Raw genomic sequence first — 248,069 nt, 5'->3', positions numbered from 1 at the left:
ACCTATACATTTGTCTGAAAGGATAGACTCCCTGTAGAAATGATAATTTTAAAAAAACTTTTATGTAGACTATAATGTAAAATTATATTTACAGACAACCTTAAGACTCCAAAGTTTGCAAAGTCATAAATAAGTATTTCGTAGAAGAGTTCTTGGCTAAATTGAAGTACAAAAATCAGTTATATGGACATGATCACTTATCTGCAAGGTACCATAATTAGGAGGGGAAAAGTGAGGTTCATCTTACCCGTTACTTCCTCATCCCTGGCCAAGTTCTTCTTCTGACTATGTGCTATTACAAAGTTAGGTTACGTTGGTTTTCCTGGAAAAGGAAAAAGGTCAAAGATAATAAATTTCACTCCTTAGAGAAAGCAAAAGAAGACACATATTTCAAACATTTAGTTCTAAGTATTGTATTTGGACAAATATCTGTCATCAGAGATTCACCATCTTTCACCTGTAGGTTCCTGAAGTAACATTTGAGAGGACAGTGACTTAACTAATTTTTTACTCCAGAAAGCAGAAAGAATTTATACCTCTCCCTAGGCATCCTTCTCATCTTGAAAGACAAATATATTTTGAACTATATTCACACAATATCTATATATTATCGAAGCAATACAAACTGTGCTTCTTGCATTTTTTTTGAGTACTGAAATAATTATTTCATAATTTTCTTGGAAAGTGGTATTTTCAAAGGACTGAGTGATCAATAAATTAGGAAGAACTTTAAAAAAAAAAAAAAGGAACAGGGATAATAATATGGCAGTGTAAAAAGATAGAGGTCAGCAAAGGGGAAGAGCACTTTTGGAAGATACCTAAACTCACGCTGGCTGAACACAGTGGATCCCATTAAGACAGATACAGAATCTGACTTCCTAGGATCTTCTCAGAGCAAGACAGATGACACAAAAGGTAGACCACAAAGCTGGTCAGCTCCAAATTCTTCTGATGCCAAAGCGACATCAAGTCATTGCACATTGTCATTAGAAGCTTTCACAGAGAAATGCAGTGGCGAAACCAAGACACTTGCATTCAGTAATGTTATTTCGGTATAAATAGCACATAATTTCATCTGTTCCCTTAGCTTTGTTTTAGACTTCTTTGATCTATGCGGCAATATGCAGCAAAACCTCCTGTATTGCTTGGAAAATTTTAACCTTTGCACATGGTAAGGGAAAAGAGTAGCAGCATGGACTATCAGACTAAAGCCAAGAGACCCTTTCCTAACCAAGCATGAGGGCTAAAATCTTAAAGTACGGGCATTCTTAAAGTACGGGCAAACTTCAAAGTGCATTTTAAAAAGGCTTTGAGTTATTGCTGAAATCCATAGTCAGTTTGCAAAAGACCTGTTGTCTTGCAGAAAGACACAAATCGTATTTGTCCTAGTGCTAACATGATACTTCATGAACTGCGGTAATAAACTGGTTTCCAGTCTGCTTTTTTTTTTTTTATAATAGCCTGTCAGTTCTGAAAAGGGTTCTGACTTGTCTGTTCTTTGTAATTTTCCATTCTGGAAACTAATGTATCAAGCATGATTGCCCAAATAACAAGCGTTTCTTCTTGTGTGCCAATAAGTGAGGATGAGGATGAGCACAGATGGAGCGCAAGACTGCACCGGCAGATCAAACTCAGCAAAAAGCAAAGCTTTTAGATTACGTTTCTGGTTTCATGTGTATATGGCATATAAGATTACTGGAAAGCACTGCATTTCATTGCAGTTGCACCTTCTGGCTCCTGGCACGCAAATTCCCAGTTGCTCTTTCTTTACCGAGCGACCTCCTGCTCCGGAGAAGGTCTTACCCCAGCGGTTCTCAGTCAGGTTGTTAATGCCGGTCCCCCTGTGCTGGGAATCGCCTTGACGGGTGTTCCAGGGAGCTCAGCATCTCTTTTGTGGTCAAGCGCGTTTTTTCAGTGCACAACCCCCGAGAGTTTTCCTGGCTTGATGCAAAACTAAGGGAGGCTGGAGAACAAGCCACTGCTTTACGGATAAAAGTCTGGGATTAACCCTAGTCCCTAAAAAGGTGATCGACCCTGTCTGTCTCTGCGCTAAAGGGCAAAGCTGCTATTTTGTTTGGTCTTTGATGTACTTAAATTCCTCAGAGCTTTTGGGAAAGTCAGGCTAAATCTGTAAGTTTTCATTTAAGGGCATTCATTAGGACATAGTTTAAAATCTGCCATTGTCAATTATCTAAGTATGTCTTAAGCTTGTGGGTGTCGTTTTGTGTGTGGTTTTTTGGTTGGTTGGTTTTGTTTTTAAGAGGACAACTTATTTTATGGCTGTATTTCTTAAATGTCAGTGAGGATTCAGACAAGCTCAGGGCATCTGATTAAAACTGTGTGCTGAAAATGTGACTGTTCTGAGTCATTTACCCTAAAAATCCTGAGCGATGGTTTCATCGCGAGGCAACAGTGTCTGCACGCAGATCAGCTTGTGAGCTATTACAGTTTTCAGCCTAGTGTACTGTGGTAAAGAGCGTATGCTTTGCAGGAGAAAATGGAAGCAGAACCGTAGGTGATAACAGATTCTCTCCTGGATGTTCTTCAACAGTTCAGCCCTTTCTGCACGTTTGAAAGTGGAGCACATCATAAAAATGTATCGAAGGAAGAGGTGGCTCGGGGATTTCTGAAACTACTTTTGTCTTTGAAAGGTACGGTGGCTTCCCATTTCTCCCCTTCACAGAACTTAATTGTTGTGAAAAAAAAACAGTTTGATGCTAACATACGATTTTTGCTCTCTCTTACTCTTCTTTCACTTCCCTGTTTCTGCAACTGACGTGACTGGAACAATGTGCTTTCACTTATTTTTACTGTTGTGTTTTGCACTCAAGAACCACCAGAACAGGCACAAAAATTCAGTGTGATGAATCCAAGTGTTCAAACTTATTTGGCTGTCAGCATCAGGACAAAAGGGTGCAAAAGCGTAGAGCTGCGCTGTTCTGTGTTTTGAATTTAATTAGTCCATTATTCTGAAATTAGTTTACAGTGAGATGAGGTCTACTCACAATAGTGGAAACATAAAGTAGACCTTACAGCTTCTCTCTTCTCGGACTAGTGTTTTTTGTTATGATGTTTCTTGATCTCAAAATTCTAACAAAATCCTTAGAAGTGTGTTTGCGAGAGAGCGTGAGGCAGACCGGCGTATAAAATCTGTATTCTGCTTATGACAGGGGCTCTCCGTCTGGCATCTGGAGTAGTTGATTTGCTTCAGTACCGTGTCCCAGAATCTGTTGATCAGCTTCCTGAGGACTGTGGTCTCTTTGATGGACAAAACCCCACGGTCTCCGAGTCCGGCAGCGTTAGTGACCTAGCAATGCTGCTGAGGGGCCACAAAAGGAAAACACCGCCTGTGGAATTTGGAGCACGTCAGGTTTGCTTTTCCTAGGTATATGGCTTTTTGCAGATACTTCCAGGTCTGTTGCTAACTACATAATTATTTTATATGGACTGCCCACAACTTTTTTTTTAAGCCCCTATATCTCACTGATAAATTAAGCTTTTTAAACTTAGAAGCCTGTGGGGGGTTGTTTCTTTCATCCTCATGCACATCTGGGTCTTTCTGCTCTTTTTTGCGTGAGGTGTCTCCCATCCTATTCCTTTCTAACTCCAAATTTTCTTACACCAGATCTATGACGGGCTCCTCATACCACGCATTTGTCAGTCTTCTAGCGGCGGCTTTGCGGTATTTTTTGCGGGAATGTCTGTGTTAAATGTTGCTGGTTTTGAGAAAGCTCTTGCATTATCATGGTACATTTATACGCTTTCTCTATAGAGCTGTTGCCTTTTTTTTTTTTTTGCTTCCTAATATGTTCTTTTTATTAATGTATTTAATGGTAGGTGGTGCTAGTGGCAAATGAAACGGCAAAGGAGAAGATACCGGAGGAGCTCAGCTTGGTGCTCGTACTGACAGTTTGTGAAGCACAGGGCTTAGAATTCGATGATGTCCTCCTCCTTTACAACTTTTTCACTGTCTCGGAGGTATTTAACTAACTCTTAAGTATTTTCTGCGCTTTTTTTTTTTACTCCACGCCTTGATTTTACAAGTGATCTAATTGGCTTTCCAGCTGGGGAAGGGTTCACACTTTACTCTTGAGGAGAGATGGTTTCACCACAGTAGAAAACGGGGCTCATCACAGGTTTAGGAAATGAGCCCGTCTTCTCTTTGTGCTGCCTTTTCCTCCAGAGCGGCCGTTGCAATTTCAGGGAGAGCCTTGGGGTTCAGAGGGCGCCGGCCGCAGGCCCGGGCCGCCCCGCTGGCTTACGGCACGTCCCTCCCGCCCGCTCCCCGGCCGGGTCGGGGCGGTGGGGTTGGCGGGGGGACCCCGCACACCCCGGCGTACCCCGTACCCTGTACCGGGGCCTTGCGGCACCGCTCCGCTCGCAGCGCGGCCGCACCGGGGGCGGGCGGGGGTTCCGCCGGCGGCTCTTGGCGCTCGGCGGGGGGGGAGCTGCCCGCACCCCGCTCCTCGTTAGTATAGTGGTGAGTATCCCCGCCTGTCACGCGGGAGACCGGGGTTCGATTCCCCGACGGGGAGGAGGCGCTGCCTTTTACCCCCGGCGAGCTCTCCTCTTTTCCTCCCGCCGGAGCCCCGTCCGCGGCGTGGGCGGGAGGGAGGCAGGCGATCGGCAACAGCTCCGGAGCGGCGGGTCGTTTCGGCGGGGCTTCCCCCGCCCCCCCCCCCCCCCCCGCCGCGGAGGCGCGTATCCGTGCACGGCCCTGCCGAGCCGCTGCGCGCCGCCGGTCACCGCGGACCGGGAGAGGGGGGCGCACAGCAAACAGCAAGTTTTGAGTCTCCGTTTTCGCAGTTCTGGTCCCCCGCGAGGGGCCCCGCCGGGGCGGTCTGTGAGGAGAGCGGCCGCCGTAACGGCTGCAGCCGCCGCGTGTCCCCGCGAGCGCGTGAGCTGCGGGCACGCGCAGGCGGTCAGACGCAGGCCGGTTAGCTCAGTTGGTTAGAGCGTGGTGCTAATAACGCCAAGGTCGCGGGTTCGATCCCCGTACGGGCCACTTCGTTTTGTTCCTCGGAAGTTTTTACTGAATGTTCTGGTTTTTTCCTTCTTTCTGAGGAGGAAGTGTCACGCAGAAACGACACGGTAGCCCAAGGGGAAGCTTGACCTCGCTGAGCGGAGGGCAGCGAGCGTGAGCCGGCCCGGCCAGGCGCCTCTCACGGCGGCACGGGTGCCGAGGCAGCTGCCCCCCACGGGCCGGTAACCCGCCAGAGGTGACGTCGCACCACGTCCTGGCGGGAAGCCCACACGTTATCACTCCACTCCTCGTTAGTATAGTGGTAAGTATCCCCGCCTGTCACGCGGGAGACCGGGGTTCGATTCCCCGACGGGGAGATTGTGTTACCTTTTCCTCAAGCGGCCCCCGGGGCGTGGGGGAACGGGACCCCACCCCCCCACCTCGCTTTTCCCCACCGGGTCCTCTACGAGGACCTGGGGAAAAGGGACAATGAGTCCGGGGCTGGGAGCAGTAGGAAGTGCTATTGGGAGGAGGTCAGGGCAACACCCTACAGCTTCCTGATCTGTCCCCAACCTTCCTGGCAAAGGAGGTTGCTATCTTGTCTTGATCACAGCTAAGATGTGCAGTGCTGAAAGATTTTCTCCTCAAAATGGACAGCCAGCCTTCCGCTCTCATCAGGGATGACTGGGACCCCAACCCAGAACCTCCCGGTTACTGATGAGTCAAGTCATGCTACCACAGCACATTTTAAGACACTCTCCCCTTCTCAAGTCAACATAGATAGCCTCAAAAATAGTTAAGTACCACCTTTTTCACAACTTTGTGAAAGCAGACTTTGAGGTTTAAAATCATATCAAATATTCCCTTTATTCTTTAAAAAAATATTTCTAAAACATCCCAACATTTTCTAGGAGTAAGCAGTGCTATTTAGGCACAGGTAATGCTTTCATTGCACTGGGAGAACACTTCACAGTAGTTTACCATTTTGCAGTCAAACAAATCATTTGGGGAAGTTCTTAAGCATGCACAGTAGTCCTGTGAGGGTATCACCAGTCCTTCACCGGGCAACATCAACAGGGGATGATAACATTAGCTGATCAAGCTTAAAGAATGAGTTCACGTATTTGCAAGTTATAACAAGTCTACAACATTATTAAGGCACCAGGTACAAGTATAAATAGCTATACTAAAACGCCATGCCACAGCAGTTGAATGAGGTTGTTTGCAGGCGTTCCCGTTCTTTCATCATGGCTCAGGGTAAGCAATCCATCTTGTTCACGATCCATGTCAGTGCACCCAGTCTTTGGGATTGCGCAGAACCTCCAAGATTTCTGCTTCTTTCGAGCTCTCTGGAGGCGTGTGCATGTACTCCCACCTGCAGGGAGGGGGGAAACTCACTCAGAGTGCCCAGCTGGCTGTCACCTCACCCACACCAGGCTGTGCTGGGACTTGAGTTGCCTTTTCTGAGGATGCAAAACTACACACACAGTTGATACTGTCGCATCAAGTACGCAGATATGGCTACGAATCATTAAGTTCAGTAAAAACAAATAACAACACTAGAAGGGACAGCAGAAATGTTAGCTCGATCTTCTTCCCAACTTCTGGAAAGGCTGGAAGAACAAAGAAAGAGCAATGCCCCCTACCCCACAATCCATGCAGGTTTATTTGCAAAGATCTTTTAGCAGTCTCTTGTGACACACTAGTGTCACGAGGAAGATGAGCCAAAAAAGAACCCAAACAAAAGAGAGTGAGGACACAAGTCCTAAGGGAAATCACCAGCTTCAAATTTTATCATTTGATCCTGATGCAATATTTTCAGCTGCCCAGAGCGAATTTTTCCAGAAGCTGGACTGGAAGCACTACAAGTCCTTGCTGAATCTGAGTTTTAAAAACAAAGCTGAGGAGAGACCACTTTTTATTGGAAAGGCAATTAAGAGGCATGACAGAGGAAGAAAAGTGTCCGCAGTCACAAAGGAATGGGTACAACCTTTTTCCATTTTTTTTCTCCTAGAAAGGACCCATTCATGCTGTTAAGTGAGCTATTTATGTTGATGAAAACAAGCAAAACCAGATCATCCCAGTGATGAAATCAAAAGGTAGGACTGTGCTACACCACCGGGTGAGGGACACATCTAGTGTTGGCAGTGGGAGGAAGCTATATGGTATGACCAGGACTGCCTTCGTGGTTAAGGGGCCGCAGGCAAAGGTCAGTTGTCCTAACAGAGGGAGATCACTAATGGAGTCTTACAAAATTCAGGATAGGGCCTGTGCTACTCAGCATATCTAAAAGCGATGTAAAAAGGGGTATGAACAGTAAATGACAGTTTGCTGATATTGCAAGGTTAAGCAAGATTGGTTAAAACCTAAAAAGGCAGTTGAAAAGAGTTCCTATCGAGCCAAGCAACTGAGCAATAAAACGGGAGGTGAAATTCACTGTTGACTGAGCTAAAAAGTGATGCACACAGAAAAAAGTTACATACACGTTGAGAGACTGAGTTAACTTTTATTGCCCAGAAACGATCTTGGCATCATAACAATGAAACATGAAAAGGCCAGCTCAATGCTTAGCAGCAAAGCCAGCAAACAGCATATTAGGTTTATGAAAGGAATAATGAACTAAACCATCATTATGCCACTGTATGAGTCAGCAGCACACCTGCATCTTTGCTGCACACAAATAGCTTATGTTGTCTGTTCCTTATCCCCAGTTCAGAAAGGGCATAGAAAACTTAAGCCTAGAGAAAAGTGGCAAATGTGATCAAAGGTATGGAACAGCTACTGTACAAAGACTAAAAAGAGGGGCACTTGTCAGCCCGGAAAACAGACAATGAAGAAACCATAAGCCTGAACAGGAACAGGAATAAAATCTGGTTACTCACTGAAAAGTCAAATAAAGTCATCAGGTGCGAGTAGAAAGCAAAGAGGCACTTCTTCACACACCACACAGTTAAACTGTGGAACCTCCTTACCACAGGCTTGTCAGGACTGCCATAAGCTCACATGGTTTCAAACGGCTACTAAACAAAAACCCATGGAGCGAGCAGGGGAGATCCATCAAGTGCTAAGCACAAAAAATACAACGCTTTTTTTGTCAGAAAATATCTAGGCTACGTTCTACATATTTTTATTATTACTGGCAACTGTGCCAGTGTAGCAGACCAGAGAAGCATCTGCATGTATTTGGCCACTTGTATCAAGCGTGAACTAACCACTGTTAAAGAGACTGGACACCAGGACAGAGCTTTGATTTAATCCTACGAAGTATTTTAATAAGAACAGTGCCTACCTGCAACTCCGCCTATCTATGTCCTTACCTTGCAGTCAGTGGCAGAGACATAAGAATGCTTTCAATTCGTGATCCTGGTGTCAGGAGGCCAAACTTTGTACCTCTGTCATAAACCAAGTTGAACTCCACGTACCTATGGGGAGCAAAGAGATGCAACAGAAAAACAAGTTTATTATCAGAAGTTGCTCGTGCCTTCTTCAAGAAGGTGTCAGAAGGAACCCTGGTTTGGGGCCAACTGTTCTCTAGCATCCTCGGCATAGGAATGCAAGCGTGACCTTGCCACTCCACAAAGCCTAGGAAGTAACAGATGAGAGCAGACAAACTACTCAAGGAGAGCATTCTGCATGGTGCTATACTAGCTTACTTCTCCTAGGCCTCAACCCTGCTGGCAAGCTTGACACCAAGTTTAGCTTGGTTAAGCTGGTGGTGTCAGACATAAGAGGAGCCTTAAAGGAACCGGCAATGACCACAGGAAAAACTCTACCGTGCAGTCCTCCATGCTGAAAGACACATAAACAGCAAGGTCAGAACAAGATTTTCTGTTTCCTGGGGAGAGTTGAAAAGCAGCAGAAGTCACACAGCTTCAGAGTGCTGGCTGGGAGTTGTAAGTGCCAGAAGAGTCAGTCTTCTGCCCCCAGCACAGGAACAGAGCAGTGAGGTAATCTTAGTAACCGGTGCTGAGGTATTAGTACTTAACAGAGGTACAGGAAGGGAGGAGCACTTATCTATGTGCAGAAACAGAGAGCTTAGCCTAGTCCAGGAACCTGCAAACAGATCCAGGGAAATAAGCAGGCCTCATGAGCCGGTCCTGGCTGCAACCTAAAGAAGCTATTCCCCCTTATAACCTTAGCAGGATCCTGAAAGGCCAGCACTCCCAGAACAGCCTCACCAAATTAAGCACATGTGCTTATTTGAATAATTGCTGCAGGCCAGTGATCTAAACTTGAACGCTTAGGCCTTCTCTATGCCACTCTCACAGATTTCTCTGCAGAAGAGCAGAAACTAAAGACTCCCCAGTTCTGCACAAAGCACACGTCTTCTCATTTCTCCATATGCTTACACAATCACTGGACATAAATAAAGGAGTACAGCTGTATCTACAGATGTACTTAAGCTTTTGCAGCATTAACAGTTGTTCACGTTAATAAGCATCCTCAAAAGTCTTTTAAGTTGCTGTGCCTTTGGACCATGCCAGAAAAACAAAACCCCTCTGTATCTTTATTCCTTTACAAAGAGTTCACCGTGTCCTCATTTCAATGCCAAGATCAGAGAGAATAAGTATGTATGTAAGAAGCTGACAGTACTCTTGGGTACAGTTATGTCATGACTTTCTGGGGTTTAGCTTCATTACTGACTAGGAAGCATGACTCTTCCACTGTTATGCTCCTCATGTCACGGGGCAGTTCTGTATCCCGCATCACTGGGCTGCAGGAGAAGGCGGGATTCAGGACACCACGCGCACCTTTGCCTGTTACAAAGCAGCAGCTTCTCTTGGTTTTTGAAGGAGTTGCAGAGAGACTGTGGCATTTTGTATGGGTTGCTTGTGCTGCAACAGGGGAGAGCGGGGGATACAGACGAGGGTGTGCTAGTACCTTTTTTACACCCTCCCCGGCAATCTGGCATTGGATTTCAAAAATAGTTCTGTATACAAAGATGCTGAAATTCTCTGGCGAGCTTTAAAGCACTTATGCAAACTTAGCCCACACCACAACAAGACATAAACCCTGCAACCATGAAGAATTAGCTCTTTTTTTTGTCTCGCCAGCGTAATCCACCTCCCATGTATTCTTTTGCTCCTTCAGTACTCACCGTCCTCTCCGAAGCTGCTGCCATAGCTTTTCCTCTGGTGTGAAGGAGTCATGGCAGTGCCTTTTCACAATGGGAATGTAACAAGGCACAACAGCTTTGGCACAACTCTTCACAAACTGGAATACTTCCTCCTTGGAGGGAGAGTCCACGTCGTCAAAGAATATGCCTCCAATCCCTCTTCGCTCACCACGGTGCTTGATATAGAAGTAGTCATCACACCTAGAAGAGGTAGCGGAAAATTATTAATATGGTCCACAACAGTCAAAGAAACGAACGGAACTCCCAACAGTTACGTGGCACAGGATGGCGCTAGCAAAGTACTGATGAAAAGTCAGCGTCTGCCGTGCTGGGTACGCACTGTTTCACTGGCTGCTGAGAACCAGGATGGTACAGCACCGTCCGGAGAGCACTCCTGCGTTCGCTTACAGTAAAAGCTCTGATTAAACGGTCTCTGCAAAGCTATATATCACCGCACACGTAACACTCAAACACCATGGCAGATGCTTCCACGTGGAGTGATCCAATCCATATCCTCTACTTACAAGGAGAAGGGACACCTAATTTCAAAACTTCACCCTAAGAGCTTTTTCTAGATTTCATTCCCAGAATTACATATAGATCCCCAATTATTTGTGCAGCTTTCAGATGAACTCAAAATAAACTCGGAAGACAATTTCTTTATTCTTCTTGCCATTCCAGTGAAAGAATTGCTTTTCTGCATCAAAACTAAGAGAATCTATAAACTCAAGACCAGATAAGCAAGCCAGCATTACTTAAGGAAAAAATCAAAAGTGAGTCAGCCTCCCCTGGAAAAAGGCTTTTTAATAGTTAAACTTGGAAGACGGAGTCATTCTAGCAGTGGCTTTTCATGGCTCATGTTCAAGTTTATGAAGGAATAAGCGCAGCTTATCCTACAATAGGGAGGCAATTAATCTCTTTTGTATTGACTGGGAGTATGTAGGTGTGCAATTACTATAAATTAGCTGATTCATTGTATCCACACCCTATCTTGTGTATAGTTGCTCGCTTGGGCAGCCATGCTCTGCAAGTCTTCACGCGGGGGAGATATGGAAGGGAAGTAGGAAGCAGAAACCATCAAGAGCAAGGAAACCCTGCCTTCCTTTAGGACTAGTTTTCCATGCGTGTATCCACCCACAGTTGCTGTTCTCAAACAATATAAATGGCATCGCCATAGCAAGAGAGACGTGGAGATATAACAGATAACCTATGCTATTTTTTTATTCACTGGGATGATCAGCTTTTTTTTTTTTAATAGCAGCAGGAAGAGTTAGGAGAAAAGGGCGAGTCAGAAATGCAAAAAGAGAGCAAGCCTGAAAAAAGCCTTAAAGCTAGATCAGGAAGACAGCGTGGTAAACATAAGAAGAGCTTTTATGTTTGAGAAAGGTGGGAAAAGGGGCAATACTAATTAGTAGAAGCTCAGAGGAGATTGATACTGCTCCGGCAGTGAGAACCGCATGCCCCTACACAGCTGCTGCTTACAGCAAACACTCATGCTGGGACTGAGAAAACTGCCTTTGTCCATGATGTACAATTAGTCCTCCCCTGAGCTGCCCTCAGACAAAGAACAGGCCTCCTTCTCTCCGACCCCCTGCAGCTGCCATCACTAGCCTACCTATGCTGCAAACAACCTGGCCATTAAGGCACACACTCTGAACTACCATGCAAAAATTCCTCAGAGAACAAGACTATAGTCTTAAGGTTATAAGGTATGCTTCTCTACTAAGGGGTTCACAACCAAGCTACAACACCCACTTTATCTCCTGTCCTCAAGACAAGACCTGGTAGCTGACAAAAGGGTAACCCCTCCTTCCTGGACACCACAGCTTGTAGCAGATAGGATTATCAGACACAGAGCAGCAAGCCCCACTGAGCAGTGAAGGATCCCATCACCTGTATCTCTCAGCTCAAGAAGAACATTCAAAATTTGCATCTTTAGAGAACATGCTGTTCAACTCTCAGTGAATGCGTCACTGGAAAAGAAGTACAGCTCCATCAAAACTATGAAGCTTCTACATTAAGGACAAGCTCCTTTACCTACCTGGCAAAAAAATACCCAACCAAAAACCAAAAAAACGGGTAATGAAGGTCAGACTGAAGGCAGAAAAACTGGAATGGGATTTTCAGAACTGCAGCGCTGGCCCAAGAGCTCACACTAAAGTCATGCACATTTACCACTGTAAGCAGAATTAGTGCAAGTCCATGGGGCAAAAAATCTTGTCCTAGTTTAACACCAGAGGTGAAAAGGAATTTTTAAGTTGCCTAGCGAAGTCTGTGGCTTACAAAACCTTCTAGAGCCAGCTTGGTTTTTATTCAGGCTATAGACTTACGATCCTAGCTGTCAGCCCTCTGATCTGAAAAACTCAGGCCTCTGTCAATAAGAGATTGTTTTAGACGACATTTTGTCCCAGTGCACGTTTGCTGATTTTCATCTGATACTTTTCAAAAGGCAGCAGTACTGTTCCTAGGGTACACTTAACTGGCAATATCCAGTGCCGCCTCCTGCTCCCACAGAAGGAACCCAAGCGCATCTCTCCCCACATACCACTTCTTGTATTTGGGATACAGCTTCAGATCATGCTTGTCACAGGCTTCTTTCAGAGTCTTGTGAAAATGAATGGCGTCCTCTTCATTCAGGTAAGTTGGAGTGAGGTCAGTCCCACCACCGAACCACCACTGTTTAGTTCCTAGAGGAGAGAGGCAAGGAGCAACGTTTTTCTTTTAAACTTCCAAACAGAAATAGGTTGCTAGTGATTCACCAAGAACTAACCACTACTTCTACAATACAAAACAAAATCATTATTCAGTGGTGTTCCTAAACATCAATCGTGAAGAATTTGTGTTCGAGGTAGCGCGATGACCAGTAACTTCAGGAAAACATGAAACAAATTCCAAAGCAGTGAAAACCATTTGTTCAGTATTTTGGACCGCTGACCCTGGCTACAGGAGATCAATTTCACAAGATGGGCTGGCAACTCCTATTCAAGAATCCAGAAACATTTTGCTGCATGCCAAAGAAAGGAAACATCCTTATTAAATCCAGGGAGGTAATTGCCTAGAAATGATCCATAATGCTCCGGCAAAATAACTGAAAGGAAACTCTCTTTGAGCTTCTGACAGTCCGTACGCTGCCACAAGGTACAGCCGGACTCTCGGTGTTAGACCACCTAGCCCAGAGCCCCGCTTCTCACAGCGGCAAGTTGCAGAAACTCGGGGGGAAAAAAGGCACAGTGCACGCAGAGAGCGATGTTTCAGACAGTACGTCCTCCCAGCTTCTCAGACAAAGGTACACCCTGACCAGAACGCTCACCAGTCCTTCACAGACCTTTCTTCTACTAAATTCTAGACTTGTTTCTTTGAATATGTTTTACACTTATTTATAACCTCCTGCACTTCAACTTAAGTCTGAAACCCCTGGTGTACGCTGCAAAAAGTAAACTGCAAACACCTGTACTGTACCAAACGCACACACCACACTCTTTACAAATGGACAAATCAAGGCCCAGAGGTTAAGAGATCCAGTGCTACACAACAGACTCGTGGCACAGCTGGGAACAAAACTGGGCCGGTTCTTAACCTCTTCCCCCCGCCGTGCGCTCACGCTGCCTTCATGCAGAGTCATGCATTTCATACCTGCTTCGTTAGATTAAAATTCTTACCGTCGGCTTCTTCAATTTCAAAATATCTGTAGTTGAAGTGCATGGTCGGAACATGAGGGTTCTTTGGATGGATAACAGAGCTGACACCCATGGCGCAAAAAGGCAGCTTCCCTAGACAAAAAGATGCACAGGCAAAAAACTTCAGTTTTTCAAATAACTTCATTTATTACCATTTAAGGAACATCACTATTTTTCCTTAGGTTCCAAGCTACTGTTCCACGACAACTTCTCATGTTGGGTCACTATAATTATTAACCAACGTGCAATTTACTTCTCATCCACCCATGTGGGTGCACTTAACTAAATGCTTTTTTTGGTATTTGTCCTAAAATGCAACGATACGTCAGAGCACCCATCAGATGAAGATCGCCTACAACATAAGGCACTGCGAAGGCTTCCCGCCACCCCCAGACCCAGAATGACCCTTTGCTACACGAACGGGGGTGGAATCCTCTGTCACCTTCAGGTCTTTTTCGTTCCCTCCCTCCACCTCTTTGGTACGTAACTCCTGCGCTGTTTCACCGTTGAGCTACGGCGTCGTTACTGAGAAACAACCCGTGCCTACAGTGCACTGCTTAAAGCACCGAGACACGGGGAGAGGCACCCGGATACCTCGTTTTTTTAGGGATGTGGAAGTCCACCTGCCAGGCTTACCGGTTGGAAACCAGCATGACACAAATGAAATCTTCCCTGAGCGCTGACCAGTCCGGCCTTCCTCACGCCTTGCTCAAAGTCCAGACTCCGCTGCCCGAGTACCCGCAGGGGTGAGCGCGCCCCGGTCCCCCACCCCACCTCCCCGCCGGACTCCTCACCGTCCTTGGCCTTCAGGGACTTGCCCCTGCTCCGCATCTGCCGCGCTGCCTCCTCGGACAGGAGCCCGGAGACGACGGACACGTTCACCCCCGCCTTCTCGAAGACCTCGCCGTCCTGCAGCACGCAGCTGATGCCGCCTCCGCCTGCCAACGCCAGGGTCACCCCGCGCCGGGGCCGGGGCCGGGGCCGCCGCCCCGGGCTGACCGGGCCCGGGCTGACCGGGCCCCGCTGCCCCCCGCCGCCCCCCCGTACCTTCCTTCCTCTCCCAGGTGTCGACGGCGAAGGCGGCGCCGGGGTCCAGCGCGGCCAGGGCGCGGCACACCTCCGCCTGCGTCTCCATGATGAGCAGCTCCATGCGGCTCCGCAGCTCCCGCCGCCGCCGCCGCAGCTCCCGCAGCCCGCTCACCGGCGGCGCCATGAACCGCCGCCGCAGCTCCTCCTCCTCCCGCTCCTCCTCACCCTCCTCCTCGGACGCCGCCATCGCGGCCCGCTGCCACCGCCACAGCCCCAGCCCCAGCCCGCCCAGCGCCCCCGCCGCCGCCAGCGCGGCCCGCCGCCCGCCCCGGCCCGCCGTCCCCCCCGGCGGCGCGGAGCCCAGCGCCCGGCGGCCCGCCGCGGCGGCCAGAGCCAGGGCGGGAGGGCCGCGGGCGGCGCGGGCGGCTCCGCGGAGCAGCTGCGCGGCCGCCGCCATGCTGGGCACCAGCGCCTCGCCGCCGGCGGGGCGGGGCGGGGGCCGGGCCGGGGCCGGGCCGGGCCGCTCGGCGCGGTGTATAAATACGTGTTTAGAGGCAGGGAGGCACGGCTGTGTCGGTACGCCGGAGTTCTGCCTGCGCGGTGCTGCGCAGCGGTGTAGGGCCGTAGGCGCCCCGGGGCTGGGTTGGCGCCGCCTCGTGTCGGTGCGGCGCTGGGGGGGGGACGGGGGGGCGGTGTTCTTGCGCCCATAAAACATTTCTGCGTCCTAGGGTCAAATAATCCGGTTTCGTCAATGCAGCCGCTTGAGACTGCGGAGTCATGTGAGTAAAGGCTTGTACAGGGCCAGGCATGGCTGGAGTAGGAGTAAAGATGTGTTTTTCTTGAGCTATCCTATGAACCGAGTGGCGTCGCTCACCTGTGTATGGAATCGCTGGTTTTATACTCGCAGTAATGATTTTTTAGAATCTAACCGGTTTGTGGTACTGCCAGTTCAGTGCAATGGGAATATTTCCCATGGATTTGAGAGGGCTCAGGCGTATGCCTTCTTTGTTCTTTCTGAAGCTGAACCACTGTTTTTTTTTTTTCCTAATAAAATAAGAATTCAGAGTAATAGGGAGAAGGGTTACGTAGAGCCAGATGTTGAAAGGTAGTGCATAGCACCAACTTACAGTTCCAAGTTTGATTTTCTTGGTGCTGATGTTGGCACCAGATCCATTAAAATGATTTTCTATTTTCTCAGCTGCCTCAACATCGGCTGTGTCAGCAACAGGACAGTACGACAAACTAACTTGCACAGTGACAAAAGACTTTAGCGAACAAATAAAATGACAATTTTCCGTGAGCAAACACATAAGTGACAATGCAGCCATTGATGATGGTACTGTGCTGAACCGAGCTATGAGAGCTTTCTTTCAAATAAAACAGCTGATTTACTAATGTTATTTTTTTAAATAAGCATATTATTATTTTCTAATATGTAATGACATTTATGAAACCTGTCATTGATTGAGGACCCACATGAGGGTTAGGCTGAGAAAAATAACAGCTACCTCAAAAGCACAGCCCTGCAAGGTTTGTACCCTGGTATGGGACTGTTCCTTGGAAACAGTGAGCTTCTGGTATTTCAGAACTCTTTTGTAACGGTAGTACCCGAGACAAGATCAGTTTCAAGGGTGGTTCTGTGGAAGGCAAGGAGATTTGTGCCTAACATGGATCAGGGCTTTATTATCTGTCTCTTTTCATTGTAGGGTAATTTGAGGGGAGGGAGGTCTGCATAAAGCGATAACGTTCACTCGAAGGCTTAGTCCATTTCCTCATTTCTGATCTGATTCTGCTCTTTGGCAGCAGAGGATGCTGTGAAGCTGCTGAAGCTCTGCAAGTAAGAAGGGAAGGAGAACTCCGAGCTGGGCCCTCTTCTGCCATCAGCTGGAGGACAGCATCCCTGATGAGCCAGGAGACCTGAGCCCCTGGTGACAGGAGTGAGGGAGGGGGTGTGTCATTATTTGCAGGAGAGATCTGTGGCTGAGGGAGAAGGGCACTACCGTCTTAGGGGCTGTGGTAAGTCTGCTTAATTTGGCTGCACTAAGCAGCTCTTTGAACAGTTCTTTATCCAGAGCTGGCTGTGATAACTCCGTTTCTTCTCGAATTGCATCCACGGGGTTTACCTAAACATTTTCGTGATAACCAGTGTGCATTGTGCACTTCTATGCTACTTACTGTAGTAAAGCTCTGCTATTTGAGTGGGTTTCTTAGCCACTACTATGATGGAAAAAATACATAAATGCCGAGGCCAAAAGACATGTAAAATGCATTCGTGCTGATGAGCACTTAATGATTTTTTTTTCTGCATTAGGTTAAGTGCAAACTCTGATTGATAACATCTGGTAATTCAGCTGGACGGGACCTCTGGAGGTCTCTAGTGCAACCCCAGGGGTTCACCATTCCCAGGCTGGATGAGGTTGCGCAGGGCCTTCCTTGTCTGTCCCCCATCGTGCCTGGGCTCCTGCCCCAGCGCGCCACCACCCCCACCAGGAAGAATTTGTTCTCATATCTAGTGAGAATTTCCTTTGCTGCAACCACATTGTCAGGTCAGCGTCTTGCTCTTTGTGCTGAATCTTAGAAGTACGACTGCTTTACAGACTAGGATTTCTCGGCCGAAGTGTGGACACTGAAGCGTGGTTAGGCTACACTCTAAAACACTCCTACTGTTTCTGTGCTGAATCCTCTCACGTTAACTCCTTGCAAGGGCTTCCTCTCCAACAGCAGTTTAAGGTTGAAACTTCAGCCAAATGCCATATGCTTTCCCTTTGTGGGAAAGTGGGGAAGGTGCAATTAGCAGACAGGGCATCAAAAATGGCACCTTGCACAGGAGAGATTTTTCGTAGCCCTGCTTATATATGTACAGCAAATTGTGGTGGCCAGTAAAAATAGCATTGTAGAGAGTAGCTCAAGCTTCCTTTTCAGTGTTTGAACTAGTGAATGTGTTCTCCACATTATTTCAGCTTCCCTCTCTCTACAGTACTGAGAATAGGAGCATGTACTGATGTGTGTGAGATGCTCAACAACTCAACAGTGGTAAGAGGCAAGAAAATGACAGCTTACAATTTGATCTGTTTTTTCAGTGCATAGTGTTGGTATGAAGGGTGGGGGCTTTCAGCTTGTGTGTGTGCTGTTGAATTTCTGTGCTCTTCTGTTTCTTGGGAAATATAAAAAGAAGAAGAAAAAGGCATTCAGAGCTTAATCAGGACTAAAAGGAAAACCTGGAACTGGTTCTTGCGTCTGCTTGAACAAGAATTTAATCTGAGGAAATGTATCTTACCCTTTTCTATTGGGCTAGGTGAAATTCCAAGGTCTTGACTTCCCTTTGAAATCTCCATGTCAATTTTTGAAATATGACTGAAAATTTACATGATGAGATGACTTTGAATATTGTATGACTTAGTGGGTCATCCATTTTCATACCTGTATGTGTTTTGTGAGGGGGAGGTGAGGGTCTTGTGGTGGGTTTTGTTTTCAATCAGAGTGAAGCCATTTAGATTTGCTCTGTAGCCAAAACCTCTACTGATGCAAACGAGTGTGATTCTAGAGAAGGTTGTAGGGCTACAGTGATTTCAAGAAGAAGATTTGAAGAACTGGACTCTTATCTACAGTTTTATGTAAGATGACCTCCAATGAAGAAAATAATATTGCTGACTTTTTTGTTGTTGTTTTACCTCTACTTTGAAAAGAGCTCTGAAGCTTCTCTGCTGCCTGTATTTAGGTGCTGTCTACCTTGTTTTTCTTTTTTTATGAGAATTTATGCACAAAGAGGGTATTTACAAAAGAACATAAGGTAGTGAAGCATGATCAGGTCTGATTCAGAGTGAGACAGGCACAATACTTTGAGGCTGTTTGATACTTTTTTTTTGAGCACGGAATTAATGCAGTGGCTTATCAGAAAATTGGAAGAAAAAGATTCATTGAGAACAGAAAAATTCCCCATCGTAGTTGGCATTTCTATTACTTCTAAAGTTAAAAGAGTTAATCTCATCCAGTTTACTCTGTCACACAAAGCCTCGATTGTGACTTCAAAGTGATGCTGAGGGCTTGCAAAGCTGGACAAGTACTCTTGTTTAACAGAGGTCGGCTCACAGGTTTTGCATGAGAGTATAAGTTGAATTAAGTTAGTATTTCGGTATGTGTCAGAGAGAAGTAAAAGCTTTGGGGACTGAGCTGAAGCAGTAAGTGATGTGGAAGTTGTAAGAGAAAGATGAAAACCTTTCCTTCTATATCTGTCATCTCAGTAATTTGTCTAGACGGCAGGTTCTTAGGAATCCCCCTTTTTTCTTTTCTTTTTTTTTTTTTTTTTTTTTTTTATGCAGGATTGATTCTCCTGGGTCTATGAAGGAGGAAAAGGGTAACTACAGAACAAGAAGCTGCTGTGCTGAAATTGCTTCAGGCTACCTCTTGGAAGGTAAGAGAAGTTATGAAATGCCTTAGAAAAGCCTTTCTTCCTCTAATGCTTGATCATCTTTACAAAGTTAATAAAAGAGAAGAGAAAGTGATCTGTAGTATTGCCCAAAGAGAGTGAGTCCCCTGGAGAGGCTTGCACTAACAATCAGGCCCCAAAATGTGCTGCATGCACCCTCCTCTGGAAATGTACTAGTATTCCAGGTCAGGTGCTACGATCTTCCCTGCGATGAGAGGTCTGTCCGTTGTTTTCCTGCTTCCTCTGCACCCTTCCTTCAGCTCTGCCTTTAGATTTGCTGTTACGTAACACCATCATCATCAAACATCAGGAATTTTCCAAAACCATAGCTATTGCATATGTGGCTTCATCAAGGCTAAAAAGCCAAAGCCTGACCTCTCTCCCAGGCTTCCAAGGAAAGGGGAAGAATGAGCAGAAGTGATCTGTTGAAGTGGATTCCCTGTTTCTCTTCTCGTACCGAGATCCAGGTCGAACACACTACTCCCCTGCCCTAGTGTCATAATAATTTTTTTTCTTGCAACCACTGTAGCTGTTTATACAGACTAAATGTAATGTTTGCTGTTATGAAAGTCCATCCAGAAGCCAAAATACACACCCTCGCGTCTTCCGTGGAATAATCGGTACGTTGTTTATGGTTAAGCTAAAGGACCAGCTGAGTTAGCTCACAAGTCTTAAGAGGCTTGTGTCTGCAGCTATTTCTGAGTAACAGACATACACTGTGATAGCGTGGTTGAAACTGCTCTACTCTCTGGGCAGCTCTACAGAGCTCCAGAGATTTATAGTCTTTGAAATGCTTCTGTATAACTACAGAACTGAACTTCGAAGTTGTAGATCTAAAATCATGAGCTTATGCTCCCTTAAGTTCAGTAATGCCCATCAAGAAGCCTTGATTCTAAGGGTATCAGAAAGCACTATGCATTTTATCATGGTGTAAAATAAGATCTGTCCCACTCTTCCAAGAGAGATGCTAAATTTTTCGCTGTGGCTGTGGTAACCGCAGCAACTTGGGTTAAAAGAGCTGCAAGTGCTATCTTAGTATCTTGTGTGTCCATAACCTTTCCTGGTATAAGGCATGGTGGCAGGATGAAAGCTATGTCATTAGGTTCTAGTTCATCTTTAATCAACTGGACTAAATGATATTCACACCAGTAACTTTGTAATTGTTCACATTTGTTTTGTACAGCTTGGTGCGGTTTTCAAGATTTTTAAATCGGAGAATCTCACAATCTGCACTTGCTGATCAGACTTCTGCAAGGCACAGGTAAGTGAACATCATATAGTATTCAGCAGGCTTTTTTAATAGTTGCAGTTATAGAAATAGAAATCTTAGGGAAGTAGCAGCTGCATCAGTGCCACTGCCCAAGACAGCATTAGTAGGAAGACTAGTGGCAGGGAGGGTTGTGACGCATATGTGGAGAATCAACAGAGAGCTTTAGGATGGGAAAGCAGATTCCATGGAAAAAGGTGCTATGCTCACCCTTGCTGACAAGGACGATGACCAGTGCAGGAATCAAGAGACAGTACACAAGGGGGGTGTTGTGGTCATTTAGAAGCTGGCGCTTTGGGACTCATGATGGTTCCTGGCTGTGGCATTTTTAACCTGGCGCTGGGGGGTTGCTTTACCTTTACCATCTGGTGGAACCGTAGGATTAATGCACCATCTTAATCTTACCCTTACACTCTACTGCAGGGATAAAGTCAGGCAGGAGCTTTATGAAAAAGAAGATAAACTGGTTTTCCTGCATTGTCTTCAGAAAACTAATGATAAGGCCTGCTTATTACATTAATTACTGTCAAGTAAGAGATACTCTTTCCTCATGCTGTTAGTTCATAGAAGTTATACCTACAGGTTTTGCAATGGCCATTATTCAATGACCAGATCTAACAATCAGACCTCATTTTCTCCATCGGTTAAGTCTAATATAGTCATTCTTCTCCTGCAGGGTGGGTATGAAATGCAGAACAGGGTGGAGTAGAATGAGGTCTGTTACCTCGGCATAGAAACCTGGTTGGATTGTAAGGTTATTCATCAGTATTTCTTCTGTTTTCAAAACACGTATAATTATCAATGATCCAAAGGCACTTTTTGGTGCAATCAGCACCCCACATGCATGACCCTGAGTGTCAGTGAGGGCTGTTAGTAGGCTGTTAGAAGCAGGAGAATGAGGCATGATACTTCTGGATGCTCTCCTAGCCTATGAGTGTTTTCCCTTTAGGGATTTCGTGAACCTGGTGTGGTTTATCTAGTTAGTGAGTGTCAGTAGATCTCTCTTCAAAATGCTCGTTCAGTCTCCCTTCAGAATTTTCTGCAACTAGAAAATCCTCCAGCAAGGAGCTCTGTGGTCTGTAGCGATTGTCTAGAACCCAGCTTCTGTTAGCTTCATTGATGGCTCCTGGTTCTTGAATATCTGAAGAGACAGTGAAGAGTTGTTCCTATCCATGCCATCAGGCCTCCCAAAGGTGTCTCTCCACCAGAGTGGAGAATCCTAGCCCACTACCTCCTTCTATAGTGACCGCCGTCACCATGTGCAAAGTATGTGTCAGGAACACATTGCTTACCCATGAAATGCATGTGTTTCTTAAGTGAAACACTGCAGACCTCCATCAACAGGTTAGTGGATTTCTAAATTAACCCACTGTCTTGAGCAATTTTTTCTTTTCTCAAAACTCTGAGAAACAAAGAACAACATTTTGTCACTGCCTGTTCTTGTGTCTGGTTTGAAAAAGAGCACCTTAAATGACCAGTCAATAACTGTCTTGGCAGCACTCTGATTTTAGTCTTGCCTAAGAGGAGTCACCATCTGTTGAATCACAACTTTCACTTCCTGTGTTGCCAGAGTTTCTTAAGCTTTCATCTCACATTGGTTTAGTTCTGTGGATGAGGCAATGTCACCAAAGCAGAAATAATCACACTGGAGATGAGGCTGGGGACTGCAGAGGCAAGTCTCTGAGCAGGGACTCTGGGGACTGGGCTGGAGTGGAGAAGTGAAGGAGCCCCCTTACAGATGAATGGAGGTGATGTACTTTGAGGGAGAGTGGACAGCAAGGGCAGAGAACAGAAGCTTCTGGGGGCAGTTTGTGACAGTTAGTTTAGAAACTACTAATGTTTTTTGAAAGTTAATTTTCCAAAGTGGACTGAACTACTCCAGGGGATCCATGTTGGGTATGGTGTGGCTTGCAAGAACTAAAATGGATTTGAGGAGCAGGCCAGCATATTGAAAGCCACAGAATCAGTCTCTCACTGGTACTAGTGTCTGCCAAGAACTTCCTCTGTATGACTCCTTACCAGAGATCTCAAAAATGCTGATAAGGTGTAGGACGTTGTAGGGCAGCTGCACCACCTCAGTGTCAGACTTCCTTTTTTGTCTATTTATATAACTTGATCATCTTGCCAGAGCATGCCTTGTCATGAGTTCTGTGGGATTTCATTGTCTTTTTGGCTTTTAAATGCAACAGAGTGCCCCAAACAATACTGGATCTCAGCACTGCATTATCTTCCCCTTCTGGCTACTTCTTCAGTTTCATTCTTTTTCAGTGTAATAAACCCCAGAAACCTGTTATGATGCCTTCCCTCCTTCGCTCTTCAAAACCGCCTTGAAAGTCCCTGGTTAGACTATCACATGCTCATCACTGGTTTTCCCCAAGTGCCCTGTTTCTTGTGGAAACACGAGTCCTTAGGGTTGTTGTCCGAGTCTGCTTTTCACAAGAAAGCTGTTTTCCACTTTTACTTGTGGGAAAACTCCTTCAAATTTTCCTCTCCCACAACAGGATGCAGGCACAATGCACTAGCTGAATAGTTGTTCCGTTGTCTCACCTTGGTATCAGTGTGACCCTCCTCCATCATTGTGATTCATTTCTTTGTCATTTTATATTTAGCTATAAGAAGTAAAGCAAGGGATATTAGACGTACAATATTAACCTACCCTAGAACTATGCGTCAAGTTGGTAAACTTGTGGAGCGTTATTTGAACCATCCAGTGTAACAGGAAAGTGAGTTGTTTTTAATACTGCTGTAGCATTTCTCTAGATAATTCAAGAACAGATATCAGTGTTAATACACTATATTAGTCTGTAGAATTGTGGAGGATACTGCTCTAAAAGCATATTGGCTCATTCCTGTTACATTTTTCAGGGCAGTTTTGTCACAGGATTACAGTGATACTATATACTGGATGACTGGGGGCTTCGTGAAAGCATGAGCGTTTTAGAGAACACACACCTTTTTTGAAGAATAATCTTACAATATAGGAAATAGGCAAGGTTCTTAAGTTCTTATAATTTTTAAACTGACTGGTTTCTTGCTGATTTGAAGTCATTGTTTTGGATGTGCTATCTGTAGCTCAGTTGTTTCAGTTGCACTTTTGTAAAAGACATATAAAAATGCTGAACAGTTTAAGTAATTTGTTTTAATATGTTTTAAGTTTTGCTGGACACTTTCTTGTATAATTTTTTTGACAAGCTCTCCATAAACTCAGATAACATGTTATGGCTTGCATTCAAGCAGTTTGATATATTTCATTAACTTTTTCAGTGCTGAGGTCTTTGGATCTTGAAAAATGTCTGAGCTAGCATGTTTTCCAGCCCTTCCTGGAAGTACTGGGAGGTGAACTCTAACAGCTGTCATTCATTAGCTTGAGCAGTTTCTTTGTTTAAAGTACAAAATCCTGGGCTTATTCTGCAAGGGAGACCTACTAGATCTCTGAGGGCTTTGGTTATTATTTAGTAAGTTCAGAAACTGTTGACATTCAATGTATTTTTTTTTTTTTTTCTGAAAGCCTTCCCTGAAATTTGTGGGTATAGTGCCAGCAAAAGATAAAACTTTTATGTTCTTTGTTTTGTCTCTATATCTCCTTCTGTACTTCTGTCCAGCCCCTGCCCCACCAGGGAGTGGCGGGACAGATAGTGGTGAAAATGGTTCTACTGCTGATGACCTGATACTCAACATACGGTCTGTGGGTGGTTAGGCAGGGGGTTATTCTATCATAGGACAAGAAGTCAGAATGCCTATTGAAATTACCGGGCAGCAGGCTTAAATCAAGCAAAGACAAGTTCTTTCTACATAGCACAGTAGAAATAAACTATGAGACTGATGGGTGCAGGATGTTATGGCGACTAGGAGTATAAATGGGCTCAAAAAAGGAACTGAAGAAAATCATAGAGAGGCTTTTAAATGCACAGATAGAAAACCAGCCTCTGGCTGTCACTGAACAGCAAATTACCAGATCTCACTAGGGTATATTAGAGGAAGAGTCAATCTTGCCCTGTTTTTTGTACTCTTTCGCAAGCTACCCACTGTCAGAGGAAGGAGCCTGGCTTTTTATAGATTTGGTCTGATTCACTGTGGCTGTCCTTATGTTACTGACCCCCTACATCAGTGAAACAGGAGCAGGATTCATGGCTGAACACACCTTTTCTAGTGTGCAGGAAAAAAAGTAAAAGTCATGTCCTCAGCCACACCACAACCTGTTCTCACTTTGTTAACATGCAGGGTTAATGAGCATAAACACATCTGCTTGACCTAAACACATTCCCTAGACTAAGAACAGGAGTGCATTAGATCCTGGGATGGTTTGAGAAGAAAAAGTAAAATAACGTCAAGTTACTCTTAATTCTGCTGTGGTCTTATTTGGTTAGCTCACAAATATTCAGGAACAGCAAGAAAAATGCAGGCTTCCAGTGTAGTCCAATGCCAAGAATGTAATCCACAGTTTGTCCTTAATCCCATGAGGATCATCTCAAATGTTTCCAGTGCTTTTGGCAGCAATATTAAATTACAAAATCTAGGATGCTTGCCAGAAACAGAAAAAAGAATGTTCACAGTAAAAGCAGTGCCCCTGCTCTATGCTTCTGCAGGAGCAAAATGGCGCATCAATATGGATGATTACTTTGAAAAAACAAATTAAAAGGGCAACTTCTCATAAGTGTCTTACAGCAATCCATTCCAATTAGTTCCCAGTACTAAAATATGCACTGTTCGGCACCTGATGACAATTCAAGGAAGTAAGTGAAGGTGACTATCTTGTCAGTATATCGAGCTTTTTTTTTTTATGGAGCTGGAAGTACTTATCTGTCTCATTTCCAGCTCAGACTGGGACCTGAGCTCCAGAGCCTGACTTCTGTTTTGTCTGTGTGTCGGAAGGAACTCGCAGAACACAGTGGGGTTGCTTCAGATTCACTCTGCTACAACCAAGGCCAGAGTTCAAAGATTGATGGTTTTGTTGAATTTACCATAAGAAGGTACTTACACCTTTGTAAAATAAATTCTCGACTATACAAAGTGTTCTAAGGAGAGAGCGTTGGAGAACTGTAAGGTCTTGTTGTATGTATGTCAAGCCTCCTTTAAGAATTACATGCAACTCAGTACTTGCTTTATTTGTCAAGGTGAAAGTCCCATTTGTCTTTAGAGAGTGAATCTTCAGCCATTTCTGATGAAATTGTTATACTAGGGTGCTTTCATGGGTCTAAGCTCTCCACTAGAGAAAAGGACAAATTATAAACTGTTTGTTTATTGAGTTGATATTGGAAAATTTTCATCTTACATCAGACATGTTGACTTTGACACATTTTCCTTCTTTCTCTCTCTTCCTGCTCTGTGTCCCACATGACTGCTTTTCCAGGGTCTGCAGAGAAGTGTCTGACATTCTCATCCTTTCTAGACAATACTCTGGTTGCTTCTGCAAGAGATAGAAACACCAATGATTTATTTAATAATAAGTTTGAATTTTGTCACTCTATTTGTATTTTTTTCCTCATGCTTTATTGAAGAGCTGTCCTTAAGATCAGCTAGAGATTTAATTTAGAAATTCCAGCTGCACTTTACCCAAAATACACATTCTACAGAATACCAAGGGTACATAGATGTCCCTTTATTGGCTATTGTTTTAAAATAAGAGTAGTCTGAGCTTCAGTCTCTGGATTTTTTTCAGTGCCTACCCCATTTAGGTCCGTTGATGCTACGATGATGCACCTAAAAAATAATGTAGTTACATAGGGCTGGTAGCAGTATTTTATTGCCACACTGCTTAGCACCAATTGCCAAAAAGTTTTCATGGATGGTGCTGTACTTTGCTGGTGCCTCCCACTCAACAAGTGTCTTAACTCAGGCACAAACATCACAGAATCAGTCTCTTCTTTTCTGTCAAGAATGGGGTGGCTGAAAAACACTTTTCCTCCTTCGTGTCAGACAATTGTGCTTTTCTGCACTGGCAGGAAAGGGTGGAGAGGAGGAAGTGTTGACTTCAGGGCTGCCGTCGTGCTTATCTCTCTTGCCTTTTCTTGGTCTCGGCAATATTTATGTCTGCCCGCTGGGACTCACATGCAGCTGCATGTCTTGCAAAGCTGATTGACTTTTTAGGGTGCTTAAAAGACCCATATATGCTGTTGCATTTGCACCAGATATGTTAGAAGCCACATCCTGTATCACGTATGCAATTGCAGCCACAAACAGAAAACAGGACTAATTTTCCACTTGTTACTCAAGTTTTGATAAATCTAAATGTGAGACAGCATCTAGCTTATCTTGATTCTTTTTGCAGCTCTGTTCTGATGAAAGGGTTTGAAAGAACACTGAAACTAGAGAGAAGGTGACAGACAGATCAAATACATGGAGAAGCAATGCACACTCTGCCTCTCTTGTGAAAAAGGTAGATATAGGTTCTGGAAAGCTTTGGAGGCACAAGGCTTGTTAAACCCACGGCACATTTTTCAGAGGAAGCTGATACATATTCAGGGAATTGTCACCAGCAACAATAAAGTTTTTTAAAATAGTAACAGAGCACTGCTTTCTAAACATAAGCTCCTCTTCCTTTTAGTTAAAAATAACTAGTCACTTTCCTCAAAGGAAACTGTAAGATAAATTTGTCTTGTTACCCATATACCTAATGACACCTTTCCCCCCCCTCCCCCCCACCCCTGTTAAAGGTCGACTTGACCTTTTGTTAAAACAATACCACAGGGTAACTAGAGTGTTAAGGAGAAGTGGCAAAGCAGTAGCATTGGCAGAGAGAAGAAAATTGAGGCTTCCCACTTGTTAGTGTCAAAACTGTATGTGACGGAGTGGCAGCCTGGTCAGCTAATTCCATATAGTAGTTATTTTGCTTTGTGACCCCCATTTTCAAAACCTTGGATGCTTAATTTAAAGTATATGAAAACAAGTTATGTACATTTGCTGAAAAAGCATACCCTTCAAAGACTCTCTGGCAAGGCATTTAGACCCTCATGTAAATTCCAATTCTTCAATTGCCTTGTTTTCTGAGCACCTATGAAGGACTGCAGAGGACTGCCATTTCATATGCTTGTACTGCAAACAGTGTTATGTTGACATTGTAATGTGAGCGATTAAAATGCATAAATAGTTGAGTACATGGGATATCTGAGGCTAAGGTAGACCCACTAAACATACTGGATAATTAACTTCACTGAAATCAAAAGTAAAATACCTAGCATTTAAACAAGAAATGCTGGCCTCTTTTCTGTGTACTATATAGAAGATGAAAAATGAAACAAAATTAAGCCTTGGAACACAATCTCAGATAGGCTTGGAGTCCCCCCAACTTTTAGCATATTGTTGCATTGCTTAGTGCTGGCATGAAATTAAATAGCAGTAGTTTGGGACTCCCACTGCTTTGCTTTTTTTTTTTTTTTTTTTTAGTATTTTTTGTGTAGTTCATGTTTACTGTTGTTTTATTATAACAGCCTGGATAGTATATGATGTGCTTTAGTTGAGAAGAAATTGGTCAGTCATATTTTTTTATTAGCGTTCTTCAGACATGCCGGTCAAATCATACTAACTGTAAGACATTGAGCAATGATTAATGAACCCTTTGGAGAATGTAGGTGAGTCCTGCTTCACATTACGTTCTGATGAGCAGAAGGACAACTACCAACATTTTCAGAATATTTGCTAATGCTGTGAGCTTCAGTATCTGGGAGATTTGCTGTGTGCTGGGCCTTATTAAAACAGGTTAGTTTCCTGTTGGCAGACGATAGGCCTTTAAAAAAAACATTGCCAACCAGAAATGCTAGCCACAGGGTCTTAGGTAGAATTTGTTCACTTCTTGAGCCTCGTCTGGAGGGATGCTGAGGACCTGCAGCCCTGGTTCTTACTGCTGTGAGCTACTTCCCCCTGGGACTTCTGAAAACTAGCATAATGTGTTTCAAGCCGAGTACTCAAAAATGACTGTGTGAGTCATTAGGTAGGAAGCACTCTGGGTGCTCAGCCAGCCTTCCTGTTCTGCTTTTATGCATTGTATAATATTATAGGGGTCTGGATCCGAGTGTCTTATGAGCTATGCAATACATTAGATATTAATAGCAATCATAACTAAGGGATCTAGTTTGACTGCTTCTGATCTCATCAGAGCCACGTTTCAAATCTTGCAGGGCTGAATGTAGAAATCCAGAGTCTCTAGACCTCAGCCTTCATTATTTGAGCAGCAGGCCATCCATTGCAGTAGTTATTCTGTTCTATACATGACAGTTCCCCACGAAGTAAAATAAAAACAATGAGATGGAAAAAAAGATACCTGATGCAGTGCCTGATGTTTCGTTTGCTCAAATGGCATTTACAACTCTGCAGTGTGCAGTTGGAAAAGAGGCCTCCTACTGCCATGTCACATGCAAGCATGCTGGAAGATACAATCTTTTCTACACAATTCTCTTAAAATGATACTGCCTGTTAAGTAAAATTTTTACTTGGATGCTGAGATTATCAGCAAAGCATAAGAAAAGATTAGGAGATGCAACGTTGCCCAAGCCATCCGTTCGAAGATGACGCAAAGTCACAAGATTTGTTTAAAATACATAATAACTTGGGGTCCTTCTCTATTTGCCGTCTTGCCCAGGGGTTCAGATTTTTCAGCTTTAGATCTTTAACCAGGCTGATGAAAGACGGCTTTTATCAAGGGAGCTGAAGATCATGTGTAGTCATGTGATTGCATGAGTTAGTCTTCAGAAAGAAACACCAGATATTATATTATTTAGCAACATGGAAGAGCATTATTGTCCTTTTAAATTGCTTTCAGCACCAGGGAAAGATGGTATTTCTAGTAATTCTTCCTAAGAATATGAATAGACCCTGTTGTTGCTGTATTCTCAAGGAATGATAGTGAATCTTCTTTATAGCCATAGGGAGATGACATTTTGCAGCATGTGGGGGTAAAATACTTCTTAGAGCAGCATGCTTGTGTGCATATGAATGCCTCATTAATGGAACACCCATGTTTCTTTGCGGGGGGCTACATGTGTGTCAAAGCAGGGCTTGCAAAATACCAGCCATGATTCAGGCACTCTCATGACACTGGAAGAATAAAAGTGAATGTTGCTGAGAACCGTAAATAACTACAGTATGTAACCATCCTCTTTATAATCTAATCTTGATGGCTCATCCTCTGTGAGCAGCAACATCCATGACATTAAAGATGGGGTCTGAGTGAATTGATTCCAGAATCTCTTTGGTGGCCTCAGTGTAGCCTAAAAGCCACACATTCAGAACAGATAAAATGCAAAACCTCTGTCAGCCTCACCTCTCCACTGGGCCTTGCAGAGGGAACTGGCAGTTAGCACATGTGGGCCTCACAGCAGGTCTACAACCTGTATTGCCAGTGGCCACATACTCAAAAGCGCTGAAGTTCTGCGTTCAAGGTTGGGACTTGGAGGCCTTACTTATACAGGGAAGGAGTATCATGACTGTATCTACACTTCATTTCCATTCCCCAGCATGCAGGTTAAACTAAATTGGATTATATCAGATTAATTAGGCTAATATACCTTATTTCTCCTTACTGAAGTGAAATTTGTGTGCCTACATCATCTATCACTTCTTATCGTTGCCCAAAAGATATAAGATACGTTTATACACCAGAAAGGGGCATGTGATGAATTTACATTGGCACTCAGCTAAAGTAACAGTGAATACAGAGCAATTCCAGGTAGAACTAGGAGTAAGCCTCTTTTGTTCAACTATGGTCTCGTCTGTAAACTTTAACTACTGCAGACAGCCCAAGTTACAATGGTCTGATGGCTGTCTTAACCTGAGTTAAGATCTCCCTTGGTTTTGGAGGTTGGGTGTGGGGGTTTTGGGGTTTTTTTGAAGTGTATATTAAAGAGTCTAAATTGCTTTAATTCCTTATGGACAAAAGAAAAGAAATAGTAATTAGAAGAGCAGCTAACAAGATAGAGAATGCTACATTTTATGGATGGGGAGACTTGAAATCAGGGTGACATAACTTTCTTGAAGTCACATCAGAGCCCCTGGCAAAGCAGAGATTAGAATGTGAGATCTCCTGTCCACTTCTCCCAGTTTATTTGTGCCTATGTGTTTGTATAAGTCAGGAAAAAACGTGTGTGAGGGGGAGAGAGAGAGGCTGTTTTCTTCTTGAGCCTGTGCGACTATTTCACAACCAGTCTGTGGCTGTGTCTGCAAGTTTTCATATACGTAGGGCTCAGTTCTCCTTTTTGGTAAGCCGAATTTAGGTCCAAGCCTGAGGGCATACACACTCCTACTCATATCCTAATCTTGGACAATTCATTTATACATAATGCTAGATCACATAAGCAATCTGAAGTGACATAGGGACCTTACTGACTGCTGAGCCCATGTGGTGTAATCTGTCCCCTGCAACGGGAAGAGTAAGCAACAGGTAGCCATATTATTTCTAATGCCAGCAGAAAACAGCCTGTATCCCAGCTAAATTTTTCACAAGTGAAAAGTGAGTTGCTTACGTGTGCAAACTGGACTGACAGTTCTGGCCCTAGTAATTATTTGGGTGATGTGTTTATTATTTTCCCAGCTATTCAGGGAGCAAGCATTATTATCAGAGAAATTGTGGAGTATCTTGCTGTTTTCTTCCCTTAATTCAGTCTTATTCTTCCAATGCATCTTCAGTTCATGCACATCTTCCTCTCTATTATCTTTTTCTTCCTTTCCTGTATCTCTTCCTATCACTGTCTTTTTCCTGCAGTTCACCTTGGTTCACTCTGTTCTTTCTACTCTCCTACCAGATCAGTTTTCTCACTAGCATACACTAACCCTAGTATGTTGGTATGTACTGCATATACATGATCATAGCATAATATAGGGCAATATGTGGAACAATATGGTATGATAGAGAAACTGTGTAGAACCATACATTTATTTTTGTTGTATGTGCGTTTATTATAATACTGTGAGGTCTCAAGTAGAAAACTACTTTAACTCAGACATGTTGAACTCACCTAGTTGTCCTCCTTCTAACTCTGCTATTATTCAGTTTTTATTGACCCAGACAGGCTGGAAAGTGCCTCGATCTGAAGGAAACATCATTAAATATTTTCACCAGCAGTCTGGCTGACATAGTGCAGCCAGTGCGTAACCCCAATTAATGAAATCACACAAAAGCAGGCTTTCCCAAGCAGTGTTAGGCTTTAAGTATAACAGGTTTTATGCCTTCTATCTCTGTTCTTTCCACCTTGTCATGATTGTTTCCAGATGATCACCACATACACTCTAATTAGAAAAGTCTTCTAAGTTGATGAAAAGAATTGTTTTATCTGCATTTTCCAGGAAAAATCCTATGTCAGGGTCCCTCTTAAATAATGTAGGATTGAAAAACCGAGAGGAAGATGATCAAGACAGTTGCATCAGTTTGACTCAATCAATTTACTTTAATCAGGGCAGGTACCTTTTGTGGGCTCTTTCCTAAGTCATAAACAGCTGAAGCTGACTCAGTCTATTATCTGTTGTTAATTCAATTTCAGATTGTCAGGCTGCATAGGTAGCTACTTTAGCTGAATCAGTGCAACCAAGTCAGAGTCAAGTGAGAGGGCAGACCCAAATCTTGCCTAGCTGTCCTCTTCCCTGGAGCATGAAGATCACTGTTGAGATTCTGAAGGTGAAGAAATGAGCATCTGTCATAAAGAATTCATCCTTTCCCATTCAGGCTATGAGGAAAGTTACATTTGATTAAAATGGAAAGAATGCTAGAAAAAACAATAATGGATTGGAACAATTGTGCCAAGACAGATCTCTTTCTATGTCACTGGCTTGGGGAACACCTTGCTGCCTAAAGGTAAGTTTTCCATTTTTTTTTGCAGAAGCAATGCTATGTTTGGTACTTTTTATAAGACTTCAAATGTTACAGTTAGAGGAGATGTGTTTGGGCCACTGATTCAGGAGCTGGGAATCTTCCTTAAGATTGAGACTTACTCAATGTCTACTGTAGAATGTCCAATGTTATCATGAAATAATTCATAATGGCAAAGTATCTTTGGGAATATTGTGTGGCTAAATTACTTATGGGTACTTATGTTTCAATGAATAGAAATCTGAGTGGTATTACAGGACTCTGCAGGAATGACACTTGTAGCTGGAAGGGACCTTGTGGAAAATTCCCATGACTGCTAACCTTAATGAAGCTTTGTAAGCAACAATGAGAAATATAACAGCAAAATAATAATAATAATAATTTAAAAAAAAAAAAACAAGAAAGATATAGCTCTAGAGGATTTTCTTATGTGATACTTAAGCATATTTCTTAAACTTGCATGTGATAATTATGTTTGAACACTAAAAGCCTAATTTTCATGCTGCCCTCTCTTTGCACATTAGCTCTGAAAAGGGCATTTGCCCCCACAGTTTTAAAACAAAGCCTACAAAGCAGAGGAAAGAGATGCTTATGAAATCAATAGGAAATTTTATCTGGTAAGAAAAACAAGAGCATGGTACAGTAATATGCTTCGTTTTTCTTCCAGCAGGAAGCGTTTACAGAGGGGTGCAGCAACCCAAGTTTTCTACTTGCTGACTCGCAGAGATGCTAGTCTGTACAAGCCTTGCTGGTTGCAAATTTTCAAATACTGTTTCAATGAAAATCACCTTCCAGGTAAAAGGGAATTAAATGAATTGCCAGTTCTTAAAGCATTAATTAATAAAAGACTGGAAGAACTCCGAACGCTTTTTGGTGATGAGGCCTTGTCTTCTTCACTAAGAGGAAGTTGTGGAGGCAGTACTTGTGTACTTGTATGTATATGGATCTATCTTACCTCAAGGTGACTATGGCTATGTCTCCGTTAGTGAGTAGCACAGCGCAATAGGAATTGATTTGTGGAGCCAAACAGTGCTGAAGACCCAGTGTCTACACTCTATGCTTTTTTACAGTGGTTAATTTGGACTGGCTCTAGTCAGGTCCCATGGACTGACTGCCCTTTAGCAGCTGGAGCACCCAAGTTGAGCTTATCAAGTACATATTCCAATTTTGTTTTGTCCAAAAGAAATCCAGTCCTTGTGCTCTGAGGCTGTTCTGCAATGTGAACCCAGGTGCTGAATGTGGGAGCTACTGGGACACTGCCTGAAAAACACCTTCCAGGTTTTAGCAGGAATGCTAATGTAGGCACCCTCCCTCAACTGCCAGCTACAGTGAGGTAAAATCATAATGCAATATTGATGCTTTCATTTTATTACAAGGTACGTTCATCAGGGTCATTACAGGAGCATTGGGTGAAATTGCTGTTTGTGATTAATGTCTAGGGCTTCCTTGTCATCTATTTTCCCATCTTTCAGCCCAGATGAAATATTCTTTAAAGGTGTATTAAGGGCTTTATACTTTGTACCTTTGTATCTTCTTGGTTTGATCCACTTTACAAGTGGACTAAGTGTTAGTCTTTACAATTTCAAGAGGCTTTCAGCGGTTTAGATCAGGTTCATATGTTCTACACCATACAAAAAAAAGCATTTTCGGAATTCTTTAAGATATTTCTCTCTTTTGTATCCTCTTTTATATTTCTCATTTGGCTTTCAGAGATTGTTACATGCATAAAAGTGTCTGCTAGCGTTGTTCCCAACTATGATGACAGGTTGGGTCGTTATCAAGGGCTCTCGGAAGTCAAGGAAGCTGTTGGAGCTATTTATGAAAAACTGCATACTCATTTCCAACTACACTGATGAGAGTACCAGAAGAAAATGATTAAGTTCCACAATTTGTTGACTGAAGCTGAAGGAGGAGCAGCTTCTGGCTGTAGTGGTATTTTCAGTTTCATGTGTGTCTGTAAACCAAGCGGAAAACTTGGCCTTCAATAAATTCTGTGCAAGAAACCTTTTATAAACGCTAATCATAAGTATGAACACTGTTTTGGCTGCCCTGGTGCTACATCAGTGGTAGCTCTTGATGGAGACATAAATACCATCTTCCAGGATGGTATTTGGTTATATATAGCACAGTTGTAGTGCATAAAGTGCACATAATTGTTGCAGGAATAGGGATGTCATCTACATGAAGGACTGATCTAAAAAGAAAAATTCTAAAACTCCTAGCTAGTTTTAAAAGCAGTTCAGTTAAACTGTTTTTGAAAATAGCCAGAGCTGGAGCCACAGTTGCTGAAAATGTTATACTGTAGGTCTGCCACTGACTGTCATTACAACAGGTGTATCCATGACACCAGTAATGCGCTCTCTTTTTAGCCTAAGTAGAGACAAAACGTAAGTGTTCTGTGGATTCAGTACCACATAAACAAGAATAGTGAAGTTCAAGTAAAATAGATCTTTAAAAAATGCAGCTGATAGTAGTAGAAGCGTTTTGTTGAAAGTTTTTTGTTTTCTTCAAAGATTTTTCCAAGATTGGAGCCAAAAGGCTTTGGACAAACTGGTGCACCAGGCTAAGAACAGAGAGCAGTGGGTATAGCACCATACAGAGCTGGCTTTTCAAGGGGCTTTTTTGGGAGGGCAGATCCTGGGATCAGGGGAGTCTTTCCAAGTGTCTGAAGAATTGGACAGAAATTAGGGACGTGAGTGGTGAAAGGAGGACTGAGGAAGAAGAAAAGCCTTTTGTACGTGTGTTATTCTTTTCATAGGGAGGAAAAAAAAGGAGGATACTGAAGGATAAGATGTCTGAGGAGAAAAACTAAAGTACGGGAATGGGCATGCTTTAGACCAGAACAGAAAGGAGGGAGCTTGGCAAGAGGATATGAAAGAGAACAGGACATCCATGTGCAAAGTAGTCACCCAAGATAAGAAGTAGGTTGCAGCTCCTATATGAGTAAGTACAGACATCACAGATTGGAACAAATTGGTGCCATAGTGAGTATAGCTCTTCATTTGTGGAAATGCTGGCCTAGAATAGCTTTACTAGACTTCTCTGTTGGTTTTATCTTCAACTGCTAAAAAATTTGTGGCATGCCAGCTATACCTTAATCAAGAGATCTGATTTAAACCCAAAATGGCCATAAGGAAGGGAGGAGAGGGAATAGTGGGTGTATGCATGTGGTTCCTTAAGTGTGTGTAGTTGACTGTGTCCCGTGATTGTGTCTTGTTATTTTAGTACAGAGAGCTAAAGCGTCATCCAGGAGATAAGACAGATTAAGGCTTTTCCAGGCAGCTGTAACTGTTTTTTAAAGGTGGCCACTTAGTGTAGAAACCTTCAGAGCTTCTGCTCCACAGGCAGAGGGAGAATGTTAATACCCAGGACTATTAACCTGAATTTCAGATTTAACGTCAGTTTTGCCTCAGTTAGTTCCTTTAAACTGTGGCCATTCGGTAGTGTTGATCGGTCATCTGCTGTGGATATTACTGGGAGATCCAAGTTCAAACAGAAATACCTGGTTGTGAAGCTATGCTGGCTAGCCAAGGCTAACAACAAGGCTAACAAGGCTCTAACACCAAGGCTATGTTAGAGAGAGAAACTCCGTTTTTTTCAGTTCATTGCAGTTCCTCCTTTCCTGAGGAGGGGTGTGGGGGCACCTGATAAGAAGCACACTAAAAGCCACTACTGTTATGGAGATGGTGTTCAAAACTTTATGGACTCTCACCACTGGTATTAGAAGCCAGCTGGGTTAAGTAGCGCAGACCAGACTGCCCTCGTTTCCCGAAGGCATTTTCATTTGTAGGAATCATTAGTGCAACTCTACGCTCATTGAGTAATGCAAGCAATGAGAACTTGACTGTCTTTATAGCTACTTACGTTAACAATGTATTCCAGTTATTTCCTTCTCATGGAGTGAACAGGACTTTGAGCATGAACACTTGTTAGGTCACCCCAGGAACACATTTTTACAATTGTTTGGCAGTTCTTGAAAAGCTAAGTCATGTCCTTTCCCGATTCAAATTTTCACGGGTGAGCTCCCTCTTGTTAATGGTCACCTCCACACCCCAACAGGTACCCACCCCTGCTTGCACACCACATAATGTTTCTCATGTTATCTCAAGTGACCTACCCCTGCAACTGTTACCATATTATAAACAGCCAAGGTCCATTTTTGAGCAAAACTTTAAATACTGAGCTTGCCTCCCTTGGTTTTTGGGGGTTTTGTTGTTTGTTTGTTTTTTAATGACTACATTCACGTGAGCCAACTAAAACGAATTTTGAACCAATATGCTGCAAATCCACCTGTGATTTTTCCTAAAAAATTACAGCAGTAGTTACAAATGAGCAAACTTACACTATCAAGATTTGCTTGTAGGCAACTGAAGAACAGGCCACACAGATAAACTTATCAAACATACTTCATTAGTCTACAAATGTGCTATTATTTGTAATAATTAGGTTTGGGTCTTTTGCTTTTTACAAAATAAATTATTGGCAGATTTGATATTGACAATTGACCATACTGTGTTCAGGGATAAAACACATAGCATGATAAACCATTAGATGCAGCTGAGCCTCCAGGCATATAAACAAACAGCAGAAAAATTGTTATGTAAGTATGAATAAGGTTTTTTTTTTGCATTTGGTTTTTTGTTTGTTTGTTTTTAACACTGGTATATCATGGACATTTTTTTCCCATAGTTGATAAAGCACACCCATCAGCCCAAGTATTATAAATGTGAGTCTGACCATCCTGCATAGATGAAACCCGTGAAGAAATCTGTACCAATTTTGAGGAGAAAAAAAAAAAAAAAAGAAGTAGCTTGCTGAAAGTAAGAACTAATAACAATCACAGTTGCTTTATCAACTAGGCGGGGAAGAAAGGCCCATGGACTGGATACCAATCATTGTTTATTTCTTTTTTACATTGGCAATTGCATTTCTGTTCCTTTTCAGCAGGCATAACTATCAAATATGCTAATCAAATGAGTGCTTACTTACTCCAGAGTGGAGCGTCTTTCATCCTTAATGTTTTTTCTTCAATAAAAAATGGTTGTTTAAAGTTCATAGTATAGAATTTAAACACATGCATGGGAGTGGAATTGTTTTAGACCACAGACAAACATCAGGATGGTCAGATCTGCGTTCTGTTTGTTTGCCCAGTATTTAAATCAGCTTGGCTGTCTCTTTATTGCCTCTGAGGACTGTGGATACGCTTCATCTTAAAGATGCTGCTAGATAAAATAATCTGATTCAGGCTCTCTGTTGAATTCTGGTTTATGGTATTTGAGTTTAAGAAGTTATTTCCTAGTCAAAGGTATGGGTGGTTTTTTTCCTCCTGTTGTTTAGGGAAAGCTGGTTTTGCTCAGTTTAATCAGCTCAACAGCCAAACATTGCATCTTCAGCATTTTCAGTAAAACTGATCCCTAAAAAACTGCTAAAGTAGTAAGGTGACACCAGCTGTAACAGTGGTCATACTAGATATACTTTTGCAAATCTCTACATACAATTTTTTCCACTGTAGTTTTTAATATTGTTTTTTCCTTTAAATCTCTTCTATTCTTATGGCCAAGGTGAGAGCTATTTTTGGAAATGCATATTTTTTTAATCTGTCAGAGGCTTTTCCTCTTCAAACTAGCCACTGTAATATCTGCAGAAAATTATTAATTACCTCTTGTTCAGACTTGTGTTCGCCCGTCTGTCTTTCTAAGACACAATTCTGACACTTCCCAAACCGGAGGCAGGAAGAGAGAACGGTAAATTCACATTGCAGATGACTTTGAAAATCAGCAATTCTGTTTTCATTCCAAACTGCAACGAAAGATAATTGCTAAGCTCTCCACAGAACAGCAATCTGAAAAATGTTGGCTTGCTACTTTAAACAAATTAGGACTGAGGAAGATTAAGAAAGCGCAGACTTCCAATTTCAAAAGCCCCTGGGTTTGCCATAGAAGCTGGGGCTTGTTTGTTCCCTTTCAGCCCACGTAGTGGGATGGCAGGAGAGGGCGGAGAGCATTGGTAATTCTCTGATTTCTGGAGAACACTGGGGCAAAGAATCTGAAAATCCTGGACACTCCTTCCCGAGAGGGCTGCCAGGATCTGTAGGGCTCCTCATATTCCTGACCTGGGGGGGGGGGGGGGGAATCTGCTTAGTAGGCTGTCTGCGGGCCAAGACATCAGAAGCACTCCCCAAAGTCTGTCTGCTGAACTTCTGAGGAGCTCAGTGAGTAAACCAGCAAGAGTTCAAGCACGATCCCAAGGGAAAAGTGCCTCTTGTCTTTGATTTAAAATATATTCCTTAAAAGTTCCCTAACTGCAATTGTAGATGAGGAAAAGCAAGCGGTCTGCATGACAATGGCTGAACATCCCAGGGAACATCGCCTACAGTGACCAGCTGCAGAGTCAGATACAGCTAAACAAATCTTCTCACAGAATTTCTCCATCTTGGTGTCTCATGGTGACATCAGATCTGCACTGGCTTAAAACAAAACTGATCCCCTTCCTCAGTTTTATAGCTGCAGCTTGCCCTGATCTTCTTATTCTTAAGCTCTGAAATGCTTTCAGAGTCACCTGACAGTTGTCCACAAGACCTGTAGATCCCAGCAATCGAATATGGATCTGGACTATGATGTGTCTGAATGGAACTGCAGTGTTGGCTCAAACTTTTTTTCAGACACTTTGGACATAGGTAGAAGTTATTGTCAAAAAACTGGTAGTATTTGTTGAAAAAAAATAAACTTGTGCAATGTCAAAAAAAACTTTTCAACAATTTGTATTTGTTTGTTTGTTTTCAAGCCACCCTTTTTCTTTCCCTTCATGTAGCCTAGTCTTCTTCCTCTGTGTTTACCTACTGCTCTGAAAGACCTGAAAAATCAAGATATATGTCGTTGTTTACGTGGCAGCAGTTTGGTGTCTTGGGTCATGCTTCAAATACTTCTTTGGTCTTTGATGTGACTTCTGCAAAGACCACCTCTGCTTCTGTGAAGAGAGGAAGGGCATGTAACTATTAGTGTCCCATGCTATTTGCTCTTCTGGAAAGGTCACAGGATGCTTCTTTCCAATAAAGTCGACCTTTTGACTTGCAGTATCAATGTTTCAGATTCTGCTCTCAAATTTCTCTGTCATTGTTTCTCTGTTGTTCTCTATTGTAAGTCACTGTTTGCGATTGCTTGTCAGCAACACTGGCACGGTAGCACTGGGGTAATTGTTATGTTTGTTCCACATGTTTGTGACGCTGTAACATTGGAGGAGTTACAAGAACATATCTACCTGCGGGATGTGAACTCTACTGTTGGTTTCAGATCAATCTTTCTGTCACCTAAAGGTAGCAGTTCCCTTTATAAAGCATCCTTTGGTTTCTCAATTCAGCTCTAACTATATGTTTAAGCAAAACTTACAGGCAACAGTCCATCAAGATTGTCTTTGTTTGCTGTGCGGATACAAGGCTACTTCCTAGCAGCTCCTACCAAGCACTGTATTGGGAAATCCTTAACAGAGCTATTTATTTAAGTAGAATTATTTTGAAAAAACTATTACGTATGTACATTAGAGTTGATTTGAATAGAGGCTTCTGACCATCCCAGATACTGTTACCCCAATTGCTCTAGCTCATGGGATAGCTGGCTAAACTGGCAAAGTTTGTCCCAGGTAATTTAATTCTGTAATTAGCTTTTCCTTCTTTGTATATGCCTGCAGGGCAAGAATTGGCTCTGGTTCAGTTATATTCACAAGAAAATTAAAAGGCCTTTTGGAAAACTGAGCTTCCCAATTACTAAATAGAAAAGAAGAAAAAAAAAAAAAGAGAGAATCCTCTGGAGGAAAAAAAAAAAAGTTTGTTAAAATAGGCAATGAGGTGGATTCTGCTCTTAGCCATATTGCTTCAAATAAAAGTTGTTTCAGTGACATGAAATCTAGATTTATATAAAAGTAACTGAAGATTTATATAAAAGTAACTGAGGGGCAACATCTGGTTCACTGCTTGTATTGCAGTGACAGCTGGGCTTCACTTGTGCTTGTTAGAGATAGCAGACACTTCCACATGGTCATACCAAGTTCAATGCCCAGCTCAAAAGCACAAGTAATGATGCAAGCATCAGCTGTACCAGGGAGAGAGGAACATAACTGAAAGTTACTTAATTCTGGTCATACTTCTGTACGAGAAGGTGCGAGTTTACAGCCTCTTCTCAGCTAGGTCACTACAAACACTGGCCAGTTACAAAAAACTTTTTTTGTGTGTTTGTAGGTATTCTGACAGCCCTTCCATGCTTTTAAGGGAAGAAGGGGAGAGGTGAAAGACCATAGGGCTTCAAATGATGCCCATTATGTGGGGAGAATCTCATACTGATGAGTTTTCACCCACTTGCCTGTACACTTAAATAGTATGTTGAGGCAGATAAACGTATCTGCTTTCTAAATCTCACTTCCAGCTAAAGAAAACCAAGTAGCAAATCATGATTTCTGTAACGAGGCTGTGAGACCTCAGTGGCATCGTTGTGCCGGAGTTGTACTAAATGTATGCTGGTGATGCTGCTTCCAAGACACCTCCTAAAATAGGCACTGAAGACGTAACCTGACCGTGTGCTCCGTGGAGAGCCAGCAGCAGGGAAGGAGAGCTGCTCACTGCGCCTCTCTGTTAGTTGAAGGAGATCACTGTTAATGACATAGCAGCAGTCTCGCTGCTGATCCCATTTGTTGTGCTTTCCAAACTGGTAGCTCCATGGAGACCGGAATCCAATTCCAAGTGTTCTGGATTCACCTCTGCTGCCGGAAGAGCCCATATTTAGTTAAGGATCAAGGTTAAATATGCCTGCAGTAGCGTATGGTTGGTATATAGTTCAAGCCTGTGCTAAGGTCAGCGCAGGGGGAAGGCACTGCCTGAGCTGCCTAAAAGCTGCTGCCAGTGCTTTTAGCCTTTACCCAGTGAGAGCTGACTGAACAGGCAAGACTCCTGCTGAGCTAAAGGCTCGTTTGAATTATTTGTCCAGCACAATTTGGCTAAGCACCACTGAGAATCTGGATTGAGGACGTCAGCTTTTTATTATATACTGAACTGCTGTAAAATTTTTGTTTTCGTTAATTTCAAGTGGATCACCATCATTTTCCTGCTTATAACGCAGATCCAGAGTGTGGACAAAAATACCATGGAGGCAAAGACAGGAGGAGACACATACTGAGTCCCATCCGCCAAGAGTGCAGGTACCTGCTTCAGACTTATTTATGCCAATCAACAGGAAACGAGCAGGGCTTCTCGCCCTGCCTTGTGCTGCAAGGGGGATTGCCCAAACTTCACTTATGGTTATCCTTATGATTTCCTGTAATTTCCAGTCTCACTGCTAACGAGTGCTCACCAGGACTGAAAAGACCACTGGTGTCATCCAATTCAGTCCTCACAGTACCATAGGCAACTATATGGAACCGGCACGTGGGCATTCTAAGCACCCAGAAGGGCAGCTGTCTTGGTTTTTATAGGTGCAAGAAAGGAAATGAGCCCCAGGCTCTGATTCCTGGCTGGCAGGCTTAAGTAGGCTTTATTCCACAAAGTGGGAAAAGGCTAGAGGTACGCCTCTGCTTTTTTAGGAGGGGGGATTCCCCCAAAAAGCTGGGTGCAAGTGGGTTCCCAAGAAAGAGGGGATGTTTTCTCTAGTAAGACCGAAGGCGATGGCTGCCAGACCTGAGGGTGGAGTTCTTTATGGGAGCGGATGTGAAGAGCAGGAGGAGAGACTTTGCACCAGAAGAGCCGCAGTACTCAGGGACTTGGAAGGTCTGAGGCATGGCCATGCAGCTTTGCACGGCAAGTTTCTTGTTTAAAAATGTCCATAAAACATTTCTTTCATACCCCACCCATTTACGTTACAACAAACTTGAGGTTTGTAGGAAAAAGCCGAAGAGCCAAAGGATAATGTCCTGCAGACAGAGGAGCAGAAAGCAGAGCAAGGGCACCAACAAGTCTCCAAGTTTTTGCTATGGCAAGGAATTTGTTAAATGTGCAGCCAGTTTGTACCCCTTTGTTCTCGTGCCAGCATTGTTTAGCTGCTCTCGCAAGACAGGCCATTCGCTGTCCATTCTCTGTGTAACCCTTCTCTGCATCTTCCTGTTTTCTTCTCGAGTGTGAGAGCCCAAATCATATACTGTGTTCTGGGGGAAACACCAGAGTTTTGTACACCTGCATCAGTGCTTCCCTACCTCTAGTAGAGAAATATTATCTTACCTAAGGTATGTTCTCCTTTTCTGTGAATGGCTGAAGATTTATTTGTTGTTTACTTCAATCATCTTTTGCATGTCCTAGCTCATTTGACTTTTGACAAATCTGGCCTTAATCCTGTGCATCTCTCTCTCTACACTACAGCTATCTTTGCTGACCAGGATTGTTTGCTATTTATGACTCCCAAGAACCTCTCTATAGTGGTTTTTTTCACTTATTCAGGTCTAAAGTGCTGCCCAAGAAGATTTTTCTCTTGCTTGGAATATATACATGGGATAGTTTTTATACCTTTGATCTAGATATATTCCAATCTCCCTCCACATTCAAGTCTTTCAGCTCTTCAGTCCAGGTAAATTCACTAATGAGTTTCCTTAATTTGACAATTTGCCCTTCTGAAGTTGAAAAATTTAATTACCAACCTGCTTCTGTTTGTTATTCCGTTCAATGTAAATGGAAACAGTTGCTGAGTACTCAGCCCAATGCTGTTTTCTATGACCAGGTTTTTTTTTAAGTTCCTTCATTACTTACTAATTTGGGATTGTCTCTTTTTGTCTACTGAGGAGAAATCTGGCAGCTATCGCACATGTGGCTAGCTGGGCAGAAGTTTATTATTACAAGCATTTGTTTCCCAAATAGTATCTGGGAAGTTAAGGTTGACCATGGCACGATTCCCAGTAGTGTTTCTATAATAACATTTCAGTGACAGACCTCTTCTTGCACCATTATATTTTAGCTGCAGACAAGAAAGGCCAGGTTTCAATGAGGTGTCCAAGTAAAAAACAACCACCCTGCAAAAAACAAAGGCTGTGAGCAGGTGGTCTGGGCTGCTGGAAGCGGAGCTTCCTGTTCGCGTACAATGAGGAATTTTATGATGAATTAAATGATGATGAGTTAAATGACAGATGGCTTATTTTTTAATAAATTGCAAAGATTACTTGATGTTTTCTAGTTGTCTGGATAAAATGGCTAAACACTGAAATAGAAGGAGTACTGTAATAAGATTGCAAATATCTTGGATATTGGCCTATTGATCATATTCACATGGGTCAGGCCTGGCTCCCATTTGGGACAGGAGTGGAGCAGTAAAAAAAAAAAAAAAAAGTCCGTTCCATGAGCTGTTGCTCTCCTGAGTTACGGAGACCAAGCCAGCCTTTTCTGCCATAGGGCTGCTCTGTTCAGCCGGGAGTGCCGTGAAGGAAGGATTCCCTCTCCCGTGCTGCCAGCCTCATTCCATGTGGGTACCTACTGGATTCTTCCGACCTGTTGCAAGTGACCATTTGTCCTGTAGCAATGGTCATTACCTGGCAGAAGTTGTAAGTGGATAAGTCAGTCATGGGAAGAAATGCATTTAAAATTTTCCCAGCTGTTGTACCTACATCCAAGATTTTGAGTGCAGCTTCAATTCTTAAATGTAAGAAACATGCAAAGCGCTCTTTTCCTTCTCAGCCCGTGTCTGTCTCTCATTGAAATTAGCCTGCTGTTCACGTATGACGAGGCTTCTAGCGGCTTCTATCATACTGTTCCTGACTCACAGTGGCTCACCTAGCCTTCTCACCCTTCTTCTTGGAGTCTAATCATAGCTGTTTGTATCCCTTTTATAGCCCTGTTTTGTGTCCTGTCTTGCTACATCATATTTTCAAGCACAGACCCAATCTGAAGAGTATCTGGAGGAAAATATGTGCACCTGTTCCCAGATTTTTGGCTGCTGCAAACCAGCAAAGGAATCCAGGCCAGTTTACACTGGCCAAAGAAGTGGGCCAAAAGTTTGCAGTTGAAAGGTTATATATCTGAGAGCTGCAGTAGCTGCCTTAGCACTTGTAATAATGACTTGGCTGTACAGGTGAAGCCAGCAGGACACGGGACAGAAACTTGGGGATCTGGAGGCCAGAATGATAGGCTGTGCAATGGGGAGCCAGAGGGAAAAACAGGAAGGTCATCTTTTATAAAATGCACAGAGAAAGAAACTGGGCATTAAGCTGTGCTTAAAATGGCAAAGGCATCTCACGTGCTGGCCTCTCCTTGGAGAGGAGACAGGGAGCAGCGAGTCCTGGCATGGTACTGTAGGAATGATAGAGCTATCATAAAAGGACGGGTGTTTCATCTTCCAAAAGCAGTTTATGTCAGTCAGCCTAGCACACGAGGCTGAGCGGGTAGGGACCCAGAGCCACAGGCTCAAGGGCTTCTTGTTTTCTCTGAGCCCAGAGCCCATCTGCATTTGGCACCGGGGCTGTGACCTAGCAGCAGACTGCAAATGAGGGTCTCCCACCGCCCCACCACCCCTCGGCTGGTTGCTCCCTCCTGTGCACCACTTCACCTCTCCCCTTCTCCCAGTCTTCCCCTGTGCCAGACGCCACAGCCAGCGTCCTTGTGAACAGCAGTGCACTGCGTGCCCGTGAGCTGCAGGGTGGGAAGGTGACTGCCGTGTCCCCGTCAGATGGGCGGGAGAGATGGATCTTGCGAGGTTTGTCTCCTGCCAGGGGAGGAAGCATCAGCTCTTGCCCTCTTTCCCTGAGGGAAGGGCTGCTTTCAGTGCTGTGAAGCTTCAGTTTGGGTTACCCTTGGGTGCATGTAGAGGTGGAGTCATGCCAGTATATTGGCAACAAGGAAGGATGGAGGGGACAAGTGGGAAACTCGAGTTCCACGTGACAGTATAGCTTAACAGAAATAAGGCAATGAGCGGAGGGGAGGAATCTGTGGTCTAATGTTGTTCTTGACCTGGTGAAAACCACTAGATGCTCAGGATGCATTTTTCCATAATTTTGCAAACCCTTTCCCCTTCTCCTTCCTGTTGTTTTGCTAGCAATGCTCTTCAAGTGGGTGTGTTTTGACCTATTTTTTCCCCTGCACATGCCTAGTGAGCACAAGGACGTTTAGTGCCTATTGGGTAATGTATGTATTTATGGGTTTACAGATGCTCTTGTGTATAGATATATGCCTTGAGGGCTTAATTGTGGTTGGCAAATGGTGCTTCCTAATGTGCCCACCACTTCAGATTGCATTGGATTGGCTGGCAGGGAGGCTGTCTCAGCCTACCTAGGTTACCTCCATGACATTTCTTGCCGTCCTATGTTTTGTTTGCTTGTGTCATCTCTCCCAGACGGAGTACAGCCCGGGGCAGGAGAAAGCACTCGGTGCACTTCCCAGAAAGAGCAGTCCCTAGGGACTATGAGAGCCGTCACAGCCTAATGTAACTCTTTGGTTGACCAGGTCTTGAAATAAGTGACCTCAAACTAGGTGGGGGTTTTGTGCTGTGAACTCATGACAAATGCTGTGGGTTCTGATAAGATGTCCTACAGCAACTAACCAGATTCTTTAAAGCTCCTGGGACAGGCTTGAGCAAGTTGTCTCCTGGCAAAGTGTCTCTGAAAGAAAGATCATGCGACCACAAATCAGTGACTAAACAAACTGCGTGAGGACTGCTGCTTACTACAGCTTGAGCGGTCAGTGCAGAGGAGAGCAGTCGCCTAGCATCTGCAAGGGGCAAGGGGACTGAGAGAAACTACGAAACAGAGTTGTGCCAAGACAGGTTTTGGAGCTCAGTAGCAGAGATTGGGGCATGTATGGGACTCAGGGCTGTTCTCATGGTGTGACATAAAGAAGATCAGACTATGACAGTAGGTGGTAAAGCTAGAAAATGAGTGGAGAAGGGATGTTGTGACAGTCTGTATTTCTACAATTGCATTAATCTGCTAAACTAATTAATAAAGGGGGACAGTTCTGTTGCATTTTAATTCTAGGCCCAGAGGTGTATGATAGACTGCATGGTGCATTGCACACACAGAGCCTGATTAGTCACCTTGCTGATTGGATTGCCTGAGAGGAAATCACTTTCATGATGCTGCAGCTTTCCATTCTGTTTATTCCATGTTCTCCGCAGTTTTGCTTCTCCCAGTTTTTTCCTTCCATTTCCGGTAATTTTTATCTTTGTTTTTCTCTGGTTTTGCAAGCTGGGGTAGAGTCTAGCTGCAATATTTTCTTAGTTTAGTAGTGACCGAGGAGGTACATAGTTTCTCCTGGAACTTAAATAAGACTCCATTTTATTTGGATTTATTTTAGTTATTGCTCTGCATTTAAAGATTTCTGTGGCTTTTATGTTTGGTTTGGGGAGAGGTTTGTGTCTCAGGAGAGATGATCTTGAACTGAAATAGAAAAAAAATCTGTTGACTTCTTGGTCACATGCATTGCTTTTGCTTGCAGGAGCATTCATTTGACTTCCTGCTAGTCATCCTTTTCCAAAGCATTCTGAAGGCTACTCATTGTTGTCAAATCATTGCTGATACTATTTGTGTGCAATAGAATATATCCCAGAGAAGTGATTCCTTCTACTTTCTGCCAAATAAATTAATCGGTGTTGCAGATCAGTTATTAACTTGTTGCTGTACAGACTGTTTTGAAAATAGCTAGGAACTAAACTTTTTTTGCACTATATTAATTGTTCAAATTGCCATTTGAATCCTTAAATTTAGTTCGACCTATTTAGGTGACAAAACCCACCAGCTTTCATTCTGTTGCTGGTCTTGGACATTTACAGTTGCCAGAAGCAACTGAAGCGAAATTACATTATGACAAATTAGATTATTACATTATTTGACCAATGTAGTTAGAATTTGGGATTTTGTGGTTTATTCCAGATAGAGGTGTATTCAGGTATCTTAGATACAATTCTTTGTATTTATTACACACACTGCCTTTAGTGCAAGGGAATAGAACTGTGAGCAACAGGTCCTCTGATCACAGCACCACATCTCCTGCAGACTTTGGCTGCAAACGCGAACGCTTAGCTCTTCCTAGAGTTAGGTGCCTTGTGCAAGACCCCCAGAAAATTGACAAGCACATAACAGCCAGCTGTGAAATCGAATGACTTCTTCTGAGTCATCACATAGTATCACCGTAGGAACATTGCATATGGCTAACTAGCTTCAGAGGTGCATCGGTAACTTGAGTCAGCCTCTCTGAGCCAGTGTTCTTTACCGGTATATTTTTCAGCCTGCCCAAAGATCCATGCTAGACTGTTACCGATACCCAGGTTAGCTGGTGTGAAATCAGCTCACGCCCATGAACTCATGCACCAAAGACGCAGCTGCAGCACACGCGCATCCTGTCTGGAACAGAGGCAGGAACAGATCCGTTTCTTCAAGGTTTCCTATGCTCCTCTGCAGTGAATAGTCCCAGCTTCTTGTTCTGCAAAAATCTGGCACATCCCGAGAGTAAGTCCATCCTGTATCCTAAACAAAGGCGGGGCCTTGCAAAATAAAGCAAGGCCAGAACAAAATAATACTGGACTACATAATTTAAGACTGTCATGAAATGTATGAGCAAGGGGACCGAAGTGATAACCCATCTTCTGGTATTTCCTAACTTCTGACTCCTTCATTGTGCAACCTTAATGATTTTTTTTTTAATTGGCTTTGTGCCTGTAACACTTAGGTGAATTGAAGGGTAAGGGCAGAAGAGATGAGAAGTAATAGGAAAAAGATAGAGCAGAGTTAAATGAACTGCTTTTAGGAGGCAGATAATTTAGCTATATACTTTGAAGCAGCTTGGTTTTGTAAAGGCCAGGATGTGAAGGATGAAGACCTGAGGAACCTTGTGGGAGAAGGGGCAAAAGCACGAAGGTATTTTCAGCTCAAGGCGAGACAAATTACAGAGGCCTGAACTTTGGTTCCCAGCCCAGAACACATTGAAAGCCATCTCAGCTGCAGAGTGGGATAGTCCCTTAAGAATAGACAAAATTTCCCTGCTTTTAATCTGTTATTTTTATTACCTGTACATACAGGCTGTATAAAACTGCTGCTGAGAACAGACTCCACCTCTGGTCTTTCCCAGTGGTAACCACCAAAAAAACCCAGGAGCTACTCTTCCGATAAAGGAAGCGTCTTGTTCTGGTACAACGCTAAAAACATACTGCAAGCTCCCTGAAGCATCATATAGAAAAGTTTCGGATTAGAAGTGGTCAGGATCATAACGTTTGAAACAGGAGAGGACAATTCAATTATTAACAACCCCTCAGATGTCTTCTAGGATGATAGACCGCTCCGGGCAAAATGTAACATTGATGCAGCACCCGGTTCCAGACAAAGTGATTTTGTTCCATCCCGTTATCACTGGCAGAATTATTTAACTTTCTTTTCAGAGCGGTTGGGTGCTGTAGTGTGGAGAGGTGGTTTTCCAGGAGCCCCACGGCTCCCCTGGGTTGGTCATACGCGGTGGGGCTTCGTTTGGCCGCCGGCAGCAGCGCCTCCGGGGTAGCTCCCCCCCGGGGGCTCTCACTGGGGCTGGCGGGAAGGGGGCAGGGTCCTCGGGAAGGGAGGATCCTGCACCTGAAATAATTGCTGTGGCTTGCAGCTGGCTTGGCTTCCCCCTGCCCCCGCAGGTGACAATCAGTTCGTTAATTAGCTGTTAATTCCCGGAGGCTGAGGAGGCGCTGGGCGCTCTGCGGGTCTCCCGCCCCCCGGGCTGTCGGGGCGGGCGCCGAGGGGGAAGGCTCTGGCCCTCGCCGAACCGCCGGCCCAGGGGAGGAAGAGGAGGAGGATCATCATCATCAGTGGCTGAGGCTCCAGTTGGAAGTCAGTCAGAGAGGATAGACTCAGTTTGGGGCGGGGGAGACGGAGTAGCGCTTTAGCTTTCTTCATGTGAATGTCTCCTCCCCCGGAAGGCTTTGGTATAAATCGAGGAGGAATTTCGGCAGACTGGAGCCAAATAACATCTTTGTCTAAACACACAGCGTGCTTCCCTTTACGTTTTCTCTTGCAGATGGGGCTCGGCTGAAACAAGCCCCCCTCTTCATCCTTATCGGAAGCGCAACTGTACGGGAATAAGGCTGACGCTACCGAGAGGCTGCCTGGGCCGCCCTGATAAGCGACGAGCTCTGTCCTCTCGTCTCGGAGGACTTCAAGAAATCCTGCGGTACTGACAGCTGGTAAGTGAACACCCCTGCTGTACAAAGTGTAGCTAGCTCTGTAAACTCTTGCACGGGCTGAGAGGATCTGGTGGACGGTGCCTGAACCCGTAGGACTGGGTGCTTCTTCCCGAGTTTGCCGGCGTTTCTGCTGCGAGACATCTTCCCACCGCGCTCTTGCGTTACTTCAGACGGGAAGGTTTCTGGTTAACCTCATGCAGAGTCTATGCACGCTGGCGATTTTAAAACCTCCTTCGGGTAAGAACTGGTGGCAGCAGCTGCCAGCAACATTGCTGTTCAATGTAAATCCCCACATACTCAAAGGCAGAGCTGGCTATTCTGATACCTCGGCGTGTTCCTCTGTGAAGGCATTCAGGGAATTAATTGAACTTCCAGAGGGATGAAGCCTGCCTCTACAAGCCTCCTTTGAAGAGAATACAGTCTTAATCGGCTTGAGAGCGGGTGAGATGAGATGTCCCGGACCTTTCCCAGAGGTTCCTAGGAGCTTCCTGGTAAAAATCAACGTCGCGGCGGAGCAGGGAGCCGGCGGGGATGAGCCCGGCAGCAGCGGCAGCGCCTCCCGGCTTTCGGGCGGCGTTTGGATGCGGCTGATGTCGCGGGGGGCCGCCTGCGCCGGGGGAGAGGCCGGGCTGAGGCGCTGCCCGGGGCCGGCTCTCGGCCCCGGCCGGAGAAGGACCCCCCGGGCGGGGCCGCGCCGCTGCGGGGAGCGCGGCCTCTCTCCGGCCGCCGCCGGGCAGCGCGGGAGGAGGCGCCCACGCCGCGGGGGGATCGGGCGGGCCGCCGGGCGCCGCCGCCCAGCCAGGTAGGGCGGCGGGGGAGGCGAGGGAAGGAAGGGGCCGTCCCCTTTTCCCCGCCGGCCGCGGGAGCAGCCCCGCTCCGGGGCCGGGGCGGCAGGCGGAGCCGGCCCCAGCCCCGCAGCCAGGCGCCGCGCCGGCCCCGGGCCGCATGCCGCCGCCGAGAGCCGCCGGCGGCCCCCCCACCCCCGGCAGCGGTGAGCCCTGTCGGCGGGGCGGCGGGGCGCCGGCCGCAGGGCTGGGCAGGGCAGGGCAGGCGAGGCGGGGGAAAAGCGGGCTCCCGGCAGCGGGACGGCCCCGAGCGGGGGGAGCTTCCCGGCAGAGCTGGCGGCGGCCGGCAGCGCCCCGTAAGTGAAATCCGAGGGGGGATGGATGGCTTCTGCGGAGCCGCCTGGGTGCGGTAATGCCGCCGCGTTGGCGTTGCCGCCGGTCAGGCCGGTTCCGATAGAGGGTTGTGTTTAGTGGGGGTACCGAGAGGCGAGGACTGCCCCTTGGAAATGCCGAAGGCCTAGGGGGAGGAACAATGGCTGCGTGGGTAGACTCTGCCTTAAGCTGTGCAAATCCATTACTTGTAGTTTAGGGAAGAAACAAACCCTAGAAAACGTTCTCTGCTTTTTTTTTAAAAAAGTCTTTGGATTATTATTTGGCAGTGGGGGTAGTGTTTCTGTTTTAGTTGTTGCAAGCTGTGCGATCAGTCCTGCTGTCCTTTATCAAATTAAAATTTCCAGTGAGATGAACAGTTGATCTACTGGGATTTGTGGCTGTTGTGCTCTTCTTACCCAACTGAAACTTTCTGTCCAGGTTTCTTCAGTTTTTGTCTCTCTTCTTCACGCGCCTTATACCGAGCTATTATTACATCCAATGTGGTTGCAAAACTATTTAGAAAGGACAAACTTTGCGATGGGATGAGATTACTTGTTTTAACCTGTCAGTTCTATTGCAGCTGAACTGCGTAAAAATGTTACACATAGAATCATAGAATGGTTTAGGTTGGAAAAGACCTTTTAAGATCGTCAAGTCCAACTGTTAACTTAGCACTGCCAACTCCACCACTAATCCATGTCCCTGAGCACCACATCTACAATACCTCCAGGGATGGTGACTCAGCCACTTCCCTGGGCAGCCTGTTCCACTGCCTGACAATCCTTTCAGTGAATAAATTTTTCCTAGTATCCAATCTAAACCTCCCCTGGCGCAGCTTGAGGCCGTTTTCTCATCCTATCGCTTGTTACTTGGGAGAAGAGACCGACCCCCACCTCGCTACAGCCTCCTTTCAGGTAGTTGTAGAGAGTGATAAGGTCTCCCCTCAGCTTCCTCTTCTCCAGACTAAACAACTCCAGCTCCATCAGCTGTTCCTTGTAAGACTTGTGCTCTAGACCCTTCACCAACTTTGTTTCCCTTCTCTGGACACACTCCAGCACCTCCATGTCCTTCTTGTAGTGAGGGGCCCAAAACTGAACACAGTACTCGAGGTGTGGCCTCACCAGTGCCGAGTAGAGGGGGACGATCACTTCCCCAGTCCTGCTGGCCACACTATTCCTGATACAAGCCAGGATGCCAGTGGCCCTCTTGGCCACCTGGGCACACTGCCAGCTCCTATTCAGTTGGCTGTTGACCAACACCCCCAGGTCCTTTTCTGCCAGGCAGCTCTCCAGCCACTCTTCCCCAAGCCTGTAGCATTGCCTGGGGTTGTTGTGACCCAAGTGCAGGACCTGGCACTTTGCCTAGTTGATCCTCACACAGCTGGCCTTGGCCCATCAATCCAGCCTGTCCAGATCCCTCTGTAGGGCCTTCCTACTCTCAAGCAAATCAACACTCCTGCCTAGCTTGGTGGTGTTCATCATTTTTGGATAGAAGGCGGCAGGGAGCAGGAATAATCTTTCTTATGATAGCTTCTTTGTGCCATTAACACTTTTATCCTGGGCTTGTTTTCATTGTCAGTTTCTGGGCACACCATGATTAGTGCCTTTCAGTAAAGGTTTGATCCATCCTCCCAAGACAGGCTTGGGAAAGTTCTCATAAACCTGCTTTGGCTGATTTGTGGCTTTCTGCTTCTTGCATGTTGCTTCATATGCTGCTGGAGGGGTTGGTTCAAGTATTTTGGCCTGGAAGAGGACACAATCAGATGCGTCATTTGAAGGTATAACTTGAAGACCACCATGAGTCTCCATGCATGAGGCAGTTCACACCATTGACTCAAAGGGGCTTGTAAGGAAAAGCGTGCTCTTCACCCCCCACTCCCCCCACCCCTCCCCCCCCAGTAAAGCTTGAACTATAGCACAGGATCTTGGTTTGTTTGTCTTTGTACCTTTAGGATTAAGGTGATTTTACTTATAAGCATGAAAGGTGTTTTTTACAGTGTGTGTGCTGTGAGATACTCCGCTGTGGCTCCCTAGTTAAATGCATTTTAGGAACGAGCTCAAGATTACTTGAAATACCTCTCTTTACAGACATCTCTCCTTACAGATGCTTGCACAGTTGAAATGTGCATTGTGCATTTAAAAGGAGTTTAATTTATCAAGCTTATGACAACTTGTTTATCATTCATTTGAATAATTTGTTCATCATTTTCTCTAGCCTTGTAGAGAAGCTAGTAAATAATATTGGGAAATTAATTTATGGGGTAGCTGAGTGTACAGGGCTTTTTCAGAGTTTCTATTTTCTACCATCTATTTACTCAAAAGACCAAGAGTTTTGTAGCAGAATAAAACCCCCCTGGACTTCCCCATTAATCAATTTTCTTCAACTTTCATTTTTGCTGTGTTACATATGACTTCTTCTGTACCTATTCATAGTCTTCAAGGGAAATTCAAATAAAACTATTTTTTTATTTGGTGTGTGAACATCTTGAAGTGTTAAATCTTTTATCCTCCTGCTACAGGGGAACCTAAAACCTCAGCTTTTCTTGATGTGTATTGAAGTCAGGAGGAAAATGTGGTGTGCGAGCTGTTGTTTCCTTTACAAGTCACCTTTCAGTAGTGGGTGGAAATTAATCTGCTCTCACTTTGCGGTTCAGTGTATTCATCACTGATATCAGTAGCTGCTATGTGTGCAGAAAGCTTGAAAAGCGGAAGAGTGATGGGCAGCATTAGCTAGTGTGTGCTGTGAAGCAAAAACAGGGAACACGTGGCTTGCATGCAGTATCACTACCTTTTGAAAAGTTCATTCAACAAATGCAGTTGCGGAACGTGGTAAAATACTTTGCAGTAGTGCTTCTTGCTGTGTTCTGTACCTATCATCTTAAAATATCACATCCTTTTAAAGTTCATTTTGTTAGGGTGGGGTGGCTCTGCAGTGCTCAAAGATGGTCATTCTTTGGTCTTGAAGGCAAAAGTGAAGCCTTGATATCTGGAGAGGAAGACCCTTTACAGCACTGCAAGAGAGTGAGCAAATTTTAGGCATCCTCTGGAAAATACCCAAAGTTTGCTTGTAACTTCTGCATTGCCTCTGCTCCCAGCCCCGCAGCAGCAGTAAAACTGGAGTACATTGTGATAGATCTATTCTTTACATTCCAGCATCCGTGGGGAGCCAGCAGGAGCAAGGCAAAAACTTGAATAGCCCCCACTTGCCCTGGCTGGGAAGGGAAGGCTGGAAAACTTGAGGAGCCACAAAGCCCATCCTCCCTCCTGTTAGGAGGGCAGGAATGGAGTAATCGAGGAACTGGTTTTAAGAGCAGACAGGAATTCAGTGAAGTTCAGACTTAATCACTGAAGCTCTTCTTAACATCTGTTGATTTACAGTGCAAGTTTCCATTCCCCTAGCAGGAATATTGCTTTCTTTTGGACCACTAGCCGGTAGGAAACTTTGTGAGGTGGGTGGCTAATAGTCTTAGATTTCCACAGACTCTTCAACTCACTTTTAAAACAACAGTTCCTAGCCCTTGTGAGTGCAGGTCAGAAACACTAAAATAAGGATCAGCTGCTGCAGAGCTCAGAAAAGCTCTTTGTTAGACTGGATCTGCAGGCTGACACTGTTGCAGTGCAGCGGTAGCCGGCCCCTGCTTGCTTCACTGCTGCTTTTAGAGTCCAGCATGAAGGGCATGTCATCGGCTTACCCAGAACCTTAGCAGAGGTAGGCGGTGGAAATATGTGTATGTAACGGCCATTTAATAGTAAACACGAAATGTGTATGTATAAAATACAAATGATATCGCATGTGAGGCGGGTGAGGAGGAGTCCCTTCCGCAGGGTGAGAAAGGAATTGAAGTTGTGTTTTTGCCATTATCTTTTTTCTTTTTTCCAATGTAATTGTTGGTTTACGTAGCTCCCTCCTGGGCAGCTAATTTTTGCAGGTGTGTTGCGCTGACACAGTTTTTTGGCTACATGATGACCTGTGTGGGGGAAATGATGTGTTTAGGGAAAGGAGCATACAAGCCCCCTAGCAGAACACAAGGGACAGTGTGGGGAAGGAACCTGGGGGTTTCCCCCTCTTCAGTGAGGAGGGAGGGAGCAAGTTTGCTGCCTGAGAGCTGGTGTTGCTGAATGAAACTGGAGGAAGGAGCTTGCTGCTTGAGAGATGTTGTTGCTGAATGAAACCACAACCTTATTCATCTTTTGGCAGTCAAAACAGGTATTTACTGTTTCTTTGAAGTTCTTGAACCTGCCTGTCTTATGTCCTCCACCAGTGTCACGTCTGAGCACCCTGGAAACGTTATCACCTCGATCTTCACAGTGCTTCAGGTAGTCTGAAGTCCATGTGTGGGATTGAGACCAGGAGGAGGGTTAGTGGTGTAGATGGGAGACGCCCTGTGGGGTTTGACTGAACAGAACATTTGCACAAGAGTAAATGGAGCCGTGATATTAAATCCAGTTGATGAAGCGCCAGAGCAAGTTAGGATCTGTCCATATTGGTGAATGCGTACAAGGCTTGCTAGCATGTGGTAGCTAGTCTTGATCGTGCCCCTTGGGTAGACAAGTTACTGCCTTCTCATTCAGTTAGCTGGGAAAAGCCTGGTTTTTGCTGGAAACAGTTAAGGGAAAACTACAGCTAGCTCTGCTTGCCCAAATGTTTTGCAATATTTAATGAGACAGGGTGACTGTTACTTGCCTTAGCTGAGAATCTGGAAGGCTGTATAAGCCTATCCTTCCCCCTCTGGAAGTTTTAATTCCCCATTCTCAAAAAGTGGAGGGCTTCAGGACTGCGCCTGTAGTGAAGCATCCTGTGGTTCAGCAGCTCTGATGCAGCAGTACCACTTCAGTCTCCTTTGGTGGGTTTCCTGTCCTTTTTTCTGCCCTGGTTCCCAAGTGTAGACATTGGCAGGTCCATAAAAAGATGCTAAACGGAGTAGGCAGGGATGTTATCCTCCAACTCCTGTACTAAACAATTGTAGGTGCCGCAAGGGGAATGTGCGGACAAAGGGAATGAACCACAAAATGTCCGCAATGTGCTGTCCCTAAATAGCATCTCCCTCTGTCACTGCTGGAGACAGACTAGTGGGCTAGATGGACGTTGGTCTGACATAGCAGGGTGTTTGTTGTGCCTGTGTTGCTCACCTTGTGTGGTGGAGCATGGGCCAGGTGTGTAAACTGGGGTTTGAGTAGCCAGATGGTTAAAATACTGGTCAGTGTAAATACCATTTTTACAGTTTCTCAAGATCAACTGCCTTTTCTTGCAAAACATGCTAAGGAAATACTGTTACTTCATTTTCATTGGAGCAATTGGAATGGAATAGCTATTTTCATTCCTTCTGTCTTCTGTGCTAAGGGCACTCCATAATTTGTTTTCAACTTGGGACATCGGTTCTTAGATGGCTTAGCCTCAAACCTTAGGTTTTATATTAATTTAAAGATTTCTAATCTAAATTGAGAATGTTGTTCAGAGCTTTCCAAAAAGAACGGTGAAGCGAAATAGAATATGCATGTCATTCTTCAGATTTCACAGAGAATATTTCCTATAATAAGTACTGGCTGGCGTCAGAGTGACTTTTTTCGAAGCTGGGTGACTGAAGTCACCTAACACTATTAAGTGACTGAAAAGGATATTTAAAGTGTTTAACTTCAGGCAACTGTATTGAGAAATTTGGACACGCATTTGTGCAAGGCTTTTCAAAATTTTAGCACTTTTTTTTTAACAGCCAGAGGCTCTTATAATATCTCTGCCACACAATTGTGTTACAAGCAGATAAAATGAAACCAGGTTTCTGATGTCTTTCTGCATGTAGACTTTCTGATCTTTAATGAAGGATGAGCTTATAGGGTTTCTTTGTTCTACCCAGCTGCCTGTTTATTTTTGTAAAACTTGTGGAGGTTGCAAAATCATTAAGTTCCTAATCTCCTGTCAAGTTTGACTGAAATCAGCTACAGGGGTTCAAAAGTTCTACAGGGAAGGAAAGAAAGGACATGCATGCGTGCATACAGGGTATGATTGCATAAATCTCATTTCATGCTAAGAACACATGCAATGTAACAGAACAAAAAGCCTTTTACTGTACTGCATTTCAGGCTCTAATGGAGTTCTGCGTCGCCTGCGATTCTGCGCAGTCCAATAGGACACGGTGGTGCTGGAGGCTGAGCTGGATTTGGTGCGGTCAGGGTAGCAAGGAAAAGATGTTAATGGGCAACACAGCAGGTCCCGCTTACAGGGTGTCTTGCTCTAGAGGACTTCCAGTTTTATGCTGAAGCAAATATTGGAGTTCATGTTTTATCCCTGCTGCAGCGTGGGCCAGTTTGGTTGTGGAAGAGGATATCTGTGCCACAAAAGAAATCCATCGCCCTGCTGTGACTCACGGGGAGGTGAGCCCTGTGTTGTCTCAGGGTTTACTTGTTAACTCTCTTCAGAGGAGATACTTGCACATACAGCCTTGGGCAAATCCAACGCTCAGCAAAGATCAGGTAGGGGCAGACAGCTAATCTGTTTAAAAATACTACAGTCCTGAAGAAACTCCCATTCATTTTGCTGTAGCATTTAAGGACTGTTGAAACTGAGAATCAAACAGCAAAAATAGACACTCTGTTTCACCTACAGCAAACCAGACTTGGCTTAGAAAGTAACAAATCAAACCGATGGAGGGAGTTGATGATAGGCAGCAGAAGGTACTGTGTGAAGCCATCGCTGCAGCAGGGACAGGGCTGCGTGGCTGCAGTCTACCCCCGGCAGCAAGGCTGCTCAGCTGCCCGCAGGCCTCCTGGCACTCAGCTGGGCTTGCAAGGGTTTTGGCCACAACAGGGCAACCCCAGCAGGAGGGCTGTGAGACTGTGAAAGAGGATGTGGGGGGGGGGGAGGTGTGTGAAATGCACCTTTGACTCCCCTCAGTTTTATGGGTGACTGTCCTTTGAAAAAAACAAACAAACAAACAAAAACAACCAACCAAACAAAAAACCCCCGAAACAGTGATACATCAGTTTTCAGTTTTGGGGAGGAAATCCTTCAGCAAGGATTGAGGTCTGAAAGTCCTAAATGGGCGTGTCTGTATAGAACTGAGAAAAGCATATAAGCTTTCCCAGCATTCCCTACTAACTAATTTAGGCAGCTTTCCTCCCAGACAGATGGTAATGAAGATTACCATCAGAGATAATTAGCTTTCCTCATGTATAGGTAAGGAAACTAAGATGGATAATTCAGGTCTGTGAACTCCACTATAGGATGAATACCCCCTAAAAGTTAGCACTGCAATACAGCCTGTTGCAGTGTCATTTTATAGCTCTGTATACACATGCATGTTATGTAGATGAACTTATGCAAACTTTGCCATAAGGAGCTGAGTTCAGTTACAACAACTAACAGTTGCTCTGTGAAGAATTCCAGTTCTGATATTATGGTTTTTAGTCTGCTCCTTTGTCCTGGGTTTTTATTGTGACTTTGATTTCAGCTTTATCTAAGGAAACACAGTTAATGATGCTCTGAATGCTGAAGTTGGATACACCTACATCTTTGTTCCCCTTGGAAAGCTCATTACCTTACAAACAATTTTTTTTTTTTTTTAAACACGTGTAGACTTACTGGCAACCTTTCCTATTTAGAAAAGACGTCAGTTAGGACTTTATGTGCTGCATTAAATGTTCTTTGGGACTACGTTTTTCAACTATGAGAGCTATGAGATACATAGCAAAATCCTCAGGATAAGTACTGCTTGGATATTGTATGTGGTAGTTTTTCCTGTATGCACATTTAAGAAAGGAAACAAAGCACTAAAAGCCTTTAGGGGATCAGATACAGGCTCTGCTGCAACCTGTACAACAGTTCTTTGTTAGCTCAAAAGCACTTTACGTCCACAAAGCATTCTCGTAGTTATGAAGTTGTTCATTAGAGCTTTTCTTATGGTTTTTGTTGTTGTTGTAAATAATATTTTTTGAGCTTTAGTGCTAAGAAAACAAAGCTGCATATAAAGAAGCCTTTTGAAAACAGCCTTAATATTTACAATATTTGAGCTTTTCCAGTTTGGCACTGTTAGTTTGGGTTTAGCTTCCTTATAGTAGTTAGCAGTTAAGGTGTGTACTCTGATTAATTTTCAAGATCCAAAGGCAATGGCAATGTGAATGTATTAATTGCAATGCTGAATTGAGAGCACTGGAAATGTAAGGCATTAACATTATCAGAGAAGCTGCTCAAACTGTTGGTGTCCTGCAACTTTCTCCTGAGCTGGCGGGATCGCTGCCCTGGGAAACTTCCAAGACTTAGTAGTAGTGTGGGGTAAGTGCTACCACTTATCTCCGTTTTCCTCCCTCACTGAATTAATTTAGCTTTACACTTTTCACTGACTTGTTTTGCTGCATTCCTGAGAATCCCAGAGCTCTCCAATGGCACACATGCATTTCAGCACATTGACTTGCGGAATCTGCTGTTGGGGTAAATTCCATCTCAAACAGCTGGGCAGTTTGGGGTTTTTTTGGTGGTTTTTTTTAGCAGTTGAGGCAAGATTGGGAGAAATACAGCAAAAATCAGTGAACTTAATATGTTTCACGCTCTGACTACAGACATGCTTTGCATGCAATTTAAATTAAAATTAAACTGTTCAGTTTTGTATGCCGGTAGGAGCACGTTCACACCTATTTGCTGGGCCTCTTAATCCACAGAAACCTGCATAATCTAACTTGTTGCTTTTTAAAATATGGGGACTAAAAATTGTGATAAAAAGAGCTGTGGCATCAGATGATGGTAGTCCATGCATATTTGGACTTAATCATGACTGGGGTTTGCAAATGCTGCTGTGAAAACCAGTCATGCAAAAAGCACCTGTGTCTCTTTAGGGACAGATTCTGACACCAGTACAGATCAGGATTTAAACTGTTATGACTAAGCAAGAAATTAGTCTGATTTACTTGGGACCTACTGTTGATGTAGATGGGGAGCGTTTCATTCCAAGTGCTGGTAGTGAAGGAAGTAAATTAGCCCTCTCAGTTTTTTGGGTTGGTTGGTTTGTTTTTTAAAAAAAAAACATTATTCCCTGCGCCACTGCCCTTGAGAGCCCCAGTTTTGCTTGTGAGTGGGGTTTTTCTTTTTGGTCATTTATTTTAGCCTAGGGTTGAGATTACTATTTATTTTCCCAAAGCTGACTGGTAGATTTAGTTTTGTCATTCCCAGCCGTTTTTGTGAGAGCTGAGGTTAAATCACAGGCTCCAAATCAGCCAGAGCTGGATGTTTTGGATATCCTAGGCATTATTAGAAGACAGAGTGTGCCTTAATTTAAGGTGAACTTAATGCTGTAGCGAATGTGCATGTGCAATACAGATAAAATTCTCTGGTTGGACCTTTATTTATTTAGATTGATCTAAAACTGGTGAGCTGATGTAGTTTGTAACTGAACTGTTTTGAAACCTGACTAACTTGGCTGTTTCCAGCCTCTTCTTCTACTTTTTTCTGTCTTTTCTCTCTGGGAAACCTAAGAAGGATTGTTCATTTGACCTCTAGCCTCTGACTTTGCAGGCACTCATGGACAAAGAACAGTGGGTGTGAATGAGTAACTGATGTTGTAGTGGAATGTATATCTTTCTATTAATTGTTTTCTGTTTTCTCAAGCACTGCATAGTATTTTTGTTATCTTTGTTGTTTAAAAGGAGGTGAAGAAGCAAAACAACTCAAAACCATGATGCTCTATTCCTTCAGGAAGAGCAGCTCTCTCAAGTCGACAGAAACCTTTTCAGTTATGCAAGTCAAGGTATGAGGAGAAAATGACTTGAACTCTGACCCCCAGGACATGTTGCATGGCTTGTTTATATTCCAGTCTTTCTGGAAGAAGAGCTGAAGGGAGAGGGGAAACATAGGCTGAGAAGGACCAGTGTTGTCACCACATTACGCAGGAGGAGCTGCGTGAATTTATAGCACCTATTCTCTGTGTATTTTGTTCTATCATGTATTATACTGTCCTGGTTTTGGCTGGGGTAGAGTTAATTTTCTTCCTAGCAGCTGGTATAGTGCTGTGTTTTGGATTTAGCATGAGAATGATGTTGATAACACACTGACATTTTAGTTGTTGTGAAGTAGTGCTTACCCTAAGTCAAGCTTCCCGTGCTCTGGCAGGTGCACAAGAAGCTGGGAGGGGGCACGGCCAGGACAGCTGACCCAGACTGGCCAAAGGGCTATTCCATACTATATGACATCATGCCCAGTATATAAACTGGGGGAGTTGGCTGGGGGGCAGTGATTGCTGCTTGGGGACTGGCTGGGTATCAGTCAGCGGGTGGTGAGCAATTGCATCGTGCATCACTTTGTATATTATTGTTGTTATTCCTACAACTACTATTTTACTTTCTTTTATTTCAATTATTAAACTGTTCTTATCTCAACCCGTGAGTTTCCTCACTTTTACTCCTCCGATTCTCTCCCCCATCCCATCACGGGCGAGTGAGCAAGTGGCTGTGTTGCTTAGCTGCTGGCTAGGGTTACACCACGACATATACCGACACCTGTGATGCGTAATATATAAATAGCAGCCTAGCTTAGGCTGGCTAAAGCTTTAAAGGTTAATCTGGGAGAGTACAGCAGGGCTGGAAGAAATCTTTCAACTAAGGCTGTGTTACTGAATTTATGACTTTTTTTTTAAATTATATTTTTTTTAAAGGTGTAGTTAGAGCTGAATTTGTGGTGTTTGCTTTGATGAAAGCTTTGGGAGTTGAGGAAGCAGAGCTATCTGCTCAGCTCGTACCTGCTTTGGACTTTGCATGCGCAGGTTAGCTCTTGACAAAACCCAAAGTAGTTGTTTTTGTACAGCACTGCATCTCTCTGGCTGCTGGGCATGGCGGTAACTGCTGGTCTGTGTTCAAGTGCACTGGTGGAAGAAAGAAAAAAAAAAAAAAGAAAAAAAAAAAAAGCAAAGTGTGTTGGGGGAGGCCTGTAGAGGGACAGGAAAGCATATGGAAATGTCTGTTCCCAACTTCTGTGCACATTTGCATAAATTGGCCACTTCTAGTCCTCATCTCGAGGCACAAAAGCAGGCAAGAAGCTGAGGCTGTGGACTTGATAGTACTCTTGATTGTAATTATAGGTAAGGTTTCTGGAAAACTGATACTTAGAAAGCCCCGGTTAGATGAGAATCCAGTATTTACTATTGTTCCTCTTCCCCTTAAAGCCACAAGTTGGATTTAGATTTACCCAGGGCTGACTTTTAAACTCAAGTTAGCAGTGTTTAACTCTGCTACAAAAAGTGTGTCTGTTGTTGGAATGAGCCCCAAGCCATTTTGGAACATTAGGGAATATTGTTTTCTATCTTGGAGGGGAAAAATAATTAAGAACAGCATTCACCAGCTGAGAAATATCAAACCAGCTATCTTTTATGCTTGCAGTTTTAATTGTGTGTCTACGCTATGCAATGGAGCATGCTGTCAGCTTGAGCTGGTGCCAGGGATCCACATTGCACTGTGATAATCTGAGCCAAAATATTAGCTCAGTTCTCAAGGGTGGCATAGCAACCCTGTGATAGCCCCAAGCTGGAGGTAACATGTTCTGCCTCTCAACAGGGCTAATTAACTCGGTAACAGAGAGTGGCACCAAATACTGCTCCTATTTGAGGGCCATTTCAGTGATACCTAATGCCTGGGCTCCATTGTGTTTTGCTCATCAGGGTTTTCTGGCAGGATGCACTGGCTGATGCTTTGTACTTCTGTTTTTCATCCGTGGAGTTAGTATAAGTGTCAGTATAACTGACATTACATTTTGCATTGGTAGGCCCAAAAGTGATATCTCTGTGAAACAACGCACATCATTGATAGCAGTACCTCTGAGAACAGGATCACAGCAGTTTTTTGGAACCAAAAGGGGGGGGCTGTTTCAGTAAGCCTTAAAAAGCTTGTAGTAACGTGACCTAGGTTTGTATACTTGTCGTCTTGCTATCCAAGAAACAGTTTGAGTGCATGCAACCTCGCTTTTTCTCTGGCCTTTTCTTTTTTTTTTTTGTTTTGTTTTTTTTTGTTTTGTTCCTGCTCCCACTGTGGGGCACATGTAAAAGCTCCTGAGTGCTCAGGCAGAGGGCGGGAAAAGGAGTGAAAAAGGAGTTACACCACTGAACAGATGATACTGCACTAGATAAACAGGAGGTTAAGAGCAAGAGAGCCTGAGCATGGTGGTAAGACTGTAAGAGTAAGTCAGGACCTGCAGGCCTTTTGCAGCTTTTGCCAAACTCTCTCTATTGATGGCGTGTCTTCCTGGAAGGCTACAAACTCGTGTTTTTCAGATCTTGCCTGAAATGTTGAAGGGCTTAGGTTTGGCTAGAACAAGCCACCATATCTGGTTTCTTGCATTTAAAACTGGTAATGGGAATGAGGTGAGAGTGCGGGGCTGGAGATGAAGGTTTGGAGGGGTGTAGATGCTGCATTGCCCGTTATGCACGAGACACGGAGATAAACTCTCCTTGTTCCCAGGCCTGCCTGGAGCCTTCTGGAAGGGAGCTAACCTCCCTCTTCCACCAGCCGTCCTCTCTAGGTAAATTAGGATTGCAGGGAGTAAAAAATACAATAGGTTTGACTGGACTGGGATTCTTGATTAATACCTTTTAGCCGAAGGATATGCCTACGTAGGAGGGGTTTCTGAGCTTATAAGTAGGACTTGGAGAGTCACACAAGAGGGAAAGTGATGCAGAGATCTCCTTGAAGATTTTGGACAGAAGCAAACTGAAATGCCGATTGTCAGTGAAAAATGCTGATTAAGTTGCTTTTCCTCCTTGCTTGACCCAGCTGGCAGGCATGTTCTGGTGAGGAGCAAAATACTGGTCTCCATACTTGAAAGACAAAAATGGAATAAAATAATCATGACTTGTCCATAAAATGATAAATGCATTGCTGTCTCTTGTGGTACAGAATAGGTTTCACCATTAGCAGGATGATGAAAGGGAGGGAGGCAAGCACTTGGGCCCTAAACCCAATCTATTAACTCTTGCGGCCTGTCCTGAATTAGTGTGCAGCCACGCAAAAGGTCAAAGGTGGACACAGCTCTAGCCTGCATCTCTCCCCAGTAGGTTAACGTCAGCAGAGGCTACATTTCAGGCTGTAGTAGCTGGTAAAGAACAAGGGTTGACTAAATCCGCTAAACATCACTCCTACTGTGATACTAAATCTACTGGACATCATTGCTTGCTGTTGAGTACTTGGAGGAAAGACTATCTTGCTATTTCTTTTCAGGTTTTCTGCAGTAGTTGGAGAAAGGAGAAATGTTAGGGGAAACATTGGAAACCTTCCTTAACAAAGAGCAGCTGTCTCCGGAGGAAGACTTTGTTGAAAGTTGTCAGGATGCTGTGGAACTAAATGGCTGGTTTGGTATGCTGTTGGAGGGGAAGAAGGCTCTAGTTTTAATAGTCAGCAAACTCTTCCTCTACTGCTTAACCCCTTGTTGTTGAAAGAGGTCAGAAGGAGCCTGAAAACGTTTCTCTTCCAGTGCAGGAAAAATCTTTAATTGCTGGTAAAGATTGTAGGTGTGGTGTGATGGTGGAAGTCCCCAATGACATTTTGACACAGTAAAACTTTAGTTTTTTGGTGTCGTGCTTTGTGCAGGCCTTTAGGAACACGAGTAACTGCTCTGGTTTTGTGTGGGGCAGGGCAGGTTAGCAAGAATCTTTTCCAATTAAGATGCTGTTAAACTTACTGCTTCAAAACTAAGTCATTCTTGTCGGAGTGTTAGAAAGGTAGTTTTAATTCAGGGCCACTTTGCTAGGATAATCCAATATATCTGCCTTCCTTCCTCATTTAAACTTAATATTTCTGAGGACTTCTGTTTCTTAATACACTAAAATTGAGAGGAGCATTGGAAATGATGGAAAAAACTTAAGGATTGTGTGAGGGAAGGCACTAGACTGGGTCGGCCACTTCACTACCTTTAAGACTCTGCGGCAGTGCTATTGTATTGTCTGTTACAGCATTTCCTTCCTGAAGAGGGGGAGAATTAATGAACTATGCACACACTTGGAGCAAGAACTGGAAGAGTTAATGATGAATAGTGTATAGATTTGGCAGAAGAAATATATAGATATGTGCCATAATGTGCTCATGCTTTGGCAGCTTAATGTGAGACAAATGACAACATGAGAAAACTCCCTCCTTGGTTGTCCTTTTGCTGCGTAGTTGTTCCACCACGCATGCACTACATCCTGAGCAAAAGGAAGCAGTGCTGCAGGGCTGGTGATCACAAGCGAGCCCACAAAATGCTGACTACATCTTAAAAATCCTGCTGTTTCTTTTTAAACTTTTTAGTAGGCTTTTATGTGCTTTTCCGGCTGTCCCTTTAAATTTCAAGGCCTACTCAAAGCACATTTGCAAGCTCAATTCCCTTCCTCCCCCACAACTACAAGGGCTAGGAATTTGAGGTCTGAGTGAGGTGACATTTTCATGCTGTCAGTTAATTGCAACAGCAGAAGTTAAACTGTCACAAGACTAGGTATGGAGCTAAGATTGTTTTAAGATGAGTAGTATTTAGTGCAATAGTAACCACTTTTTCGTTAAATATTTATTAACTATTTACTTCAGTAATAGTTAAAGGTGCTTTACAAAATAAGTAGGACAGATGGAAAAGCCTCCTGCGTTGTATTATTAACAACCCAATTTTAAGCAAGAAAGCAAAAGGAAGGCTTGTAAGTGTTATGAAAAAAGGTGATTGTAGCATGGTCATGTCATTGCCCAGTCCAACAGCTGTAATTTCCTGCATGATTATTTTGTTCTCTGGCATGACTGCATCAACTGCATATGTAAGTTGAAGGATAAACAGAGGCTATGAGATAGTGGCTCATATCAGATACCACACTTATTGAAGCAGCAGAATAAAGACTAATTGTCAGTAGAGATGCAGCTCTGACAAGGACGTTGGTTCCCCACTTCCACCAAGGGAAGAAAAAATTAGCCTCTTGCCTTATATAGCTAATTTGTCATGTACCCAAATGCGTCTCTGTGGTTGGTGGGAGCTGGGGTGGACCCATCTGTCCGCAGGAGGTGCAGGCTGATCTCTGAGATCTCTTAATAGCGTAACAGAGTCTGTCTTGTCCAGTTCTGTAATTGTAGCTCTGCCTTGGCAGGGGTGGGAAGTTGAACAGCGGAAGTTATTATTAAAAAATGCCCACCAATCTTTTTACAACACTTACGCATCCCGTTGCTGGCTTACTTTCAGAAAATTGACCAGCTAACACTGTGGACTTCGAGCGTTGGCATGCTGGGTTTCTTGCCCCTTTTATTGTGTGCATCACTGTAGGCTTTTTAGAAAGAGGAGGGAATTGAATAGTCGAGTTCAGCTTTGTCCTCCTTGTTTTGCTTAACCCCGACTGACCTTGACCTAAGGGCACCATGACCTCTGTCAGTCAGGTTGATGGGCTTAAACCAAGATGCTGTCTTGTGCTGTGATAAATAAGCTGGAATGTGACTGTCGTTTTACATCTGAACCGTGTCTTCTCAATTGCCTATTTTCTTGCATCTCTGACTACGGGAATTTTCTAGCGCAATATTTGCATCGTAGGAGTTTGTTTTCGTTTGATTAACTTTTTATAACACTCAGCTATTTTAAAATAGGAAGGGAGAGCTGGAAAACGCTGTCGCCATTAAAAATACACCAGAATAATTTCTTCTGTGAACAAGGAAATAATTCTGTTTACTAAAGCAGATTAAGAAAAATCTTCACTAAAAAAACTGTTTTTCTTGACTATAGAACTTTCTCTTCAAAGCACTGAATGAAGCCAGGCACTGGGGGATGGGATGGTGAGAAGGCACTTGTATAAAGACCATTTTATGTTACAAAGAGCTGAGTTAGGTATGCCCTTAATGATGCTACATTCTCATATGTGCACCAGGTTGAATGTCCTACATAAGATACTGAAAGTTCTTACAGATCCTTATGATCCTATTTGAAGAACGATGTTGATTTATATTCTCGTTTTAATGAATTTTTTGCAGGCTGTACGAATATCTTTGTAAATACTTTACAAACAGAACAATTTTTTTTTTTATTCCTCTGTGAATAATACTGTTATGAATAATACTTTTGTTTTTAAAATACCTTTTATGGGCAACTTAACCTTGCTGAAGTCAGACCAAACTACAAAACAGAGAAAGGACAAGGCAATCTTTTACATTGAAGTCAGCAAAATCAACAATATAATCAGTTGTTAATTTAGCAACTTTATCCGAAGAGCTGGTTCGTTATGTTCTGTTGTTTAACTGAAGTTTGCATTGATTGAATTAGGGAGTAAAAAGTAAACAGTTGATTTCCACTTTAGTGGGATAGTTTAGCCAACTTCTGCAAAGCAGGAAGGGATAAAAATACTGACAATGAAAGGAAAAACCCTCAAAGAGCACAGTATCTTTTTCAAGTAAGTGAGCCAATTGCTGTTAATGACACTTGACTAAACCCAGTAGGTGAGTTTTCTTGTAATGTGGTTGCAGTTTTAGGGAAAGAATCTTACAAAATTATTTCAAAAACTCAGAGTTTGCTCTAGAAGTTGAGAGTGACTGTCAAAAAAAATTTGCAGTGACTCTTCAAGAAGAGTCAAGGGAGTTGGCGCTGTAAGGGAAGCAGTGTTACTTCCCAAGGAGGGATGAAAGGTTGAAATTGCAACAGCTGCAGCCTGTGAGTATTTCATCCAGAACAAAGCAGACAGCCTGGAGGGTATACTTATGGTTGATAGATTATAGCTTGTTCATCGCACGGCTTTGTTACTGGTAGGTGCTGTTATGAAACCCCATCTCTGACGCTACAATTAAACTCCTGTGAAGGATATGGGGTGGGGGTGGGGAGAAATAAGGAAGCAGTAGCTTGTTGCACTCAAGTCGTTGTAACAAATAGTTTACTGTTAGGTATTTCTTCAGGGGTGCAGCTATGTGAGTGGCAGTAGTTTGCTTCTCAATTTTTAATACCAAAATGCAGCGCGCTCTAGTAATTTCTTGGCCTTTAAGACAAGGTATGATGTTAAGATGTTACTAGCATCAAGCATATTGCTGTAAATCACTTGGACTATATCTACCTTGAGTTGTACTACCTTAGGGCTGTTTAACACAGGTTTAAAATAAGAGCAACTCTAAATATTCTAAAAAGCAACATGGAATTTAAAAAAAGAAAATTAAAAAAAAAAAAAAGGAAAAAGCAAACCATAAAGCCAAAGGCTCTGCTCTTGGAAGATGCAGCAGTATGTTTGGATATGGCTTTTTGCTGGACAGCTGTTTGTTACCTTCACTTTAAAATACAGAGATGCAAGTAGGTGTTTATGCATTGTGTGCATTGAACCTGCTTACCATATGGGGGAGAAATGAAAATAATAGAAGGGTATAGCTCTCGAGTAAATTTCCACAGTAACTTGTGGCCGGAATGGCTATTTTGGACTTTCAGAAGATTAAGCAACAACAGTTCATTCATAGCTACTGAAAGGGCAGCTCAGTGTGTTGTTAGACGTGAGCAATGCAGAACTTACTTTTCCCCCAGCATATCTTGCCAGATACATGAGCTTCTGTTATTTCTCTGGTTTTCTTTTAGTAGACTCTGCAATGAGGTGAAAACTCTATTTGAAAAACGAACACTTTCTGCTATTTCTCCATAACTTAGTAAGTTCCACAGATTGGGTCCTAACATCTCTTCCTCGCTTTGCAATGTGTGAAAATAGCATTTTTCTGTCACTTGAGCAATGAAGTCTGGCCTGTGTCAGGAGCTGGAGACTGTGCAGGACACAGGGGCATAAGTAGGCAGCTTCAGTGCAGCTTTAAATGTCCAAAACCAGACTTTAAGAATATTCAGTGATCCGAAAAAAGCCAGTAGCAATTTGTGGCAGCTTATACCCTGTTCTGCTTCATCGGCATCAGCCTGTCTGCCTCCTGCAAAGTGCCAATGCTTGTTTAACTGTGGTAATTATGGAAACTGATAGTGGGTGGTGCAAGAAAGAGGAGATGCGCAGGTGTCTGTAAAGGCCAACTTCCAATCCAAGAGGCTGGTTTCTTTGGGCTGCCAGTGGACAGAAAGGAGCTCCTACTCTGGCATGCTTCTGGAAGAGCCCATCTTCCTCCTGTGTCTTCAGAGAGAACCTAGAGTCAGCCTGTCTCAATGCTTCTGTGCAGAGTATGCGCGTGTGGTAGGTGCAAAGCAGCATTCAGCTCCTGTCACTGGGACTTTGTGTGAGAAATCAAACCGGCGTGATCCCCTGTCAAATTTGTGGTGGTGGAGGATGGCTGTAACAATGATGATTTCCTTTTGTAGGTTTCAAGATGCTTTATAAAAGTTCATGTTGCTAGCATAACTTGAATTTAAATTTCTTGTTTTGTTTTTCTTACATTTCAGGTCTACCAGTCATGAAACGAATTCTTCTGTTTTTTATCCTGGCTGCTGCTGTTATGTATGGTATACTGCATGGAAATCTGTGGAGAAATAACCTCTACTGGTATGGTGACGCTTTGTTCGCTTATAGTGCAAACACCCTCATGGCTGTACGAGAGATGTGGCTGTGAGCTGCTGTGTTGCTGATCAGCTGTTTACTAGTAATCAACAGAAGTGATTACTACTCTATGTGTGTGTGTTGTCGTTTTTTGGGGTCTTTTTGTACTGTGAAGGAATGAATGTGATTGTTCTGTCCTGTCACCCCTTCTCTCGTGTCACTTTAAAACCTAGTAGTTGTTTTGAGCCTGGTTGTATGGAGAGGTCAGGACCTCAGAGATAGGGAGCCCTTCTTGAGTTTCATGAAAATAGGTGTTCAGGTGAGGACAGAGGTCTTATTTGTGTGTGTCGCATGTCCATATCTCCTCCCACCCCATGCGTTTACTGTTAGCTTGTTCCTTCATATGTCTGATAAATGATGTGGGAGAGACCTGCTCCACACATGGGAATAACTGCAGGTGTAGTGGGCACCTTTTGAAAAGCTGAAACTTGTCTAGTCCCAGTGGTGACCCTGTGAGAACTGAGCTTTCACTTTCTCCAGGCTTCATGGGACAGGTGGCTTGGGACCTAAAATTCAGGGTGCTTATCAAAGAAGTTGAGTTTCCATTGGCCTTTGTGCAGCTGTGACCAGGACTGACTAATGTGCTTGTGTTATGAAGATAATAGTGTCAGCTTTTAAAAATAGTGATTGAAGGTGCTTCTATTTGTATTGTTTATAGCATACAATTGATACAAATGGCTTTCTGTTGTGGTTTCTGTTCGTAGCAAACCACAATGTTGTGACATTTCCCTTTTTGCAGGATTAGCTTTTATGGACAGACTTCCTCTGTGAGAACTCCTACTTCCTATGAGACTAGTGGAGTTACTCAGTAAGTTCAGCACTTGAATATTTTTGTGGTGGTTTTTTTTCTTTTTTATTTGTTTGTTTGGGGTTTTGGGCAGGTAAGAGGGATTGAGACTAAAATCTGTAGCCTTTGTCTGTACGCTTCCTGTTCAATTGGTTATTATACAGCTGTGTCCATTGGCTGTTTCTGTTACGAACACAATTGTAACATGTCTGGCAGAAAGGAATTTGTCCATGTCATGTTTCCAGTGTTTGGTTAATATTTATGGCCACTTACAGTGACTGTCTGTAACAAGCAATTAATTGTTGGAAGGACATTTGTTTACAACTTCCAAATTTCTGCAATTCTGAGTTAATACCTGAGTAAAATTAGCAGAGCTACGAGGACAAGTTTTGTGCTTAAAATTTAATAGATCAGAGGTGTGGTTCACTTGTGATGTGCAAGTGCGTGTATAAGCAGATCTTGTGCTAGTAAATTCCTGGAATTAGGTTTGTGGGACTAATGAGCGCTGATGCTAAAACTTAAAAGCAGGCCTCTGCTCTCTCTGAAGCCATCCTGCAAAATGCCATCTTTGAGGCTGATGCTGGAAAGCAATGAGCTGGCCAGCTGATAGATTTCACAGGGTGCTTTCTCAGTGTCAGTGTTCACATGACAACTTGAGGTTACCAAAAGCAATTAACCTTAATGGTCTGTTTGGCTTGTGATTCTAATGTGGTGGTTTCATCCTTCTGTTCTTAATGCAGCCCAGATGCACGCATTGCTCACATTGAACTTTACCCTCCCTTCTGGGTTTCATATTTGTTATTAGTTGGTCTAAATCGCCAAGGTGAGAATGTGCTTAGAAATGTAAGTCTTAGCCTTATTATGAGAGGAATGACTTATCCCCAAAGAATCTCATTTTCCTTGAAGTACCCTATGTGGTGCTGTCTATTTGCCTCTCCAAACAAGGCTCCCCTCTCCTCTCTGAGGAGTGCTGATGATGCTATCTGGTATGGCTGCAGGGGTGGTTCAGCCCAGGTGTCCTGCTTCTCTGCAGGTGGGCCTGAGGTCTCACCTGTGAGTATGGCTGCTTTGAGAGTTGCTGAGCAACGGAGGTTGCAGACCCTTTGGAGCAGCACCACAAGATAAAAGCCTCTACTAGTAAAAGTAATTGTACTGCAATGAGAAAGATCCATCTTTATAATACAGACAGAGGCAATCATGAAAACTTGGTGTGGTGTTAACTCAGTAATCAGCTTTTAGTAATTTGGCTTGTCCAAGTTTCCCTACCTTGTTGCTGCTACCTGTTCCTGTTCTTGCTATTTCTTTGAAACTCCTCTTTTGCAGGCTGCCACCTACGGCTGTGGAGAGAAGGAACATGCTGGACACTTGTCTCCTGAAACCACCATTTGAATCTTTACTGGGGTGAGTCTTCAGTGGGAAGTGGGGGGGGAAGGAAAGGCTGTGCTGACTGAGGTAGAAATGGGCTGTTTACGTATTCTGGACTATTTCACATTTTGATTCACCTCTGGAAGTAACAGCTTTTGGGCTTGGGTTCACTGCTGCTTTTCCTGGTTGTGGCAACATGAATTGTTTAGGTTGCCACTGATCAGCAGCTGAGCAATACCACACAACTAGCTCAACGTGCTGGTGTATGTACTGAATAAATAAATACTTCCTGTTCAGATATTGTAGCTAGTAGCAGTGAAACTATTTTAATGATTGAATACGAGCCTTAATTTTTATTTCCCCATGCTTCTTCTATAAAAGAAGCCTTCATGTCCAAGACCGAAACTCGGTCATTCTGCTATTAAGAACCTGGACTTAAAAGATCAAAATTTTTTGGTAGCTAAGTATTTCTGTAGCAGCCAGGGACCAGAGAAGTTTTGAACATCTCGTCGTTTTGTTTGGAAAGAGGAGTATGAAATGTGCAAAAATTCATCCAGTCTTTCATGACATAAGATTCTTCCCCTTCAATGGAATTTTAATTTTAATGGAATTCAGTTTTAATTAAATTTGGGATTATTCATGGTTTTGTTCCTCTGATAGTATTGTTGAATTGTGTGTAGGTGTCCTCCACTTTAAGGTACTCATAGGAAGCTTCCTTTGTAAAGCAGCAGTCAGATGAAAAAAGGAAGAGCTTCAACCCAAAACAAAGGAGGTGTCTGGTCATAAAAATGCATCCAAGAGGTTTGTGAGGAAATACTGGTAGTTTCTGTTATTAGAAGCATAAGTCTTAAATGAGAGATCAAGGAAGTGCTACAGGACCAGAAGCAGACAGGCTATATTGTTGGCTTGGTGTTTTACCTGAGCAAACATTGCGTACGGCGCTGAGAAAGCTTGGGAAGATGTTTAGACCAAGTCCTGGCTGAAGGAGTCTTAAAACTCTGAACAAAGACACCATTGTTTCTTTTTTTTTTTTTTTTGGTCCTTTTTGTGTGCATGAAAACATGGCTTTAATTCAGTGCTGTTATTTTAAAGAACATGGAAGGATCTCAAGTTTGTCCTCCCCAAAGCAGTCCTGTAGTCTTTGAGTTTTGGTTAGCTGCCTGGCCCAGTGAGGTGGTCCTAGGTCCCTCGCCCACAGAGTGTGCCCAGGCCGTCTCTGTGTCAGGCACAGCAGGATGGCTCTGGTGCTGAGCAAGGGGGCAGGAACGGACTCAGAGATGCGCAGCGAGAAGGTGGTAGGTGCAGAGCTAGAACAGTGTCTCTTGCATATTTCCATAGCTCCTTCACGGAGATAATTTGCGCGAGCTGAAGATCTGGTCTGTGCACTTTGGTAATAGCCTGGGGAGGTTGAAAGGATTTCTAACCTGGCAGAATTATTTATTGGAAAGGAACCAGAGCTAGAAGAACTAGAATTAAGAATCTCTTTGCAGTAGGTAAATGATTTATTATGTCTAAGCTTACCAGCTGCTTCTGAACAGCAAGGCAAGTTATTGAATTTAATATGGGTGTTTAGTGCATGAGCTCTCAAAGTTACCTGGTCTTGCTTAGTTAACCTGTGGCCCGGTTCTTGGTGTGTGGGCTGTGGTGTTTTGTTGGTTTTTTTTATGTTTTTGTTTTTCTTTTTACTGTCAGTATCTTCTGAATATGTAGAGCTTAAAGAGTGAGATACTTGATTTGTGAAACTGAGAGGGAGGTTTTTTTTTTAACAGCCATTAATATTCTTAATGAAGAAACAAATCATGTGCTGGCTGTGGGTATTTATGATCAACACTAGGTTTTCTCTCTGTGACTGTGTACTTCTGTGTTAACATTTTAATATAAGACCTAGTATGCAGGAGCGCTACAAAGTCAACCGGTTCAGTGAGTGCGTGTCCACTTAACTCCAAGGTGAAGCCAAGGGCGTGGTAGCACGTGACAGGATTGGGTCTACTGTTCATTCATTTGGCTTGGCTTGGCAGATATGGTAATAAGAGTCCCCTCCCTGCTATGAGAGAGCCCTTGTCTGTGGTTACTGTCTTTTGAAGAAAGAAGTGACCCGTTCTTTCTATCTTGATGCTTACAAGGTACGATGCCATCATGTTCTGGTTTGCAGGAATGCACTTCCGAGGCAAACCTCCTTGTGATCCCCACGTGCCATGCTTCTCATCACAGGGTGGCCCTGGCACATGCGCACTTGGGCTCCTTTCAGACGTCTGACTTCTGGCTAAGCCAGAAGATGCACTGCAGGAGCACACCCGATGTGCTGCAGCTGCTAAGGGGTGTTCAATCTGTGGGACCCTACTAGAGTTAGTCCAGGGTAAAAAAAAAAAAAAAAAAAAAAAGAGAGAGAGATGTGTGTAATGTGGACATGAGAACTCCATACTTTTTTGCTGTATGGATATACCCCTGTTGCCCCAAACTACTTATTAATGCCAACACAGCAATAAAGTGCCACTTGTTTGGAATGCGAGTGCATCTCAAATAAGCTGAAGTCTTCAGGAGATGGTGTTTTCAAGTTAAAACGCCTTGTTTCAAATCCCATTCTTATTTATTAAGTTGCCATATATAAGAATAACTTAATTTTCCTTGCTGCCTCTGTTATGTGCTTTTCAAACTTGAAGTTATTTATTGTCTTTCTGGGTTATGTATTTTCTTAAATATGCTGTCTCATGGTGTAAGCTTTGTCATGCACTTTTAATGGGTCTATATAACTTATACTAGCAGAGAAACCATTTTATCTCACTCTCTACCTATCTTTTCTGTTACAAAATCTTCCCCTTTTCTGTCACCTGCTTTCTTCCCCGTGTTCAAATTTTCTTCTTTTAAAAATTGATAATACTTGAAGTAGGATAAAGAAAGCTTTTTTTAAAAGCAATTGCATGAATTATTGGCTTATTCAAATACCTTATGTGGATTCTTGAAAGTTCTTACTTTTTCCCTTCATTAGTGTTGACAAAATATACCCGTTCCTGTGCGCTAGTGATTTTCTCAGAGTGGCAGAGTTCCACGGGAGCGATAAGTTTGAACTACCTTACGGAATAAAGAGAGCAGGTTTGTGTTCCCCATGTGTCTTGTTTTTAAACAGAAATACCTAAATGGCGTGTAAAGCCACCTGAATCTCTGGCCCTGGTCTTTTCTGTTCACCGACGCCAATCCTTTTGGGGGTATTTAGCAGTGACTTAATGGTTTTATTTAGTCCCTCTGACCTGACACCTTCCTGTTTTTAACAGAAAACCACCATGTTGGGTTTCTCCTCTTAGCAGAGAAGCTCCAAAAAGGTGGGAGTGAGGAAGAGTGGAGCTTATTCAGCTTCCTTTCTTTTGTATGCAGGCTGGAGTGCTAAAGATACTTAGCTAGTGCTTTGCTTGGTGAAATATTAGCTGGGTCAGTGTGATGGGGCTCAGTCAACACACCTAAGCCGATTGGGATCCAGTCCTACTGAGGCAGAAGTCCCCAGGTTGGGGCAGTTACATCAGCCAAATTTTCCTTTTACTGGGCTAACTTCTCCCACAAGGGAGGGTGTCACTGGGGCTGCAGGGGGTATTCCCGCCGTTGCATGGCTGCCGTACCTGTACAAAGCGTTTGGCCTGCTCATGCCTGCTGCCCGTGTTGGTCAGGGCAGAATAAATGGGGCCAGAGACCCTAAGGATCCTAGTCGCCTTTTTGGAAAGGGTTGTAAAGTCTCAAGTCTCAGTTTTTAACACTGAACAGTGCACCTTCCTATTACCCTGCAGATCTGGGCTTTAGACTCTCGATTTGCCCTCCATCAGTGTAACAAGGATGGTGCATTTTCCCGCACCTCTGGGGTTGTGGTGGGGAAAAAGTATGTTTGGGAATGAGTTGAGGTACCTTCTCAGTTAGAGCAGGGGAGGGCTGGGAAGGTGCCTCTGCCCAGCTTTGCCAGTGAGCACAGGCTGGTTTGATGTCTTCCCCCAAGATACGTAATGCTGTTACTGTCCCTGGCTGTGCAGCCCCTCCTCTTGGGTCAAGGCTGCTGCTTTTTCAGCTGAAGCTGGGTAGATGAAAAAAACAGAAGTCAATTAGGATGCAGGTCTTGGAAACTCTTCCAATGCTTTACTGTATCTAAGATTTTTTTGATACAAATCCCATGCTATTTTCCAACAGAGGAGTCTTGGGGCAGGAAAAGATTCCCAGAGAAGAGCTCTGATAAACCTGAATTTCTTTGGCATCGTTGATTGACCTGTGGCCCTAAATTACAAGTGTTCTTATTTTGAGTTTTTTATATGCAGTGTGTAAAAACTACTGTGTCTGAAAATGCTGTAGTCAGGGCGGGATGCTTATTTTTATATGGGAAAGCACTGAACTTTTTCATTAATCTTCTTTATATTTGCTTTCTAGAGCAATATTTTCATTTAGCCCTTTCAAGACTGCAGAACTGTGGACTTCCCAATGAAGATGACAGGTGAGATGTTTATTTGCTACTGTTTCTGTTCATTGCATTTTTAATATCTAGTATTTATTGGAAAAGGAATGTCAGTGGCATTATCCTGAAATTGCTCAAGTTAGCCAAGATGCAAATCTGACCAACAGATTCCAAGATTTAAATAAGTTTGGGTTTAAACGTATGTAGCACCAGCATTCAAGAATAATTTTTTTGTGAGGGAGCTTAAACTTACAGATTTCTTTTTATAAGTGAGTTAGGAATTTGCTAGCTGAATGCAGTCCCATCTTGCTGTAGTATATTTTTATACTTGAGGAAAATGAAACCACCCCTTAAAAATGGCATGTGATCTCCTCTTTCAAAGTCATTATTAGTGTAAGCTAGAGAATGTTTGAGGTAAGCAGATGCAAACCTATGACTGTTTCTATGCAAAAGAAATCTGACGCATATCCTGGTGCCACTGTATCTATCCGCTGGCCTGCTGCACACCTTTGTTTGTATGTGCAGCTTCCTTTTCCCATGAATGAGGGAGATGTGGGCAGCCAAGGAAGGCTGTGTCTGGCATTTCGGGAGCAACCAGGGAGTGGAGCATGCGTTAGATTGCCCTGTTTAAATCTTTTGGTTAGAAGCCACTTCTGCCGGGATTTTTTGTTTGGTTTTGGGGGGGTCTTTCAGTGTGTGTGTCTTCTTGTTGTTGGGGTTTGTTTTGTTTTGGGGTTTTTTGTTTGTTTTGGTTTGTTTTTTTTCATGGCAGTGTAGTAGGGATGGCGCAAGTATACTAAAATCCTGTGTTTACCAAGTGATGCAAATGAATTCTTAGATTTGGAGTCTAGCAAATGGGATGACAACCTGCCACATATCATGTTAATATGCAGCCTTCTTAATAGAGTTGAATGCAAATAATGCTGAGGTTAGCTGTACTTGGTTTTGTTTTTTAATCAAGGAGATCAAACAGAAGATTGTTGCTTCAAGCCAAATGGCAGGATCACATTTTAATTAAACTTGGGTGGCATATGAACAAAATAATCGGTGTTCAAGCCTAAGAATTACCTTGGTTTTAATACCCAGTTTTCCTTTTCTTCACCTACTGTACTCCTTCCTTTCCCTGTTTTTTAGTATCTGTTTCTAGGATGTTCAGGTTTACTCTTAAGTAGAGGAAAAAAAAAAGGAAAAAACCCTATTTTTCTATCAGGAGTGTGATAATTGGGGAAACTTATACAGAATTGGCTGACCAAGGCTAGTCTTTTGTCTGGAGTTTGAAGGAGAATGCCAAATGTTGTATTAGAAATTTCCTGAAATCACAAGTTCAGCACCATAATCATATATATCGTATCGGCTATAGAGTAGAGACGCTTGCAGTACAGCATAGAACCTTTTAAATGGAAGTGTCTGTCCAGTAGATCGAAAGTAAGGTAATTGGTATTTATCCTTTGAATGTAGGTTCTCTGAGATACAGATATGTTTAGTGGTTCTGGGAAATATGCTTCATTTTAATAAAAGTAATATATCAGTAATAATGAAGCAAAATGAGGACTATTGCTATTTAATAGGCAGTAGTATAAACAAATCAAATGTACAAGACTTCATGCAATATATTCTTTCTAGATCTATCAGGTTTTTTGTATAGCACTGCTAGGGCATGAATCAGTGTAGTAAGGAAGAGCTTTTATATCTACGTTTAACCAAGATACAGTGGCTTTTAAATGTGAAACACTTCGGGAATGAATCCTAACAACATTCTCTGGTAATACAGAATTATTAGGCAGCTCTGTAATGCTGCTGCCTAATTCAGCGTTCTTGGCAGAATGCAAACTGAATTTCCCTGTAACTTTTTCTTGGGGCAGAGCGGGGGAACCTGCTATGAAGTATTTTAACAAATATTAGGCTATAATCTATGATGCTTATATAGCTGTATTTGTGTGCGACTTAAGTAGAACTGTACATAGTGAGCTACAAAGGATTTTTTTCTGAACAGCGCCATTCTCCAAACTTAGGTGGAATTGTCACGGTGTAAAGATCTAGTTCTCCAAGACTGTTTGGAAGTGAACAGTGTCACTGACTTGAGTGGAACAGCCTGTAGGAGAAGGGTTTTCCAGGCTAGGGGTATATCCACAGAGTAACCTCTGAACACCCACTCTGCCCATTTCCTCGTAATTACTCACTGGGACTCTAAGCTCAACAGCAGTACAATTCTTACAAATGCATTTACACAATCCTGAGTCAACAAAATGTGACCTCTCCATCCTCCTTTCACCAAATAACCTCAAAGGAAATAATTTGCATTCCTCAGCTGACTACGGGGGCGTGTGTTAATGGAGTTGAAGTTGAGATACTCTTTTTCCTTTTCGATAGAAACAGCATTTCAGTGGAATACGGAGGATGCAAGCCTTTTGACCTTTAAAGGCTACATTTCCATTTAACAATATTTTTCTTTTATAGACTAGGAAAATGTTTCTTTTAGCATTTCACCATATAAACAAAATATGTAAACTAATGTGTGGCCTTGAGATTAAGAGGCTTTTGTACACCACGTGAATAGGGCAATGCTTTGAGTGACGAAAGGGTTTGCATTTAGATGTTGGAGATCAGTTACCATGCGATTTGCATCGGGATCCATTTGTACTCTAAGTAGATCTCCAACACCTAAATGCAATCCCTTAGTCACTCAAACCATTGCTATAGCAATTGTTATAGCTGAGGTCTTAATTTTCACTTTCATCAATATCGTGCTGGTGTTTGTAAGCTGGACCTCCGGACATTTCAGTCTGTTATATTTCGCTTGTAGCACACCTGATGTTGTTGAAAGACATCTGAATTTATTTCTCTGCTCGGCAATTTATTGACTTGGAGAAAGGATGAGTGTTACTCACCCTTTCAGGTGAGTGCGTGGGGTTTTTTTAATACGAAAACATTGTGAAAAGGGAAACTTTGAGAAGTGGGCTTGGTAAAATATCTGGGAGTAACAGTCTGCTGAAAAAGTGTTGATTTCTGTGTACAGAAAGTACAGGTCATTTTATTTACCTTAAATGTCTTTGCATAGAGTCCAGCCTTGCTACGTATTCTTTATCTCCATTTCATACATCAGTTTCCTATGATATTATGTTCTGTTTCTTAACTCTAGCATAAACCATTTCCCTCCCCCTTTATCGTTGTCAGTGGAATCTGTGCTACTGTGGACATAGACTTATGATTGTAACTGGAGACACTTGAATACTGGGGGGGGCGGCTAAGGAGAGGAGACAATTCAGAAATAGCATGTTCATGGCAGACTGAGTGTTTGAGTTGGCCCGCTTCGACTTCCTGAGCTTAACAGATTAAAAGCTGGTCTTTCTAATTTGTTTGACTGTATTTATGACTATATTAATGTAGAGTGAATCAGGAGTATTTGATCTGCCTGTTGACTTAATCCATTTCAAAAGTTCACATACCAATGTTAGATGCTTTATTGGTTATTTGAAGGCAGCTAATAACTTTGCTTTTGAGTATGCATGTTATTAAGGGCACTGGAGTTTGAAAGCTTAATCAAACTTCAAATTTCACTCCATTTTCCGTCCAAGTAGTATTAGTCAGCTCTCAGCCATGAACAAGATCTGGTCTGCATTTGTCAGTAAGAGGAAAAAGAGTTGGGATTTGACTTGAGAGCAGCTATCCAGCTTCTGTAGCTGCGCAAACCTCACTTGCCCACCTCTAAAGTCACGTTTTATTTTACCCTCCCTGCCCTGTGTCCTGCTACATCGCAACTGCAGAGTGCAGAGAGGAGAAACCAAAGAGCTCTTCGGTTTTATACCAGAGTGGTGCTCTAGCCAGAAGGTACCACCAGGATGTGGAGTATGAGTAGCAGTTTAGGATTTGCATTGCGGTGATGAGGTTTGTACCTCAGTTACCCAGCTGTGGCCACGTAACTTTTGGTGACACTGAATTCAGAGGTTTGGTATGATTGAAACTGTGATTTACAGAGGCATGCTGTGAATGACAGGAAAACATGATACAACCATATGCTGATTCTGCGCTTTTCCCCCCCTCTGCCTCATTCCACCTTCATCACTTACTGATCACGTTTTTTTGTCCAGTTTTCCTTTTTCCTTCCTGTTTCTCTTCTCTGTTGCTTCTCCGTAGGGTCTTGCTTTGAGCTCTATGATATAGCTGCAAGTAACAAAGTATAATTCAGGAAAAGGGTAACTTCTGCTCCCTTCCTCCCACTGTAAACTTTGCAAGAGGTGTATGTTCATCAGCCTGCTTTCTCAGGGTATCTTAAAACTAGATTGAAAAACTAATTTGAAAATGAATGGGCTGAAGCAGTCCTGGAGTAGAAAGGGAAGGGTTTTGTGGGTGTAGAGGCAACGAGCATACTGAGGACAGGATGGTGTAAGAGGGGTTTATCCTTCTCATTCTGAGGTAGAGTCACATGGACTTGTGGCATTAGCTGAAAATATTTTTATGAATGTTTGACTTCTACTAAGCTGCTCAGGAAACACTAGAGAAAGGTGTGCCAGCTTTTTCCATGTCACCCCACCCTGAGAGCTGTGTTTAGCAGCACTGTTTTATATATATATATAAATTTTTAAAGGCAACTCCCTCTGTAGATGTGGCCCTAGAGCAGCAGGTGAGAAAGTGCCATCCCAGCATTTCTTTTGAAATACAGTGCTTTTTACAGTTGGAATTCATTCTCATTTCACCTTTTCTGTAAGCTTCAGGTTTTCAGCACTGCTTTGAGGCCCAGTTTCTTTTCCCTAGCCCACATGCAGTACAGCATAACTGCATTAAGAATTCTGTAGGAAATATGGGGAACTGCTTTGTACATTTAGATGCCAGTCAGTCTCAGCTGGAATGGGCTGTTTTCATTGATGTTGAATAATACTCTCCTCAGCTGAAAAAACAGGTTGGACTATCTGAGGAGAAAGATGTTAATTAGTCTGCATAAAATGCCACATTGGGCAATTACAGATCATAGTATTCTTTAGGGCACAGTCCTGGAGTCCCCTACAGTAAGAAATGGCATAGAGCCTTTTTCTTATTTGAAGAACCGTGGGAGTGTGATGCGGGGAGGTGGCTCATCCTCGGTAAGCTGTGAGCCTGTTTGTGTCTGAAGAAAATACCAACATTTTTATTTTGCCATTGTTCCTGCTGCAACCAAGTTGAACAGCTTTTGCTCTAAATAAAGAAGCATTTTTACACAAAAAATGATGTGCTTGTTCTGTTAAGGAGGAGTTTGCAGTCTTTATACATTGGATGTAAACCTTCCCTAAAGAGGCAAAATTTCTTGAGTAATAAAACAGCAAGCCTGTCTGTGTGCTTTTTTTTTTTTTTTTAAGCAAAGCACACGTTTTACTAGCATTGAAATAAGACAGTAGAAAGCAAAAGATACTCTTAGAAAATCTGGGATAACTTGGGAAATCTTAGCATTAGAATTTACTTTCACAAGTTTAGCATTTGCATAATACCTTTTTTGGGTGCTTTTTAACTCTGAATATATTCTAAATTCAAAAGGAATTACTATTTTGATTGGATGTAGTATAAGATGTAATTTGTAGCTCACTGTTTTATATACTTTAATGCAGTCTAATCTGAATCTAGTCATATGAGAATGCAACTTTTAATCAAGCGTGATACCTCTTGTTACGTCATGACAGCACGCACTTCAGCCATGTTTAGAGCTGACTTCCTAAGTAGAGGGAGTAAAATCAATATGATTATATTTATTTGAAGAACCATCACATCTGTCATCGGGCTCAGGTTTTTCACATGTACAATTCAGAGGCCTGTAAGGTAAACTATGAACATAAATCTTGCTGCTGTAGTTTATGTTGGATATCTCTAGAGTTATGGAGTCGTACAATATTGCAAAAGCACCTTAATTTGAGTTAGTTTTTCCAGACATACTCTATCCTGGGTGGCACACCCCCAGACTGGGCAAGTTTGAAGCATTGTGGAAGATAATTTATCTGATGGCACCCATATTGCCAACTGATTAGATGATCTTGAACAGCAAAACACTAGAAAAAGGAAATGTGTAAAAATAGTTTTACATGAGAGAAGCCATTTCCTGACTTTGGCAGTCCCTGAAATAATGCAGCTGTGTTTTTTGAATGCAGCCTTAGCCTGTGATACAGGATTGAGGCTGCTCTGTAGGGGTCAAGGAGTGTAAAAGATACAGGACCTCAGTTAGTAAATAAGCCAGCTAAATGCAAATGTATCTTTAATAACAATGTGAAGCAAGGGAAGTTGTGCATATTAAAAGTTCTGTTTGTTCCACAGCATTGCCTGTCGACGGTGTGTTGTGGTCGGTAATGGAGGAGTACTTCGAAATAAGACGTTAGGGAAGAAAATTGACTCATATGATGTGATAATAAGGTAAATGGTATCTCCTTTTCATTTTGTGTACATGCAAAGAATTAACAAACTTTTGCTGTCAGTCAGTAGCTTTGGAGTTCAGTTATTATACAAATGAAAACATATAAAACTTCCTGTTTTACTTATTCTGTCACAGCCTTCCTTTAAAAAAATTTAGGAAAAAATGGATCAGTGGTTTATTACACAGACTGATTGATACAGGGGAGGAAGGATCACTGGGTGGTCGGTCTGCCTCGTGTACAGATACACACGTGCAAGTTGCTGCCATCAGGGATGGGTCCAAGCGTGTGACAGCCCCGAGCCCTGCATGTGCCCCTCGCTGTGAGCCAGCATCCCGGGCAGCCCTGCCTCTCACCTTCCACACCGTGCCTCTCTTACCCCTGTGCTGGCATGTACGTTGCTCGGAGTGGATTAAACGTAACGTTTATGCTGGGAAGTCCGTCTCAAGGCATGTGTCAACTGGAGGATGATGTTGATGTCTGCCCCTTTTTCTTGAGCATGTTAATTCATATTGGAAGTTTTGAGATACCTTAACTGACCAGAGGATGCTGGGGGCTGAAGAAGAGGCATCTGGACTAGGGAAACTGGGGAAGTGCTCAGAGAGGAACAGGCAAGGGGAGGGTGGGGAACTCAAATGCCAAGCAAACTGAAAATGAGCTATTTGGCTAATTCTAACAAAATTTTCTGCACATTAATAAAAAGATAAATCAGTTTCTCCTTTGCGGGAACTGCGATGGTAACTGATTAAATGGCCCTTCTGCTTGTGGGTACCCTCTTTCACTAAAACTTCTGAGCTGCCGTTTCAGTTTGTCTGCTTCAATATTGTGTTGAACATTGAACAAAATCTCATTTTTGTTACTTTGCCATCAATTCTAATACTCATTTTAGTAATAGCGTTTCAGTCTTGAAGTACTACCGTAAAAAGTTGTACACAAAGCCTGGAGTTCAACGTGCATTTGATAAGGTGGAAATGAATACATGCAATTCTTCAGTTGTAGCTCCACTTATAAACTTAAAACTATAGAAAGTGATCCAGATAATATCCCCGTTCTTAGGAAACTTTACTTGCCTGACAACTTCGTGCTTTACAAAAAAAAACCCCACCTTGCACTTATTTTTGCTGTAGTATAATGATGCAAGGAAGTGCCATGGATTATTTTTAAGCTATTTCAAGTATTTGGGCTCCTTGTAGATCTATCTACTCTTCTTAAAATGGAAAACTTTGTGTAGACTGGTGTCACACATTTAAAAACAGCTCTAAATTCAAAACTGTTTCAGAAATATAGTACACGTTTGTTTACTGTGAATGAACAAAGAGGTGGTGTTTGCATTCTGTGTTTAATAATGACTTCTGATAAAACTTTGAAATATTCCTTTGTCTGCATACCTTGTTTTGCAAATATTTGCTCCTGAGCAGCATGCCTCCTATTCTGAGCGGTCAGTCACGTTGGCAGGAATGGAGCATACAGAGACTGCCTGCATTCTCCAAAGAATATGCAACACGGCCACCAAGTGACAACTGCAAAATGGAGATTAAACACAGCCCCTCTAACACCTCAGAGCAGAGAGACCAGACCCATCTGCTCGCTGCTTATTAATCTGTTGTATCCCAAAGCAGTGGCAGCTGTGCAAGTAATATTTAAGAAGAAGAAAAAAAGCCCAACACCCAAAAAACCCCAAACAAACAAAAAAAAGGCAAACATAAAGACATATCAGCATCAGGTACACAGTCATAATCCCTGTTCCTGTATGCTGTAGACAGGGAAGGGTATTAAAACATTCTTGAATTGCCTCCTGTATGACTCGGATCATCTAGTAGCATGAATGGAGCAATGGGTAATTCTCCAAGCCAGATACTCTCTTTGGTCTTCTCCAGTTTCTGTGTTTGAGCCAAATAGAAGGCCTTCTGCTCAAGTGACACACGATAAGCAATTGTGTGATTGTATTCTAAACCATCTTGGCCAAGTTCCCGTATGTGCTTGATCCCTCTGAATTAGAGGGTGAGTGCACCTGGTAATTGCTCCTCATGTAATCTGATAATTAAATGCTGGGCCACTAAACCTTCCTGTACCTGGACACGCTGTCTGTCCTGCAGACTGATGCGTGTGCCAGCCACCGCACAGTAAGGACGTGGGCGGGGTAGTCATTGCCATCTCTGTGTTTCTGTCCTCTGCAGAATGAATAACGGCCCTGTTATAGGGTACGAAGAGGATGTTGGGAGGAGGACAACTTTCCGCCTTTCTTACCCAGAATCCATCTTCTCAGATCCAATCCACTACGACCCTAATACGACTGTTGTTCTGATCGTTTTCAAACCACGTGACTTGAAGTGGCTTTGGGAGATACTCGGTGGTCAGAAAATAGTGAGTTTAATTATTCATGCACTTTGGCTCAGCTTGCTACACACCTCTCCTGTGAAATATCTGGTTTGCTTTTAACGTTAGTCCACCTAGCTGGGGGGAACATTGGATATCCCAGTCACTCTGCTCAATATCCCTTTCCCATAAATGCTTCTGTCCTCTTTCTTACCCGCATATTTGATCAGTTCCTCACCCCAAAGTAGTTTTCCTCTTGGAAATACTTTTTTATCCTCTTCCTAGCACTGTTTCATATTTTGGCATGCATGCTTCAGTCATTTCCCAGACTATTTTATCCTGTGCATTCGGTGGAATTGCAGAATAATGTTGGAAGAGACCTCTCTCTTGAGGTCTTTAGTCCAAAACCCTGTTGAAAGAGAGCAGGGCCAAGTTCAAAGCCGTACCAGGTTCTCAGGGCACCATCTAGGTAAGTTTTGAGTATTTCCAGGGATATTTCTATCATCTCTGTTTCAGTACTGCACCACCCTCACAGGGAAGAATTTCTCCTCATCCTTCCACTGTGTGCCTCTGAGAAGAATCGGATCCTTCTCTCTTTGTAAACCCCTACCAGATAGTTGAAGATGGGCTGAACAAACCCAGCCTCCTCAGACCCTTCTTGTTTGGTGCGCGCTCCGGCCCCTCGACCGTTTTAGTGGCCGCCTGCTGAGCTTGCCCCAGTTTGACACCCTTGCTTGCACAGTGGAGAGACCAAAACAGCGTTTGTGAGACTGCAGAAAGGCACAATACAAAGTACTCGAAAATGATAACTTCTGTCTACCTGTTCTCTGTGCTGTTATTAACGTGGCCAAGCACACAGTGAGCATTTGCTGCCTCCAGGGCACGCTGCTGGCGCATGTTGTCCATCAGGGACCTTTCTGCAAAGCTGCTTGCCAGCCAGCCGGCCCCAGTCTCTGCTGCTGCAGTGGGTTATCCTGTTGCAGGAGCACAATTTGGCACATGTTTTTGTTGAACTTTGGGAGGTTCAATGCTCGTCTTCTTCCTCAACCTCCTGCCCTTGGATTTTATTCTGGTTAGAGTTGCTACAAAACCAAAATCAACTGTTTATAGTCATTAAAAATGTGTATTTGCTTGCCTGTTACAGAGTGCTAAAGGCTTTTGGAAGAAACCGGCTCTGAACATGATATACAAATCTAGTCAAATCAGGATTCTTGATCCCAGCATCACCAGAAAAACAGCTTATGAATGGCTTCGTTTCCCAACAAAGTTTCCGAAAAAGGAGGTAGGCTTTTTTCTACTGTGCCTTTTAGTTTTGTGCAACCAAATGTGTACTCAGAGGTAACTATCTCTTTATTATAGTGGACTATGTTAAAACATCTTTTAGGTTCACATTGCATTAGTTTGCATTTAGATGATCCTCAAAAAAGATGGAAAAATGGAATCAAGAAAGAGAGTGGGTAGCCTTGCATGCCAAAAATCTCCTTTTATGGATTCTATAATTAGTATTAAATGAGATCGCTTTTGCAGACAGACACAATGCCTTTTACAAAATTAGGAAAAGCAGACAGGCATTGGAACATGGCAGATCCAAAGAGCCTCTAGAAATATTAAGGGGTCTTGAATTGTTAAATGTAGGGTGTTTTATAGTTTTTCTTAAAAAAAAACAAAAACAAAAAAAAAAACAAACAAACAAACAAAAAAAACCAACCACCACAAAACAACAAACAAAAACCCAACAAAGCGCCCCACCAAAAACAAAACACCAAAAAAACCCCACACCAAACAATCAAACACCCCCAAAGACCAGACAACCTAGTAATTCTAACACTGCTGCAGTTTCCCGCTGCTGGGGGCGGGTAGGGAGTAGGGAGCACACAGGATATTCCAGCCCTGCGCTAATGACATGTCTAGCAGCATTCTTGTGCTTACTGATTTGATGCCAAGTATTGTAATGAGCTAACCAACAATTTGGACATAAAAATACATTTTAACTGTCAGTTTATAACTGAAGAATGTTTCTGATGAAAGGTAAGGCTTCAAGCTGGAGACCTCCCTTGCGCAGTCAGGACTGGCCACGTGCTGTTTAGCACAGATACGGTTCCCTGGGGTCGCATCGTTGCACAGAGCCGCTTCGTTGGGATCAGCCTACTGACACATGTGGAAACGTTTGACAGGCTGTCACTGTGGAGTATCTACCACAACTTTTTTCCAGTTTAATCTTTCTAATATTTGAGGGAGTTGAGGTTCTTTTGGGAGTTTTTGTACTTTTTCTTTTCTCTTTTTAAAATTTCTTTCTTTTTTTGAGCCTACTAGTGGCTTTTTCCTCCCTTATTAACTCTCAAACTGGAATACCCAGTTTGGCTGCGTGCTTGCCGGGGCTCCGTGGCATTTCAGCTCTTCAGCTGAGGGTGGGAAGAAAGGAGCAGAGTAGTTGGGTGCCTGACTGTCTCCTGAAGGGCTACGGAACATCCGTGGCCTCCATGGCTCCAGAAATCCCTCCTGTCTCTTCCTGTGCTCCCCTCTCAGTGGAAGTAAAAGTAAGAACGGCGCTGTCAGGGAGCCAGACAGATGTGCGTGGTGTCCTGGAGCTGGCACGGAGGCACAGGCCCCTCTGTTGCTTTGGGTAGCGTGCATACCCTCTGCTCCTCTCGGGCTCGCTGGGCGCACCTGCCCGGAGCTGGGGCAGAGTGCGTCCGTGCTTGGAGCCCCTTTCTGCCACCTCCACATCCCACTTGTTCCATTGCAGGGATTTTGTAGCCCCTCGTCCCCGGCGGCAGCAATGGTCAAGCTGAGGCATGCTTTTCCTCGCTTTTTCTCCTCGGGCCGTGGCTGGGAGCCCGCACATCTGCAGTCGCTCTGGCACAGCTCGGTTAAGCTGTAGGTCATGCCTCGGGGGTTCCCGTCGGCACGGCGGCCTTTCGCAGGACCCGCTTTGGAGCCCTCTGTCCCATAGCGCGTCCCTGGGGAGGGCTGGTGCTGCCTTCGCTGTCCTGTGCTTCAACCCCCTCTGTCTGCAGGAGATGCCAAAGACCGCTGTTGCTTTCCCCGCTGTCTCTGCCGTTTCCATTAAGCCAGTCTCATGTTCCCTGTGTGCACGTTTGTGCGTAGTCCAGCGAGCATTTCTGTTTCTTTGTTAGCAACTGTGATGGTGTTAGCAGAGCTGGGAAGAACAACTGTAAAATCAGATGTCGGAAAGCATTGCGGAGTCATTCCAGGGCTGTGCCTATTCCCATTAAACGTGACTGGCTGAAGAAATTTCATTACAGGCCGAGGATATCGGGATATCACTAGGATGCTAGCATGATAGTACATTTTAAAAGGAGTGTTGCTTTTTTTACTATATTCTTTTGAGGTGAACTTTATGATAGCCAAAGGTAAACGGAGCTAGTTGCAACCTTGTGATATTCCTGATATTTCCAAATAGCGCTAATCCTGACATGTAGCATTCCTGCCATAATTTTGGTGTCCTGTTGAGTATGAACATTGCAACAGAGTCACCACTAAGTTTATGATATTGGGCCCTCGGGGCAGAAAGTTATTCTGCTAACCGGCAGGAGCCCTGGGCATTTTAAGTTGATGTTATTTCTGGAGTACTCCAAGAGTTGTACAAAGGTACAAAAAAATTCTACTTAAAAGGTGATAGTTCAATTCCGTGACTTTAACCAGGCTTACAGAGCTGATGTTAGTAACTTTTTCCTGGGGATTTGTTCTTTTATCACGATACAAAGAAATCTTTTTCTGTATCATCGAGTGCATCTGTCTTCTCTCTGCACAGAGTTGTGCAGTACTGGTTTGCCTGCTTCGTTTTCAGGGGCAAGTGAACTGAGCCTTGGGTGAGAGTTCAAAAAAGCATGTGGTTTCATGCTCAGTTGGGGGTTTGAGTGCAGCTACCGAAAGCGTGTAGCTCATTTGATCTCTGAGAAAATCGTTATTTTAGCTAAGAAGGGCACTAGTGCCTGAAAGTTTTGTCCATCTCTGGGGACACTTTTTCCTCTCAGCTTCATCTGTTGGTCTAATGAAAGAGTTCACCTCTCTCTACAAACCTCGCCTCATTTACTTCCCCAGATCATTTTAGCCACTGCTGCTGCTAAAAGTCATGCACTTGATCACACGATAGGACAGACAGTTGCAATGAGTTGTTCTATGCTCTTGTAAGAAATGCTGATTTTTCAGTTAGGTGCTCTTAATTTTGCACAGTTAAAACCTCTTTATGACCTGCTCTTGATATTTTACATTGCATTTACTTCTGAGCTATCTCACTGCAGGGAGAAATAGGCAATTTTATCTACAGTTTCTTTTCTTCCAATGGAAATAGTGGGGAAAGTCTGGAGTCGTGGTGCTCTGGTATTTCCCTGCTTTGAAAAAGTTCAAATGCAGTCAAATTCATGTAGCAGTAGCATTCATGCTTTTTGAGTTTGGTGTTCTGAAGATTTGAGGCATGTCATGTTGTTCTGTTGGTCTGGATCCCCATCGTCTAGAACCTTCTGAACACATCTGCTAATTCAGTCAAATTTGATGGGAGGGAAATGGTCTCCGGTACATTGAAGCCTGACCAGTTTCATGAATGTAGGTTGCAGAGCAGAGGGATGGGGAGACCTTCCCGATGCCTGTGCGGTGGGAAGGGCTACAGCGTGGGCTCAGCGCTCACTAGAAACCGGAGAATCCCAGGGAAGGCCAACATGGCAGACACCCCCGGCATGGAAAAACCGTGGGCAGTACCTTACTCCTTATGAGGCACGAGGGGATCAAACTACAAAACCAAACATCTGTAGAAGAGCCAGGTTGCCTAATTTCCGCTGTCTTTGTTCTTAGGCTTGCTGTTCCAGCCAAGCTGCTGGTTATTTACATATGTGTGCTCTCTGTGTTTTGTTTTAGAAACCCAAGCATCCTACAACGGGGCTAATTGCCATTACACTAGCATTTCACATATGCCATGAAGTTCACCTGGCAGGTTTCAAGTACGACTTCACTGACAGAAACAGTTCTTTGCACTACTACGGCAATGACACAATGTCTCAGATGATGCAGGTAACAAACACTTGTTTATGCTGAGAGAAATATAGCTGGTAACTGGGGAAGACGATTCAATATAGACAGAAGTGTGGACTGCAGGTCAGACAGGCCGCCTGTCTTCTCCTGGTTCAGCTGCTCATGGGTTACCATTGCTTGAATCTCTTCATCTCTGCTTTTGTTTCTGAAAAATGTGGATAATGATATTTGTGTCCCTTGTGCTACACCATATTCTGCAATGTCTGCATGAGAGATACAGCCATTTATATGTTCTGTTTTGCCTTGCTTCTGTTACCCTTAGGCTGTGCAGCTCGTGTTCCTAGAGGCGTGTTTGCTAGCACTGTCAGAACTTGAATAGCATTGTTTCAGTTCGCATTTCTCTACGCACAATTCGTTGTAGTTGCCAAACTTCTTAAAAAAGAGAAAGGAGAGCAAAGGGAAATAGAAGGAGTTAAGACCTACAAACTTGCAGTTAGGAAAAGAACTGAATTTCAGAAATTGAAAGCAGAAAAGCAAAGCAGCTCTTGGAGGGGGGTAGGAAGAGAAGGAACTGCTTCCAGGAGGGGGAAGCCACAACTCAGCAGGAGGCTGGCAAACATCAGGAATGCCTTCTCCTCCCTCCTGCTTTGACACATTTGTGCCTCTCTTTTCTTTTGTCCCTGCTCTTGTCTTCAGCTCTGTACTCCGAGCAACTCCATCTCAGCCCTTTACCTCAATGTGAACAGTTTTCTCTTCCATGTGCATGCCCAGTGCATGTGGGGACCGTTTTCTCTCCTCCTCCCTTTCCTGAAGAGGAAAGATAGGGGCAATTCCCACAGGAGCCTCTCATATCTCTCTGAGGACTCCTAGGTGTCTGCTGCTCTGAGATAATTTACCTCTGACACTGAACTCGCCTTCATTTGGAGGCTCCTCTCTGCAGGTGCTTTTTTGCAATGCGTACCAAGCTTGGGTAAGCTTGATCACTAGTTGAATAGACATCCATAAGTTTCCTAAAATCTTGAAACTTTAAAAAAAAAAAACCCACACAACTAAAAAACCTTATCGTTAATTCTGTAGTGGCGTTAAGTTGTAAATATTATACTACATATATATATAATCTTTTATGCAGGATTTGTATTATATTAATTTACTGGATTCACTGTCTAAGATTGTCAGTAAACTTACTTCCCTTGTGCTGTCCTCCGCTAACCTCACTGGTCTCTTGTGTATCCAGGATCTGGATACAGCACGGAAGATGGGTCGGTTTTGGCTTGTCAGAACTGACTGGCAGGATGCGTCCGACTTAAAATGCCAGATGTGTGCTTTTCAAGAACCTGCGCTGAGCTTTGCGAATTAGTCACATTTACAGCACAAGCAGTCAGAAAATGGTTATGCAGCTGTTCCCTCTAAGCACGGGGAGGAGCTGGGAGAGTTAGTCATGGAAGGGCTGCTGTGAGTCCGTGTCTCGCCCATTCTTGCCACGGAAGGATCATCCCTTTTGGGTTGTGTCCTAATGGAAAATCTCATCTAGTTTTGAGCAATAGAGTCACTCGCCTGTTTTCCTGGGAGACTGTGCTACAGCCTTTGCTAAGAAGTCTTTTCCCCCAGAGCTTTCCTAGTCTTAGCATCCTCCAAGTATCATGGGTAGTTAAAAGGAAAGAACAACAAAGTGATGCTTCTGGTAATAATTTGAATTAATTTTTTTTTAATTATTCCCTCACATCTCTTTAGAATGAATACCACAACATCACCGCTGAGCAGAATTTTTTGAAGAAGCTTATAGACAAGAACTTTGTGGTCAATTTGACGTGAAAGCCGAATGGAAAATACGAAGAACAATCACTATTTTAAAAAAAAAAAAACTGAAAAATTTTTATTTTTTGTATGACGTTTTTATTTTTTAAGTGCAGCAGAACTGTTTACTGTTTAAAAGGAGCACAGAAACCTCACCAAGGCAGAAGCTTCTTCTAAGCCTGAGGGTAACGGACTATTTCAAACAGAGTTAACTGAATTTCTGTGAATCTATTTAATAATGGGAAAACCATGAAACTTTCAGCTGAAAGTATCAGGGATGTATAAAAACGCGATGCACATCACTTATTTATCAGCAAGAACTCTTTCCAAATGATTACTCCTCTGGAATACTTTTGTTTCTAATGTTGTCCTCCAAAAGAATTACACTGTCAAGAGACTGAGACGACCAGTGTTTAGTAGATGGATGTAAAGTCTTGAATGTTTGTCTCGTAGTATGAAAATGGCTTTAAAATGGTGCCTGTAAATCATTATTGTGTGTTTGGGAGAAGGGGGAACATACGGAGTGTCCAGGTTTTGGTCTGCCCTGCTCCTGAGGAGGGAACATCCATCTTCAGCAGAGAAGCCACAGCTTCTGCACTGGCCATCGACTCTGAACTGCTGTCTGCCTTTGCTGAAGGTGAAGACCCTTTGGTCTGATTTGTGGAGAGGTTGGCATTGACAATGCGCGTGTTGTACCCAGTTTATGGAAAAACGTACTCTCTGTGCTGGGCGTCCAATCAATTTTATATTTGATGACTTGAGTTAGAAGAGAGGGAGTTGAAGACGGAAGAGTTGTCCTAACGACCTGCGTGTCAGCCGCTCCCCCAGACCACAACAGAACCCTGAGCTGGGACAGAGGTGTTCATGCCCGAGTTTAAATTTTGAGCCCGCTCTTGTTGGATTCCTAGATCTCCAGGACAGGATCTCGTGTATCTTTCTGTTTGCTCCCCAAGAATCGAGGTGTATTTTTCCAAACCAGCAGAATCTCCTTTTTCAGATGCTGTAATGCGTTTCCACCTTTGAAATGCATCGATATGAGCAATGAATGTTCCTGGTTTTGGCAGTAGAGTGTGCTGGGGAATATCCAAGGTGTACCTCAGCTGAATTATCACTTGGCTTCTGTTTACCTCTCCTGTCTTGACATTTCGGTTTAAAGGATGTGGCTTAACTAAATCATTTAGCTGTGGGAACTTACTTGGCGTTTTAATTGAAACATTTAATGTGATGTTTACGTTTCCTGTATTGGGTAGTCTCAGACAAGCCTGCTGAATAAGTAAGTGAAATCTGCCTGGGAATGCCCTTGACAACTGTCAAAGAAGAACAATATGCTGTTCCAGTTCTCTCATAGGGTGTGTGTGTGTATATATATTATTTTTTTTTAATTGTGGCAGATTTGCTTGAAGACCTTATGGTTATCTTGGTCAATCACACCTAAAGAAGTCCACTTAAAAAAAAAAAAAAAGTCTTCAAAGTTGGTAGAAAAACCTTTGTTGCTTTTTAATAAAATTACATAGAGAGTTTTAGTGCGTTTAGGAGCAGTGCAAGCAACTACAAGATGAATACAAACCTCTAGCAGGTCAAGAGCTCGGTATTTGTGTTTCCAGAAGCCGAGGATTACGAAAGTACTGAACCCGCTTTCTTTGCTGCAGCAAGGTAGAGGACTAAGCATTGAAGTGACCAAAGAGTCATCTTTCTTTTTTCCTCTCTCTCTTCTGGAGTGCAATAGGTATTTAAAAAACCCCACCTTCTCATAGTTTTCATCTCCCTCTTTAGCTCTTGGCTCTGCCGTTTGGGAGTTACCGAGTGCAGCGTGGTTTGGAGGGGAGCCACAGCCGAAGGGGAGGAGGCTTGTGTTTGCGCCCAGTGACCCCCGAGCTTTGGTCTGTTTCAGGCAAATTGGACATGTCTGAAGTAACTCTGGATGTCATAAAAACCTGGGGCTGGGGGGGCCCAGATGTGTCCCCAGCGAGGGGCAGGCTGTGCCACGCTGTCCTGCCAGCTGGGGGTGCCTCCCTTGGGCCCAGCGGCCGCAGGGGGAGCTGCTGGGGGTGGCCCCGCCGGCGGTCCTGGGGCACCCGCGGTCCTGGGGCACCGGCACGGGTGACTCTGGTGGTGGAAATGGAGGAAACCAGAATTTCTTCACCAGGTGGCGGAAGGGCTCTTACTCAGTTATTTGCGTTTCCTTTTTTTTTCTTTTTCTTTAATGTGCACATTTCTGAGGCTTTGAGGAGATCTTCGCTTAAAAATCTGAATGCAAACAGGTGGGGTTTTGCATCAGAAAACAGTGACACTACCGTCTTTGTCTCTATCAGCATTCATTTCTCATGATTATTTCAGTTAATTAAAAAGGTTTCTATGTGACTCTGCAGCCCCAGACCTGCAGTGATTTAGACTACTGACAACAGCAATTCCACCTGAAAAAAATGCTGAGGTAAGGCTTTTTGCAAAGGTCGCGGTGTTGCCCACGCTCTCTTTGCGTAGAAGTCCTCGGTAGATCTCGGGCTCTGTGGAGGGCAGAGCCAGGCAGGAGCGGGGGGCTGCCTCTTCCCCCTCAAAACCCGCGGCTGCTCCCGGAGCCGGGCCCTCCGGCTCTCCCGCGGGCTGCCGCCACAGATCCCGCCGCACCCCTGTAACGTCGCGCAGTACGCCGACTGCGAGGGTTTTTTCCAGGATTGCTGTTGAATTTGCTCTCTTGCAGCGCCGGGCTCTTGTGATGGTGCAGGCTGCGTCCCCCTGCGTCCCCAGTGGCAGGAGGTGGGCAGGGAGGGGGCTGTGCTTCTGAGGATGTGGTTACTTTCTCTGCTTTGTTCCCTCTCCAGAGAGATTCTTCCCGCTAATCTAAACTGATTCCTTCTCCTAGTTTTCCTAGGAGGTTTTCTGCTTTGTTGGGGTTTGTTCTGCTATAGTTAGAATCCCCCCAAATTAACTGGAAAAATGGCTTCATGGCAAGCAAATGGTGCCCCCCCAAACTCTTAAGATAGACTCCTTTATTATTTTTACTACATCAGCTTTTGTCTCCCCTCCCCCCCCCTTTTTTTTAATAATGTTTGATATTCTCAATGCATTTCGTATTCCCTCTGCAAGCATTTATCCTTATCAGCTGCTCCTTTTTATTTCTTCTTAATAAGCCTCCCTACTTGTATGACTGACTTATTTTTGAAGTTAAGCAGTACTCCCAGGGATATTTTTCCCCCACTTCTGTGCTCCCGTGGGGATGTCGAGCCCGTGTATGCCAAGGTTACTGTCCCAAGGTGACCGAGAAACATTTAGAGCCAGACCTGTTCACTCGGGGCCGAGCCAAGAGCTGATCCCATTGATAAACCACAGGGCACTAGTGTTTTTGAAAGCACGGCTTGCAGGCCAGTAGCTTTTCTCTTCTCTAATAAGCAGCGGCCCAAGGGATTCGTTTTTCCCCGCTGTCAGAAGCGTCGGTAGGATTCTGCGTGCGCCAGCCCTGCTTCACCACCCGCTTCACACGGTCGTTTCTGCTGCTCTGCCTTGGGGACCGCTGTCGCTGACTTTGCACTGACTTCACACGGGCAAGAATACCCATGCGCAGCGTGCTTGTCGGTAGTGCCCGCAGATCCCGGTGTCTGTTCTGTCGGGGCACGCGTTTTCACAGGCGTTTTGCAGTACCAAAGACTTGCCTTGGGACTTTTTGAAAAAAGCAATAATGCTAACTCCAAACACTGAGATCGTTTCTGAGAGTGAGCTGCTATTAAGATTTTCTTTATCTGTTTTTGCCATTCCTGAAAGTGAAACCTCTGCACTGACATCTCCCTTCCAAAGCTTCCCAATCGCATCAGCAGCAGCGAAGCTGCCAATTTTGAACCCCAGGGTGCTGCCAGCTTTATGTCCTTGTCTGGTAACGGTGTAACTATATAGGTACCCAGCGGCTCCCATCCATTTTCTTCCCGTATCGGTGGCAGAGCCACGATCTCATCCCTTCCTCCTCCGTCCCGTTCCCCAGCAGCCTGCTGAATTTCAGGACGGCAGCGTCTGCCAGCAAAGGCGCTCTGCATTTCGTCTGCCACCCCCTCAAAATGCTGCGCCGTCAGAAGGACCCAGCTCTGAGGCGCCCAAGTGCGCACAGAACAGGCAGGAGGGCATCAGCCGAAAGCTCTGCTCGGCTCAGGCTTTTAGGGGTTTTTGGCTTTGTTTTCTGTTGGGAAAGTATTTCTTCCTCTGCTGTAATAATTAAGGGAAGTACGGTGATAGGACTTAAGAAGGAAGGTCACAAACTATTGCACTAAATACAAATCTGAGAGTGCCTAAAAGATACTGCTAAGTGACATTTCCAGTGACTGTATCGGTGATAACAATGCAGAATCACAACTTTGGTGTTTAATAATGAGCGTGTGGTACCTCTGGTTTCCTACGCCACTCTTTTCTTTTTAACAATGCCCTGGCAGGGAGCGTAAATACCTTAACTTTTAAGTGGAGTCTGATTTTTAAGAACGTATGAAGTTCAACATCTGTTTTTGGTACCAGTAAATACTTATTTTATTTGCCATTTGTCTTAAGTTTTATATGCCTTTAAAGTGCCAGCTGTATTTTGAAGATGTTCTTACAGTTGTTTCAAGTGACGTTTTGAATGCTACAAATGGAAAGCGATTATTTTCCCGTGAATAAACTGTGTTAAAGACGGTGCCCTTGGGCTGCTTTTTGCAAGGTGGTTGCTGTGTGTGCGTGTGGATGCGTGCGTGTGCCCAGCCCCGCTATTAATGCCGTGGAGAGCACGTGCGGTGATGTCGGATACGGCATCCAGTTTCAGAACAAACTTTGGTGCCGAGTAGAGCGAACAGCTGAAAATTTTTGAACCTAGGTAGGCTGAGCCGTACTGTGGCTGCAGATCTCGCTCCAGGCTGAGTAAAAGCAAAGCGGGGACATAGTTCTTGTGGGTAAGATCAAGAGCGGCATCCTCCTGATTTTAATTGTTCATGGTTTTTCCATCGTGCCTGTCTCATTGGGGACTTTCAGGGGAATGCTAAAATAAAAGACGTTTAACTAAGAAGATGGCGTGTGATGAAGGCCTTTAGACACAAAGTGAGAGGCACTGATTGCAGTACTTGGCTCATGTTTTGTTTTCTCTTTCTCTTTGTGCAGTAAAAATGAGATGCTGGGGAGCAGGGAGCCGCTTAGCTAGCGATGACCGGCACAAGGAGGTATTCAGTGCGTTCCTTTTAGTACTGACGGTTTAGGAGTTCGCCAGCTGGGAGGAAATGCCTGTCGTAGAGGTGAGATCAGGGGAGCCACACCGTGGGTTAGCATTTACTTCCCGCAGTGGAGCCACGGGTGAATAGCGATGGCGATCAGCGACAAACACGTTGCCGCTTTCACAGTAGGTTTCTGCTGCAGGTGGAAAAACGGGGAGGGAATGGGAAAAGCTGTTTCCAAATCACAGGGAGAGCCAGGGACGCAGTGGTGTGCATCTCCCAGCCTGGCAGCCAGCTCTGGCTCTTTGGGCGAGCGCAAACCCTCCGCAGCGCCCCGCCGCCGCCTCCCCTTTCTTGGCTTCCCGCGCTGCCCTGTGCCCCGTAAGCTGCATTCCCGCCGGCGGGAGCCCCTCGCTCTGCGCCTTCCCCCCAGCCCCAGCCGCTCTCCCCCCAAATGCGATGCCGGGGCAGCGGCTCAGGGCAGTTTTGCCAGTGGAGGGGAACTAAACCCAAGGGTACCTCACTTCCTTTTTTCACATCAGGCCCTCGGTTTCAGGGTCCTTGTGGTCTGATATATGAATTCAGCCGGCTGAATGTTCCTTCTGAGAGTTCTGCTGAAGGAAGACAGGACTCTTTTTTTTTTTTTTTTTTTTTTTTAAGATATTTAATAAGATATTTTTTTCAAATCAGTACAAAAATTTTAAATACAAAATTATTTGCTTTTGACATATCTCTTATATTCTGGGAACACACTGAAGTCACCAATGCCTGGTAAACTGTCCATCCGTTCCTGCCACCGTTCCATAAAATTTCTGAGATAAAGCACCACATTATATCACTGGAGTCCTTAGTCAATGTTCGACTGCATTAAACTCTGCATTTAAATAATGGTAATGCCAGTTAAATCCAATCTTAGTTCTGCATGAAAAATCTAGTTCATTTTTTGAATCAAAAGCGGTAGCGTTAGCTAAAGACATTGAAGAAGTGATGAGTATTTAACTCTCAACTAGCGTAAGAGTGTGTGATGTGCAGCGCTGTACAGGGAACCACAGCAAAGTACGCCGCCCTTTGGAAGCGAGTACTTTGGAGGTGAGATTAGCACCATTGATGAACAGACAGCTCTTGCAGGGAAGTTGCTTTCCTCATGTACAGAAAAGATCGAGGCCTGCAGGTTCTCCTTGACAATTGGTAACATATAAATAAGGATTGGAAATCAGCTTTTATATAAAATGAAGTTCTCGGATAAGTTTGCATGATCAGTATTGCTGGTAAAGTTATCGGTTGATCTCAAACAATAAATTAGTTAATTAGCAAACACAGCTACTTCTGCTTTGCCTAGTCACTGAAGAGTAAACTGATTGAATTTTTGCTGAGTGGCAGAATAGGCGTCTCTTCTGACAAGCCAAACAGCTGCAGGTTCTTAGCACGAGCACAGAAGTCCTAGTGAATTTATACCGCCCTGCTGTATTGCCACGTGCTGGCCGAAATGTCTCGGTCACGTGGCGCAAAGCGAACGGGGAGCCCTTCGTGTTTGCCTCTGATCTGCCTCGTCTGCTTCAACTGTGCAAGTGCAGGGGGAGACTTCCCGAGTGCTGTGGCGTTTGGAGGTGAACCTGCCGCCTGCTGGAGTCAGCGGTGGCGGTTTGGGTCCAACGACTGCTGGAGAAGGTTTGCGGGGAATACTTATGCCACCAATGCTCCTTTTCCATCATAAATTGTTCGGGGAAAAAAACCACACCTGCGAGAATATTTTATGTGGGGGGAAGGGAAATGAAGGTCTCCAGCTAAGAGAACCTTTGCTTGTCAGGCAGACCTGCTGTCAAAAAAACCAAAAAACCCCCACCCAAACAAATAAAAAGCCACTCAATTTTTTCCGTATAATTTGAGACAAACTTACTCTGGTTTAAGTCACTGGTTTTCATCTCATAACTATGATCAATGCAACAGTCAAATATGCAACAGGAGTGAGTGACGTACACTGATTTGAACCTTCGTACTGAATTATTGTGAAGAAAATGAAGTAAGCATGACATCACAGAAATATATAATGTACAGCTAATATGGCCCCCTTGGGTGCAAAACAACTGCTTATGAACCTGATACACACCTTTAGATATGTTCACCGCACCTTTTTTTTTTATAACTAGCTGTGTATAATGTTAAATTTTGTATTTTTTTTTTTTGTACAAGATGGTCCGAAACAGTCATAAAATGCATCTTTCACGGTATAAAAGTTTGAAGCAGAGAAGAAAGGTTTTGGTTTTGTGTGTATGTGTGTGTGTGTCTGGTTTTAGTTTTACATGGGATACAATAAATATCCTGAAAAAGACGAATGAACGTACTGCCCGGCATAGAGTCCTGCCGCCTGCTCGGATGGCATTTGAACGTAAACCTTGTCTCCGTGCATCAGCTGGACCACGGCGCTGCCCGAAGCCTGGTCCAGGAAGCCCTTCTTGTACTCGTCGTAGGTGTACATCAGCGGCTCGTTGTTCTTGAACAACGCCACCCAGACGCTGGCCCCTTTACAGTGGACGTGGTAGGCGAAGTAGTAGACGCCGGGGATCTCGCAGGTGAAGATCCCCGTCTGGGGGTTGTAGTTCTGCCGGCCGTTGTAGAGGAGCTTGTCGAACTTCACGGGCACCCCGACCCGGGGGAAGGGGGTGAGGAGCTCCGCTGTGAACGCAGGCATCTCGTAGACGGCGGCGCCAGCCTTGCCTTTCTTGCCCATGTAGCCGTAGGGGGGCTTGACGCCCTCTATCCCCGGGCCCACCTCGGGCAGGTACTGTCCCACGGCCGGCGGAGTGGGTGGGATGATGACCGGGGGACCTGGGGGCCCGGGGGGGCCGGGCGGCCCCTGGAGTCCCGGCTGGCCAGGAGGACCGAGCGCCCCGGGCTTCCCCGGGGGTCCCTGCAGCCCTGCGGCGCCAGGTTTACCCACGCCGGGGAAGCCGGGGGGTCCGGGCAAGCCGGGCTCCCCCTTTGCCCCCGGCAGCCCCGGGGGGCCAATGGGACCGCTGGGTCCCGCAATGCCTGGGATGCCCGAGGGGCCCTGAAGCCCCTGGGCACCGGGGAGCCCCGGCTCGCCCTTCGGCCCCACGAGCCCTGGGACACCCGGCAGCCCCGGTAAGCCTTTGTGTCCGGCTTCCCCCTTGGGCCCTGTGGGGCCCGGCAGCCCCCGCAGCCCGGGGGCCCCCACTTCCCCGGGAAAGCCTGGCTTTCCCGGAAACCCCTGCAGGCCGGGTTCGCCCTTGGGTCCAACCGGTCCTGGTGGCCCCACGGCACCCACTTCTCCTTTGGGTCCTGGGAAGCCGGCAGCCCCTGGGGGGCCCATGATGCCCGGCAGTCCCGGCTGGCCTGGCTCCCCCGGTGGCCCCCCCATGCCAGGCGGCCCCGCATGCCCCTTCTCCCCCTTTGGCCCCAGGGGGCCGGGCAGACCACCCACCCCACGCTCACCCTTGGGCCCGGGGAAGCCCGGCTTCCCAACCCCAGGGAGGCCGGGGGGCCCCGGCAGGCCTGGCAGGCCTTGCTCCCCTTTGCCGCCTGGGAAGCCCGGCTGGCCGGGGATGCCATCCTGGCCGGGTTTGCCAACACCGGGTGGGCCGGGAGGGCCTTGGATCCCGGGGACCCCCGGGGGCCCCTGCAGCCCCAGCTCTCCCGGGGGTCCGGGTTTGCCCAGGGGTCCCTGTGGGCCGGGGAAGCCAACCATGCCCGGCTTGCCGACCCCTGGCAGCCCCACGGGGCCGGGGGGGCCTGGGGGGCCGGGCGGACCCTTCAGCCCCGGCAAACCTGGGATCCCGACACCCTTCTCCCCTTTTGGTCCTGGGATCCCGGGGACTCCTGGGGGCCCCTTCATCCCGGGCTCGCCCTTTGGCCCCGGCTGTCCCTGCAGCCCCGGAGGACCCGCTTTCCCTATGCCAGGAAGCCCGTGAGGCCCCGGTGGTCCTTGCGGCCCGGGTATCCCCATGGGCCCGATCTCCCCCTTCGGCCCCATCTCCCCTCTTGGCCCCGGGGGCCCCATGACTCCCGGTTTCCCCGGCATCCCTGGCAAACCCGGCTTCCCAATTCCTGGATATCCTTGTGGTCCTGGTTTTCCTTTGGCTCCTGGCACACCGTGACCTGGTAATCCCGGTGGCCCCGGCGGCCCTCTTGGTCCAGGCTCACCAGGGGGACCTTGCTCGCCCCTCAGACTGCGTATGGGCATTTCTGGGTTGGGGAGAAAAGAAAAAGAAAAAAAAAGAGAAGGGGAGGGGGAGAGACAACAGGTGATTGCCATCGCGTCCTTCGAGAAACACAAAGGCAGTTTTGAATTGAACGTGCTTGCTATGATGCCTCTTGGTTTCGTGGGCGGCGGGGAGGCGGAGCTGGCCAGCGAGTTCCAGGTTGGCGTTTGCTTACTTTTTGCCATGCAAAAGCCATTTGCGCTTTACTGGTGTTTTCCACCTATACAATCTTAAGCAGCGAAATCTGCTTTTTGTCCCATATTGCTATAGACTCATCTACTTTTAAGAGGTTTTGGAGGACACGCAAGCTGCTCAGCGTTCCTGTGCTGGAGGAGGAGTTCTGGCATAAAAGTGCTTTTGCTGGAGGGTTTACATTAGCAAGATCAGTTAAAAAGGACCGTATCGGCAAGAATTTTGTACGTAGGTATGACTGCGTTTTCACCAAGGCTTTGGTTCCCATTAAGATATTACTGGAAACCTACAGCCTTACCCAGGACTGCTAAACTCCCACAGGTTTCTGGCATAGCCACGTCTAGTTAGAGCTCTTCTAAACGCTTCACAAAATGTTTTTATTGTCCAAACCCACATTTTTGCGTATGTGATCACTTAGCATTGCAGGTCAGGGTGAGGGAGTTGCCGCGTGGGAGTGGTTGTGTTGGGGTTGGTTGCTTTTCAAGCTGCAGGCTTTTTGTGTTAAGTGGAAAGTCTGCTGCTCTCCGGCTCTGAAATGGATAAAGATGCGAGAGGTTTGGGGGAAGGGGACAGATGAGGTTTCAGGACAAAAGAATTAACTGTTCTTTGGGAGGCAGAAACCCTCCCTCTCTGCACTTGTTGTGTTTTATGCACATAGAAAACCTCCTTTGCTCACAAGATGGGCTGGTTTTACTACAGCCAGTCGTGCTTGTTCAGGCACTCCAAAAATAGGCCCTGAAATCTTCCATTTCCCTCTGAAGCCAGCGGAGGCTGTGGTTACACTGAACCCTCAATAAGACAAAGAGTTAACCAGCTTGTCTGAAGTCGCACAGATGTTCGCTGTCCCCACAAGGATTTTATGACACTGGGTGTTCCTGGTTGCCCTTTGTATTTTTGACATTTTTGGTTGTTTTCTTAAATGTCCTAATATTGTCCAAACTTCCTTTACTGAATACTGAAAGTATGTGTATGTGCAGACTTGTGCAGTAATGCCCTGTACCCTCAATGCCTCCGTTATTCCCATAAATAACCTACAGAAAGAGGACTGCAGAGTCAGAAGAGAAATTTTATGTTTTTATCTGCAAACCTCTAAATCACAGGGTCTGGATAAATCCAGACAAAGCCGTGATATTCCCATAAATTCAAATCTTGGGCCTCCTAGCTCTTATTTCATGTCCAGTCGCTGCAGTGAGAGTGGGAGCACCTCCAGGCAGGACCCTGGCCCATCTACCTGGGCCATCATTTGAAACCCCGTCAGAGGTTTTTCTGCAGGCGGGTGGCATTACGAGGTTTCTCCTAGCCTCAAGCAAGCATCCGAACAAACCTGGGGCCAGCCCCGGGTGCTGGAGGCTCGTCACAGGTAGGGCTGCTCAGAGGCCGTGCTGCAGCCCGGAGAATGACTGTGGCCTTGCTCTGGTGGCCCTGAGCTGCCCCACAGCTCGTGTGAGCCCGTTTTGTCCACCCGTGGCCAGGTGCCAACCTGGCCAGCCCCCGGAGCACCTGGGTGCCATGCCCAGCCCGCAGCAGCCTGCTCGCCGTCCTCAGTTACCCCCGGGCTGACGGCGCTGTGGGGCAGCAGGCAGGACTGCGCAGGGGTGGCGAGGGGCGCGCCAAGCCTACCTTTCTCTTTCTTGGGAGCCATGTCCTTGCCGAGCAGAGGCATCTGCGGGACCTCCTTCCTGTACTGAGGCAGATGGGGGTACTCTTTCCCGTACTGCATGTGGGGCACCTCCTTGCCCATGTGCTGCATCGGGATGCCTTCTTTGCCCAGCGGCATGTGAGGTACTTGTTGTCCGAGGGGTTGGTACTGGGGCACCTGGGGTGGCAGCTGCTTGATGCCATAGTAGACGCCGCCTTGAGCAGACCTCACCAGCTCCAGGTAAATGGTGATAGCCACTGCCAGCAGCTGCACGGGGAAGAGCAGCGTGGCCATCACCTGCAAAAAACACAACAAAACCCACAGTTGGCAGAAAATGTTTTTTCGTGCCGTGCGTTGTCCATTAGGGCAGACCTGCTCTCATTTTCTGCAGCAAACTGGACCTAATCCTCTGCAGACTCGCTCTGGTTTGGGTGTTGCCCTGGAGGACACTCTGCAGCAGGCCTGTATCTGGTTTATTGGAAGCTTTTACTCAAATAGTACTATTATAGCAAATGTCCTTATATGCATTTAGTTTTATACTACCCCGCGCACCCCGGGCAGTGCCCTCTGCGGTTTCTCCATACGGGGACCTGCTCCCTCCCATCCCCAGGCTGCAATTTGCCACTCTTGCTTGTGTCAGTGCCACCACGCAAGGTTTGGGGAGCTCTGCTGCAAGCTCTGGCACAGGGGGAGAGCAGGCAGGGGCGCGTGGGGACCTCTTAAACGCTTTCTGCCCAAGGAAGCTAAATTATCAATGCCCCTTCTGCTATGCTTTCCATAGCAATGAAAGCTCATTTTCTGCAGCTTAAATCTGTGCCTAGGGTTGTGCCCCGTGGCTGCAGAGTCCAGGGGCTTTCCATTTCTATCACAGCTCCATGCCAGCTCTCCTCCTCAGCCTGGCTGCGATCCTCTCCGCCTTCACCCAGGAGAACAGGGCCATCTAGGGGCTGTCCGGGCCATCTAGGGGCCGTCTGGGCCACCTAGGGGCCGTCTGGGCCACCGGTGCCCGCGGGCAGCCCCAGCCAGCCCAAGCCTTTCTCCGGGGACGTGCGACTGTTCTCTGACGGTGTCCCCCGCCGCAGAGCCGGTCCCCTCCCCAGGCAGCCCGTCCCAGCGCCTCGCCAGCCCTGCCAACACAACAGGACGGGGTTGGTTTTTCATTCTTTTTCTTCCTTATCAAAATACAAGCTTGGGACCTCTCGTGCCATCTGCTATTGCCTCTCCTTTCTGCAGTAGCGGCGTTACGAGCAGGTGAGCAGCAAATCAGCAACCAGGACCTCCCTAAACGAGTGCAAATTTGGGGGCAGCCTGAGGTATCTCTGTTTGAGTATTTTGCGGTTTGTCCCACTACCAAGCCTGGTCGGTATGTCCTGCTTTTCTGAAATGCACGTGGCCATTGCCAGGCTTGATGCTGTCCCCGACTCCCTGCTTTCCCACCGTGCAGAGACTCCGTGCACCCAGCCTGAGCGGCAGAAGCCCCCCGTGGCAGGCACACCGGCAGGGCTGTGCCCATCGCTCTCACAACTCCCTCGCAGCAGCTGCCGGGCCCGCTGAGCCCAGGTGGGACGGGGCGGCCTGGGGAGGCAGCAGGGCTTTGTGCCGCCTCCTTATTTCCCTGTCCTCCCACAGCCTGCCTTGACAGAGGACAAAAAAGCCCCTCTATCTGCTGCAAAGCAGCTCAGCACTGAGCCCCCTTTGCCTGGTTCCCTGTGCCTTGGGAGGCACCTTTTGCGGGGCAAAGCTTTCCCTTCTCTGGCTGGGGCTGGAACTGGTCCCCGCTCGAATCCACCAGCTCGCGGGGCTGCGGGACTGGTCCCACTTGAGTCCAGCAGCTCGCGGGGCTGCAGCCCCGGCTCCCCTGCGCAGGGTGATGCCGCAGCGTGCGGGAGGACCCCCCTCGCTTGAGGGGCAGCGCGACCCGACGTGGGCCAGGACGCGTCCTCCTGGGGGCCGTCAGGCGATGTGGCTTTGGGCAGGTAAGGCTGCTGCTGCAGGGAGCTGGGGGAAAGCGCGAGAGGTCGGTGGGGTTGGGCAGAGGAAAGGTATTTACAGGGGAGGGGGCAGCAAGGCGCTCTGCTTGCCTCCTCTAACACTGCGCTGTGTACAGCGGGCCTCTAAAAAGGGCCTCAGAGTAAATGGGGAGGGTGGGACTCTGCAACGCATCCATGAGGGATGCCAGCCTGGTGGGCAGAGGGTGTGAGCGGGCGGCAGGGCAGCTGGGAGGCTTGCTGAGCTGAGGGAGTGGGGCACTGGCACCGCAGGCGCTGAGCCCTGGAGCCGTCACTTGTGTTTTACCCGCTCGCCGCTGTACGGCTCGGCTCAAGCACCGGGAGGGCTGGGAAACTGCTTCTTGCGCCAAACTGCTGCGGTGGACGTTATTGATCAGGTGGTAACACTGGGTGTCACTTACTTTTTATGTTTTACTCTTGCTCGAAATTCTCTGTTTGCTTCGCATTAGCAAAGCACCTGGAGAAATGCTCACTGCTGTTTTAAAACATTTCTCCTTTGTTTTGCTCTATGAGGTCTAATCTCTCAATGGAAATTACCGTATCGTCATTACTGAACGTGTAAGTAAATCAAAATTGTGTAGTTAAAACAACCAGCAGAAGGTTAATATTTTCAATAACGTTCTTAAGTAGACAAACAAACTACAGAAAAGACAGAGCTATGTGTTAACAGCAAACCAAACCATTTAAGAAAAGGAAATATTAGTGAATAAACACTAGATGGAGCATATGTTGCACAGCTGAGTTTCTACAGTCACTTTCTCTCCCAGGAATTTAAGGTCTTGGATGTAACCAGCTGCCATGTGGCAAAGAAAACCAGAGCCAAGATGTACAGGAGTTAGTAAGTGTAGCTGAAGCCCAAGCACAGTCACTCATCCTTGTTCAGCAAAGCATTTCAGCAAATGCTTCGTCTCCAGCGAGTTTAATGTGGCTTGTAGCCCACGGCTGGCTGCTTTGCTGTGAGCTAAAGGATTAGGGCCTTAGGACGTGGTATTTCTGCTTAAAGCTCAATGGCACTGGACTGTGAGGACAGCCTGTGTGTGAGCAGTTACTGGGGCTCAGCTGGGTCGGGGTAACTTATTAACCTGCTGCAGCTTTGTCTGGGCACATGGACCCCAAGTGACCCTTTTTGGGGGGGGGAGTGGGGGTGTTTATCCCCACTCTTGCCTCTGTGGGCCTTTGTTCCTTTCTGTACGGTAACGAGTAACTGGCTGCAGCTTTGGCTCTCTGTAGCTGAGCAGGGTAACACCTGCCGCAGTTTGCAGGGAAGATCCCAGCTACTGGAAAATTTGCAGCATTCTGTGCATCTCTGCCAAATGAAAAGCATTGCCTGTATGAAGAGAGAAATGCAGTGAAACTTTTTAAAAAAACATTAGAAGAATCTGGATGATTTAGGACTGTTGTTGAAACATACAAGTTGAAAGGCAGGGTAGATTTTGAAGAATGAGGTTATTAAATTAGCTTCTTGGCTACTTTGTTGTTCTGGTGGCCAGTTTTCTGGGGTTTGTTTTTTTAAAAAGATAACTTCAGTGGAATAAGTGGGGAGGGAAATAGGTAAAATTCCTTTGGATGTGATTTTTCTTCTTGTTTTTATTACAAAACATAGGCTTTGTGTGCGAGTAGGAGCTATTTGAAATAATTGAAAAAAATTTCCTACGGGGAGATACCAGCCTGCCCGCAGCTCAGAGTGAACTCCACCTCCCGCTGCTTGTGCCAAGCTCCCTCGGCCCTGCCAAGCATCACACAACGCACCTGCGGTGTAACAGGCCTGACCACACGGCATACGAGATGTTTTTGTGTGCGCGTGTGGAAATTTTGAGGGAGATCAGGCAAGACTTCTAGAGATAGGAAGGCTCCAGAAAATGAGGTGATCTCACTACATCTGTGTTTCCTTTAGTGTTTTTTGACTCATCATAACCAAAACAGTGTGGCCTGGAAATGACAAATTGCTTCTCATCTATTGATTTTTGGCTGGGGCTGGAGCCTGTGACTAGCTGAGGTGGAAGGTGGGGGTTTATTTACTGAACAACCTCAGGCTGGATAGGCCTTGGCTGACGTCTTTGTGGAGGAGGTCAGAGCCTCCCCGGCGGCCTCACATGAGCTGTCTGGGTTGTGGGATCTGCTGCAAGTACCTGGGAAGTGGCCTGTGTTCGGTGCCGGCTGTACGGCTTGTCTCTCAGACAAAATTAGTCTTGATGAGAAATGTGGTAGAGTCCTGATGCATGAGGGATGCCTGGGATAGTCCCCCAGTGTTGCAGATCGTTGCCTGTCTCATCCTACTGAGCTTCTCTAAAAAGTTGTTTATGTACTGAGAGAGAGAAGTTGAAGGTCTGTCTTTCTGCCCTGCAGTTTGTTTCTGAATGCCTGGGTGCACAGCTCTCGTTTGAAGACCTCACTAGGAAACCACCAGCATCTTTAAATGCCTAAAAGCTACTGAAAATCTTGCTCTTGGTTTTTAAAAGCCGCATATAGATCCTAAATGTTGGACAGGTCCTCCAGAGCTTATGAGCAGCAAAAGGAGATTTTCCCAGTGGTGACAGGACTTAAGGAAAATACCAGAGTGAGGAGGAGAAAAATCTGTGCTGAAGATGCAGCTGAAGTGTAAGACTTCCCACAACCTTCACCCAAATCCCAGCAATTTAGGGATCATCTCCAAACACACTCACGTAATGTGCTCCGACATGCTTTCAAAGGTGTCCGTCAGCAGAGCAATAAGCTAGCTTTGGAATGGGATTTTCCTGGGTTTCTGTCAGAAACCAATGGGAATGTGTCTACGTATTTATGACAGGTAAATCAGTGCATGCGTGTGCTTTTAGAGAAGCCAAAGGCTTGGAGAAAGCAAAGTTTTACCTTAGCTGTTTGAATGTCTGAAGGAAGATGGAGGAGAAGCGACTGTGCCTTCGTAGTGTGTGATGTGTCTTTTTGCACCAGTCGTTCAGATTAAGACACAATAAACGTTTTGCTTTACCTAGCGTGGGGCAAGCCACTTGAGGGCAAAGGAACATTATCCTAAACCACAGTGTTCAGCTGCTTGTGTGTCAACGTGTGTGGTTGGCTCCGCGGGTGAGAGAGAGTCCCTGTAAAAGCACATTTTTACGGGCAAAGCTCAAGTGAGAACATTTCTCAATAATCTCTTTGGTAGAGCTGTTCTCCTGAGAAAACTAGAAAGGATCTTCCTCTGGCTATTTGCGTTTGTCGGTAAAAACTGAAGACAAAACAAAATGTACCAGCAGTTGTAATTCTTAAATTGGTGTGAAGAAATAATGGCTGGTTTAGGCTAATTGTGTAAAGAATGTATGGAAAGAGTGATGCCCATCCATGTGGGACTTGAAAGGGCAGTCAGGCCCTGGAACAGGCTGCCCAGGGAAGTGGCTGAGTCTCCATCCCTGGAGGTATTTTAAAGACGTGTAGATGTGGTGCTTAGGGACATGGTTTAGCGGTGGACTTGGCAGTGCTAGGTTAATGGTTGGACTTGATGATCTTAAGGGTCTTTTCCAACCTAAACCATTTTATGATTCTATTCTATGAAATCTTAGGTGGTCTTGCAAAGGGTGGAAACCAGACCTTGATTTAACAGTTCTTAGAGGGAAGTGATCGCTCTGCAACGAATTTTGGGGTTAACTGAAATTTATCCATGTCTCAGAACCTCTAAGATACCCACCCAGAGACTAGCCCTATGGGTTTAATTTACCACATGTTGCTTTTGAACTGCTGTATTTCCCAAAGAGGCATAAGGCATGAGCAGATCTCAGTCACCTGAACTCTTGGGCCCTGGGATCCCTTCCACAGGGATTGCCTAAAGCTGCAGGGACCCGTTCCCCACTGCACTGAGGGGACGGACTTGCTAGCGCTCGGGTTTCCACATGGAAAATGACTGCTGCAAAACTCGCAAAATAAAAATTCTAGTGACTCTGGAGATTTTGTGCTCAGAAGAGGGCTACTAAAAATATTTAATGCTAAAAAGCTAAATTCTCTAGGATATTTTTGGCTCGAGATCAGAAGTGGTTAGGAACATGGCTACTTTTGGAGTCACCTTTATAACCGATTGTATTATGAAGTATCTACAATGGTGTATCCAGGGATGGCTGTGCTCTTGGGGACGAGGGGATCCAATCCCACGGGAACATTATAAACCTCACTGAAGTCACTCCTTGTCATATAGAGACATGCAGGGATAGCATAATGCAATGGAAATGGCAAATAATGTGTGACCACGTGTACGGAGTAACACCGCTCTGTTGCAGAGAGCTGGTGGGTTAGATGCACAGTAGCCCTCCATGGGGAGTTCCCTGGCTGTCCCCCAGCTTGCAGGCAGAGGTACGTGGCAGCTCATGCAGAGTCAAAGAAGGGCTTGTAAGAGAAAGCTACAAAGTCTTCACAAGGTGATAACCATTTTTTTTTTTTGTCTGTTTTCATTTTTAGTGTTACTTTGGTAACAAATAACCTATGCTGTTCCTGTTTTGTACAATACGGTTCCCTTAAACCGTTGGGTTATACGTGCAAGCGTGTGCACACCCCCAACCCATACATATTTTTGTTGAGGTCCCCACCACCTGAAAAGCCTTAGATTAATCACTGGCCATATATTTTTTGGGGCATTTGTAAACTAATTCTGTTAGCCAGCTACCTTTCTTTTAAGAAATTTTAGCACAAAATGAGAAGAGCAGCTAGAAGGCCTTAGTTCCCGTAGTTGCTCAGCACCCGTAAATAGTTGGGGTGACTTCAAGTGGGGGATGTCTTTAGATGTGAAAAGTGAAGCAAATGTTGGTTGTCGTTCTCAGCAGCTGTGCCGTGATGTGTAGGTGACTTGAGCAGTGATCTTCCCAGCACACTGTTGTCCACAGTTTTCAAAGACACTATTTCAAAACTTAATCTCAGCTAAAACTCATCTCTGGATCATTAAACTCCTTTGAGGACTAAGTTGTCAGTCAGTGAGTACTTTCTGCAGGGATCTGAGGATACCCTGTACTGCATGGAGACTCAATTTTACTGGAAACTCTTATTTTCAGGGGCAGGAAAAACGAACAACCTTCTGCTTGCCAAATAATTTTGTATTTGCTCAGAGCTTAGGGTGCCATTTAATACACATATTACCACTTGAACATAAAGCACTCTTCTGCCTTTCTGTGCCAAAGAAGGTTTTATGTCATTTGGATAGATGTTTTCGAATTTGCAATCAAACTAATTAAACTCAGTTTGGGGGGTTTCTTTTTGAAAATTCAGTCATACTCCACATAAAAACAGGGAGTGAAAGCAACCAAATGCAACTTGGCACAAATTTCCTCTAAAAACTAACCGGTTTCATAACGCAAATTAAGACTAGCTACACTGATTTAATCTTATTTTCAGCAGTAAAGAGCAGGAGGACGGTAAGGGAGAGCGCAGTCCCTGTGTGAGGGCTCAGCCATGCTGTTGGCGGGAGACAGTTGCTCCATGCCCGACTTCAGCCCAGGCAGGCTTGGGGTCCCGCACCATTTCACTTTTAACGGTGCCTACAGCTTCACTGAAGGTGATACCTGTTTCTTGAGTAGGCGAAGAGTTTACCTTGCTTAATGGTCTATAAGGGCCTGTGCATTCAGTAGGGAGGAAAGTAAGATTTATGGTAAATGTAATCCTGCCTTCTTTTTGCCTCTTGTGAAACTCTCCCACAGAGATCAGTTTTTTTTTTTTTTTTTTTCCCCTTCCTTCCTTTTCACTGTCCTCTCCAAGGAGACAAAGTAGTGTTGAGTGTCTGTGTTCAGTTTAGATTACCAAGAAACAGCTATTGTTCGGTATGTTAAAAATAAATTAAATCATATTTTGCTCAAGGTCTAACAACTGTGTCTGATTATCATGTGGTATTTACTAAATCTAAGACAGTCATAACAAGCATTGTCATAATAAACATTTTAAAATGCACACATGCATAAACCTGCTGCTAATGGGGAATATTCAACATGTGGTGGATGCCTATTTCTGTTTTTTTTAAAATTCAAAATGGTGCCTACAGTTGCTAGAGAAGTGTGAAAACGTCTAAATAAATGGCTTCATCTTAAAAACTGATAATCATCTATAAGCTATCTTTGGCTTCAGTGGTAATTATATGATCTTTTCTTGCAATGCCTGGAGAGATCTCTGTTTGTCCATTTGCAAATCCATTTCCAAAAACAAAGCAACTGCCTCTGCTCCAGTCTTTTTGCAAATACATTTGTGCATGTGCTCAGTCTGGATGGCCACCCGGATCTCTGTGTGCAAATGGCACCCTTGGACTTCCCCCATTTCTTACTTCCAAACCACGTGTATTTGCATGTGTGTCTGTATCTACATATATATGAAAATAGTTGTCTGTGTGCAGGTATTTATGTGTGCATATATGTGAAAACACACATCCTGGGACTGGAAGCAGCCATGATGAGAAGGAGAAATTAGGCCATGCAGAAAATTACATTGCCTTTAGTCTTCTCCCCATGCCCAGCCTGCTGCGAGCCTACCTACATGGGCTCGGGTGGGCATCTCCATCTCTCTCTGCAGATCTGGGCATGATTAGATCGGCATCTTCATAACCCCAAACTCCCAGGCACAGGGCTCTGCCGACTCAACACAAACACAAAGCTCGTGATTTACGATGGTATTCAGATGCCTGGCGCTAGTAATTGATTTCCAGGGGAGTTAGTCTCTTGCATGTCTTTGAGGATCTGGCCCAGAAGCTGTTTGCTGGAAAATGCCTGAAAGCTACTTGCAGTCAGACGGCAGGGAGCCGTGACAAGGATCAGCAAGCTGGGCATCGCTGGCTGGGTGACCACAGTCCCCGGGGATGCAGCTGTCTTGTGTGGTGGCGTGTACTTGTTTGCACGAATTGGTGTCTGACCTCGGGGTGGGGAGGAAGGACCAACGTGGGGGAATGTTTGCAGAAAAGCATGCGACTTTAATTATAGGATTAGAATTAATTATAGGTAGGATTTAGAAAATACCTGCCTTTGAATACATTTTCCTCTTCTCTGCCACACGGCATGTGTTTGAATCCTCTGCCTAATGCTCTCTTCTGGGCAGTTTGCCTACAGCCTTGGTGGCAGGCGGCTTTGATGGAGACACTTAAGCGACTGCGACTAGCTCCCCATTCAGCGATCGGCTGCGTGAGGCACGTAAACCTGGACCCGATAATGTGGAACACACAAAGTGATCAAAGCGTAGAGCTGCCTCCCCGCTTATCGGCACGTAATCGCCCTCCTGGCGCAGAGCCCGGGACTGGCAGCCGATGCGTCCGAGCACAGGCTGTTTGTTCAACGTGGGAACTGAACTGAGGGCTCCTTCTCTGAAGTGGTGGTGCTACCAGGTGCTGCAGAAGGAGCTCCCGGTGGGGCACAGGCACTGATACCATCCAAGGAGTTTGCCTTATCAGATGTAACAGGTTTGCTGTGCGCAGCCCACTGGCAACGAGGTGGTTTTCATGGAAGTGCTTTTATAGTCAACCGACCATCGCCTGGGGGCGTTGTTGGTTTGGGGACCGTTTTGGCAAAAATGCTTCACATCTACTGCCAGTCCCCTACCCCAAAATAAACGCAAAGACAAACAACCAGAGATGCGCTTCAGACAGAAGTGCTTGATCCAGTAGGCTGAACTTCAAGGTGTTGATAATGAACTATGGTGATTACTGGTTGCAAAACAGTGTGGCCAGGGAACTACAGGCTTTCTTCGGAAACCTCCCTTCTCAGCTGTCACTCATCGCTCTTGGCCTTACTCTGCCCCGAGATAGGTTGTGCTGCCTACGTGCAGTAGAAGCCTCCCAGATTTTCACGGTACAATTGCTTGCATGTTATTATGGTACAATGGTTTGCAAAGTCTATCACAGCATTTTACTACTTTAATCCAAAGCAGTGCCTCTAGCAGTGCTGCTATGAATTATACTCACTGGTAAAAGTGTAAAAAGTTTCCATTTCGCTACCTCTTGGTTCAGCCAGCTACAGCTTTGTGAACAAGCCACACGCTAGCAATTGGCTCTAAATGACAAGTGAATAACCTGCACAGTTTAGTGTTCAGCTTGTTAATCAGTGAAATGCTCCACCTTATCAGATGTATGGGAGTAGACAAAAGTGAGCGAAGAAGACTTGTCTCTTTCTGTGGCAATTAATAAAATCAAATGTATCCTGCATCTTTACCCAAATACTCACAAGTGGCAGAGAGTCTTATTCTGAAGGATATCTACCAGTTTTACTGCTCAGAGAACTCTTAGTTTCTCATGGGATTAATCAAAGTATTGCACTAAAAGCAGAAAAAATAAAATACATTCTTTGTGAAGGTGTGTTGAGTCCTAAAGAGACACAGAAGATCAACTCAGGCTATATATATTTTCAGGCTATATATATTTTATTCTAATACAGCCTGGTTTAGGGTTTTCTTTCATGTGTCTGGGAAGACTGCTTAGAGGGGGAGCATTGTGTGAATTAGTAGATCTCAATACCTTTAGGAAAGCTTAGATGTGTATGCAAAAATCTTGTTCATTAACACCTGCAAGACACAAATAGGTGCTAGAGTACTTATTTTTCTTAAACACTTCCCAAGAAGTGGCAATAGAAAGGAAAATCCTGATTATAAAAGTGCATTTGGTAATGACAATGACTGATTGTTACAGATGTTGCAGGGAAGATAATCTGTCTTTTTATTAGATTAAACACTATGTAAAGCAGTACAGGTGTCTGCAGATGTAATATTCATGTAGGCTTGACTTTTCAGACTAGATAAACTATGCTTGGTGCCAGACCTGAGGAGGCGAGGGAAAAGTGGCCAGAAACCTGCTCTTGTCCTTCTCTTGATCCTGAGGCTGTAGCAACTGCTTTTTCAGTCTCTGGTGCTGCTTGAGGTCTGACTTGCCTTGCATGGCCTGTGGGCCACCTGCAGGCACCCTGCCGTGGTGTGATGTCCTGCCACTTCACAGCCACTGTCACCGTATCTTCATTTTGGGGATAAAAAGGCTGCACTGTGTGCTGGGTGGATAGAGCTCAGCTGCAGCTTTAGGAGAGGCAGGTGTCTGTCTCCGTTACCACTGAGGTCTGGCCGGACCTCTGCAGTGGGGCATTTTGGGAGGCGAGGGCTCCTGGCACCTCTCGGGTCCCTGAGGCAGGCAGGAGGACTGGCTCTTTGGAAGGGGCTAAGTTTTAGCCTCTCTATTATCGGTGATGAAGCAGACACTTCTCTGAGGTTTAGGACTATATTTCCCCTCCTCTTCCCTCTTTTTAGCACTGCACACATTAAATTTAAGTGCTTTACAGTGATCTAGATGGGAGCCACTAACCCCTAACAAGGAATCAAGACAATGAATCTCATTAAGGAAAAGAGTCTGATTCTGGGTGCACTGGTGCTTTGGTTGAAGTCTTTTGGTTATAGAGAAACTTTATTTCATCTGCCCCTTTGTAGTGATCATACTCTAGCCTTTGCAACCCGGACAATGTTTACTTTAACAGTCCTGGGAGTTCTTGAACTGTAAAGCAAGAAATCTGTACGGGACTCTGAACTACTTGGCCTGATCTTAATTTGAAACAATTTATTGTTCTCTGTGACTCCTGTTGCAATCCTGTGGCCTTACGCTTTGCCTTCTTGCCATAAAATTTGCTTCATTGCCTCTTTCTGAAGTTGGCACGACATAGCACTTCTGTTCCTTTTCTCATTTGATGGCATACAAAATGTGTTTTTTTGGCTCTCACCCTCATGCTGCTTCATGACTTTTTTTTTTTTTCTTTAAATGAAAGCAAAAGGCTCTATTTTGGAGGTGAATTGTTACCACTTAAAATATTTCCGTTCACTGTGCTTTGATGAGCCTGTCGAGAGAAAGAGCAGCTTCTCTCTCTCTTGTTTTTATTTGCTGTGTTCTAGCTTTGCAGCTCCTCAGAACCCCAAAGTCCCTGTCCAAGGGAGATATGAAAACAATAACAAATGTCTGTAAAATATTTTTCTTGAAAAAAACCCTCCTGTCTCTCAGACAATTTTTATTGGAAGGTTATTTGCCATTAAAAAGATTCCTGCCCTTTGCATACTTTTCCTACCTTTGCTTAAACAGTGGACGAAATGATCTTGCCTTAGAAGGTTAAACATACTAGACTGCTAGATAGAAATCAGAAGGATGTTTTAAAATTATTTAGCAACAGTTATTTTTCTATTTTGTTATAAAATATTGCAGATATCATCATATTTGTTATGATGTGCTCATCTTAGTCATGACCTGACGCTGTTCCATTCACAAAAATCAAACAGATTTTATCTCACGATCATATTTCCTAAATGGGTTTTTATGTTACTTTTCTTGATGAAGACTAAGATGGCAACAACCGCAACTAAACACTCATTTGGTTAAAATGGTTTCAAAACAGGGCTTTTAATTTTTATAAAAGACCCTTTGTTCTCTGGGTCATATCTATGGGAGGACATGAAGTTGGACGTTGCTAGATGGTTGACAGTGGATCTACCACTGTACATCTCTTCATAACCTGGCACTTGGGTGCAATCACCACCAAAAACTCTAGTGTACTCCTCTGCACTGCCACCACGGCTGAACTGCACACATACATCCCTGTGTCGTGCCAGACAGGTCTGCCCATATAGACCTTCGTCTTTTCCTCCTGTGCAGCAGGTAAGAAATGCTTCTTATTCAAGTCTACCTCAACACATAACCACTTGACTAGTCAATGGGCAAAGAGACAAAGATTGAAATCATTGTTACTTGTTAACAAGTGTAGCATGTCCAGGCCTACACAGATGCCACTCTCTTCCCACGCTACAAGTGCAGAAATAAGGGTAGCATGACACCACCAAAAAAACTTTCAACCTGAGTTGTGAAATACTCCCTGTAGGTTTGATTCAGTGAATACTTCTAGTAAAAGTTTGCCACGTGTCTCAAAAGCACAGTAAAGAAAAAGAGTACTTTTGAAACACACATACAAAAAAGACACCACCCCCCCCACACACACACACTTATCCTGTATCCATGAAAATATATAGTCATTTAAACTCCAGAGATGCCACGAGGCAGAATTAATTTCCTACATGCAATCCAATGTACTATGGTTTAAAGGACTTGAAATTACCATATCTGTCACCTTAGAATAACCCAAGCAAGGCCAAAGGGAAGCAAAGCCAAGTACTAAAGAGCAAATACTATTGCTCACTCACTTAAGTCTCTCAACACTACTCCAAGAGAAACAACATGAAAAGTTCAGTGCAGCCATTTGGATCCATGATCACTGGTAACTGTGAGACTAGCAAATACACAGGCTATAAAGCTGGTCGGTGCTCAGCTCTCCTGTCTAACTGTTATAAAATGTCTGCAGCGGGAGCTGGCACGTGCGTTTCATCAGTACTGCAGCCAGGATGAAGGACTATGCCAGCGGTGATAGGCTGACAAATCTGTTGCTACTCAGCTGCTAAACTGGATCAAAGGGGTCCACTAGCCTCCCCTCAGCTGCCTGCAGCGCTAGGAGGCAGAGGTGGGGCTGGAAGCACACGAGGAAAGAGGATTGGAGGGGGAAATTAAAGCACTTCAGTCCATAATCGAAACCCAAGTCCCTGATCCGGGACTGATTAGCTCTTGCCTGAGCTGGCAGGCCACTAATGTCCTCCTCAAGGGCTGCTTGGTGCCAGTGCACAAACCTTAGTGCAGGGCATGGACCTGAGGCTCCCTTTGCCTGCTGAGGCCTCCCAAGCTTTCAGACAAAGTTTCTCATGGTTTTCTTCCTCCCTAGGCCTCCTCGGGTCTGCTGTGACCTGTGCCAGCTCCCACCCACCTCCTGGGAGCTGATGCCTGCAGCCTGCTGGCTGGGGCATGCCTAGGAGGTGGGAAAGGCGCGCTTCAACTTAAAGGAGGGAATTAGACCCCTCTTCTACAGCCTGAGTAAGACTGTGCTTGAGCTGCTGACGGCTGCTCAGAGTTTGAAAGAAAAATTTGGCACCTGCCTTCAAAAGAGGATTGTGGGCTATAAGCTGAGAGTGGAGGGACTTGGGCCTGTGTACTTCGTTCACCAGAAGGCGCTTAAACCCAGGAGAGAGCTAGGATTTAGGATGAACTGCAATCTTTAGCTTTTCCTATTTGGCTGGCTTAGGCAGCTCCCCAAACAGTGGCTTTTGTGAATCCCCCTCCGAGGCACTTAACTCCCCTTACGTGCATGCATGGAGTCCAGGCATCTAATTCAGGCATGTGGACTCCATTATGGGGCCAGATGCAAACATCCCGTCATGGATTAGGATCTGAAAGGTTCTATATCCTGTAGTGTCAATCAACTAACGCCTCTGTTTTTCCTGCCCAGTCCTCCTTTTTTGTTTCAAAATCTGGATTTTTTTGAAGCAGATATGTATTTTTAAAAATTCTTCTTGTGTCTACACAAAGGAGTAGTTAAGGCATGTGCTAGCTATTCCCAGGATGATGCAGTTAAGACAACAATGACTAACTTCACAAAATCTGGCGTTAGAAAAATCAATGCACTTAAACGAAATCACATTCTTCCCCACAAACTTTGTCCACCAGATTCTTACTGCTGAACATCAGAACCAAAGGTTCATGGCTACCTACAGACCATGGCTTAACCAAATACAAAATAAATCCACCAGGCAAATATTTCTCTAGCAAGGAAAAAGGAGTCTTGTTTCTCCAAAGAGCAGAATGGCTATCAGCAATGCTTACAATGATTTTCTTTTGTTTGTTTGTCTTGTTTGACTGTGAGATGGATTACCTACATTAATTCTAAGTTAATTTTGTGTTAGGTCAAGAAACCTGCTCAGATTTTCAGATGTTAGCAGAAATCATGTATTCTTAATAGAAATACTTCTAATGTGCTTTGTGGAAGGCTTGTTTAACCATGCTAAGGAAAGAGATTATCTGGAGTACATAATTATAGCCCACAGGCTCAGAGTTTGAGAGGCGTATTTTTAGGTCCAAGCTGTATTCCCTGAAAATTGTTGCAAAATTCTCAATAAATTAAATAACAAGGCTGATTAGATCCTGCAGGAATGAGCTCCTGAAAGGACCGTACTCGCAAGTTGTGCTAGTGAAGTCATCCAGGGACTAATGTTTCCAAAAGATGTGTTTGCAGCTTTGTGAGCTCCAAAAACCTTTGAGGGATACTTTGGCAAGTGCCAGTACTGGATGCAGGGTGCAATTTAGGCTATGTTTAGAGTAGGAGCACTTTACTGCTAAAGGAATACTAAATGGCAAAGTGCTTCTGGCTGAGAAGCAGCCATACCAGCAACTCTGAGCAATGTGCTGGGATAGTAAGCCCTGCCCATAGACACACACATAAGCATATGCACATAAGTGAAACAACCCGTAAGAATTAAACTAAGTAAATCAAAACCTCCCAACTCAGCTTTGCTGGTATTACTGCGTCTATATGTGTAGCTTGTGGTGGCATAACTGTTTCACGCTGCTGGCTGACGGGATTCCAGAGCACAGCAGCTTCATGGCAGGCAAAGGGAGAAGCACCTGGAGGAAAGCAGGGTTATGAACGGAGGAGAATGTGTGAAGGAATTAACTGAGATACCAGGGATTTAGCAGCTCTCTGCTTGGAATTGAGGGTTAATCCAATTTCTTCCATCTTCGCTGATTTAAGCTTTAGTAATAAATCAGCAGTGACTGTACTAGATAAAAATCTAAGAGCTTTTATAATCTGTGGGATGGTATGGCACCCATGTTTGCACTTTAGTTAGATACTATTTTCATTACAGTTTTTTGGAAGTAACGTTTCAGAGAGGGGAAGTAAGGCAAATTTATGAAGAGTTTTCATTTCTTCTTTTAAGACATAGTGGGCAAAATGTACAAACTACTGCCACGTGACAATGCCATTGCTTTTAAATGCAGATTTGGATGGATTAGTTTCAAAGAGTATCTATAGAAAAAAATCATCACTCTCCTCTTTTTCTTTTCAAACTAAAAGGCAGCACCAGTAATGAAAATCACTAAGGAATGAAAAAAAAAAAATTTCAGTACCTTTCATTTTTTGGCAGTTTTGTTTCTTTTGCCTATTTAGGCTCTAGACTGGATTGTCTCCTAATATGTGTACAAATCTCATAAATCACCTTTGAGAACTGCTGTTAAATTCTACCCATGCCTCTCTTCGTCCTGAATTCCTTCTTATTTTATCTCTCTTCTCTTTATGACTAATACCTATACCTTGTTTTATCCTTTCTTGTACTTCTATTTATTCTCCAAATGATGTAGAGTCTCTTAACAGTGGTCAGCTGAAAAGTATTTACTTTTTTTGATATTGTAATAATGATTACATGCCATTATGTCTTTGGTTTGGAATGAAGTCCTCATCTTGATTAAATGTGACACCTGAAATTAATTTGTCTTCAAAGGACTAAGCCATGACAAATCATCCAGAAGCAGGGGAGAGATTTGTGTTTTCTTCCACTTGTAGTCATGAGTACATTGCGACCGTACAACACTGGTGTGGCATTCATAATGTAGTGATAACTGTTATGGAAGAGAAGACAAACCTACTTATTTTTCATTTGGAAATGCAAAATTATTAACGCAATATTGTTGAAGAATTTTCCTGGCTAGTTTTCCCTTGGCTGCCTCAGGCTAAAAATGACTGCTGAAGTTCAATATTTTATGAATCCTCCTGACTCTGAAGGTCTAGTAATTCTCCTTGAGATGATCTGTGACACAGATAAAATGCAGAAATCTAAACAGGCATGATGGAAAACTATATGCGGTAGTGACTGTAACTTTGAGAAACTTGTGCCCCATCAGTTCCTGTGCATCAATTACACTGGTAAATATCTGTCTTTTAAAGTAAAAAAAAATGAGTATTTCCTAGAGTTCAGTAATTCAGGCCTCCACAATTGTAAAGAAAAACCCTACATGATCTGGGACAGATTTTTCTCAAGTGACTCAATTAATTACTTCCATGTGACAATTAGCAACACTAGAAGCTTGTGAAATTCAACAGTCAGGCAACTGGTCACTTGTGCAGACAGGCATTTTGACATATGTAGATAACCCCATTCATTTTTAGAGAGAACTATAAGCTGTATAAAGTTTGCTAATTGTTAAATATTTTTAACTGGTTCTCAACGTATATATACCCACAGTTATCCATGCAGTAGACTATGACCTGTTTTTCTTGATCAAGCAAAACGACAATGAGAATTTTGCTCAGTTAAGAATTACTGAAGAATTTGGCTGAGTTTTATTCAGTTCTTGACAGCAGAAAAAACTGGTCTTTCCAACAGTAAGTGCCACTGCAAAATATTTTGACAAGGAACAAATGTCACTTTAGATCTATGAAATTCCCACTTTCAGGCAGTAAAATTAGAATCGCTCTGGTTTGTATTAGCTTAAAAATACCCAAACCCTGGCCTACTATTGTGTAGCTAAGTAAACAGGTATCAACTACTGGCCCAGATTCTGTCCTCAGTTATAGTAGCATTTTGACTGCAATGGAGATAATTCCTATTTATAAACAGAAATACCCAGTATCACTGAGTCCTAACTTTTCCGTGTGCTCAGTTTATTGATATTGGTATTCTTCTGCTGTAGAAATGATCACAGTGGTTAAATGTATCTGGTTTGAAATGGACAGCAGTGATCGTTACTGAGTCCATTTTACTGCATCTTATCTTGCTAATGGTGACATTTAATGGGATGTCACAGATGAACAGCTTTACTTGCCTAGCCCCTCTGAGCTAAAAGGAAAATTTCCAAAGATGGAAGCGTTGGCAGATAAGTGGGAGTGTTGCTTTCCTTTAATTTTTTTGAAGGAAATGTTTTTCTTATCATTCTTTTCATCTATTCAAAACTATCCCAAATTCTTCCTGGAAATTGGGCTGGAGATGTCATGAGAACAGACATTATTTCATATATCTGATTTTTTCTTTTTTCTTTTTAACTGGCGACAAAGATCCCATTTAATTAAATGAAAGCAGGCTTTGGATGTCTCTGTTGATGTACAGTCCTACAGGCAGTAGGAGAATGAGGGAAGAACCTGTAAAGTAAATCTATCTATTAAATTAAAAATACATACTATGTTCAGACTTGACTATTGTTTTACAAGGGACTCCCAAGAAAACATTCATGTGGATCCCATTTCCTGCAGAAGTTTGCTTCTTGAAATCAACATATCATTCTTCAAAGATTTCTTAGTTCAGCTAAAAGTAGGGCCGTAAATGTTCTGCTCATATCCTTCACCATGGCTTAGCTGATGCTATCAGCCAACCCGCTTCATACCTGCGGAAAAGACTACTTCTCTTTGGCCTGCTAGGGAGCAATGCAGGCCAAGTGTCAGCGCTGCAATCAGGTCTATAAATCTTCTAGATTATTTGTGTGCTGGAGTTTCTGTTGCCATTGTGATGAAGAAATAATTGAGTTGCAGAACTCCACTAGTACATATGAAGCTCATTGAATTTTACTCTCTAAAAACAGCATTATTTTGTAAATGGAAAAAGAAGTATAAATGTAAGCAGATACATATGTTTTTGATATTTGAACCCATTTAATTATATAATTAGTTTTGCCAAATAACATGACATGGACAAGTTAGATGTTAGCCTTTTTTATAATTTAACCGAAGTGATCACTTTTATTGTGTGCTGGCTACACACACTATTATGTTTGATCTTTCTCCAACCACAGAAAATTGGTGCAAAAAAAAAAAAAAGCATGGGAGGACTCAGGGCTTCCAAATGTGTTAAACTCATTACAAAGACACTTTAAACTTACTTCAGTAAGTTCAGTCTTGTTCACTCTTGGTGATGATGCCTCGCTGACTAAAAGTAATAATCCTAAATGGAATTGTTTTGTAAAGAAATGCAGCGGTGCCATCTTTTTTCCTTGTAATTATAATCTAGATGATTCTCAAGAAAAACACAATTTGAAGGTTACCACATTTTAAAATGCACATCTGTGGCCTTGCTCAGCTGTGTGCTGCCAAAGCACGCGCATTAGAAATGAGCTGAGGTGGCAGTGTCCAGATCCAGAAAAGCCAACATTTTTTACTGCAGATATAACACAGACTCCCATAGTTGCTATCTCTGACTGTGGGGCTGATGCTCTGAATCAGAATGGTGAAACAGGCACATGCTGAATGTTCACCGTTCTCATAAGATATTCTTTCTTTCCTACAGTGCTGGAGGGGAAGGAGTTAGAAAATCATAATTGTGAAATACTGTTCCTTCCTCCTGTGAGGACACACTGCCCCTAGAGAACTAAGGAAATATCTGGCTTATACTTTTTCCCAATGAATTCCTAAGGATAGTCTTAGACATGCTAGTATCTCTGGAAAAGACCGAAGGCAGATTATAAACTATATGATATTGCTGAGTTAAATAATGGATTGGCCCCTGGCTCTGATAAAAACTCCGATGTTGGACTTGAATCCTGCTGCTTACTCACATCACGGGACTACGGTAGGGGGTGGCAGAATTCTGGTTGTGAGTCCTGATCTGGTGTGTCCGGACACCATCACTCAAGCAGCAGGTTCAAGTTTTAAAAGAAGTAGAGATTTTTAAGCATGTGTGTAAGGTTGTTCAAAACTACCTCTATGACCTTGGGCAAGTTACTTATAGCACCATTTTTTTTTTTGTTCCTATGGAAAAGGCAGGCCTGATCCACCAGCCCCTCCTTCCTCTCTGCACGTGTATGTTTTGCTTGCTATCACTCCCCAGCTCCTACTTTTTGGCATGTTCTAACCCCCGTTCATAAGTTTCTTCCACCTTGAGCATTACAGTTGGTATTGGAGAAGGAAAGGAGCAATGAAGAGAAGCAAACCAACAGGCAGCGGAGTTCCTTGTAGTGTCTTAAGGTCCCTCAGCTCACACATCTCATTTAGGACACATCTGGAGTTCAGGACTCCAGACAGGGTCTACAGTGCAGGAATAGAAATAACTTGGCAAGCCAGCCTGTGGTGGGCATCAAGATGGTGCAGCCTGACTGGCAAGTGGTACCCATGCTACCTGACTTAAAGTTAAATCTCTGATACCTCTGCAAAATATTGCAGATGTTTCTGGGACTGCTGTATAGGTATTGCCACGCTTTGCCAATCTCCTTCAGTTCCTCATTTGCAAAATGGGTCTGAATCTCCTTACTTAGCTCTGACTGACGCTGTAAGAAGTATGTTGAGCATTTTAATGAGGGTTGTACTAAGTCATCAGTCTTCTCTTATCTTTCTCATGCTCGTGAATGTATAACACACTAATTTACAGCGAGAAGAAACTTTCGGTGGCAGTAAGCTCTTTTACGTACTACATTGTTTCTCCCAGTCTCCAGTCTCTGCAGTTGACTGTTTACAGGTCTCTGTGAATGTCTAAGTTTCAATAAAGTCACACAGAGACCACAAGTCAGTCTTGATGAGCAGACACATTTATTCAGGTTCTCTTCAGGGCTGTGAGACCTGAATGAGTAGTTTCCTGAAAATATATTTGTCAAGAAGATGAGCACTCAAGATGAACAATGTAGTGGAGGCCAAATAAAAAATTAGAACAAGACATCCCCCCAAAATTGTTTGCTTAAGCAAAATTAGATGGATTTGTCTCTGGGGGCCCCAGGACAGGAGCTGCTTTTTTTTTTTTTTTTTTTTTTTGTGCGAGGTGCCGTATTTTGCCTGCTCTTTTCTTCTGGCCTTGCTTTTGTATATATCATAGTGTCTAAAGCAGTTATTCTACTTTATCCATGCAAATTAGAACTGTAGTTGCAGTTAATATGAAACCGTAGGTGCTATCCCCAGTTTTTCTTAAATCCTCACTGTATTACTTAAAATCTACATGCTATTGCTGCTTCTGAATTCATTGCTTGGTCTGAGTAAATGCAATTCATTAACTCTAGTTTAACCCCTACACAAGCATCATCCCTATGCCTTTAATTACAACAGCTTTCAAGAACATTTGCCTTTGCAGTCTATGATGCCATTAAGAGATGGAATAGTACTTTACAATGAAAGGGACACATTTCTTTGTCTTGACATTATCATTTATCCTGGATTAGATCGCTATTTTGTATGTTTTGGAGCCACATGAAATTAGCTTGCTTCTTTAAGGTACCTATTTCACTCCAGTTTTAAAACCACCAGAGCAACCTTTTTCAGAGTCTTTTCCAGAAATGTTTCAGTCCTAGAAAAATGTGTGCTTCACTTAAAACAAAACAAAACTATAGGAAGAAATGGGTCTTACCGGAAGGAAACTTTACAACAACCCTACACATTGTGAGAGAGGAATAAAGATTTAGGCCCTGATACTCATCTCTGAGTAGTGGAATTTAAAAGAATCTTCCTTTGTATCAATGGCATTGTCCCTGTGTAAAATTGGGCTAACATGGCTGAGCAGAAACAACAACCGCTCCTTGTTTGTAGCTAGTCCATCTCCTGAGAAACAGCGGAGGAGCCTTCCTTACTGCCAACTTTCCAATATGGCATTCAGTGAGACTATAAAAGTCTTGGGGAGAAGGAGCTGAAGAGGGTAAAGAAGCACTGACTGAAAATCGCACTAGCCTGGTGCGGATTAGTCCATTAAAAAGAAAAGAGTGTAATAAGGTCTGGAGTAATTGTTAGTTTTAACTTCAGTTTTAATCACGTAAGTCCTTATGCTGTACGCAGCCCAGTTTGCTGAAGGAAGAAAGAAAACAAAACAGGGCATGATTTGGGTAAAACGCACGGGGAGGCCATGTCTTTTGTGTGCACTGGCCTCCTGCCACAGGCTGTTTCCAGTGCTCCAGCTGGGTGGGGAAGGGATGCTGCAGTCCTTGTGTCTTCATCCATTCAGTTGCTGGTTTCTCCACCTCCACGCTCTCCCAGGGCAGCAGAGCAAGCCAGCCTGGGGCCTGCTGTCCCAGGGGCTGCCCTGGCCCCTGTGGATTAGCCCTTTGCTGCTAGGGGGTTGGGGAAGGACTCCTACCACCATCGGTGGTCCCCACCTTCAGACTCAGCTGCTCAGGCTGTGCCCTGCTTTTGGAGCTCACCTGTTATGACTTAATGACCAGGTAGTGCTAACGAGTGAAAAAAGAGCTGAAACGGGTGGTTGAAATGAGCACCTGAAAGCAGTGGAAAGGCTGGCACTTGCACTTGTATAAAGGAAATATTGTTATTCCTAAGGAAAAGGTACTATTTCTATATCTATAAGACATTTTTCTCTTTAGCACCAAAGCCACACACTGGTATTCATCTAGGCTTAATGCAAACACTGCATCGGGCAGTTCAGGGGTAGTCAGCTCTCATGAGCAGTGTTAGCTTTGTAAGCTTTGTTTGGAGTTTTACTAGATTTCCTACTGCAGTCTTCAGTAGACAAAATGGGCTTGACATTTAAAACCTATCTCATATAATTTTTCTAATTCTAGATACAGTCACTGTAACTAATTTGTGGCAATAATCAAAAGAGAATTAGATGTTTATGTATCCTTATTTGTAACCAGGATAAAAAATGGATTGTTAGCAAATATATTTATAAAACCAGGCACACTGAATGTCAAATATTATAGAAGTGCATCTGAAGATCAAATGTTTCTTATCGATGTATATATATTTAAATACTGACAGGTACTACAGCCAATTCAAAGGTCTGTTGGAGCAATTCTTGATCAGTATGGAAACTTTTGGGTTTTCACGGGAAGTCCTTGAGTGTGGACACATCTCGCTGCTGAAGCTGCCCCGTAGGTGGCGTGAGGCATCCACGCAAGCACAGACACAGGCCTAACACTCCGCTTTCTTTTTTTTTTTTTTTTTTAAAAAGCAAAATAACAAAAACATGTTCGCATAATTGTCCTTTATATAGGTGCTACTGCCTGTGTTGGCTGGAGCACAGCTGTGTTACGCTGCCTTCGAGTCAGAACTGTCAGGTAATGATAAATTATAAAGATATTTTTTTCTGGTAAAGGTAAATCTTAAGACACAGTGTTCATCTGTATCTTTGAATGAGGAGGGTCCTTTCTTCTCCCAGTTACTTTGATCACCTACAGAGAGTTCATTGCAAACAGCATATTCCTGGTATTGGCCAGGGCAAATATGATATAAGCTGAACATTAACAGATATCTTTCCTTTTAGTTCTTTCTGTCTTTTAGTCTGTGTTTAGTTTTTCAGATACTATGTCTTATTTGTCAAAAGGCAAGGGACTTTGTTTTCGAGCTATTCTAGAAGTGTATCATGTTGGAATATGCTTTGCAGGTTTTTTATCAAAGCCTGCAGATTTTTCTGGTGGTGGGTAGAAAATGGTGAGCACGAGCCCTTTGATCTTAATCTTTCAATATTCAGGGAAGAAAGGGAATGGATTTTGAGTGTGCCTGCAGTCCCTATGCTGTTATACCTCCCATTTAGGGATCATATTCATTCCTGGCTAGGTTTAATTGCATGTGAAATGGTGTTGGTATTCCACACCTGACCACAGTAGGCAACATGTACATTCAGGCATCTCTTCTGCTCCATTCAGCGCTACTAAACCTCAGAGCAAAATTGCCCATATCTAGGTAAAAAGTGAGGGGGGAGAGGAAATTAAAAGGAGAAGAAAATCAAAGGAGGATTGTCTGGAGAGACCTTCTATCTTTAGCTCTTCACAACCACTGAATGCTGGTGCAGGTAACTACTATACTTTTAAGCCAGGTAGAATGGACATCAGGTTTCAGGCACAGTAAAGAAAATTTAATGAAGGGACCCAACAACTAAATATGTTTTGTATTTCAAGATACAAAAATATCTGTCTCAAGAAGGGTATGAAGGAATATGTTGCACAGCAGCTGGAACAGGTATTCTGCCTGACCTTGAAGGACAAGATGTGCAAAGTATCCAAGCATCTAAGATTGCAAATAGATCCCTCATGACATTGTCAGGTATGCCAGTGGGAGTTACAGGGAAAACCCCACTGGGAACCTCTCAGCACCTATAGGCACAACATGGGCTTGAGTGTTTGGCACTTGTAGGGTGCACAACAGACTCCTAATGTATGATCATGCTGACATACACTGGGGTTGTAAAGCTAGGAACACAAAGAAAAAGCTCATTTGGAAGATTAAAAGAATGCGCTTTGCAAAAAGTTTAGCCAATACCTGGCTCACCTACTGTCCTATTTTTACTATTTAATCCTATTCACACTCCTAAGATACCTCTGATTATTCCAAGCCCAGAAGAGACGCATCCAAAGATAAGATTAATATGCAAGGTTTTTTCTCATTCATTGCTTTAGCAGTGCAGACCTGAATATTGGAAGCAGTGACTTCACAAATATCCGTGGCTGCACTCACTTCTTAGGTACATAGGTAATAAAACTCTTCTTTGGATTTCTGAGGTTATATACCTCCAGAAAAACAGTCTCCACTTGGTTTAAATGTAGTTGAGTCCAGGAAATAAAAGTGTCATCGTCAGTGTTTCACAGACCAGATCTAAACCTTTCCTAAAGGAGATGTTATAATAATATCCAGAGGAGGGAATGAACTTACTGCAGGCAAAAATTATAATAAAAATAATAATAAAAAAATCAGACTCCTCCAAGTCTCCTTTGGTTCAACTACAGACTGTAGGAGATTTCTCATAAAAGCATTTGATATTTTAATGTGACTGTACATTGGTTGGGAAAAGAGGAACATAACCTGTTGACAGTTAACATTTTATGACTCTTTGCCATCATGCTAAGTTCAATACTGCATTTTCAGCAAGAAAACTGCAGGCCGCTTGCTTAACTGAAGCTGAGTAAGCCTTTTAGATTATCAAATGTCACATGAAAAAATACCAGGCAAGTTGGGGCTGAGTAAGTGTTAAAGCTTTGTTAGGATGGCGTGTCCTCAAATAATTGCAGAATGCCAAACACAGAGCTTCCCGTATTCCTTCAGGCTTAGCAGGGATGCCAAGTATACAGAATTGGAAGCTGCCTATCAGGGTTTTTTTAGTTGCTTGATACTGTGCAGACAGCAGAGACAAAATACCAAAAATGCCTGAAATCCTTATGACCTTTCACTGCAAACTGTGAACTTTGTCTGCTAAACTCAAATTTCTATTTGCACTGTCAGCACAGGCTCCATGCTGTTGCCTTTTCTTTGTCTTCCAGTTTGTCATGTATCAAGGGACAGCTTCACAAACACTGCACAGGAGGGGGGACCTGAGCACATTCCAGACCTTTTGCAGGTTCAAAATACTAAGTCTCCATGTTGTGGATTGCTTAAAAATAGCTGTAATGCAAGCAAAGTAGCATGAAATATGCTGTTTGCACACAAAGCAAGTATTCTACAGAAAGCTTTAGCTTTGCCATCAGCTGGCATGGCTCACATTCCCACGTTGTGTGCTGACGCCATGCTGCTGCATAGCTGACCCCATTTACACCATCTCCCGTTTACACCAGGAATACACAGGCGACTACAGAGTAAATGGTCCAAAAAATGCATTCAGTAAACTACTGTGTCAGCTTCTCAACTAAAATATCCCTGATTTCAGCATCGTGCTCCAACATTCATCCACCCCTTGTAAACCATGAGCTAGACTCCTGCAGTGAACAAGTACAGGGGAAATTTCAGATGTATAAAGTAGAAATTGTGAGAGTGAGTAGAAGAGAGAGGGTGACTGAGCACTGGCACGGGTTGCCCAGGGAGGTTGTGGAGTCCTCATCCCGGGAGATAATTCAAAAGCCATATGGACATGGTTCTGGGCAACCGGTCTAGGTGTCCCTGCTTAACAGGGGGGTTGACCTACAGAGGTCCTACCTTCCAACCTCAACTGTTCTATGATTCTGTGAAATTGTTCCTATGCAAGACTACTATGAACTGTAATATTTCACAGTATTTGCATAACTTTTGCAATTGAAAAAGGATATCCTTAACCTGTTACTTAAATAAACCCAACAGCTACATTGAACTCCTTTGAAACTAAATAGAAGGGTGAATTATATAACAAATATTTTAGCTGAACTATCATTATTAGCTGGGTAATTCTTCTGACTGTATTTCACATTTAATTTCATTCTGCGGTAGCATTCCCTGCACTTTACAAGACAAAGGTATTAATAGAGTTCTGTGTCTGAACTTGCTGGGGTCTAGAAAACTGTCTTAAAAGGCGACATTTCCAGAGACTCCTGCACAGAAAATACATTGGTGTTTCCTAAAGAAACTCAGTAAGTTCACAAGGAATCATTACATTGATAAATTATGTCAGTGAGGCTTTTGAAAGAAGGCAGTTCACTTAGTGCTACTTCTCCCTGAATGTGGAAGCTCTGGAAAATGTGCAGAAAACATTTGCAAAGTGATGACTGCAGCTACATGCTCTATATGTTGCTGTTAATAAGCTATCTGTTAACAAACCATATGCTTCAGCACATAAACAGGAGGATTTATGCTTAATGCAAAACCCATAAAAAGACTTACTGTTTGATACAACTGTTTCCCAAATCTGACAGGCACATTGCTCTCGTCTTCCATGAACTTCCTGTTAACAGTGTAAAAATCTGCTGCCTACTGGCTTGAAGTCCCTCTTCAGCCTGAACAATGTTGAGTTAGCTGCTTCTCCCTACTTTGCAAAGGGGCAGTCACTGCGTATCACCAAATTACTACCAATGAACTTGTCGCCAAGGACCAGAAGTAAGTGTGCACATGTAAGGTTGTCCGGGGAGCAGGGGACTAGAGAAGCAGAGAATTTAATGAGCAGCAGGTCTTTCAGGTCTCTGCTTTGCACAGCCTGGAATCGTAAACTTGTCATCATGGTTACTAACAGCAAGCAGGAGGTATCCGTGGAATATCCCCAGTCCTAATGATTTGTGGAGGCCAGTTCATCTCGTTATTTTTTTGTGTTCTTCTGTACTAGAGCTTTATGTGTCAATTATCACTACTAAAGCCCTAAACAAGCCCCTCTTCTTCAAAACACAGACAAAAGCAACCCTTGGGTTTATTCACAATAATGCTTGGATTAGTTAAAGAAACCACATTCACCAACAGGAAAAGGGAAGTAAATTTCTAAGCTATTGAATAACACTGCTATGTTTGGAAAGGATTTTTCTTTTGTAATTCCCTTTAATTTCCTTCCATCCAGAGCTGCTGAGAGGAATCTGAAGCTAGGTTTTCATGAGTGACTAAAGGAGTCCAGCAACTGACTCCTGTTTAAAATCAATGGTCCTGGAAATGTGAGGTAACATTTCCATAAACACATGAGTAATTTGAGGTTTAAGTTCCACTAAAAATCATCCAGTACTTCCAGCTCCCCAAGTCAGACAGGGAAAAGGCAGACCGGTAAACTAATCCTTATTATCAGATAAGCAGGGATTGAATGGAGGAACATAAGCACGAGAAAATGAGGAGGAAACTGAGGACAGAGAAGGCAACTATGTTCAAGAAGTTTATACACTGAGAGGCATAAAAGGCAGTTTAACAGGAAAAAGGATAGACAGGAAGCACATCGGACTGTATGAACTGAAACATCACATTCACTCACTTAGGTATTCTTTTGATTTTAAGATATGACCTCAGTAAACCCACAGAAAATTGTCAGTGCCTCTGAATTCAGCACAATACACTTTTTACATTCTCCTTCCTGATGAGATTAGAAAGTGTCTGAAGTTAGACTGTGCATTCCGGTAACCTTTCTGAATAGTTTTGCTTTCTTCATTTCAATTGTCTTTTTTCAATTTAAAAATATTATTAAAATACCACATTTGGGTGGGTAGTGACTGCCATGACACTGTGTAGAAAACCAAAGCAATTTGAAACAAGCTAGACATTCTGAGTACATTTTTAAAATACCTTATTGCTGAAATAAAATAAACTTAAATCCCTTAGTCTAGCAATTACTTTCAGATGTTTGATTGTTTATTTTTAAAGAACTGTCATATCAACCATTTAGAACTGACAAGTACTATTTTGATATCTTCACGAGTTTTCTCTAACATCTGCTCCCTGCCTTATGTTGGGAGCTACATACTCATCTTTATTGTCTCTTGTATTTATCTTAATTTTGCTGCATTTTATTTTATTGTAGGAAAAACTTAGCAGAGCTGTTTGTGGCAAGATTTAGTTACAGGAAACCCAAAAGCTAAGCCCCAGTTTCAGCTGGGACAATTAGACTGTTGATTTTGGTAGCAGCTCAGGACTTCTATTGGACCCAAATGCCTTTCAAGTCTATCTGCCAGTTGATGCTCAAGTCTGAAAATTTTCTGTATTCTTGCTACAGATAAAGGGCTTTGTTTCCTTTTAATTTGAGGGATATTTCTATCCAGATCTGAATGTTTTGCTGAAATTCTTTTCTATTCACTGGAATAGATTTAAAAAAAAAAAAAAAGGAAATAATAACATTTTCCAGAACTTTCAACCCTTTTTTAAGGCTTTTTTTCCCTTAATTCTCTGTTCCTTGATATCTGTGAATTGTTGAGGACAGTGTTTGTTTTTCTCAAAGCAATTTTGCCACGCATGAAAAGTAGCAGGTGCTAATTTGTAATGCTTAGCTTAACTGTTGCTTTTTTCTGTCCAGTAAGTATATTTAATAGCTCATATTACTGTTTCACCTGCTGTAGGTAAAGAACTCTAAAATACTGAGCGTGTGATACTTTTTTAAGTGATCTGTATTATTATATAAGGCCAGAAGATCTTTATTGAAAGTTTTGAAGAAATTACTAATAAAAAACCCAGTGCTTTTATACAGTCTTTTAATCAACTGCTGTAGAAACTTTCCAGCCAAGTTATCAAAGTCCACTGCCATTCTTGGATGGACGGTTTATTGCTAGGTGGATTGGGCTCTAAAACTTACTTATGGATGCTCTGGGAGAATGTAAATACTAGCTGGGAAGTGTTTTATTCTCTATTAATATTTTGTGGGCTGGAGCCTTGGGCTATACAATTTCTTTTTTTTTTTTTTTTTTTCCCCATTTGTTTCTTTTTTTTTTTTTTCTTGTTAGACTTTTATAGCACCCGACATAGGGCGGGTCACAGCAGGCGATGCCGGGTGAAATGGTTACCAGGGACAGCTCCGGCGGCGGACACTGCCAGAGAGCCTAATACCCTGGCGCTGCGCCATTCCACCCGGGTGCCTGGAGAAGTTCAGTGGGTTCACAGAGCGGGGTCTCTGCCAGGGCTGACGCTCTAGAGCCGCCTGTTTGTAAAGTCATGTTTATGTGACTCTACTGGTTTCATTTCAGACAAATTGTGTAGGATTTCTCTGCAAGAGAGAAACACGATCAAACGTGGCGCTCATCCTCCTTAAAAGATGTTCAGAAAGTCTGAGGAATTTACATGATTAATTCTTAACATGTGGATTCTTTTAATTAGCTATCTAGAAACCAAAACAGAGTGCAGGACACTACTGCAATGCAGCTTGTTAAGCAATAATGCATTTTTTCTTCCAAAAGTCACACTTGATAACAAACAATAGTCATAGGCATAAGATGACTGTGGATACTATGAGCTAATGTCTAGTTGTCAGAAACTTTTCCATTAAGGCTCAGGATGATGTTTAGCATATTCTTCCCATTATTGAGCTAAACTAAACATTGTATTAAACATGGATTTCCCAATGAATGTTACTGCTGTTTATTTTTACATATGCATACATATGGAAGCAGACACGTGTACACAAACATTTTGGATATCAAAAGGACATCAATAGCATAGTTCACTCTATTCCCAGGATATAATGTTTTTTGACGTTTCTTTTCTAATGAAACCTGTCCTTACTCTTTCCTGACCATAAAAATAGATTTAAAACAATATTCTTCAAACAAACATGAAATGCCAAAATTACATGTTCTCTCCTATTAAACAATGGAGAATGACTGAAAGGGTAGATTTCTTCAATTATCAAAAAAAAAAAATGCTGCTGGGGATGATCACCAAAGTTTATGTACCATATATTTTTCTAGTCAAAATTCAAAAGCTTTGGTGTATAGCAAACACTTGAATAACTTATCAACTTATCAAATCCTGCGTAGGTGATAGCTTAAGACAACTTCAGTTTTAAGCCTTTGAGCTTTGTTTTTGGCATTATGTATAACTCATTTAGGATTTCAAAGCTGGATGTACTTACATTTAGATTTCAGGAAAGGGCAGAAGAAGGACAGGTTGTTTGCTTTTCACTTTAAGAGACCTAGATTTCCTGATTGTGTTAGGCCCATTGTTACTTGTTGATTTTAAGTTGATCCCTAGGGGGAAAAGAGAGCTTATAAGAAATGTATGAGCACACTATCCTTTTTTGCAGAAATATTAAGGAATATTGGCCAAGATTTTCAAACATAGTGGCTTAACATAATCTTTTAACTTCATATTCAGGCTTCTCATTCAAGATCTACTGTTCAGAAATATGAAAACCTGACAACTCATTCACTTTGTGTAGCCTTTTTAGTTATTCAATGCTTGTGCAAACTGATGTAGCAGTTTGAATATGGACTAAAAATCCTAATGTTTGGTATTTTTGTTGGCAATTCTGTAATAATTATGCTGTAAATCAAAATATGGGTTTGGATTTGAAGAAAAGTGCCTTGAGCCTTGTTCCCACCCTTCTGCAGAGACACTGGCTAGCTTTTTCAGATTACTAGGTATAAAATTATCAGTTTGAAGGACAGCTGAAAAACTTTTACTTAATCTTATCTTTCTCCATGTGTGTTGCCCCCATGAAAATGTACATACAAACCCTTTCATGCAATGCGCAACATAAAGTCATTAGATACCAAGAGGCCTGGATTGATATGATGTGCTTGGAACCGCCATATGATGTCCCAAGCATGATTGCACTCATAATGTGAGGATGCTAACAAGGGGAGCCACAGGCAATGCTAATGTCCTATATAAATATAAAATATGCTTATCTATTTTATAGGCTAATCACTCTCATGCAGCTGCTACCAAGTCATATGTGCTTCGCCTGACCCAAATCCCACTGACATGGCTGGCAAGAGTCTCTGTGATTTGGTGGGCTCAGCTGCCATCAAGATATTTAGGGTTCAGTGTGATAAAGTCCTGGAGGGTGAATTCTGGAGACCTGTGCTCCAGCTGGAGTGTGAGCACATACTTGAGTGCTTTGCTGGATCAGAGCTAGGGAGGGCCCAGCACCTCTCTGCATAGCCCCTGCCCTCAGCTACTGACAACACGCTCCTTTTGCTGCTCAGTGTCCATCCCGCATGAACCCATGGGCTACTACAAAAACAGCTCTTCGATAAGCAGGTTAATGCTCTTCACGTGCTTATTGGCTTTGTGATTGAAAATTGAGATATTTTGCCTAGGATCTTCCTTGCCTGTGTTTTTACTCTCCAGAGCCACTGGTTTCCGAGCAGAGTAACTCCAGAGACCCAAACACACCCAAAGGTATCTCTCCATTTACTTTAAGCATTTTATCAGCCAGGCCAAAATGAAAACTCAAGAGTAGTGGCTCCTAACCTCTGCACAGCTGAGCTTCAGCAGTGCTGTGTACCCCAGGACCCAGTGGGCCCCAGGGAACTGTGCCCTGGGTGGCCCGGCTGCCACCAAACTATGCTAACCTTAGAGGGAGGAAGCATTTGGAGAGGGAGGAGAGCCAAAAAGGAGTACTGCCTTCACAAGGGACGCCTGTGGGTAGCTTGACTGTTTCATCTCAGATTTATTCCAGCCCATTTGAAATGTGCCTGCTACCCTCTGTTTCATCCGAATGCCACATCTGGGCTATTGTTAGGTCTCTCACTTTCAAATCTGACAAAAGAATTAATTAAATTTTGGTCAAAACAGTACATTTTCACAAAAGAAGCTTAAATCTTGTAGACAGAGGAGCATTTTCTGCCAGAAAGGACGTCTCAAAACATCAGCCCAGGTACTTCCAGAGTGCCTTGTTGCCAACCAGCCCTTGAGTTTCTGGTTGCTGGCTGGAATCTGTTTCTCCATTTCATGTAGCTCCAGCTGCCCACCCAGCCCCAGCACAGGCTCTGAGAGCTGCTGCGTGATGGCAGCCAGGTGGGTGCCTTCCTCACGAAGCCCAGAGCCCTCACAGAAAGTAACTGGCTGCTTTCCAGGCCCTTTGGTTTAGATTAGGGATTAGATTAGTGATGACAAAGCTTTCTGGCCTCTGGTGTCAAATTTATTTTAAAAAATCTCTGTAATGATTGCCAGCTCAGTTCTCTGGCAATACCAGATCTAGCACTGGCCCCCAGTCCGCTCTTCCTGTGGTAGATAATCTGTGTTGATTTTCTCTTGACTCCCTCCATCTCTCGCAAGTGGATCCCTGTTCAGTTTGTGGTGCAGTTTAGCAGATGTGCTGCCACCTGGGGAACCGATAGGAGATAATGCCCAAGTACTGGGAATTATTTGCAATTGATTTCATCCAATTCATCTGAGCTGTACAAAGAAATGTGCATTTGGCACCTTTCTGAATGGAATCTAAAGCCTGGAGAGCAGAAATTGCCAATGCGTTATGCACAGCCTTGTTGCCATTTGCTTCCTAGTTTTATGAAGAGTAGCTTTTTATTGTTTATCCTGCCTTCTTCTTCAAACAATGAGTCAATAATTCAGAACACATCTACACCCATTCAGCACTTTTAGAGATGGCTCTGGGCTCCCACAGTTCGGCTCTGGGCTCCCACAGTTCAGCTCTGGATACAAACTTCTCTGCAGCTTGCAGGTGTTTAGATTTGGGGCTTTGGCTCAGGTTCTTGTGTGGCTGACGGAAAGTCACAAAGTCAGAAGTAGCTTTGAGTAGTTAGCAAAAGGGAGAGCTGCCAGACTGAAGGGGATGGCAAGCTACTTTGCCTGTGCCTGAGGAGAGAGGGATTAAGCATTTCAGCCAAACAGCTCATTCCTGCCTCGTGTTTGTACCATCCATGCTGCTGTTACTGCCTTTGTGGGATTAGAGAGAGGGTAAAGGAGTGCCAGTGTGAACCAGAGGGCCCCAGTACAGCAGCAGCAGCAATCACATCTGCCCCTTTTACCTCCAGCGGCAGCAGGATTTCTCTGGCTTTCTGCCCTGGTCCTGTCCTAGTTCCTGTCCCTCCAAACCAGGACTGACCCCTCTTTGACAATCAAGAACATACAGAAAAATGTGTAGATGGTGATGGTGGAGATAGTGCAAGTGAAGGGAAGGTCTCTAGGTGTCCTGCCTCCAGGGAGGCAGGAAAAGAAGTGGTCCCAAGGAGAAGAGACAACTGTAGGAGCAGAAGTGCCCTGTCCCCTCAAAACCTCCCCACACACAGTCCCCTCAGTCCTCAAAAAGCCCCCACATCATCACTGACACAGTCCCCACCTTTCCCTCTCACATGCCTTTCCCCATCCCACAACACCACCGCTACCCGTGCCTGCCTTGCCTGCTCCAAGGATGCCCTTGGCCAGTGCTGAGAGTTTGTTTTTGCTATGCCATGTAACCAATAAAAAGCCAAATTCTGGCTCCAGTAAATCACTCAACAGGCTCCCACTGATTTTTCTGAGAGGAACTCCTGGCCACTTTGAGATGTTGTTCTCTTTAAAACTCATCTGTTGTTATTATTATGAAGTATTATTGTCATCATTATCATCATTATCATCATCATCCAGCTCTTCATGTCCTGAGACCAATCACTTCATGTGCATTCTTCCACTTAACTACTTTCAGAACTGAAAACCTACAATGGTGCAATATATTTTTTTTAACCTGAAAAAATAATCTCATGAAAGATTTCCTACTGATACAATCCCTGTCTCACCTGTGTTATTCAATTATGTGGAGATTCTGATATACACATTAGGACTATTTGGAGAAGTTCTGAGTCTAAATCCATAATGTTGGGGAACATGAAGCAACACAAGGCAGTCTTTTTTGTTATGGAGAAAATAAATCCCAAGAAGGCTTCCTGGAGAAGCAAGAGAGGAAGAGAATATGAAAGAGAGAGGAGAATGAGAGAAACCATTCCTAAGAGGAAACTTAAGCATTAGATTTCCTGATTGGTAGAGTTTCATTTCATTGCTCTTCTTTTAAGAATTACTTAGTGCAAAACTGTAGCTGAAAGGAGAGGGGAGAATTTATTTTCTTTGTACTAAATCTTCAAACATAGTAAGGTGGCACTCACTGTCTTCTCCCTCCCACTCTGCTGCCTGCAGGTATTAACTAGGTGTGGAAAACATTTTGTGTTTGCAATTCAAGTGCAGAAAGGCAAAATCAGAAAGGCAGAAAATTACTGTATTTTCTCTCTTAACACAGAAACAGCATGACCCCTGGTTAATTTAAGTAGTCACATAAATGTAACTTCTATTTTAAGCGTATACTTAAGTCCTGCTGATTCAATATTCAGCCCAAATGCAAATGACTTTTGTGGAATGGGGTTTGCATTGAACTGGATCTACTTAGTAAAATATTTCAGTCTGGTGTTTGAGGGAGAAAAGAGGAATCTGGTCAATTGCTGCAAATGCCTCTGTAGCAAAATCGCTGCTGTACTCATTGTTTGTGCTATTTTCCAGTGAATTTTTTAAATTTTTGTGAGAGAGAACTACTGTGGAATAGAAGACTGGTCTGGAGAAAAGTCACAGGAATGTGTACACATAGTTACATCTTTTGAAAGCAGCACGCTACATAGGATTTTCTAAACTGTACCAAGGAAACATTGACATCCCGGAACTGACGTTTGCAATTTCAAATGTTTCAGTATCAAATTTGGGACTCATTTTGGACAAGCCAGTCCATAAATTCTACATTATTTTTTTTTCCCATTTATTATTTCCTTTTCCAATGTTCCAGGAATGACAGCTGTGATATTTAAAGCTAAGAAATAGTAAATTGAAAGAACATGTTTTAAGTATTTATTACATTTAATTACAATAGATATAAGCTGCTTTCATTTATAATTCACTCTTTTCTCCTGACATTGTTCTTTTTTTTGTGTAAAGTCCCTATGATTCCCATCCTCCCTTATACAAAATACAGAAATACTTTTACATAACTACAACTTTCCTCTAGTCAAACACGAAAATAGAGGGTAGAGGATATGAAAATTATTTATGACAGATGAGTCACATTAATATTTTGTTCTAAGCCATGAGAAAAATGAGACACAAGGGGTAGGAACCAGAACAGATCAAAACCCTTAGTGCTTTATGATCCAAAACCACAACTATCTATTGAGGTGCAAAATGTTCTTTTTTCAAACAAAGTGTGAGAAAAACACAAAGAGTTTTGTACCGCAAACGCTGGCAGCACACAATGTTGCAATTATTCTTAATATTTTGAGATGCTTGAATCATAACCAAAACTTGAAGCAAGACCGAGGTAAAAGCATTTTTATATTCCTTCGCAAAAAAAAAAAAAAAAAAAAAAAAAAAAGAAAAAAAATTGAGTTTGTTACAATTGCTTCAGAAATGGTGTGCCAAGTTTCTACCAGTGACTGATAATAAAAACGGGAGGGATGTCATGACATCCTCTTGCCTTTTTTCTTTTTTCCAGTGTAGTAAATTCAGAATCATTCAGATAGTACTCCTGTTAGCTTTATCAGATTTCTTTGCTGCTAAAAAAATCTTGTATATTCTGTCTTTGAAAAGAATCATTCTGATTGCCTTTTACAGGTTCTTTACTATTTCAGTGCATGTGGCTAACTTAGTCTGGATATGAACCATTATCTTGCTTCCTATTTAGAAGACAGTAAATAGGATTGGTCACATTGGGTACGTTCTCAGTAGGTTACCGCTCACTGTCAGACTTAAGAAGAAACATTAATCACTCCATCTGATGTGATCAGGTAACATTGTCTGTAATTTGGGTCATCACTGGGTGAACTGGGTATTCTGTTTCCTAAGACCTAAATATTCTCTTTTTTCATTCCCTCTTCTTGGCCTAGTATCCAATGGAGAGCTCAAGTCAGCAAGATGGTAAGCATCTTACACGAGCTCGTCAGCACTTTCAAGCCTTGGGAAAGGATTTGCTCCTTTTGGTACCTGATGGAGGCAGGCGGGGACCTCTGTCAAACAGCACTGTGAGAGTTCTTCCCTGGCCGCACAATGGGTGCTTCAGTACGGACCTGACAGACACTTTAGCCTGCCAGGCCCCAGTTCAGCAAAATACATAAGTGGGGAGGAATTTAAGCATGCATGTGGAGACATGTATTTCCCTGACTATAACTTCAGTGTAACTGTATGAGTGTTGTAAACTCTGTACTTACTCTATAGGATTGGAGTTGATCTGTGTTTCTCGTTACGAGAGTGCATTAGGTAGGCAAGTATTAGCTCTGCTTAGCACCACTTGTTTGTTCTTCCAGCTACTAGCAGGGGCCCTGTTCATACCCTCTCCCCATTGAAATCTGTCATTTCCTCGTATGATAACAGAAGTAGCTGTTCACAGTGCATACCATGCTGGGCTGGGCTGGTTTTATGCCACTTTTTCATGCTGTGTAGGAGAGTTTAAACATGGAAAGTGAACAGACAATTTATGGAAAATCAACACAGAAGATTGAGGGTGAAAATTTAAGAACTAAATGGGTGGTCTTAACCAGACAATTCCTGTGGACTTTATTCTGAGAAATACATGGCTAAATAATGAGGAACCAGCACAATGCTTTGAATATCTAGCTGTAAAGGTGTTCCCTTAAGCCAATAAAAGCAAGTTCTCCTTTTTCTCCATTTTTAGTTTGCCTCATCATGCCTGAGGAATTTTTCTGCCTTCTTAATTTATGCAATACTTTGGACTTGTTCTATAGGTATAAAACATTTCCTATCATCCATCGAATGTCAGTAACTTGATTCTTTATGATTAGGCTATCAGAGGCTATTGGGGCGGGATTGCAACTTGCTTGCAAATACGTATAGTTGTTGCACTTTGTTTAGTCCATGAAAATTCAGTGATTTAGTTTTTGTTTGCCAGGCAATGATGTGTGAGATACGTGCCTTCAGGTAAACATAGACACTGGTTAATGGCAGGCCATTTCTTTGGTGATGCTGGAACTATCACAAGACGTGTTTCTTGTTAATAGTGGCTTATAACTGCGATAAGCTGCTCAGGCTTTTCAGCCAAAGCAATTCCTACAAAACCACCTCCCCAGAAAAGGTTTGTAGGAGCACGCTGAACTGCAATTAAAGAGTAGGCCTCTGAGTGCCAAGAAGATTATAGGGAGGTATTATTGGTCCAGACAGAAATTTTGCCAGGCCTTCAGGACAGAATTATGTATCACTGCATGTTTCTCTGTGGTATGTTTCTACACCATGAACTTGGACAGAATTTCAAATTTATGATGAAATCTAAGCTCTGTTAAGACTACTGAATTTCTGTGTTGAAATTTTTCCTGATTCTAACTAATACATACACAGATTTGCTAGTGCCAGCCAAAACTAGCTATTTCTGGGAGAGGTACCTGTAAAAGGAAGCAGTAGGTATAAAGGGCATGGTGTAATTTTAGTCAGGTTATTTATGCGTGCCTCTAAAAAACAAAAAAAAAAAAAAAAAAGAAAAGTAAACTTTCCAGTTCCTTCCTGCTGCCAATCTCAACAAACCAATTCTTTATCCATCCTGGAATTTTTATCAGCTTAGTCTCAAGTTATAAGGAAAAATGAAGTGAAATGCACATTTTTTATATAATCTAATAAAAACTCAGAACACATAACTTGCTAATATAGTGTGCGATGACCAATCTGCTCTGTTTACCACAGGTATAGGTAGTGTTCCTTACCCTGATTGGTACCAGCCAATTCTTGCTGCTTTGTTTATTTGTTTGGCTAAACTCCTTGAACCACACCACTTCCTTTTATGTAATTTACCTTAAAATCTAAGTGATAGCCATAAGGACTATGCTAACTTCTGGATAATATATTTGAAAGAGCTGTTCTAAACACCATAAATATAATCGTGATGAAATATCAGAGCAGCAAACAACCTTGACTGTCATCTCCATACTTTGCATGAGCAGAACCAACCAACCAAAAGTAAATTCTGTCCTCCATTGCTGATACCCAGCTAACTGAATATTGGACACTCTACATCTTTGATCTTTGGTGAATGGAAGAAGCTTAAAGGAGATGAAATTGCCAAACAGTTTCTATGTTATTGTTATAGAATCTGACATCATAAAGAAAAGGCAAAACTTTTCTGTTCAAGTCTTGAGAGCATTGAGTTAATGAAGTAATTAAACATGTATCTATATCTCATTTATTTTTGAGAGTAACTAAGTGTTATACATTGAGTTATGTACATGATTAGTTTCTTTGTTGAATCAGGGGCTTAAATTAAACTGGTGGAAATGCCCCCATACTTAGCAGAGAGCAAAATATCAACTACAGAAAAGCGTGGTTTGGGGTTTTTTTATCATACTTTTTCTCCTAAGTAAAATCAAAGCAATTAAACATACTCACAGATGTGCGTTTTCTACTCAGGTTGGGATGAGGAAATGAAAAGGAATATGGTCTACTATTATTAATCAAAAAGTAGAAATGTTGTATTTGTATATTTCATCATGAAGTAAAATGCTTTCAGGTTTATAGAGGAAAAAGTACTGAGAATATGTTCAAAACGCCACCCTTGCAAGTAAAATGCCTCTGTGGACTGTAAAGTATGACCACCCCTTCATCCCCCTTAGGGATTCATGCTGTTTGTTGTCCATTCCTTTTAAGGCAAGGTTTTAGGAGTTTCCCATTACAGGCAAGCAGGAGAATTCCTCTCCATGCTAATATAGCACCCGATAAGCTTATTCCAGTGGCTTATTTGGTTATCATTACAGTAGTACCTAAATACTCAAATATTTATCTTCCCAGTACCTTGTGAGGTAAGGAAGAGGTACTGCTCCCATTCTGTGGCTGGAATGAGGCTAAATCCTCTCCCCAGGTTGGTCAGGAGATGTGTAAGAGATGCGGGGCATAGGAAGGAGGTATTCCCTGCTTCGGGGTAGTGCCTTAGTCAGTGGGTCAGCCTTCCTTTCTACAGAAATATGAAGCCTTATTGGGAACAGCAGCACAAACACTGCTTGTGTGTTTGAAGGAATAATGACACATCCCACCTCTTGTACTGTGTTTCACTGTGCTGTGATCTCAGCCAGATCTCATGTTCCCCTGCCCCTTGCCCCTCTAACCTCAAAAAGCATAGCCTGCACTTTTCCAAGCACTGAATTATTTTTATCTTATGAATGTCATTAGCTAACTAAAACTTACAGTATGCACTGTGTTTCTACCGTGCTTGGAATTTCTATTCCAAAATTTCATCACTTGATGTGATTATATAGGGGGTATTTATACATGTGACTGTACTAGACTCCCAGCTGTACTGCTATGCAAATTAAAGGCTTTAAAGAGACAGCAGTTATAAGGTGAGGTGTGTGACAAGTCAGAAATTATGCTCAGATGTCACGTATGAGTAATGAAAGAAACATTTCAAATGCCGTTTAATATATTTAATTAATAAAATGGGCTGGTAAAAATGAGAACATTAGCTAATGACTTTAAAAGAAGCATTTGTAGATTTTCTCAAATTTATACGGTAAGAGACAGAACAAGCACTGCAAAATACAATAAGTACTTGGACTTAGCTGAAGTCCTACAGTCTAGAAACAGAAGGAACATTTGGATGGAAATATAACTAAGAGATTCTGGAAATAATTCAGCTATAAAAAGCCACAGGAGTCCAGGCTTTGATGAATTCCTGAGACCATTCTATAAGGAATAAAGGGATGCACTAATGCTAATTCTAAGGAACAATATCTCTTTGGAGTTGGACAGAAAGATTCTGGTGATAAGAATGTTTCTAATCATAATCCTAAAACTTCTGAAATTACGAAGGTGTGTAGAAAGTACAGATCCTGAATAAAGATGGATTGTAAGACACTGGAAACATTCTGGCCAGCAGATTGGAAATGATCTTCTCAAGTATAAATCAGATGTATCACTTTAGATCAATTAAGAACAAGTTCATAATGATGTTAGTTCATTGATTTCATTTTACATTTTCATAAATGCAGAATTGAGTCTATGTCAGCCTTTTCTGGAGGTGGCAAGAAGGATTTTGATAGAGTGGGATGGATTGGCTACACCCAAACTGTTCTCCATACTGTAGGTATCTGAACGTGGCAACAGAACTTCTCTGTTCTGGAGTTCACACTGCAATTAGTACTAAAGTCAAATTTGCTTGCATATGGGAGAACAACTCCAGGAGTTAACCCCTCTTTCTTTTATCCCTGGTATTTTAATCTGAATTCATTTGAAATCACATGCTATGTCAGCTATAAAACCATTTTCTAGGTAAGTTCCACCTTTCTTCCAGATGACATCAGAGCGACACCACAGTCAATGTGATCTATAGAGTTGTAACTTCCAAGACGGATCTACCATTACCTGTAGATAATTTAGATGTTACGTGTGGTAGAAAATAAATGTCCTGTGTTTCCACGGCTTAAACTATTGAGAGTTTAATGGCCTTAAATACCTTCACTGGTGTCCAACTCAGAGGGAGATGGGGAATTCCTGGGGACTTAAATATTGATTTCATGTGGGATGAGTTCAGACACCATGTTCAGAAGTGGTAGTCTAAACCTATATGGGAGCACGGAGTTAAACAGAATCTTTGGCTTTTGGAAACTGGAAAAATACCAGCCCTTTCTTCCCTCAAAAACTGATGAATGCAAACGAAAATATAAAACGACTTATCTTCCACAGCAGCTGGTTAATGCCTTTAATTTCTTAGGCAATAATAGTACAAGGTTGACTGGGATAAGTTTTAGGTCTGGCAAACATTAAAAAGATATTTCAAATCTCAGCAGTATAGCTGGCACATTTAGTAGATACCATATTTGGTTATGATAACAGTAAAACACAAGATATGGTTATTTTAATTTAAAATTGGACTTGAATAGGACGAGGTCTGATGAAGGAAGATGGGTCAAATTGCAAACCTGACTGATAGATACAACTGTGTTAGAGATCAAAACTAGCAACAGAACTCCACAGCTATTAACATCCTATTTTTACATCACTGTTTCCAGGTGAATTTTTATTGGTGAAAGAAGCATAAAATTTCTGAGTATAATGGGATGACTCTGACAAAGGATGGGGAAAATTAGATATGCTTTGACTCCTAAAAATGACAAGAGAAGATGGATCTTTCATTCTTGTAAAATGAACACTTATTTGAAGAAAGACAGAAAGACATCCCTGTGGGTTGCTTTTTCCCAAAGACAAAATCTTCGTTAATTAGATGTATGAATTCTTGCAGAGGTCACCAGTTCAGTGAACACAACTGTCTCTAGCAGAGGATGTGAAATGTGATGGTTTTAAGAATCCATGTATCACCTACGTAGTATATCCTATTCTGAGACTGAAAAAAGATAGGGGTAAATTGGGCAGAACATGTAAAGATATGTAGTCAGCTTATCTTCAGCAGCTTAAGAGCACATGAAAAACAGTCTTGTTAGATAAAAATCCACCTTTCACAGAAGTCATATCAGCCATCAGGCAAGTCTTTTAACAGCTGTGTGCTAATGTCTTTCCCTCTGCAAAATTATTGTATTAACATTTACCTACCTGATAGTGGAGGCTGGAAGAGCTTAATTAACATGTGTAGTTATTTAAAGCTCTTGGGTTGAAAGCTGCGCTAGAGGTCTAAAATATTTGTTAATATTATTATTTCTATACCCAGATGATTTGCTCACATGTTTGCAACACGCCACCATAGAAACCTACTGGATGCAACGCAGTATTGGACAGTTCACCAAATGAGAAGCTCAATGGCGTAAACAATAGTTCTAATTGGCAGGGTACTTTGGAAGATCCACCCATCTTAAGGCTTTATTGCAACTCTTTGGCCATACAGAATACAAATCAGCTTCGATTTATGATTCTATTAGCTCCAAAGCCACGAAGGAACAGAGAGCTAGAGTCTGGAACAGAGCCGGGAATTCATTCCAGCAGTATGCAATCTCATTTGGGCAGATGTCACAACCTCCACCTTGGACTGAAAGCTCAGTGTGAGCCAGCAGAAAATACATTTTAATATGCTGGATAATAAGGCAAATGCTGTTATTTGGAACTACTAGCAAAGATACCTGCTGACAGTTGGCATTAAAGACAATGGCACCTGCTAGAAACATTGCAAGGGGAGAGGCAAAATCTGATCCTTGTTGAAGTCAAGGGAAGTTTTGCCATTGACTGCAAACATGCCAAAATATCTCTTACAATGATTGATGATTTATATGTATATTTAAAAGGTTACGGATAGTTTATGAAACTTTTCTACACAGACAGATGTCTATAACGTCAAATAACGGGGATGCTGAGGTACTAAAGGAATATAATTAGCATAATAAATACCTACTAGAAAAAAAATAGATAGATCACACCTTGCGTTAAAAATGGATTGATTCCAGAGTTTGATATCATCCCACACAAAAGTCATAGAACAGATCATTCAATGGCACCAGTGGTTGGTGAAATCAATGCTTAGATGGTTTGTAACTTCTAGTGGCAGGACACTGTCCAAGAATCTGTGGGGCAGAAAGAATTCCTGTGCATTCACTTCATGCAGTAAATAAATTGCCTGACTCCTATTTAAATTTATGCAAATCCATGGGCTTTGATGGAGATCAGAAATAATTTATCCAAAGCAGGCTCTGAGGAGAAACAGCTCTGGTTTTTGCTTGTGTATTTTGCCCAGTTTCTCTTTCTTCTTCTGTATTTTAGTATTATCAGTCTCCTGTAAGTGTCTACATTTTTTTCTTGAAATTATATAAAAAAATTTGAAGCTTTTAATAACCTGCCAATAAAACCTCTGCAGCTGAGTCTGCTAAAACACCCCTGTTTATTCTCTAAAGGGAGCAAATTTGCATGCAGGTTTTTGAGTATGCTGAGAGAATGTTTCTGTTGAAGTAATTTTTTCCAGTAAAATCCCAGAGTGCTTGTTCAAGAGGCTGGTCTGACAGATGAACTTCCACAAGCTGAAAAAATTTAGACTGGTTGTGTGCTTCCAGTGTATATAACACTAGCTCAACACACAGACACATACGAGACTTTTATGCAAAGCCTGGACAAGAGCCTGACACCTTGTTTCAAACTGCACAGTCAGCCATTAACCCCCAGCAACAGGCAGCCAATCTGCTATAACATACTATGGACCACAGACAAGAAAACTAAGAAGAAAGCACTATTGAGCTGTTCCTACTTATGCTCCTTGCAGAAGAGTGTCTGGTTGCTTTGGTGTGGTGTAACTTACACCCTGGCAAAATACACTCTTCTACCCTTGAGAATACAAAGCTGAAAGGTTTGGGTGGAGAGTCATGCAACAGCAGCAAGGATTCCCCCTCCTGGTGCTTCAGGACTAAGTTAAAACTGTCAATACCTTCTGTGCATGACTATGGCCTTTATGTTCCCTCTTTCTTTCTGGCTGAAGATGGAGAGATGCTGGAGAAACTATAGTATCTGCTTTGCTTCTACTAAAATCCTGGCTTTAGAGGAACTCACAGTGACCAGGCAATACCATAGCACTTACAAGGTACTTCCATTTTGGTGACTAAAGCAGAATGAAAGCTTGTGTTCACATGAGGAATGGAAACTGAGTTGACGCTGAAAATTTCTTCCAGAATGACTGTTGTAAAGTGATGCCATCACCACAACGAAGGCACTAGACTAGATAACCTGTGATGCTGTGATTCCTCAGGAAATGCAGCAGCTGCTGTCCCGTCACAGTGAATGTATGGCAGATGAATTCACCAGTCCAGTTTCAGAGAAAAGGTTGTGGGTAATCTACTAGTGCTTAGGAAAACATAGTATGGTGTTTTGCAGTCCATAAAAAGGGACAGAAGAACACTGTGACTTCTGTTTTCTTCTTCTAACGTAACTGGTGGTGGTGGACAGTCATGTTTTAAAAGGTGAGCATGTTTTAAAGGAAAGTATAACTATAAAGAAGTGTCGCTTTGCAACATGCATTACATTGCATGTACAGGTAACACATGTACAGGTAACTATAATGAAGTGTTGCTTTGCAACATGCATTACATTGCATGTACAGGTAACACAGTTCCACCTGCTCTTATCTGATGCAATCACATCACATGTCATAATGTCTTTTAAGTTTCAATAAGTACACTGTTTAATTTTTTCCTGCTTTGTAGTATTTTCTTCCTAAATCTACCTCTAGATCCTGTAATACTCTTAACATATCTGCAAATCTACTACAGTAGGCACTTTATTTAAATAACAAGACTCCCCCTTTACTGAGGAATTAAGCAACCTTTGTTGGCAGCAGTCTGGTAGGGTGCTTAATTCTGAAAAGGTTGTGCAAAACCCAGGCTAAACTATGGAAAGAATGTTTCAAAAAAATCAGAACTGAACGTTTGCTCTGTTGCAGAGCAAATAAACTTGAATTAGCTCTTCAAAGCAGACCTCGTTGTTCAATGGCTCTGAGGCAGTTGTTGCTTTCTCAGCAGAAAAGCTTGTGATTCAGTTTGAACTAGTCCTCTGACTTTTTTCACCCCATCAGATGATATCAGCAGAAAACTCTGTACTCTACATGACCAAGAAAGCATCCTACAATATTTTAAGTAAGTCTCTCTTTACAGCAAAAGCTATCAGTATTGCTTACACTGTATTTTTATGGCAGATATTGGGACTTACACTGAACTGCAGCCTACTAAGTTGAAAATCTTTGGTAAACAGGGCTTTTAGAGGGGACAAACCAACTATCTCATCTCAGCCATCTCATAGGAAGCTACTGAAAAAATCTATTGATTTTCTCATGCTATGATAATTCTTGGGATTAAAGCTCCCAGCATCTACTGCTAATCTTCTGAGATACTTCTTTGAACTGACATGCTGTGACATTTGCTCTTGGTACCAGTGACAATGCAATTTTACAAAAACACATCTTCAAGACATTTGGTCAGGAGATTCAAAGGATGTGCACAGTGTACTTCACAGCATGCAAGATAACTGTCCTGTAGGGTAATTTGCCAAGGTCTGTTCTCCCATCTGTCTCCAGCATCTTGTTATGTTGCAACAGCAAGGTGTCAGATCACCAAGGAAAAAGGCAATATGGTCTCTGTAAAGGCAGTAAAGGTAAGAACATTAATAGGATTTGGTGGCCTATGCAGTGGAAGAGAAGGTAGGTCCACGGGCAATCAAAGATGAACAAGAAGGACACTTACCAAGCCAAAAGATTATCATAGAAGCTAAAGGAGACAGTTGGCTAAGAAGCAGTGTAGAGAAGAATGCTGCAAAAAACATCTGTACCAGCCTAAGAGAAAAAGAAAAGAAAGGGATAGAGTGATGGGGCAAGAAGACAAAATTTGGAATCTCTCAAGGAAAATATTGGAAGCCTCATGCCTGAAGGTAAAAAGGAGCTGTTTCTGCAAAAAGTATTAGAAAATGACATGGGGAGATTATCCCTATTTGGCCTAACTGATCTGCTGAGTGTTTTGCTTTTCTGTATCTACACATGGATGCTGTCGCTTCTCTCAGCCTGAGCAATTCTTTGATTATTAATTAATCTCAGTGCCTCTCATGAAAGAACTTGGGGAGTGTTCAGTACAACCCAGTGTGAGCAAGAGGCACAAGATCAGTCTTTAGGTCTTATGAGCTGTTATTGCTCAGGGCTGTGTGGAGACAAGTATCTCTTTGCCCAGAGATATTAGCAGCCCAATCTCATTCCCACTCAGTCAGTGGAAAAGCCTGTGAACCAACCATATAACAACAAATGTATGTAAAGGTAGAAATAGCCCACTGAAAGGAGCGTTAGCAGGTAAGACTGCTGTTTTCCAGTCAGGGTTTAAAAACAGTTGGAGGTGGGTATCGCTTCATTTGGGAGCATGCTGAGGTACCACAGCTGGAGAAAATGAAATGATGTCTCTATTCTCAACAAAATGAAGTGCCTATCACAGCCAATTCTGTACTAATGCTGTTTAGAGCTGAAGAACCATTAGCTTACAGCCACAAGACTTTCTAGGGTATGAATAAATTTTGTTACTACCATTTTAGAGTTAGGAACACAAAGGAAAATGGAAAGAATCGTTTGCCTGAAGGGTCCCAGCAAGTCCCTGGCAGTGCCAAGATTTAGGTCTCATGACTTGTTGCTCAGCTCTGTGTAGAGGCAAGTATTTCTTTGTGCAGAGATGTTAGCAGCCCAGTCTCATTCCCACTCGGTGGAAAAAGTCCAATTCATGTCAATTCATATTTAATTTCGTAACTTGGCTTAGGTCACAACTAGACACTAAGTAATAAATTATCTTTTTTTTGGTATTGTTCAATTCTGTACTAAAAAGCTGACTCAAACTTTATATTTAATATAAAGTGTGGGTAAACAACTGTGTATATGTATCAGATTAGTATACATGCAAAAAGGTCTCAGCTTTTTCATTTTCCAAGAATTTGAGTAAATTCCTTATTTGTTGATATGCTGATCAGTCTTTCATTACCAACATTTATATAAAGAGAATACATATAGATAATCTGTATCATTAAGAAATTATATGTATGCTACCGAGACACATAATTTTGAAGGTGCAGTAATTTGAAATATTTATACCATGCCTAGTTTTCCATGAATTTAGTTTAAATTAAAAGAAAATCCTTAAACCTTAGTTGTCTTTCCCAATCCTTTCCAAAAAATGAAAGCCTCCCTTTGAAGGGCTGGTGGTGTCAGATATTAGGGAGTTAAGCTGGGCATCCTTGGTTTGAAGTTGTTAACGTCTGTCTCATCTGCTCTCTCCTATCATCTTCAATTTGTCAACAGTGTGTAGTAATATGTTTGATTCATTAGAAGTGAAAAAAGGATGGTGAAAGCAAGTAAATATGTCAGTTAAACCCCACAAGTATTAAGTCACCTCAGTTTGTTTGTCTGGTAAAAACTGGCCTCTCATTGGGTGAACTGAGGCCAGCTTGATTCACCACCAAAATGTGAATCTGGAACTGACATTGAATTTGCAGATGTGCATAAGAGAAATCCTTTGAGTTTTGAAATAATCGACTTTAAGGAGAGGCAGGAAGAATGTAAACAGCTTTGTTAAGCAGACTGAAGTTAATCAGTTACTGTCATTACTACTGAAATCAGTCTCAGTTTGCCATCATGTTGATGTTCTAATTATTTTGTCTAAATAAAGATTAAATTATTTTTTTTAAATTCACTTAGATTACACAAATCCAGGACATTTCTGAACAATCTTCTTGCTTATAAACAACAAAAGGAAGTGATATCATACATGAGATTAATAGCTGAGGAGTGAAGGTTTTGTGTGTGCAAAAATTTTAATTTTAGAGCTTTTAGGGGAGAATGAGGTATAAACACTGAAAGAAAATCAGCATGAGTTGGAGTGAAGAGTGCTTAAAATATCAAGCATATATTGAAAACAACAAATGTAATTATATGCTGGGCTTGTAGAAAGGGCTGTCTAATTGTAAATTTGGGCTTTTGGAAGTGATCATAAAAACAATGCTGGAGGGAAAAAAATAGGACAATGTCTCTCTTACTTGCCTCTTTGTTTATGTGGGCTGTCATCCAAAGCTGTCAAAGAATAAAGCCCTCTTAGCAGAGCTTTTCCAGGTGTTTTCTGTCTAGTGGAAGTTTACGTACAGGCTGATTCAGAGGTGCAATGACTACAATTGAATTACCAATGTTCAAATTCATTTACGCTTCTGTTCTCTGGTATTCAGTTGAGCCACAGAGCATCTTTTGGGTCATTTAGATCCACATCAGCCCTTGTAATGGGAGTGATGTACTTTACATGTGAACACAGACTAACTTATCTGGCTCGTATTTTCTCTCTTGGAATGCAAGACTTAAAATAGATGCCATTTTAATACTTGGCTTTCATTTAAAGACCCATCTGCTGATGCCTGATGGAAACATTTTTACACACTCCATTTAGAGATAATTTTGCTCATGTTATATTCCTCTTTCTCCAACTGAAATCAGCAGGAGAAAAAGAATTTTGCCTGATTAAGATTTCAGTCTTTTATTTTATTAGTGGCTCTAGAGTGCTGTAACTTCCAGAGTAATCAATGATGCTGTCACAAACAGAAAATCGCAACCTGGTTTTTAAAAGCAGTGAACATTTATGTCTCACCTTCCTTACTGTTTTTTTAACACTAACTCTAGTATTATACCTGATACAAATGATGACAACATGCCTAAGTTTTGAAAAGTGTCTAATCCTCAATTTGAGACACTTTAAGGCAACCTTGTTCTCAGAAATGGGTGGTCAGCACTTGGTGAAGGTTGGCCTTGCTGTGCTGTCTCCAGTTGGGCATTTGGAAAGCCAAATATCCAAAATCACTTTCTCCTTTGAATGTGTATTCCAGTCATCTGATATGTGTGGAATTTGAAGCAGCTAAATATGTGCCCACAAACTGTGAATGGCTGATTGCTAGAACAAAAATGGAAATCAGTTTTATACATTATCGCTGATTGTTCAAATGAAAAATAAGTTGCAATTTGAGATCTGAAACTAAATAAAAGATTGTTAAGAAACTCTGTAAACATAATTCTGTGTTTAACAAATACAATCAGTTTTATTATCACTGTTACCAAGATTGTGGCAAAAGGTCATGAATTATGGAGATTAGCCAACAGAAATATACTGTCTTGAGTTAAAAAACTAGTGAAAGCTAGGATGGGTAAAGGGATATCTCTGCTTTTGCCTGAACAATGCCTAGAAAATTTTAGAAGGAAAGAGCCATTTGCTGCAAAAGAGAAAGAAAAGGGTCAAATCTCAAGTAAATAGGGTACAGCTACAGTGTCTGGGCCTTTTGCTTTTCTAACATTCTTCTAAAAATGTTTTTGCTTTTCCAACAATTCTTCTAAAAATACTTCCATTATTCACAGTGATGCCTATCATGTTGGGAAATGCATTATTTGAGCCCTGAGGTATGTTATAAAGGACTTTGGATATTTGACTCGTGGAGTGGAATGAGTTCATGCATAAGGACATGAGTCCTCCATGCATGAGTTCATTTGTGGTGGCAGAAGGAGTGACTGGCAGTACTCCTGCCCTAGGCCTGCTGACTTGGAAGAGTTCTTGTTTTAGGACCACAGCTGCTATGTAAAAGAGGTTGGTACAGGGATGAGCATGAGAGTTATTTGATTTTTTCACCTTACACTCCCTTGACTGGCTAATGAAAAAAAAAAAAAATCCCTGTCTGCAGTGATTCCATGGAAACCCAAAGCAAACCATTAATACCCATATGTGAGTGGGATTAGCTCTTCACCAGTCGAACTGTGCCAGAAGTAGGATGTACAAGGGTCAGTTTTTATAAGGCCAGTTCTGGATTAACTGTTTTATGGAACAGCATTAAGCAACAAACTTTGCTGTTGAGTCATTATGGAAGAAGTCATGCTAAGTGGAAGGGAGGGCTTGACTTCAGATTTCATGTCTGAAACCATCAGAGGTCAGGATTTTTCAATGAGAGAAATGTAGAGTTCATATAAGTGTGACTAACTTCCAGGATTCAAGCACATTCTTCGAAGAGGAGTAGGAGGATGGGAAAATGATCATTATAAAATGTTATTTCATTGAGATTTCAAAGTTTGTCTCTCTTCTTGGACAGGTTTTGATTTCTTTTTTGCTATTTTCCTGCAAAATCATTTTACTTGTATTACCTAAAAGGAACATCCTCTCAAAGTCACAAAATAGGAATAAGCACCTTGGAACAGCCTTTCTTGAGACATAGGTTCTTATTTTCATAGGTCTTATTTTCATTCAACTTCAAACATCACTAGTCTCCTAATAAATTTGTCTTTCATGTTCTACCAGTCAAGTGGCCCTATCACAGGAAAAAGTTCTAGAAGTAAGACATCCATGAAGTTTAGGTCCTCCCATGCTTAGGTAGCAGCTCAGTGGTGGTTTTCAGGATTCCAGCATCAGTCAAAAGTGTGCATGTTGCAGCTAAGCCTCATTTTATTCTCTGACAGGCAAATGAACAACTTTTTGTAAGATAACCTGAGACCTTGATTCACAATGCCTGTGCAAATACGTTTATATACTCCTATCTTTCAAAAATAAAATCAAAGGTAATTATTCCTTATTTTTGCTGAGAGAGAAAGCATCTTATGCTTACTACAGTGTTTGTGTATGGGCAGATACCAGAAACTAGCCAAAGCACTGGAAGTTCATTTCCTAGCTGGCCTGCCAGTCATTTCTCTATGTGCAAGCGCCCTGACTCCTGCATGGAATTAGGCCTAACTTCACTCAGTTTAGTCTTAAAGAGATAGTTTTCAGCTATTTTCTAAGAGTTTATAGAAGCTTGTTCAGTTATTAACTAGCTTTAAAAGTATTTAATGACTTGGAACTCATACAGCATTTGAAAAAGGCTAAAAAATTGTTCTTGATACTGAATGTAATAACAAAAACAGCCTGTGAAACACAAAGATGCAGGAAGAAACTTACACTATTGTGGTGATAGAAAACACTTGCTAACTCCTTCAGTGCAAACCTAAGCCTTTGTAATGAGGTACACCTGGTCTCAATCTTTCCCACAGCTGATTTTCTATGGCAGGTTATTGCCAGCTCAGTGTTGTTAAAGTGATTCAGAAGCCTGATGCAGTAGGATTGTTTGATACTTTGTGCTTGCATTTCTATGTAAACATGTTTTAATCTAAAAGATTTGCGTTCTTTTTGTTTGTTTTTGTTTCTTTTCTGTTTCTAAATGCAAAAATCATATAGTCTCTTGAGGACATCTAGCTCTTAATGAAAAATACCATATCTGAAAATTGGCAAGACTGAAATAAGCACTCTTTTTTTTCCCCCACTATGCTTTTTTTGTGGCTTTCTCTTCATTATCGGTAGAGCCAAGCAGCTACAGCCCTAGAGGGGCCATTTTGGAGCTGGCTGCAGCTTGCTACGCCTCCTTCTTCCAAGTGGTAAGTGCTCTTGATTCCCGCTATATTTTTTTTTATTATTATTTTTTCTCTGTCACTCTCAAGGAGACAGAGAGAATGGAAATATGAGTCTCTGAACCAGAAGGAATGCTAAGGCTCTTGAAGTGTGTTTGTATTTGTTGTTTAAGTGTAATTTTTCTGGGGGGAAAGTAAGAATGAGTGCATATATACATATATATATATATAAATGGTTTTAAAGATTTATGCTGATAACATTTTCTGCCATACCACAGTCTGGAAAAAAAACCCCACTAACTGAGGAAAGATTTTCTTTTAATACTTAATATACTGTATCTCTGTGCTTATGAAATGAACTTCTTTATTTACTAGGGACTTAGATGTGTATGAATAAAAGGGAATGAAAAATCAAATTTATTTGTTTTAGTTTAAAATTGTCTTCAAAGTTATCTGAAATTACTTTCTGCTTTTAAAAGTGTTGCCGGTTAAAACCCTGTGCTTCTTCTGTATCTTTAGGTCCCTAAAAAGTTTTGGATTTTTTTTTTTTTTTTTTTTTGGAGGAGGGGGGCAGGGAGAGCATTTAACCATTTCTTAATTAATTTGCCAACTTTCCTGTTCTCTATACCATGCATGCCTGCATGCATACATACATACACTTTTTCCCAACCCTGTATCTGTTAATAAAATGAAGGCAGAGATGTTATAAAGGTATTGCTTAGCTCCCCATCTCCTGGAATCGGGGGATTACATTAGAATTTTACGCCTTATTTAGGAAATCTGCTTATGACCCTCATATTTCAGGAAGGCTTGAAATAACCCTGAAAAATATGAACTAAATGTAACCTAAATGCAATAGTTTTTGAAGAGGTTAAAACAATAACTTTGAAAATGATCAACAGCTTTATGAATTTTGATGGCATATCAACTTCACAAACATTACCAGTGCCACCTCAGCAGGTGACTGCAGAAGATGGAGCACAGGCAGCTAAACCTATTGTATTTACTTGCTATGTCTGTCTCTTCCTAGGGCTGGGAAGAAAAGTAGCTTGTGTTCCTGCTCCAGGGGGTCTCTTTTGCCAGTCTATGGGCAAAGTAATCTACCTGGTGTTCCTCATGTTTTTCTGGGCTATAGAGGTGGATTTACAAAACATGAAGAGCCATGTTGCACCAAAGACTCTTGAAATGCCCTGATTTGATGCCACCTGCCCCCTTCCTTTTCTCATTTGGGCTTAATAACAACATATACTGTGATGAGGAATAAAAACATTCATAATGATGATGTCTCTAAGGAGTTAGTGTAAAGAGCATAGTTCCCTGTTTCTGTTTTTCATCCTCTTAATATTGCTGTAGGGACTGAGATCATGTTCTTGAAAATAACTCCAGGTGGGGAAGCACTCGTGGATACTGTGAAAGATGTCTGTATCTGACTGTTCATCTTAAGCAAAGCTCCTTTTTTAAGAAAGGAGAATTGTTACTGAAGGCAAGGTGGTTAACTGGGCCCTATGTGGATGGTTTTCATATTTTAGTAAAAGCTTAAGGACTTAATACAACTGTTTGAAAATTACGAAGCCTGAAATATGCCTGCAATGGATGTAGTTTAGATTCTAAGCCACAAAGGTAAGAAAGGGACTCCGACATTTTGTTAAAAGAAAAGGTACGTATTGCTGTAAGAGACAATACTGCTTATGGCAGTCTGAAGGCCACTTCATCTTTGTCCTGCAGCCTGGCTAAACTCTCTGGGGGTTATTTATTTTATTATTTCCAAATTTGTGGACTTCAATGTTTTAAAGAATGTTTTACTATTTTGTAAGGCTTTCTGTTACTAACTTATTTTGCCTCATTCCTAACATATATGAGTGGAACTGAATAAAAAAAAATAATTATAGACTCTGGTATTTTAATAGTAGTAAATACAGTAGATTGCATGATAAACTTTCAGCTTTCTACCTGTACAGCACTTTTCTGGTAGGTCTTGCTTTGGTAACAGAGCAGTGATTCCTTCATCTGTTTTTTCAAGTAAATTTAGTACGCAGTCATCTTGCTGGGCAATGGCATGATACTGGCATCTATTTTCCTTTCAGTGAGATACGTGTAGCCCAGAATGATGGTTGCTCTGTTCTTCTGTCATGTGGTTCATTCCAAATCCAAAGTGCTTCAAATTGTCTTGCAGATTAGAATGTGTTACTGAACTAAAGGTTGTGCAGGAGGAAAACCAAATGAGCAGTGGAAAGGACTCATTCTGCTTTTAAAAAGGCAAAATATGAGGCTGTTCTCCTTCCACAAATTCTGTGTTTGTCTTAACATTGGACTTGTACCCAGGCAACATGTGTCCCTGATTTGCTATGGTAAGGATGGGGACAATATTCAAAGGACTTCGCATGTGGAAAACTAGCTGAATCTCATTGCTGAAGATGAGTGGGCAGTGGAAGGACCAGATGCTAGTATGTGCACTGCAGAAGAACAAATAATTAGGAGGATCTGAATAATTACCATCACTCCTAACCAATTCGGTGAGGCATGTGTGCCACTGAGGCAGGATGCGGGAGCAGACAGTGCATAGGAAGGGATGCTAGGCAGGAACGTGGTGTTTCAGCATAATAGCAACAGTGTGGTGTGTATGTCAAACATGCCATCTTCAGTGGTATTCTTAACATGGCAACCTAATTTTTCATTCAGCTACCCTGATAAGTCTGTCTCTCTGAATAGGCTGGTTTGTTTTTTCTCTCCCCCCATATCTGACTTAGACCTGTTGACAAAATAGTCAAATACTTGGGGGGGGAAAACAAAAACAAAAAACAGCATTCCAGAAATGTTCATCTGAATTCTTTGACTGTCTTCAGGCTTCTTTGCTCAAGTTGTGAACAACGAACGTGTTTGGTGGATGTATTCTTTGTAGCAGCCAGTTCCAGCTGAATCCAGATGAAAGCTGTCTTTTAAACCTGTAATGGCAGCTTCTGGCCCTCCAAATGAGAGGCTAAGCATTCCCTTACTGAGTCAAGAAGAAAATATCTTTGAAATAAATGTGTGCCATAAGGACAGCTCATATTTTGAATGCCATATATCAGAAGCAACTAACAATGAACATGCTGAAGACTGAACCCTACTTAAATAAAATGCTGATTGCAAACACTTTGTTAATGGTAGGAAATAATCTAGTACGTATGAAGGGGAGAAAAAAAAAAACCCTTATCTTTCACGTTTTTCTAGCTAGGATTTTTTATGATCAGGATTCATATTTTGTCATAGTCTTTACATGGAATGTAATAGACCTATAGAAAAAGTTTTTGAAATAAGCATTCAGATCACTTAAGCAGCTTTGAACACCTCCTTTCCCTATAGGACACAAGTTGTTGTAGGTCATTGTATCCTTTGACTCAGGGAAAGATGAAACTTGAGCCAAAACTAGGTTAATTAGTGGACTGAAGCCAGTGAATTCTTCTGTCATGCTCAAAACCAATGTAACATCCATGTGGCTAAAAACTTAATCCAGTTTGCGAGCCAATGATGTTAGCAAAAGGTAGTTTCAAAATGGAATATGAACTCCTATCTCTGTCTGCTTTTTCAAACTAGGCTATTCCTAGAGTTTTTTCCCTTATGACCAGCCTATCCCTAACTCCCTTTCCCACCTCTCCTTTGCTCAGTCTAGAGTCTAACCAGAAAAATGTCTGCTTTGTTAATGGAAGTTACCTTTAGATGACACCCCAACAGCTGTAGTCTGAGTTAGCCAACAGGAGAATCCTAGCCTGATTTTACATGACAAGTTAGGGCAATGAAAAGTGATGTAGTTAATTCTATTTTTTTTTTTTTCCGTGCACATCACCCTGGAGTGAAATGCTTGCCGAACCTGAATTATATGTTTACCATTGCTATTCATTGTCATTAGTCTAAATTGGGTCCTTGAGGGATAGCCTCATAAAGCAGATATTCCCTAAAGAACAATCCATTATTCTGGAACATGTAACTATCCTGTGACACTTAAAAAAAAAAAAGAAGAAAAAACAAACAAACCAACCAACCAACAAAAAAAACCCCCAAACAAAATCAACAACAAACAAACATGTTCAGTAGATGTGGTATCGGAGAAGAATATGAGAGCAAGCTCCTAAAGTGTATTGTCTCATTGTATTTCCACTGAGGTTCTCTTGCTACCTCGATCAATAATGAGGGAGGAGGACTGGATCCCAAATGTTTCCTTTACTGTATCACCCAACTGGATTGTCCAAGTTGCTGCTCACATAGCAAAACCAATGAATTTTGATTTCTTCTGGATTTGCATTCTTTACTTTCCTGAGACCAAACTGAATGACTAACAGATGAATATTGTCTGCCTTTCCCTCTGTGAGAATGCCAAGTTGTGTCTCTACCCACTGCTCACCCACTGATTTTCAGGAACTTGTGCAAGGATATAATTTTCTTTTAGACTCTAGACTTCTCTCAAGATGAGTTTCAAATTGCCCAGCAAGCTCAAAAGTTATTGGGGGGAGGAATAGATGGATAGACAAGGAAACATAATACTGAGATAAACATCGCTTTCCATAAAAAACAATAAAAATAAATATAAGCCCTGCATGTGGTACTTCTCAATAACAACATTGTCTACAACAGCATTAGGGAATTCTTGGATACAAAGTCCTGCAATCCATGTAGAAGGCTGAAAACACTAGGAATGGTATCTGGCACCCGTGAACACACAGGTTCAGCCAAGGTAGTATACGAACTATCAGCCTCCTTTAGCATTTTTGGTAGGGTGGTGAGGAATTGCAGATCTTGCTGTTGGAAATGTGCGTATACTGTTCTGAATCACACCTACATGTAGAAGCATTCCAGATCTTCAGAGGTGCCAAAACTTTGGCGATCTAGCCTGGAGGATATATCTTTTCACTTTTCTCTCTAAAGTAAGCTCTTGGTTTAACTTGCATATACTACACAGTGATTTAGCACTTTTTAAAAAACTTTTTTTAACATATTGATGTAATTACAAAAGCATATGTGTATCACTTATTCCTTTAAACCTTTCCACTGAATTGAAATACTTAGCATTTTTACAGCCAACCGTATGATCGCTTTAACACTGCATATATAAGAGGGTTACTGCAATAAATCAGATGACTTGTTGGATATCTTTCCCTCTGCTTCTGCTTCAAAATAAATTCCTAGTGACTTTGGAAAGGTGACAGTATATGCTTGCAAATGCAATGGATGGAGCAAACAGCTGTTCTATTAATACATTTTTAAAAGGGTTGCTTCAGGTAAGGTTGATTTTGGTCCTGTTTCTGATTCAACCTCTACAAGGTAGGAAACCCCTGCCTTGAGGTAGAGGAGATGAATAAAGGCAGTGTTTCTTGTGACAAAAGATGAAGTCCTAACTCAGAATCTTCCAACTGTGGGACTGTATTTAGGGGAGCAAGAGACATTCAGAGCCAAACACTGCCAGTAAGTTACTCATAGGATCTAGCCTGCTCTCTGTTTTACAGAGGCACTGGACTGTGACTTCCTACAACATTCTTGCCGTGGCGAAAAAGCAGGGATGAAGTGAAAAGCTAGAATTGCAAGGGAAAGATTTTGAACCTATCAAGGGCCTTAATTTTGACAAATGAATTGCATTTCATGACTTACTGCAACCTTTTCTCCTTTTTCCTTTGGTGTTAATATATGAATGTGTAATGATCACATCTGGGCAAATAAAACCACTGTAGATGTATCATGATACCAGTAGAATTGTTGGTGCCTATCCTCTCCGCTTCTGCTACTCTAAGTACGTAAGCACGAGGACACTGTAGGGAATTAGACCCATTCAATTCCAGTTTCATACCAGGGGAAGCTGGTATAATGCTACCTATCTTGCAAGACTAAAGCACTGGTAGGCGTTCATTATGTTTGCAAGGAACTCTGAGATCTGAAATAAAGTAAATGTTAAGGGCTATTGACCATCTAAAGGCTGAAATGGCAAATTCCTGTCTTTCTGGAGTCTCAACCTCTATAGCCTTACTCGGCTGAATACAGGACAGCAACACAAATGAATTCTGTGGCTATTTGCCTTTGTTACAGATGTAATGTCATCAAGAGAAGTGATTGTCTTCTTTTTTTTCAGTTGGGTAGCTGAAGAAACATCCTGAACATGGACTAGAAGTGATTGTGAGCAGGACTACAAACAAGTCTGTTAGCTCAGTTAGTGTTTATTTCCCGATATCCCACTATTATTGCATTTTTAGCCATTTATCTTTTTCTTTTCCAAGATGTGACTCACTGAAGTATGTTTCCTAGCTGCACTGCAATCTTTGTGGTACAAAACAGAAACATGTCTGGGTTTTACTTCAAACTTAATCTCATAAACATTGTGCAAAGACCCCATGTAAACACCCTAATTGAGTTAGCATTTAAACTCACCATAGATTTATCCTTTAATAAATTTAAGATCTTACAGATGCCAATAAACCAGTCTGTTTCATGAGCAGAGCAAAGTGAAGTCTGGGTAGAAATAAACAAATGCTAACATTTTCAAAAGTTCGTATGCATAGAACACTGTGAATGGTGTCCCAACAGATGACAGGAAAACCACTGTCTAATCTGTACCTATCACATTATGAAGATGACATTTGCCTTTTCTGAGGGAGCACTTGTCAAAGTGGGAACTGTGCTGTCCTATTTTTGGCTACATTTATAATAGGAAATTACCTGAGTATCTGGTAACTGAGTATTTTGTTTTAAATGCAAAGAGATTTGTCCTCACTTTCAAGGGTGGGTTGTAACATTGACAGGTTTGAATCACATTGGCGTGTGATGGAGGACGAGAGGATCTAGTTTAAAATACAAAGCCCTTTAGCTCAGAGGCTGCTTTCTTATTATACATTTAAAGTGCCATAAAGAAGTATTGATCCATGACTGAAGAGTCAAGTATTATTGGTTTTGAAAAATTTCCTAGAATTTCATGCATTAAATCATCTCCTTCATGGAATATAGTACATGTGTGCATATGCACAAAAAGTACATGTGTTCCTATTGTTGCCTCTTATAATTATTTCTTTCCCTGTCTTGTATTCAGCAATGGAGGTAGAAAGACAAGCTTGTTCCCTTTTTGAAGACTTTTTTTTTGTTCTGGCAAGGAAGTGACTCAAAGCAAAAATGTGTTGGGAAGTCCAGTGACCTGTGAAATCAGTCAGAAATCAGATAAATCAGCTAAGGTATTAACTGCAGGAAATAAATTACAAAATAATAAAGCCTTCTTGTTGCTGCTTTAGCTGTGTTTCTGCATTGGAATCTTTCCATCAGATGCTCCTAAGAAAAGCAAAATCTGAGCTGCCCCACTAAACCGATAAAACAAATGTGGACTATCACATATGAATTTACACATAGTTTAAGAGAAACATTTCATTTGAAATGTTCAGTAGACCTTACCATGGAGGTGGGAACCTGCTTTAAGAAACCATATATCCTATCTCTAAAATATATGACAACTATAAAACTTTGACATGAAATCATAGGATAAATCCAAGATAGTTTAAAAAGGAAGGAAAGAAAGAAAGATTACAACTTAGTTGTGTGAGAACAGTTTTGGATTTCAGGTCTGTATAGTTTTATTTCTTTGTGCTTTCTGGAGAATTCACATCTCAAAATATTCTTAAAGAAGAGAAAGCAGTGTATCTGATAAATATGTCCTCCTGACAAACATTCAAGTGGAGTGTTTGTGTCAGACAACACAGAGAGGGAGTCAGAACATCATGCAATCAAACACACTGGTGTCTGGGGAAATTACTTTAGTCTGCAGAGACTGATTGAGTTAAACTGAATACTATCACTCACGTCAAAATCATTGGATGATATTACTACATACTGTGTAAGCTCTGGTAAATTAATGAGAGTAGATACAAAATTGAGGTCTTCCTTCTCTGTCAAAAAAGCTACAGGGTTTCTTTTCCTCTTTCTTTTGGAGAAACTCTGTCTTGACAGCATGAATGGGGGACAGAGCAGAAGTGGAAACAGTACTCACTAGTTGTACTGCATATTTATTCTAGCAACTGTTATGTGGCTGCAGAGCTTAAGTGTCAGATCTGACAAAGAAGGGAGATCAGGTGTTATTAGCAAGTAATACTATGTTTGTTTTGTGGGGGAGTTAAAAATTCATTGGAATTTCTTGTTAGAGGACTTGGCTATGACCTCCACAAGCAAAACTTGCCCTCTGCTCCTCACAGTTAGGTGCTGTCATCAATCATTTTACACCCAAAGAGTGACGGTGGTTTGTGTTGCTGTACATAGAGCCGGGAGAGCTGTGGTCTTAGTAGCGTTACCAAAATACCTAAGGAAGCAGTTTGGGCTGAGTTGGTGCTGCAATGGACAGCACAAACAACAGTGAGGTTTTCATCAGCTTTCATAGCCTCGTCTGCTTGCCACAAATTGCACTTCTAGTTAGTTGGTTTCCATGATGTAGAACAGCTAAAGGAGCTGGGATGAAGCAGCAGCTAAGAAATAAATGGCATGGCGTATCAACTGAAGCTTAAATGGAAATGGTTTATATCAAGCTGGCTTCTGTTGGCAGACACATACTAACAACTGCTGAGCCACAGAGGTTTCCAATTGCTCTGTTCAATGTAAAATCCCCAAGGCTTATTAAAGAAGGTAGTTTGCACACGTGTGAATACAGAATAATGAAGTTCCTGAAGTTGCCCACAACTTGCCTTGCAAGCGTTCTGGCTGGTGAATAGAGATTCTTTTTCTGGCTGGAAAGGGAATGAACCAGCTGGTAATCTGACTCTGCAGTGAATCTTTCCAGGAATGGCATAACTGCATTATAAAGAAGTTATTTTAGATGTGAGAGAAAAACAAAAAAAATACAAATTACAGTTTGTTATATTTACTTGTTTTTATCCTCTTCACTGGACTGTTTCAAGGCAATGCCATCAATGAGCTTGGAAGCTGTTGCAAAGTATATGTTAGGATGCCTGACATGCTTATTCATGGGAATTTGGACTTAAGAAGCTTTTTTCCTCTCCGCTTTTATCAAAGTAGTAGCTTAGGCTGTGGAATTATCTGTCCCTACTAGAGGAGGAAGTGCCATCCCTCTCCAGTCTAAAGGATAACGTGAGGAAAACAGGAAATGTACCTCAAGAAAACGTTCCTCCTGTGCTCTAGGAGGTGATGGGTTGGCTCATTACACAGGGTTCATTTAGTTTGGATGTGCTAAGGTGCAAATCAGCTGGCTTTAAGCAGTTTTATATTGCTCACTCATATCTCTGTTTTATACCTGCCAAACTCTGATCATGGTGTGTTTTGGAGGTGTGTGGTGTCTGCGTTTTTTGCTTTTGTTTTTTCTTCTTTTTTTTTTTTCTGCTGGTGAATTCCTAAATGAGCAGATACACGAGTTATTTGACTTCTGTGAGCAGAAGGGACTAGAACTAGGAAAAAAGAAGCTTCTGCTTTTTGTAGATGGGAGTGGAAGTGGTGTAAGTGCCTAAAAAACCTCTTCTCTTTTCCAATTTTATGCACCTTGCACAAGCTCAGACAAATATCTGACTGTTTTGGTGCTTATAGAGGAGAAAAAGCCCTGCAATCTGATTTCTCTCCCCTCTGACTTTTCAGGGGAATTGTGCTTCTCTTAGTAAGTTTTCTGATTGACTCTGCAGTTGACTGAATAAATAGAAATATTACAGGAGTTAATGTACATGCATTGCTCTAAGGAAGAGGGTTATTTTTTTTTTTTTTATTTTTCCCAGTTGCTCTGACTGTTTCAATAGAAAGTCTTTTTCCTTTTACACTTATGACAATTGCTGATAGAGAATACTGAGTAGATCTTAAAGACCTTGCAGTATTATTGTGCTGTCTTCACCCTGAAGCTACCTCAAGCTCTAACAGGAGGCTTGCCCAAACTGCAATCCTATCCATAAACATAGCCTTCAATGGATGCGTATGGTTGTTCTTGACTTGACTGCCTATCAGGGCGTAGATTAAAACTTAGTTTAGGATACTTTATCATTTCCTGTCAGAAACGCTCTGTGGCAGGGATGAAGCTTGCCCCGCTCAAATGGGACAAGTTTTCCAGTGCCTTCCCAGGCACTGCCCTTCCACAGTTCAGTGGGAAAGAATTCACGGGAAGCCTAAATTTACTGCCAAGTGAAGCAGCACGGATGTGCCCAATGGGCCTTTGCTGCCCCTTCCCAGGGAGTGCATCGCTGAAAGCAGGAAGCATTGCATACTGACGTGACCAATGATTACTACGTTGCTAATTTGTGAATGCTCCTATGTTCGCCACTGTCAGATATTCTGAATTATTTTTCCCTCTCTTAAAAGCAACAAGTACGTATTTTTCTACTCCTGTCACAATTCAAAAAGCCATTTTTTTAAGGCTCACATATCTTTAAAAATATAAACTAGCTGTCAATCAATGATCATCCAGTTTTCTGTAGTTCAGGACAAACATCTTGCATTTCACAGGACTTTTGTTCTGCTTTTCTCCTTTTTGAATATTCTTAAAATTCTTTAATTGAAGTATATAAAGATCTAATTTTTAGCATGGTTTTTGACTCCAGGTTTGCTTGTCTTTCCTCTCATTTGTTAGCTCTCACTCATTAAATTAATGCTGCTGAAGTAAGCAGCACCCAAGACAGTTACAGTAGAATACGAAGGAAAAGGAAGACACTGATTTAGCTCTCTGATAGGGTTAGGTACTAATGCACCTCTTCTTGCTGCACTTTTTTTTTTCTAAAGGAGAAGCAAAAGATTTATTAAAATTACATTGCCTTGTATAAGTTACAAGTTATAGATACTTTCCAGATTTACACAAATTAGTTGTAGAACTATTTCCTTTTCTCTTCTGGATGCTTTAAACACCTTCAAGAACAATTACATTAAAAGAGAAATTTCCTTTGCTGTCAGAGACAGTGCTAGAACAAATTGGGGCTGAGGCAGTTTGGAGGGAATAATATTCCAACTTTGCCCTTCAATTTGTAATTGGTATAAATGTGTCAAAACAAAGGACACATCCAAGAATACTTCCATCCCTTCAAAGAGACAGACAGAATTACAACCAAATTCTTTCATCGTTTTTGTTTTATATTTGGCCAGTCTTTTGAATTAGGTAATGGAAACTTAATCCTTCCCTGCTGCAAACTCTTTTGCAGGACCAACGACTAAGAAGTCCACCTGATCAAATTTGAAGAACTAAAAGATATTTAACAGGCCCCTTCAAGGCAAAGCTAAACTTCTAGTTCAAGAATGATATTTATCATGACCTATAGTACAGTGTTTTCATCAAGGTAGCAGACTTGGACTGCTTATGTTAGAAGGCTATATAACTCAACCTGACAAGGTTAACACTTCCACTTAGCAAACCACACTTAAATTCCTGTCTTGACCTGACTCTTTAGATGTCTAAAAACACTCAGGTCATATTTGGCTTGTGGTTCCTTATGAACCACAGCTTTTGTGGGAACTGCAGAGGGATCTTTTCACAAACACACATAAGGATTTCATGATGCTGACTTTGCACACAGCCTGTTGAATGGTAATAAATCTTTTCCCACAATCGCTCTGTCAATAACAGAACTGCTTGGAATGAGTTGGTGTGGACTACTGCGCCTATAGCATGACTGTAATTGTTGCATGTGAATATCGTACTTATATGTGATACTGTTCTGAGTACATTCATACAGCACAGATGGTTAGTTTTGTATTCAGTCACCAGTGGGTCAAGAACATCTCCATATTTTTCTGCGCTTTCTTCAGGCCTTTCTTATGTCCGCTTATTTAAAGGGACAAATCGCTAGTGACATGGTACATGGCGAACTCAGTTTTCATTGCAGGATGCTCTTCCAGCAGTCCTTCTAACCTGATGTGAGGCAGCCAAGCCTTGGTTTTAACAGATACTCTCCCCAAAGTTCATACTGAAGAATTATCCTATTAAAAATGTTCAAAGGTGGCCAAGCACCTTTCAGATGCATTATTCCCATCTGGCACACAGAGAGCAGTAAGCAAAAGGAGGCTACTAGAATGTGCTCCTAAAATTGTCTGCTATGGATTTCCATACCGTGGAATATCCTATTCTGGGAATATCTGTTCCTGTCAACAGAGTGTCCCCTCTGGATTCCTGAAGGGCCCTGGCACCAAGGATGAGGAAGAATTCTTGAGTGGAAAAGGAAATAAGAAGAGATAGGAAATGCTTGGCTGAACAGAGGGAGGACGAATCTCCCTGACAGAGTGTGCCGGGATGTGTCCAAAGGAAATGCTGGAATCTCCCTTCTCAAGGGACTTAAAAAACTAAGCACTAGAAAATGTACTGCAGGGAACAATGCTGCATTGGCAGGAAAATGGGCTGGATGATCTAATTATTTTCCATCTTTAACTTGTCTAAATCTATGAATAATCCAGATCTCTGTAGCTGCTTTTTTTTTTTCTTACTAATTTCCAAAATACTGTAAGTTGGGAATGATTTATTTTAAAAGAAATAATATTAATAATTATTACTTTTAATCCATCAGTCCCAGGGCTCAACAAATTCTGACCTTTCCTGTAACAATTCTGCTTTCCAGAACTGTGACGTGCTAGGTGTAGAGCTAAGCTCAGGCAAATATGAATAGTTACAGCTGGTTTCTACAGTGTATGTCTGCAGAGTTTTGGGGGCTGTCATACTTAAGTTTCTGGTCGTCTGGTATTAGTAATTCTCTGCAAGTAAACCTGTAAAGTTTGGACAATAATCTTTGAAAAGCCTTGATGTTGTAAATTCCTTCATTCCCTCGCTACCACAGATTTTTCCTGATACAATGACATCAAGTGTCCCAGTATCTCTACGGATGTGAGTTAGTGTGAGCAGAGTTTGTTAAAGGCAAGCATACACCACCTATATGTCTTTAGCACACTTGGTACTATCCATTCGTTTAATAAGGGAAGAGAAACACAGAGGATATTTTCGCTGAACTGTAGATTTTACGGGTTTTGTGTTGTGCCATTCACCTACAGGGTTTAAGGTAATTTACTTGTGCAGAGAACCTTCATCTTTCCTATCCCTTATTCCTTTAGCTCAAATACAGCATAGTTTATGTTGTTTCTATATGACTTCTGATTTTACTTGAAATGTTTTATTGCGCCTTTTCCCCAAAAGAAACTTCTTTTATATAAGAGCATGTGTACATGCACATGTGTACACTTGCATAAATAAAAAATTCAGTTTGACAAATCAAAGATGAAATATCGGCAGATACTTAATTCTGTCCTCAGGGTGAAATGTATTACATAAAAGATTAACTACAGTCACGCCACTGACTGTAGCTGCTTTGAATCAGCATCACAGGACATATAAACAGATCAGGTAAGCAACATGAACGTCTCTTACAGTTAAGTAGCAAGACTGTAAGTTCTTTAAGACAGAATTCATATAGCTCTATCCTTGAGTTCAATGAGTATTGCTAAGCAGTCTTCAGCATGTCATTACTTCACAAGCAGTAATCAGTTTATCATCCTAACTCCTATGTTAAGGGGTGTATCATCAGCATGTTTTCACAAACAGGAATTGAGGCACACAACATTTGTACTCAGACTTACACAAGCAGTGGGTGGCCTGACTCCTGTTCAGTAGAAGTTATGTGCCTGAATAATGTGGGTACAAATGCTGCATCCAAGTCCTGCATTGAAATGTAGACCTTCTTGGCACACATGGTAACTTGACCCCAGAAATGTCTTATTTTATAAATTACTCAGTAAGTAAGATAGCTCAGTCTAAAAGCAAAATACCAGCATTAACTTTCATTTAGAAGAAACAGTACTAAGAAACCACATCCATCTAAGTACCTACCTATGAAGAAGGGTTCTCTTTCAGATCTGAGATATTACAATGACTTGTTTATGATAGACTTTCAAAGCTGCAATTAAAGCTGAGAGCCAGTTACTTTTACTAAATTCGTAAAATTGCTAATCCCTTTGCGAATCTGTTGTGGAGAACTTGAGTTAGTCATCACAATGAGAAATAAAGCTTTGAAACATCCATGCTAGAATTCATGATGCTATTAAGTAATTTGAGAAAATAATAATTCAGTTAGCTCCTGCTACAGCGAAGCTAGTACGATGCACTCAAAACAAGAGCATTCAGTAACAACATAGTATGTTCTTAATAAAGACAAATTTAATGTGAGTCGGGGTCAATCAAAAAAAGGAATAGGAAGGTTGCAGCTCTCTTCATGAGCTTGGGTAAACTTGTCCATCAATATCTCTGTTCAGCAGTTACTGTTTTGAAAATATTATGTATGTTGTATCAACACTTAGATGAAAAATCAGTAAAATTCTAATTGAGCTTGTAACATTTGTCCCATTTACCATAACTTTTCATGATTCAATTATTTTCTATATTTTATATGTCTTAAACTAATGTTGTTTTAAATAGACGTGGCTGGGAAAAATAGTTTCTAGGACAAGGACGGGTAAACTAATGAATAGTTGATAAAAATGTGAAATAAGTGCTAATTCATCTTTTAGACTCAGTATTAATAAAGTCACACCTGAAAGAGCTGAATAGAGGAAATAAAATTGCTGAGTTGGTTTCAGCTCAGTTTAACATTTGTCTAAATCACTGAACTTTTTCTAAGAAACCTGTCTCTATTTTGTGCTTGAATATTTGAATAGTTCTTTGGGTTGGGGAGGATTCTTCTTCTGAATTGGAAATATTTTCAGTCTTTTTAACGTCCCTACTACTTTTGTGCAGCAGAAGTTTAACTATCCTGAAGCACTTCAGTAAGAAAAGAAAGACATCTCAGTTTGGTCTCTTCGTATACAAATTTTAAAATATATGCCTAGCCACCATGAAAATAAAATGTTATTGGATAAAGGTGTGGTTTTTTTTTTTTTTGGTTTGTTTGTTTGTTTTAAAGGGATTGTTATTTTGAGTAACACTTCTCTAAATTTGGGCATCTGATGGAGGGAGTGTTTTGGGTTTGTTTTTTGTTTTTTGGGTTTTTTTTTCCAAATAAAAAAATTATCTTTGAGGCTACCCTCACTCTACAAAGTAGAAGTCTTCAGGCTGTTTCAAGCTATATGCTTGAATCTCCAAGCATTTTCAGTCTTATGTATTTTCTCCCTGCCCATGCGAAACCACAAATTTCCTATTGAGGATGTGATTTCAAGTTCACTGAGCTGTGAAACTTTATTTGAATATAGGTTCAAGCCCTTTAAAAATGTATTTACCTTAAAGAATGTTTAGAACCTTCCTTAAACTGTGCCTATGATTACCAAAACAAGGGGCTTGTTATGTATGCATATGAAATATTTAACAGAAATGAACTATTTCTCCAGCTCTGAAAAAAGACTGCACAGAGAAACTTTGCCAGATGACACCAGGTCGTTAAGTGCTTTGTGAGAAATGTCTTGGCCCATTCTAGTTACTGATGAAACTTGCTTTCCACTTCAGTGAGGCCAAAATTTCACAGTTGGATGATGCCCTAGAGATTATCAAGAACACTAAGAAAAATTTCCCATCACCTCTGATTAATTACCCAGAGTAACAATTGTTCCCCTGGGCAATTTTGTGTCTCGGTTATAGATAAGAACTGCTATGTGAAGTTTAATGAAGTGCAAACTCTGCAACAAGCAGGGTAAATTCACCATTGCAACCATCTCACTTTATAGTCACCGCTATACAATAACGCAGTTTAACAAAATCAGTTGAGACTCCAATTCACAATGAAGTTAATGCAGTGTTATCTAAAAATTTAGTGCTGGTTTGGGTTGTGCTGAGTAAACATACAACTTAATGTTCACTAGCGGATTGGAGACAAGTAGTCCAATTGCAGAATCACAGGCAAAGGACAGGCATTAAAACTGATCACTTTCCATTACGGAAGTGCATGTATATGTGTTAGTATATCCAAACCTATATAGTGTGGTCACAGCCTAGGTTCTACAAGGTACTAATATCCAGTCCATGCCTACAGTGATCCCATAAGCTCAGGAAAAATTGAACGTGTTTTTCCACAGTCAATGTGAGAAGAATTCTCGGAGAATGTTAGCTTGCTACATTGTAAAGAACTCAAACTTTTAGCACCATGTGTTCCTGTTGGCAGCTTGGTAACATAAAGCTAGAATAATAGTCATTGCTCTCTAATATAGTAATGCTAAGACCTTTAAGGTTACTGATTCAAATGTATTTTGGGGTGGGGAGGATAAAAGGAGGGAAGAAACACCCTAAATGGGCTTTAGTAGAAATTAATTTCATCTATCAGAGTTATTTGTTACAGGAACTCAGGGAACTATATTGACAAGAGTGTGGAATGTATCCATAAAAAGTCTCCAGTCCTTTCTATAGTACAATACTGATTTTTTTTTTTTTTAACATTCCTATTTACATCTACCTACCAGTTAATGCATTTAAAGTGTTTACTAGTGTCAATGAGGGTATGTAGCCAATTATCCAAACCACAGTTTTTTATTAAATAAAAAAAAAGTACTCCTTTGTTATAATCATGTTATGACATGTAATTAACTCATGAATAACATGATCACATCAGGTTAGTACATTGGAAATGATTCATAGAAGTTAGATCTATTGGTAGATTTGGGATACAAGTCCTTCTTCGCTTTGTTAAACAAAACCATTGCCTTTCCCTCACTTATATTCTCAAAACAGAAGAAAAAAAAAAAGGTATTTATTTAACTATGCAAATGAAAACTCATTTGGGACATATTTTTGTTTTGCTGATTCATGTTTTTCAGTGTCTTCCTCTCTCCTCTTCAGTCCTAAGCCAAAGAACTGCTTTTCTTAAAATTGCTGTGCAGGCTGTACATGTTTTGAACCTTTTCTTTTCCTTTGTGTTATTTGTACAGAATGTGAGTTTGAGAGAGCTGGAATAATGGAGACTTGTCTCTTAAAAATCTGCAGTTTTTTAAAATTTTGTGTGTGGACTTGTCTGTACTCCTCCAAGAAGTCCCCTGTCAGTAGGGAAGCATAATTTGTCTCATTTTATAGATAGGTCAACATAGAAGTGGAAAAGCTACATAACTGTAAAAACAGACAGATGGTCCCTGATCTTTGACATGAAAAAGAAGAAAGGGGGTGGTGGTGCTGGAATTAAAAACAAACAAACAAAAAATTAAAAAAAAAAAAAATTGCCAGAAAACCTACCAGGATTACTACTGAGTTTATCCAGGGAAAAGTTTTGATGATTCACAAATGGCTTTTGAGCTGCCAGTCTTTTCACTTTGCTTGCTGTGCACGTAGTGCTGTCCATCACCTGTTGTTAATTATAACATCCTATAAATCTAATGTTAGAAGACCAGCAGTGAGACACGGTGCCTGCGCTGGCTTAATGGATACTCTAGGAAAAAAAATAATTTTTCAAGAGTTTATGCCTGGATGAGCTTCTATGAACCTGGCACTGTCATGAACTGATACTTCTATTAAGAAAAACACTAGTGGACGCTTTTAAAAAATAAGGTCCTGGGTTTATACAACCATTGTGGTTTCAAGCACCATATCAAAAAACACTATGATGGGAAGCTATCATTTAATAAATCAAAATAGCTTGCTTGGTCATAAATATTTTTCTTAGAAACCACAATATTCTCTTTCCTACAGATCATATGACTTCCCAGTTCCTGCATTTTTTGACATTACTGGAGTAACAAAGGAACATGGGAAATAAGTCAGCATGGTGAAATCATTCAGTTTAGCTGTGCCTATGCTGTGGTTAGAACAAATGAAAAATGTGCGATTTCAGGCATAGGTGATCAAATTCTTCCCTTTTTCAGGTAGCCACAATTTGGCTGAACTGTGCAGTGCTACCTTTCTGAGATGAGCAAAGCATTTAGTTCTGACTGAATCATTTCAATTTCATTTCTCAGCTTTATATTCTACAAAGGGGTGAGCAATAGTTCCATCTCATAGTATGGGAAATAGTTTCTTGCCTATATGCGCTCTGAGCATTAAAAAAAACCCAACAAACTGTAAAAAAATGCCATGAATCATTGCTGTTGACTCTGTGTTCTATGTTGGCTGCTGTTCGGATAACTTCCACTTATATTGATAAATCAGCCTTTGTAGTTTGCAGTGAAAAGAAAGCCAGTATTTAAAAAAAAAAGGGGGGGGGGAATAGTTTGAAGAGAGTAAAGATACAAAGAATTATATTCTGCTGTCAGTGACAGCAGTCTAAATCCAGATTGGGTCTAGACACAAGTCCTGTAAAGACACATGCACATAAATAACATGTATAAGAAATACACTGTTGCATTTACACAGAGGTATTCTCACGTGTAGAATAACTTGCTGACATAAAATGTCAAATTGACTGGGACCTGGCATTACTGAAGGCTATAAGTTGGTCCAAAATATTTAGTGACAGACTTTGCTAAAACCATATATGCACTTGCATGCTTGCATGTATTTGTATGTGAAATCATACATAAGTTTCACTTAAAGAATATAAGCAATAAATACTTCTCCTGTAAATAATACTGCTCTGTCCAAAGTCCTTCAAGTTTTCTAATGTCCGCTAAGAAAGTCATAAAAAGTTTACAAAAGTCTGAAGATTCAGCTTGTTTTACTGAGATCCCTTTTATGATGCACTTCTCATGCAAAGTTCAGCGTATTCTTCCTTTCATTTGTTCCACAATTATTCAGTATTCCACAGCAAGAATTTTTGTGTTCCTGGGTGTGAGATTCTTTTTATAATGAAGTGCAATGCGGGTATGAATATATTTATATAGCTTCAATGACTTATTGGCTCTGCTTGCTAGTAAAAATATGGTTTTGATTATCCTTAAAACTCCTGATTCAACCTACTTCGGGAAAGTTGAGCTATATTGTTTTATACTGTTCACATGACATACTGTGCACTCTAGCTGAGATCCAAGGTACAGTACAGTGGACTTGCATCAAAAGAGAAACTTCCAGCAAACCTTGATTGGAAGCTGAAATGTAACTTAAGGAATATTAATAACAGAAAGGTATTGAAAACAGTTCAGGTTTTAGGCAAACAATTTCTCAGTGGTTCAGAATGATAGTTTAGGAGACAGATAGGACAAAAATTGCTGAAAGTATACAGGAAATATTACAAATCCTTGGAAAAAAAAATTAGAGTAATGTTTGTTTAACAGGCAGGCTTTAAATGACCTCAAAGAATTATGTGCCACGTTGGTTACTGTCCTGTAACAGAATTCTATTACTTTGAAAGCAAATGTGGAGCCTGAGGCAGCTTTGTTAGATATACTAATAAGAATATATCTATCCTCAAGCTGATCTTCCTGTGCACCTATGCCTGTATTTTTTTTTCTTTTCCTCTTGTCCGCAATGGTGATTATATGATAACACACTTGTAAATCTTATTTAAAGTAATTAATTCTTTCCACTAACTGTGTTTTTCTGATTCAGCTGTATTGGTGCGTATTTCTAGAAGCTTTTTTTTTTTTTTAATTTGGGAGAAAAAGAAGCTACAAAATAGAACTGCAGCTTCTTTAAGATTCATGCTAATATACTGTGAAAGGTGTGCAATTCTATTAGGGCAATAGACAGAAAACTGACAATATCTTGATTACTGATGTACCAGGAAAGGTGGGGATACATTAAAGCTGTGTGAGGGTAGAAAACTTTCTGAAAATGTTTTCTATGTACCCTAGTTCTGAAGTTAATTGCATCTCCGCATCCTTATGGGCCAGTAGCCAGCCTCACAGCCACCTGCTTTTTTATGGAATACAATTCTGCAACTGATGACTTTTCAGTCTGCATCCTAAGTTGCACGTTCCTATAAGATACTGTGACTACATCAGGCCTGCACTGTGTGCAGTTCTGTTCTTGAGGGAAAACATGACACTATTAACCAGTGACTGGTAGGCTTTCATAAATTCAGTTTTTTCATGCTGAGTGAATAATATTTATGAAATAACCTACTGTATGGATGCCCATCCCACTAAGTAGAAACTTATCTCAATGTGTGTCTGAAAAGCAGTTAATGTCCTTGGCAAAGCCTGCCTCTCTCAGAATAATACCCTGACATCTTCTGGCTTTGTGAATGGAGAAGTTCTCTCCTCATCTCTAGCTTGGGGCTGGTATTTTCATGTAGTTTCTAGCCTTTGTCTGTTAAGATTTTTGACAAGATAGATCCTTTTCAATGGCAATAATTTTCCCCAGGAAATGAAACTTTGAAAGACTTGTTAATTGCATTGTTTCAGCATTAGACTTTTTCATTAATTATGCTCTTTGTCCTCAAGACTTTAGCTCTTAATGCCAATGCAGCAAAGAATGCAGTCTCTGACATATCCATAATGGTCGTGCAGTAGTCTTTTAACAGGCCATGAATCCAGGATGCTGCATCTATCATGTCACTAGTCCCTCTATGAAGGGAAAGGAGCTGACACTTGCAATTGCTTTCCAAACCCAGTTCACTGTGGTCTTCTTAAATAATGCGTTCTTGCTAAATTTATATTAATAAATGGGGCCTGAATCTCTGCCTTTTAGCAAAAGCATCAGTTCTCATGTCTTTCATGTCAGCTGATGCTATATTGCACAGTAGAATGTTCTGTCCAGAAATGTTTTTATTGGCAGGGAATAGGGGGGTGGGAGGGCATCTTTTGTAATGCTTTAAACAATTAAATTGTTAGGAAGAAAATTACCTCAGCTTAGTAGGAGAGTACTTCACTGTACCGGTTCTGATATCCAGACTCAACATCCAGTAATGAAGAGATCATAACAGTGCTGAGTATCAAATTTGAAGGACTCTGACAACCTGCGTTTTCTTCTCTTTCTAGAAAGAGAAGGGAAGAAAGCATGTATGTTAATACTCTTCAAAATATGTAGGACAGCAGAGAAATATTTTTTACTTTCCTTGAATAAATAAGGCACATAAAGTTTATTTTATTTTCCTATTTTAATATTTTTTTTTACGTAATCAAATGTTAATATGTTAAATAAACCTGAAACAGCACAGGAAAGTTGTGTTTGAAACTGTTGCTCAGGTTACAAAGACACCACGAAGGGCTCACATTTTGTTCTGTTTTATTTTTATGGGTAATATTGTCTGCATTCCTGCATTATGCTTGTGTGTAGCTCTATAATTCACAGTAAACTGTGAGTTATTTTCTCTTTGGACTACTTTATATATTACAAAGGATCACAGTTTCTATTTGTACAAAGCTAATTTTTCTCTCCTCAACGGCAGTCAGTTTCAAGCTTGTTCTGAGTTTTGAACAAGCAAAAGCTGGAAAAATGAGAGAGAAAATTGAAATATTTCACTGTACAGAGCAAACTCTTTGGTTTATCACAGAGTACCAGACAACAACAAATTGCATCAACTAAAGCCTAAAAACTAAGTAGCTCCCCCCTCACCCCCCCCGCCCCATAAACGAGTAACAGTTGACAGCTCTGGAATGTGCACTCCTCTCCCATGAAAACATTTTTCCGCTCTGCCTTTTCCAAAAATCAAAAGTTCAAAGCTGAACTACTACATGTTATAAAAGAACAAATTTACCATGACACTTAAACAAAGACATGAGTCAGTGTATTCAGCTTTCTTGAGGGAGAAAGGAGTTATGTTTCTTGTTAAGGCAAGGTTTGCAGTAACAAAATTATTTTTATAGTTTTATATATCCTCTTGTAATTATTTATCCACGTAGATGTTCTATTTTACTGTACAGTTAAAGTTGTAACTCATGCCTTTTTTTGTCACTGATATATTAATTAAGGTTTACAACATTCCTCCTCAGAAAGCAAAATATTAACATCCTCGTTATACAAACGGGCAAATGCAATCGTGGACATTAAGACACTTAGTTCAGTATTACTTAGGATACCCATGGCAGTCTGGGAACCTCAGCTGCTGCTCTTTACTCTGAAGAGTGCCACTTTTGTTCTGGGGAATGGCACAAGCAAGATAAGTAGCATGTATGTCGAGGACAGAGACAAAATGAGATGGCTTTGGACTGCTAAGGGTAAAACAACTTACATCTGGAATAAAAAGCATGTGATTTTGTGTCCTTAAATGTGAGGTGTAGAACACTATCTTAAGCAGCTGAATTGCTCTATGTAGTTTTTAAAGCTGTCTAGGAAACTTGGAACACCATTTCCATTTATTTGGAACAAGTGGCTGACTCATTTGTCTGCCTTGGAAAACCTCTACTTCTGTTCCTGACTGAAATAAGATGGATATTCTGAAAGTCATTCCTCTTGTACAACAGGACAGAAGTGCAGGAAGTCGCAGAGCTCCTGCTAATTTTGAGCCTGGCCATCCCTGAATGTATGGTTGATTTGGAATATGTTAAAGGATGCAAACGTCTGCTAGGTACTGTAGTAGCTTTAATGTGTCCATTCTTTCAAGCAGATTGATACTGCAAAATCTTGCTCTTTGTGGACACAAATTTGGGGTAGCTAGATCAAAGGTCTGCTCTAGTTTCGGACTTTTGACACTGAACATTATATTCAGTAGGATGGAACCAAAATCAGAAAATCCTTGAGCATGGAGAAAGCTGGCATCTGAAACTATATCCAACAGCCTAGGCACACCATCAGGATTTAGTTTTCCCTTATTAATATGTAAAGTTTTATCAGGTTATTCCCTAAGAGCGGTGTTCAGCAACTGTAGAGATGATATGCTCAAACTGAACAACACAATTTTTTTTTCCTGCAAATTAATTTTTTTGACAATATAGCTTAGACATGAAGTGTCATAATTTCTATAGCTGCCCCTCTCTTTCTGTTGTTTCTGTATGATGACATGTGAAAGGACCTTACGTGGTAGTTACCTATAGCCATAAGTTCTCTTTAGCCCTTTTTAAAATCCTGTTATATTTCACAGAGGAACACAAAGAAGGTGTAATGTAATTAATATAAAGGGTTTTTTAAACTTTAACCTTTCAAAGGGAAAGGTTTGGATTTTTCATTTGTCTGTTTTAGAGGCCCTTAACCGACTGTGCCATTGAATTTAATGTTGGTTATGAATGAGATTGTAGACATGGTCTGTGGGAACTCTGCTTGATAGAGAATAAACTCATTCAATTTTCAGTCATCATGCATTAAACTATAAAAGTTAGTAAGAAAGCCACACCGGGATATATACGCTGTTGAGCAGTAGGGAGCAATTAGGTGGCAGTGCCTTGATAGAAAGATGGCAGCTGATTAATAATAGGCTAGTGGTAGGTACACTTGCTGGCTATGTGGAAATGAGGGTGAGAAGGGGTTTGCTTCCCCCTTTCTCTGGAGCCAAGTATACTCCTGACCTATGCGCTGCTTTGTTTGGCTACTTAGGCAATACAGGCAGTAATACCATATATGTTCTGAAACAGTCAGAACCCCAGTTTAGCCAAATTCGGTACCAGCCACTGTAATAAGTATCACACAGGGCAAATGTGTATTCCCCTGGCCTGTGCTTCCACCCCCCACGTTATACAAGCGAGCAGGAAAGAGACTCTTCACCAGAGGTTAGGAAAACTGTGTGATTTATAACACTGGTGGTAGGTGGAACAGGGGAGACTGTGGGACCAAGAGAGCCAAGTATTTTAAGCATCTGCTATAGGCCTGTGCCAGATGCAGGATACCAGACAAGATGTGCCATTTGTCTGTTCTTGAATGGAATTTCCTATGTCCCTAATACTAAGCAAACTCTGTTTATTTATAATATAACTACTTCTGGTTTTGTAGAGATGATACACAGCACATTTCATCTTTTCACTTTCACAATGACATTTAAACACTTAAAAAGTGATTTACTTAGCTGTGTAAATTCAGTCAGGCTTGGCAGGTGTTTTGCTTTGTCATGGGTGAATCTGTAAAGGCTGGAAAACTTCTCTGTTTCGGGACACTGAACTGTGTAGTTTCCAGAAGTACAATTTTCTCTAATACTTCTCTGGGTTAAGAATGAGACCCAAGTTCTTATAAGACAGTAGGCAGTGATTTCAAGTGACCATTTTCATGGGCACAAAGAGAAGAATGATTTGGGAAATGTTGACTGTCCCCTCCTGAAAGTGGATTTTTTTTTTTCCCCACTTTTAAGTGATTCTAATTATTTCCCAAAGAAATAAGCAAGAATTTCTGATCAAAACTTTTTTCAGAATATGTCAATTCAAAACTACAGCTCTTTGGTGGAAACACATGCATTAGTTGTTCCTGGAGTGCATTTCTGGGCAAAACTAGAGAGAAACATAACCTTCCCAGAGTAACAGTATCTCATAATGAGACTGATTACCTGGGAGGTGAGTATTCCACCTTTAAGTCTCTGCGCTACCTTGTTACTACCAAAGACACAAGCCCCAAAACACACTTAAGACCAGGTGGGAAAGTTAGTTCCAGGGTGTCTAGGCCTAGATAGAAAATGCAACAGCCCCACCGTAGAAGACCTTGGCTCCGGAGCAAGCCAATTGTGCAGAAGGGTCGATCTTCTGCACATCAACATTTATTAATGTCAGCACCCTTCCTGCCAGCGCTGGAACGCCCATTTGCTCTGTTTCAAAGTCACATCAAGGTGGACTGTGAAGCCTGCCAGCCTTTTCCATGGGCCCTTTCTGATACCTCTGCTGCACCATCACATCTTCCAGTCCTTTAGCAGCAGGCTGTGTCCGGATCATCTTGCTACTCTCCAAACTATGACCTTTTTTGAAATGTTGCTAGTTTTTGGGTTTAGAGGAGATGACACTTAAGACAGACTTCTTCACCTGGGCCCTTAATAGACCCCAGCTTTTCCACAGAAATGCCTTGGCTTCTTCCAAGGACAGAACAAGAGAATTAAAAATAAATAAAAATCTGCAAGATGGAAAAAGTGAAAAGTTGTCGTTACAAATTTGCTGACAAAAACATGACGGCCCACAAAATTACTAATCATAATCCAAGTTTCTCCAGTGATATTCCCTATAACCTTTTAGGTCACAAGGTACCTTAAAACACGTGCAATTAACTGTCTGCATAAACAAGCTGCATGAGCTCATCCCCCTTCTGCCTCAGTTTTTCTTTTTGTAAAGCTGAGGCTGTAATATTTGACTGGGGTATTGCTCTGAAGTCCAGCTTCTGACTGGAGTTGTTACAGATGTCCAAATTGAGTGAAAGCACTGCCATTCAACAATTAAAGCACAAACTACAGCCATCACTTTCCTTGTGTTATTATGGGTATAGACTCAACAGAGCAGAAAACAAATGTTCACACTGGCTTCTAGGTGTAATCGTCTGTTAGGTATCTGCTGCCGCTGCCCCCCCACCCGCCCCCTGTCAAAGGTTTTTCCAGTACACTTAGCTGTTTCTAGCTGTAGCTAGAAAAGATACAGCTGCATTTTTTGGCTTATATAGCTTGAGCTCAGCAACAGCTTAGTCTGAGCTGTTTTACAAAACTATTTTTCTGTAAACATTTTCATTCAATAGTTACGCGATAGCTATGCTCCCTTAAAACACACTACCGACTGGGTGCCTTATCTTCCTATTACCAGACTGGTCACATACTGACTTAGGAGGTGGTCTGAAAGCTGGGGACAGCGGTGATACAGAGAGCACTTAATGAAAGCTGGACTCCAAGATGGAGTCCGGTGATAGACACTCCCACAAGCTGATGCTGAGTGACGCAGAGAGCAGTATCTCGAGCGGCCGTTGAATAGATATCGTTAGCTTGGAGAAGAATTTCTAAGCTAGCCTTGAGCTCATGGCTTTGGAAACTGTCATTTGCAAATGGCTCTTACACAAACGGAGCATAAAGCCAGGATCCAGGCTGGGTTTTGGGGGTTTTGCACGCATTCACACTTTGGGGTACTCAGAATCTGGAGGCAGGTCCTTGCTTGATGTTCAGGACAGTCTCTAATGTAACTAACTCGTGCAGCCTACAGAGGCTGCTGTAAGGAGGCTGCTGCTTCCCACAGAGGTAAAGTCTGGCCAAGAATAGCATGTGTTTCCTCCTCTGCATCTAGCACAACTGCAGCTAAGTGATTGCTTATGTTCAGAAATGAATGAAATATTCAATGAAAACAAGAATCTTCACTGACGCGACCACTGCTTCTTAATCATTACACAAAATAGCCTTGTCTTGCCCAAGCATGCTTGGCGCTCTAGGGATAATGGAGACAGTGCAGTGTTTGGATAGCTGCTGTTTTTTTCTGAAGAGTCAGGAGGGTGTGCCTGTGTGAGGGCATGTTCACAAGAGTTTTAGCCCAGAAAGAAATAGGTACATCTGGAAAGAGCATAATCCAGGTTGCCAGACTCTGGCACGGCTACTAGAAATAATCCTTTCTCAGGAAAGTACCAAAATGTGGCTGTCTGGTTTGCCCACAAGTATCCGGGCATTTTTCTTGGCAGGTGTGGGTACTGGCAGTTATTTGGCATTTTGATTCCTGCCCCAACTAGTGTCTATTCTTCCTTTGCCGAAGATGGAAGGATACGCCTGTGGTTAAATCACTGGCCTAGGGATTAGGCAAAGTGGGTTCTGCTCAGATTTTATTCTGCATCCTTGGCCAGGTCGCTTAAGCAAGAATTTTGAAAAGTGCTCAGCACCCACAAACAGGATCAGATTTTTCAAAAGTTCTCCGCTTCCACTGAGGCAGTGGCCAGACGATCAAAGGAACTTTTCAGAAAATTTGGCTGCAAGTGTCATTGTGAGAGCTACTGGGTGCTGAGCACTCATGAAAATCTGGTTCTCATTGAGGTGCCCGGATGGGAACCAAGCTCTCCAGCTTGCCTCCATCGTGATGGGAAGACACTTGAGAATCTGGCCAGGAGCAACCTCTTGAAATGCTACACCAGCAACTTTCTCTGTGCCTCAATTTCCTCTAAAATGAGAGTGATGTTGCCAGGGTGCTTGTAAGGATAAATTCATTAATCTACTGTATGTGATGTTCTTGGATGCTTCTGTAGCCAGGAGAGGGAGGTGAAACATTTGTAGTGTAGTATCTTTCCAGACATACCGATGATCTGTGTAAACAAGAGTTAATTAAAGGGACTGGAGCAGGAGTCCAGGAGTCAGCTTCGCCATATGTACAATTTACAAGCCTTCAGGTTCAGGAGCTGCTGCTCTTTGTCTTAAATCTTTGATCATGAGTCAGGGCTCCACCATGCTAGGGGATGTAACAAATAGATCAAAAAGACTCACCCTGAAAAACCTTTGTGCTAAACAAAGCGGTGCGGGGAGAATACATTGGAAAGAAATGATAAAGCTGTTCCGTTCAGCTGTTTGCCTTCTGAACTCCCTGCCTGTTGAGTACAGTAGTTTTATCTTTTCTTTCCTCACATGATATTTCTTTCCTCACATCCCACCAAAGCGTTTGCTATTTTTTTGGTAGTTTTGGGGTTTTAGATGTTCAACTTTACGAGACTGGTTACTCTCCTTATACTAGATACCCATATACAGTAGTATTTTTTGCAGGTGGGTTTTTTTTGGTTTTAAGACCAAAGAACCTTAACTTCAAAACGGACATTTTTTTTTTCCTTTTTTTTTTTTTTAAACTTACAGTGGCCTCAATTTTGCCTCCACATGGGGAAATCTGAAAGGTCCTGAGCCTCCCATGGTGCGTGCTGGAGCAGCCTTCCTTCTCTTTCCGAGCAGCCTCCCCTCACAGGATGTGATATTTTCTTTCCAGCCGAGAGTGGAGCCCCCCCCTCTGCCCCCCTCATTTTTGGCCTTCCAGCACTGTCCGCATCTGTGCGAGCTAATGCTACCCAGATCCTTCTCACAGGGGCACCGAGGGCTGGCACGCAGAAGTGAAGGCCCCAGGCTGTATCTCCGAAACCCAAAAAAACCTCAAACGCATTGTGTTTCCATAAATGCTCCTCAGCTGACTGGGCTGTGGGGAGTTTCTGCTGTCCTCAACCCTCGCTTCTCCTTTGGGAACGGGAGGCGCAGGCTTTAAACCGATTTTCTGACTGCCTGTGTGCAGGAATGGCGTTAACGTTAGAGCAGGCCGGAACCAGAGAGCTACCACACGAGGTGGGAGGTGGCAAACCAACGTGAGGGGCGCGGCCTGACAAGAGCCCCTGACGGCGGCTGCCCTGTGGCCCGGGCTGGCCCCGGGCCTGCCCGCAGCCCGGCGAGGGCTGTCACCGCCCCGCCGGGAAATGGCGCCTTCCTTCAGGGCTGTGGCGACGGCGGCGCGGGCTCGCGCCCTGACCGTTACTGGCGGGTAACGGCCGCCGAGCGGGGCGGAGCCCTGAGGGTGGCCCGCGGCTGAGGGGGCGCGGGGCGGCCTCTTCGGCGGTTGAACTCGGTGCAGGACGCAGGGGCTTAACGGCCGCTTCTGTCACCAGTGTTTTAAACACAAGTGAGGGTTTTGTTGGTTTGGGTTTTGTTGTTTGTTTGTTTGTTGTTTTTGCTTTGTTTTGTTTTTTTTGAAGTAGAATACAACATCATTACAACTCAGTGTCACTAAACTGAATCCGCTGACATAAACCCCTGCTGTCTCGACAGCTTTCAGGTGTCAGGTACGTTTCACGTTTTCCTGAAGTTTCAAAGAGCAAGCCAAAATATTTCTCCTCATCCTCTTTGGTGGCGGATGGGGAGAAGGCGGGAAGGGTTGCTGTGTCCTGAGCTGAGGTCTCTGGAGCTGAGTGCCCCCGGGGAGTGCCAAGTGACCTCTTCCATGACATGTCGCATCCAAATTTTTCCATCAATGACATTTATTTACCAGCCATTGCCTAGGTAGACGGGCCACCTTTACTTAACCCGGAAAAGGAACATCTATAATTTCACATACGTTCGATAAATAGCTTCACCTTTGGTGGGAGGTGAGGGAGCAGCTCTCAGTCTCATGGATGCGGTCATTATTTTGAAGGATAAGGCTGTATGTTGTGAGTGCCCATCAAGCTAAAATTCCAGCTCTCAAAATATGCTTGATGAATGGAGTGCTGAAAATATAATAGTTTTCTGTTCTCTTATTTTTGAAATACTTGTTTTCATGAGACGAACAGTTAGTAGAAAGTTGAAAGCATGTGTAGGATAGAAAATGTCTCTGAGCAGTCACAAATTGAATTTGTTTTGCTTGTGTTTCATGGACCTTTTGTATTGAGTTCTTGAGAGCATTCAGCATACAAGTGACAGATGTGATGTTGAAAATAGGGTGTTTCAAAAGAATAATATAAAATATTCATTGCAAGTGAATTCTGAGCTCAGTGAAAGGCAATTTTTGTGCTTGAAATTTGAATCTATGAGCTCTCTTGCCCTGACTGTGGACCAGAGATATAGCATAAGAATCACACGCCAAAACTAATTGGTAGCTTCGATTTTAGACACTGAGTATCTATAACTAGTTGCTTAAGAGCAATCTAAAAATGAAATGCAATGAAGGTGACATTACAAAAGGCAGCTGAGATGAGCAGATTTCCTTTAATCTACAACTTGAAAGCCATTTGATAATTTTATAGCAGTACAAAAATAAAAAATTTACTGTTGCAAATGAATCTTTAATCAAGTATCAGGCTTGGATGTTAAACATACAGTTTTCTTTATTTCCAGGATAGTATGAACAATGTTTTTAGCCGAGGCTAGTAATGCCAGCTTAGGGGACAATCCTAAAATGTTTTACGTGTTTCCTGATGTAATAAGTTATGCCCAGATCTTCAAAAGATAATAATAGTCTGTAAGAATTCCTGAGCATAAGAACTAAGAAACACCTTTGCAATGGCAGCTTGGACTGCGCTGCATAGACCTCATAAACTGAACTAATGCTGGTTGGGACTGGAGGAGAGTGGGAATTCCTGTTACAGGCACAGAACATCTAACTACTACAACGCTTTCTTCTGTGGAAGACAGAAACTGCTGCTGCGTCTGCACCTGTATGCACATACAGCAAAACTGTTCGGAGATCTCACTGCCCAGACTTGCACGCGACTTGCATGCAGAGTAGGAACTCAGTTCATCATGAACACCTTCATCCTTCTCTGGAGCATATTTTTGGAGCTGTTCATCCGGAAGGCTGGGATAGGATGGGACAGAATCCTTCCAGTTGTTGTCTTGTTAATTCATGTAGGGAATTAAAATAGGCAGGGTAGCTCTTGTGAACTGACATTTAGCCTGTGAATTCTGCATTATACAAGTACCAAGTCTTGTCCAGTAATCTACAGCAGCACATCACAAATTGTACCCACAACAAGTATTCCAGTCTCGGAATATATTCAAGTGGAGCCTAATAATGATTACAGCCGCTTTTGAAAGCACAGCTGGATTTCGCTAAGCTCTGCCCACCCTCAGCAAAAATCTTTCCATTCATTGGAGGGCTTGTGCTCTGTTTGAGAGAGCTTTTTTTACCCTCTTTGAGTTAACCAGAACTTGGCTTTGGACCTTTAAATCCTCCTCTCTATCAGCTCAGCAACCACAGAGGCAGTTTATTACTGAAAAGAAATCTAAGAATCAGTTTTGGCCAGCATTGTCTTGGAAAGTTCATTTTATTAACATGGTTTTGGTTTTATTTCAAAAACACTTTGACAAGCACTGACATTTTTGGAACCAGTAAAGCACAAGAGACTTACTCCTAAAGGCCTAAGCTTTGCATTTTTCTGCAGCGAACAATGTGATGTGCTACTATGGTAAAATCAATTCAAGCCACTGACTGAAAGGAAATAAGTACTGAGTGTTGTCTTTTTTCCTTCATTTTCTAAAATACGTTTTGTGTGAATGCTAGTGCTTGTGGAATGTACTTGCTTAACTCCACTTATCTGCTTTTTATCTATAGTGCAGGTGACAGCTATATCGATGCTGGCAACATAAACTTTCCTCACAAGCTTGCTTTTATTGCTCAACTTTGACCTAAAGTAACTACCTCTTGACTTTTTGCTGAGATTTGCCAACAAGGGTCCCAGTTGTGTGTTTTATATTAATGTCCATCAACGGAGAGTTGGACTAAGATCACCTAATTCATTTACAAAGAAATACTGGGAACTATCTGAACACTTTCTTTTTTTTTTCTTTTTTTTTTTTTTAAAGGCAAGCTGAAAGAGAAATTCTGGTCTCTCAGCCACATAGAAGACCCTTGTTCTGATACTCTGGATTCACTGGAGCTCCACACATGGTGGGAAGAATGGAAGAGCAGAATAGAGGTAAGTAGTGTGCTGGCATAAGCAGACTTCACTGCTAGATTTCTTCAGTGGTAAGTTGATTGTATTTGGTTTGAGTGTCCCTGGGGCTGTGCCATCTTCCATTCTGTCCCTTTGAAAATTATGTCGAGTAAATGACAGGCAATGTAAGCATCTCCATTTTAGGGACTGTAGTATGTTATATATATATGTGTTGTTGCTTCACCTGATAATGCTGTTTTTTGTGAGAAACTTGTTTTCCTTTCTGGAATTTTCAATTGCAAAAGGGTTGAGTGCTTTGCTTGAAGTTCCCTATGGAAGTCTACAGTGTGCTACTGTCCACTTCTTACTTTCCTTTCAGAGAGAAGAATGCAGCAGTATGTTGGTCTGGAAAGAGTGGTTGCTTTTTTAGTTAGCAGGAAACATATGCTGCAGATGTTTCAAAAATCTGGCTTTTAATATACCTTTGATATCTAGTATGTCAAGCTGTTAGTTTTGACTCATTCTCCCTTTAATAGGACAGGTTATGTGTATCCTATATGCTGCTAGCCTATATATCCTAGGAGCTGAAGTGAACTGGCATACCTGAGCCAGGAGTTCGTGATTTTTAGTGCTATGGATATTTATTTGAAACAGAAACTCTTTCTTAAGTATCAGTATTTTTTTTTCATCTCAACTTTATTTCAGAGTGACTGCATAAATTGTATGACCTGTTTCTCCAGTTGCATAACCAGATTATATAGGCCTTTCCCTACAAGAATGGAAAAGAACTAGTTAGGTTCTTTTTATGTTTTGTTTGTGGTTTTTGGGGGTTTTTTTAGGTTGGAATGTTCTTGTTGGTACCATTTATTTCTTTTTTTCAAATGTGGAGTTCTCAGAAGCTGCCATTCTGAAGTGTTACAATTTGGGATTGCCAAGAATATTTGTGATAACTGGCCAGATGTCTCTAAACTGAGTGTAACGAACACCACCCCCACCCCCCTTTTCTTGAAAAGGCGGAAAATGCAAGGTGTGCATATGATGCGTAACAGAAGGATGCTCTAGCTGCGGAGTATTATGAATGGCATAGCTGCTAGCATGCTTCCCAAATCCTAAGTGGAAAGTTTCTTACCTCCCAGGAACTCCATATTATTTTTGAGTGCCCTCATGTTGAACTCAGTGTAGTTGTTGATGAGACCCTATAAAGAATGATGTCCACATACGTGCACAGACACCACAGTCATCAGTTTACCGCATGCACACAGCACTGGGAATAGAACTTAAGACCTTCGCCTCCGCAAACACAGCTGCTCATCTGGCTGTGGGCTTTGTAGCCAGCAGAGGGAACTGATAAACACTCTCATAGGGCTGCTTTATGTGTTTTTTTTTCTAACCAAGAGAGGGCACCTATTCTCACTCTCTTTTGAAAAGGATCCATTACATGTCACCCCTCAACAATTTCACCTGCCATTCAAGAAACAACAGACTTACATTCGTCTTGCTTTTGCTATAAAATATGGACTTGCACGAAGAAGTTTTAATCATCAAAAGATGTCTCTAGACTGCATAGTGGTATTAATCCCCTGCAGTGCAATTATGAGACATTAAATTCATTACACATCAAGACAATTACAGAAACACATCCAACATTTCAGGAGTACAGGGAGACCAAGCACAATTGTTTACTGATGTGTACAGAGAATAGGCACAGTTATTGCACAAGACCCACAAAAGGCTTCAGAACCAGGACTCATCATTATCTTTTTAAACACGCAGAGCTCCACAACTTTTGCTGAAGAATTCTGTTAGCACAAAGAATAGATCTCACTTTCTGGAGGGAAAGTCACAAAAAGGCAACATCACACAAAACTCTAGAAAGTGTAAGTGGCAAAAGTAAGAAACTTTTGTACAGTTAAGTACAGATATTTGCTGTTTTTGATCAGACAGAACAAACCACCTCTAATGTTTTTGTCTTTTCTTGTTCCTCACTACAATAACTCCGTTGAACTATTGCTCTTTTAGAAATATGACACTACTGAAAATAAAAAATTATCTCCCTGTAGAAGGAAAGAACCCACAGCTTAGAATAACTGCAAGGCCAAAAACTAAGGGAAAATATAAGGATATATTTAAGCTTCAGGGATAAAACTTAATCTTTCCTCCCCTGAGATGTATAGCAAGGCATAGAATGAGTGTGCAGAAAATTCTGCCTTGTAGATGTGCTCATGGATGTATGAAAATTGTCCTGCCTTCTATGGCAGATAGTGACATGACCATTAATGTTTCTTTTTCTAGTCTTTATCACTCCTGCTAGTCCTCCAATTACCTCTCACACATTCACTATTTTATCTGTAAGCAATGCATGCTTCGTGGTAATTTTCAGTTTAAAAGAATAAGAGACAAGGCCTCCATTGCTAGGGCAATTACTCTAGAAATTGAGCATTGGAATGTGTTTGTTTTTTTGAAAATGCAGTATTTACAAGGCCACAGGAGCAATGAGGAGTCTGTACCCTCCTAAATTAGCTTTAGGTTTAAAAATTAAAGGTATACAGCAAAGCTGGTGTGTTTTGGGTTTTTTTTGGGGGGTGTGAAATTATATCCTATACCTTTATAGAGGTGGCACATGATAGTGAATGTAGAAAAGAAAGGAAGAATATATTCTATGTGCCATACAAGATCCATGTGAATAATTTTGCTTAAGCATCATGTGCTTCTCTGAGCTCTTTACTGCTACTGAGTTACCAAGACTGAATTCTTACAGTCAGATGTTGCCCATCATTTCTGGTCCATGGCAGTGGATCTCTGCTTGCTCATTCTGTGGGTTGGTCTCCTTTAACCACAGAGGGTAAGAAAGAGGTGGTCATTTGGTTATTTATTTATTTACCGCCTCCAAGAATGATTTGTAAATCCTGTTAAGGGGTTTGTAAAGGGTTTCACTGGAAGTTTGAAAGTGTTAGGAGTAAATTACCTCTCTCAAGATTTGTCACTGGAATTCTCCCTGCTGTTCAGCCCTCAAGAGTCATGCAAAAGACAGATCAGCTGCAAAGGGGTGGACTTTATAAGGCTGAATACAAAGTGAAGCATGGGATTAAAGTGCTGAACTGGAACGGAGAAGAGCTAAATCTGACTCTTTACCATGAATTTTCACTGTGACCATAAGCAAAACAGTCCATGTATTTAGTATCAGCATGGCCAGAGGAAAACATATCTCTGCCTCACAGAGAGGTGGGTGAAAATAAACTCATGAGGATCAGAATGTCTCACAAGCAGTGGTAGTGGCAGGCCTGTGCATAGATAAGGGACAGTGACATGTTTATCCTGTGTTTCTAGGTATCTAGTCTAATACTTTTGACAGTGGCTGAAGTAGGCATTAGTGCCCTAAATGAACACCTAAAAAACATAAGCACAACTGCCAGGAGAAATGGCTGAGCATGCCTGCTTAACACTTAACTGGTCTGTGGCTGAAAAATTAATATAGTGTCTTTATTTTGTTATTTTAAAATGTTATGGTCATTACTCAAAAAATCTGAATTCCTTGTTCTCCCACTGATTCACTTTTATTGTGGTTGTAGCACTATTTTAGAATTACATAATTTTTATCTTAATATCAGTATGCTTTGATCTTATAAAAAGGAGTTTCAGATCAGCACAGAAATCAATAAGTGCATTCCTAGACATCTAAATTCTCTTGGAGACCTGCTGGGTGCAGTTTCCCTTCATCCCCTGCTGCAAAGTGATGCTAAGCTGAATTATCTACTCAGCCTAGGAGAGAAATTGCTCAGAGGAGATTCTGATCTAAATTAGACGCATTCTTTTGAATAGAGTTTTCTTAATATGTCCTGCAATCCATTTTTCAAATGCCAAAACATTAAATTTCACGGCAGGCTTTAATAAAAGGTATTTTGCTATATACACATTTCCTGTGACAAATGCATTTTTTATGTTTTTTTTTCTCCTTGAAAATTGCTCTGTTAGAAATTTTGATTTATCTGTTAGAGTAAAATTCTGTGTGCACAATAAGACTTCACTGCCAGATTATAGACCTAAATTCTGTATGCATTACACTTAAAATCACATATCTGTGTATTATAAGAGAGGTGTTTTTGGAGAGGGAAGGGAGGTTTGCTATAAAAATCAGATGTTAGCTAAGGAATAAAATTTTGTAGCTCAGAGATAGAATGCCAGTTATGAGGAAAACCATTGGGCTCTATTCCTGTCTTCTATGGGCAATTTATATGTATTACCTGGATGCAAAATTAGTTTTACTGTAACCCTGATGCAGAAAGTACTGTACTTTGTTTTTGAATAGTTCCATTTATTTGGTTTTGGAGTTTTTGTTTGTTGTTGTTGGTGGTTTTTTTTTTGTTTGTTTGTTTGTTTTAAGATACTTATGTAATCTTCCAGGCAAATAGCTGAAGGCAGTGTTTTCTTTTCCCCATTAGTTACAATAGATAACATGTAAAATACAGAAAAAGTCTCAAATACAGTATGCAGAAAAGGGCACTTTGAGCAGAGTTCTGCTGTTGTTATACAGTCCTATAGCTTAAGATGTTGCAGTAATGTGAGTACAGCTACCCGTGGACATAATTATTTTTTAGAAAAGACTTTTTATTTGGGGTAAGAACAAAAAAGAGTTGATTTAGAAAGAGAATTGTTTGGCTATCAAGAAGAAAATATCAGTCTTTAACTGCAGAGTATATTACATAGAGTACAAACAATTTACAGACAGCATTCATTGCTTGCTTTTGGGAGTTTATGCTTTCCCTCCTCTCTGAGCACTGGAGAGAGGCATTCTAGGATTAGGATTTCTGTGATGGAATTTCTTTAAACAGGTGACTGTGTTAGAAGTGCACTGACTCACACAACATGAGAAACTGGTACTAGTCACTAATAGATTCATCTCTGTAAGGGGTGGATAGATGAATAGAGGGGAGTGCAAATATAGTTTTGAAACCACTTTTTAATGTTTCAGCTGTTCAGTAGCTGTCTCTAAGGCACTTAACTATTCCTTCCTCTAGCATTAGAAATGCCTATGTAGGCAAACCGTAGATGAAATAGAATTCAAGCTGATCTAGAAATTTCATAGAGACACAAGGTCTGTTGTTCCAAGAAACCGAACTTTGCTTGTGAAATGCATACTTTAAGCATATTTGGTACCAGATAGTGGGTTCCATCAGCCTTATTACTGTGCTTCTGTCAGGGCTTAAGTGCCATCACACGATTTTGAAGGCAGTGAAACCTGTGAAGATTTACTTCAGTCCCAAGACTGGCTCAATCTGGCTAGTAAATAATAACAGTAATAAAAACCAGTGCCTTCCTTAAATTAGCACCAAGCTTTTTTTTTTTTCCCTCAAACAAAATTTAAGGAAGCTTTAGAGTGTAGTTTTTTTGATAACTGACTGGACTCAGAGAGACACTACTAAGAGGGATAATAAATTGTTAGAATTGGTCTAGGTATACTAATCTCCTCAAAATCAATCACAAAGGGAGAGCAGACTTTTTCCCAGCCACACGGGGTTTCCCAGCAAGATCTGTTTTTATTTCATTGCTAAAACAACAGACTGTTACTAACTTAAATGTCAGATGACACTACATCTGGGAAAAAAAAAGGGGGGGGGGATAAAGCCAGCACCACCCAGCAAGGCAGCGCTAGAGTTCGCATTAAGACTTCCTCACAATAGCTGGTTAGAACAGAAACCTGAAGTAGCAGTAGTCTTACCTTGAGTATACAAGATCCAAGGAGAGAAGATCACTGGCTCAAAACAGTGGAGGACTGAGAAAGTGCTCTGATCTGCTGCTGGTAGCATGCACTTGGCTTTTATGTGCAGGTGGGAGGAGCTGCTCCCTACGGTAGGTGGGCAGTGAGGATAGCAGGGAGACAGCCTTCAGAAGGCATTGTAGAAAGGTTTTTGCTCTTTGGGGACAGAAAGAGGGAGAAAAACCAAGCTGGATGGCATTTACAGGAGAAATAGTGTTGGATTTATTTGTTGTTGTTTTTTCTTCAAATATTTAGTTAACTAAAGATTTTCTACTCTATTTGTTTCTCTGAATCTGAATCTCTGAATTATTCCAGTTACAGTTATAATGCTACTAGGTCTTTTGGAAGGATTTTTACAGCAGTGAGATAATAATGCAAAGTAGTTATCAGAAAGGCTGATGTTTCCCTTTCTAAGAAGGAACAGCTATAAAGAAGCAGCCCCTTGATCCTTGAAGTTGTCTGTTTACTCAGGGATTGAACTTCCATTATATTCTAAGTGTCTACTAGATCTCAGCTCCGGAATCCTCCTAAGTTTCTGTTGTGCTGAGCTACCCAGCTTTTCTGTGATGCAGCTGTAACATGTTCCATCTACACACTGACTTCCTAGCTGTTTAGTTTAGAGCAGCTTTATTGTTCCCTGTGTCTGAGTTCTAAACAATTTTCCCAACTGGTATTCTCAAAAGGCAAATGTAGCCAAAAAGACAAACCAGTAGGAATACGCATTCCTGGTGGTTTCTGTGTAAAATTATTCATTGTTCATTTTAACTCATTCATTGCTTTCAGGGCACAGAAGAGTGGACGGCACAGTGTCCAGACACTAGCTCCTGCAGGTGAAACAGACAGTAGTACCCATCTGGAATATACTAATTCTGCATTTGCACATGTCCCTGCATGAGGCACCTGGGCCTATATTATTTACCATAATACACAAGTAAAACCTGTGTCATATTGGAACATTAGTGAGTGGAGAAAGCCAGAAAGACAGAACAGGAAGGGGAGGACAGTGGTGTGAAATGAAGGGAAAGGCTAGAGGCGCATCCTGATTTAAAATCCGGGGAGGACCAGGCAGAAAAATGAATGAGAACCTGAGTTTACAGAGTTGAGATAAGCAAGTTTGTAATGAAGGTGATGGAGATGAGATATGATATATACTGCTTCTTGCACTAAAGGGCCAAAATGGTCACTGGATAAGGGGGTGTAAGATGCTTATAGAACTTGGGAACTTCCGTCAATATCCTGAATTCACTCTCAGTGTTAGACTCTTGTGTCTGTATTTTGAGATCTGAATATATATGCTATGATCAGTGTAAACAGGTCTGAAGTCCTAAGATACTTATGTTGGGAGTGCATATTAAGTCTGAATATGGACTCAGAGACACTTCCTTGTCTTTCTTTGCCTTTTCTCTTGATTATAATGAGCGTTTTTTTTTTAAAAAAAAGTAGTACTGAGTGAGTTGATCAGAACATATTCAGTTGCATGCAACTTTATTTGTTTTTGTCTTTTTAGAAAAAGGCTTACAAATCAAGTACCCATCAACTTGGATGTCAGTGTTATGTGGCAGAAGCAGCTGCATAACCTTGGTGATGTAGCCTCTGTGAGATTTAGAACTGTCAAGCTGAAAAGGACTGGTTAAATTGCTAATATTTCTTACAGGCATCAGGTTGCTGTTGGATAGAGCAATTTCTACATTATTGCAAGTAATCGGGGAAAAAAAAGTCATGTTATTTTGTTATTTCTGCAGCACTTAATGTATTTTTACAGTTCTCATTAAGAAATGATTTTCTGCTCTGAAGGGATTATGGTGTGCGTTTAGGAAGGCTACACGAAGTAATGGTAACAAGGGAATAGGGAAAGCAAGAGTACAAGTTAGTGCAATAAGTTTATGTAATTAGTTCAGGTATGGCACCTTGTAATGGTTCAATTGATTAAATGGTGTATATAAACTGGAATTCTAATCAGCTAACATATAAACAATCAGATGGTTTTGTACTTAGAGGAATCTAGGTCAAGATTTTCAGAAATGAGAGACTAAATAGGTACCCATGTCCTTATCTGATGATTAAACTGTTCTTACTATCTCAAAATTGCTGAGCTTTCTGTAGGTCCCTTCTAAAATCAGTGGATACTTCTATAAACTCAGTACTTTCTAAAGACCAAGCTCTTTTTTCCTTGGGAACAAAAGTTTAAATGTAGAGGACTAGCTGTATGTTGATTTTTTTTTTTTTTTTTTTTTTAAGCTCTTGACCCTAAACTTCAGGTGCTAAGTGCCACTTCACTTCTCAGAAGTGAGTCAATATTCAAGCCAGCTCAGTGTAACTCCTCCATACTCCGTTGGTTGTGCGCCCTGATCATGCGTCCTACTGTGCTGCAGACTCAAGGGTAGCATTACCTTTTTATCCTTCTAGAGGAGAAAAATTAAAGAAGTTTTTCTTTAGTTCTTTCCTTCGGGAAATCTTAAATCACTTTACAAGTGTTAAATAAACCTACCAACACATAAAATAGATAACAAGTATTAGACCTATATTAATGATTATTAATGCACCACCATGATGCAATTATATGGAAGATTACCTGGTAAGACTAGAACATTAGGCACAGACCTGTGATTTTCTAGTTACTGCATTGTTTATCTTCCCTAATGAGATTTTTAGTAGATTAAAACTTTACCAAAATATACATGGGAAATTTTATTTAGGTCGTCACATGATTGACTGGATTTCAGGCCACACTGCCAGGCTGGACAGTAAATTCAACGTGGACACATGGCAGGAAGGGTTGTCATATTCCTATGGCTAGGAGCGATGTCCAATCTTTCAGTTTCCATCTGCCTTTTAAAAATAAAGTTATTCTTTCAAGGGACACTTCAGTGCTCTAGCCCTCTTGCTGCATTCTTGCCCCAAAATGTCCAGATTGGTTTGCCATGAGCTTCCAAGAATTGTTTGAGGCAGCCTGTGCTTTCAGCCTGTGCTTTCCAAAATCCGTATCGGGTATTTGCTTTACTTGATGGTAGGGCTACACCTCTAGTGCAGAATAGAACTGTTAGTAATGGAATCAACTTCATGAAAGTACCTTAGACTTGGATAGATCATTTTACTGCACTTTTGGGAACCATGCACATTTGCTCTTCGTGAGTCTTCTGTTAAATTAAATTTGTTCCAGCATACAAAGTATATGGCAAAGAACAATTAATAACAGATGTGGCATCATCCTTAAAACACAGGTTAAAACTATAGCTGTACAAATGACAGGCATTTCACTCTAGGTCTCTTAAAAGGAGATAAGCCAAAATTCCTCCATTTGTTCCATAAAGGAATTAAGTGATTAATCCCAGTTTGCCCTGAATGAACTGAGCTAAAATAATGTGGCTGAATGTGTTGGTGGTGGATGCAGAAGGGCTCACCCTGAATAGACTGGGAGGTTGAACATTTGCAAATAAATGATGATTTATGTAGCATCACAGCAACAGCTCAGGTAGGTGGCTACTTGCTGTTCAGCTGTATTATCAAAGGAGGAGAGTCCCCAAACAGTTAGATAGCATGGTGATGGCAGGAGATTAGCTATCAAGATCAAGGTGTCAATGTTTTTTTTAAACACAAACCAGACAGAATTAGAGGGAGACCTCCTAATGTAAAGCCGGGTAATACAGGTAATAGTAACCTTATGAGGTAAAAGTTAATTCTTCCAAATTTCAGCTATAATTTTAAAAATGCCATAATTAAAGAAAGAGGAAGACATTTCAGAGTTTTTTTGCAACATTTGTTGATAGAAAAATGTTCTGAGCAGCCTACAGGTAAATTTCTGTTAACCTTCACAACCCTCATGTAAACATATTCTTCTTTTTATCTTATTTGACTGTAGGACCACAGACACGAACAATTTCTCCATTTGACCAGTAGTATATTTTATTAACCTATGGTTTCAGGGAACATTGTCTTCTGTCATGCTTCCCATCATTGTAATTGTTATCCAAAGTCTTTCCAGCAATTTTGCCTTTTAAAGAATTAAATGTGACAGTGTTGCAGTTTTTATAGAACATTGTTGTTTGGGTTTTTTTGGTTTTTTTCAGTAAAGCTTCACAAACCTAGAGGGGAGAGTAAGGGGAGAGAATGAACAGTTTTCAAAGTGCCAGTTCAATTAAATTTGTTTTCTTTGCATGATACTGAGAATCTATCCGATATTGCCTTTCAGATTTGCATCTGTAGATTAGGGCCAATCAGATGGTCTGGCTACAAAACCACTGTATGCTAATCCAATGTAGGATACAAAATCAGGATATATTTTGAAAGTGCAGATCTTGCATTCCAGATAAGCATACACCAAGGCCTGAATGTGCATGTGGAGGGAGCACATTTAAAAGATACATGCTTACCTCAAACAATGTTTCCTCCTGTATGACAAGGTTCATTCCTTAGCACATAACCTGATATAGAGGCAGAACTGGGGGGGGAAGACAAAAAAAAACAACTGAAAAGAATTGATGCAGAACTTACTGTAGCCATAACTAATGCCATTTTGTGTGTGTCTTGGCTGTGCTGATTCTGTTTAGTGTTGTGTCCACCAATGAAAAGGGAATGCAGTCCAAAGCTGCTAGTATTAGATCAATCAATCCAGCCTACGATTGCATCATTTATCTCCTGTATTTACTGAATTCCTATATCTGTGTGTCAGCTCTGGAACTTCCACTGGGGTTCACTAGCTGATGTTGATGCTTACCATATCAAAACAGAAAAAAGATACCTACTTTTTTTTTTTTTTAACAGAGTGACTCTTGGCAGCGTTAACTTAAAGACTCACTGTTTTTCTAGAAGGTATATGATATAGCGTAAGCCAAATTGAACATATGAAGGCTGGGAACTCACTGGCTGGGGAAGCAGTTCTGCTAAAAACAGTGGGAGAGTCTTGATAGACAGCAAACTGAACGTGAGCCAGTAGGCTGTGGCAGCAAAGAAGGACAACAGTATCTTGGACTGTAATAATAGGAGCACAGCCAGTAGCTCAAGGAAAGTGATTATCCCCCTCTACTCAGCACTTACTAGGCCATATTTAGAAGACTATGTCCAATGTTGAGCCTTCCAGAGCAAGAAAGATATCAATGAACTGGAGCGAGTTCAGCTGAGGGCCGCCAAGATCATCTTCGGGGCTGCAGCACTTGCACTTTGAGGGGAGGCTGCAGGAACCAGGCTTGTTCAGCTTGGATGACAGTTGGTTTTGGGGGGACCTAACAAAGAGCAGCCTCCAGTACCTATGGTGAGGTTATTAAGAAGGTGGAGCCGGGCTCTTCACAGCGGTGGGAGGACAACAGACAACAGGCCTAAGCTGAAAGAATGGAGGTTGTGTCTGGATATAAGGAAAAACTTTTTCCCTGCAAGAACAATCAGGCAGTGGAGCTGGTTGTCCAGTGAGGCTGTGTAGCCTCCATCCTTGGAAGCTTTCAAGAACCAAGTGGATAAAGCCCTGAGCAGCCTGGCCTGATTCCATGGCTGACCCTCCTTCAAGTAGGGAATTGATTCGATTAGAGATCTTCTGAGGTCACTTATTATCCTGTGGTCCTATGTTACTGTAAAAAAATATTGAGTAAGTTTTCACTCAGGTGATATTGTACAAGAGTTCAGATTGGCTGGGTTTCAGTTCATCTGCATTTAAGAGATTGGGGCATTGGCCCAGGGGATGATCAAACTTGATAAAGTGTCCCTGTATTCAAATCTAGTGTTTGTGCGTTTCTGAAAAATAACCAAGATAACACATGGAAGTCTTAACTTTTAACGTATGATTGAGGTTTAAATTAGACTTGTCTTCAGTTCCACCAGAATGTGCTTGGTGGCAGTATTATGCATTCTGTGTGTGTGTTTTGAGTATTTTTCTTTTAAATAAGTTTCCTGAAAGTTTATTTAATGAAGCCAAGTGGCACACATTTTGGCCGTAATATATATTCCTTTAAATCTCTCTGCCAAAAGATTATATTGTGTTTTTTATTTTAGAAAGATAATTTGTGCTCTGTTTCAAATGAAATATAGCATCCTTGGGAAAATATATTTCTGATCAAAGGAAATACTTGGCCCAGTGACATTGAAGTTAAAAAGGGAGTGAAACAATTTGAATAAAAATGTTCATGTTTTCTAATCCATCTCTACCACGCAGGTCTTATGCCTTATTTCACAGATATTGCTCACTTTGTAACTACACAATTAATCAGTTTTGAAATAATACACATTTTTTGCTGTCTTACTAACATCATTAATAAATTCTTTCCCCTTCTGCACAAAAACACCATATAGAAACAGAATTAAATTGTTTATCTTCATTAATGTTCAAACTGCCTAGTATTATGAGGAAATCACTGAACCATAGGAATTTGATCCCAAACATCATAACAATTTTTTCTTCATGACTGGGGGAAAAAGTAGTTTTATTGCATATTTTGTCGTTGGCAAAATTATTTTTAAAGTCTAATGACTGACATTTTTTTTTTTTAAACTCAAAATGGGCATAAATTGTTCTGGAAATGGACATGTGGAAACTTTGCAGAGAACACCTAAAACACATCTTGTAGTAACAACCCACACTTTCTTCAAATTGCATCAAATTTTAGTGTTGGGGGAGACACAATATTATTTATCCTAACTCCTGAGAATATGGTGTAAAGGAACCAGTCCAGCTTCTGCTTTCAGTTGTGCCATGGCAAAATAGGAGTGTGAGCACAGGCGTGATTGGCAGTGCTCACACAGATTTCAGTGGAGTGGCATTTCAATCCTTCTGTGTTTTTGAGTCTTCTTACTTCGCATGGCCTATGGAGTGTTTAGCAAACAGAGCCTGTCAGCTCAATGTCGTTTGCAAGTGTTTCACCAATTCCATTATTTTTATTATGTATTAAGTTGTAATCAGTCTTACTTTTATTGATTTTGGTTCATAGTTCAATGTTTCCATTACTCTCTTCTAGTGTAGCAGTCAACTCTGGAAACAAGTCCTCTGAGTTTGCATTACCATAGAATCATAGAATGTCCTGAGTTGGAAGGGACCCACAAGGATCATCGAGTCCAACTCCTGTCCCTGCATAGGACAACCCCAAAATTCACACCATGTGTCTGAGGACGTTGTCCAAATGCTGCTTGAATATTGTCAGGCATGGCGCCATGAGTACCTCCCAGGGGAGCCTGTTCTAGTGCTCCACCACCCTCTGGGTGAAGACCCTTTTCCTGATGTCCAACCTACACCTCCCCTGGCATATCTTCCTGCCGTTCCCTCGGGTCCTATCATTGGTCGCCAGGGAGAAGAGATCAGTGCCTGCCCCTCCTCTTCCCCTTGTGAGGAAGCTGTAGACCATGATGAGGTCTCCCCTCAATCTTCTCTTCTCCAGGCTGAACAGACCAAGTGACTTCAGCCGCTTCACCATCTTGGTGGCTCTCATCTGGACACTCTCTAGTAGCATGATGATTAAGAAGACATTTGAGTGCTCTGTCCAGCTTCTGTCTCTGATCTTTCATAGAAAACCACTGAAATTGTTACTACCAGGCAGCAGCTAGATCAAAAGAAGTTCTGGTATGAGTGAAAAGTTTTTCTGACATTGCTGGTGAACAGATACAATACTCAAGTAAATTTCAGCGATGTTAAGCTTTTTCAAAGTATTGGTTATTATTGAGTAAGAAATTTGCTTGCGACCATGTTCACCAGGAGGAGAAAAGGAATACAAAATGAGTGCTTCTTGACACATCAGCATTTCTGCATGCATTCCCAACTTGATAGTTTGATCTTTTTTTTTTCCATGGTGTTTCATCTGGGAAAAGCTCTTTTCTTGTGAACATTCAAAACATTACCTTGAAAGAATGAGTAGAAAATTATCATTTCTATGTATTATATTCTGGACAAAGGCCTTTTCCTAACTGTAGAAATTCAGTTAAGACAACCCTTTGAAGTTGCTGATAATTTCTTTGGTTTTATTAACTTGTCTTATTTTGCATGGTGGATACATTCTTAGGGTGACCCCTGCTCATATTAGAACTGGAGGAGTTGGATCAATGTTGACTATTTTTTTTTTTTTTAAATTCTATCCAAAGCTTTAGGTAGCCTTCATTAATGCACTGTAACACATTCAGTAATGCTAGACAAACCAATGACAAGAGAGTAAGTTCACCACTTACTTAACCAAGACCTTTTGCATTTAAGATGATAATGGTAAGCTTGTTTTTCACTTGTGTTTGTCTCTTGGAGAGACTTTGGTGGCAGCCTACCAACCAACCTGCAGAAGGGATTTTCCTGTTTTCCTCATCTCTCATCCCACTTTGGCCTAGATATTAAGAGAAGCTTTTGTAAAAGAAAAGAATATTGCATGTGATTAATCAGAGAATTCTTCTCCTAGTGCAGACCAATTATATTAGTGTCAAGGGGATGAAGCATCCAGAACTGTCTTGTCTTTGTAATAGCAGTGCGCTTCCTCTGCCAGAGAAGGAGGAGAGTGGCACATCTAGTACAGACCCTACATTCTCCTATGGGAGATGTGTAGAGTTATGCTGTAAGTCACGAATCTAACCATGTGACTTTCTTGCACTAAAATACTTTCAGACTGTTCATCAAACTGCTTATAGTCCCATTTCCATGTCAGAACTCAGCGTTATAAATTTTAAAAATTATAGAGAACTTGACATTGTTTTATTTCTGTGAGTGTTCAGTTCAGGGTTGTTTATTTTACAAAAGTACAAGAACTCTTCTAGCTAGGATCTGTCATTCACGCAGTTGCAACAAGAAAAGGCAGGCTGAAGTACTGAAGCTTCAACTCTCAGCATAGTATGTTATGTGAAAGCCTTTCTGCTCCATCCAAATGCAAAGGCACGTCATATCTTAAAGTATTTATTTCTGTTTATGTTGGACTGGATGGAATGTCCAAGTGTTACTTCTTTGAAACAGTTCAATGTTTGTATGTTACTGTTAACATTTGAATAAGTGCTAAGCCAAAATCATTTTGTCCCACAGTCCACAGATGAAGTTTATGTGATTTAAAGAAACTTTTTATTTGTTCATTTTTGGTTGCGTTTTTTTGTGTGTGTTTTGTTTTTCTAAATGAATGGAATCAGCTTTCTGTAGATCCATTAGGCTTCTTGGCAACAATTCTAGAGAAATGTCTTTAGAAATGAGCTATCAGATGTACACAGTTGACTATGGAAGGAAGTAGGCTTTGGCAAGTCAGCTGCTCTTTGGCAACTCCTATCTGCATATTCTTACCATGCAGCAAAGGTGAGGTAACTTTGAACAGAGAACCATTCAGGGAAGAGGAATTTGATGTAAAATGCTGACAAACTTGTTATTGTGCCTTTATCACAATTTTGCCTGATAAACCTTGTCTAACCATTCCAGAGAAATTCTGGAGGTAAGTCGTTGTTCAGTTTTTAGTTTGGATAGTCAGCTGAAGTCAGAGATACTTATTTATACCATCTGATTCAGGAACAATGGGAATAGCTCTCTCACAGGATTCTCTATACTTTTCTGGTGGCGGAGGAAATAGCATGACTGCAGCCTTTCTCAGGCTTTTATGATGTGTGGTTTTGGATGAGGAGGACATTGTCACATGTACTTTGTTAATTATTTAGAACCATCAGCTAGTTTTCTCCATAATTTTTCTTTAAGAACATTTTCATATTAATTTAAGTTTTTTCCTTAGTGTTACGGAAGCAAGAAAATCACGACAGAGTAGTCATGTGCTGAGCTGTTCTGATATTTGCATCTCAGAAGATAAGCTGCACATCTGGAAAACTATACAGACATTGTCATACTACTTCCATGCTGGAGAATTAGGATATATTTTGAAATTACAGTCAGGTTGTCTGAAGCAAATGAAATTTTTTAGTGTTTCTGTAATTATGGTAAACAAAAGAAATGAAACTGGGATGAAGTTGCGGGGAACTTGAAGGCTAGGTAATGCACTTTTTTTTTTTCTTCCCCTAAAGGGAGTTTAGGTTTTGCACAATTTGCTTAAGGTTGTTTTAAATTTTGTTACAGTTTTTTTGTCTTACACTTGCTATTCCAGTTCTTGCCCTCAAACTCATTTCCTCTGCCCAGCAAAAACATTTTAATTTTTCATCCCTCAATACTGCAGGTGGTGAAGTAGTACAGTAACAGCAATCACTACTCTGTGGTAACAGTTAGCAAAAAGTTATTTTATTTTGTTTTTTCATGGTGTTCAGTTCAAGGCCTCATAGTGGTGAGGACCAGTTTCCATCAGGCCTTTCCAACCATGTCTCTGTAGGCCAACTTTATGTTGCTGGAACAGCAAATTTCAGGGTGAAGTTCATGAGAACAAGAGAAAAAGTGGACTTGATCAAAGCTTCTGACTATGGAATAATCTACAGAGAGAGCAAGACAGAGCCAATGTCAGATTGCACTCCAGAAATTTGCTGATCCTATTATTTTTGTCATAACTTTTTTTAAAGTTCACAGCTTTCCAAGATGACAACTTGAGGATTCAGAGATAGCTATACTTCAGAGATGGCTGATTTTTTTTTTTTTTCTTTTTAGAGAGCACCTTGTGCGTTTGTTTGTTTGATTGTTTTTTTGTTTTTGTTTTTGTAAATAAGGTCCCTACAATGGGTCTTAGCCCAGATGCTGAAGTTGCTAAATGTTTTGTAAACTTTGCTAATAAAATTATGGCCTTCTCACATTAAAAAAAAAAAATCCCAACAAACTAGTAAAAGGGCAAATCTTGGAGAGGCAGTGTGCAGTACCAATATATTCTCTGCAAGTAAAACTGATCCAGTCAGAATTGCTGTATAATATTTAGATTCTGTAGTAATTCTATCAAAAAACCCTAACATCAATATATTTATGTTTCTTGTCAGTCAAAACAAGTCCTTTCCGGACTTGTGAGAAGCAGGAAATAGGAGGGTTGTCAAGAGATTTTTTTTTCTTTTTTTTTTTTTTTTTTTTTTTTTTTTTTTTTCTTTTTTCTTCTTATTCCTGTTTGACTGAACTTTGGATCTTTAGGAAAGGGAACAGGGTATCCCAAGTGTGACTGACTGGTGGAGGTACTTCCACCATATGTATTAATTTATTTACTTAAGAATGAGAGTTGGGAACCAGTCACGATCTGTAGATTGGTTAGTAAGTAAAATGGGAATGCAGTTATATTTAAACCTGTCATTTTAAAATATATGCACTGTGCACACTGGCTACAGAAGGAGGATCAAGGGCGTTTACTGAACATAAACGTTTAACTTCCTGAGTGCTTCCAGATAACATTTCATGGCATAATATTTTCCACATTCCTAAAGACAATTGAGAATAAATTATAATATGTATGAGGAAAGAATCTTGACTTTTTAATAAGAACAAATATGAGGTTTTGAGTATTGTTTTCATGTAATTATTTGATTTAGCATTGGGGGCTGTGTGTGTTTATTTTTATGTGTGCATATACATATGTAGCTGTCCTATACTGGGATGCTGCAGAATGGCTTAATAGCGAGACATTAGAGAGGTGGCTCACGGCTCATAATTTATCCCCAAGTATTAAACACCCTGCAAACACCCTAGTATTCTTTAGGTCGAGCATTTGAATTTTTACTCAACAACTTCTAATGAAACTGGCATTGACTAATATGTGCACAGTAGGTAAATGGGTTCAGTGCATTCCTTTTGATCAATTATTCACTAATTGCCATTCAATTTGTTCTTAAAAATACAGATTGAATAAAACAAAAACATACATTATGGATATTCATGGAACAGAAAATTCTTTTCTTTAAACTAAAAAAAAAGACCAATTCTGGCTTTTACCATCAGAATATTTGGGGTACCACCTTCTCTGTTCACATTTGTTTGTTCACATAACACTTATAGAGCATGACAATTTCTGCAAAGAGGTGTCCTCCTGCATATGCAAATATTCATATTCTCCACAGTGCTGACAAGGGCCCGCTTCAGGCACCCTGCTTCTAAGATGATGAGCACTAATAGCAGAGAATTCAGGGTACAGCAAGAAGAATGATGAGAGATCTGTGACTTTCTACCTACAAGGAAGTGTAGGAGAGCTTGGGTTGTTTAGTTGAAAGAGAAAATTTAGGGGGAATATTAACAGAAGTATGTAAAAGGGGATTGCAAAGAGGAAGAGGCAAACAATAAGTCACAATTTGGATCAACAAAGAGCAGAGTTTGCTATCATATAAAATTTTTATTTGCAGAAGGATCTCAACTAGTGTGTTTGTTTGCATTGGAACATTCGTACAGCCAACTTTAAAGACTTCTGTGTTGCATTGGGAGTTATCCAGACAGTGTGAGAATCAGTATCAAACATTTTAAATGACCGCATGCTTCGAATAGCAAGTACTTAAGGCCATTGTGACCATAAAAAATCTGTGTGCAGTCCATAAAGTGGAATATGTTAATAGAAAAAGTTACTTAAATTTAACTTTCAATGCTGAAGTCTGTTCAGTGATTGATTCTGAACTAAAAGGGGCTAAGTTATTCCCATGAACTGTCCAGCCACACTCCATATATATTTTCACTTCTGAAGCATTCAGGATTACTATTTCCAGGCTTTCCCCTGTATTCAATCCTTATGTTTCAGATTATTTCTCCTACTAGTACTAGTTTGCATTAATTTTGTTAAAAATTATATGGTTATTTTCTGCTGATGTTTTGTCTCCCATGTCTATTTCTTTCTCGCTCCTTGTTGGTAGAGCTGTTAATAGAGAGTTGCGTGTTGCTTGGACAAAGAAAATATATGCTAAAGATATTTTCCAAATTATATCTTAAGGTATTTCAGAAACATTGGTCCACTTAAAATTATCTTTGTGTCACAGATTGTTCCAGAAAAGTGGGAAGCAAATAGAACACCGTTGCAATTTCTAAATGACTCCCCTACCTTTCAGTTTACTTCCTCTTCCTGAAACAATTTCAACCCCTCCCCCCCTAAAAGCTGATTAATATCCCTAGTAAATTAATAGAATAGATGTTATGGGAGAAAATTACTAGGCTTCTAGATAATAAGTTTGATTCTAATGATGGCACATTGCTGCTTTTAATACGAGAAGAAAGCAGGCTTGGTCTATGAGTCCTGTGTCTTCTCAACGAATGTGAAGACTTTCAGTAGATGAGTGGGATACTGCAAAACTAGGGTTTTCATGTATGATATTAATACCCAAATTCTGAGGAATCCAGGTGTAAAATGGGGATTTAGGATCAGTATCAGAAGGTAGTAAACAATTAAAAAAAAAAATCACTGCATTTGTTTCTGAAACCTCATCTGATACTCTCTCATTTTGTAGAATAAGGTAAATGATAAACTGCCGCAGCTCAGTTATTGTGTGCATGTGTGTGACTGCTTGTAGGGATCTCTTAGCAGAACAATGTAAGTTAGCCATTTTTTTTGTTTGAATGAACTATCAGATGGTTTGTCTGTTGCTTGCTCAGTAGCAAAGTAATCAAACATTAGTGAGGGAAACAATTTAAAAAAACCCAAAACTTGTTGTATCTTTATGTCATAAATTTAGAGATGACTCTGGAATATGCATCTCAATCCGTGTTCAAACTTAGGGTATTTGGAAGTATATTTGAAGTTTCAATTGTATCTGCAATTCAATTTTTGATTGACTTATAACTGATTCGTTGCCATTTTATTAGGGAGCGGTGGTACCTACTCACAGGAAAATGGTTACCAAATGAAGTTAGTGTAAATACAGTTAAATAAGCAATGAAGAATCATTGAGAAGAGAGATTTGGGCCGCACATGTGGTTTCTGTTTCCTCTCCATGGTGGTGGGGGAGTGTTCTTCTATGCTGCAGGGGCTCAGAAGAATCACCATGTGCTAAGGGAGGCACGCGGGCTGTACAGAGGGGGCTGCATGTCAGGTTCTGTGAGATTTACCCTGTTCCACAGCACCCAGGCGGTGCCTCTGCAAAGGGAATAAAGGGAGGCAAAGGGGAGAACATTGCATGCAGTAGCCTTTTCGGGACCAACAATGGGCAAAGTACAAATCTAGCTCATCACAATGTGATGGAGACCATAACTGGAAGTCACCATTCTAGATAGTTTAAAAGGCTAGAAGGGCAGTTAATTTCTTTAACAATTCTTCCCAGAGTAGTAGAATTTTTCATACAAAATACAGGGGGAGGAAGATGGGGAATAAACAAACATATAGAAATGGAAGCAATGCTAAGTCTAGAATCTGTAGTTAAGAGAGAACGGAATATATGTTAGGAAAAAGGCTGGTAATTCCAATAGTGCATCCATCTATTTGGTTTTTTCCCTTGTTCTTTCTCTATCGTTCTCTCTCCTCTCTCTTCCCCTCCCCATTGTCGTTGCTGTCGTTTTCTCTCTCACAGGCATCACAAATATACCTTGTGCTACCTGAGAACACGAACAAAATGTTGCATTTGCTATTATGACACAACCTACTTTCAGGTATTTTAAGAATGATCCCTTGCCAATGACTGTGTGAATGTTCAAAAGGTTTTGTTGTTTTTTTCCATTGTCTTTGAATTATTTTTGGACAACAGTGGAGTACAATCTGAACTAACTTCCTAAAATGATTGAAATAGTGGTTAAATGGGGGAAAAGAGAGGAAAAAAATCTCTTTATAAAGCACCGTGGAGATGTGGGCCAGATGTGCTCGTACATGCCCAGGTGTGCAAGGGGGCTTTAGCTGCTGTGGAGGCCTCCCAAATATCTTACTGGACTACCTACTCAGTCTGTCAATGTGCGGAACATCTGGGATCAGGGGGCTTGCTGGCTTTTTTTTTTTTGTGGACTCAAGGCTTGCTCATCAGAATCTGATGATTTTTGTCCAACTATTTTCAAGACGTAAATTAGACAGTAAGATGTTTTTTGCCATTCTTGTTTTTAACTGATCCCAAATATGGTTATTGCAATATGGCTATCTTCCTGCAGCTTGCTCTCATAACTTTCTCATACATTTTTCTGTGCTGTGCACAGTATTCCTACCTGATCAGCCATTTTTAAACTCTTTCTTGAAAGTCAAGTTCTGTTTGTACCTGTTAGAGACTTGAGTCTAATTCTGTAATGCCACCTATTGCTTGGAGTCCCACTTATCCCCCTAAGTAAAAAAAGGTGTAAGAAAGCATTTTTACTGTTATGACTGGGAGAACTTTATCAGTTTCCTCTAGATAGCTTCTAGCACATCGTGCATGTATTTCTGAAAGAGATTTTGGTTTTCCCAAATGCTTTTAACTTTTTTTGATTACTATCAGAGCCACCCAAACAATTTGAACAACAACTATGCCCCATAGTTCTTGTGTGGAAGAGACAATGAAGAGCAGTCATAATTTCCCTGTAACATTCATGATTTTATGGACTGCTGCTATACCATCTCGCAGACATCTTTTTTTTTCTGGACAAAATCTGTGGGCCTCACCCCATACCCACTGCTGTCTGGGTGAAATATTCTGGTCTGTGAACCAAAGTGCAGAGTACCTGATCCATCCATAGTTGCAGGCTTGTGAAATGGCCTGTACCATGTGTTCTGACTTCAAATTGAAGTTTGTGATTTTACACAGTGATGCGTATAAAGGTCTGACTTAAGGTAGGGTACTAGCTGACAAAACGAGCACTGAGTGAATTAATTCATCCGGATATAATTTTGTGTGTTACTGAAAAGGCTTGGAGAGGAAAAAACTCAGTGCAGGACAGTCATTCCTGACCATCAGGCAGTCAGAAAGAATAGTATACTGGAAAGTTTATTATAAAAACAAACATACACAAAAATACACACATGCAAGCACTTAGTGTAAGAAAAGCCCAGGCAAGAATCTTAAAAATGTGTTTATGGAATTGTTACAGTAATGAAAATGTCACTGAAAATATAATTAAACCAATGAGTATTTATGAGAGAGAAAATTAGATGGGCTTCTGTCCATTTTTGGCATTTGTAGAGCTTCTGTCACAGCTATAGTGCAGTTACACATAGATACGGATGCTCACTGTTGAGTCTGAACCACAAAATTGAGCATGTAAGAGAATGATATTTAGGGGCAAAATAATATTGTTAGTAAGGGGGATGATGTAATATTGTGGCACAGTTGCAAAATAAACAGTATTTTACACTTGTCTGAGTGTACCCTGGCTTCTCCCTGAGCCTTGCTCTGGACAGAACCATGTGTCCCAGTTGCTGGGTGGCTGGGGATAACAGGGCAGCCTTTCCCTGCTCGTTTCCCAGCTGTATTGGCTCGTTCCGTTTGGCACCTGTGAGCCAAACTATGGGAGGGTGTAGGCCTGTAACTAGGGAGCCACCTCAGGGGACTTGGACATGGTCTTGGTTTTATCCTTTTGCCATGTGTAGGCAAAAAGGTAGAAAGAGTAAGATGCTCATATGCCTGTGTCTGTCTTGTAACTTCAGCTTTCCTTGCCTGCATTGTAAATCCCTTTCATGTCAGAGATTATGAGGTTTGACATGCTCTTCCTGCCTATTTAAATTTCTGCAAGCCTGATTCCCTATCTACACTGAGCTGCAATTTCCTAGCCCCAGTACAACAAATTGCTGTAAATGGCCAGAGGGAAAAGATGACCTTTCCTTGTGTCAGAGGTGCCACCAACAGAAGGTGTAAAGATGATCCTTCTTCAGAAAGACTTCTAGACACTCTCTGTCTTTTAGTTAAGAAATATAAATATTCTGCACTTTTTTCCCTTGTTGGTCTAAAGTAGCCTACAAAGGAAGATTTTCCAGGCACAGTGTTTATAAAACCCTGGAGAAGACTGAGTGGCACTTAAATCTTTAGATGGTTCTTGAAAGCTGATATCTCGCACAGTCAAGGTAAATTTGAATTACACTGTATGTGACTGTAGCTGAAACTCTATGCTACATGTGCTAGGGGCAAAGATGTGATATAAGGACCGTGTGTTCAGTCTGAGGAATTACAAATACTTTTCAGGGACGTGTGATTCCTCTCCCGTCGTCTCCCCCGTCCCCCCGCTTTTTTTTTAAATGGGTTGGACACATTGTGGAACTTCCTTCTCTTGTGTGATAAAATTGCAATATAGCGATGGATGTGGAAGAGGTCTTTCTCTGGGCAGTTTCTGTTGTCTTGATAGCTGGGTATTAATGCAGGCTGTTCCCATGCATAGTGAAGCCTCTGTCAGTGAAAACAGCTGTGATGTTAATACCAAATTATATATACAGGAGTGACATGGTAGGTGCTAAGCTCTCCATGATGGGTAAGTTGTAGTCTGGATTGTTTGGTGATTATCTCCAAAAGTTGTGCTTCATCATATGAGAGAAAATCCTGGGCATTCTTATATAATAAAAAAGGTAATTGTTAGAGTTTGTCTTCCAGCCCAGATTTTGAAGATATGCCTGTGTGCAAGAAAACAGGGAGGGAAAGCAATTTTTTTTTTCTGAAGTGACAGGTGACAACACCTCTTTTTTTTTTTTTTTTTTTTTTTTTTTAGTCCAGTTTCCCAGGGATGTCTTGTCCAAGTGGCCTCACACTTTCCCAAAATAATTTCCTCTGGCTATAGACCAAACACGAGAACTTCAGGCAAAAAATGATTCTTTTAAAAAAAGACTGAAAGGGTATCTGTTGAGAGAGGGAAAAGATTTTCAGGCTTATCATGATAAAAATGAAATGATATATAATAATGTTTATTTAGCACTTAGGGCTAATAATTACGTGTTAAAACCAAATTCTGATTTTTGTATGGCTGCTGTAGATTTTCCTCTGTCTAGTTGTCCATATACATACAGTACATAGCGAACATCAGATAGAAAGACCTCAGTGATATGTCAGACTTCTTCCCAACCAAATTCTGGCAGTGCTGTGTCCCCTCACCATTCGCAGGGCTCCTTCCCAAGATCTCTGGTGGAAGGAAGTGGCACTGTTCAGGGCTTGCTGGCCTCATTGCTGGTACTCCCATGGGAACAGCAGCTGGTCCAGTAAACAGCATAGGGTGGTGTAACCCTTTCATTCCAGTGATTTGATCACTACTTTGGCTGTCTGTCAAAAACGTCATATTCAAAGCCCTCAGTGAGCATAGGTTGCAGCAGTTGCTTATTCCAGAAGCTTCCACAACAGCTGCATCCTCAGAATGGACATGTGCCAGTAGCGAAGGTGAGGTCTGTTTTGGTTTTTTATTTTATAATAATGCCTAGATTCCTTAAGCTAGATCAAGTCCTCTTCATTCCTTGCCTTGTACAAAAAATGTAATATGAAACAAGCCATCCCCTGGGAAGTTTAAAATCTTGGCAGATTTAGTAATCTAAATATCTAAGAGCACAGTGATTGCGCTCTTCTCCTTTGGAGATTTGCTAGAGTGAAATAAAACACCCACCTCCCAGCCACTATTTTCTTGCAGTTGGGGAAGGGTGAGGGGAAGGATCTCGTCAGGCAGACAGATAAAGGAACTCATTGCTAGCTACCGACTGAAATAAGAAGAGAGCCAGCATTTAGAGATTTCTTGTCACAAAATACTGGATGGTGATGAAGTTCATGTCACTGGACTATGGGTAGTCCCTGCATATCAGCCATGTTAACCTTAAAAATAGGAACAAAGCTATCCTTTGGGTCAGTTGCTGAATCTCACGTGGAAGCTTTGTTTTTGAAAGATCCAAGGGTGAGCAGTGGACGCAAAGTTTCTTTGCTTGGATTCGCTTTGCCTTTTAGGGTTAGATTTCCTATGACCTGTAGCTTTGCAGGAATGGCATCTGTAGCCCTTTCCCACTTGTGGAGGGAAAGATAGACAAGCCCTGCTGTCTGTCAGAGCATGCTGTTTTGAGAAGCTGCGCAATAAATACTCAGCAGCAACATTTCAGTGTCAGGCTGTTGCACGTGTAAAGTGTAAAACATAGAAATGAGTAATGTGGCCCTCATACTTAATAATTTTCTCACATATGTAAGCAATCAGTAGACTCAGTTAATTAAAATGATAGCGTGAATGGGGTAGAGAGGACGTAAACCTACTGATTACTAAGGAGATTACATTTTCTAAGAAGGGGTGTATATACATTGTGGCTTAGAGTAATTTATTCCATGTTTAAATAAGTGTTCTATTCAAATGTATAACATGTGTGTCTGAGCTCCTGCCAACAAAATTCATTACAAATCACCCATTTTCTGATAGACACATGCTACTTTCCACTTAAATTTCCCAGAGATGTTATCTTTAGATTCAGCAATGTCCTAATTTGGGCATAACTGTCTTTTCCCTTTTTCACAAAGAAATTAAAATGTTAAACAAGCCAGAGGTAGTTTTTTTTTTGCTCTGCCTAGGCCAGCCATATGATGTTGGTAACTTGCAAGATGCATCAAAACCTCACAAAACATGGATGGCAAGTGATGCTAGTGGGATTAATTTCTAAGTTTGTTGTTGGTTTTTTGGTATCTTTTTTTTTTTTTTTTTTTTAAGAGGTAATGAAGTGGATCAGGGCCTGTCACTTACCTGAAAACTGATGACAAACTGAAGCAGGCATGATGACACATTTCACAGAGCTGAGTATCTTCCCTGGGGAGCTTTCAGCAGTTGCAAGGCATCACTATGGCATTATGCTACAGGAGAACCAGCCTCAGCTGAAGGCAGCAGTAGGGCACTGGGGGTTTTCTGCCAGCAAAGAGGCAGTCACTGGAAGAAATGCTCTCTGTAGGCATTCCCCCAGTTGTGCAACAGCCTCTCCAGGAAGGGAAGGTGTCTGCAGCTCGTGCAATCCCTGGCATCTAATTCCTGGCGGGCTAATTTTGGTGGGTGTTGTGGTGCAGGCATTTGTTCTCTCAGAACTGGAAGGAGACACATTTAAATGATATATTTTGAATGTGTTATTCAAGAACTTTCAAAGAAATAACGAATTGTTCAGAATAGCTATTCCAAAAGTAGCTTGCTTGCTTTAAAAATCTCCTGGGGCTTTTGTTCATCTGTTTTTCTTGAATGCTGGCATTTCCCCCCCGCCCGCCCCCCCCCCCCCTCCCCCAATTACTCTGTAGCATAGCAGAAAAATCATTCTAGGTGGAATTCCCCCAAAATGCCTTTTTGTCTAAATCCCAATGAAAGTCAAAGGGGTTTGTGCACCAAAACCATTTAATTTCTTTTAAAAATCCTACCTAATGAAAACAAATTATCGCCTCTGTTTTACTGGGTAACATTTACAGAGCCTGCACATAAATTGTCTCTTCAGTGCAGGGGGAGGACAAAATGTTTTTAGAGATCTAGCCTGAAGTAGGGGCCATGTCAGTTACAGCTAAAGTAATTGGTATTTTTCACTTCAGTGTCTGTTGAATGAATGAAGCCGAAGATAAAGCAGTGGTGTGTATTCAGCTAAATGCCGGTAGCCATGGAGAGAAGCAGCAGCTAATTGAAACAAAAAAAGTAATACACATGGGTCTTTTTTGTTAGACAAAACAGTTTTGTCCAAGAAAGTAAAAGGCATGTGGTAACAATGAGTATAACTACATTTCATTTTTGCTGTGAGATGGTTACAGTTACAAAATACCATTCAATTAACTGTTTAATCCCAGTATTAGAAATGCAGCAGGGCATGGTGTGAATGAAGTAGTTTCTTTAAAGGCATAAATGATGTATAGGAACCTAATTCTTGCTATCTTTCAAAATTTCTCTTTCATTGTATGCCACCACCATGTATGCTTTCTCTGGTAGCAGAGACTTTAAAATCTGCTAAAGGCATTTAACTTCTCTGACAGCTTTCCACTTCTCAGTCTGGTGCTGCAGACCCAAAGTGCCTATTCAAACCCTGGGTGTGATGCAAGAGAGCAAATATTTGCCCCATTAAATAGAACCTGGGAGAGGCAAGTGACTTGCCAAGTTACAGAGTGGAATACTTTTCATCTCAGCACTCTTGAATGGTTTTTGGGTCTAAATGTTGATGCTTTGATACTGCACGTCTACAGAAAGGAGTAAGCAAAATTGAAACAGAACTGGACAAACATCTTGGTCAGAACTTTGCTCATAAAAACTGTGAAGGAAAACATTTCATAGATATATGCTAGTATAGGTAAAGTTTTCTGGTCGAAAGAAATCCCTAAGGAAAAGTGGCATAAAAATGACAGCCTCTTAATACTGAAGTTTTGTAAATGAAACACTTTGAAACAAAGCATTTTGGACAGAAAAAAAGCAACTAAACATTTGGAAGTATGTTTTCAAAAGCATTGTCATTCAAAAAGCCCCTTTCATTAGACCAAAAGAAAAGTAAAATTAAATACCTCATCCCTTTTGATTTGCTAAAAACTGAAGACGTCCATTGTTTTAGATTGTCATGCTGTAACTTTTGCAATTGTCAGCAATTGCAAAAGGTATCTGTACAGCCTTGATCAGCAGTTCTTAGATCAGTACAAGAGCTCACTGATACAGTGATCTCTCTTTCAGGTTAATACCTCTATGATAGACTATGTTTTTATTACTGCGATGATGCTACCTACAGTTGCTGACTGTAGTGTGGCTGTTTCATCTGTCTCTCTGAAGTTCAAGCTAATATAGTGGTTAGATTACAAATGGGAAAGGAAATAAAATGGGATTTTGATTTTTTTCCCGTCTTTTTAAATGAAGTAGACAGCTATTGAAAGATTCCCACAAACCCATGTCCCCTTTGAATTTTACGTAAGTTCTGTTTAAGAGCTTAAGTGGAATATGGGATTTGCTGGTTGTTTTGCGTGGAAGTCAGCTTTACCCTACATTAATTATTTTACTGCATGCAGTACTCAGGTGTTTCTGATAACTGACATTAAAAAAATTATCCAACCAACAAACATTTTCATTTAAATATGAAAGGAAAGAGAAAGCCTGGCTTTCTCATGTTGAAACATAGTTTCTTCATTTTTTGTCTCATGACAGCTTGATTGCATCCTTCATTATTTCTGACAGTATTTAATTTCCTTTTTGCTTTACCCTGTGCCTACAAAAATGAAAGGAGCAAAGTGACTTTAAAATAAACAGGCAAGACAACTGATTTAAAAAAAAAAAAAAAAAAAAGAAGGGGGTGCCAAACCAAAACTCTGAATTCAAATGCCCGCACACAGTGAGTTTTAAGAGAGTTGAGAACCAGACCTTGAATTTTGTGGCTCTGGTTATGCTCCAGTGTGTCCATAACCGAACATCAAATATCTGGGCTCACAATTACATGTGATGTTTTAATAGGGTAGATGGATTGATTGAAAATACTTTGTGAAGAGGTTATGAGAAAAGACTTATCTAGTAAGTGCGGCCAAGATTTAAGCCATTATTTCAGATGTGAAGCATTTGGCAACAAGAGATCATTTTCATCAAAAAGGAAGTTCTAGTTCATTGTTTTTGGACTGAGAATAATTTGGTTCTTTGTTTAATGCTACTCAGTCTACCAGTAAACAAAAGTTATACAAATAGAATGAAAATTATTTTTTTCTTTAATCAAATAACATAGCACCCTAAAGGGAAGAAATCAATAACGTTATTTTACAACCATATGAAGTGGGAGATACAACCTGTTAGTATGCAAAATTCATGTACCACCCCCACCCCCCCCACCCCCAGCAAAACTGGCCTATTTATTTCTGAGTAGGAACTGGGACAGTTGGCCCAAGTGACTATAAAGCTAAGTGGCTTTGTTTGTTTATTATTGCAGTGCAGCATAGTTTCCACTGGATAGCTATGCTAAACTGATGCTACTTTAATGCAGAAATGTATATACAAATGGATAGACCCACTCAGAGACTTAATTTGACTGTACATCCAAGGTTTTTAATCAGAGCTTATTCACTTATCTGAGCATCGAGCCCTCCCTTTTCCCTAGTGCATACATCTAATCATCCTGTCATGCTAGGAAGTAGCTTGTTCCTCTTTCCCTCTTTCCTCTCTTCCTTCCCATAGTACAATTACTACAGACTCTTGATTCTTCTCACATGTTGTGGTACTTGGGTCTCCCTTCCTTGGCCAGTTCTTTTTGGAAGAGAATTGTTTCTTTCTTGGGCTCTGGTCCTTGCTTCAAGGTACCATGGAAATTCAGGAATATTCTTTGGCTTTCCAGAAATTCGATTCTGTTCTACTGGATTTGGAGGATTTGATTACAGTAAGAACCATGCCTGTGGAAAAGCAAGCAGACCTCAGAGGACATTTTTAAAAGCAGGAGCACCTTTGGAACAGTAACATAAGCTCTGATAAGGTTGGGCATAGAAGAGGAGAAAAGAAGGGAACCAAAGAGATCCATGATGAATGCAGCAGTAGTCCAGACAGATCTGAATCTTACGACAGATTTCAACTATGCCATGCACTGGCTTAACTCTGATCCCACTGAAATCAGACTTTAAGGAGGGGGAGAAGGCTTTGGCTACTACTGATTGCTTTTATATCATCCTGCCTTTCAGTCCAGTTCTGATCAAGCGCTGGAGTGTATTCAGTGTACCCACAAATTACATTTAGGGGTATCTTGCTGCTACTGCTGACGATAAATTTGTGAAATAACATACGCTTCCTGTGCCTTGTGTGTGCCAAGTTTGTGTATGTCTGCATTCAAATACGGATGAAAAATTAAATTTGTTTGGCTTGAACAGTTTTCCCTGACAGCATAACTCATTCCTCTTGAGTTCCTGGATAAGCTGTAGCTGAAACTGTTCGTTCTGCTTTTACTGCCCAGTGCCTGAAGCTGGGGTTAGAGCTCGTTTGCTTTAAATCAAAGCTGTGCTGAGACACACCGACAGCCAGGACAAAGGCAGTAGGCTGCCTCTTTCCCAGTCCTCCCAGTTCAGCCACACTTCAGAGAAAGTCTTTAGAGAAGGAATAGACTTAGCTGCAGATGATATTGGGAATTCTGTATGACCTTCAGTAGTGACATTAAAATGGGTTTCTTTGTATTATATTTTTAATTGTCTGATATTTGACAATAGTAAAAAAACAAACAAACAAAAAAACAAACTCGTATGTCATAGTCATATGTCTACATATCCTTCCTTTTTTATGTTGGAAAACAAAATACAAAATTGATGTCTTACAATATTGGTAATTGCAGTGAAAGCATATTATAAGATCAGAAACTGTTAACCCCTCTTTGTTGAAAGCATGTCTATTTTATCTTGACAGCTACTTTACCTCAGCACTTTTCCAGGATTAAGAGAGCGTCACTCCAGTTAAACAGAGACTCCCCCCAGCTGACAGAAATGTTAGTTACCATTGGCAATTGCACCAATACCAAATACCAGCTTGACTTTAGAAGAAACTGTGAAGATTTTAATCCTGCCTATTGATTAGATAGGGTGAAATGTGGGGAAAGAAGGAAATGTGAGGAGACTTCCGGCTTAAGAATCTGTCTTTAAAAAGTGTTCAAAGCTTTTTGCAAGCATATCTAGTAAATACAGGACCAGTTCTGATTTACAGTATGATTAGTGGCATTACTCTGGAAGCATGAGTTGCCCATCAAAATGTTACAAGTCAATTAAGTCCATGTTCCAACCTTGTAGGTTGCTGCTGGTTAAAAAAGAAAAATTCTCATTTATGAGAATTCATTGTTACCAACATTCCGTAGCTGGATTATTCTTTCATTGTTCTTGCCTGGGAAATTATGTTTGATTAACATATGAAGGTATTTGCCTCTATATGAAGGTATTAAGCATGCTTACCAGCTTTTTCAGGTGTTATTAATGCTTTGAGATGCCTCAGTTTAGGACATACTCCAAAGAGCATAGGTTTCAGAAGAATCAGAAAGGTACTGTATCACTTTGGGGTGTATCAGGTTGGTACAAAGTGTCAGCTGTCACTTTGAAAGAGTGGGCAGTGTAGCAGATGGAGGCACAAATTTTTAAATTCCAGAATTTGTATTACGAGTGTACTAAAACAGATTCTTTGCAGCCTCAAATCCTACATCTTCTATGCTTATTTATTCCTACAGAAAATACCTTTTTATGACTTGCTGCTTCCAGTGTACTGAATACAAACTTCTTCTTTGATATTGCAAGTTTTCCAAAATACCAAACCGATGTGAGAGAAACATCATCTGTATGTTTTGCCAAACAGATTGGCTTTGGCTACCCACATGAATTTTCTGGATCTTTTGATCAAATCCTCCACCCTGTTGCAAATTTGGAACTAATGCCAAATATAGCATCCAGCAGTGAGATAAATCTGAATTCTTTCATGTAAGCTACAGTGGGGTTTTTTATTCTTATTTGTAATAAATCTTCTGTATATATTTTTATCAAAGCTGGTCAAATAATTTATTCCTCAAATAATTTGAAAACACTGTTGTTGCTTTTTAATTCAACCAATTTAACATGCATTCTCAGAAAACTCTTTTACCAATACTAGTTATGAGTACTACTGCTTTTCATTTCATAATTATTTGCAAATACATATTGCTAGCTTTTGTTATTATCCAGATTTTTAGTAGTTGGGAAAATGATGTTTTTACTGGAAAATGACATCTGGATATTGGAAAACGGAAAGCAGACAGGGCTCACCCACTGAAGTCAGTGGGACTCTTTCTGAAATTTCCATTTAGTGTGTCTGACAGAAGTGGGCTTAAATGCATCATGCTGCTTCAGTCAAGATATTTCCAAAAACGTTGCTGGGGAAATATTGGTGCTGATGGTTTTCATCAGGAATACTGGGTACAGCCAAATTACCTGTTACTTAAGAAAGCTTAATTCAAAAGGAAACAGGTGTAAAAAAAGTGCTCAGATTGTCCAGGGTTGGAAGGATCCTCTAAGGGAGAATAAGAAAGCTTAGCCAGCATGGTCAGGCAAAACAAAAAGAGGGATATGATTGTAGTCCATAAATATATTAGAAAAAGAAGTGCTATTTAAGCTAAGGGAAATGCTGACACAAGAACAGATGGGTATAATCTAACTGTGTACAGTTATTCTGGATTTTAGAACGTTTCTAATTCTAAAAGAAATGAGAATCTATGACACCTTTCCACTAAGAGTACCAGGAGCAACACCAAAAAAACCCAACCCCCAAACCAAAAAACTCTAATTGATTATAAGCAGAGCCTGAGCGGCATATGAAAAAGATTATATGGCATGGTTGCCTGCAAAAACAAGGGACTGAACTCAATGACCCAAGAGTCCCTTCCAATCTGCTGTTCTTAATTAGATGTATGAGTATCATGGGAGCTCTTCTAGCCTCCAGCCTGTTCCTGCAAGAGGATCCTTTTATTCATGTAACTTCCCACTGAAATCCCTGCAAATTTGCAGATCCTCACTGATGTGTAGGTGATATGGATTCTTGGATCAAATTCCAGGGAGGGTTCATGATCTCAGAAGAAAATTCTATATCTGGCTTCTGTTTTCCTTCTTGGTTTTGCATGCAGCTTCTGTTTCAATTCCCGAAACTCCATTCTCTTCATTGTTTCATTTTCCTTGTGAAGATAACTTTTGTTCTTGAAGAATGATTTAAATGCTAATAAATCATACATTTATAATTAAAATCTGTATGGCTGGAAATACTTTTACATGCAGAATACCTGTTGCCAAGGCCTGAGTGCCCTTGTCACTGAAATCAGTGCAAGTGGAGCATTCAGTGCTTTTTCCATCCCTTGAACCAACATTATGCCTTTTATCACCACAGGTCAGGTCATGTGCTGTGAAACTTTAAACATATTTCTCATAGGATCAGTGGGTAAATGTTAAGGTAGCCTAAGCTTCCAATACCTGTGGAGAAAAAAATTGTAGTGGGACCCTCTGAAAACAAAGTTATTGATCTGGTAGCATCATAGACAGTCACACAGACTTTTTCATGCCCTTTATGGTGCTCCATAATGCAGTCATTTTTGAGACTGGATCCTTATCTTACCACTTGTGATCAATTCGAAATACTTGCTAAACTCTTTCCTTTACACAGGACAATATGGCCCTTTCTGCCTCTGTTGCTTCACCTATAAATTAGTGCCATGTGCTGAGGACTGAACAGGTTTGCAAGGGATGTCTGGAGCCTCTGACAGAAAGTCCTACTTGTAAATTATTATGATAAAGATCTTTCCTAGAAATTAAAGCTTGTGTTGGAAGGTCTTACTTGCTATGATGACAGATGGGAATGGAATGATTCCCACTAATTTCGGATGGCTGGTAACAAAGCCTGACAACTTGAGTTACTGCTTTCTGTTGTTCAGTGATTGTCTAATGTGCTGTTTTCCCAGGGAAGTTCACCAATGACAACAACCTCAGCAGTTCTTACTGTTTACTGGCTTGCTTTATGAAAGCCATGACCTCCAAAACTTCTGAAGCAATCCCAGGACCATTTGCTCCTACCAGCAGCCATACCAGGTTGAGTGCTAGGCACCCTCTGCCAAGAGAGAAGTACAGTACCGGGGCCTGAAATGAATACAAACCAGCATCAAATGCTGAATAAAGATGACTGAAATTTTCTTCTCTCTCCATCCTGAGAGGAAAGGATTGGGTTCTGGCATTTTCCGGCAGCAGTGTTTTATCTTTGACTTTGTACTGAAAATAGTGTATTTCTTCATGTTCTGGACACTGTAATCAATAATCTTAGAATTTTATTACATTTTTAAAAATACATTATTGAAGCAAACCTCTGCCTTTCACATGGTTTGTGCCATTGTTAAAAGGTTGTTAAATTCAATCCTGGTTATTAAACCAAAAAAAATCCATAATACCACTATTCCACTCTGTGCTGCAGAAGGTAGCTGGGTATCTTGTCTCTGGGGGTCTAAGGCACGACCACTAATCTGTGACAAGCACAGACCAAGAACAAGCTTGCAAGAAAAAAGCTGCAGCTCTCATCAAGCACAGGCCAAGAGGTTTCTTTGGCCACAGGTTTGCAAACTTCTGCAAATGCTTCTCTACTCAGAACCTTGTAGCCTGTGAATGGAAAAGAAAGTGAGAAATTTTATCCAAAGTGAGTCAGCCTAGAACTCCTGCTGCCTTTTAGCTGTAAAGTGGAAGCTGAAGTGTCTTTTATTATCATGTGGCATCTGACGTGCTGCTCTTCTACTTGACCTTTTTCTCAATATTGTTTGTACAGGTGACAACCTACAATTTCTCAGTACATTACAAGCAGCAGCAATTTCAAGTGACTTACATTTAGGCGGTTAAATGTTTTAGAAATGCAAACCGTCTTCATTTTCTAGTAAGTAGAAGAACTGAACTCATAAATATCAGATCACCTTTGTTTATGCAGAGAACATGGGCAAAGGCAATGGGCATGGGACTGTCTCTACCCGTGAGAGGTGTCAGGGCAGCCTCCTTGCTTTACGTTGTTCATGCTCTTATTTGCCATTTAAAAATGCTCTATAATCTGTTCTGCTGTTTCTTTATCTTCACGGGACTGTCAGGAGATTTAAGTAGTTTATCTTTTTTAACAGCATAGGGAAATGGAAAATACGGTATATGCATTACTGTCCTTCAGTCCAGAGGATATTTCAGTGGACACTTTGGGCAATTTGATTTTTCTTTTATATTTTTTTATAGATATATACTAGCTCTGCCTTGGTCCCTTTGCCAGTGCAAGTAATTTTGAATTTCAATGAATAATTTTCTGCTTTGTTTCTTCACATTTAAGGTAGCAAGTGTTTTGTGTCTGTGTGAGTCTTAGATGTCAAAATTTGCTGGCTTTTTTTCTCTTCCGTTTGACTTGCAGGATATATTCATTGAAATGAAGTTTTGGAGGAATTCAAATCTGCCCATATAAGGAAATGCATGCAAAGCCATAATGGAAACATATAAAGTATAACCATTTGTCAAAGAAATCAAATCGGTTGTCTTGGAAGGCACTTTGAGTTTACTTCTTTTGGCCTTAGAGTTTACTTCTCGCAGAGGTCACAGAGCTTTATTATTTGATGGAATTGGGTGATTCTGAGATATTTTGATTTGGATTTGGACAATCTGAAATGAGCAGTTAAAATCAGTAGCTGCACTTTCATCTCTTAGGTTGCCGCCCTAAGCAGTCTTAGGTTGACATCCCTAAGGGATGAAATTGCTACTCTGCTCCTTTTGCTTTCTCTATGTCATCTGGATTTTCATTGCATTGCTTGCAGGGTGTTCAACCTATTTAAAACACTTTGAGGAGATTAGTAACTTTGATTACAAAGTCCACGGTGAGCAAGAAGTCAACCTCACCTCAGCATCCTTACATTCTTACACAGGAGCTCAACATTATAGAGGTTAAAAGAGTCTGAATATCCACGTAGAACCATCTTGAGTCTCAAGTTGAAGGTAAAGGGAGACAATCGGGTGTTGTCTGTCTGTATTATTTCCTTTTTGGGAAAAAGCCTACTCATTTAATCTGTGAGTTATTAAGCAGATTGCAAACATATTAATAGTTTCTCTTGAGCTGAGGCTGAATTTATTTGCCAATTAACATAAAATTTGATTTTATGAACCACCTTATGAACAGTACAAAATAAAGGGCGGGAGATTTAAAATTATTTCCTATGATTTGTACAGGTAGCATAATCTTCCGAGAATGTCACAAAATGTTAATTCCAATTTAAGCTGGTAAGCTCATTAGGTAAAGATTGTTACTCCTCTTTCACTGGTATGGAAAACCACACCAGAGAGACTGTACCACTACCTGTTCAATCTGTTCAATTCCAAACTTTTCAGACTGATATTCAGAAGCACTGAAGAGTAAGATCTCCAGTTAAAGTTAGTATTAATGATGATGGACACCTTATGCTTATCAGTCCCCAAATTTCAGAATTATTTACATTCTGGCTATCCCTGTGTTTGGGTCTCAAAGCAAGCCATTTTACATTTCCTTGTAATCCAAAGGGCTGAGTACCTGCCCTTTGAGGATCCACGCTCCTTCTCTTGGTGGTACTGAACACAGTGACTAAGGTATCTCAAAGTGGGACCCCCAAAATGAATGAACACATTTTGGGAAAAGGAAAGATATTCAATAACTTAGATCAGGGTTCACTGTAATTACGGTTAGAATTAAGATAGCAAATCAGGAAATTGTCACTCCTTATATTGTGATTGGCGTAATTCTTCTCCCCACAGGAAGCCAAATAGAATCTCTGTCAGCAAGGGCTTTCATAGGTATATATTTTGTATCTGAGGCTGATAGCATGTGTTTAAAGCATGTCAGAAATGTGTCATCCGATCTGCTTTCTCTGTATGATCCAAAACATGCTGGCGATAGTCTTCGGGTTAGATATGTCAAAACAAATAACGATACTGACCAAAACCAGAATTCTGTACTTAGAGTCAAATAAAAAGAAGCCAAAGATCCCACATAAGAATAGACTTTCAGCTGTTGGTCTATTTTGCTTTGCAGCCATTATGCCAACCCTACTAGGAGACGAGGTAGGAAATGGTCTATCAAATAGTAGTACCAGAAAAAATCAGAGAGCTGCAGAGGTTTACAAGAATTACTGATAAAATGTTGCCTTACTTAGTATTTCTGTGGATGCATTCATAAGCAAGAAATGTGGGTTCGGGGTGATAGGCTTCTGTAGGAAATGATAGGAGAAAGAATACTCTTTTTTTAGATTACTTGCTTTATACTGTTCTGTATTTTTTTTGAGAGGCAACCACACCTCCACCCCACAAATTATGGTAGACACAGCACAATTTTTGAAGGGCGTATGGATTTCAGACTGGGACTGGCTTCTGTCCAACCTGTTCACAGCACAAGCAGAATGACGTTGGGTCACTCTGCACCCACTGGGGTAGACATGTTTGCGTGGTGTTTTTAAGTGCGTATATGTTTGCGTTACGTAAGGATGAAAGTCTTGGCAAATATTCTTGTATGCATCTTCTACTGCATAAATAATTTTGACAGCTTTGTTGAATAAATCAGGATTGACTTCATATATACAATCCTTGAACACTTTTCAAATGTTTTCATATAAATCTCTTCGATTTCACAACGTGTTTATGATGATCTCCTATGAAGCCATTTGGCTCTAGTGAAAGCTTCACTCAGTGTCTGTAGACGTAATGTATCTCTTCAGTATTAGAGAACAGCTGTTTAAGTCTGACCAGCAGCATTACTGCAGCTTCTGCAAATGAAGTATCCTTTATACCATCACACTGGTACTAAGGATAAGGGTGCATCTTTTCTTCAAACAGAGAAAAACTGCAGGAATTTGATTAGATGGATCTGTACAAAGGAAATCTGCATATGATACATGACTACATCAGGTGTTTTACCGTATGTGATTTTAAACTGAATGCTGTTTTCCTGCATGTGTGAGTTTGTTGCAGCTGTCATTTAAAATTCCTTTACTGCAGGAAAACTGCAGACAGCTGTACGTACCTTGGCTAAAACATCTCTGCTGTAGTGTCCTCTCATAGGGCCTCAGATTTTCCCAAACTTCTGCTGTTTGTGGCTAGGTGAAGAAAGAAAACTTTTTCTCTTCTCTGCTTAGCTATGAATCCATTTGATAAGGTTCAGCCTAAGTAACCAAATCACTTTTGAGAATGAAAGAAAATAAATTTTCCATTATTAAAGAAAAAGGTTGCAGTCTTTTTGAACAGCTGTACTGCTGAGGTGGGTGTGGGCAGAATGTTGAAGTCTGGTGGGAAAGTTGCCAGAAAGGGCTTTGTGCATTTGCATGTGCTTAGAAAAAACTAGCTCTGAATTATTTCATTTTTTTGGGAGGTGGGGTTGTAGCTAAAGAATAATATTCTGAATAGGTTATTTTCCTCATAAGCTAAATGCTGTCACTTTGGCATGATTCAGGTCTGTGAACAGTGCAAAGCTAACCTGCCTTTGAGGGAAAAACAGAGGCTCTTCTCTTTCTGGACTCGTGATGCCTTCAGGATGAGCCTAACACATGAAGAGAGCTCCACAGAAACTCTCCTTCACCCCGTTGTTGCACATGGGACTTGCACCCGGTCCAAGAGCCTGCTCTCTGCCCCTTTTTATGGTAGGGCAAGCTTCCATGAAAAGAATTAGGAAACTGCTGTTGTACTCTCCTGAGTTTGGTGAGAAAAATGCTTTTTTATCCTTTGGCCGAGCCCTAGGAGAGGTGGTTCTTCTTACTTCTTCCCCATCCTCATCCTACAGAATGAGTAGGAATACAGAAACAAGGATTAATACTTCCTTCTGAGATTCTTCGTAGGATTTTATGACAATCGTGAATGACTACAACATGTTATGGCATTATTTTTACCTCTGCACCTCTATAGTACACCGTACCAGCTATTGAACCTTTAATACATCTTTATGTAGCATTTACCTATCCTATGTTGGTCCTGTCACCCCTCGAGAGTGACTTTAAACTTTCCAGAGGAACATCTATGGTGATGCTCCTCTGAGCTTTCCAGTAACTTGGGATAGCAAAGACACTCCAAGGTGGGGGGTGGGTGGCTGCTTAATACCAGAGTTATTTCTATTACATTTCACGCAACTTAGAATTTGAGTTGTGATGCATAAACCAATAATGTGTTTCTGGGTCCTTCTAGGGTCAGTTTTTTGAAGTCATACACTTATGTTTGGAAGATTGATTCTCTTGGACTCCAGAATTTTAATATCAAGAGACATCTGTATTAAAGTAATTTAATATCAGTCATAAGGCTTGTTTACATGGGGAAATGACCAGCTTTGCTACAGCAGAATAGCTTTACTTCAGTGTAACTCCCCCATGTGGACATTGTGCTGTGGAATAAAACTGACTTCATTGTCAAATAATTACTCTTACTAATTGTTCCAGAATATAGTGTCCACAGGAGGGAGTTATGCAGAAATAGCTATAACTGAAGAGTTACAGCTCAGCTGATTAAATTCACTGGGTAGGAATGCCTTGTGCAAGGGTGGCTCAAGATTTACAAGGGTAAAAATGCAGTAGTTACAGTCATCTCTGCTCTTGTCAACAAACTGGGGTTGCTAGTGTTAGCTGTTTCTCCTATACAAAGATTTGTAGCTTCCACAGTGCTCTTGGAAACTGCAACAATTTTGCTTTGGTAGTGTTCTCCAAATAACTCAATAAATTTAATATAAAATACAGCTTTGTCTCCTCCCTCCCCTTCCCTCCCCCCCATCTCTTTTCACTTTCTAAATCGAATTTACTTTTGAACATATAATTCTTGGGTGAAAAATAAGCTTTTTATTTTTTCTTACTCTGCTCCCTGACCTGCTGGTATTTGTCAGTTCACTGACTCTTCATGCCTCTCATTACCTCTGAGTTAAAGAATACCTTCTTGAAAGATCCGTTCACCCTGGTCATCATATGGTCAGCCTTTACCACTAAAGGAGCAGGAGGATGTCTGTTTCTTTGGTTGTTTTATTCCTCTGTAAGGGCAAAGAGCTGTTTGCTGATACTACATTCTGTCTATGTTCTAAAATACATTTCAGACATTGATGATAGCTGCCTGAATTTCAAATGGCTGGAAAAAAGCCCCAGAGATGCTAAATAAAAGTAAAATTGTAACCTCTCCCATAAAACCTGCAGTTACAAAGTATGTTTTGTGACTCTTCAGAAGTCTTAAGGAACTGAGGTTTTGTGCAAGCTGTTCTATCAAGGTGAGAGTTGTGTGTTTTAGTCCTAGTGCTGCTAAAGAATCAGTATGTGGACTTAGTGAAATCTCTTACGTGTCACCATTTGCTCTCTCTACGCACATAGATGTGCTATAGACATGCTATAAGGCATGTCTTACAGTTGAAACTGTCGGGTAACAGGTGCTGTGCCACTGCAAGTGCTAAACATTACTTTTTATTGCTAAACTTGCAAGTTCTTAAAGCAGTCCTTCAGGGAAGCGGCTTAAGAACGGGAGCAAAGGTGCTGAAACTCTGATAACCTCTCTGTGATACGTTGTGGGCAGTAATGAGCTTACTCTTCCAGTTCTTCAAGCCAGTTCAAAGTTAGGTGGTTGCACTGCCATAGAGATGAGTCCGAGTTAATACGCCTCATTTTCCAAGATGTAGCACTGTCCTAACATAGTCACTCACAGTGCACAGTACCTTGGCTCCCTCTAGGAGTGCTGACACAGCAGGCTTGCAGCCAGCCAGAATATACAGTGTAGATGTTAAATGCAAAGATTCCTGGGTGAGGATTGCAAGGGATTTGAAATAGCCACCCTCACTGAACCTTTTAATTGGGTTTCTGACTTGCAGAAGAGTACTCCTAGCCAGTGTATTGGGAAGGAAAGAGTGAGTGGGGAAGAGGTCTGAAAGTGAAGGAAAAGTTTAACTACAGTTAAAATCAAAGTTAACCCAGTAAAATGAGGTCAGCTGGCTCACTGTTCTGAGTGTAGCAACATGGATGTTTCAAAATAGTGATGACTGCCAGTATAGAATAAAAGAACCTGCACTAAATGTAGTGACAAAGAGTCTGTAGTGAAAAGGACAGAACATGCCAAGGTTGCATGAAGTTCTCATGGAATCACAGAAAACCAGCTAAACCAGATGGCTCCTTTCCCTTCCCTCAACAAATAGCCTGTCCCTCTACCTGTGCTATTTCCAGTGAGCAGAGAAATCAGTGGAATCCTCTCCACTCTGCAATAGTTCTCTACATATTGAAATACTGCTGTTCCTTCTCCCTTTGTTTTTCTCTTCACTGGAGGAAACAGTTTCAGCTTGCTCAGTTTTTCCTCACAGGTCTTGCTGTGTAGGTCTCCACTGGTTCTTGTTGCTCTCTTCCAGGCTGTTTCCAGCAAGTTCATATCTCATTCATGCACTGCACTTGAGGCTTTACCTGTACCTCATCTAGAGGCTGAAGGGCTACTTCATGTATTCTAAGTACTTCATATATTCTGGTATGGGTTTTATTTGCACTAGTTTTAATGTGAAGAAAGAGAAGCAAGTGCTTTTGCAAATAAACCAAACTTACTCATTCAAATTCAGACTAAGACTCAAAGTGAAAGGGGGGAAATGGGCTAGACCTGGGCTGCTACTGAGCTTGACAGGAGCAGGGAATAAGGAGTGATTTCCTCCCACAGAAGCAATGTAAGAGGAGAACCGGTAAAATGACAGGAGAAAGAGCAGCAAAGTAAAAGTGAGATGCTCTCAGCTAAAGGCAACAGAAAGATCAAGCAGCTTTAGATTAAAAAGGTTGTGCCTTGCTTTGTGAGGCTTTGAGCACTGAAAACTTTTAATGCCCTTGCTTCTAATCTAGTGCAGTGCCTCTGTGGGAGGTGAACTCTTAAATCTGCACTTAATTCTGACAAGTTGTACTGAGGCATTGAAGAGATTTTTGTAAAGAAGGATGTCAGACAGATCTGTTTCTTCACCCTGGTTATTGAATTACTGAATTCTGAAATTAGTTGTCTACGTGTCCAGTGATACGATACTTTTCAGTCACTGGATAATTACCTCTGCAGAAAGAGGAGAGCAGAACATTATCCCTGTGCTCCCGTGTGTCCTCATTTCTCAGCAGATTTGTAGAAGACTAAAGCCATTACCAGGAGCACAGTGAAGCCCACTAAAATGGGTCACCCACGGCACTGCTGACTGCCCTGTTTCCAACATGTGGCATTGTGGCAGTGTGAAGAATTCCCTGAGGGAATATTTACTTGAGATTGATTAGTTGGTAACTGTAACTGTTAAACCAATATGCATTTAACATTGTTCTTCATTAAACTGAGAGACAGGATGTTCATTAAAAAGAAGAATGTTTCTTCTAAATTAAAAGAAATTGTAAATCAGACCAACTGCTCACCTGCTAGACTCCTACAGCTGCTGTGCTGGACAGGAGGGGATTCAGTAGGAAGAGTTTTTGAACAGCACTCAGGTGGTCAGAATAGTCTCCAAGGTCCTGTCCTGAAGTACTGCACTGCAGTTGTTTCAGTAACAGCAACTCATGTTAAAAGGTGTCTGGATATTAAGAGGACAGTGGGCACACCATTCATCTGTGTCTCCTTGGACACAGATCCTGGCTGACACACAGAGGATCCCTGGGTTTTTTCCTCTACTCCCGGTGCAACTCAAAAAGCAGTCAGCCCTGTGCTTCCTCAGGCCTCTTACTCCTCAGCTTGCTATCTTCTCTAAATATCTCAGTCCAACGTGATAACCCTGGGACATCTGATTTGATAGTTATAAACCAGTTTGCAACTGTGCCCAATTAAAATCTCCAATGTGAAGCTGTCCTCAGGGGGCTGCAAGATCTGATCAAGGCGGTAAAGATTGTTTTTTCTATCCTCTTAGCTTGGCATGTGAAGCTGTTTCTTAAAGAATTTAAACTATGTAATTGAGGCTCTTTGTTTTGTTTTGTATTTTTCTTGAAACAGGACTAATATGGAAATTTAAAGATCTAAGTGGTCCCTTCTGAAAGTTCCTAACATTGCTATCAGTATCATTCCTTTTTATAAACAGAACTGTTACAGTTCTAAGAAATAAAGTATTCGAAGAATGCACTCATAAAAGATTACGCATACAATGGAATTTTTTAGCCTCAATGGGAACAGAAGGCTTTGTGAGAAGTGTTTGTGTGCAATGAACATAATGTTTAAATCAATTTTTAAGCCGTTGCTAATGAAACACCACCCTTTGAATAAGCGGCTACAAGGCATGCGTCTTATGGATGCACAACGTATCAGTTCCTGCTCAGCATATCAAGGCCCTAGGGGTTTAGAGTGTGAAACAACTGTTCAAAAAGAGCCATGCTAGAAGGGGAGGGGAGCCTGAAATGCAGCTTGGAGTGATGTGAGATTTATTCCCTTAGCTCGTGTTTTCCATTGTTTCATCATATGATTTGGCAATTCTGCAGAGCTGGTGTTAAATACATCACATGGGAGTGTGACAGAGATACTTCTGAGCCTTGGATGAGTGACAGACCTCACAGAAAGGTAGTTACATGACAGTCCCTGCCTGTTTCACTTTTCTAGTCCAGCTTTTGTTTCTGTTGTGGTCTCCAGTGTGTTTCTCCAATCATGTAACTGATCTGACCACACCTTCAGGAGTTTCCTTTAGGGGGGCATGGCTGGTGACACTGCCCCTACTCAGATTTTTTCAATGAATGGGGAGGTTGGGGGCATTGCTCAAACTTAGCAATACAGAAATACAGTTTAGGATGAATTAGCTATTCTGAAGGGTTCAGCGAATGGTTCAGATGGGTACGTACCTTCCAGCCTATGAGCTGCTTCCAAATCATTTCCTCAGAGGGCTGTGAAAGTTTGTTTCTTGAGTCTGCTATAAGGTTCATTGCCAGACAATATGGGTTCTTGGTCTTGACTGGATAACTCTCAAGCTTAAAATGAATTTTCAGATAGACCTTCTCAAAAACATCTGCAAAACCTTGCCATTGCAAATGTTCGCATACATGCTTGTTCCTACAAACTTCCATGAATTATGAGCAAAATGAGACACACACAAAAAAGCCACTGAGTAAATTTAGTAGTTCTTTATTCAAGTGAATGTTTAGATCGACTGTTGCACAATAGTTGCCCAGAACTACATGGATCTGAGTATCTCTGTTATGAATTTATCTCTGGAATTTCCACTGGTTAGCAGAGTTCTTTACATACTCATTTCAGCAAGGATAACCCACTAGAAAATAAGCCACTGGGAAATATTGCATCTAGCTAGACCTTTCTTTGTGGTTTGGTTGGTTTTTTTTTTTTTTTTTTTTGGTGATGTTTTTGTTTAACTATCACTGCATCTGGTGAGCACATTCAGACTGGGGAGACCAAAAAAAATAAAAGCATAGAGAGCAAGTGAGAAGTTCCTGGAATGTTACAAGCTGCTGTGTCACTGGGAATGGCAAGGCAGGCAGGCAGAAAGCTCCTCTCTCCAAAGCTGACACTACGGTGGGAAAAGTTGATACTTATTAGGTAGTGGATTGACTGAAGCCATAACTTTGGAGTAAACATACAATTGCAAATAAATACTGAATATCCTGCTCTTAATTAACTTATCTTCCCCTTAATTCTTATACCCTATGCTTTTTAAGATATGCTTTCTGAACTGTATTCTTTGAAATCTTATGGTCCAGATGGCCTTATGTTTTGTAGACCTAGGGGCTACTGTACATGTTAAAACTACTTCAATTGTTTTTATTTTACAGTGATGGTCCCACTCAGACAATAAAACAGATTATTGTTTAATTACAGTTTACAAGTGCTACTTGGGATGAAGCAAAGATTACCTTGTATGCATTAAAAAGAGAGAAATTATTTCATTCTTCCCTCAGCAACAAAGCTAGAGCTGTCCAGGATCCTCAGAGAAAGCAAAGCCTGGTTCCCATGCTGTCCTGTGCACCATGTTTCGCAAAGAATGCTGTCTTCTGGCACATACAGCTCCTTTAGCCTGCAGATGTATAAGCTCTTGTCTAAAACAAGAGGATGCATTGTCCTTAGAGCAGCAAAGCCTGAACCGTGAGAATAGAAAACCTCTACCCTCATCCTTCACACATGGACTTATGCCATTATCAGGACCGCATAAGCAAAGTGCATCTTTTTCTAGTCTTCCTCTCCCTTAGAACTGTGCTCTCTGAGAGCTTCTCAAAAGGGGGAAAAAAACAACCCAAAACTTAAGGGAGGTGTTGAGGAGGTCTAGTTCATATTGACCATGTCTAACCTTTCCTTACCCACCCCTCAAAGGCCTGACCAGGGCAAGAATTAGCCTTAAAATTTACTCATTTCTGGCTGGATTAATGGTTTAGGGCCTGATTCCAAGACCCACTGAAGTAAGCTGAAAGGCTTTCCTTAATTGATCCTGATAAGTTAATTCATTAAAGAAGGTTACCTCTCCTGACAGCTTAGGTATTAATACGACTATGTTGCATGGCAAGCAACAATTTTTGCTTCATGACAGACAAAAGTAATGTTAAAAAGATTAAAACATTACGCATTCCAGTCAAAGTTGAACATGGGGAAAAAGAGAGGAGATAAACACAGCAGTAATCCGTGCAAACATACCTGCAGGTTTCTGTAAAATTAGAACTTGGGGACCAATGCTCTTGTTATGAGTGCAAACTGAACAGATCCAATGAAGGCTGTAGAGTTCTTGTGGTGTAAACAAGCGTAGTTACTTGGTCAAGTGTTGTTCCTCATCCCCCCTACACCCAAGTGGTAGTCGCTGTTTCAGTGACCAAAAAAAAAAAATGTTCTGGTTTCTAACCCAAATGTGAATTTTTTGCCTAATGCTTTAAAAACCACAACTGAGTTGCAATGTTTTGGGGGTGTATCTGCACAGTGATGCCTAGCTCCACCCAAACTCCAAGCCACAGGGGCTGGTGACAGCTGAGGCTGGGACCCATTTTGATGCATGGCTGCGGTCTGGTAGCTCGGGCACCAGTCCCACGCCAGCACGTCCGAGCAGCTTCCAGAGCAGCGCGCATCCAGGCTTCTGGAAACGCAGGCAGAGCAAATTCACACCTGTCTGCACCTGAGTGCCTGAACATCCCCTTTGGTACTTCAATGGCCTCAGAATGCTCCGGTTTCAGTGGAGCATAGCAGCTCATTATGAAGAGTTTGCAACTGCTTGTAGGGGAATCAAAGCACACTGACTTAATTTTCACTGAGCATCAACTGCAGGCAGGCTCGCCAGCTGGTTAACAGCGCCTGGCCACCAAGGGCTGTAGAAAGGAGGCTGTGGAGTACCGATACACCATGCTGTGAAGTTAACCATTGCCTTCGAATACAAACCTTTAGTTTCTGTAGATGCAGTAGTACAGCATCTGTTCCGCTGCACCAGAGCAACATTTGAAAGCAGAGGAGTCGCAGAGGAAGGCCTGGCTGGTCTCGAGATGGTTGGCATGTCGGTGGCTCGCAGCCGCGCGGTGCCAGCCGGCACTGGTTCCAGGAGCCCTTCACACGGGCAGCCTCACGCCTGACCCTTAGAGCTGCGCAGGCACGGCGGGGACAGTGTGGGGCTATGCAGATGAGGCAGGTTTAATGTGTTCCTTCCCCTAGTCTTGTACAAATACCGGGTCACGCGGGAGAAGTTGCCTTTCCTACACGTGGCAATGTTTACGTTTACGTAAACAGCCCCGCCTGCTACTGAGACCGGCCGGTGCGAGGCCGCCCGCAGAAAGGCGCGGGGTGGCAGCACCGTCTGATGCCAAGGGCGGTGAAACGGGGCCAAGGAATGCGGGGCGACATTCTGAACGCTCCACCGGCCGCGGGGCGGGCGGGGTCGTGCCGGAGGCGGCGCTGATCCGCCAGGTGCGGCCCCCGCGGCGCTCAGGCGGCAGCACCGCCCCGCCAGGTGGCGCCCTCCCCCGCCCGCCGGCGGCGCGGCGCGGCGCGGCCGGGGGAGGCGGGCGGCGGAGGGGCCGGGGCTGCCCCCGGCCGGAGCCGCGGCCGCTGGGGCTCCCCGCCGGTTCCTGTGCCGGAGCCGTGGCACCGGCCCCTCCGAGAGCCTCCGCGACGTGCCGGGGGCATGCCCTGGGGTAGAGGCGAGTGGCGGGGGAGCCGCGGGCCTTGCCGCCCGCGTCGCCTGCCGCCGGCCGGTGAGTCCGGTGCTGGGGGAGGAAGGGCCGAGGAGGATTATCTGCCCTGGGGAACACTGTTCCCTGTCTGGACAAGTTCATAACATGGAGGGAAGATGGAGAAAATGACTACAGTAGCTGTTCACCGTGACTATGTCTAACTTGCTAGCACCCGTACTGATATAAAGTCCCGTGGGACAGTCGGAGGGGTTGCAGAGTGACAGAAGGATGGGGCTACCTGGCTTTTGCTCCAGCTGTGTCATAGGAGCTGGTGAAAGAAAATTTTCAGCTAAACAAAATGTGGCCCTGTCATTCAGGAAGAGATGCACCGCAGAAATACAAATAGTTCAGCAAAGCTTTTCCATGGGAAAGTTTTGAAGATGGGGGAAGAGTCACTTTGTATAAGGACCTGAGGATGGGGGACCAGGTTCAGATCCGTGTTCTGTCTGAATTAAGTCTCTCCTCAGAATCAGCAGGAGCACAAACTGAAATGCCAAATTTAAAAGAAAAACACAATAAAATTTCAAATCCTATCAAAGTTTCAGTAAGACATTTTGATAACTTCTATTTTTGTGAAACATCACTTGGCTTTAATTATATCTGAAGCAAATTTTATTTTGGTAATCTAGAGGGCTTCCATGAAATGGAATCGTTGTTCTTCTGTTGGCTCTCATGGCGATTGATCGCATTTTTTCCTAACCATGGTGAGAGGGCTCTGGTTTCTTACCAGGCTGCTATATTTATGTATGCTCTTTATCTGTTTTATTTGCTAGTTATCATAAAAGCTGAAGTAAAGAAAGCTTGATTGCTTGACAGTTGCTTACATGCAGATGGGATACACTTTTCATAATTTTTGACAAATATTGTAATATATGTATAAAATATGTACATTTCACTTTAGTATTTGGGCCTAAGGCCCTGAGAGATACAAGCATTGCCGAATGTTGCAGACTCTTGTCTCAGTTTGCACTAATTTTGCAGACGCTGATAAGCACTCTACTGTATTTCTTAGAAAAATCTGAACTTCCTAGAAATGTCTGAGGTACTACAGTGGCAAAACAATGCAGTTTTGGAGACTTTTGATGATTTTGAACTTGATGACAAACACAGATGCAAATGTGTAATGTAATGTCTAATATAGTCTCTCTTTAGTTTAGTTGATTCCTCTGGTATGTTTTTGCAAAATGCTCTTCATTGCTGGGGTTTTCTTTCCTGTAACCATTCATAGATAGGAGATTTGTTAGTACTTTGCACTATTAATGCATGTTCTTGTTGATTTCTTCCAAGACTAGAGGCTGGAACAAATTCTTGGGGGCCTGTCACAATGACTCCCTATAGGACTGTAAGGAAGTTGCTTCTCTGTGCCTTATAGCAGGCTCAGCTGTAAAATGGGAATCATGATATTTATCTATGAGAGAGGTTAAGACTTGTAGGTGAAAAATGTGACTGCAAATTCAAACGTTTAGGAATAGATGAATTGGCCTTATGCTGTCTAGAGAAATACAATGAAAACCCCACCCTTTTATGGTGACTGATCCTGTTTCTCTGAAGCCTTTTGGAATAGAACTGAAGTATTTTGCATGTACAGAAATCTACACAAAGGCTATCCAAGCTTGTAACGTGTCAGATGGGCCAAGCTCACTAAATATGTGCAATATTCCAAAAGCACTTTGGAAAATTCTTATTTTCCTTCCACTGGCAACACTGAAATTTTTGTATCCCTGCATAAAAATGTTTATCGTGCATTAAATTGTTAGTGTATGGCATTTATAAAAATTATTTCCTTCCTCTCACTACCCCAAAAAGAAAGATTAACTTTATCTATACACACTAATCTTTACCATTGAAACATTCAGCTTACACGCTATGAACATCCTCTAATCAAAATACCATGTAAGAACATACGTGATCATGATCAATTTATTTGGCTAACAGTAATTTCTATAGCAGTAGGTTAAATAGACTCTTGTTGTTTCTACAGGATTTTTATAATGAGAACAAGGGTGGTGGGTATGGTTTTCAGTTAAAAGTACAATTATTTTTGTAACTTACCAAGCTTCTTTCAGATACTCATAACTTTCACAGCTTTCAGGCAGAATTATTACATTCTTGCTTATAGACAAGCGAAAAATTTATCAGGAAACTTTGAACAGAACGTATCCACCCTTTTTTAAGTCACACTGGTGCCAAGTATTAGAAACTGCAGCCACAATGAGGAACGCTTCTACTGCTCCTACCAAAACATAAATGTGTACATGCCTATCTTAACGGTAATTTAGCTGCATATGCTATAACTAGCCTTTTTTTGTGGCTTTCACCAAGTCGCAAAAATTTGAAGAATAGGTTTTAAAGTTATGACTACTTGCCTAGATTTTTCAGTACCTTATTATTTGCAAGTAGTGTGAAGGACATAGGAAACACTATCCTTTAGCATAGTACAGAGTAGTACAGAGTCATATCTCTCTATTTACTTTACCTGGGCATGGTTGGCAAATTGCAAAAGGAAAGGAAGAAATATAGCTGTTTTAAAATATACTTCCCATCTCTCGTGTTCTGATGTTGGTCTTCGTTCTGTAGTATTTAGCTTTGACTTTCAGAGTTACAGGTTCTTTAAAACTCTGACATGTTTTTACAAACATTTTAGGAAAGCTTTGAGTTTTGGTGCTGCTGCTGCTGTACTCAATTAGAAGAACAAGAACAGGTAATAGGATGAAGGCTCCCAAGTTCTGTTTCTCACTTGGTTATCATCCGGCCGTACAAACATTTCCATAACACAAATAAATAGGCATCCCTTTGGGCTGGTTATTACAGCCATTTCACAGGTGGGAGAACTGAAGTTCAGGGAAGGATATGGGTTCCAGGGATATAGGCGAGGAAGGAATCAGCAGCTGAAACAGGATGCAGCTCCACAGTAAGCAAAGTTTTAAGCCCCATATGTCAGCTGTTTCTTTACCTCCAGGCAAATTACTTCTTCAGTCTCTGCTTTCTTACCTGAAATTGAAAGAAAAAAAAAGAAGCGATTGGAAGATAATAACACTGAGTTGTTTAATATAAAAGTCTTCCTTTGCTTATTAGCCCTTTTATTTGTTGACTATATGAAGATGCCTAAGGAAGACACTCTGGTAAATTGTAAGTTAACGCATTATATAACACAAAGTTCAAGTGCAGTAAGTTTCAGTACAGTCCATTTATTTTTCATATGTGGCTCTGTCCTCAAGTTTCAGAGAAATACGCATGCAAGCCAAATTTGAAGAAATTTTTTTGGAGCTTTCACACTGAGAAACTTATTCAACCTTTCCAGCAGCTTAAGAAGCCATGCTTTTTAAAGTTTTTATGTAGGTTCCACTTGTATTGACATTATTAAAGTTGTTAATCATTGCTTTTCCTTCTGGTCTGAATTAGAAAGCTGCCCTCTCAGACCCTGGAGATTACTAACTGCTGAGCTAGAAGGTGACTCTTGAACATTTATCATATTTCCTTATTTTCGTTCTGCTATCTCTCCAGTGTCTCAAAAAATCTTTTTTAGTATACCGTCTTTGCAGGTCCACCTAGTTTGTCCATGGCCTGCAAAAGATGAAGCAGGAACACTGTAGTGAGAAACTTGTTTCTGGTCTGTCAGTCTGCTTCTTGTGAATTTAGCTACGTATTGAGTATGTATATGCCAGTTTAGTAGCTCCGTGAAAGATTTGGTACCATATGTATCCTAGGAGAGCTGTTATAGCCTGTCCTTGCTTCATTTTGGTTGTGCTGCATGTGTAATTTCATAAATAAACATTTATTCGCAGAATGTAAATTTGGCTGAATCATTCGGCATATGTGAATCATTTATTCTTGAACAGAGTAACGTTCAGTATTCGGTAACTTAAATATTATATAACCACTTCAAAACTTGTCCATTCGAAGGAAAAAAGAAAACACAATTTTCTTCTGGCCTCTTTCCTTCATTTCCGTAGAAACCTTCTCAATTGTGATTCCACTTTGAAACACAAAAACATTAGCTCCATTTTATTCAACGGAGATTTAGCTTGTGTTTATCAAAGGCACAGTGGAAAAAAATAACCTTTTAACTGCCTTTCACTTCTGTTATTGTTTAGAGCTAACGCTGCTCTGAAAGAAGGACTCAAGTTAGGCTGTATCCCATGCAGCATCAAAGCTGTTTAGTAAATTTTTAGCATTTACAATACAGGGGCAAACCCACTGCTAGAGACTGCAAGTGTCATTGCGTCACACTAGGAATATTGGTTTGTGTGCCCAGCCTCTCTGGTACTGTCAGCAATATACGAGAAAGTAAATACTTTGCATAATTTGCATAGCATGGGCTGTGTTTGCACACTGTGAATGATTATGTTATTTGTGAGTCACTGAATGCAGTAAGCAGGGAGCTTCATGGAGACGCTAGGGTCCATTTTGCAAAACTGCAGTGACTGCTGTTTGCAGATGTACATATTTGTAATTGTACGCTTGCACACGTGGGGATTTATATTAGGACACTAACAATCAGACGAAAAGCTGCAGTTCTAGGTTGTGGAGGGCCTTGCCTGGTGTAAAACAGGAGAAGTTGGTAGTTCAGTAGCATAAGCATGATTCACTCACGCAAGCAACAGTTGAAGACAGTTGGTAGGGTAACAGGAGGAGGGATTTAAGTATCTGAGTGTTTAAATATACATTCCCCCGTTCGTTCTTACTTCTTGGAAGTAGTGGTTTGACCGTGTAACAAAAGGCTTGTTGATGAAGGATCGGCTTTCCTGTGCTTCCTACCTAGTTTGCCATCAGTTTACTCTGCTTTTATAGAGTATGAAAAGCTTGGTAGGTTCAAGGAGGTGGGGCATTGCTGTTCCCTTCTGTATCTCTGCAAGTACCCCCCTAGGCACGTACAAGGCCTCATGCTTTCATCTTTTTTTTTGAGTTTTCTCACAGAACAGCAACCTGTCAATCAGTTGGGTTTACCCAGCAGGCTCTCGTGTGTTTCTGGTAACTGTTGTTCTTCTCTTGGACTAGCAAATTTGTGACTGAGTGGGAATAAAGAGGCCAGTCTGTTTAAACTAAACTGCTGTTTAATTCTAACAATAGGGGTAAAGTGTAACATTAGAGAAACAGGATATTAAAATTACACCAGGTTTGTACAGAGTTCACCTTCCCAAGGGCCTGAGTTCCCTCTTCCCAGGGTTCCTAATAGGTCAACCTTTCCCTAATTTCTCATATAGAAGAATTTGATTTCTTAGTCTCAAGACATAATCTCTCTCATTTTCTCTCAAGCGTACTTCTTGAAAAAATTGTTGAATCCCTAGATTCCTGCTCTCCCTGCAGGAGAAACTGTTAAGGACTGCTTATCTCTTGGAAAAAGCTCTCTGGTTTGTCTAGGTGTTTAACAGGTTCTGTTAAAAAAAAGAAAAAAGGCTCTTGCCTTGTGTCTCAGGTGTATGGTGAAGAGTGTTAATCTAGGTGGAGGCCTTCATTTTCCAGTCTGACTGTCCTGCTATTATATTAGTTCAGCATCTGTATACAGTAAACAACACAGTAAGTCAGTACATAGGATACAGGAATTATCATGGACAGCTCCAAATCTGTTACAGGGGAGAGGCTTGTTCTTTGCTTTGAGTCAAAAAAAGTAATTGAAGAAAGCAGAATGAGGTATTATTGGCAGACAATCTCAAAAATAAATCAAAGTGGGGAAGGCATACATACTTCTGTAGAAACAGTTTGCAATTGCTTAGTCTGTGATCTGCCTCCCTGATACCTTTCAGGCTGAGCATGGGATTTAAAGTATCTAGGTGATTAAAGATCAAGCCTGTTTGAGACTTAAAAGGATTTTGTTCATTTAAGTCCTCTCTGGACACTTTGGGCTATCCTGTCGTGCTAATTTTTTCCGTTCCTAATGGTAGAAAACTGGAATGTAACAGCTTCTGTGAGCTGAACTGTATGTCTGCTATGGTACTGCTGGGCTCAGAAAAGCACAGTAGGCCAGATGCACGTCTAATGTGGCTAGGCTCAACGATCCTGAAAATAGGATGTGGTTTGATCCAAAGTGAGAGATATTAGCTTAATTTTCCATCCACAAAAGAGTTCCACAGTTCTGTTTACATTATTTGTCAGAGCCTTCCTCAGCCTGAACACTTCGTACAGTTCTTCAGAAGGGGGTAATTCACCCTCCCCCTTCGCAGCATATTTCTCTGCAAACTCTCAGGTCTCCGAGAGCCCCCCCGTTCCCTCTTACTTTACCTTTGCAGACCTTGGCACTCTGCTAACTATTCTTCCTGGCCAAGAAGTTCTGGATGTGGCTCCCAGCAGGGCCATTCAACACTGCTGTTGAGTCAGGCAAAAGGCTGAATACAAAACATGTGCTGCTCCTGCTCCTTGTTACACAAGCTGTGCTTCCTGCCTCCCCACTGCCCAGCAGAGCTTGCAGTGCAGCTCCTATTTAATGAAAACATCTGACAAAAAAGTAAATTGTCTGTTACCAACTTAGGTCTTTAAAGATGGTCTTTAAGCCGGTTCAGCTGTCCCAGAGTCCAGCTTATTTGATTCTCTGTTGCTTCAGTAATATACCTTCTGTTTCTGGAGCCTGATCCAGTTTTGTGTGATCAACCTTAGGAGGCAGGAGTAGGAAAGGAACTGGAAGATGTTTTTTGTTCTTCCACTAAGCAATTACCTATTGTATTGTGATTTTCCAAAAATGGTGCAGTCTCTATTCCTGAAACAGTATGATATAATATTACAATGCGTACCATGTATACTGTTGTGCAAAATAGTGCTGAGAGCTGTATTCTACTTTAGAAAATGTGGTCTGCTACCCAGCAGAAACTTGATGCTTTTCAAAGGCAAACATTTGAAAAAATATCTTTATGTCATTGTAAGCAAGGTGGTTTATATGTCTTAAAATATAGGAAGAAGCTCATCAAAGGCAAAAGACATCTCCAAGGTCTTCACAGTCTGAGAGGGCAGAGGTTTGTGACTGGTGGTGTTCAGGATGCCAAAGAACCAAAGGCCTTCTGCAAGTGAGGCTGAGCACAGTAATAAAGCTTGAGCCCTCCACAGCAGTCTGGAAGCAATCTCAGGAAGGGAGCACTCCACCTGCTCAGCCCAGTGAAGGGACAAAGCTGCTGCAAGCAGCCTCTGTGTAAGGGAGAACAAAGTTGCAGCGAAGCTCAGGAAAAGGTCCAAAAGACAAAGGGAAGGTGCTGAGGCTGGAAGGGACCGTGTAGAGTGGGTAGTGAGGGATGATGGTAGCAGAGAAAAAAATACCATGGGATTTTGAACCAAGCATGTGAATGGCAGTGATAGGAACACTACAGAGAAGGGGAGAGGGCTCTGTGCAAGATGCACAGCTGTGAAATTGAGAACAACTGACTTTTACTGCTGGCTGTGTGACCATGGCAGAATCTTCTCCTTGTGTCTGAATTATTCAACTATAGTCTGGGAGCTTGTCTCATAGGGAGTATTCATATTATTTTGGTATTTGCTAGGTAAGATGTAAGAAAGAAATACTTAGTGAAACCATATCTTCAGCAAAAGACTCAGTGAATTTGAGAACTATGCTGGCAGACACATAGGTACTATCCTGTCATTGACAATATATTTTTTCATGCAAAAGCAGTTGATTGTACTTACTCTGTATTGTTCTTTATCAACCTCAGTCATTTTAAAGGTACTACATACATTCACAGCTCAGATTCTGTTAAATAATTTCTGAACTTTGTAGCGTTCTTGCTCTAAGCTCATAGGTACAAGGAAAATCCTTAATATTTTCCATTGTGTCAGGTGGGACAGACACTCTTTACAAACCAAAGCTTTCACTATGCCATTTCTTCTGCCAACATCTCTGAATGCTGAATGAGCTATATTTCATATTTAGGAGCCAAAATAAATATTTCTGCCACTTACTGCTCAGTGTTAGTCTGATTCCACTCTAAGCTACAGTAAAGATGTTCCTGGAAAAAGAAATCATTGGCTGATGGTCGTCTTTCAGAATGTATTAGAAAGCTGGATGTATTCTGACTATCAGGGATACAGGATTTGAGTGATAATAGATTAAGAAGGTTTCTATAGTGTGTGTGTGTGGGTGCCAGCACGCTGGGGAGTATTTATTTCAGGTAATATGAGCTGTCTTACAATATAGACAATTAGTCTAGCTCCTTATATAGGCTTTTTGTGTGGTCAGCAGAAGATCAACAGTTCCAGAAGGCAATTATTCTACTTACCTTTGACATCTATGCTGGGATCTGGTGAATTTCCCTGAGGTGTCTGTCTCCCTTCATTGACTACAGAGGAAGCCTACACAATCAGCCAAGTCTAGACGCCTAAGTGACTTAAGTGACTACAATTATGTATGATAAGTCCACCTGGTACTGTAAGTATATGCACATATGCAGCACAGAAAACTTGGAAAGCACAGAGAATGCGAAGTGGTGTGAGGTGGTGTGGCATAGAGGATTTGTTGTTAGCGCACAGACAACTTCCTGTCAACTGTGGCTTATCCCAAATTTGTCCCATTTCTGCAGCCTAGAACCTTGCCTCCCAAAGTGGAAGACAACTCTTTAACCACATATAGAATCGTTTATGTTGGAAAAGACCTTTAAGATCATCAAGTCCAACCCTTACCCATCAGTGGCAGTTGTTTCATCTGCTGTGTGAGGTAGAAAATTTGTAAGTGTGTATTCTCGGACATTACCAGTCATGCCTCAAATTCATGCTAAATTACTATTTGATCACACTGCATCTATTTCAGAAAACGTTTTCTCAGAATGTCACATTTTTCCACAGACTGTTTTGGGTAGTCTGCTGAAATGCTGCCTGCTTTTGCAGACACAAAGTCAGTTGCAGAGGATTCTGAGGTAGAGAAAAACTTCCTTCTGAAATAAAACAAAACCAAACTGATGACAAATTAACCTTATATCTATAAAATGTCAGAATCTGAATTTCTTGCATCTCTGACTTTCCTAGAACTAGAACAAAGTGCTCAGTTCCACTCAAATGAGGTATGGTGGACTGTGGCCCTTAAGAGCTTAGGTTGTGGCAAGTGTAGAACGGGCTGTATCTGGCAGGCAGAGTGATTGCTACCTAAAAAAACATTACAAGTCTCTCTCTAGGCGATCTTCCTTGCAGATTTGTTTGATCTGCATTTACGCTGCAAGCCAAGGATTTTGCATAGAGCTGAATACAAGTAAAGGCATATGTTGTACACTGGAGAAAAGAAAAAGGAAAGGAAGAACAGGTGCAGAGAGGGGAAACGGACTGCTTAGGTGTCCCCATGCCACAGGCTCCAGCATTTTTACCCCACTATTTCTTGCATTGTATAGTCAGTGATAAACCAAAACTGTGTATCTCCTCACTAAGAGAGTCATGTCTGAGCTATGCTATAGCTTGTCCTAGCCATGTGAATATAGCCTGGTCCTCTACATTCCTTTTCCACTGTATTTTGTACCCTTCCTCAAAATTTCTTCTAGATTGAACAAAAAGCAACTTGTTGGACAATACCTGCTAGCTAAAAGAATGGAGGAAAACCAGTGAAGATGCAAGCAGCATGGGTTTTTTTCACAGAACTGAGAGAAATGGCATTGAGTTATCTAGTATTTTTATTCTCACTAGAGATGAAACAATATGACAGGCTTAGCAATCCCAATTTCATGCTTCAAAATGGCATTAGATCATGTTTGAAATAATGTCGGGGGCAGCAAGAGGTGCCAGCCCAAAGGGGGTGAAACAGTAGAGATTTGATAAGACTTGTTTTTAATTTATGTAAAATAGGCACTTCCAAAGAAGGCTCAGGGGCAAGATTTAAAGGTAAAGGAAAAACATTGGCCTAAGAAACCCACAAGTAGTTAGAAAGTAAGACAAAGACAGCAGTTTGAGGGAATGGCTAAGGTCCCACAGTGCTCACAGCATGCCAAGCAGAGAGTGAGGCACTGGTTTGTTTGTGTACAGATAATTGTGGTGGGTTGACCCTGGCTGAATGCCAGGTGCCCACCAAAGCCGCTTCATCACTCCCCCTCCTCAGCTGGACAGGGGAGAGAAAATATAATGAAAAGCTTGTGGGTTGAGATAAGGGCAGGGAGAGATCACTCACTAATTACCATCATGGGCAAAACAGACTCGACTTGGGGAAATTAGCTTAATTTATTACCAATCAAATCACAGTAGGATAATGAGAAAATAAAAACTAAATCTTAAAACACCTTCCCCCCACCCCTCCCTTCTTCCTGGGCTTAACTTCACTCCTGATTTCCTCTACCTCCTCCCTGCCAGCAGCACAGGGGGACGGGGAATGGGGTTGTGGTCGGTTCATCACACGTTGTTTCTGCCGCTCCTTCCTTCTCAGGGGGAGGACTCGTCACACGCTTCCCCTGCTCCAGCATGGGGTCCTTCCCATGGGAGACAGGCCTCCATGAACTTGTCCAGCATGAGTCCTTCCCATGGGCTGCAGTCCTTCACGAACTACTCCAGCATGGGTCCTTTCCATGGGGTGCAGCCCTTCAGGAACAGACTGCTCCAGCCTGGGTCCCCTGCGGGGTCACAAGTCCTGCCAGCAAACCTGCTCCAGTGTGGGCTCCTCTCTCCACGGGGCCACAGGCCCTGCCAGGAGCCTGCTCCAGCACTGGCTTCCCATGGGGTCACAGCCTCCTTTGGGCATCCACTTGTTCTGGCGTGGGGTCCTCCACAGGCTGCAGATGGATATCTGCTCCACCGTGGACCTCCATGGGCTGCAGGGGGACAGCCTGCCTCACCATGGTCTTCCCCAGGGGCTGCAGGGGAATCTCTGCTCCAGCGCCTGGAGCACCTCCTGCCCTCCTTCTTCACTGACCTTGTCTGTCTGCAGGGTTGTTCCTCTCCCATAGTCTCACTCCTCTCTCTGGCTGCAGTTGCACAGGTTTGGTTTTTTTCCTCCCCATCCTTAAATATGTTATCCCAGAGGTGCTGCCACCATTGCTGATGGGCTCGGCCTTGGCCAGCGGCAAGTCCGTCTTGGAGCTGGCTGGCATTGGCACTATCGGACATGGGGAAAGCTTCTAGCAGCTTCTTACAGAAGCCACCCCTGTAGCCCCCATGCTACCAAAACCTTGTCATGCAAACCCAATACAGTAATACTCAGTGGCTGATTGAGGGAGTATCTGGTGAGTCTGTCCTCCAGATATAATCATCACCTCAGGGACAGCAACCTGTGGTAACTCATTTATAATCATCACCCATTTATAAATACAGGATCCAGGAGTTTGCTAAACAGTGGAGATTCAGTTGGAGCTCAGAAGAGCAACCCCTGGTGTGAGTTCATTCTCACTTAGTGGCAGAGGGAGGCAAATGTGGGTTCACTCACAGTGAGAAGTTCTGAAACTGCAGAGAATTCCCTCACCTTAGTCCTCAGGTTTTGGGGGGACAACCCATATGTGGTCGTCTTCCCTCCCTCTCCTCCCCCTCCTTCCCACTTTATCGAGACAAGTGCTGCTCATTACGGGCTATTCAAATGCCGAGTTTCATGTTTTATTGTTTAGCCATCCTTGAATAGTTGTCCTGGAAAAACTTTCTGACAATGGGCAAAATGTTCAGTACATTTCTTTCTCACACACATAACTCAGAAGTGTCTCAGTAGATTTTTTGTTTTGTTTTGTTTTGTTTTCTTCAGATGTTCAAAATTGCCTTTGGTCAAATACCAAGCATGGAAGACTTTGGCCAAAAAGACTTATCTTTTACAAAGTTAAGGGATTATCATGGAAATTACTTGATAACCTATGCTAAGATAGATATTAATGATGTCAACTATAACACGTCAGTATCACAGGTGTGGTTGGTAGCACTATCTGTCTGCTCCCACTCTTTCCATAGTAAGACCTTGCTTTTCCTTGCTTTATAACTTTGTCAAACTTACACAGTTTGGGCTGAAAATTTCCATGTCGGGTGTCTGCCCAAGGCTGATTATTTTGGAAAACTCCGTTCAGCCATTTCCAAAAATAAGACTAGAGGAAAATATGTTGGTTCTGACCATGTCTAAAAAGCTGTGGCAAACTTTTCCTTGAAAAGCTCTAGAACTTCAATGCCTTAAGGCACAGATGTAGCATTTTCTGGGGTGATGAGGCTGAACACAGAGAAGAAAAGCTTCATGTCAGTAACATAACTTCCGTTATTCCACTCAATGCTAAGCACGTATGGTCAAGTTATAAGCACATTTTGCATGGGCTCTGAAAAGACCTACTTGAGTATAACAGTTTAATATTCCCCAAATCTATGTCTGTACAGGCCATTTTGCACCTTGAGGTTTGGCAAGACTTTCTTTGCAACTACAGATGTGTGTTAGGTCTGATCTAGGTAAGGGCAAGGAAAACAAAGAGTTGAACCTCTATGGGGACAAGAGGAAAAGATTCAGAGCAAAGAGGGGAAGAAAAGTAGGGCAGAGAGAACAGAACTGGTTGAGCTTGTGACTGAGACAAGGGCAGAAACAGGGAAGTGGACAGAGACCCAATCTCTAACAGTTACATGAAATGCAAAAGGAGAGATTAGCACTGGTGGAGAAGGAGACTGGAACAGAGAACTGCTGGGAACGAGGAGGAAGATCTGGTGGTAAGATGTTCTTTGAGATATGAACTGCGATTACTGGGAAAAAGACTGAATAAGGCTAATGGAGATGAAGGGTGGGGGGAGACACTAAAAGTGGCGCCCATGACAGGAGATGGGAGTAGATAGGGAGCTGAGCAAGGAGACAAATGTGAAATTCAGATATAGAGCTGGGGTGAAGGAATTCTTTGTGGCTAGGCAAAGAGATAGGAATAAGGAAAGAAGATCTAAAGGAACAAAACTATGACTTCCTGAACCAGAAGATGGGTGCTACGTTTGGAGTCCTGAGGAATGGCTTCAGGGAATGGACTAGTGAAGGAAGAAGAACTCTGCAGACCTGGCCCTAGACATACGGAAAATACTTAGGAGAGCACAGTCCATTTACTTGCTGCTTATTTTGCCTGTGCCAAAGCCCTGAAAGGTTGACAGGCTTCTGAGGATGGTGAAGGAGGAGATGGGATATGCAAGGCAGCATGTGCTTCTCCTAAATCTGTAATCTCCCAGTTTCTGCAGGAGCAGGATGTCCTACTCCTCAGCACTCGCTTTGGCAATTTGACATGGATTACATCTTTTCTTCCCAGGCAAGCCCTGAACAAGCACCGGCATTATCCCTAGGGTGGCAACAGGCAGATTTTGTCAGGGCCCTAAGCATGTCGTCTTCTTTTCTGTGGGTTTGGCTGCCTGGGCTCAGGATCTGTGGATGCTGCACTTTGCTAGTGCAGTGTCCACAGCTGGCCTTGAATCAAAGAGAAGCCTTGATGAGGTCTTGCCCGCTTTCCTCAGGAGCTGCTTCTAAGCTGAGCGTTTTGCCATTTTTTCTTGCCTGAACTGCGTTGCAGCTATGCCCATGCCTGACCATGTCTCTTGCTCATCCACACCTGCAGACTTGACATCCTGGCTTGACCTCAGACCTGCCTCATCACTATGGACTTGTCTGGCAGTCTGGGCTCTTGACAGAACCTGGCTACCATCACCAGACCTGTTCTGCTCCTGTTTGCATGCTGTAGGACTGCACCCTTTCTTGGTAAGGGCACTATGCCTGCTTGCCTTCCTATCACTCCAGCTCCTGGCTCCCCTTCCTTTATGAAGCAGCACCACTCTTGGTACTCCCTGACAGTTTTGAGAAATCTTCAGATGGCTCTGGACATCATGGAGGATGTTAGAGGAAATAGGACATATTCAGGGAAGATAGGCAGAGGCTGTGTCTAGACATAGGCTCTTTAAGAGCCTGAGGTGGTACTAATACTGGAGTGTCAATATTCCTCTGCTGTCAGCAACTACCTGTGAAATGCACTAACTTTTCTGATATTTTTTTTACCATGAAATGGAAATCCTAGCAAAAATGCAAATACTTCTTTTCCTGTGGAGTATTAATGTTTATAACACTCTACAGATACATACTTATGTAAGTTATTTATTGTTGCATGTTAGTTATCCGCAGTAGGAAAGGTGCTGTTCCGATACCTATAGAACAACACCTCTGAACTAGAAATATAAAAAACGCACCAGCTTAAATAGGGTAGGAAAGTGAACCTGTAAGCAAAGGCTTAATATAGTTTGTACCAATCCAGCAGCTAAAGCTCACACATGAGATTGGAGTCCAGTAGGCTAAGTGCTGTGTGTTCTTGACTATGGAAATGCAATCTCAGTCAATAAAACAAAAGATAGGAGGGAAAAAGATGACTGGGAGGTGCAAAGACATGTGAAATCATCCACATCAAGCCAGCTGAAAAACCAAATTATTATCCAGGTTTTCTGGCTCTCAGATGGATCACACTGACAACAGTCAAAGACATGAAAAATGTCATTGTCTGAAATATCCGCCATTTCCAGGTGGTCTTTGACCTTTACATTGTTAGTTATTTTTTGATAGGACAGACTGGGAGTCTGTCTTGAGAGGAATCGGAAGGGAAGGGGTTGGGAGGTGTCTTTTCAAATGAGATCAGGATGCAGAACCATAAAATTACATGCTTTTCATTGCTGGGTGACCCCTTTGGCTTGATTTGACGCTTCATTACTACAGTTTTACACCACTGTAGTCATGGCAGTAACACTAGCAAAGAACCAGAGTTGAGCCTTGGCAGATCAGGAAGGAGTGTTCTGAATGTGGCTAAAATTAACTACGTTTCTGAACATTTATCCCACTATTTTAGGGGTAAAATACTATGTTTTTGTAAAAATTTTATCACGTTGACACTTGCTTTACCATTGAAGCAGGTTTTTCAAGTCCTGATCAAGAATGTAAATGTTACCACTGTATGTCAGCATTCATAAACTCGATTTCGATAGAAACACAATACAGTGTTTATCTCCAATAAATATGAGTGCAGTACCCAAGGCATTAATGTCTGGAGTGAATCCTAATATTTTACATTCACATTGTAGTGCATGAAAATAATTTGTTTCTGGCAGTACATGAGATGATTATTTTCTGCAGTAACCCAGGTTTGACATAAAATGATAAAATCGTATTAATAAATCCAGAGCACAGTTTGTGTCAACAAGTGCATAGCTGATTTAAAAAAAAACAATACACCTCTGCAATACGCTATTGTCTTGATCAACCAGCTTTGACATTCAGATGGCCAGTGCTTTTCTGAGAACTGGCAAAATGATTGCTTAGGCAGGTGGGATGTATTTGACAGTGTGTCTATAATTAAAAGAAATGAAACTAGTGGAGTACAGCAGTTTATAGCAGGTGGTGACTTGTAATATAGGAAGAAGAGAATATGAAGTTGTGCGGTGTGGCATACACAGTTTACGAGTACAGATGTGGAACATTTTATCTAATGGGAACACCAGGAAAGAATTGCACAGCTAATCCCAAATGAGTGCCAGTGACACTTTTTTTCAAACTTACTGTTGTGTATTTATTGTATGTATACTAGCAAAACCACTTCAGGAATGTGTTTAAAAATTGTATTTGTCATTTAAAATAAGGATATTAAGAAATAGCAGTGACATTAAAATTCAGAATTAGTTTGGAGTTGGTACTTAACCAGATTTTGAAGTATATGGATTTGGACTGCTCAGTTTAGAGGCAAAACCCACCAGACATGAAGCCCCTACCCTGTGGGAAAATTCAAATCTAATTCCATAGTGTCTGGCTGAGGCCCAGGCCTATAGTACAGTATTTGCCTGCAAGCCTGTACACATAGGAGAGAAGGGTAAAAGGGAGATCCTGTTTTGTTACACCAGCGATATCTCGGGTAATTCAAGTGGAGTAGGAGGAACCACGTATTTACGGCTGCATGACTAAGTGAACAGTATGGTCCACGGTCACCAGAGTGTTAAAAAAAAATGAGGGCAGTCTCTTGAAAGTTCTCTCTGCTTTTATACTATTGAAATTATATAACATTTAATAATCCCTTCTTTATTTTCAGGCTTATTTGTTAGGTCCAGGAATTATTATTTCTTCTTGGCAACAGCAAATCCATCATTCTCTAATTTCTCCACCTTGGAAATTGCGTTTTTTATTTTATAGTTGGCATCGTCCTCAAAAGAAAACAAACAAGCTGCTAGTCAGTGAAAGAAAGGAAAAGAAACATTAAAGAAAGGAAAGGAAAAAAATCTTCAAATCATGTTTAGCTCCATCTGGCCCTAGAAAAACATGGAAATGGGTGATCAAGTACAGTTTCCAGGATGGGCTGCCTTTCAAGTGAAACAAAATCTGGATATTTCTATGTCTAGACCACAGAAGAAAAAATGCTTTGGTGCTAATTAACCCATCAAAAGCTTACAAACCCTGAGTGGAGCTCGGCAACATACGCAGGGAAGTTAGCAGGTTTAAGCTGCCAAAGGAAGTGTGGGAGGGTGCAGCCTGGGAGTCAGGAGATCTGGGTCCTACTGCTTACTCTACCCCTGGCTTGCTCTTTGATTTTAGGGGCGTCAATAGCTCAGCTTATCTCTGCCTCATTTTTCCTCGCTGTAAAGTGGGGTCGTGACATTGCTCTCCCTCCAAGAGCTCTCTGATATCAAGAGAGGAAAAATGCCATGAAGCAAGTGCTAGGTCTTGCTCTCCTACGTGGTATATAATTTATCTGGCTGTTGTCTAAGTACAAACCGCAGGCTGTAAGGTTGTATGCTGTAGTCAGATGTTAAACAGTCACTGAGTAAGCACTCCTTTAGGGCCAGCTATATTGCTAAAAGGGTATATGTATCCGAAAATAGTATATTCCATGCTTCTCTCACAGTGCACATGCTCAGAGAGGAAAAGAATATGTTTCTTTCTAAGGCAGGTTTAGAGGCATGTACTGATATTAGCCCCTCAGAAACATTAATTATGCTTTAGGCTGATTTTTTTGAATGACTAAAGCATGTGTACCATGAGCATGCTCTTAAAAAATAGTTTCAATATGGATAGAAATGAAAAAGTAGAAATGAGATTTCACCCAGGCAGGTGCTGTCTTTGATTCTTCCCATGCTTCTCAGCCCATCCCTGCAACCACCTGCCATTCTGGTCCTGCTGGTTGTGAGCAGAGTGGAGATCATTCTGCTTTCTGAGTTAAACAAATACTCACTAGAAGACAGAAAAATCCACATTAGCTGCATCAAAGAGAAAATAAAATCAAAATCCAGGCCTGCCTGGGTCTGGGAAATCAAGCAATTGTCTAGTATCTGAGTTTTTACCTCCTGCTCCCTTTTCAGCTCCCTCTAATGCCTTGGCAGCCCTCCCACTCCTCTATTACCACAGCTGCCAGCTCAGGCCTAGCTGTACTAGTTTCTCTGTCTGCATTACCCCCTTTCCCATTTGGAAACACATGTTCCTCATCTGTTTACATGCCACCTTTTTCCTGGATTGGGCTGAGCTTTCACAAACTGGAGATTTCAGTTAGGGAGGGAAGAGAAGTTGCTGAAGGCTTCTTTGGTGACGGCTAAGAACTCTGTGTTAGAGCTTCAAAACTTAGATGAATCTTCAGTAACACAACAAGGTAATTAATGCATACTCAGGGAAGGAACTTGGGAGGGAAGGGTCAGCACGTCTGTACCAGGCAGGGAGCAGCTGTGTGGGATCAGAGCATTCCTGTCCCTCTAGATGGACTGCTGTCCCTACAGGACAGCACCAAGGTGGCAGTGTTACCTACTTGTCAGAGTTGGCGGGGAGGGGAGTAAGGGACGGGGAAATACGGGTTAGAGCAGGTGGAAGCAAGAGCCAGAATATGTACGTCTCTTTCACTCCTCATGCAGATCTCTCTACTTTCTGGAATTTGGCATTTCTTCCATGTTTCTAGGTATTTCACACTAATAAATTAGTTTAGTATGTTCCTTAGCATCTGCTTAGCTGATGTTTGGGTTGTCACCCACTGATGGGTAGCTTGAGAAGTGCCCAAACAAAACTTTACAGTCCCACCAGGTCGAGATGCCAGTTCAGCGAGAATGCTGGCTTACATGTTTAAATAAGTATTGGTACCTTGAGGCTCTAGATTTGCCTGGTAGGATCTCCTGCCATATTTCTCTCCACTTTCTTCGTCTATATTGCCTCTCTTTTTCTCTCTCCAGCTTCCTAAAGTGTATTTTTATCCTTCATCATTTAAATCTGTATTTTCATTCATTCTCATTCTGAATCTCATCTCTCCTTCCTTGCACGTGCATCCACTCCTACCCATCTTTGTCACTGAATCACAGAGTTGCACTGAGTAGCTGAGGTTGAACCTCTCTGGAGGTCTCTAGTCCAGTCCACGTGTTCAAAGCAGGGTCTGCTAGAAGAGGCTGCTTAGGGCTGTGTCCGGTTGGGTTTTGAATATATGCAAGGATGGAGACTCTGCAACCTCTCTGGGCACCTGTTCCAATGTCTGACCACCCTCAGAGTAAAAAAATATTTTTCTTACATTTTAATGGAA

General features: G+C 42.0%; 3 protein-coding genes across 16 annotated transcripts; 1 reads left to right on the top strand and 2 right to left on the bottom strand.

The window, feature by feature from the left end:
- Positions 1–5,828: 5,828 nt before the first annotated feature.
- Positions 5,829–15,242, bottom strand: CPOX (coproporphyrinogen oxidase; the record flags this gene model as incomplete). Its single annotated transcript, XM_082305104.1, has 7 exons — positions 5,829–6,338; positions 8,281–8,385; positions 10,062–10,280; positions 12,625–12,766; positions 13,739–13,849; positions 14,551–14,694; positions 14,804–15,242. The coding sequence occupies 7 exons, from the start codon at positions 15,240–15,242 to the stop codon at positions 6,251–6,253; spliced, it is 1,248 nt and encodes a 415-aa protein (XP_082161230.1). The 3' UTR covers positions 5,829–6,250.
- Positions 15,243–17,745: 2,503 nt separating this feature from the next.
- Positions 17,746–95,193, top strand: ST3GAL6 (ST3 beta-galactoside alpha-2,3-sialyltransferase 6). Of its 14 annotated transcripts, XM_082304209.1 has the most exons (17): positions 17,746–17,818; positions 19,105–19,196; positions 20,395–20,472; positions 31,947–32,257; positions 32,943–33,067; positions 41,377–41,455; positions 49,215–49,380; positions 68,838–68,937; positions 69,731–69,799; positions 71,102–71,179; positions 74,130–74,233; positions 75,542–75,605; positions 81,840–81,935; positions 84,112–84,298; positions 85,395–85,532; positions 89,126–89,278; positions 90,971–95,193. In XM_082304209.1, the coding sequence occupies exons 8-17, from the start codon at positions 68,849–68,851 to the stop codon at positions 91,049–91,051; spliced, it is 1,059 nt and encodes a 352-aa protein (XP_082160335.1). In that variant the 5' UTR covers positions 17,746–17,818; positions 19,105–19,196; positions 20,395–20,472; positions 31,947–32,257; positions 32,943–33,067; positions 41,377–41,455; positions 49,215–49,380; positions 68,838–68,848; the 3' UTR covers positions 91,052–95,193. The 14 variants fall into 14 exon arrangements, with proteins under 14 accessions (XP_082160335.1, XP_082160338.1, XP_082160336.1 ...); XM_082304212.1 differs by lacking the exons at positions 17,746–17,818; positions 19,105–19,196; positions 20,395–20,472; ... (1 more) ...; positions 32,943–33,067; positions 41,377–41,455 and adding an exon at positions 49,028–49,122; XM_082304211.1 differs by lacking the exons at positions 17,746–17,818; positions 19,105–19,196; positions 20,395–20,472; ... (1 more) ...; positions 32,943–33,067; positions 41,377–41,455 and adding an exon at positions 68,043–68,110 and having other exon boundaries at positions 49,275–49,380.
- A 152-nt stretch (positions 95,194–95,345) lies between these two features.
- On the bottom strand, positions 95,346–109,640 carry COL8A1 (collagen type VIII alpha 1 chain). The gene is made up of 2 exons (XM_082304218.1): positions 102,222–109,640; positions 95,346–100,392 (listed from the first exon to the last, which is right to left on the bottom strand). Exons 1-2 carry the CDS (start codon positions 102,532–102,534, stop codon positions 98,486–98,488), a joined length of 2,220 nt encoding a protein of 739 aa, XP_082160344.1. The 5' UTR covers positions 102,535–109,640; the 3' UTR covers positions 95,346–98,485.
- Positions 109,641–248,069: the final 138,429 nt, after the last annotated feature.

The sequence above is a fragment of the Platalea leucorodia genome (assembly GCF_965183815.1).
Source record: "Platalea leucorodia genome assembly, chromosome: 2".
In the NCBI taxonomy this organism is placed as follows: Eukaryota; Metazoa; Chordata; class Aves; order Pelecaniformes; family Threskiornithidae; genus Platalea; species Platalea leucorodia.
This window is presented reverse-complemented; position numbering and strand designations above follow the sequence as displayed.

Bases quoted from the DNA above. Each gene is read 5' to 3' on its own strand.
- ST3GAL6 (XM_082304203.1), top strand. From the start codon at position 49,575: ATGCAGAGTCTATGCACGCTGGCGATTTTAAAACCTCCTTCGG. The intron at 69,800-71,101 runs GTAAGTTCAGCA...CCTCTTTTGCAG, and splicing joins GAGACTAGTGGAGTTACTCA to GCTGCCACCTACGGCTGTGG. The intron at 71,180-74,129 runs GTGAGTCTTCAG...TCCCTTCATTAG, and splicing joins CCATTTGAATCTTTACTGGG to TGTTGACAAAATATACCCGT.
- COL8A1 (XM_082304218.1), bottom strand. From the start codon at position 102,534: ATGGCCACGCTGCTCTTCCCCGTGCAGCTGCTGGCAGTGGCTATCACC. The intron at 100,393-102,221 runs GTAGGCTTGGCG...TCCCCAACCCAG, and splicing joins GGCTCCCAAGAAAGAGAAAG to AAATGCCCATACGCAGTCTG.